Below are 273,202 nucleotides of genomic sequence, written 5' to 3' on the forward strand. Positions count from 1 at the left end.
ATTTGATCTATGAATGGCTAATGCCAGGACGTTAAACCGTAAGACTTTCTTTTAAAAAAGGGAAGGAAAAGGGATAGGAAAAGAAAAACAGGAAAAGGAAAAAGAAAAACAGGAAAAGGAAATCAAAAAAGAAACCATTTTGAGAAACCTGACTCATGACAGGAAGTTCATCCTCTTCAGGCTGAAGTATAGCGATCTGAACACAGCAAAATAAAATAAATGCTATTGTACAAGACAGTAGAAAGAAGGCAAAAGCACTATACACAGTAAGATGACTGAAGAGTACTAGTCATTTTTAAGTCCAGATAGGTCTTATAGATGCAAAAAGCTTTTACACCTAAAGAAATAATAAAAAAAATTACTAATGAACTTTTAATCACCGTGATAATAGTTATAATAGCTGTTTATTTGATCTGTGCATGGCTAATGCGAGGACATTCAAAACCATATGACCAAAAAAAAGGCAAAAAAGAAAATATATAGGACTGGAATGTCATGCGGGTGAGTTAATGAAGACAAACATATATTAACTGCATGTCTTGACCCACCTCCTGTTTTTGGGCACAGTTGTGTGACTTCAGTCGGCTACTGGCTTCTTCAAATGACAACTTAACTGGAAAACAGCTGATGTTATAACACTTGCCCATCTCTGTGAAAATTTCCTCAAGTGTGATTTGATCTGGGAGTGAGAGCTCATTCTCAAAGATAAGGACAACATATTTCTTCTTTTCATCTGAGGAGAGAATAGAAACCGTTTTACATCATTTAAATCTCAAAGCAGGAATATCAGTCACATTTCATCATGGACAGAACGCTGTATGTTCATATTTGCGACTCACTCCTGCCCTGGCAGTCACACCACACACTTGAATCATCTTCAAACATGTCAAGCTGGACCTGCAGGTGAAGGCATATCTCAGGTGTTGTGTGTAGAAACAGGGCCGGCAGCTTCTGCACGGTGCACCATTCACAAGCGATCACATCTGATGCTTCTATTCGTCCTGTTTATGAAAGAGAAGACAAAATGTAATATTATTAACACCTTGAATCATTGCATACATTGAATGATTGCAGTTACTCAAATGGATTTTCATCACTTTAGTATATGTTGAAAAGTTAAAACCAATTCCAAGTGTTAATTTTTGAGGAATCAATCGTGAGCGTCTAAACGAAGCCTTCTGTTTGGGAATGTGCACATGCTTTACCTTCATTTGCGATCTCAATGTAATCCACTGTAAACTGTAAATGAAACACACACAGTGTATGTGATTATATCAAATGTTGAAGTCTGATCTATGAATTATGAATTCAGTAAACCTCTAATCAATATTACGGTGCATTTGGAGATCAGAGCATCAGATCTTCTGAATGTCTTGGTCAGCGTTCCAACTTTAAAACATCTAATGTTGAGCGTAAGACTGTTCATTCTCTGTGCAACACGTTTCTTTGTAACGCTGACACGATGGACGATGTTTCCAAACTGTTAGAGAAAAAATGGGTGCAATCAGTTTTAAACTGAAACCAATGTTAATTATTAAATCAAAATATTATGAGCACATTTTTATGTGTCATTCATTTTATACCTCATCTCTCATTCGATATTTTCGTTGGAGTTGTGTTTCTGGAGACGAGTCATCAATGAATTCCTTAAAAGTGCTTTTCTTGTGATCCACAAAAGCATCTGTTGGCAGATGATACAAAAAAAGTGTTAAACCTTGTTAAGCCTGACATTTGAAATAGAAAATTAAAAAAAAAATTTGTTTTGACAATTTAACAAAAAAATGTTTGCATATGTGTTTTTCATTGAGTATCATTTGATACATCAGGCTTTGTATCAAATGATCAAATGAAATGATGTATCATACCACATAGTATAATATAGGATTATATGGAGCTCATACTCTAGGAGCAAAAAAACAACTAAATTTGAAAATATGCAATTTGGCGCAGTTGCGGATATTTACGGCTAAGAAGCAAGGTGAAATTCTGATCGCTTGTAATGTAAATCAATGACATCTTTATAAAAGTATAGCACTATTTACATAAAAGCATTTAATTATCACGTCACTCTATACTACTAATAATATGTCTTAGTAAGATGATATTTAAATGCTTAGTTTTATGATCAAAGCTCTGTAGTTTTTATTGTGGGTACAAAAACATTCCTCAAAAACCTGATGCATTTTTTTTTTTTTGTATTTCTAATTTCTAAATGTATTTCTAATTAAGTAAACCTAAAGTTGCTTCAGTCTAGTAAGTGTTCATTTTGAAATATTACTACCAATATAAAAGTTATACTTTATAAAAATCAGTAAAGATTTCACAGCAAAGTCTTGTGTACCATGACTGGAAGGGGAGACGTTTTTAGAATTTTTAGCCTTTTACTTAATTAAGTATGAACTATCAATCAAACAACAGAGTGCAAGTAGTATGTTGGGAACAACAAGTTTTTCACCAAAGTTTTTATCATGGTGATCATTTAGAGGCCTTAGAAATTTGCATATTAAATAAGATACAGTAGATAACTGATATCAAACAGCACAGGGCTGGGCTGTTTTTATTGATTCTGTGATGATGCTTACATTTTTTATAAGCTACCTGTGTCAACAGATGAAAAAAGATCTTCATATTCTGTATCCATCAAGCTGTCTGCCAGTGTATCTACGGTCTCCTCCTCTGCATTACTGGATAACGCATCTGTACAGATCCCAGTTATGATGCAGTTTGAACAACAGCGATAAGGAGGAAGTATTATAACCAATGACAGGCTTATTAGAATGCAAAAACCGTTCTTACCTACAGAATGACTGTTGGTAATCGGTTTCCTATTGGGACAGAGTCAATAGTCACATTCATTTTCTTTAACAGATCAATACAGTTCACTCCCTTGACCATTTTTGTGATGCCACACCTTGTGTCGCTCCTCCAACTGGACGGCAGCATGAAGCTGAAGCGTTTGAATGGTTGTTCAAAACATCGTGTGTAAGGTTGAGCTTTGCTTTTAGTGTTGACCGTTGAGTGAAGCTGGTCACTAAAATACACATAACGTTATATAAATTTATTTGATAATGTATGTTTGTCGATTTAAGTCGTTCTTAAAATACTCACGTCAGTATTGTTCGCTTTGCGGGCAGATTGAAGCCGATGGCGTTTCCCTTCAGCGGTTTGATTTTGTTTTTACGATCTTGGCCAAGTGGACGTACCTTGTCCGAACACGGAAACATGGAGATAACATAATGTACAGTAGTTAGAGTGAATTTGAAGCTTACCTTAATAAAATAAAGTACGTTAACAAGAAAAAGATAAAACATTTCGTTTTTGGCTTCCCTGTATCCTTCAATGATTCGCCAGACAACGCTACGTTAACTGGCGTAACTTTAACTTACAGTAATTAACGAGTTTTTTAGTTTTACCACTCACCATTTTAGAGTATTTGTTCTTTTGGTTGGCCCTCCGACCAACAAATAAAATTTAAAAAACTCTCAAACTTTACGTAACGTAAACGCATCAGTTACTCTGATGGTTGACAGCTGTTTGTTAGCGGTTGGGATTTTGATTCAACCATGTGAATCGAAGCTTTTGAATCTGTTCAGTGGCTTTTACATCGCTACGGTGGCGAAGTGTTGACTGAGTCATTGAATCATTTACTTGACTCTTTAAAAAGAACCGAATCTTTTACGACCACGGGGAACTACATAAATAGTGTTTTAACCATCAATTGTTTTCCCGCAACTGACAGCAAAGTAGATCTATGAATTTCCTTCATTTTGTCAACTGACTTTTATCAAGCTAAAAGACAACAAAATAGTACAAATAAATAAATTTCGCTAGTTCACTCAGCGGATTCTAGTTCTGTGCCGAACCGAGTCTCGTTCAGATTCAAAACAGCGACTGACTCGTTCAGTTAAGGGGACGTTTTAAGTCCAACCAATGAAATGCTCATTCAGAGCTCACAATGGATTTAAATAAATAAATAATAAATCGAGGGGGTATATTAGGAAAAACAACAACACAAATAATCAGTAAAATCAAAAGATAAATAAACACAAGAAACTTGAAATTAAATAATAAAAAAAATAATAAAAAAATAAAAAACTAAGCTTTTTTTAATATAAACAGAAAAAAACTATCAAAATAAATAAGCAATAAAGATTAATTGAATAAAAACATTCAAATGTTTACAAATATTAACATTTTACAGCTTTCCTATTTTTTAAGTCGTCATGAAATCAAAATTGACCCTATTTACTGTGCCCAGATCATATTTCACTCCAAAACAAAACAGCAACAACTATATTTTGCATATCGTTTGCATTGACATTATTCAAAAGAAATTAAGCACATTTTTGTATGCCATAACATTTTACTTACCCTTGTATGTTCAGTTTTATGAAATGCATGGACAAAACTGTTCTCATGAAAGTTTATTTACTCAAAACAATTTAAGCAAACACAATTATGGCTATACAGAGACAATACAAGATGAGTCCGGTTCTCTACACAGAGAGAAGCAGATTCAAACCAATGACTGTGGAATCTAGCATCACTGTTTAATTTAATCAGGGCCTTTCACAAATCCGCTATGTTTTACAGTTAAGAATGCACAGCCCTATGCTATTCAACAGCTGAGCAAAATAAATACAAAACAAAACACATAAATGCAGCAACACTAGCAGCAAACGTCAGTTCAATTCGACATGACATCATCTGATCAGTAGTATCACGTGTTTGATTACCACTAAAATAAAATGTACACACACAGTAACAATAATTACTGTCCCTCATGCTCAATGGTGTCATGAACACTAGTTGAATATGACGGTAATACCACTTTCCATACTCTTGGAATATGATTTTTAAACAATCACTCAGTTGTCAATGTATAACATTCACATGCTCCCTGGTTACAAGCAAAACAACCTGTGCCACAAGTTGTTGTCTCACACATTTTAAAGCCTTGTTGACACATTTTAATGTCTTTTTTCCCTTTTATTTACCCTGTCACTGGCCCATCCATATTTAAAAGCATAAAGTCCTCTCTACAGCTCAGCATTTATTCACGTCACTGACAAACTTGACGTCAGTATCTTGGCAGATATACTGTAAAAGATTCATGAGTCTGATATTACTGGGATCCTTCCTGATGGTGGTGTCTGCTTTTTGTTTTAGTTATTGAAGGAATAGTTAACTTAAAAATGAAATTCTGTCATTTTTACTCACTTTCATGTCGTTTGCAGATGCAAATGCACCATAAAAAAAATGTTGCGCTCCATTACAAGTCTTCTGAAGCATTCTTATTCAGAGAAAATATTGACAACTACTCTAGCTGTCCTTGTTGGGGAATTTTGATTCTTGAATTAATCATTCTTTTTAATGAATCAGTTAGATCTGTTTGAAAAAAGTCTGAATGAATCTGACTGATCATTGACTCAATTATCCAGTCACAGGTGTGTTTGACGCTTGGAAGAAGCTTTAGGAAGACTGGGAATATAGTGTATGAATCGTATGGACCACTTGTATGGTACATTCGTGTTCTTTTTTAAACTTGGAATCTTCAGTCTACATTGAATTGAACTTTTTATTCCATGGAAGAAACTCATAAAGGTTTGAAACGACATGAGAGTGAGTAAATGATAACAGAATTGTCGTTTCTGAGTGAAGCGTCTCTTTAAAAGTGTACAGTCAGTGAGAGAGGCAGACTGAAGCTGGAGACACAGATGGATGGCGTGATGCTGATCATTTCATACTAAAAGGAGCCAAAACAGAAAATCTCACAATGAATAACTGCATTCCAGGTGACAATTTTCTTTTTTTCTTTAAAAACATTTTTCCTGACACAATATTTACACTTTGTCTTCAGTCCGTTGTGCTACTGACAATCTATGATGCCTTTTATTTTCTTCATTCTCTATGTCGATATGTAAAACATGCTGAGACGGCTAGGACGTGTCGTTATTGGCGCTACAGTCTGGATGGGGGTGAGGACGAAGAGTGTTTGTTGATACGTACTGTATGTAGTGCATAAACCAGCGTCAGAGGACAAACAGATAAGAGTATATATACATTTGTAGGAAACCGAGGGGGATATTAACAGCGTGCGAGAGGGGGGAGTCATTCAAAGTGGTGGGAAGAGGAAATGGTAAAGGATCACGACGATGTGGGAAAAAAAAGGAGGATGCTCAGTATTCGTCCTGGTCCAAGTGGGCCTGCTCGTCTATTTCATCATCTTCTGGCGGTGCAAAGCCATCCTGTATGAAAAATTAGCAATTTTTTTTAGAATGATCACTATAGTTGTGTCCCAAATAATGCACTATACACTACAGTATGCACTTATACACTATGTACTTAACCGTGCAGTGTATGAACTTTATAAGGTGATTTTAAGGAGACACGAAGTGTCCCACACTGCACACTTCGTTTTTTCAGATAATTAAGTATTGTGGAATACACCACTCACATTATACTACAAAACGTCATAGAATAGTGCATAAGTACGCAAATTCGGACGCAGCTTATATTAAACACTGAATTGTTCCATGCTTTCAAAAGCATACGATTGACTAGTGGTCAACTGATGTTTTTGGCAAAGTTTTGCCGATATCTAGTGAGAAGTAGGCCTGAGAGATACAGAATATACTGAATATCAATGGCAGTACTTTAAATGTTTTTAATGCACTTTTATTTTGCCCATTTAAGTTTCTAAAGACTGTCTGTCATTAGACTAGTTTTGTTAATTTTAGGTCACAATTTAATAGTGGCTCTAATTAAAACATTTCATGTCCATTTCAATAAATTGAATCTGATTCTGAAGCCTCAGCTTGGCATTTTTCATATATTCATATACTGTTGTCAGTAGATTTTGGAACTGACATCTTTTGCCTAATTTCAGATAGTTTGGAACTTGCATGTCACTTAAATTCTGATTTCCAAGATGGCAACGACTAACCAGCACAATGCAAAATTGTATGTAATATACAAAGATATCAGATTTTTGGGTTAAAAAAAAAAAAAATATATATATATATATATATATATTGTAGTATTTTAAAAATACTATACAGTATTTTGTGTTCATGACTTTTGTTTTGACCATAATTAGCATTAGAGCATGAAATCAACTTTTGTTGAGTCATGGCGCCATCTTAATGTGTACATGTGACTGTTTTGCGTGATTAACAGGAACACACTGAGGTCAGAAATGGGAAATTTCAACTTGAGTATTTTCACGTCTGACTCTGGAACACAAAGGTGCGGTTAGCGGAATTGTGTTAGATTAGCAAAATTTCACAGGCTAACAAGATCAATTGTTTATTGTCAATAGTGTAGCGATGTATGAGGCACAACTCGCACAGAACGCAGATTTCGCAACAGTAAGTCACACAGATTTCTGTTGGTCAGTGCGGTGAATCTGCGTGACTTACTGTACTGTTGCGAAATCTGCGTGGAGAAATATTTTGCCCTCACGCGAAGTTCCCAATTGGATTAATTGCTATTGAAACGACTGGATAGCGTGTGTAAAAATTAGCAGAACTGTCAACTGAACATCCGATACAAATTGACCAGATATCGCAAATATGAATCAACCTCATGGATATATCAGTCAAATTATTATCAAAGAAATGTCATTGCAGTACCTCTGTGGCATACAGAATGTCAATTATCCTGCTCAAAATGGGGTTGTTTTCAGGCTCGTGTTCTTGACAGATCAGTTCAATGTCTCGAAGTTTGCTGAAGTAGAAATCTCTCTCCTTTTCCAGACCGTCCACAGTTAACTTCAGCTCCATCAACTTCAAAAAACAAAGTAAAAGACAAAATGTAAGCCACTACTCGTCAGAAGATGACCATTCCTTGTTGGGAAAAAGTTAGTATGTTTATTATGACGAGACAATCTATATCCATGTTTATTTCAGAATATTAAATCAAATGCGATTATCTTAACAGGTGGGATAGGAGATCAGGAATGGTCTGAAGAAAATGGGAGAAAAGAAAGATAAAAATGACATATGCAAAATCTACCTACACTTTTCTTTCTATACAATTTTATATCTTCAATCCAAAGTATTCCAAGGTAGAGTAAGACTTCCTTACCCTCCCGGGGACTCTACCTGTTGATTAAGCTCCATGATTTCAGCATCGCTTGTCCCGTTTCGGGCATGTGTGGGGTTCTTCCTTATGGTGGTGGTCACCCTCTGTGGTGTGGGCATGTTTTTAGGTACTGTTGGCGATGTTCTCTGAGGCCCTGAAATTGGAAATGTTTTGCATTTAGCTACAATAGAAAGCTGTTCAGGAAATGTACAAACTGATCAATGCAATTTTAGATTTTTTGTTCATTTCTATCAGCTTCTTTAAACAAATTTACTGTAGCTCTGTTCCAAACCATAGTGGGCAAAAATGGACCCTCATAAGTGACTGATCTGAAATGTTCGGTCAATAACGGTCAATTTTAAAAACTGCCTGCCATCTTGGCTTTGGGTTATCACATTGAATTATACTGTATAAAACCTTGTTTGGGCAAGCATTGAATAAGAGCATTTTGAAGCCTAATTGTTTGCCCATCTTCAGGAATGAACCTATGATGCATTTAAATGCCATCTAGGGTGGCAGCTCACTAGATTTTTGAACAGAGCTAATGATTCACTAAAATGAGTTCACATAAAAAGAGGTTCAGTAAGATCAGCCTTTAATAAGCTACAGCATGGGCAGTTTGTTACCCCATTACTTTGGTTAAGCCTGTGCATGTGTGTGTGTGTGTGTGTGTGTGTGTGTGTGTGTGTGTGTGTGTGTGTGTGTGTGTGTGTGTGTGTGTGTGATCAAACACTGTTTCAAAAGCCAGTTATCCACAATTATATCAGGCAGGTTTAACCAAAGTCAGTGAAGTGTGAAGAGATGTGACAACAAATTAAATGGAGGTCACATTCCCAATCCACCCCAACGATCAAAAAAGCTGTCGATTGTCAGCAAATTATGACGCCACTTTTATACCTCTGTGGCGACTGTTCGCTTCTAGCCCTTGGCTATTAACCCTCTATTGTGCAACCAACCCTTTTTCATCAATTTGCAAAAATAAAAGATCATTAAAGTGTTGTTAATGAAGGGATGATTTTGCTCTGTTCTGGTTTCCTATCAAAAATATGATTCACATTTATTAGTGAATAAAATTCATTTTAAAATAGTTAAACAAGTTAGCTAAATAAACAAACAGTTGAAAAATTAGTCATAAATTATACTAATATACTAATATAAGTCATATAAATGACTAATTTTTACTAATTCATCATTAAGTCATTACTAATTACAATAAAAATTGGTGTTTTTGAAAAAAAAAAGTCTCTACTCATCAGCCACATTTATTTGATCAAAAATACAGTAAAAAACTGTAATATTGTGAAATATTATTACAATTTAAAATAACTGTTATATCAGTGGGTCTTTTTTTAATGTAATGTATTCCTGTGATGAATTTTTAGCAGCCATTGTGGAAACAGTGTTACTTTTTTAGGATTCTTTGAAGAAAGTAAAAAAAAGAAAGAATTTAGGCTATTTGAAATAGAAATGTAAAAGTCTTTGCTGTAATTTTTCATCATTTTAATGCATGAATAAAAGTAATTTCTTTAAAAAAAAGTCTTACTGACCCCAAACTTTTGAATGGTAGTGTACATAATGGGAAATTGCTTAAATGCTTTTTTAAGGGGAGTGTGTGTAAAGTATATATAGAAACTACTGCAGTGGTGTTGTTTTGTTGTTATTGTATTATTAACTATTAAATACTTTTTTTAAATATTATTTTTTTAATTTACATAACATTAAAGTAAAATTTAAATACAGTGCTACAGTAACTACTGCTAACTAAGGAAAAAGTATTTTAGTTTCTGTCAAATAATTTTGTCTTTTTTATAGGTTTTTTTATTTTATTTTTAATGAATTTCTTTCTTTCGAAATATAGAGTGGTGCAAGTATGGCGTCAGAACCTGGAAGTGTAATTTGCCGCTGGTTCCTTGACATTTTCCTATGGAGTTTTTCAATTTATGAGAATAAAGCCTGTGATAAACGTACCTTGAAGATATTTTGACGATTTAATGTAAACGGCACACTCGCATCCCAAACTGTCTGATCTAGGTACTTTTTAAAAACGTACGTTTTCAAAAATGAGCATAACCGCTTCAAAATGCACGTTTTCGGTATGGGTGTGTGCAATTTACGTTGTAGAACTAAACGTCAAAATATCATCAATTAATGTTTACCACAGGCTTTATGTTATTAAATTTGTCTCATAAATTGAAAACCAGGGGACGGGGCTTTGACGTCATACCTGCACCACTCTATTGCATAGTGTTGCTGCAAAAATATTAAATGTTTTTTAAAAATGGGTAATTATTCTTAGATATTAGTAATAAGATCAATTTTATGAGAAACATTTTAATTAATAATGTTTACATTGCTTTCATAATGCATGCAATAGAGGGTTAAAATAAATTGCATGGTTTGTGTAACTCATTCCGGGTGACTATATAACTTTACAATGAACAATAAAAAATATCTGAGGGATGAATAGGACTGACCAAAGTCACACTAAGCAAGCAATGACCCTTTCAGGACAGCACATGACTATTTGTTAGTACTGATATTAAGAAGGCAGTTCTTTATGCAGTAACACAGAGCTTTTTTAATCCTGAATTCCTTGTTTTGTCATTAATGAAAGCGTGGGCATGGAGTAAATCATTCTGAGGCCCGTGCACAACCAGCTGCTTTGCAGAGCACACTGTCAATCACTAGAAGCTCAGCAATCAATGCAGCAAAAGGGGCGACAGAATCTGGACATTACCTGAGGGACCAGTTCTCTTGGGTTTGTAGGAAAAGTGTTCACCTGGATTTGGTGGAGGTGCCACATCTTGGCCCTGTCTAGCTTGAAGGGGATCATACTCTTTTCCGTCATAGTTGGCATCAAAGAATTTTTTAAACCACTGGACAAATTCAAAGTTGTCCTGGAATTTTCCTTTCACTAATCTTTCCACAGGAATTATCTGGATAACAAAAGAAAAAAAAAAATCATTAGATCAATATTATACTGAGCTGTAATCTAGAGGTGTCATTTTCTCCCATCCTAGGAATTTCTGATATATTTGATACATGAAATGAAATATTAGAAACCTTCGCTTGTTTCAGTAATATTTTCAGATAACCTGACAAGCGGCACCAAACACCAGCAGACCTGACTGATCACCTTATGAACATCTGATAAACAAAAATATACATTTAGCACTATTGTTTCCATTAGTTAACAAACATTATACAATGCATATCACATATTATTAGCCAAACTTGTCAAACTAATTTTAATTTTTATAACTATTTTAACTAAGTGGCTTAATGTTCATGGTATTGATGAAAGTTACTTCTCATTTTTTATTAGAGATGTCTGTATTTTAAAAATACTAAGGTGAAGGGCTTGCTCATAAATATTACTATGGTAAAGGAATGGCTTTTTGGGCTTCAAAATCTCAATTACTATTCACTCCCATTATAAAGCTTGGAAGAGCCAGGATATTTTTTTAATATAACTCAGATGGTGTTGACTGAAAGAAGAAAGTCATATTCACCTAGGATGGCTTGAAAGTGAGTAAATTATGACAAAATGTTCATTTTTTGGTGAACTAACCCTATAAGTCTTGTCTGTGAAAACGGGCACTAATTGGCCCATTTAATAATCACACAATAAACTTTAATTTTCATACCTACAGGACGCTTTTTTGTTCAAAAACATTTTTTATAATTTTTAAATTACAAGCAAATATGCTGAATGTCATTTTTTTTCTTCTTTATTTCTGTATTGGCTTCCTTTTTGTTTAAATACATTTGAAATCAATTTCAAGTGTTTTACCTCTCATGTACCTTATATGATATTATGCCAAACATTTTGAGTGTCTATTTTGTATAAAATGTGTAATATATAAATAAACATGTCTTGCCTTTGTTCAATCAACTGTCATTGTAGCTGATATTATTTTAATAAATGAGCTCAAATTAGCTTTCATTTATATTTTATATTTGGCAAAGATAACTTGGTTTTAGAATATGAGATGTATATCTAACTTTATATATATATATATATATATATATATATATATATATATATATATATATATATATATATATATATATATGAAGAGTTCAGATGCAAAAGCCTCTAAGTGCCATCTGAAATTTTCTTCTAGAATGATCATTGTTATCAAGCTTGTATATTTAAAGGTATAGCGGAGGATTTTCTTTTTCTGGGTGGATCATCAAGACTATTGGTCCTCCTAATTGTCAATCATTCTGGTGATATGTTTACGTAAGGCCGTCGTACGTGCTCGTCCTTTCTGCGCATGCGCACTTTCAGGTGTATTATGTGTGGTGACGAGCTGTCTATGACTGAGCTACGGTTTCAGCCATTCATTGCAGCTCACCGTTCTCACCGGGTTTTTTCAAAATGTCTGAGGGTCGCAAGAGAAAAAGTATCTACTATTTGTATGACAAGAAGAGAAAGGCCTCTGAAGAAAGAAACAAGACCAGAGTGTTTTTGGGAGAATATTTCACATGCTGGTGTGCGCTAAAAGCACAGGTTGGGCTTCCCACTGATGCCTCAGTTGCAAAGTTTCTACTCGACAGGTAAAGTTTGGCATGCTATTTGGAGAAATCCATTTAAAATCACTGCTAGTAAAAGTTAATGTAAGCTATGATTAGCGATCTTGCAACTTGTAAACAGAGCGTGCACGAGGAGAACTAGGCTCGTGCATGCTCTCTCGTGTCGTGCACACATTTAATAGGCGTTCCCTCTCGGGAGCAGGTAGAGTGTTGCGCATGTGTATTTTTTCAAAAAGTGGAGAGGGCGGTTCTTTTCTAAAATTCGGGAAAATCCTCCGCTATACCTTTAAGTTCAGAAATTTCACTTAAATGGCAATGAAAATTACCTATTAATTGTCATTTAAGTTAAATTACTGAACTTAAATATACAAGCTTTATAAAAATGATCATTCTAGAAGAAAATTTCAGATGGCACTTAGAGGCTTTTGCATCTGAACTCTTCATATATATATATATATATATATATATATATATATATATAATGTATATATGAGATGTATATAAAAGCAAATGTGCAAAAGCCAAGGATCCACTAACTTTATCGACGTTCATCCTCTTGAAAGCTGCCTGGAGTACTTTGAAGTTGTGTATAAACTCATGTTCCAGTTTTGCTTGAAATTTCACTTTCTTCAAAAGAATGCACCCTGGGAACAACATGTCCATGAACTGACAATAAGCCGCCCCTGAGGACAAAGAGCAAAAGAGAACACAGTTCAATAGAGCTCATTCAATGCATGATGAAAAAATGTATGCGATTTGTTAACCTTATTTGTGTCGAGTGATAAAGAGTGCAAAGTCAATGCTTTTATTTGACTGATTACGCAGGCAGAGATAAAAACACTGAGCATATGTAATCTCTTAATATGATCAAAAGCAAAGTAAAAGCACGAATAAGAGTACACTAGGGCAGCTGAGTGCCATTCATGACATAAAAGATAAAAACACTTAGTGAAATAAGGCAGTATGTATGACCCACCTGAACTTAATTGTTCGATTTTGGTGTAGGTGAGCTGCATCGAATCGTTCACCCATGCCAACATGTCATGTCGGCTCAGGTTCTCGATGGTTACTGACGTGGAGTATACATTCACTGCCATCTCCTGCAAAGAAAAACAATAGGAACAAAGTCACTTTGGACCTACATGCATGTAATTTTAATACTCTGACCCCTTAAAGCATCTGTAACAGTGTATATTTTAAAATATTTAAATTTTCATCATTTCAAGTTTATATTTTATATCCTGAAATTATATTTTACATAATTTTACACAAAACATTAGCCCTGCCCATAGCATAGCATATGTGTCACTGTGTCTGCAATGTGTTTCCATATGGGTAATAAGTAATATTCACTTCTTCAGTAGTCAAACTGCAATCACACTGCGTTTTTCAATCATCCAGAAATAATCCATCCAGATTAAAGTGTTTCTGAGATGTTTAACCATGCACATCTGCTGCGCCCTGCAGACTGCATGATGGAAATGACATCTGTAAACCTTCAGCATGCAGAAAACACACACACATCTTCTACAGAGAAACAATATGTGTGTATTTCACAGCGTGACGTTTCTAAAGCTCTGATTTTTAAGAACTGGGACAACATAACCTACAAAACAATGGTTTCAGCTCCATGTTTTGAAATGTCAGAAGTTCAGAACAATATAAAATATAGTGTTGTTGACTATCGTATCGTATTAAATGCAATACAACTTTTGTGTTTACATGTTTTTATTTGGTATTTCAGCAGAAGATCATTTGTAACTATACTTTTTTTTAAAAATGCAAATAAATATGCATATATATAAAAAAAAGGCAATGAGGCATGATAAACATAGTAATCACAAGCTTGCAGAAAATAAATAAAAGAGGACCAAACTTTGCCAAATAACAAAATCTTGTACTTTAGGGTATACCTAATTCTTTCTAAATGTAGTGTACCAGTCAACTCTGTCAGTCATATTGTAAGAGTTGGAACTTTGTTTTTTTCTTCCAAAACAAAAGAATATATTTTTTTTTTGGCAGAGCTCAACCCGTATGAAACAAACTGTTGTTGTTCCAGTGTAAGTCTCAAAAATTCTTCAGAAACTCCAATTGTATCATAAACTTTTAAATGTATATGTTTTAGAAATCAATTTGACAATCTTTACAATTTGTGAGTTGGCATTATGACTATGACACGTAAAATATGAATATGATATTACCTGATTATAATTGTTTTCATATACTGTATATCTGACTGTGTTGACAAAAATTAAACGTAAAACTTTGGAAATTCATAAAGGAAGCATTTTTATTAACCTCTTTTTTTCTGTCAGGACATAATAGTAGGCTAATGTTGCTTTAAAAGATACATTTGTATTACATACTATAACTTATGTAGTATTATTTATAATATTCTATATAAAGTTATAGTCCGAGAATAGCTGGTTTTAGGGATATTTATCATTTTATAATATAATAATGTAAATGAACAATAAATAAGTTGAACCAGTCCTTTTGTTTTGTAACATTCTAGAACATTCTAAGATCATCTCTGATTTATGTAGCTATTTTTTAAGTTATAGGGATTATTTATTTATTTATTTATTGCTTTTTCTCACGCCCACAAATACGTGAAAGGCAAAAAAAAGTTTAAATATTATTATTGAAACTACTAATAATGGCCATTTTCAAAACGTGTAAATTACAGGCCTATGTATTGCATTAGGTTGGTCAGGAGTCTGACCATAAATATGAAGAAATGAAGCCGTGATTGACAGGTGACAGGCTTGTTTTATATTCAGCTACATACATTTTAAACTCGTGCGCGTTTTACTGTCATATAACTGTCATGTGACTTGTATATTATAATATTCGTATTTGTTACAAACAAATCATTTAGTTTCATGCTTATTTCTCTTTTGCAGAAAACGATATTTTAAACTATATTACTGTCTCTGTGTGACTCCCATATTACGATGGGAGTCACTCAGGCCCTATAATAACGCGTTCTGTTTATTACTGATATGGCTCTTTTTGTTTTTGTGTACATAAAATGTAAACATAATTTGTGCGTTTTGCTCTATTAAAAACAGCACACTAGCGTACAGTGATATGTAATGAACAAACGGTCCATTATTGTGACAGTTTCTCTGCAGGCCCCGCCGTGCACGAGCAACACTAGACTAGACACGCTCGAGACATAAACGCATAACACACAGACAAAAGACGCCCATTTAATGTCATACATTAGGAAGAATTCCGATTAAGTATAACATTTTAACAATATTCTACTCACTGTATTTTGCCTGCGTCCTTTCCAATGTTGATATTACACTGGCAGAAGGCAATCCGCTGCTGCTGTGGGTTGCCAGATATTATGCGCCGCTGCTGCCTAGTTACGGACACTGACAGCGCACGATAGCGCCACGCTCTCCTGCAACACACTGGCCTTCTTTGCGCATGCGCCCCGCCCCTTCATCATAGACGCAAGGCTTTCATAATCCCGAGTAACAGCAAAGAGTATATACTCTTTGGTAACAGCACGTTAGTTCGAAAGGAACACAGTTTGCTCTAATTGTGGGGTGGGATCCTATAAGCCTATTTTACACTTACAGTGTCATTGCTACATAATGATACACATAGTCAGCATTACGCATAATTACATGCAACTAACCTTAAACCAAACCAAACCTTAATCCTAACTATAGTAGAGTAAGTGTATGTAGTTATTTAATATTACTCAATACTTAAAGGTATAATTACAGTGTAACAAAGACACCTTAAAGTAAAGTGTATCCGCCTTATAGACTGTTTGTTAATTACTTATGAATTAAAGTTATTTAATAATGCAAGTATAAAGTGTATTTATTAAACATTATACGTATGTACAGTTACAGTACCATTTAAAAGTTTGGAAACATTATTATTTTTAGTGTTTTTGAAAGAAGTCTCTTATGCTCATCAAGCCTGCATCTATTTAATCAGAAATATTTGGGAAATATTACAATTTAAAACAATGATTTTCTATTTGAATATACTTTAAAATGTAATTTATTTATTTGATGCAAAGCTGAATTTTCAGCATTACTGCAGTGTTCAGTGTCACATGATCCTTCAGAAATCATTCTAATATGCTGATTTATTATCAATGTTGGAAACAGTTGTGCTGCTTAATATTTCATCACAGAAATAAATTATATTTTAAAGTATATTCAAATAGAAAACCATTATTTAACATTGTAATAATATTTCACATTACTGTTTTTCTGCATTTTTGATCAAATAAATGCAGCCTTGACGAGCATAAGAGACTTCTTTCAAAAACATTAAAAATAGTAATTTTTCCAAACTTTTGACCGTAATTGCATATGCATATTCAATGTTTAAGTCTATTCAATAATACATGTGGACATGAGGTTGAATGGGGTTTATTTGCACATTTTCATGAGATACATATTACATTAATACGTAATAAATCTGTAGTGCATACACAGCTCATATTAAAAAAATTGAAAAGCATACTGAAAATCCAGAATAAAAAATACATGAATATTTAGCACCAACAGAAATGTTCTTGCCATTCTACTGCTTGTGTCACTAGAACACTGAGTTGTACAGCTAAAGTTACTGTGTTTCAAACGGTCTCTACGGAAGTGCTTAGTTAGACATACATGTACAAAAAGAACACATGCATCAGTAAGCTGTCTGCTTTTAACTAGGGTTGGTTAGTGGTTGTGGAACTTATTGATCAGAAGTGAAGCTGATTTTTTCTGGCTAACTGTGGACCATGCAGATCAATAGTCACTAATACACAGTGTTAACGTTCAGTGAACAACCGATGAATTACACTGTCATTACGTTCAGCTAACAGTTAATTCTAGAATAAACATAAAGATATACTGCAAAATTATGCCATTTGTTATGAAGAATAACTCATAATAGTAAAAGGGAATGTAGACTTAATTGACTGAGAAAAAAAATCAGGTCAGTTAAAAATGAAAAATCAATAAAATTATAGATTGGTTACACAACTAAATTTGACGTAACAAAGTAAACAATGTTATTCTTAATTCACATTTTAGGAGGTCAGGTACGTGTGCTTATAAACGACATTAAGAAAATTAAAAATGTTCCATATAAATTACTTTTTTAAATGCTTAAGCAATACAAGTGGCCTGTGTCATGACAGAAACAATCAAATATCTTGTATTGCCTTTGAATGATCAGTATTTTAAAAAAGTAAGAACAAATATTAACACCTCAAAACAAAGCAAAAATGTTTTGTAACTGTACCTGCTGTCAGAAAGTGTCACTGTAAGAGTTGTACTGTAAGTGTAGAGAGGCAGAATGCTAATGTACACAAGTGTAACTCAAGAGATAAACACTGAGGTAAATGTATAGTCATCCGCCAACACATTAAAATAGGTAAAATATTAAATAACTTCACAATGCTTTGTATTTTCAAGCCATGACCAACTACACAAAGTAATAATGTTCCCATTCTTAAACAAATTTCCAGTTTCTATCTTTAAAATGGTTCAAACGTCAACATATGTAAAACGTACTGTATATGCAGTAACACAAACTGTTAGTAAAAGGGTCTGTCATTTATTTAGCACTACAACAGTGTTGTATTTGAACACAAACTTCACTAATTCATTTGACTGAATATTAAGAACAAAACACCCTGTAACACTTTGTATAACCAACTCTCTCACAAGCATTTCCAACATCTACCTTGTTTTCCCAATTTCCACACAAATATATCAGGGGTTTTTTTCCCTCGTACACACATATTTATAAAAACACTGGAGTTTAGGTGCAAGTGATTAAAATTAAATAATGTTCATCAGATATGAGGTTGTCAAAAAACGTAGGTGTTTAGTTTCAGACTTCTGTAAGTGTTGATCCAAAATGTTACCAGATTCCACTAGAACGACCACCAGGTGGAGCCAGAATCCGCGCAGAAGCTCTCTTTGGAACATTATCATCAATTTGGGCACCTATAAAAAATATAGAATGACATTTTTCATATTAAAGTATTAAGACATTTGGGGAAAATGTCAATGAAATTGTCAATTGAAAATATTTTTACTAAAACTGTATTGGCCTTAACCCTCTGGTGCTTACGTTGCAGATTTGTTTTTCTTTTTCAATTAAGTGAACATACAATATTTGAGTTTTTATTTAATATTTTGTATCTTTAGGGGATTTCATGATACTAAATTATATTTAGTAGTTATAATCCATTTATTACGGGTTAACCACTTTTTGAGCATGCAAATGAAATTTCCAACTTAAAAAAAAAAAAAAGTGAACTTAAAAATCAATTTTTATATGAAAAAAAACGAAAAAACTGAGACAGAATAAATCCAGAAGAACTGTGGCAACATCTCTAAGACACTTTAAGAAACCTTCCTGCAAAGCTACCTGAAAAACTATGTGCAAGTGTACCTGGACAAAAAAACACAAAGGGTGGTCACACCAAACATTGATTTGATTTAGTTAATAGAAGTTAACTGATACATAAAATCAATTTATGACATTATTTTTGAAAGCATCCTCACTTTACAGCATTTTTACACAAATACCTAAAACATTTCACAGTACTGTAGCTTTTCTGATAGGTGTGTAGGAGACGTTGCCACAGTTCTTCTGGATTTAGTCTCTGTCTTAATTTTTTCTGTTTTCTTCATGTGTTGATGGTGAGATCAGATCACACTGGCTGTTGTCAGACTCCTTGTGATAACAAAAATCTCACCGGATTATTACATTTAATGACAAAAGGAATGTTTGGAAATGTAAACTGATATTTTCTACTGACACACTGCAGCAACATATATAAATAACTGGCTTAAAACCTTTTTCCTTTTGTTGAAAATACTAATGTGTTAAATACTAAATACTAATACTACGATTTTTTGACCGGAATTGCATATCAGGGTTCGTACACATTTTTACCATTAAATTTCCATGACTTTTCTATGACTTTTCCATGACTTAAAGGTAAATATTCATGACATAATGTTCAATAAAACGTCTGTGTATACATGTAAAATAAGAATAAAAATCCATGTTCAAATTTACCACCCCATATCTTGAATAAAATAAATGAACAAGCAATGTTTTAATACAAAATAAATTCCTAAAATTCACGTGCGGAGATGCGGGTGGATAATGAACTCCTTGCGGGCGGGTAACGTTAGTAGCGGATGGAAAATGTGCTTGAAGAGCTCTTTTCCAAAACACGATAAACGCCATTAAAAAAAAAAAAAAAAAAAAAAAAACGAGATTGTCCCTATTCACTGCTCCATCAATGTTTCATGCCAAATAGCTATATTTCCTTGTTTAAAATGTAGGCCACTGCAAGATGCAATTTCTTTCCAAACCGCGAAGCGCCGACCCTATTTTTAGCCTAAACGGATAAATCCTCTCGACTAATCAGAATTTAGGTGAACGTTCTATCTTAACAGATCATTATAAGTCCTCAAAATGAGTCAAACTAATCTTATATTCTCTCTCTCAATTTTAATTGTTTATTAATAAACAAGTGTGTTCTGTGTCGACTACAAAGACGAAGTTGACTGACTCGCGATCTTCTTAGTAGTGAACACGCCGGAGAGAAATGCACATTTCATACGGATTAGGCTCAGGGTCCGAAATTAACTTTTTGGCTCACCTGCCACGGGGACTGGTAGATGAAAAAATCCACAAGCATATTTTTTACCGGCCAAAATAATAAACAGCCTTTTTTTTGGTCACATATATACATTCATTTCAGTACTTTTAATTGAGATAATAAGGTAGGCATATTATGTTGAATACAAACATAAAAAAAATTGTCCAGAGCAAAATTTGAAATGTATAATAATAAAAAAAACTAATAATATATATATATATATATATACATATTGATCAAAATGAGAGAAATATATGAAATATTACTATCATTGGGGTGAAATATATATATATATTTTTTTTTTGTCAGTTTTGTTTCCTGACTCATGTGGAAGGGAAGGCAGAACGTACTCGGTTAAGTTACTTACGTAACTTCGGTTCCCTGAGAGATAAGGGAACGAGTATTGCGTTGCAAACGCTATGAGAAAACTAATTTTATCGAGAAAAGAACGGCCATGGTGTGTAAAGCAGAAGCAGCCTGGCCAGCGGCAGAGTATGCACGATCCGCGAGTGCTGAAGACGCTCTGCACGGCTTTGATGAGCAGGACACAAATGGGCGGCGACCGCTTCTTCCAGTGGCGGGAGCTTCACATATCCTTTTTTTCTCAGCGCCGTCAACAGATAGAACGTTAACTGTACGTACACACCGCCGCCGACTTGAGCTGCAAAGAAGCTCTGGCCGCCCTGTCAAGAACGCTTGTCAAAAAGTACAGGGAAGCTTGACGCTTGTCCGCTCTGAATAGTGAGTGCGCGCGCGCGGACGGGGCTCGCTCGCTCACTCGCTCTCTCTCTGCTCGTTCTTAAGAGGCAGAAGAGCGCGTGCGCGCTGACAATTTTATTATTTTGGTATAAACATTCACCAGCCACTGTGGCGGATAGCCTTTTGAGATATACTCGCCAAACGGAAAATCCACCCGCATTTGGCGCTTGGCGGGTGTTAATTTCGGACCCTGATTAGGCTACATCGTTTTATTTTGTTTTGAATGGTTCTGTTTAAAAGTAGAGATTTCTGTAGATAATAGATATAGGCCTATTTCAGTTTTGTTTAGGTCTGTGAGGCGAGTAGGCTACCTTTTACGCTGAGTTCACTCCTGCGCCTCTGTGTCGTGATTATCTATTTTCTGCTATTTACTTTTTATTTATTTATTAAGCAATTGGTTAATGAAACATATTTTAAAATCAAGATACAATTAATACAAAACGAAATTCGTTTAGAAAGGCTTTGTGCTTTCTGTTTGAGGTCTCTGTGTAAGTTTTAAAGTCTTTTAGTGCCGCTTTCAGAGCACTCATTACCATAATGGAATGTCATGTAACTTTGTTTTTTCCTCATAAATGCGAACACGGAAAATAAAATGGGTTAATGGAAACGCCGTCATTTTGCAATAGTTATTTAGCGATATTTAGGAGGAAAAAAAAAGTTTTGCTCAAATCTGTAATGGAAAGGCGCATACAGACGGTAGCTATATAGCATATATGAAAACGCAAAGCAGCTTATTTTCATTTGAAGCACTGAGCTGAGGACAGCGACACAAGAGCCACACAGGTATGGCTACTTAGTCGCTGTCCTCAGTGCCGCAGAAAAGCGCTGAAACGGACATGAAAGGGGAACCCATTTCTTTTGGCCCATCTAGTTTTCTGGAGGCCCACCTACAATCAAAATCCGCCGCAAGTGAGTCACGTGATTCGACTGATCACCCTAACGAAAAAAGTATTGCAATTTGTTTCACCAATATTATTAATTAAACAAATTCAAGTACACGGATATTTTGAAAAACAAATTTCCATGACTTTTCCAAAACTTTCTGAGTTTATTCATTTTCCAAAACTTTTCCAGGCCTGGAAATTGCCATTTTAAAATTCCATGACTTTTCCAGGTTTTTCATGACTGTACGAACCCTGGCATATGCATATTCAATGTTTAAGTCTATTCAATAATACATGTGGACATGAGGTTTTATTTTACTCTAAAACTGCGAGAAAATCAAAGCCATAAATCTAAACAAGTTCTGTTCCAAATTTGAGGTTGATATCTCCAAAAATGAGCTTTCAGTAAGATTGTTTGAGCGCAGTACCAAACGTTTCCACTAGATGAAATTTGTTTCCCGTCTGTTTCCAATGCTGTCATTTTTGACTGTGAGGAGTACAAGTGACTATTTTTTTCAGGACCATTTAATCTTTTCGAATCATGTCCATGATTTTTTTTTGTGTGTGTGTGTGTGTGTGTGTGTGTGATCACATAGCAAGTGCCAAAAGCAAAAAACAAAACAAAAAAAAAGTTCAAATTTTCTGCCAAAAATGTCATACAAATTAAAAATAGGCTTTATGCAATTTACTAACTTTGGTGTCAAGTATGATATTTCTTTGAGAGATTTACATCTACAGTCTTCAGTATGGTTTATGCAGACTACTGTACCAGAAAAACTAAAGCTGGACTCATGTAGGTCTCTCATTCCCCCGTGGCGCGTGCAGGGTCGTGGATTCATGTCCCCGTCTGCAGGGCCCAGTTCCTTCTTCCCGGAATTTTGCACTGCCGCCACATCTCCAGTGTACGGGGTGCGCTCCACCCCCTTGAGTGCTTGACACTGAGGGTAGAGGGTCACAAACAAACTCAGTCGAGGCACTGCGATACACTGTCATAAAAACATGACTGTGTTTTGAGTACCTTCTCCCGCTGCACCATTTTCTTGTACAGGTAGTCAGGAAAGGTTCGGAGAGGGTAGAACTTTCCTGAGCCCTCAGCACAAGTGAAGATGCCATTTTCATAGACCACGCGACCACGGCTGATGGTCACCAGGGGGACGCCGTGACAGCGTAGGTTCTCGTACAGATTTACATCACCGCCCTGACACTGAGTGGTCACAGAGATGGTCCTACAGACAGACAAAACCATGTAAGAAATAAGTGGACTTTCATTTTACAATGAATGCGATATGATATAGAATGGTGAATTAAATGTTATTGGATTCTCAGCTGATTTGAATTCAATCCATAATTCTGCATACCTTGTTGATTCAGGGTCCCAGACTACCACATCCGCATCAGCTCCAGGGATGATCCTGCCCTTCCTAGGGTAAAGGTTGTAGATCTTTGCAGCATTGGAGCTTGTGACAGCAACAAAACGGTTCTCATCCATCTTGCCTCCAACCTATTAAGAAAGAAGACAGAATGGGCTTAAAAAAAAGGTTTATTTTAAACTTTGATGCATCCGTCATTTTCTGTCTCCTCCATGATTTTTTTGTCTTTTTTGTGGTTTGTACAGCAACATAACTGTCTATAATATTAATTATTTTATTTTTATATCTATATATATATAATATTGTTATATAATTTATAGATTATTTGTATACACTATCGTTCAAACGTCTTTTTTTACATCAAAAAAGTTTTTTTTAAAGAAATCAATACAGTAAGGATGCATTAAATTGATTAAATTAAATTTATATTACAAAAGATTCATATTTTAAATAAATGCTGTTCTTACTTGAGCATATTAGAATGATTTCTGAAGGATCATGTGAAACTGAAGACTGGAGTAATGATGCTGAAAATTCAGCTTTGCCATCACAGAAAGTCACATAATGTGCAGTAACTAATATTCATGAGCTACACTTCCAGCATACTAAGTGTGAATATTACTGAATATCATGAATATTAATTGTTACATAACTTTCACCCACTTTATCTGCCTCATTTAAGACCGATTTCAAGAATCCTAGGTTGTCTCTTAATGTGCATACGATCCGTACTATCCCATTAGTTCAAGTGTTATAGAAATGGCACATCGTGGTGTACTATTTCCAAAGTATTCATTCATGCATACATTTTTGACTAATATTGCCCACAACCATTAAGGAAGGGGTTTATGATAATTCTCAGTCAACTTTAACGAACAGTCACTTCGTAAGATAAATAATAGTTCACTTAATTATAAATTTTTCATAAATTAATTTTTAATCAAAATGTATTAAACATTTAACCATTCAATTATTAATTACTCTTTGATATGAATAACGTTTAGTTATAAAAAATGTAATGTTACTGCCCTTGATTTTTTACTTTACTTTGATCATTAAAATTCACCATTGTTCTTCCATATATCATGCATTAGTAGACCATGGTAACCACAAGTAAAACCATGCATGGCTCATCAATTTGACTATAAAAAGTTATAAAGTTTAGTTATAAAACTAGAGTATTTGTTATGAAAATCAGTAGCCTAAACACATATTACTGTAATATTCCATTATTCCTGTAATACATTGTAATATATTATACATGACTATATTATTATAATAACATCCAATACGAATATACCACATTTCGCCACAATACCATGGTTACAGTTAGTGTTACTATAGTAAATCCATGGTAAATGTTGGTGATTTATGGATTGCAAAGCCTTCTAGCTGGATCGTTGTGGCACAATGTTTCTCCTGTTTTCCACATTAGTATTGTTAAGAATGTCAGAGACGTGGGTTTTGTAACAGAGAATTCTGTGCCAAATTCAAGCGCTTCTCCCTGGATGCCACAGCACTGTTTAATAATTACCGCGTGATCGAGACCTGTCTCGATAAATACACCTGTGTGGATGACTAACTTGTAATACTAGTCTTATACTAGTCCGATTATGCAACCAGGCATTGGTTGATGTTAATTTGTTTATATTTATGCAAACAAATGGAGGTCATTAATGGAAATTCTATTTTAGTTGCAGCATCAAAACTAGAATTAAAATAATCAAATTTCACAAGCACTGGCCACAGAAATGTTGGTATTGTAACAACGCTAGTCAGCAGCGTAGCTTCCGTCTTGAAATGAAACCTACCACTCCCCGCTCCCACATAACGCTCATGCGGTCCTGCACCCCGGGAACGCCGTGAGGGATTTTAGTGAAGTCGTCTTTGCCCATCGCCTTCTGTTTAGTGGTGAAGGGTCGGTGGTCCGATGTCAAGACGTTCAGAGTGTCACTACATCACAGCGAAAAGACTTTTTATGTGACTGCATGGGTATATGACTAAATGAAGCTACTCAATTAGTGAATCCGCTTACTTTCCCAGAAGGCTGAGCAAGTAATTGGGTGTGTTGGGGTCAAGTCTGAGCGGTGGCACAGTGACGAAAGCAGCAGCATGGGCCCAGTCCTGGTGGTAGTACTGCATCCCATTTAAGACAGCGTGAGCAGTGGTGGTCTCTCCGTGCACCACTTTCCCTGCCGGCCATTCACATATCAGTTTTCAGAGTCACCATATGTCATTCACTTATGAAGATTCAGGTGTTGTATAGAAGTTCAAATAAAGGTTTGTGAGTAAGATGCACTAAGCATCATTGCCCGGCTCTTACCCTGCATTTTAGCCGATGCTAAAACATCCCCTGCTGACATGCTGGACACATTCACAAGATATATGGGACAATGGGCCTATGAGACAAAAAACAGAAACATTGATTATGAACACATTTATAGATCTTAAAACAATTCATCTGTAACTCAACTGTATGTTTTGTCGCTGAGTAATGCTGGGTCAATCGCGCTGCCATCCAGACATTCTGTTTAACACTGCATGTACAATTTACTGTATGTACATACATGTATGCTTTAGCTGTGAAATAACAAATTTAGGGTCAGTAAGATTGATGAATGTTTTTGAAAGGAGTCATCAAAGCTGATCAAAAATACAGAAAAAAACTGTAATATTGTGAAATATTATTACAATTTAAAATGACTGTTTTTTTTTTACTTGAATATATTTTAAAATGTAATTTATTCCTATAATGGCAAAGCTGAATTTTCAGCATCATTACTCCAGTCTTCAGTGTCACATGATCCTTCAGAAATCAAATGGTTTGGTGATTTGGTGCTCAAGTATCATAACTGTTGAAAACTGTCGTGCTGCTTAATTTTTTTGTTGAAACCATGAAACATTTTTTCAGGATTCTTTGATGAATAGAAAGTTCAAAAGAACAGCAGAAAATAGAACATTATAAATTACTTTACTGTCTAATCCCAAACTTTTGAATGGTGAAATTAATTAAAAAAGCTTAATGTTAATAATTTCAACATCATTTTGAATAGATCAACACTCAAGTACATCATACTCACTCTGTTAGCGATGGTGATGGCTCGGTGGACGGCCTCTGCTTCCAGCTGTACATGGAGAAAACACAAATGTCACCAGTGAAACCTAATGATAAACAGACGCTTGAAAGTATTAATAATCCATGGAAATGCAATATGGAGACGGGAAAGACAAGGAGCTGGAGAGAAAGAGGCAGCGTGACTAATTTCTTAAAGGAAACCATTTCACGGTTACAGGATTTGAATGTTTATTTTACCTCCTCAGGTCTGCTTATCTCAATGCCCTCCGGTCCACTAATGCCTAGATCCAACGCTTCTCTGGCACCCTAATGTGAATAAATACAATAAAAACATGAGTTAACATGATATATCACGACTATGCAGGGAGAAGACCATGATCTTACCTAGACAGCATTTTAAGTCACTTTAACAGCATTGTGCAATGATTATTATGAGTGATATTTCTGGCATCATGTGATGTTGCTGCCTATGTACAACTCACTGGGTTATGGAGCAGAACTTATTTCTATGGTACATACCTCAGCAACCAGCTCTCCATTCTCCGCATGGACACGGGCCACAGCACCGATGTCTTTACAGTTCTGCAGGGCCTGGAACAGCTCGCTGTCCCTCAGCATGTACACGTCCTTATACGCCATGAACATCTGAAAGGAGTTCACCCCCTTGTCCCGCACCAGCGTCTCCATTTGAGCCCTAACCTGTGATGCAAAAGGGACATCAGTCTCAAAATGAAGACGAAAGTTATATTAGGACTAAATTCAATTGAAATCTTAGCACATTTTTCCTGTTCCTGTCGTTATACAAAGTTTCAAACTCAGCAAAAACAGACTCTGTACCTTTGGTCCCCACCAGGTCACTCCAACATGAAGAGCGTAGTCACAGCAGGCCTTGGCATCAGCGTGAGAGCGACACTGTTCATAAGCATCAACCAATGATTCATTCTTCTCTGGCAGCACGTGACCAATCACCATAGTGGTGCCTCCAGCCAGAGCAGCCTGGAAATAAACAAACAACAGACTGGCAGCTTCAATACCAATCACTTGGTTTAATGGGCCGGTGACAACATAACATAATACTGTACATGTTCACAAAAGCTTTGCATGAAATGAATTGTTACATAAAACATTAATCAAGGTTAAATTACACTTGTATTTGAGAACTGTATTCTGAATGGTCTCTTGTCTGTTCTGGGTGGTTGTTAGGCATTTCTAGGATGTTCTGTTTATTATTATGGCATTGCTAGGGTTTTCTAGGTGGTTGCTAGAGTGTTGCTAGGTCATTGCTAGGGTGTTTTGGTGGTTACTAGGATGTTCTGATTGTTTCTAGGTCATTTCTATGGTGATCCAGTTGTTGCTAAGGAATTGCTAATCTGTTAAGGCGAGACACTACAGGTGAATAGGGTAAAAAATTTAACTAGCAGATATCACCATGAAACTTTCCCAGTTGATTACCTACATTAAGATGAGAAAAAAATGTATTACAAATTTTCTGTAATTTAATGTTTAAATATGCAAATTAGGCCATATCTAATTAAATACGCACTAATTTGCATATATTTTAAAAAACGAAATCTGAGTATTGGATAAAGCCAGGTTAAAAATTATTTTTTCATTGTGTTCACATATTAGATGGGGAAAAAAATACAGAGGGATTTATGGATATCTACTTTTGTTATCCTGTAAATCAGAAAATACTGTCAATAGCCTTAAAAAAATGATTTTTGGCATGTTTTTTGGAATAAAATGTTATATAAATCAGGCTAGGAATAATATATTTACAAATCCCTCTGTAAATGTCTTCATAATATAACTAGGTACAAGACTGGAAAGTTTGGTGTATATAGGTGCTACTGAAGTGGAGATTTCGGACTTGGAGTTTGAGAGAAAAGTCATTTTGAGAAAACGGGCTTTAAAGATTTATCACCAGCCAATGAGATTGCGCATTCAGCCCTTTTACTTTCAAGATTGGTTGCTGATAAAAAGGAAATTACCATATTTGGATCTGACAGGATTGTACGAGAGAGAGAGTGCTTCCTAACGGTGCATGTGATAACAGGGTGCCGGCAGAGATCACGGAGCAGCCTGTTGATTAAGAACGCCAACTTTTGTTGAATTTATGAGAAATCTACAGACCTAAATGTGTATCTCGGACTTTTTTTCACCACAAGTCTGAAAGAAGATTTGAAAATTGACCAGTAAAAAAAAAACGATGTTTTTGCCTGCCGTATCTCGCCTTAATTGCTAATTTGGCTGATTTAAGGTGTTCTGCTGGTTGCTACGGGAGATTGCTAAGCATTTAAAGAATGTTCTGGTCATTACTAAAGCATTGGTAGGGTGTTGTGGGTGGTTGCTAGAGTGTTGCTAGGATGTTTTAGTGATTGATAGGTCATTGTTTTGGTGGTTTCTAGGATGTTCTGATTGTTTTTAGGTCATTGCTAGGGTGATCCAGTAGTTGCTATGGAACTGCTAATCTGTTTAATGTTGGTGGTTGCTATGATGCTCTGATTATTGCAGGTGAATTCTTATACTGATTTAGGCCCCGTTCACACCTAACGCGTTTTTCAGGTTCGAAAACGCGAGGCGCACAGCACTGCCCGATCACAAAGAACGAGCACTGCACTGCGCTGCGTTTTTTATGTTGCTAGGCAACCACCAAAACAGCTGATCTGTCAGTCAAGTAAATGTCAAATCAGACTTTTATTAACTTTATATATTTTCCGTTAACATTGTGGTAGTTACGGTTCGTGAAGTCGTTAAGCTCCTGGTAACCTGCGAGAGCACCAACAGTTTATCCTCCATCATCGCACTCTCCGGGCGTTCAAAGCAACAGAAGCTTTCATCACTACAACGGAAGGCCCGCCTCTCCATTCATTCGATTGGAAAAAAACGCGATGATGTCGGGCGCTTTTTTCGCTCGGAGTTGCTTTTTTTTCAACTGCAAAAACGGCAATTGCTAGGCTATTCTAGTAGTTGCTAGGATGTTGTGATTGTTGTTAGTGTGCTCTGGTTGTTTCTAGGACATTATAGACATTACTAGTGTGTTCTGGGTTGCTCTGATTGTTGCAGTTAAATTGCTAGGCTGTTGTTAAGGTATTGCTAGGGTGATGTGGTGATAGATGGGCAATTGCTAGGCTATTCTTCTAGTTGTTAGGATGTACTGGTTGTTTCTAGGTCTTTGCTAGAGGTTGCTAGGGAATTGTTAGGCTGCTTTTACTGTGTTCTGGTGGTTGCTGGGATGCTACTGTTGCTACAGTAGGGTGTTCTAGTCATAGATATCATATATAAAGGCTAGATGTCTCGTGCGCGCTGCTGGCCAATGGAGGTCGACGTCCGCACGTGGCGGCCATCTCGCGGCAGTGTGCTCGCTCACTCGTTTAATGGTGCAAATACTTTTAAATAACCATAACTTGCCCAATTTTCTACCGATTTTCAAACGGTTTGGTTTGTTATAAACGTCAGAGATGTAGTTATGACACTACATACATACACTGCATACATATGAAAAATTATAACATACATGTTCAAGCATTCGGAATTATAGCCACGTTAATAACGTTTGTAAGAAACCAAACCGTTTGTAAATCCGTCAATATTTCAGCGAGATATGAGGATTTGTGTGCATGCTGATCACTCACCTTAATGCACAGAGCACTGACATAAGATGGCCGAACGGTGATGCCGGAAGTGACTGCGCCATAAGACATCTAGCGTTTATATATGATATCTATGGTTCTAGTGGTTTCTAGGGCATTATGAACTTTATTAGGGTGTTCTGGTGGCTGCTGGGATGCTCTGATTGTTGCTAGGGTGTTGCTAGGGTCTTCTGGTGGTTGCCAGGGCATTGCAAGGCTGTTTGTTAGGCTGTTATGGTGGTTGCTAGGAAGATCTGATTGCTGCTAGGGTGTTTGGATGGTTTCTAGGGCATTAAGGGCATTACTATCGTGTTCTGGTGGTTGCTGTGATGGCTCTGATTGTTGGTAGGGAATTACAGTGTGGGTTCTAAAATAATAACATTAATTGCTCATAATGCAATTATGCATTATGCTTAATTATAATAATTGTTATAATTATTGGTTAATACAATTATTGTTAAAAGACCTTGTTATGTCTGTAACAAAGACAGTGTGGGTTCTAAAATAATCATATTAATTGCTCATAATGCCTTAGCAAATGCCACCAATTAATATCCCACTTTATATGTCTGACCCTAATATTTTACAGGGAAATCCACAATTAGTAGAAAGCTGTTTCTCAGTACAAGAAAACAATGATAAATAGTAATTCAACCACAAAAATGGTCCTCTTTACAAGCATCTCTAAGCTGACACATGCCGGGCAGCCAGATCCACTGAAGGGGCGTGTATTTGTGCACCATTGTTTTCTAGCACAATGGCACGAGTGAAAGGCTTTTGCAGCAGTCTTTGCAGCAGTGCTCCAGTCTCTATGGAAACAGAATCTGATCTCCATTTGTCTCTGCGCCTGGCGAGTCTTATAGCGGTAAGCGGGGGGGAGGGGGAAGAGAATGCCACTTGTGTTGCCAAGGCTAACAATAACAGTGCCGATAACAACTCTTTATTTGTCATCTCAGAGCCTGCAGCACTCTCTGAATAAGAGCGTGTATGTATTTGTGATGGTGAATCGTGCCTTGCGGTTGATGGAGGCAGACTGTGAGTGTTCAATGCTCACTCTTGCATCTCAGTGTCTGCTAAGTGACCCATGGGATTTATTTAGGCAGGGCAGCTGAAGCGAGCACATCTCTGCTTTTGAAGTATTTATAAAATATGAACAAATGAATGTGACCTTAAATGGATGTTACGTCACACATTGTATGAAATCACTTATCTAAAATAAAAATAAAACTCATACTGCTAAAATACATCATACAATGAAAGGAAAATCAAAACAATATTTAAAACATTTTACAATTTTTAAAAAAAAGACAGTTCTTCCATACAAGTCACTTTTGAGAAGAACTTATTGAGTTGTTGTGAGATAAAAGGCCCCTGGCAGATGGTGGGGGCCACTCAACGTGTGGGGGGTCCAAAGTCCAAAAATCTATATTTTGCTTCTTTTGCTTTTTCTCTATATGTCCCAATTGGAACCACATGTTATTTAATCTTAGAAGTGACAAAACAACAAAGCCTGAAGCCATTTCAATAACCTGCGTTTCTTTATATTAGATTGAACTAATGTATGAAAAAAATAAAACCCAATGTACGGTGTCCCGCACATGACATGCAGGGGGAAAAAACAACGTAAACTGGCCATGAATTAAGAATTTGTTCCAAAAATGTATTAATTTTCTCCCTTACTTTATGTAAATCGTAGCCATGATGCAACTGAATTAAAATTAGGTAACAAATTAATAAAATGTGGCCATAAATTATCGATTACAAATTCTTAATTTATGGCCACAAATTCCCACAATATCTAGCAAACAATACAAAGCAAATTTTGACCGTTTTTAGTGATGATAAAATGATTTTGGTGCAAGCCCGATTCAAACCTACGTTACCCACATGAGCACCATGGCACTTAGAGCATGTACTAACTGCTAGGCCACAGATATAGCACAGAAATAGGGAGCTGGTGTCTAGATAAATTACTTTAAAACTGTATAAAACTGAATGCTTATTTAAAATAATGAAATAATGCTGAGATATTATTTTATTTTAGTGGGGAATCACAATATTCTTAACCACAGCATAAGCAATATAAATCAGTATTTTGCTTCTATAATGTCACATATTTCCAAGTGAAACAGGATATTTAAGAGAAACCAAAGTAGGGTGGGACTTGGAATTGAATGGATTGTGAAAACACTGAGGTCTTGATGATGTTGTTTAGAGGTGGAGCAAGATTATTATTATTTTTTTCTTTGGTATGACATGCACTTATAAATAATTCCCAATAAAACCAACAACATGTATTATGAACATATGTCAAATTTGAGTTCATCCTGACTTTAATAGTCAGTTGGTAATACCTTGGTGCCGCTGTAGAAGTCATCCACTGTACAGGCGTTCATGAAGCTCTCGTTCAGGTGAACACTGGTGTCAATGCCACCCGGAAGCACCAGCTTTCCTGTGGCATCTATAATCTTGGCTCCACCGGGGATCATCAGCTCCTTTCCCACCTGCTGGATAATCCCATTCTCGATGTACACATCTGCTTCTTGTGTGAAGTCATCGTTCACCACTTTACCTCCCTTTATGAGGATGCGCACCGTTGCTGAGCTGGAAGACATGGTTCAACCTAAAATAATCAAAGAACAGAGTGTTGATGTGTATTATATAACTCTACTTTATATAGAGTCTCCACAGCTTTTGACCATTAAGCAGCACAACCGTTTTCAACATTGATCATGTTTCTTGAGCACCAAATCAGCATATTAGAATGATTTCTGAAGGATCACATGATACTGAAGACTGGAATCACACAAATAAATTACATTTCAAAACACATTAAAACAGAAAACAATTATTTTGAATTGTAATAGTATTACTGTTTTTACTATATTTTTGATCAAAGAGACTTCTTTCAAAAACATTAAAAAATCTTACCGACCCCAAACTTTTGGATATACACACTACACTACTTTACTTTCATATGATGGGAAGTGGGAACCCTGTTTAATATAGGCCCTATACTTTTGGAATAACATCGCATGACTCAACGAAGACCTTGCACTAATCTATTTTTCCACGTTTGAGCTATGGAAACCAACTGTATCCTTACTTGACGTCCAAACAGGATCAATCATGCATTGCATAGCCCAAATGTTCCACAACATTAGGTTAAAGAGGTTACAAACCATTACGCCATTCTAGAATCTCACTTAAGCGAGTGAACTGACACCAACATGTGTGATTATAGTCAGCTTGGCATGAGTAGTCACATTATCGACTCCAGCTCTTAACATGTTAATTACATGTGAACATATTAATTATTCATGACATATTAAAGCAATTTCAGCGCTGCAGCAACTTTCCAGAAATGTTGAATCAACAAAACCTCAATATCCCAAAACACTATATAAGTGTGTAGTAAATCATATTAAATTCTCAGAAATGATCAGAGCAATTGTGACCCAGATTTTCCAGCGTTGCATGCCCAGGGATGTGGGATTGTTAGCAGGAAATGTATGTAGGCTAGCAGCTGTTGAAGCACATTCCCTGCAGCACGGCACTTTCTTATGATCTAATCCCAAGTGAAAGCATGCATGCGAGTCTATGCTGCAAAGCGAGTCGGGGGCAGGTGGGTGCGGCATATTCACAGCATGGCGCTGCCCAGGGTTCCCCTCCACCCTCTGTTCTGAGCCCCTGATGGTGAATGGCGTGTGTATGTGTGTGTGCGAGGAGGGGCTACTATGGAGCTGGAGAATAAGGGTGTGTCCTCAGACATCCTACTATAAAAAGAAACAGTGCGGTGCATGAGCTACATCTGTCCTGTCCTCACAGCACAGCCCGAAGAAAAATTATTGGAGCATTTGTTCTTTCGCCATGACTCATGGAGGCCTTCCTCAGGAATGACCCACTTTTGAACCGTGCCATATTGCATGAGATCCAGATGGCACTCTTCTGGGTAATATGAAGTAGATGAAAACTTCTGATCTGTCTTGTGGAAGTAACTTTCAATCAATAAAATGGATCGGGCTGGACATTTAGTGTGATTTGAACCATTAGAGCATAAATAATCAGTGGCATTATTTAAATATTTTTTATATATTATATTTTTCATTGTGGTATTGGGAAAAAGAAGAAATGAATGGAATGGAATACATGTAAAAATTAATGTGAAAAATTAATGGAATGGAATACAAATAAAACAACAAGCAAACAGAATGAAAAATACCACATAAAAGGAAAAAATACAGTGAAAATGTCTGTTAGATCCAGTGGGAAAATACTTTGTATTTCAGAGAAGCATGCAAAGTCACGTGAAGTGTAAACATGAGGACAAGATGTATTTTATGAACATGTGCACATGCATATTCGTGCAATGCAGTGCATCGATAATGTCTTCTGATAAGTAGATTGGATGCACGAGGCTTCATTTAGAAGCTGATGATGATGGTGATGATGTAGACTCATCCCATTTGGACCTTGTCGAGGGTGTCACACAAAGGGGCGACCAAGCCCTTACTCCACACAACATACTCAATATGTCTCAACTCAAGGTACCATGGAATGGCAATATGAAGGATATTAAAACGGCTTCATAACGGAAATATCAGATATCGGGTGTGAGCTCGCGCTTATGAGTGTTTATTGCTGGTGGGCTCGCGCTGTTTATGGACACACGACATTCACGTTGATCGACTAGATTTGTATGCATCGTTCAATCGATAATTAAACCATTAACAACTCACATTAGGAATGATATAAGACATTACACGAGACACAAGACTGGGGAATTCTTTCCATACCACAAAATTACACGATTCCGAGTCGAGCAATATATCACTGTGCTAGTCAGTGAGGAATTTCTTAAAATAGCTTACAAATAAATGGAAAATAGCTTAGTGCACTTACTTCCTTTATATCCTTAAAAAGAGATTTTCCTTCACTTTCAGCGCCGGGGAACAATAAAGCCTGTTAGACGGGCAGGCAGACACATAGGCAGATGCTTCGGTTGGTCCAGCCCGGTAAGGTAAACCGTACGCTTGCAGCAGCATCCAGACAGTGAGAGCCGGGCGTTGACCAATCACAGGCGAGATACACGGCTATGGCCTCAGCAGCGGCCAATGGCGTTGCAATATAGGCGTGTCCTGTCGCGAGTGGTACGTACCATTTATACAGATTTATAGGGGATGGAACTGGATCATTATGCCAATGTGGCAACCATGCAAACCAGACTATTAAGTATTGTATTGGCTGTTTTATGTTAATACATATACATAAATATATACATAAATATATAAAAAAAACAAATATAAAGTATTATATATAAATATAGATTTATGTAAAACTAAAATAACAGAAAAATATTAACACGTATTAAAATATTTTATGTGTCTTTATAAAAAAATATTAAAATATACATAAATATAAAAAATGCAAATTACTATATAAATATATACAAAGTGTTACAAAAAATGCAGAAATACCATACTGTATTATATGAATATCAACATTAACAAAATATAGGCCTACTATTACTAATCTAATATGTACATGGACGAATATAAATTGTTCACATACATTTTATAATATATACTATATTATACCATTTCTTTCCAGAATATTATATTGAAACCATAGATATAAATTTTATAAATTAAACCAATAATGTAATCATATGATTATTATATGGTAAATACTTGTAAGAAAAACAAACAACTTTTTCACAAAAAAACAATACATTTATTCAAGTGTTCTCCAGCACAAGTACATAAGGAGCCTTTTTTTCTTCGTTCTGGGCACATAACGAAAGAAAGGGGGAGAGGTGGTGAATGATTGCTACATTTGCTGTATGAGCTGATTGCAAAAGAAGAGAAGGCCTGAAAAAAGTTTATATGATACAACAGAGGTCACAAATATCAACAGTGTCACTGAGATATACAGAAAACCTGTTAGGAGAGCAAACAAGAGGCTGTTACAGCCAAATATATATATATATATATATATATATATATATATATATATATATATATATATATATATATATATATATATATATACCCAAATAAAGCAAATTAAATTGAACAAAACAGAGAAGAAAAAAAAAACGAAAAAAAAAAAACTTTGAAACAAAAGAGGATGGAGGGCTGGATATATGGCATGGAATGTAGGACTTAGAAGCAATTCTGCCTGGATATTAAGCAAGTACATGTTAACAGCAAAATTTATTACATTTTTTTTATTTCCCATTATGAGTACATGATTTCCCACAGATAAGCACCAACTACAGCAATGTCTATTCTAAAACAATATAAGAATCTTTCATCATTTATCATTTTTTCAAGTACAAAGTTAAAATGCCTTTGTTAATATCTTTATATGAGAGAGTAAAATAATAGTGCTTCTCCAATACTACAAGAAACAAACGAAAAAAAACAAAAAAACAATCATTATCAAGACAAGTTTAATTCTTTTCCAAATAATATATTTTTCTCAATTAGATAAAATGTTTAGCACCTTAGGACACACCTACAATCCCTCTCTTAGTACTTAAAAAAAAAAAATATTAAAAAGCTAATTGAGACACACTTTTGTATGTAGGGCTGTGCAGTAAAGATGGGACAGTTAAAATCACTTAGCGAACTCATTCTTTAGTTTTATCCCCCGTTCGACACATATAAATATGAATTACAAAAGACACCCTGCTGCTTTATAGCTTATGTCAATTAGCCTGTTGCCATTTTGTCAATTACCCCCCTCTTGCGACTTTAGTGCTGTTTTGATTCTATGATATATATTAGCAAAGAATTATATTTGTACATCTCATAGGTCATTTAAAAAAAAAAAAGGAAAAAAAAGCAACAGACAATTTCTATGTACAAAATGTACAAAAAGAAAAAAATCTGGGCATTGATAAAATTTGGAAAATAAAAGAAGAAACTTTGCTGAACATGACAAATGTTAAGGTATGTAAGCAGTGCAATGCCTTAAATAAAAAAAAGAGCCTGACAAGGTCGTCATTAGAGCCCGTTTCTAACCAAATTCACAAATTTAGCCTATATAGCTTGCGTGATAACTAAATTATTGACATGGTCAACATTCACCATTTGCAAACATAATAATGTTTTCAGATCTACGCTAGGGACCAGACGTAGTTAACGACCGTGCGATGTCATACACAGACACCCCATCCGACTACTTTTCCTACAGGGATATTTAACAAACACACTCACTTTGGGATTATATAGCAGTAAGAACTGTGAGCAGACACTTTCTCGACGCGAGTTATGATAAAGCGACTCCGTAGCACATGGAAACATGAGAGGGGTGCTATTTGAATTCGGCCCCTTCACCACCGGCACGACAGATGGATTTATTCTATCCTAGCTCATTCATTCACATCTATTGGCACAGCCCTACTGTACACAACAAAGTATTACCTTATATAACGGCAAGAATTTCACATCATTTAACAGAACCAAAAAAAAAAAAAAAAGAACATTTCACAAGAATCAAGGAGAAAGATTAAAAAAAAGAAAAAAAGAAGTATACATATACAAAAGTGCTCCATATTGTTGGTAACACAGCACAAAAAATTGCTATAAAAAGGTAGAAGAACATTGTGAAGCCGCACCTTTAAAGATTTGCACCTGACTGAGAATAGCATGCGAGCACCGCAGTTGAAGGTTGAAGGTTCACCTGGCCGACAAAGGGCCGACACCATCCTCCCTGTGGCCGCCGCGCACGCCAAGAGTTGTACAGTAATGATTCTGGTCTGGGTGACACTAGAAAAAAAGTAGCTCACCACAGCCTTTGATTTCAAGGTATAGATGACAAAAACATCACCGCCCATGTGGCTGGTTCCATGCGTTCAGATTGCAGGCATACTAAAGGAAGCAGACCTCAAAGATTGAAAGGCTGAGGTGTTTTTTTTTTTTTGTTTGTTTGTTTTGAAAAGAGCACCAGAGAATATTGTACAAAATGGCTGTAAAAGATATAAAATGAGATGTGGTAGACCTGGCTTGATCTGTTTTTTTTTTTAAGTTTCAGTCATTCGTTTAACCTGGCGGCACCACAAAACATGACCCCATGATCTTGTTTGAGTAGTAGCACCACATGAGTTGCAATGTTTTTCACCACCTTGAAGCACCATATTGTCACCTATTACAGTAGTACCTTTATTACCTTCAGTTGTGTATATAGAAACTGTAAACAAAGAGGTATTTGTGATCTGGTGTTTTGGATTGGTTAAGACAAAGCTCCCCTGACACTGAAAGGAAGTCTTTTTCCTTCTCTTACCAAGGCTCAGACTCTGGAGGAGAGGAAAGACGCGCACCGTGAGAATTAGAACGATCCGCGACCCGATAGTCGAAGAACTCAAGAGTCGAAATGATTGAGCGAACTTAAATGCTATTTCCGTCTCGTCGAATTCCTCATTTCTGCCTCGAATTGTAACCATCTCTCAGTGCCTTAAAAGGAGGCTGTGCCTCAAGTATAGCTTGCACACATAAATCAATTCAAATACTGGATAACACTGCTAAAAAGTAAAATGGATAATAAAAAAATTAAATAGAATTTAAAAAAAAAGAGTCAATTAATTCCAAACCAGAAGAAAAAACCCAAAACAAAACATGAAATACCTTCTTTCTTTCTTTTTGATGTCGAACTTGCAAATAACATACGAGAGCTTGGTTTTGAAGCTCTTGGTATTACATCGGTTTAGATTTTTCTCATCTGTACTGGGTTTGAGTTCAGACGCAGGCAAAGTACTCTTTGAGTGGTGCAAACAAGTGACGGATGACCGGGACGCTCCAAGACCTTCCCAGCAGCCTCTGCCTGGCCAGACGACTCATGTTTGACACGTCTGTGTAATGGACAGGGAAGCCGAACACCCTAACGGCCAGGAAAAAGAGAGACGGGCAGCAATTTAGTTTAAATGTATTCACAGATGTGACACTCTTGTGATATGGATAGATTGTGAATAATCTAGAACAGTGCATAATATTTGTATTACAGAGATGGCCTATAATTCAGGACGCATTAAAGGACATTAAATTGATAAAAAGTGACAGCAAAAACTTTTATTGTTGCAAAAAAACTTTTCGTTTCAAGTAAATGCTGTTCTTTTATTCATCAAAGAAGCTTAAAAACAAGTATCACAGTTTCCACAAAAATACATTGATGATAATCATAAGAAATGTTTCTTGAGCAGCAAATCAGCATATTATAATGAATTATGAAGGATCATGTGACACTGGAGTAAAGAAAAAATTCAGGTTTGTCTAACACCACATGTTTTAATAGTATAACTGGAAGCAACAGTGTGTCTATTTACTTTTCGGTCTCGATAGTCCACTTGTGATTGTATCCCCAAAAAGGTTTTTAATATCAGGTGTAAATCGAGCCAGAATCAAATGTACCGAATCAGGAAATAACATTTTGTTTGTCAAACCATTTCAATGTGTTTTTATATAGTCGTTTACATAAGTGTTATGGATAACATGAGACATTGTATTGATTGTATTGATATGTGTTTATTTTCTGTTCTGCTGAGTAGAATATGGTTTCAGACAGCAAGTTGATGACTGATGATTCAATCAATTTGAGATAAAATCACTGTTCACTGGGGTTGATCAAATGCCAGTGGCTATGTTTTCATCCAAAATTGGAATATTGCATAAAACACATCCAACCCATATGTTCAAGAGGACAAAATTGTCACTTCCTGGGAAATTGGTGCAAAATATCTGTATTAAAAATCGGGGAAGCCACTGTGGCTCTTTTTTGTACATCATAAATGGCCTGCACCTCAAAGCGCGCAGACAAAACGCAATAAATGTTGTGATGTTGTCTTGCGTTTGGGAACACAATCGTGTAAGACAGTTCTGGGAGGTACTGTAATTGTACCCAACCGTTTTGATGACAGACTTTGGCTCAGGCATTTCAGAAAAACATTTGAGATGCTGTGTGATGAAATTTGTCCACTGGTTACTCCATTTATCCAATCACATCCTCTGTTTAAGGACAAACATTTTTGTTGCGCATCGAGGGAATTATTTGGTAAATGTGCTTCCATCGGGGTTTATGCGCATGTCTCTTCTTATCGAAATAAAAAATGATCAGCCTCAATTGAGCACACTTTTTTTTTATGCACTTTTTTTTTTTAAATGTATGCACATATTAGCTTTTCCATCTAGTGTTTTTTATGTGATATCCCAAAATGTGCATAAAAATAGGTGGCTGGAAACACATTTACATTTAGTCTCACAGCACATATATTTCAGAACTTTATAAAAACATTTGGTCATACCTCTCCATCTCAGTGCACCATAAGATGTCCTCTTTGTCATTCATGAATACAGGGAAGTGCTGGTCTTTGCCCTGCTTTATGGAATTAGACCGTGTGGTGATGGTCCGCACTTTATCAAACTGTAAAAGATGTGAAAAGAAACTGCTGTTTGTTTTGCTGCATAAAGCTTTATCCAGAAATCAATCGAGGGTTTGTCTAAGGGGTACCTTAGCTGTCCTGCCATGCTCCAGACAGCCTTGAAGGTCCAGTTTATCAGTGCACATGGCGGACAACGGTCTGAGAGAAGAAGGATATAGAGAGGTGAAATGACAAAGTGAGAGTGACAAAAATAAAGTGAATGTAGAGTCCACGTCTAACTAACCTGTTCATGCCAGGCAGGTTGCCCCAAAAGTAGCGAGCTCTGTGGGCAGCAGACACCTCCTTAGCATCAATCATCACTGGGTTGCACTATGATAAAAAGACAATATAATATTATATTGAGTTAAATTGATAATAATTCATTCAAATACATTCTGAGCTTTTGTAATATTGAGCTAGCAAGCATATGAGGGGTTAATTTGTTCCTGCACAGCAGGTCACTGTACCACTAGGTGGAAGCAAAAACCTACTGGTTTATATTAAATCCCCACTGACAGTACAAGTCTTAAAGGGGTGGTACAATGCCCTTTTCACAAGATGTAAAATAAGTCTTTGATATCCCCAGAGTGTGTATGTGAAGTTTTAGCTCAAAATACCCCACAGATATTTTTATATAGCATGTTAAAATTGTCAATTTTTGAGGGTGAGCAAAAACGCACCGTTTTGTTTTTGTTCCTTTAAATGCAAATGAGCTGCTGCTCCTGGCACAGAGGGCGGAGCTTCAAGAGCTTGCACTCACACAGACATGCACTGAAAATTTCAAAAACTTTTAGCCTTTTATGTTCAAACCAGAGTCAGACAATGATGGAGAGACTCAAGAAGAAGTGACAACATGTAGAATGCAACAGGACGTTTCTGAATGGTTAGTTGATGAATTTATGTAGCTTATAGTTATCTTCTAGTCATTGATTAGCATATTCTGTCTTGATAATCTATAAATCGTGTTCCGGGGGCGGGGTTTATGTAAATTCTTGGGTTGGTGATGTCACTAACCCGGGAGGAATGTCATGTAGTCCCTACCAGCCGTTTGTCGTAGTCCTTAAAAAGCTATTTCTTTAAAAGCAAATATCTCCCTTTGCTTTGAACTTTGAGCATTGTAACTCTGCAGATGTTGTTTATGATCAAACAGCAACATTACACACTAACTTAAGTTAAAAAAGTGAAATCATAATCAACCACCCCTTTAATCGTCATGTTAAATTGTGGCCAGTTGCATAAACTGCTAGTCTTACAAGTTAGTAATCTAATTTTGTTCTTCAAGAGCAGTCATAACTTTAAGGCAGTTATATAAAAAGGAAGATTGGTCTAATTTGAATCCGAATAATAAGACTGATTAGCCCTAACTAACTGCTAGTTGGCCACCAGACTATTTCTAAACTTTGCGGCTATGTTTATGAAACATGGTCAATTGTGCACCTCTAAAAAGCGTGAGATGTCCCTCTTGTCGCTGACGCCCATGGCCACCACATTCTCAAAGAGCCAGAAGAACGGCCTGTTATCTCCCTCTTTCGGTCGGGCCTCATGTAACAGCCGGTAAAACTCGAAGAAGAGCCGACCCGTGCCCTCTGAAAGAGTGTGATGGATTACAAAAACAAGATTGTAAGACAGAAATTCAATATGACAATTATCATTAAAATGTACACAGATATGAACTGTGTTATAAAATAAGTGAAACATCCAAACGTTTGGGGATGGTAATTTTAAATGCTTTGAAAGATCAAAAAATACAGTAATATTGTGAAATATTGTTACAATATAAATGTACTTTTTTATAAATGTAATATATTTCTGTGATGACAAAGCTGAATGTTCAGCATCACTGCTCCAGTCTCACATCACATGATCCTTCAGAAATAATTATAATATGTGGACTGGCTGCTCATGAAACATTTCTTACTATTATCAATGTTAATAAAAAAAGTTGTGCAGCTTAACCTTTTTGTTAAAACTGTTAAACTTTTCTTTGTTCCCATTTTTTTTAAAAAGCAACAGAAATCTTTTTTAACATTATAAATGTCTTTACTGTCACTTTTGATAGATTTTAATGCAATACTTTAACCAAAAAAATCTTACTGACCCCAAACTTGTGAATGCTATAGTGTAAGTGTGAAACACTGAAACTAGTCACATCCAATTAAACTGACTAAGACTAGAACACACAGCTAAATATACTCCTACCAAAGAGACCTTTTCTAGCTGGATTCACTATGGAGAGGTCATTGCATGGGCTTCCACCTATGACAAGATCAAACGGACCCCATTCATGGATCTGTGAAATATTGAAATAAACATGAAACATTGAATATAGTGATGAACATAAGTGTATTAAAGGTGCAGTATGTAATATTGACGGCTAGTGGTTAAAATAGGTACTGCAGTCCAAATTCAAAATATTAGAGAGTCGTTTCCCCCGCCATCTCCTCCTCAGACTCGAGGCTCATGCGGGTTGCCCGGAACGAGCGCAATTGGCAATGGAAGGCAACAAGCCTTGCACTGTAAGTTGATGAGTTAATTTATCTGCGTTATCTGACCCAGTTCGTTTGCGTCCATGGCATTAAAAAAAATTTACATACAGCACCTTTAAGTATTTTGTTAAGTATGAACATAGACAGTACATAGAGGAGAAAGAGATAAAGTCATTTTATGGTACCATTTCAAATTCGAATTCAAGCAGACAAGAGCTGTACTTTTAAAAAGAAAGCTGCCAATAAGTTACCAAGATGGTAAACCCTGCCTTGAAATAAACTTTGTATAAACAGTAAACTGAGGTGAAGGATCATACTCACGTGTTTATGGGTGACGTTTCTGACGTCTCCCACGTACATGATGCGTCCCAGGTGCCGAACGAGGCCCACGGTGATGGAGTCCTCGCACACTTCTGACGCCACGTAACGCTCCACCTGGATACCCAGCTCCTTCAGAACCAGTAGCCCTAAAATAATCACAAACCCAACAACAATCAAAAACTAAAATAGTTTTTTGTGCTTATTGTTGGTCACTGTAATTGTAGTATGTCAGAGTATTAGTCACATGGTATTTACGGCTCAAGTGATTGGCTCAAAACAACCTGGGTGCAGAACTGAGCGCCCATGAACAAAGATGGGGGGAGGGGGGTGTCCTGCGCCAGCTAAGATTGAGAATGCTAATGGATCATTTTCTCCAGGTATAATAAATGTCTTTGCTTCATACACACCTATGATGACCAAATCTCCTTTAAAAGTTGACAGCTTGCTAGGTTTAAACGTGCAGTCACACCTTTTGCTGGCTAAAACTGTCCAGCTTTCTGTTGGTAAAACGTGGCGAATCCACGTGAACAACTTGAACCTGATGCGAAATCTGCATGGGGAAATATTTCGCACTCACAGTAAATTTCAGAATCAGTACATTCCTATCCAAATTGATAGGATTTTTCTGAAATACTGAAAATTCACAGAACAATGGTATGTGAACACATCTTAACCAGTTTCTTGATGGATTTAAAATTATATGATAGTGGAAGTTTCATTGAGTATGTAGTGACCAGAAAAATCTTTCTTTTGCCTGCCAAATAAGCATACGCCACATAATAATCAGGCTTTAAGTACGAACATGGACCATCTAGGGCAGGGATTGGCAAGGTTGGTCCTGGAGTTCCTCTGTCCTGCAGAGTTTAGCTCCAAACCTATTCAAAATACCCGAACAAGCTAATCAATGTTTTCAGGATTATTAAGGCTAAAGGCAGGTGAGTTTTTATCAGGGTTGGAGCTAAACTATGCAAGACAGCGGCACCTATCCCTGATCTAGGGTCAAAAAAACTCTGCCGTTAATCCTCATAGTAAAAATCACACATTCGAACATATGCAGTACAGCAGTATCGATGTGCGGCCAGTATAACAGTTAAGCTAAGTGCACTTTAAAAGCCAGGATGAGTGTAACGTGATCAGCACTATTTTCTGCTGAGAGGATGAAAGGAAGGGCGGACATTCTTCACTAACCTGTTGCGATCCCATCAAAAAGTGACAGGACACGAATCGGTTTTCTGTTCTCTGCCAAAACCGAAGGGTAGAGCTTTGGTGGTTCCTGAAAGACAAGAAAGAAGATGAAATGAAGGAGGGGGGACAGACAAGAAGGACAGAGAGAGAGAGAGACCTTTAAATCACACTGCTCTGGTAATGAAAGAGCGCCTGTCTGTACATACTGTCTGTATCCAACAAAGAGGCCTTTACGTTAAACCAGTCCAGTAACAAGGGGTTATTGTTGAGCACCTGTACACTAACTGCAGTATCACCGGCCAGTTTCATTAAGCATTTTCTTGTGATTAAGTGTGGCTGCTTATCTTTGGTCTTTGTTAAACATTGTAGTATTCAATAACGCTAACAATAGCAACCGCTCGCTAACCTGTGCTGCAACCCATTTAAAGAGTGGGGTGTGTAAGTTAAAACTCTATGATGTTAAGATGTGTACTCAATGCACAATGCACTGTGACTGTAACACTCTCTGGCTGCTCTTCAAGCACACTGGCCGTTATCCAAGCTGCTCTTTCACATGGTCTGGAAAGCAAATGGTTTAGGAGTTGTATAATTACATCATAAAACTCTCAAACCATTCACGTTTATACTGTAAATCACACCGGTTTTGATTAAAAATGGTCACAGCTGCTCAAACAACGCTAAAATTGAAGAAGTCTAATATTTATGTAAATAAGAAAAAACATATTTATTAGGGTTGGGAATCTTTAGTCATATAGCATGCTTTCACAATGTGATTCCAAAAAGGTTTCCATGACTTTTCCAGTAATTCATTATTACTGGATATGCCTTTTCAAAAATTATTTTATAGAGACTGCACTGAAAAAGAGTAATTTCTAGAAATGATCATTTCTAGAGCTGAACATACTCTAACTAGAATGATCTATATTCACTACAGAAATTTCTATGACTTTTCCAGGCCTGGGAATCATATTCAAAATGTAAAAAAAAGGGAAAACACATAAAATATGAATTAGTGAGTATAGAGGAATACTGGGCATACATGTTTACAAGAATGCATTAAATTGATCAAAAGTGACAATGAATATGTGTAAAATGTTACAAAAAAATATTTCAAAAAAATGCTGTCCTTTTGAACTTTATATTCAAACTCTGTTCTCTTTCTCTTCAAATTCACTGTTTTCAACACTGATAATAATAAATGTTTCTTGAGCAGCAAATCAGCATATGAGAAAGATTTCTAAAGGATCATGTGACACTGAAAACTGGAGAAATTATGCTTAAAATTTAGCTTTGACAACACAGGAATAAATTACATTTTAAAAACATATTAAAACAAATATAATTTTTTTAAATTGTAATAATCTTTCAGAATATTACTGTTTTTACTGTATATTTGATCAAATAAATGCAGCCTTGGTGAGCATAAAAGATTCTAAAAGACATTTTAAAAAAATCGGTAGTATATATTATTCATACCTGGAATGAATTGTGACATTTGAAAAGGATTTTTTTTTTTTTTAACAAATCATTCAATTGCACCAGTGCCAGACAGTCAGTCAGATTCAAGGCAAATGCTTAACACAGTGAACCGAAGAGCTTCTCTGATAATAGAACAGTATAGTACTATAGAGTGCAACAGTCGGGTTCCGGAAGTAAAAAAAACTCCATTCATTTTCTTTATAGGGAAATTTATTTTGAACGATAACTTATAAACCTTTAAACCGACCTAATGAGCTACGAGGTTGTTAATCCATGGTATTTTCTTCTGCTGTGAAAAACTACATTACCCATGATGCTGTACAGGAAATTACACCAGTCAGAGAGTCGAAAAAAGCAACATGCACCAAAAGATCTTGTTAGCTCCGCCAACTCCCATGAAGCACTGCGAATGGCATAATCGAGTTGATCTCTCTATGCTCTCAAAACACTTAAATGTTTGTATATATGCATATTTTGCAATAAACCCAAAATAGATATTTTTTTATATATATACAATCAACATTTGTAAATGAGCAGTTTTATGTTTCTCTATAGTTTTTAATTCGATTATGCGGTTCGCAATGCTTCATGGGATTGCAGTTCTTTCCCTTACTAAAGCCGTAAAGTTCACAGTCTTGTACCTTTTTATTTTTGTCCGATTTTCAAATACTTTTTTGCTTCAAATCAAAGCTTGTTCACCTTGTAGCTCATTGTCTTGGTTCATGGCTTACAACTATTTAACTAAGACTTTATTTAAAATCCCTATGGATAAAATGAATGGAAAAAATACTTCTGGAACCAGCGCCGCTGAAAAAGTGGGTGACGCTATTTGCTAAGGTCGGATTGGTCAATGACGATTTTAAGGTGGAGCTTAGCAACAGGGAGAGTTTACTCTCGCAGTCTTCAGCCGACATATGTCACTTACAAAGTCCTGGTCATGATTGTTGGCAAAGAAGTGCTGCAGTCTGCAAGTCCAATCTGCCCGGCGCTGCAACAGCCCATACTGAGTCTTCGGCCCACACATATAGCAATTCCACGGGTCTTCTTTAATAGCTGTCTGCGCCGCGCCGGGCCCCACCAACAGATCCACACATTCCACACAGAAACACCTGCAAGAGACCGAAAAAACAATGGAGACACCAATGGGATTGATGCAGGATTGACGTACAAAATGTAAATATTACCTCATCTCACCTGCAACAGTTATTGTTTCCGCACATGAGCACTTCCCTCCCTCCACAGCAGATAGTACAATACGACTGGTAGCCATCGTCATCGTATTGATACGCACATTCTAGGAAGCAGTTCTATGAAAGCACAAACACATCAAATATTAATTAGTTTGTATAGAAGAATACATGGTTGACTAAAAAACGTGGAATTACAGAACTCTTCAAGAACAGAGGAGAACGTTTTATGGCAGTTTATTGATTATTTTTGATTGTGTTTCATTTGTTTAAAACAGAAATCTATACGATATACTTGCGAGATCAACTCATTAAAATATTTAATCTCATATTTTACCATTACAATTCTGGCTAGTATTAAAATGATGTCTAAGGGCCCTATATTAACGATCTAAGAGCATGGTCTAAAGCGCACGGCGCAAGTTCACTTAGGGTGTGTCCGAATCCACTTTTGCTAGTTTAATGATGGGAAAAATGGTCGGCGCACCAGGCGCATGGTCTAAAAGGGTTGTCCCTATTCTCTTAATGAGTAATGGGTGTGTTTTGGGATTAACGTGCATTAAACCAATCAGAGTCTCATCTCCCATTCCCTTTAAATGCCAATTGAGCTCGCGCCATGGAATTTGATAGTGGAAAGACCAAACACGTCTCCAGAGCGCAAACAGGTCTGCTCGTGCGTGAGGTAAAAGTGCGCAAGCAGACCATCTACGGGACAAGCCGGATTCCACCATATCTTTATGTACACAATAATAATATTTTACATTGTAATCCTTTTATTTTAAATATTTGGCATGTTTGTGTGCTGCTGCGTGTCCCTGTGTGTTTAATAAGCAGACTGTACACGCGTTGTGGACCCGCCTATAGGCGCACATTACTAACGCGCTCATTAAATAACACCATTATTAATGCACCATTGACTTTAAACCAGGTTTCAGTTGGACAATGGCGCAGTCTATTTCTGTTTCCTCAAAATAGCAACGTGCCAGCAATGCTCCTGAACACACCTCGTTTTCAGACCATGGGCGCACAAATGGGCGCAAATGCATTTGCTATTTAAAAACATTATGCAGGACGTGAAAATGATAACTGCGTCGGGCTGAAACTAGCAAAAAACACTTGCGTCGCGCTTGGCACTGCATTGCGCCGGGTGTAAGATAGGGCCATAAGTGTTAAATGGTTGATATTCAAAATCTACACTATTCTCTAAATAAATAAGAACACTAAGGGATCACAACATTATAATGTACAGTATAAAATATGAAACTATTCATTTAGATTTCTGTTAAAGAAAAAAGTGTAAGATAATACTACTTAATGACTAAATTTAATTTAAAAAAGTACTATTTAAATAAAAAAATAGGTGTAAACAAGTGTCCACAATTAAGCATACAATATATGATAAATTATAAAATATTAAAAGTACTAATAAAAAATAAAAATAGTAATTAAAAAGTCACTAATATTGCCTGAATTTGAATACTAAACACAATCAGTTCCAATAAAAATATTTATTTTAATAAAATTGCACATATTAACTTTACAATTATCGTACTAACTTTAGTATAACTCTGTACAGCTAACATCTTTTACTCCACTAACTAACAACTGCACTGACAACTAAATAACTGACTGTATTTACAGTATGTGTGATACCTAGTTTGTTGACTGGCTTTGTCTTAGTATTTGATTTTTATCTACCCTACTGGCACAATGTTTTGCCTTTATATCCCTGCAAATTATCACATACAGCAACCAGTATGTAACATTTGTTAGAAGTCACTAAAAAAAAAAGCATCTGCCAATAATGTAAATGGACATGACAAAATTACAAGTGGCGAAACAAAGCAGCGCTTTAGGAAGTAGGAAGCAGGAATTTCCTGGCTTTTACCTTACAGCTTTGGCACATTCCGCCAATGAAGAGCGGGTGCTCCAGGGAAACATTAAGGCTGCCACAGGACATGCAGATGTCTGGAAGTGTTCAAAGAGAGAGAGAGAGAGAGAGATTTTACCAGAGACTAACACTGACAGTCAGCAATGAAACACATCTCAATGTGTATGTGTAATACATGCCTTCAATGTTTCTACATTTTTGACGAACTTCGAATACAAGCCTCTCTGAAAAACAACACACAATAAAAAAGACATTTTAATATTGGAAAACTTCCCAGTGTTTCAGACATTTGGCTCATTTCAACTTGACTTCTTGTTTAATGGAAATTCTAGTGGTTTACATTTACATCACTTTGGCAATTATGTAATATTCAAAACAATGTTTTACTAGCATGCCATGAATTTTATGAACTGAAATAATGTTGCTAATTGTAGTGGTACTACATATTAAATATGTTAGAATTAATTGATGACAGACAGCTGAATTATTGAAAATCTTGAGCGTTAAACTGAATAAAAAATGAATGCAAGGTTTGGAGTCATTTATTTCAGTTGCACACTAATGTTAATCTCAAAACATACTAGTTCATCATACTAGTTTTGACACTAGTTCAAAAGTGTTGCCCATGCAAGGTAGAATCAAGCATTCAATGAATGAATGAATGAATGAATGAATGAATGAATGAATGAATGAATGAATGAATGAAGCATTTGTTGTCTACTGTTCAAAATGTTTGGGTCAATAATAATAATAATTATTATTATTATTTTAAAGTTATACTTTTATTTTTTAATACTTTTTACACTTTTGGACAGTACTGTATATTATATTATATTTTATATTACTTATATATTTTTGTTATTACATTTAATGCACCACTTTTTAGTTTTTTATTAAATATGAAGTGTAATATTTGGCAATACTTCATTTTAAGGGGACGTAGTTACACGTTACTACATGTACTACTTACTATAGTAATAACAGTAAATTATGCATAATTACAAGTAACTAACCCTAAACCAAACCCTAAACATAACCATAACTCTATAGTAAGTACATGTAGTTAATAGTATAACTGTCACATTGTCAGTCTGTTTTGATTTCTGTCTTTGTCTGTGTTCTGTCAATTAGTTCAGTTCTGTCTTCTCCGCCCCCTGCCTGTTTGTTTCTATAGTTTGATTTTGTTTTTTGATTAATAAAGCTGCTGCACGTAGATCCTGCTTCCTCCATCTCTGCAACTGGCTGTAACAGAGATGGAGGAAGCAGGATCTACGTGCAGCAGCTTTATTAGACAAAAAACAAACTCAAACTTTAACAAACGGATACTCAGGGACAAGATCAGGAACAGAACAACCAAAACAAGTAACGTTTATAACTGACAAAGAACCAGACAGAACACAGGGTTTACATAGGCTGTGTTTACACTTGGCATTAACATGCGATCGCCGTGATCCGATCAAGCAGATCGGATCATAAGCCAATCAGGACACGGTGCGTTTACACCTGTACACATCAAGTGGCTTCTGTATCTGGATAACAGATCGGATCTCGTATTCCCGCGAAAAAAACAAAACGGATGGCTCCGGTGCAAAGTCGACCTGAAGCGGTGGGTTTTCTTTTAAAAACAGTTTTCAGTCAGGGTACATTTTACAAATCTCGCAAAATGAGGAGGATGAATAGGCTGCAAGTACTAATAATATGGATAGGATGCCGTAATGGAAACGGTACAGAGAAACGTATGGGTCCGAGAACGTTGCCAGCTGTGATGGGAAAAATGTGCGTTCTTTACAGAAAATGAATGGTTCTGCAACTTTCGGGTGAGAACTGGGGGAATAATGACAGTGGGCGGGGTTTTGTGTGATGTCAACCTGTGAATGCAGACACGATGGCTGGATTGCGTTTACATTACACTGAGATCGCAACCTGAGGTCCTCGACAACCTCCGAACCTTGACACGCTGATCGGAGAACATTCCCGATCGAAGCGCTTTACACTTGTCTTTTCAATGTGTATGTGGACAACATCCGGATAAAGGTCGCATTTTAATGCCAAGTGTAAACGCAGCCACAGACAGAACTGAAGAGCAAATTAACAAGACACACCTGAACTGAACTAACAATCAATCAAACACCACAGAAACAAACAGGCAGGGGGCGGAGAAAGACAGAACTGAACTAATTGACAGAACACAGAGTCAGACAAAGACCTAAATCAAAACAGACTGACAATGTGACAGTAACCATGTCACCATAAAAGAACTAAAGAGAAATAAAAAAAAAATTGTATGAACTACTGAATTGTTGTAAATGAAGTGAAACTCTTGACTTTATGCAACCCACAAAGGAGATGGTGCAAGTCTGCTCCAGTTTACCTCTATTTGTTTGGTTAATAAAGCTCCATGCTGATTTAATAGCTCCTCTCTTTATTACTACTGCTAGGTTTTCCTGCCTTAAAACATGAGCATACATTTTCTTATTATAACAATAACAAAACGATAATATGCAGGTAAAAGTTTTATCTGCAAAAGCTATGTTTGAACATGTGCCATAATTCAATACAAAACGTGTCTCTTTAAACTTGCAGGATTAGCCGAGACCCCTGTCATAGTTCCAGACACACCCTTCTGTGTTTACTCTGCCAGCTGAGCAGATGAGAGTGCTAATCCTGATTTAGCATGTGTGGGTGTGTGTTTATGAGTGAGGAACTCTTTGAACTCGCTGACCTCCTTCAGTGAGGAAGCTCACCTCGAGTCCGCTCGTCGATGATGTCTTTGACCTTGGGTTTCTCTGTGGCTGTGCTCTTGCGGGGCTTTTTTGCTGGTGGGGGCGTATAGGCCGCCGCCTCCGGCTCCACCCACATCTCTGGATAAACTTCCTTGTAGGGGTTACGCTCCTCTGAAAAAGGCACAATGGTACATAGTATACGGTATAGCTATTCGTTAATGGATTATGTGGTGTGTCTATGTAAATGTCCAGAGGTCAGGATTGTATAGATTTCACCAGTATTTTCTTACAAGCTTAATTCCTGGAGGACTGGCATGTGTACAGGCTTAAGGGATAAACAAGTGCACTTAAAAGACAAAATTCTCAAAAATCACTGAACCGAGGAACTGTGACCATCTGAAATCTCACCAGATTGCACATTTGTGACCCTGGACTAGAGGTCTGCTACCCGACCCGAGCCCGACGGGTCCCGAAAAATGTGCGGGTTTCGGGTCGGGTTCGGGTTAATGTTTATTGAACAGCCTCGGGTTCGGGTTCGGGTTTGTAACTAAGAAAAACTAAATAGGCTATATATAGTTTGCGTGCCGTGTGCTTTGCCTGCTTGCTGTGTTGTGGTGACCGACACGCGAGAGAGAGAAAGTTGCGTGCGCAGATGTGCAATGTGTGCATAGTAGGCTACGCAGACAACAGACACACAGGCTCTCTCTCTGAGAGAGAGCCTGTGTGTCTGTGGTCTGCGTAGCCTATGCACACATTGCACATTGCACATCGAGAAGAAAGCAAAAACATTGCAAAGCGAGAAGAAACCGCTCTGGATGAAATGTGAATTTTAAAACAAATTAAATGAACAACAGCAATAACTTAAATAAAAGTGCTTTAAAAAAAACATTTTGTTTGTATATATATATATACAAACGAAATGTTTTTTTTAAGCACTTTTATTTCAAATATTATTTTAAATATTAGCGAGAAGAAACCGCTCTGGATGAAATGTGAATTTTAAAACAAATTAAATGAACAACAGCAATAACTTAAATAACTTAAATAAAAGTGCTTTAAAAATGTTACAAACATTTCGTTTGTATATATATATATATTCAAATATATTTCAAATATATTTCTTTTGTGTATGGGAGGGCCGCTCCGCCTACATGTATTTGTTTACCATTTCAAGCAATCATTAAATACAACATATTGCAAAAATGGTATTTATTTGCTGTGAGAAATAGAGTGGACCTCGGGTTCGGGTCGGGTTCGGGCTTAACATGTAAATGTAATTGTCGGGTCAGGTCGGGTCGGGTTAAATGATCGCGGGTACGGGCAGGGTTCGGGCTTCAGTTTAAAGCCCGTGCAGACCTCTACCCTGGACCACAAAACCAGTCACATGGGTCAATTTTCTGAAACTGAGATTTATATATCACCTGAAAGCAGAATATATAAGTTTTCCATTGATGTATGGTTTGTTAGGATAGGACAATATTTGGCCGAGATACAACTATTTGAAAATCTGGAATCTGAGGGTGCAAAAAAATCGAAACATTGAGAAAATCGCCTTTAAAGCTCTACATTTATGTTCGTGATTTTGCTGCATTCACTCACAAAAATAAATGTTTTATATCTTTATGGTAGGAAATTTACAAAATATCTTCATGGAACATGATCTTTACTCAATATCCTAATGATTTTTGGCATAAAAGAAAAATCGATAATTTTGGCCCATACAATGTATGTTTGGCTATTGCCACAAATATACCCGTGCAACATGTGACTGGTTTTGTGATCCAGGGTCACATTTCTGGTTAAAAAAAAAAGTTAAATAAAACAAACAAAAAACGTTGAAGAAAAGATGAACTCACTGAAACTATTACAGCATGGAGAAACTTTTAAATTTCAAACTGAAAAATAAATAGTGATTAACAAAACGTGATATTTTAAAGAATCAGCATGCATGTCCTTTCCATTCAATGACAATTCATAGTGACCACGACTGTCAGCAACACTAAAATACAACACCAAAAAAGGTTCAAAAACCTTTTCGTTCACTATATTCCAAGCCTTCTGAAGCCATATTGAGCTTTGTAGGAGGAACATGCAGAAATTGAATTCATGAATCACTGATAACCTTCCCCTCAAGTGAGCTCTCGACCCAATCATTGAGTCATGGAGTTGGGAACAAATCAGTTCAGTTTGCGAACCCCATCAACTGGTTTAATGAGAAGAACAGGCTCAAATGAACGATTCAATCACTGATCCAGTTCTTATGTTCTATCAGTGATTCATTCACAGTGGTTCTTGAGTTAACAGTTCACTGGAGGGGAAGTTATAACGGCTTACATTTTATTCTGATTCTCACAAAAAAGGTGTATGTGGAAATCAGAAGAAGGGAACACTTTCATGGTGCTTTTTGTGTTTTTTTGTTGTGTTTTTTTTGGAGCTTAACAAATTTTGTCACTAAGAATTGTCATTGTAATAGAGATGCATGAAAATTCTACAAGTTTGTGTACCACTGAAAAAAAAAAAAAAAGTGTTATGATTCTGCCCTTGTGTCTTTAATACTTTTCTTGTCTTAGGGTAGGATCATAACAGACTCTTGTTAAGTGTGCAAGCGCGTGGCTTTTCGGGCCATGTGTTGTCTCGTTCCTCGCCCCGCCCCCTTGTTATCCTCGTTTAGTCTTCATTGCTTTACCCTTGTCACCTGTTTCCCTCATTAGGTTCTCCCTATTTAATCCCCTTGTGTTTGCTGTCCTGTGCCGGTTCATTGTCATTCATTTTGTGAAACCAACCGTGAGTAACCTGTTGAAAGTCTTGTGAAGAGTTTGATCCTGTCTTAGCTGTTAGTTTATTGTTCAGTTTTCTGTCTGAGTCTTAGTCTAGTCTTGTTAGTCTAATATAGTCGATCCTGTCTTGTTTTGCCCCCTCGTGGGTTTTGTTTTCCCTGTTTTTCTGTAATAAACGTAGTTCACTTGCATACTGTCTGCATTTGGGTTCATCTCCTTGCACCATCATAACAAAAAGTCTGTTTGTGTCCCACTGAACAAATAGCAGCACATGAGAGTGAGTAAATGACAGAATTCTCATTTCTGGGCAAACCATCCCTTTAAACAAGCTTGATATTTTCCTTTGCAAATCAAGCAGATATATGTATATCAAAAAGAAACCGCAGCCGTCTTACCTTCAGGCGGCTCTAAACCTTTAGGTCCTGTGGGTTGAAATCCCGTCATGGCCCATTCTATCATCTGTTTGTTTTGCATGTCTACTGACTTAGAAGTGTCAGTATCGTCACTCTCCAGGCATGTGAGGAAGGTTTTGCCTGCTCTAGTGCTGGCTGCCTGCAAGGAAGGGCATTCAAACGTTTTCTTTAGATAGATTTATGCTAATCTGAGATATTAATATGAAATACAATATACTCGGGAACAATAAACTAGAGACAAAGAGCTTTGTTTAATACTTAAACATGTACCACAAATGAATTCCTACCTGTAGCACCTCAAAGATGGCTTTCTTATACATTGGTTGTTTATTGTAGGTTGGCTGGTGAAAGGCGTTGGTGAAGGAACTCAAAGGCAACAGTTTCTCAACACAGACCTACCAGAAAATATTAAAACAAAACAATACAACCTCTCTCAACAGCAATGGTAGCATAATGTTGAGTACCAGAGAAAAAAAATTGTATTTGCGTGAACTTGAACTTGCATTGTTTCCTGAAATTTAAACTCATCCCCTTAAAGGGATACTCCATTTTTTTTGGAAATAGGCTAATTTTACAACTCCCCCAGAGTTAAACAGTTGAGTCTTACCGTTTTCGAATCCATTCAGCCGAACTCCGGGTCTGGCGGTACCACTTTTAGCATAGCTTAGCATAGATCATTGAATCGGACATGACCATTAGCATCTCTCTCAAAAAAATGAGGCGCTGCGTCATATCATTACGCCTGCTGCACCCATGGTACGGCAGCAAAGTTTCTTGATTATTACGCAGGAATGAGAGTATAGTTCCTAGCCATATCAGCCTAGAAAATCGCAACTTTACATTTTCCGTCGGTCTTAGTACACGATGTAACTACAGAAGAGTCAAGTTTTAAATAGGAAAAATATCGAAACTCTTTGGTCATTTTTTTGAGAGATGTTAAATTGGTCCTGTCCGATTCAATGATCTATGCTAAGCTATGCTAAAAGTGGTACCGCCAGACCCGGAGTTCGGCTGAATGGATTCGAAAACGGTAAAACTCAACTGTTTAACTCTGGGGGAGTTGTAAAATTAGCCTATTTCCAAAAAAAGTGGAGTATCCCTTTAAGTATTGTAAGAAAAAATGATGTGGACGTCGAAGATCTCAAAAATGAAGTTTATTACAGCAATAGCAGTGGCAAGGTACACGAAGCACCTTGGGTTCACCGGCGTCAGAAATGAACCCAGAACATCCAAATCTTAAACCTTTTATCCTGTTCTTAACGTAAATGAAGTTGCTCTTGTTGCAACAGCTGTGGTCTGTATGTTAATGAAGTTGTGACACCCCATTGTCTGAGAAGGTTCTCTGTGTCCCACACCCAGTTCCATTCTACAATTGACTACCATTTGTTCAGGATGTGATCAACCCAAATGGTGAAGAAACAATAACTTGACTTTCTTTCATCTCTATGATAATTAAGCCATTTTGGGGTTGAGCTCATTCTAAAATATATTTTGGAGTGGAATCTGGGTCGAGGCAGACAACGATTTCTTACAGTATGAACTTGTTTTATACCTTCTGCCACAAAAGTGAATACAAACTTACCACAGAAAACTTGCCGTCGCCAAACCACATGACCCATCTGGTGCCTTCGGCCGCCCGGCTACGTCCAGTCATCAACCAGGATACAATCCGTCCAGGCCACCAGGAGAATCCTCGTAACTTTCCCCACACAAGCTCACCAATGCCGAAACCTCGGCCATCCTGCAACATACAACCACAAAAGGGATCCACTTGTTATTTCGATCACTTCACATAAATACAATAAAATGTACTGTTCATAACCTAACCTTTGTCTTTTGCATTGTCTTTTAATTTCTCTTTAATTAATGTATTTTTATTTCTTTTGTACTGTCTTGACTTTCAGTCTGTATAATAAATCTTTGGTGATTGCTATAAATGGGCAACCCTGAATCCTGCCACTTTAACCGCAGTTGTTGTGCTGAGATGCTGGTGTATCCATCCTCACAAGTTGCTTTTGAACTTTTAACTCTAAAGGTCACATTACCGTTGTTCTGCAAATGTTTGTGAGGATGAAAGATATCCACATGCAGATTTTGCAAAGGGTTCACATTGTGCTTCATCTGTAGATATTTTTGCCCACAAAATTTTGCAGAAACTTCTCTAATGTGACCACACCTTAAGGGCAAGAAGATGTACTACTATAGTTTTAGTATAGTTTCAAATTACTCCAACAAACCCTTCAGCAAAAGACAGACCCGATTGTTTAAACCTGGCTTTCAAATCTGGTTAGCCAGAAAAGTTCCAGGATAACTTGGCCAAATCCTGGGGTTTCTCAGAGAATAAATTGCCTATCAGCAAGCAGGTGTCACTGTCAAAAGTTACATTTCTGCTTTGATAATGAAACTAAACACACTTTCTTTGAACAACAGAAAATATGACGTTTATCCTGAAACTTATCCGGCTAACCAAATAAGCCACAATTGCAGAACGAACTACACAAAGCATAGAAGATCTACAGCATACTATTTCAAAATGATCAACACTAAGCCACAATGATGATGATGAGGAAGCTCGTACCTCGTACTCTGACTCTGTGTCAGCGGACTTGGATAAGGTCTTGTCTCCATCCCCTATAGAAACGGGCTCTGGGGTGGTGGCAACAGTTGGAGATGCCGGATCTGTAGGCTGCTGCTGCTGCTGTTGGAATGGTGGAGGTTGCTTCTGAGGAGAAGGCTGGGGTTTGATGTTGGTCTGAGGTTGAGCTTGAGGCTGTAGCGGTTGCTGCTGCATTGGCGGCGTTGGTGGAGGAAAAAGCAGTGGGACGGTGATTATGGAGCTGTCTTTTTGGGGCTCCGACTCTACCTCGCCATGGTCCTCCATTGAGTTTATCACAGACACCAGTTTCGCCTTCTTCTCTGCCTGCAACGTAGGGAACAGCGGGACAGGAAGAGGAGGAGGTAAAGCACACAGAACAGCAGTGGCTTTCCTGAGAATAGTACAGTTCAGCACTTGAGTAATGATGACTGCTCAGTTTGTTTACAGGTTCTTTAATCCCACGTGCCAACACAAATATCCCCATCCTCTTGATAAAGCACAAGTGCCGCCCCTTTGAATGTGATAAGTGGTAGAATCCTGTGAAAACAGTCCCCTTTTCATTGCAGTGAATGCTGTTTGCGATCACTTCGTAACAATGAGTGCTCCCCCCGTGGCTGTGATTGATGCGCGCTGGAGAGTTCAGCGAGTTTGTCCAACCTGACTATAAGCTATTAGGTCAAAAACAGAGGACACGAGCCAAGCCATGACTTAAGCAGCTCACAGCAAATCCCCAACAGCTGCACCTCTCTCGTCCTCTCGTTCTCTCTCACTCGCACGTGAATCTCTTTCACAGCTGTACTTTCTCTGCTGCTGGGGTCCGACTCCATCTCCAATTACACTCACACACACGTGAACCTGGCAGAGTCGCCCATGTGTGTGTCTGTGTGCAGAGAAAACGGTTGGATCCGTCCCCAGAAAGCTCTCCCTATGTCTCTCTTTAGCTAACTCCCTCCATTATGGTGGCTATACATTCATATAAGCCCGCAAAAGGGGGAGAGAGGCTCTGGAGCCAAGAGCTCATGAGTGTGCATGAATAGACAGTATGATGGTGTGGAGTAGAAACATGTGGCCACAAATCAAGAAGCCCCACTGTAGTATATAAATATCTGTACGGCTTCACTGGCTGCTTCGATGAGCTGGGCCATATGTGCCAGGCTGTTTATCTTTGACAGCGGTTGATGGTGGAAAGAGTATTTAAATGTATGCAAGCCATTTTGTGCAAATGAGCATGTATTTATCTCTGCAGGACTGGGCGGTACAATGGCACTGTATATACCAGTGGTTCTCAACCGAGCCTAAGTAAACTTCCAAGGGAGCTGCAAGATGTCTTAAAATAGTCATTTTTAAAATGTGTATAGCGCTTTTCATAATACAAACAAGACAAAGTTTCAAAGCAAACAAGTAAAGCATGTTTCGCAACTTAGCAAATGTTTCTAAAGTTGAAGAATACTGTTCTATAAACTCTGAAAATGTGAACAAAAAGGACAAATCACAACATCCATTTAGACGCAATATTTATAGTTTCTGGTCCAATGAATACAAGCGGCATTGTCAGTATTTAAAAAAAGAAAATTGCTGTCCACTGCACCCAGTCTTCAATGTCCTTAAAACAACAACTGAGAATGTGGAATAGAGGAAATATAAAGCTGTGACATCAGCATAACAATTAGAAAGCTAATTCCATGTTTCCTGATGTCCTCTAGTCTAGAGGAAGCCTGTACAAGGAAAACTACAGAGGACGTAACACAGAGCCTTGGGGGACCCCATGCTGTATTGAACTAGATAGATTTGTTAGATTTGACAGTTTCTCATTTACACAAACAAAGTGGTAGCAGTCAGAGTGGTAGCAATATGGAAAATGGATTATATAAAATGTATAACTTTTTTTTACAAAGATGTAAAGAATGTCTGTTGTAACAAATGCATCCAAAAAACTTTTACACTTGTAAACAATTTTTTTGTTTTGTTTAAAGGAGCAATGTTTTGGAGTTTAAATCGTTAATCACTATTAATTAGTTGGTAAGTACTTTTTAAAATAAAAATATTTGAAAATAAGCACCTTTTCATTTCAACAGATTTACAAGTACATATATCACAGGCTGTGCAGAGGCGCCTACAAATATTGACTTTGACAATGGGGGACCTCAGAGGCACAAAAGTTGACACCCACTGTTACATACCACGCAATGATAAAAGTGTTTAAATGCTGCTACACCGTTTATACCATATTAGATATATTTATGGGGCTATCAGAGGGCAAGACTGTTACACTATTTTCATTCACTTGTTTTTTTAATGAATGCAGTACTTTTAATTTCAAAAGTATTTAAATAACTAGATTATTCAATACTAGACACTATTGTAATGGTTATTCAATATATATAATCATTGTTGCATTGAATTTCCATCAAACACTACTATATCGTGATGTCTACTGTTACTGTTAAATACAATTACCTATAATATGTATATAAGATTTTCTGTCATATACCAGTGGCCTGATTTAACATTGATGTAATCTTAGTCCAATCATTTGAAGCCAAGCATATAAATGGGATTAAATCATAATAAAATTGAAATCTGAACTCTTATCTAAGTAAAAGAAATTCTTGAACTACCCATGACTGATTTCATCTCACATGCTTCACTCTCTGTTCACTCTAAATGTACACAATTTACATTCCACACAACGAGCTGAACTCACCCTATGTGAATGGAGAATGATAAAAACACCTGCTTTTTATATAAAACAGACACATAACTTCTTACTATCTACGCCTTACGTTGTCAAAGCTATCATAGATACCCCAAGACTTTCGAAACTGCTCACAAAAAATGACAGAGGCGGCCAATACTGCAGGCAACTATTGTGTATCAAATTGTACCGTGAGTGGGAGAGAAGAATGTCAACACTGGGGGATGGAAAGGGTTATTTATATATTTTTAAAAAATGAAAATATCAATAGAAAACTGACTCCCCAAAAACTGGGGGAGGAGAGGAAAGCACTGTGGCTATAAGTGGAGATTTGCTTCTGGACGTGCTTTTTTTTCCCCCAGCTGTAAATGCCCCTCTTCAGGGGCCTCACTGTAGCGAGTCTGGCTCTTGAAATTGAGGAAAGGGGAGATGAGAAGCAAGGAAAGGGGGAGGGTTCCAGGAGTACAGTACTTTACAGTCTTTGTCGGCCACAAACACACAGCCCAGCTCAGGAATAACAACATATATAAGCAGTATGTCATTCACAAGTGAGAGCAAGGTTGTTGTGCACAAGTATAGAATAAAGTATTATATGATACTGCGAAGAAAAAACACAACAAACAGCAACTATTGAAAGAAGTTGTACTATTGTACAATATATACTATTATATTATTTTAATACATTTATTAAAAATTAAGATTATTAACAATTCTAAAAACAGAAAGTTTCCTATTTGATGTCCTAGTTGGCTGTATGGCGATCCACTAGATAGAGGAACAAATAGGAAACAGTAGATTAAAAGCTTAGAGATGCATGTAGAGAAATAGTTTTTGAAACTAGTACTAGTCTTACATTTTGTTAACCATCTCTCACATACCCACTGAAGTAATGAAGTAAATCTCTGACTTTTAATTTTCTACATCAGCACCAAGAAAACTTACTGTTAAGCCACTATAGGACTAAAAATGTGAATGTACTGTAACGCTATCTTTAAAACTTTAACTTGAGCAAAAGAACACAACAGAGAATAGTATAGAAACTTACAGTACTAAGTGATAAGCAAACCTTTTCAGTTTCAACTCTTATATACATTGAGAAATACTGAATGTTAAGAAGGGTAACGTTGTGATAAAGTGTTTTTAAGCTCTATGTTGAAACTGGTGTGCTGTATTATAGTATAGCACGGTATTTAGGAGCACTAACTATATCTGAAAGGAAACACCCATGGCCTTAAGCTTCTCTCCACATTACAATGATCAACCAAGCCTCTTTACTAACCAAGCTCCTCTGGCAAATTCCGTTTTTCCAACCTTATTGTAATTATTTATATACCATGACATTTCAAGTTCAAGCCAATTCCACGAACAACTAATGCAGATGGATGCCTGTATTTAAGACCTTTGTGCACGTCTGAATGTGTTGCTGTTCATATGACATGAAAAGACAGCATTACTTAAATAATATTATTTTATGACACAGAGGGCTCACTATAAGGACTGCCTGAGGCCAGTGTGAGAGACTTTCGGGTCAGCTGCATTGTCACTATGGCCCTGGTTACCCCTGGTATTAAGATGCGTTTTGGTCGATCGGATCTAGGGGTGACCCCAAATAGTCGAAGATTCGATGCTTCGATTGGAGGAGCCTGATTCGACTACCGATCTCATGGTCGAATCTTTGCAGAGGTGTTATGAAACGAGGATCATGCCACTTTGGCTATATGAGGGCGCTCAATGTCTGACTTAAAGTAGAACTACCGGTTTTCTGTCAATATGTTCATATTCAGCCTATTATGATAATGCTGTATATAAAAATGTGCAAAGAAATAAGCTTTTAATAAATATTTTTAACGTGCGTAAATAAATCCAAACACCCCGCGTCCGCGTGACAGATTTAAGTTTCACTTTCAATCCGTAACCGACAGAGGAGCGTTTTGGCGGCAAGGATTTAAATCTTTAAAATAACAATGTCTGGGATAAGAAAATATAAAGTGTGGATGTACACCGTCAGAAAGGATATTCTCCAAGACTGGATTTAGCATCAGGAAAACCATGATCGCACTTCTGCCGGCGCCCTCCAACGTTAACAAGTTTCGCGTTAGAATGTATTTTATCCGCGCGCACAATTTGAAAAGACTCCAACGGACACAGAGTCACAGACAGAGTGAAAGATTGGATTTGTTCTCTCGATCAGGTACTGTAGGGTACAAGTGATTTCAAAACTTTTTAGCCGGTTCTAATTTGATTTTTGGATGCTGTGAGTGTGAACATTTTTAGCTAAAAAGACTGCCACTCCAGTTTAGCATTTATTGTTGTTTCTGCAGTTAAAAAGACAAAGTTGAAAATTGGCTACTATCGTTATTTTAATCATTTCTTTATTTTTATTTTATTTATTGATCTGTCAGGGTTATCTAATCTAACTATTTGTGGCTTGTGTTTTGAATATATGTTCCCCTGCACTTTAGGCATTTTGCACACATTTGCTCATCTTGTGACTTGATTCTGATTTATTTCGTTTTGTATTTTTATTTATTAGAAAGGTATATTCTGTTCTAATTTAATTTAGTAAATTAATTGTTTATTTTTTCGGTTTATCGATGTTGTGGTGTATAGAGCCGATTTAATTTGATTTGTATGTGAAATGCAAATCCTGTCTGTGGCCTTTCTGGAGTTATTTATGTTATTTCTTAGTTTTATTGATCCAAAATGTTTTTATACATTTTCTTCTATATCTTTGTGTGATTTTTCTGTACATCGCGGCTTTGAAATGTTAAAGCCCCGCCCCCAGCCCCAGCCCCACCCCCATACACATGATTCGACTATTAGTCGACTATAAGCCCATACACATGATTCGACTATTAGTCGACTATAAGCAAGACATGACGATTCTGATTCGACTATGAAAATCCATAGTCGGGGACACCCCTAATCGGATCACATGTGGACGATGCTAAATACAGGTGTAAACGTGGTCTAAAATGTTTTGAGCTTGTACACTTTTGACTCCTTACAGAGGTAGTCGAAAACCCATTTGACTTGATTGCTTTCGTAGTGTAAACGCTCACGTGGTCGAATGTGTTCGAACAGAAGCAAAAGACCACCTACTCTCCACCTACTGTCCTAAAGTGTAAAAAATTATGGGAAGCGCGCTAGCCAGACAGGATTTAAACTTTGTTGGTTGAAGCCCCAAGTTTGGTTTGAAGATGAAAAACGTACCAAGCACAATGTTCTCTCACCATTCCTGATTTCTAACATGCACTCACAGAGTTCAGCGTGGTCTTGCAGCTATCAGAATGTAAATGAAAGCTGCTGCTCTCCATCGTCTTCGGATGCGTTCATATCTAAATTGCGCAAGCTTATTTTGTCCATTAGATTTAAAGATCTGAAAAAAACATATATTTACTCGCCCATAGACCCTCCCCTCGAAGAAATCAGGAAAGAACTGGTTGAAAGTAGACAAAAGTGACGGATTAAAACACAAGGTGTAAATGGGTATGTGTCTCCCTCGTCTACCTGTGATCCGATTGACCAAGACGCATCTTAATACCAGGTACCAGGTAAACAAGAGCCTGTCACACGTTTGTTGACATGTACGTTTACAAATTTAAAAGTTTGGTTTTCTGTGGCAAAATTAATATTGTCGTTGCAAATTGTGCTGATATAAATATGTCAACAGGCTAATCTTATCAAGCTGGCTAACAAAGATGAGTTGTTGTTTTTTAGCAAGAATGAATGTGGTAAATCCAACATTGCAAGAATGATAGTCTTGGAAGCATTAGTTTGGGTTGAAAATTATAAACAAGTCTGTATTGTCACACCGCATGCAGTGTAAAAAGTTATAAAATATTATAATAATTCTATTATATATAATACAATTATAAAAAATATATTTATATTTTTTATAAAATAGTATTAAGTGTAAAAAGCCAAGCTTTTCGAACACAACTGATGGGGAATCAATCTGAGGAACATAACATTTTTGGAAACTGTTTTCGAACTAATAAATGATGTTTCTCTTAAACTTTGAACAATATGAGGAATTAATTCACTTCAAATGCTGGCGGCACAGCAGTGCACACTGAAATTCCAACAGGCAGGGGATGAATGGCTATCGCCACTGTGTGACAATCGCATTTATTTTGATGTGACTTTGTGAGCTATTGAACAAAGGCTGGTCACTTTTTAGCCTCCCAAGTCCGGAGAATAGAGGATGCATTTTAGTTTGCGATTGTGCTGGGTCCATTAAATAATCTGGTAATTAGCAATGCAGCAGAGGTCAGGCATGCTAAAAGAGTTTTAATGCAAGTGCCTTATTGTTAAAATCTTCTCTTTATTTGTTCACTTTCAAGTTGCTCAAAATTATTTTAGTCTGAAATCTGTCATTTCCTTAAGATTGCAAAGTAATCGTCAAAAGCTGAAGTGTAAAAGTCTGCCTGTTTCAGTCTGTGCAGCCTTGACTCAGAGTACGAGCTAGAGCTGGCAGCGCACTAATCACACGCGGTTCGTGGGTTCACTCGGTTCATTCATATTTGCATACCCTTAAAAAGACACACACAGCATTTCCGTTTCAACACAAGCCATAACTACCGCCAGTTTTACGTGTTTACGGTGCCGACCCAAATCTGACAGATGGAAAAAAGCATTTGTTCTTTGTTTTCAAGCTCAAAAGCAAAACTTCCCTTTTATATAACTCTTAAAGCATTAGTTTGAGCTAAAACATGCTACGTCTCTCTGCAGCCCGACTATAAATAACCACAAAAAACCACTGTCAGATCACACAGTACTATTAAAAACCAAGTATACGTGCACAAAGCCAAAGATATGCCCTATGCACAACATCCTGCAAGAGGTAGTAAAACAGGAAATACATTCAGCTATTTGCAATCCCACTGTGATAACATACAGGCTAGAAAAACAACCTTTTTAAGCAAACTATTTTGTCTTGTACTTGCAATGTTTTTAGCCCGGTCCGGCACTCTGGGTTTAAAGATATGGGTTTCCTTTAAGCTACCCGGGGCAGATGGTCCGTAACAAGTCTCCTGGAAATACCTGAAGTCAGCATATTCCTCCTCCAGCAAGTCTACTCAGACATGCACACTGTCCCCTGCGCTATCAACAACAAACAAGCCAGCCGACCTACCCATACACGCCTGCACTCGGCACTTTAAATCCAACGTGTGAGTCGCTTTTTTTCTTGCCCCACTCTTGGCCCAGTGGAGACCGCTTCAAAAAAAACAAAAAAAAAGAGGAAAAAAATCCCAGAAAGCATGAACATTTCTTTGTCTGGGAATTCAGGGTCAGGTGGTTCCCAACAGGAATTCTGGTTGGCTAGAGAGGACTTGCAGAATTTTGGCTGCTGTCCAGGAGGCTGTCTTGCAAGCAGCGCTGGAAATTCGCTGTAAACCTCATCTTCACCCGTATATCCATAGTACGGAGTTCATTTCCACTGCAGAGAGAGGAGTGAGGGGAGAGGGGGAGGAGTGAAGGGAACTGGATGGGGGTGGGAAAGAGGAATCTACTGTAGCGTTGGGTACTTATTAAAAAAAAGAAAGAGAGACATGATCCCCCTGGCTCAAAGAAAGTGAAAGCTTGGTTTTATACCCCCCCTTCTACGCTAACAAAGCTCTGCTGACTGTATGCGGCTCAGGCCTCGTAGGCAGAGGAAGGAAACATGTCAAGGCCCCTTTCAAAAGGGTTTCCTGCTGCATTGTTGAGTCCGATGAAAAGCGCTTCGAGACAACATGACTGTATAGACCTTTACAGAGCAAACATAGCTATGACATGTTACGATCTGCGCTCATCCACAATGTGCCTATTCAGAGAAAAAGAAAATTCCCAGGCTCCTGACAGAGGATTCCAGCTCTCTCCGTGAAGAATGCGAAACGCCCATCTCTCTGGAATTTTACAACGTCCACTCACGAGACAACTGTGTGTCCGGCTAATTTGGTCGTATTTCTGGGATCTCTGACACTTTTATGGCTTATCCTCAAACACAGTGTGGAGAGGGGCAGAGAAAAGAAGAAGGCGGGGGGAGCTCGATGTCGATTGGTTGGCCTCCTTTAGTTACCGAGGAAAAAGAGCATTATGTAACAGAGCAGTTCTCACAATATAGCACAGTGCCATTAGGAAAACTGTCAACAACCTGCACCTGCAATGGTACTTGAGCGTCGCGATAGCGGTGGGTAATAACTGAAGGCTAACTTACTGATCTTCATCACTGTTTCCCAACCTTTTTTGTACCCCCACACGCCTCAGTAAAGGCATGTTCATATTAAGAACGCTAACTATAACAATAACTATAACCATAAAAAAAAAGTCCACAGGAAAGACACAGGGGAACAATATAGTTGGGTGTTTCAAGACATTTTTTCCAGTTGATGAACCCTAAAAACCTTTGACAGCCAATCAGAATCCACCTGGCTTTAAAAAGCTTGAGCATTTAAAGCGGGAGATGTTTATAATAAACAGAAAGCTATCATCTGTTGGTGTAGATGCTAATATAGTTATCTTTCCAGTTATCGTTATCATGGTGTGAATGGACCTTAAGGCTCCAAAACCAAAGGCTTCAGAAAACCTGTTTTGGTCCCACTAGTGGAGCAAACAAATCAATCACTTCACCTTTAAGTCAAGACACATCACAACAATTTCAGCCCTGCACGTGGTTGTAACGTATACAGATTCACCATGGCACAAGACAACTTACTGAAAAGGCGCTTTACATATGGAAGGGGGGAATCTCCTCAACCACCACCAATGTGCACCACCATACTGCGTCAGAACACGCACAGAACAGAGGAGACGGAGTAATGAAGCCAATCAGTATATATTGGGGTTTGTTTTGAAGGCCATGATGATGGACACAGGCCAATGGGCAAATTTGGCCAGGATGCCGGGGTTACAAAACTACTCTTTTTTTCAACAGGACATCCTGAGATTTTTAATGACCACAGAGAGTCAGGACCTCGGTTTAACGTCTCATCCGAAGGACGGTGCTCTTTGACAGTATAGTGTCCCCGTCATTATACTGGGCTGTTAGGACCCACACAGACAACAGTGTAAGCACCCCCTGCTGGCCTCACTAACACCTCTTCCAGGAGCAACCTAGTTTTCCCAGGAGGTCTCTCATCCAGGTACTGTCCAGGCTTAATCCTTCTTAGCTTCAGTGGGGAACCAGTCTTGAGCTACAGGGTGATATGGCTGCCGACACTACAGTCAGTAAAGTAGATCAATAAGTGTTACAACACAACAGTACAGTGTCCTAACCGGGGTTGTTCTTAGGGGCTGTGCAACCGTTGCAACCGCACCAGGCCCAGCCCTTTAAGGGGGCCCCACATCCTCTACTCACACTAGGCCCCGCACCATACTAGGTATGGCCCCGGTCCTAATCTAGAGCAACAAGTCTCCAGTGTTTTTTTTTTTTATTTGTCTACACAAAAAAAATGCTCAGTCAATCAGAACTAGATATACACCAATATAGATATGTTGATAAATATTTTCATCTTATGGTCGATATTACAATACTATTTTCTATAAATAAATTCGAAATATAAAATAAAAAATACAAAAACGTTAGGTTACGTCAATGGGAAGCTAAACTGAAAATACAGGAAATATGCATGCACAATTAAATATTGGATATTTAATACAGATCCATTTTTAAAAATCTCTTATATCAGCCAATAATCAAACTGAAAGAAAACAAAAAACACTCATCTGTAAATCAAACATTAGGGCTGCCATTACTTATAGGACAACGGACAAGTCTGTGGTTGCTCACAAAGAGGAAACCAGTGGATTTTCACTGTGATAAGCAGCCAGATGTCTCATGAAATAAATGGTACCTTCATGTGATATCAAATGACTCATCAAATACACTTGGCTTTCGCAGAGTTTATTCGGCACGCTGTCGCCCTGGCAAACGTTCCTGCTATAATAGAAATGCTGAAAGGCTCCCTATCGCTCTTCCTCTGGGACAGTGGTGAGCAATGGTACTCACCTCCAACTTCCACTTTGCCAGCAACTCCTCCCTGGTCCTCTTGCTAATGTAATAAGGGTCACCGGCCTGGAAGGTTACTCTGGGCATGGGTCTTTGACGGAGGCTGACTTCCCAGCCCACACCCCCACGGAGCCTCCCGCGAGCTCCCTGTTTAAAGGGACAAAAGCAAAAAAAAAAGGAAAAGAAAAAATTAACGACTTTGTCTCTCTCTCTTTTAGTGTGCTTATCTATCTGTGCGATCCTTAATAAAGGTAGGAAGAAGGCGGTTAGTCTGCGAGTGATTTTGGAGCGTTTTGCGAATGGGCTGGTGGGGGACTGGCAAACTTGGGAACTCATCGTTGCAGAGAGGGTTCGAGCGGCCCGACAGATAGATTCCCCCTCTAACCTCCAATCTGGACACGACCAGTGGAGAACAGGGACCCTCGTTTCAAGCAGAGGACCAAGTGTATTTGATAGTTCACCATTAGTGTACCATTTCTTTCATAATCAAATGGCTGAAAAAAAAAAAAAAAAACAGGATCCATGGTAATGTCACCTTCCTAAGATTTTTCTTCTGAGAGCTTCAGCGATTAACGGAAAAGGTCGAATTTTCAGACAGAAACACGCAAACGTACATACATATATCACACACAGGCACACAACAGGAAGACAGTGTTACCTCATTCTTTGCAGAGTCCCCACCCTCGTCTTCCTTGTGCTCCACGTCTAGAGGGAAACAGCCACAAGAACAAGCCATTACCTGAAATGTTTCTGACAGTCCGGATTTGTCGCAATGGAAATCTGTCTTCATCAATCTACAGTATGAGACCTCAATGATATTTTTGCATCAACAGAAAGTTTCACAAGGATTTTATGTAGAAGAGCAAGCATGAAATTGCCAAAATAAACTATTCTCATTTGTGTGCAAAGTTATTAACTTGATAAAGGGTTTAAATAAATAGCTGAAAAGCAAAAAGAAGCAGAAAGAAGGACCATTTTAGCTTGAGGGCTTTGTGTTACTGAATAAAAGTCCTATGAGAACTTTAGAAACTGAGTATTAATGTTAGTCAATCACTATCAAAAAGACCTATTGGGTTACTAAATGTGTACTGTGAAAAATGCCACAGGGCGATATGCAATTACAGATAGTATGATGGTTTCTTTTTGTGAGGCACCAAAATATTACCATTTGAAAAATACCACTGAGATCTATAATGCATATGTGACTGCATATGTAATGGATATGTGAGCTGTACAATCTCTCTTATGATTGGCTGGACTGTAAGCATAAAATCTGATTGACTGATTAAAGAGGAAATGGTTTAAAATGCATTAGTGATTTAAAATCTGTCAGAAACATCTATGGTAACAAAAGTGTGAAGAATCAATATGTATATACAAAAACAATGTTGTGAACACAGTATTTGTGTATTATGAATTGTGCTTTGCATGTCAGGTTTTTGAATGAGACATTAGGTTATAACTCTGTGAATCATATTATTTGAATGATTGTGAAGCTATTCTGGTTCCAATCTCAACACAACAGCTTTACTTTTCTCTAGCTATAATTTTAAAATCTCCTCCTCCCCATAAGTCATTTCAAAATGTTCCCCTTAAAATGTTAAAGAAAATAAAAATCCACCAAGTGTCAGTTCAGAGTAAATATTGTATAAAATAAGTGCTCATTCATATGTTATTATATCGGCCACACTGCTCTAGACATTAGTATCGAAATGAGCCATTGAAAATACCATATCACTCGACCACTGCTCTTTATATCAATAAACTCTTTCATTATTTTCAGTATTTCCAAAAGGTTTAAATAGCTTCATTTTTGTAATAGTCAGCACTTTCATAGACTCCTAACAACTAAAGAAATTGTAATTATACTCTTACACGCAAACTAAATTATTGCAAACTGTCAAAGTCAATCAAAACATGCAGGATGTGACGTGACGTCAACATTGAAACTAGCCAACAATGACTTTGACTCATTATCATAGCGGTTTTGACATCTCTGAAATTCACTCTGTTTTTGCTGCGGGAGAGCCCCCATCCAACCAACACAATAAACTATGTTTATAATTTTAGACTTTGTATTCAAAATAGGCTATATAGAAGTTTTCAGTTTTTATATTATTAGTGATGGTGTTTTAATTAGCATGTCATGCTTTAGCTGTCTGTCTGACATATTGCATTGTATACACAAATTATATAGCCCTACACATTTAGATACACAACTTTCGACACTGTGTTGTGTATTCCTATAGTTCAAACAGTAGAAAAACAGTGCCAAGGACATGGGTTTGATTCTGAAACAATGCATGAATTGGTGAAATGATCAAATGTGTCTCATTGTGTCTTTGATGGCAGAGGCAGAAATATTGTGTTTTTCAGATGGCGTATCAAGTTAAAAATATCCCAATTCATTTCATTGTGCTCCATTTAGCTGCTTTTGAACACCGCCAAGAAACATCAAAAATCTGCAGATTCAATCAGGGCCTAATAATGATTAATAGTATAACAAACTAGTCTATCTGAACAGTAAAGCATTACCTTTGCAGTCAATAAAAAATAATTAGTAACAGCCTACTATTTTTGGAATAACTTCCCCAACACTATCATACTTTCTTCTTATGCTGTTCATCTTCTGCAAATTCCACAGCGCCACAATGAATCCTCCCAAAATTCTCCTTTTTTGCCCTAGCATTGATTTATACTCTTGATGTCTCCACATACAAAAGGATGTAGTTCATGCCTAAACAGCTTTGTCTTGGCTGGGTTCAGCAGGTTAGGCCGAGGTTAGCCAGAGGCTACGATTACCAGTGACCTGAAACACTAGCAGGGCTATCATGATGATTCATGATTCAGGAGTACTGAAACTCCCTTCTAACTAGGGTTTGAGAAAGACAACATTACTGAGAGCTCAACAAAGCTTTCTAAAAGCACACCCACAATTCCAATACAGCATCAATAAAACATGGCCCCTAAAAAGCCTTTGGAAGATTCATTCCCATTCAAGTCAAAAACCAGCTACAAAACAAATTCACTGATTTACTGTAGTGTTGTATAGAGAATCTGACAGAAAAGTATATTTCAGCAAACCTTTCCTTTTTGCTTGAAGCTCAACATTAGCATGATATTCAGGTCAAAAGTAACGTTTACCATTAAAGACTTTCCCATATCAAAGGGCTAGTGAGCTGTTCTCCTTCTGAGAGGAGAAAAAGATGAGCTGTCAACTCTGCAAGTTACATAATAAATATGAGCAACTAAGGACAGATGTTTATTTGCTAAATGTCAATTCATAAACTTTGTCACTGTAAACTGCAAGAATACGTCGCAAGCAGCGCCAAGATCATGGGTTTGATTCTGGGAATGCATGAATTAGTGAAAGTGGCTTTAAATCTAAATCACTACTAAATTAAATTGCATGTGCATTTCAGCAACAAAAAAAGTAAATAAAATAAAATAATCTCTCTGAAATGTTGCACGTATATAGCTATGCACATATAGATAGACATCTTTAACCGCTGAGTTGTGTTTTACACGGTTTATTTTTAAGGTGGCAGAAGTATTATGTTTTCCACATACTCACACTTATTACTTTTTTGCAATACAGGCTTGTTCACACCAAGCTGAATGTTCAGTGCAAACAATTTGGTGCAATAAACATTTGAATTTGAATCTACATCTGTTAATTCCATACTTGACTTAATAAACTGCATTATGAAAGCACTTTTCTGATATATGCCAAAAGCACCAAGGCATTAAAGAGCCTTAAATGATGAGTGCATGAAAGAGTCCTAAATACCTCATTTTGATAATCATTAAAGGAATAGTTTACTTAAAAATTCTGTCATCATTTACTCACCCTCAAGTTGTTTCAAACCTGCTGAACACAAAAGAAGATATTTTGAAGAATGTCGGTAACCAAACTGTTGATGGACCCCATTGACTTCCATAGTAGGGAAAGAAATACTATGGAAGTCAATGGAGTCCATCAACTGTCTGGTTACCGACATTCTTCAAAATATCTTCTTTTGTCTTCACCAGGTTTGAAACAACTTGAGGGTGAGTAAATGATGACAGAATTTTCATTTTCTAAGTGAACTATTCCTTCAAGTATGGCCAAATGAACAGGGCAACTTCGTATAAATAGATATGTGGGATTTAGACAGGGCTTACAGGCAATCTGTAACGGCATATTCATAATGTCTCTATACTGACATGATGCCAAAAGAAGTAGACAGAACCCATTTTAATAACCCACTAGCCTAAAGAGGATCTGTTTGAAGTCTATCAAAGCTCCATCACCCAGCCACATCACAACACTTGAGCGTCGAGAGGCCATGGGCAAAACCCGAGAGCTTGTTTTCTTCACAAGAGCCATCAAAAGCCTGCCAGTGAAGTACCACACACACCCAGTCGAAACAAAAGGCCTCGACCCTCGAGTCCTCTTCACATTTACATCATGTGCAAATACTCTATCGCTGCATCTTTCTTTCTCTTCCTCTTTTCTCTGTCGCTCGACAGGAATAAGCAACCCGTCGGTGCGGTGAGGAAGGGGTTCATTCCGCCGAGACTGCCAAGGTCAATGGGTTTGTGAGCGTGGTTGGCACGCTGTGCCCATTGAGCCTCCAGCATGCCAGTTTGTGCACATGCCAGCCTACGTGTTAAGAGCATTCAGTTCCATGTCGCTGGACTGAAGTCCATCCTGCGTCCTCTAGGTAAAAGGTGTAAAAAGCGACACAGGTACTGGCAGATTTGCCAATTCTCTGTCAAAGCAAGATGGTTCTTTTTGACTCTAAGGAGTTCATGAATCAATAAAATCTTTGGTGGGATTGAATTAATGAATGACAAAGGTGTGTAGGTGTGATTATCTTTTAGCGATTGTATTGTATAATATTGATTAGCATCAGTGTTGAGTTAATGAAGTCTGGCAAATCGAAATCGTGATTTTAAGACAGCTTTGTTGTTAGTATCCTGTACTGAGCTCGGCAAAACAGATCGGCATTATGCAGAAACTGTCTTCAACACATTGATCAGAAACCCAAGAGATGCCCTCTTTACTAGAGATGCACTGGACGATCAATCCATCAATCGGCTCTAAACACATGATCGGCAACCAGATGTTTTCTATTCTGGACTTGAACACAAACTGCATTGCAATAATTTCCCAAAATTTAAGTAGTGTGGAAATATTAGGATGATAACACAGGCCAGAGACTGTGAGAAAATACTGAACCAGGCACAGCAAGCTCAGTGTTCGCGAATCGCGATGCTCGAAATATTGGAAGCAAAATATAAATATTAAATTGAGGATGCAGGTATCTCTGAAGGTAACTAACTGTCTTCAGGAAAGTTTCGATGGCATTTTCTTTTTCTCTTATATCTCTGTATAATGCCTATTAAAGTGTTTTATAAGCACAGCACTGCTTTGTGTACAGCGGTAACCAACGCTATTTCGCTGCTGTTCCATAAGCGCCACCTACTGTCAGAGAGTGAATTCGCTTTTTCATTTAGTCCGTCTGCTGTTTTTGTTTTGTGCAGGTATGATTTATGTAGCATAATTTCACTAAGCTAAAGTCAGACCATTCTATTTTTGCTTTAAATTGAAATTATACAATCTAATTCAAATCAAAAACAACTGCTCATGATAAATGTGTGTAGCATTTTTGTTTGGATCACGATTAAAATGCAGTGGTTGCCACTAAATTCAAATGGCTACAGATATTTTTGTTGAAGCCTGTTATAGAGCAAATAAACAACAAATAAATTTGCTTAAAGAAAAACAAAATCGCATTTGCTTGTAAAAGAAATCAGCAATCGGAATCTGCCGTGAAAAATCATGATAGGTGCATCACTATTCTTTATGCCTGTAAAACTGAACAAGAGCGTCCCAACAATCAATATTGTAGGACAGGAACGCTAGATGGTTCCTTACAAGTTAAGTACTCTTTAAATTGTTAAAGGCATAATTCATTTACTCTACCAATTATCACCAATCTTATATTTACTGCAAATAAATCTCATTTGTGGTCATTGCTATAGCCAGTTATCCTGCATTCCAATAACATTAAGGCATTCAAAAGGGCTGGGTATCAATACACATTTCTCAATTTGTTTCAATTCTGATTCACTGGCTCCTGACTGATTCACTTCAGGTCCATTTGGGTATATTACAGTTGAAATGTCTATTTTAGTTACTCGTCAAAGAAACTCTAATTTTCGCACTCTTATTACTGACTCTATCTCTTAATCTGAAGATTCAAAAGTTTCCCAAACAGTACAGTCAAAACACGAAATACTTTCTTTATCCCATATGGTAGCAGTCTTTCCCAAAAGTTTCTCTCTTTCTAAAAATCTTGGTATTTTGGCGAAGATTGATCACACTATGGTTCGACGATCTTAGAGGGGCAGAGAAAGCACCTTCAACATAGCCAGAACTCTTCTCCAATACTCTTGAACTGCCACATGAACAGTTGGAAAATAGTGTGAAATGACAATTGGGACACCTACAGGACTGGCCACGAGTCCGCAAGTCCATATCAAGTGTGTCATGTGTGGCCGAAAAACCCTTAACATACTGATTCAGTCAGTGTAAATGCACCTTTATAGCACTGTTTGCAGTGCTAACAAACAACATGCTTTGATTATTTGATATGTGACGCTTTACTGGATTCCCAAAGTATTATAAATGGAGTCTCTAGACTTTATAGCATTTTACATAGGCCTACAAGTTGGCGTCTCTCATCATAAAGTGGGTTAAGGGAGACTGATGTAGGATCAGTGTGTAAGTGCCCTGGGCATTGTGCCATTCACCTGGCATGGCCCCCACTGAGAGAGTGGCCACAACACAGACCTGCTGTCTCTCTGTGCACTGCACACAATCAAGGCAGGCTGCCAGGATGGAGACGGCACTGTCTACCCAGCCTTCACTTACTGCTCTCATCAAGGTCAATGCCTGACCCCAAAGTATGGAAAGAGAGAGAGAGAGAGAGAGAGAGAGAGAGGTCTGATAATTGGCATCGCCATCACACTGGAGCACAAAGATATTCAGGAGTATCGCTGCACCACCACTGATGAACCTGCAGTGTCACGTCAGAAAATACACATTTTAGCCAAGCTGTGAGCTTGTGAATTGTAATATGTGTTAAAAATGGGGAAAAAAAATGCTGTGCAATAATATATAGACAACTAGTAGTCAACATAATTTGTGTTGTCTTAAAGGCAGGGACACACCAAACCGACGCCAAAGAAAGCTGACTGTGTTGTCGCCTCGCGTCGCAAAAAAACTGTGTTTGAACACACCGAAATGACTACCGCCCACTATCAACTAGCACACACGTTCTGCGCCTGCATGCAAGGAGATATCTGTCTATTTATGCAGATAAATTTATCTATATTCGTCATTCAAATAGGGAAACCGACGCTGCAGGCTGCACACACCGTTATCAAAGCAGCGTGTGCTTACCGTTTTTAATATCAATCATGCTGATCACTTTCTTTATTCAACTTGACTCATGTTAATATTAAAATATTCGCCCAGGAACAATTGGGTAAGATGACGTAAAATTAGAACAGCCTTTCTGTCTGTGCCGTCTTGACTTATTTGTGCGCTGTTTTGCTACTATTCTCGTGCACTGACTTGTTCGCTAAACTGAACAACAAATCAGGGTTCTCTTTCTCGCCGACCGCCCAACGCCATTTCTACATGTTGAATTGGCCCAAAAAAACTAACGCCGTCCGACTAAAGCCAACGGTGCGGAACACGCGGCCTGACGGACTTGGCTTGGTGTGTCCCAATAAAAAATACAGCACTACAATTAAATTCACAAACAAATCACTTGATTTGTGCCATTTAACATGAACGTGTATTCATTACACATGAAATGAATGCTTAAGTTCAGGATAATGCAGAAAGAGCCATTCTGTACTGTAATGTCAATGTGTCATACAAAGAAAAAGGGATTAATTCAAATGATAGTTTTACATAGCCAGATCTATGTAGTATATACAGTCTCAAATATACTTTATAATCAAACTACCATAACAAACAGTGTATTTTGAATTACTTCATCTGTCGACATGATGCCAGTGAATTGCAGAGCTTGTGCAAACACATCCACATCGCTATGATCAGATGCTTTCTTGCTGCTGTTTTCTCACTACTGTCGTTTTTGTTGCGTGTTTATTTTGTTACTGAGAGGAAAGCGTGCCGCACATTTTTCCCTATTCATCTATCAGTCGCTCTTTTAGAAGCGTGGATGGCGTCTGGATGTTGTTAACTAACAGTATATCTCTACAAATGTATTTCAAAGTTCTTTTTACTTCTAAGAATGAAAATCAATTTTGCCGTAAGTATATCAAGACCTTGCATGAGCAATAAGTTGCTTGCTGCAGTTCACTTAATGGCCACTAGTGTCGCTAATAACAAGGGTTTCTGAATTTTACGAATAGAATAACACTTGCATGTATTTATTAATTTATTATATAAAAAATGTTCAAAGTTACATGGGTGAGTGAAGTTCTAGATGTTCTGACTGTTCTGTGATATTAAAACAACAGTTCAATAAATAAAATAAAACCATGCGAATATAGTAAAACTCAAATTGGTGTGATTACTGACTGGTTGCTCATATGACTAAAAGTGTAAAGTGTAAAGATAAACATTCAGAACAGATTTGTGGTGATAAATGGTATTAAAAAAACAAATTCAAACAAAATAAACAGAGAAATTCACAGAGGGTCCTCGCACTAAATATGCCCTAAATATGCTGGGAAAAAATGGATATTTGACAGGGGTAGTTGGTGCCCCCATTGAAAAAACAAAATCCTATAAGAAACGCTGCTGGAGAGAGACTCTAGCCAAATTGCTTCTGTACACACAGTGTGGGAGGCTGCTGTCTTTTGTTTGCAAATTACATTTTTGGGAGCGTAATTACACTGATTTTCATATTAATGCGCTCATTTAACAATAATTATTTGTCCTTCAAGTCAATGGTAGCTGCAAAGCCTCCAAAACCATTTTAAAATACTACTTGTTTTGTGACTAAATATTGCATTTTTTTATTTTTTTTAATTTTTTTTATTATGATGACAAGTTCTTGGCTTTGGGCCCACAAATGGCTCAGTAAGCAGACAGCAGTGAAACTAAGGAAGGTTGAGCATAACTCACATTTAGTGGGCCGCTCCAGTTTCCGTCTCCCTCGTTTCTTGCGAGGCAGAGTTGGCAGTGTCTCCTCTTCGTACTTCTCCGAGTCCTGGCTGGCGACAAATCCGTTCTCCAGGGATGGGCTCAGGCTTGAATCAGAGGAGGACTCAGCCCGACAGCCCGACTGGCGTGGGAGCCCGTTTTCCGCAGCATGCTTGTCCAGCGTGGGGTGGCGACCATCACACGATTTGTTCTCATGCCTCACTACATCTCCATTCTGAGACTGCAAAGATGACTGGTGCTCCACCCCTTTGTGCTGCTTAGCCACGCCCACCCGCTGATTCACTGGCCCGTGTGAACACTCCACCTGCAGCACAAAATTACATAAGACTGTCATGCATTGCTAGCTTATTATTAATCAGAAGCTCCAATAAGCAGCTCCTTACGGCACAACAGATTCAATATTTTAATTATATTTGCCCTCTAGCACACAACAAACCAAATTTACCAAAAACAATCCTCTTTTCATGATATATAAAAACTATATTATTAATATATTATTATATTATATATGTACCAGAAGGGAAAAATAAATAAATATAAACTCAAGTCAAATAGTCAGATGCTCTTCAGCAACCACCAAGCAAATAGTAATGAATTTGACTCGTTCTAAATGTGTAACTTGATCAACGAAACGAAGTGTTTTTAGCTGATTCATGTTATTGTCGTGTAGCAGTGGGTTGTGCACATGACATTATCATATAAGAGGTGTGAATCTGACCTGGGTCATGTCTCTGTCCCATTCCCATCTCACTTACTTCCTTGTCAATCCTGTGCTATCGTGTAAATAAAGGCAAAAAGGCCCAAAATAAAATAAAATACTTTAAAATGGTTATGAATCACATTATTCTAATTAAAGAGTAAGACCCAATTTGCAGTAAAAAATCAAATCTTTCATTTGCAGTCTAGGCTCCATCTTTCATCTGCTCTATATGAGGCCATTTCCGATGTCCTTGGCTTGACATCTAAACTATCTATCTGAACCATCTAATCTAATCTGAAACAAAGACACGGAAGCTCTCTTCCTACACATTAAGTGTAATGGGAGTACAATGTTTCTATGCATCTGTCTACAAAGAAACACAAAATAGCACAATAACAAACTACTTCTACCATTACTGCAGCATGGGAGAGCAGAGATTTAAAGCTTCATAAACAACACAATTATCATAAAAGTTGCTCATATGTGACCCTGGATCACAAAACCAGTCACAAGGGTCAATTTTCTGAAATTGAGATTTATACATCATTTGAGAGTTGAATAAATAAGCTTTCCATTGATGTATGGTTTGTTAGGATAGAATAATGTTTGGCCGAGATACAACAATTTGAAAATCTGGAATCTGAGGGTGTAAAAAAATCAAAACATTGAGAAAAATATTTTTATATATATTTACGGTAGGAAATTTACAAAATATCTTCATAGAACTTGATCTTTACTTAATATTCAAATGAGTTTGGCAAAAAAGAAAAATTGAAAATTTTGACCCATACAATGTATTTTTTGCTATTGCAAAATTGTATTTTTTGCTATGGTTTTGTGGTCCAGGGTCACATATGATGACAAATTTCAAGTCCACATATATATTTTCTTTGTGTCTTCATGAAAAGTAATTATGTCTGATTCATGAATAAATCATTCTTTTGAGTCAGATCTTTACAATTAATCAGATTATCAATTTCATAAAACCAATCTGTTATATTTTCATGTTATTTATGTTATACCTTTTAATTTTAGTCATTCTGATGTGTGCTTTTGTCATTTTTTTATATTTCTACTTCAACTTATTTTTTAGTTGCCAAGACAACATTTCTAATTTTTAAGTTACGATTTTTAATAGTTTTATTTTAAATGAACAATAACACTGATGATTCACTCACAATCAGACTCATTTGATTCTCACTGACTGATCTGGTTAAACCTCACTGGAAGGACAGATTTAAAGTGAGTAATGACTTAAATTTGGTGTGTTCCTCACATAAAGCTATCGTATAACTTCAAAAGACTTGGAATAAAGCACACAATTCATTTGAACCATTTTCATGATGCCATTTTGAAACTTTGAAGCTTCAATCCTCATTTACTGTAATTGCATTGAAAAGTACAACCAGCACATTCGTAAAAATTTCTGCTTTGTATTTGAAAAAAAGCTTTTGTTTTTTTGAAGAAACTCCATTATTCACATATGTTTCTGTTTACTTAAAGTTTTGTGTTAGTGATATTACCGTGTCATTTTGTGCATATCCCAGACACATTTCTCATATACACCACTGTTCAAAAGTTGTTTTTGAAAGAATTTTTTTATGATCACCAAGGCTCCACTTATTTGATCAAAAATACAGTAAAAACTGTAATATTGTGAAATTAAAATATATATTTTTTTTCATTTTAATATATTTTTGAAATGGCTTAGCCATTACTCCAGTCTTCAGTGTCACATGATCCTTCGCAAATCATTCTAATTGGTGCTCAAGAAACATTTCTTATTATTATCAATGTTGAAAACTGTTGTGCTGCTTAATATGTTTGTGGAAACCGTAATACGTTTTTTTAGGTTTCTTCGAAACTTCAAAAGAACAGCATTTATTTTATAATAGAAATCTTTTGTAACATTATAAATGTTTTTGCTGTCTCTTTTGATCCATTTAATGCGTCCTTGCTAAATAGATTTTTTCTTTTTTTTTTAAACCTTACTGACCCCAAGCTTTAGAACGATAGTGTATGGATGGATAAAAATGCTGTCAAGTAACCTTAAATACACAAAGGCCCTGTGCTGTATGTCTATATATACTGTACAGCAAGCTATTAATCTACAACATCGACATACATCATTTATTGGATTCAACCACCTGCTTAGCATGTCCGCGAAAAGCCAGACTGACACGAGAGGCTGGCGATACTAGAGACAAACAGACTGGGAGCCCATGGAGAGCTGAACCGCCAATCTGACAGTGGCATTTCTCTTTAGTGGAACAGCTGCCGCTTCGCCTCACTGCCTCGGCTGTCAAAGCCATTCTCATGAAAGAGAGATCGAGCTGTGATCTGACACAACACAACCGTTACTCTACTCCAGTGAAAGGAAAGACACAATCTCCCGAAGCAGCTGCTGGATTGTTGGATCTTGTGTTCGTTCTCAATCAGGAGTGATTGTGTCACTGTCTTGTGTCATGTGAATGATGACAGAAGGTTTAAAAACAGTCAAGTTGTTCAACATCATACCTTTGATGTTCTAACCTGTCACAGCAAGACTTTGGGTGGCTTTGGAAAACTTGCCGCCCACAAATGCTGTATTCGGAGTTTCTACCTTCTTACAGTATATTCTTTCAGTTTGCTTCATTTTTCATTTGACATTACAGAAGGGAGGTGGTATGGGAAGAATGTTATCCGTTCGTCTGAGGGGAGTCGGTTGGCGCTGTGAGAATAATGTTTTTAAGACCCCCGAAGTCTCTTTACAAAAAAGAGTCCATTAGCGTCACTATGACTATTGCAGTTAGATTTAATTGAGAATTAAATACAACAGACATGAATAATCCCTCAAATCTTGTGGCTTGTTGTGGAGTGGTATATTATTATTTTTAAGTGATTTATGGACTAATTTGTGGACTTATGATTCTTGCCTGATGGAAATGGGGGGGGGGAAATTCCATAGGCATTAAGGGAGGGACCCGAAACATTCTAGAGACCAAAATATCATTAAGAGGCTCTTGGGAGAGAAAGCAGGGCTACAGACCAAAAAAAAAAAAAAAAGTCAGTGAGAAACAATTCTGTCTGATTTGTGAAGATAAACTGGCTCATCGAAAAGATCTGTCTCAAAAGAATGATTTTTCATGATGTTTATATTTCAGGAACCAGATCTAAATTCTTATCATGAATGGTTATTTATTGTAAATGTGCACCAATTTGATGATTGCACTCTAGAAATTGTAACTGAATGGGAAAACATATCAATATATATATAAATATATAATAAAATTATGGTTTCAAAATGTCAAAACATATGATTTCATTTCAACAATATATTTTTTGTGATATATTTTTAGAATACTATTATTACCCAAACACAGCAAAAATATGTTGTGAATATGTATCTTTAATTACACATTGTAATATGAACAACCAGTCAGTACAGACTGATGGGTGAGTCTAAAAAAACTAAAGTATACATCACAGTTTGGATTCAGGTTCATTTCATTCAAATCTGTCATAAATTACAAATGGCTGTTTTGTGAGTCTTTTTTACTGACTCATTAAAAAGAACTGATTCATAAGGGGCATTTTTTGTGAATTGGGCATTGTGAATTTTTTTTCTACCGAGATGATGTCTAATGAACCGCATATGGACACACATATCTTCTTTTATGTTCCACAGAAGAAAGTCAGATGTGCGAGTTTGGAACAACTTGAGGGTGAATAAATGATGACAGAACTTTCATTTTTGGGTGAACTGTCCCTTTAAGAAGGCCATAGCAACACCCTAGCAACCACTCAGAAAACCCTAGAACCCACATAGCAAAGTCTTGGCAACCACCCACCTCACCAAGCATTGCAGTGGCACGTTTTGCATGGGAAAGTTACTGTACATAACAAAATTTAGACCTTAAGTCCTATTGAATCCAAAAATGCCCGGAAAATTGTGAAACAATGGTGCTGGCTGCAGTCCAGTGATCAAAACAATGTGGTATGCTTTGATATAAGCACCTTCCTTATGTGACCTAGAAACAAATCCCCATCATGTGTATCTGCCGCACAGGATTTTGGAAACACGGATGGGGTAGAATGGGGGGTTGCTTTGCAAGTCAGACGTCCGAGTCTAAAATTAGCACTGTGGAAAACTATGCTATTATTGTTCAAGATTAAAAAAGTTTCGGTCATCACTTTCCTGATATGTCACTTAGAGCCTCGTCTTCCTCAGGCGGCTTCACAACTCTAAGGGATTTCAGCAAGGTAGTCAAACGTAGAGTGCTAACACAGTTCCACACATCAGCACTGAGCACCTCTATGAGAGATGACTCAAACATCATTCTATCTGTCTTCACATGGCTTACATTTCACAGAGTAAGACATCGCTCTCCTTGCAGGACCGCAATTATCTGTTGAAGGAACGGGATAGGAGGATAATACAATCAGAAAGTCCTCAGGGGAAGGCAGGAGAGGATGTAGGGCAACCAAACATCCACATGCCCTGACATGCCCTCACTAGATTAATTATGGAAGAGCGGGATTATTTTCAAAAACAGGAATAATGGGGGGATGTTGGACGTTTACCTAGGGACTGGACATAAAAAAAGAACGGACTTACTCCCAGTATCCAATCCCCAAATTTCACAATGTCCGGGACAAAGGTTTTATGACTCCTCCCTAAGACCCAATGAATAGGCTAAACTGTAGATGACCTTGGTGAGGTACCAGGAACCGGGACAACATTTCCCAATTGGTTCCTTCCCTAACAACAGCCCTGAGTGGTTTGTGATGAAGGTGCAAAACAAGCAAGAGCACAAACATTTAGGTACGCAATACACTGTATGCATTTTTTTTTTTTTGCGACGTGCACAGCGTTTCACGTCAGCCTGATAAATTGTAGCCGAGACATCTAGTCACAATTCAGCGCTGACAAAGCCAGTCACACACTGTATAAAAATCAGCAGGACGGGGGCGTCTTTCTGTACTCGCATTCTCAAGATCAAGGAGACAAAGATCAAGATCAAACTCAACCAATGATGTTCATTCTCGTATTACGCAGCACGTTTGAGCTTCTATAAGAACCAATGAGGTTTGTTCTCGCGATTCAAGAAGGTTCGGTAGAGCTTGTTTACAGTATGTTCACTGATCACTGACATGTTTATATGTGAATAAAAGCCCAAATTCAATCTGTTCATCATATAAAGCGATCACGTCTCATGTCTCACAAAAAGGCTCAATTCATATGGATTAGTTTTATGATCTCTTTATGAACTTTCTGAGGCGTCAAAAGTTGTGTAGCTGTCAATGTAGGGACAGAAAGCTCTCAGATTTGATTAAAAAAGATCTTCACTCGTGTTCTGAAGATGAACAAAAGTCTTACAGGTTTGGAATGACATGATGACAGATTTTACATTTTTTGGTGAACTAACTACTTAAAAACAGTGCAAACTGAAAGAAAAAGTGCAATCTATATTCTAATATTTATCTATATGAGGCCTAGACTTTATTCACGACACGAAGAGACAAACGTGTTACTGAAAAATGCACAATAAGCAATCTTCCAGCCTAGGGTGAAGTTAGTACAATGATTTTGGTAAAATATGATGTAATTTAGTGGAAAATTTGGTGCTCTGTGTCGTCGCAGGATTTTGAACAGCTGTACACTCATAGAAGTTCAAACCCTCTGACAAAATATATCATTTATGATCACAGATATTTGTCTCAAATGGAAAAATCATGACTAAAATGGTTTTTAGTGCATTGCTATGTGGTTGTAATGCCCAAGTGAAGAGCGATATTTTGATCCCCGGGTCTCTTCTTCAATCTAAGTCTATAGGAAATCGCACGTTTTATCAATATCAGACAATTTGTCTGGTGCCCCCGTGTCAATACCAGCAACCACGTTTGGCTGTTTACCCGTTCCCAACCACTGCCAAGACTAGCGCCTGGTGGATAAACGAAAATAAACCCAATCCCAGGGGAAGTTGAGTGTTTTGTGGTTTGGTTGAGTGTTGAGAGCTCAGTCTCGAGGATACTCACGGAGAGGTGCTTGCGCTTACGGCCAGGCCGTCCAACCTTGCGGACAGGAGCGCAGAGTAAAGGCATCTCGTCAATAATCATGGTGTCCATTCTAGAGCTCTCATTCTAAACAGACAGAAACACACAGCATTAACCATTACTGCTCAACCAGACCCTTTACTGGATCAAAATCAAGCTCTCTGCATTTAATAATGTGGATTTGAGACTCGTCATTGTCAGATATATTGTTCAGAATGATTAAGTGGCTGATGTTTGTCCATTTTAAGTTATTGGAAAAAGATCAATAGATAATAAACAAACCAAAAATATTTGAATTTAATAAAAAAAAGTCTCATTCAAAGTTTCATTCCAGAACTTTTTATAATAACTACAAGCTATTCAAATTCCACTGTTTTTTTATACAATATACATTTACCTTTTCTGTCAATATTGACTTTTTTTTTATTATCAGTAACAATAATTATTGGATATTTACACATTCTTTCTCATTTCTCAATTTTCACATTTAGATTACCTTCGCATTCATCTAACACTCACTTAAATTTAATCTTTAAAACACAAATAATTCAATAACACTGTAATATATCTCAAAATATCCATGAATATCCATTTTTTATACTGTAAATGATGTTGTAATGCTGATATTAGCAATATTTAGTGATTTATTTTTAATGAATTTAGACAGTTGAGTTTAATATTGGCTATTTATCGGTTATCATCCATAACATGAAAATAGTTCCACATCGACCACAATTATAATATCAGTTCATTCTTAAATTTTACAGTTTGTAATCTTAACCTTTACACACCAAAATATGCCAGCACACATTAAGACTTGAATGAAGACCATACTACATTTTGCGTTCACAACAAGGTTATTTAGATAATGAGAAAAGCCAGCTTTTGAACGGCATCTTCTTTTTAGCTGAGATAAAGTGAGGGGTGATACAGCTGTGAAGAGATTGCGAACTCTCTGAGCTCTCTCTTGACACAGTTACAAAGACATTCAGTGGTTCATTCTCTCCCCTCATTCACTTTCTCTTTGTTTAACACAACCGTGTCTTCCCTCCACAACAATAGCTACTCTTCATCCAGCCAAGCACCCTAGGGTGAATGGGAGAGAAAAGATGATCCTAATGTAGCTGCAGCTTCAGGGCTGGACTGAATGAAACCACCGGCTCTGAATCAGAATGCTAATGAGGATGCTGTCCCAGTCTGCCATGACTACTGAGAAGTCCAGCATGGCCGAAAGATGGCGGGACTTATCATTAGTGCATAATGAAGCCGATATGAAGCTAAACAAGCAGAGTACGAATAGCATCTCGAGTTTCAAGATAAGCACTGATCAAAGATGCCTATATATGTACAATTCAAATATAAAATAACAGTTTCTACATGAAATATATATATATTAGTGCCGTCAAATTGATTAATCACGATTAATCACATCTAACAAAATGTTTGTGTATATAATATGTTTCTGTTTATATATATATATATATATGAAGAGTAATTCAATAATTTCACTTAAATGGCAATGCAAATTACCTATTAATTGTCATTTAAGTGAATTTGCTTAACTTAAATATACAAGCTTTATAAAAATGATCATTCTAGAAGAAAATTTCAGATGGCACTTAGAGGCTTTTGCATCTGAACTCTTCATATATATACAGTACACATATATATCCTAACTTTTATGATAGATGCGATTAAACGTGATTAATCGATTTGACAGCACTTTAAGAAACTGATATTTTATATTTGAATTTAATTGTACACATATATAGTATATACACACATTTATACATTAGGTTTTTTTGTAAAAAAAAACAAAAACAAAAATGTATGTCTATTCATTTAAAATCATAGTTCTGGAGATTAATGCTCTTTTAGCATTCTGGCTTTCCTGTGAATGTCTTCCCACATTTATGACTACCAAATCCTGCTAGCCTCACACAACCTTCTCATTACAATATGCAAAATTACAAATAAACGAACAAAAGGTTTAAACAAACAAAAACAAAGGGTGTGCACAGAAATCGACATTGCCTTGTGTGAACTCAGTAACACTGTCTCCATCTTTGCTCTATTTCTGTCGGCAGCCGGTTATTTAAGGCAAGAACTGTTGCCAGGCAACAGGACCATGAGCGAAGCGCGGGTCCATGGGTGCAGGGGCGGGGAAGAACGAAATCCCCTGTAAGTCAGGCATACGCCAGCCTCTCCTACACAAACCAACACCCACGTCACTAAACACAGAGCAGACACTATCTCTCAGAACAATTCACTCATGTTTACTAATTATGTTCACCGAAGCCTCTACACTGTCACCTGATGGCCCTGCGGTGGAAATTAATCATGTCAAATTATAATGACATATTGAATGAAATATTGTGTATGCTATTGATGGATTTGAGGAGAGAGTTAAAGGGATAGTTCACCAAAAAAAAAAAATTCTGTGGATCATAAAAGAAGATATTTTGAGAAATGTCTCAGTGGTTCTTTTGTTCATACAATGGAAGTCAACTGGCCCCAAAACTCTTTGTTTGCCAGCATTCTTCAAAATAGAATGTTCCATAGATGAAACAAACTTATACAAGTTTTCATTTTTAAGTGAACTATCCCTTTAATTTTGACGTGAAACATCAGAAATGGAAAATTAAAACGAATTAAAAAAATCAAATGTTTTTACAAGTAATCCATCTTGTAGTGGCACATTACACATTTAATAATTTCTCCATGGGGGTTTTACCTGTGACTTTATTAACAGAGGGGTAGAAACCATTATAAATGAGGACGTCACCTCAACTTTCAAAAATGTGCAACTTTGCCTTGTTCCATTGTGACTAATGGCCAAATGTTATACTGCGCACACGCTATTAAATAAGTACCATAATTACTAAATGACTGGACTGAGCTGTTCACATCCACGAAATTATGAGTTTATATAACACGGAAGTAAGGTTTTTTTCTGTGAATGTCCAAGACTTCCGATTTATTAGCCGCTATTGGGAAATAACGAGAATATTGAACTGCAGTAAACTGTAAAACTGTTTGCGCTACAAACCTTGTAAGTCGCTTTGGATAAAAGCGTCTGCTAAATGAATAAATGTAAATGTAAATGTAAACCAGCGTGTTTATAATTAAGACAATACATTAAAATAATAAAAGCTACAAAATAACTGGAAACGAATGACACCGGAATCCAGACACATTAAAATTACAAATGGCTGCGCCCTCTCTTACCTGAACAATAAGGTGGATAGCAACACTAGATAAAACAGTAAGTAAAAGTCGTTATGCAAATGCTTTATTAATAATCTTTTTATTTATTTGTGACATTAGATAGTTATTTAACTCTGTGCTAGCTGAATTTAACCGTAATACATCTCTTTTGTTTATTTTAGATTATTCTTGCTATTAAGACTAACAATAATCCATTATATGAATTAAACAGAAATATTATAAAATGACTGCTATATATATACATATAATATATATTTACAAACTTTTATGTTAGAAGTTTACATCTTGTAATTACTAAGTCAGAATCTTGTAATTACGGTAATTCCAACATGCACTGAATGTAATTTTATGCCACCTAATTAATATAAAAAAGTATCATGAATATTAATTAGGCGACATAAGGATTGCATGCTGCATGAAGAGTAACATTACATCATGTGACCACCACTTTTCAAATCATTCTAGCGACCCTGGTCATCTGTATGATGTGTAAATATACTAAGTTTCTAATTTAGAAGGTTTTGGTTTCATTGTCGTTTTCTCTTCAAAGCTAAAGACCATTTTTCCATATGCAAAATTAGCATAAGGGTTTTAAAAAGCCTTGACACTTCAGGTGACAGATGTGGTAACTAGCCTTATTTGAGTGAGTCCACAGCTGGCCGATCATAAAAATGTCCAAGGACTCATTAACCTCTTACCATTTGATTTCCGTTCGTGTCACAGTTGAAGTCGGAGCTCTTGAATACAGGGCCGGTGGTGACTGTGTTGGACGGCATCTCCAAATGAGTGACTGTTGAATACAATGCAAAAGTCAAAAAAGGTCAAAAATAAAATGTAAAAATTATGACCCTCCTTCTTTAGGATACCCTGTGAAAAGGAACACCACAATCAGAAGACACAGCACTCAAACATAACATTCAGAATATCAGAATTATACAATCGTTATGAGATCCCTCGTTTCACAATAAAATGTTGCTCTCAAATAAGTGAGATGAGATTATTTTAAATGTATATGTAACAGACTTCTTAATGTCTGATAAGTGGTTAAAACATTGACATATATGCAAATCATTGGGAATAAGAAATTAATAAGAGAAATCAACCTTAATTAAACATAATTTTTCTGTCTAATACACCAGATAATAACGTACTGTTGAGTTGTCTCGTATTCAAAATGTATGCATTCTCTCCTACTGCGACATGAAAACCCTTCTCAGGGGTGAAATATGAACTCTTCGCTTTATGGTATTTCCTATTTTTCTCCTCAGAGCAGTTTTAAAGGCATATGTACATTGTATTCTTCACTGCCATGTATGTGTGCTTCGATGTGCTCTCTGTACAAGTAGGACACCAAAGTCCCATGAAATTAGATTTAGAGGTCAATAAATTAGGCGAATCTATCGTTAAAGGAATAGTTCACCAAAAATGTAAAACTCTGTCCTCTGAATACTTTACTTATTGTAATGTCGTTCCAAACTTGTATACCATATTTTCTTCCAGAGGAAAACAAAAGAAGAGGTTTATCAGTATGTCCACGTTGCTCTTTTCCAGACAGTGAAAGTAAATGGTGACCAGGGGCTGAGAAGCTCCAAAAATAACAAAAAAAACATCATAAAAGTCACTCAAATGACTAGTGTGCTATATTCCAAGTGTTCATTTGATAACTTTCATTGTAAAACAGACCACAAAAAAAAAGTTGTTGACTCTCAACTCTCATTTGATGCCAAACTACATTGGATTTCATATGTTTTGTAATCAATCAAGATGCCGAAATTTGTATAACATTTGTATAACAAATGAGATTTGAAAGTTCAAATCTATATGGCTTCAAAAGATTTGAATTATAGACCAAAAGTGCCACTGGTGACTATTCACTGAATTACGGTATTTACATTTTTTGGGAGAACTATTCCTTTAACTCTTACAAAACAATCACCCTGGTAACCATACAGTAGTTTCTACAGTACAAACAATAACTGTAACTGGTATTTGACGTAATCTCTGGTCTAAATAGTAAAATTATACAAGGGCAATGGCGGAAGTCATTAATATTCAATACCTGGGTAAGATGTGTCACACAGGTACCCAATCACAAGGTGTTAATTGATCACATGTCTATCACAGTCTTATAAATGCATCAAAAGCTTTATAATCATCCGCCTACTCGGATTATTCGGCGCTATTAAATGACAGTAATTTCCAAACGGCCACGGCGGCTTAAAAATGAGACGCTCTCAAAACCTAGGTGAGCTGCCTACCTAGACAGCACTTTTGGGCATCTCAAGCGTGTCTTTTGCTATTTTTGGGCATCATAAGCGCGTGCGAAACGGAATAGTGTCCGCAAATGCTGTCTAAGTAGGAAGCTCGTTAGGTTTGAAACACATAGCCATTGTTTCAAATCGAGCGGATTGACGAGGCGCCACAAATGAACGCTCATCAAGTTCAAGCGCATATCGCAGTGCATTAATCGCACATCTGTAGGACCAGGAAAAACCACTGGCCACATCTAGCCGCCCCCCTCCGTATCGTCCCCAAAAAAACTGGGAACCCCACGGCGGAGACTTATTTCGATGGCGGCTTTAGGTTTTACACAAGCGGATCGCAATGTTAATTACCCGCTTCGCCAAGTTCCAGGCCTGACCCCTTTATGGTTTCGCTGACTCCCGGATCCTCCTTCTGCTTCGCTCTCCCCGTCCTCCACCACCTCCCCAGCCGGCCAGCTCTCCTCCAGATGCTCCGCTCACACTCGCACTGCAGAGGCCAGCGCTCCGGCAGCAGCTCCGCGCGGGTCCTAGAGACAGTTGTATTACGGGCGTAGAGAGTCATAACTGAACCTTCACCCCTATTTTCTAAATCCTATAGATCTTATTGTGAACGTTTCATACAATATATGTATGTTTTTAATCAAAACGTCATACCTGGATCTTCCAGTGAAAACAACACACTTCTCTTTGGTGACGTATGCAGGACATCTCCAATCAATTAGTCAGCTTAAACCCCATCTTTTTCGATAATCTGTTGCACTCAGATGTACAGGATGTCACAATGTAGAAAAAAATATCTGTCCTTACTTCCGTTTCATTGTGACTTTAAGACATTTTGGAGGCTGATGTTATAGCCTACATTCACACACACACAGAGGCAGAACACAGTCTTGTTTAAGAGTGCTGCATTATGTTCACACACAGTTCGATTATTGATGAGCGTGGCAATATCATAATGTATTCAAGGAATACACATATTTACTGAAAACGAGGCTGTGACATACAGCCATAGCGTCCAATCAAAGGGTACTTTTGTGTGCTAGGGTAGCCTACCGAACATTTAGCTAATGCAATATTGAAAAACATGTCTGGAATAAAATTCTGGAAAACATTTGTTGTGAAAATTAGACATGCTGTTTTACCTTAAAGTTGGAATGAAATGGAAATCCACCCTATTTCCGTTGTAGTCTGTACACGAAAAAACGGAAAGGGAAACTTTTCTTTTGTTGAGTAAACATAGCCTCAGTATTTTGTTAAATCAATGTGTTACTTGCTGTTTCTTTGTATTAATTATTTGTGAAATTTATTTGCAATTTCCGAGTGAAAGTGAATTCTACACCAATTTTTTTTTTTTCCCAGTGTTTAAAAATTAATAAGAGAAACTGTAATGCTTAGGCTTAACATTAAAAGAGCCTGTCACATTTTTGATAGACGTTTGGAAGGCATTATCTTGTTTACAGCTGGAACAGGCCTAAATAATAGGCCTGGAAAAATTTGGTTTAACATAATCTGAGCTAAAGATACAATTTCAGCTGTACTAGCATAACTGGAAATTGGAAATAGCTGCCTGAGGGTGTTACAAAGATGGCCGCCAATGCATAGACTTGCCTTATGAGTGATTTATGTATAAAGTCTATAAGTCCCTGAGACTTTTTCAGGACAAGCCCATTTTATGTAAACATGTTCAGTAAAAAAAAAATGGGAGGGAGGGGGTTGGTTACGAAATCTCACAGAAAACTGCTTACGCCTACAAATCAAATCAAATCAAATCAAGTATATTTGTATAGCGCTTTTCACAATACAGATTGTATCAAAGCAGCTGTACAATACAAGTTATTCTGCCTAACTTTTACTTTTGTGCTGCACTAAAAAAAAAAGAAAAGTCACATGAATTACATGGAAGTAAGGAGTTGGGAAAGGTACAATTTTCATGGTTGTCTGTGGCCTAAATGTGTTGTAATTCAATCAAGACTGCTGTATGTGTGACCCCTTAATCACAGGGTCCCTTTGACAACAGGTCTGAACTCAATCCTATAGGAGCTGATATACTGTATAACTCAGAATATTATTCAGTAGACACACACACACATTCATCGCCCTTTGAAGGTTTTCTTTACCCTTTAATAGTTTACAAAAAGACATAGGGGTGACGTAAACATAAATACGGACGTAAACCATTGCAATAAATGATTGTATACAGCAGCAAAAACCCTCAAATGAAATAATTAAACAGTGTTTGTGGCTTCAAATGACAGTTGGTTTTTAAAAACAATGAATGCACAAGTTGCTGAAGAAACTAAAACCTGATGGTCCAGATTTAGTTTTTGAAATAGTGTTTCGTCAAACTTTGATAACATAGGAGGTCCTCTGTTGGGGGCCCATCTGTAACATATAAATCCGCAATGATGCTTGAAATTGATTTCAAGCAGGGTTCCTTCCTCTTAAACTGTATTGTATTTCAACCATTTAAGGCACCCCATAATTAGTTACCCTCTCTATGGACTGCTTCAGTAAATTCATAATCAATAAATTGTGGTTTAACACACACAAATACACAGAACAAAGACCTAAAAGACACACTACAGGTTGGCAAACAGTTTGGCACAACTTTTAAAGGCAGAACAATATTTTTTTTTCTCCAAAAATCACAGGTAAATAATGACTGCATTCCGACTAAGTCACATACTAAAACTCCTATCTAAGGGCTGACTTGCACATGTGCAGAATTTTTATTTTATACAGCACTTTATACAGTACATCTAGGCACACACCTACATCAGAAGATTGCATTCATATTTGTAGCAAATGTTGGAACATAATCGAACTTTCAAACTTGCCATCTGAGAGTATTTTGTACGGTCATTCAAGCTGTATTAGTTCTTGCAAATTTAAACAATGCCATTAAATTCCCAACTGTGTTTTATATCCCTTTCACTGAATCACAGAACAAGCATTATGATCATGTAAAAATCGATTTGAAAAGCAAATATATAAGTTTTCACCCACTATAACAGAAGCGACACTTTGTTTTCCAGTGTAAAACATTGAATGAGACCTCACTGTTCATATTGTAGCCATTCAAAAGACCTCCTTATGCAGAATTACAAGCATTTTAAAAAGTATTAAACAGTGAATGAATCATTACACCAACTGAGACCCTCATAAATGTCAAAGAATCTTAATATTCTACACCATTGTTGCTCAATGGATTTATCTAATTTAACATTCAAATGTTAGCAGTCATAAACAAAAGGTGTTTTTTAAATAATGGTAATTACCTAACAAAGAACAAATCACGAGTATAATAAAGCCACATATGTATAATAATTAGAGAAATGTAATTATTGAACCTGAATTCCTTCTGATTCAAGTACAGTAAGTCAAATTCATTCAAGTCTTCCTCATGACAATAAAGCTTTAGACTCTTCTTAACACTGCAACACTATAGAAATTCTACTTTGGTAAATCATAATTATGAGATAAAAAGTCAAAATCATGACTTAAAAATTATAACAATTTTGGTATACGATTTGTGATTTTTCTTTGTCAGTTATGACAATAAAACATCATGATTTTGACTTTTTATCTCATAATTATAACAATTTCGATTCTGTCAATTTATTTTAATGTCAATTTTGACTTGACACTTTCTCATAATTGTGACTTTAATTATTAATTTTCACAATTTTGACTATTTATGTAATATTTTTACTTTATAATTATAACTTTTGTCATCATTTCAGCTTTTATGTCAAACTTTTGACTTTCATATCATTTTGTTTTATGTTATAATTTTCATTGCATAATTGTGACATCTCATAATTTAGACTTTTATCGCGTAATTATGATTTACCAAAGCATTTTTCTTATGCGGCAGAAATGGGCTTCCACACAATACCGTTTCTGTTTCCCAGCCTCAGCCATTCCATAAAGATTTTATGACCTGTGCTAATCTTTGACTTTTGACCTTTGGGAGGGTCAAAGTAAATTCCACCAATTTGTTCACAAGTATTGCTACCGTGTTCCTCTCTCAACAGTCCCTGAGCACTTGTTTCATTTATTTCACACAAATATACACAATAACTGAACTCAATAAAGCTTTTGAAGTAACTTTTACACAGAGACGTGTGCACTCAAAGATGGCTGGCAAAGCTGGTTTATGGATATACGGAATCTATCCGCATTCCATCAAAGTCCCTTTATGCTCTCCAGAAATACAGAGAGATACAAATGCGGTACTCTAAACTAAGAGGCAATACTGAAGCGCTAAAACAACGGCCACAACGACGGGCTAAACTTAACACAGAAGCAGAAATCCCAGACAAACGGCGAGCTCTACGAGACGTCCCTGATATATGGTGGTTCTGATGCGCGTGATGCAGAAGCAGCGGTTTGATGATCAGAGGACTATAAGGAGCGACGGAGCAGGCATAAATGTCGCATGCAGAGCAAATACAAGCCCTCTCCATCTATCCAGCAGAGCCACTCCATGCATTAAAACACAAAAATCATCACTAATTATACAAAAAAGCTTCCTGCGTGGGGAACATCTGGAAAAATAGCTACAGCTTATATCGATCTGAGTGAGTGACGTCATGAAGATGCACAGTGCGTTCGTTTCAGAGAGTAGTAATCACAAATTCATAAAGGTTTTTTAAGAAAGCACAAACAAGCCATTCTCATGGGTAACATGATAACAATGGGTTTATACAGATAGACATAGAGCTATATTTATATTTATTTATATATATATATATATATATACTGTATATATTTATATACTTCCTAATAAATACAACTTGCTCTGTGCAAGATGTGATGAAGAGTTTTTTTCACATAGTGAAACCCAGTTGGGGAAGAGCATGCATTTGTGCGAATGCCAGGGAGGTTTTGATGTCGCTGGTTCTTTCCTGGGGCTTAGAATGAAGGGGCGGATTGCCTTTTCCCAGAATGCTTCAGCGATGACACTGGACAAAACACAAATTTAAGGTTAGGGAGTCATGACGACGCCATTGCACATTACATATTAAACTTTGGCATTAAGGGCAGGACTAGTCAATGCTCTCAATTGTACTTACATGAAATATTCTATATTCTTTTACTCTGACTCAGCTAGAAGAAAGAAAAGAGGCCTTAATCAAACCGAGAAACTACTGACAACTAATGACTAGATTCTGTAGGCTAAAAATTGTGTATGTTTAATCCCTTTAAATAACTAAGGATGCACCGATATTAAAATGCAACTCTTTACTGTATATCCGATAATTCAGATTTACGACTTTGTGTTTATAAATTAAAACTAAAATGCTAAAAACTTATTCTTTTTAACTGTTGCAAGTAAATACATTTGATTCTCTTTAGAAAATCTCTTATGCTCATCAAGGCGGCATTTATTTGATCAAAATACAGTAAAAACAGCAATTTTGTGAAATTTTTAATGAACCGTTTTCTATTTTAATATATTTTCAAATGTAATTTATTCCTGTGATGGCAAGGCTGAATTTTCAGCATCATTACTCCAGTCTTATGTGTCACATGATCTTTCAGAAATCATCCTAAAATTCTGATGTGGTGCTCAAGAAAATATTATCAATATTATCACAGTTGTGTAAACTATGATACGTGTATTTTAAAGGGTTCTTTGATGAATAGAAAAAACAGCAATGAACAGCATTTATTTGAAATAGAAATCCTTTGTAACATAAGAAGTGTCTTTACTGTCACTTTTGATCAATTTAATGTGCCCTTGCTGAATAAAAGTAGTAATTTCTTTAAAAAAGGTAGAAAACTCTTACTGACCCCAAACTTTTGAATGGTAGGCTATGCAAAATTGAAAAAAATAAAAATATATATATTAAATCTCCACACTGTAAAAAAAAAATAAAAAAAAATGTTGCTGCAATTAGTTAACAACTTAAAATTTGTTGAGATAACTTAAATATCCAATTTAACTAAAGTTAACTAAACGTAATATTTTAAGTCAAGCACAAATACATAGTTTAAGTCGAAACAACACATTATTTCTCATTATCGACTGTGACTATGAAATATCGACTGATATGTTGCTGATATATTGTGCATCCCTCTAAATAATAGCTTGGTAGCTTATGGAAGACAAATTTTATCAGCTGTTATCCTAAGAGAACATAAGTAAAGGAATAAGGGTAAAGTGGCAAACAAGGCCTTTGGGACTCACCCTTCTCCCTTCCATTTCGCAAATTCTCCTCTTCATCCTCCAGACCGTCATCCACTGTGAGATTTACAAACGTTAGTTACCACAGAAATCATGAAGTAGGTACTTAGAGGACAGAAGCAAGTTTACAAGAGTACCTGAGTGAAGTTCTTTCACTAGTGACGACATAGTGTTTGTGATTGAGTCTGCAGCCACCAAAAGATCATTACGGAGATTTCTTGGTACACCTGGAAGAAAGAAGATCATTTTCAGATCACAATAACCAAAGCTAAAAAGAAAGACATCAACAAAAAAATTAATTTAGTGATTTAAAATTTCAGTCTATTCCTCACTCAGAGCTATCACGTGGCATTAGAAGACTCGAAATATAGTCAATAATAGTTGTATAGAATACCTTTATGGTACATCTTGTCCTTCTTAAAGATTGAAAGTATCCAGTAAAGATTGTCCCAGTATCCATCTACTTTTAATTGTATAGGAAAGATCAGCTTTGACATTCTTCTAAATATCTCCTATACATCTCCTTTTGTGTGGATGATCATGTATGTCAATGGAAAGCATCAGACTTCTCACCCTGAGAGAAGGCATCCAGCACGTCATCTCCGACCCCTGCCAGGCAGTCCTGCGGTGTGTGTGTGGGGGTTGAGCCGGCCGAGGTGGAGCGGATGGGCATAGGCATGGTGCAACTGGCACTGTGGCTGGGCGATGAGTGGGGCGAACTCCCCGTCTGAGACTGTAGGAGGGGGGTGAGGGAAGAGAACGCAAAAATTTCACTAGATGTCACTAAATTTCACAACCTGAACCTCCATTGGTCCCTCGCTCCCCAAGAAACACTGGTAAAAAGCTTCTACTGCAGACACGGCTATAGATATCACATCTATTTCTTAAGGTTGTCTCCATGTAGTGCATTCTCTGTGCGTCTTTGGCCTGAGAGCTCACTGAGCAGCATGCAAGTGCCATCAGAGGAGCAAAAGGCTGGTGGAAAAGGGCCGCACTGTCTCACAGATTGATGCTGAGCCCAAGGCCTGTGGCCCAGTGCCAGGCAGCAGATGGCTGGCCAGACTGCAGTCACATTAGACGTGAGGTGCTTAGCCTTGATGAAAGGAGAGCAGGTCTCTGATATTTGGCAAGAAGACATGCGGCTCGTGGTCCCTCCCTGGGTCACAGGAACAAAGCAGCAGGACTTGACTGGAAATGGGAGCTTCATGTCCCCGTTATGAGGAGCAGACATGATAGAGATCGCCCAGAGAGACAGTCTGCGATAAGCTCATGAGATATCCATGCTTTATTCTCATTAGGCAACTTTCACTTATCAATCATTTTGTAGTAGTAAAGTATTGAACAGTCTCTGTTAAAGACATAACAATTCTGTGATCATTTACTCATCCTTATGTCATTCCAAACCTATATGACTTACTTTGTTTTGTGGAACACAATGGACTGACACGCCAACAAAAAAAAGATAAAAAGTGTACTGCTATAAAAATTCTGGCCGATAATTATTTTCATGTTATAGCTAAATACCGCTGATATTAAAATTCTATACTGTTTTGTCTAAATAAATGTAAAATAAAACTCTAAACAACTAAAATCAATCATTTTAAATGCTGAAAGTGTATTTAGGCATCACAGCATTAAAATGTACAGTCTTAAATACGCATATTTATTTTTAGATTTTATTTAAATTATATGATTACAAGATTACATACAATTTTTTTGTAGTAAATTCTGAGTAAATAATTTGTAAGCATTAATTTCAGCAATTTTATATATTTATAAACTGTATTTATATATTTTTATAAGTCAATATAATATAACATAACATAACATAATATAATATAATATAATATAATATAATATAATATAATATAATATAATTTTAAACACTGTAAGTGAATTCAGGCTTTATATCATTATAATGTACAGTGTTACAAATGCATATTTATTTTGAGATTTGCTAAAGGTTTCACTACAAGATCACAGTTGATTGTAATACAGTCAAAAGTCACAAAGATAGTATACACAAAGATAAGACAATATAATATAATATAATATAATATATAATAATGTATGCATTATAACGTACAGTATTAAAATGCATATTCATTTTGAGATTTGATAAAGATAGCATTTAACAGTGTTACTAATTTTTTTTAAAGATTAACTTAAAGTGAATGTTAGATGATGGCAAAGTCATATGAGTCATACGGACTAATTTCATTCATAGTATTTGTGTTGTATGGAAAAGAGCACCCTGAACATTCTAATATCTCATTTTGTGCTCCATGGAAGAAAGAAAATCAGGGTGAGTAAATGATAGAACATTTTCTTTTTGTCAGTGATCCTCTCCGTTTTCAGCACTGTGCAACCCATTAATCTTTTACCTGTTAACTTTATGAAAATGTCTGTGTTTTGCCATACACAATACATAAGTTAGCTCAAACCTTTGCAGCTGTGACCCAGTGTTTACTCCAGAAAGTTTGAGCTGTAGTAAAGGAACACTTACTGCCTGTTTCTGCTCTTCATCCTGTCAGCCAGAAGATGAGAGATGATAGTGAGTGAAAGCAGACACGCCAAAGACAGAGGTGGTGGAGAGAAAAAAAGTGAGTATAGAATGAGAAAATAAATGATGTTGTCATACATGCCATGGGAAATGAAGAGCCAAATTTTTGTCCAACAAGTATCGTACCTTCAGCAGCCTCATGAGACCTTCCAGCTGGACCATCAGTTCTCTCCTGCTCTCCTGCAGGGCCGACATGCGCCTCTCCAACTCATCTTTTCTGTGTCTGAACAAAATGACAAACAAAATGAATAAATGAGTCACCATGTGAATCATAAAAATCAATGACTGCCAAATATATAACTTAAAGGTCACATATGATGGAAAACAGGATTTTCTTTGCTTTTTTGAAATGAAAAGCTCCTTGTACTGTTCAAAACGCAAATCTCTCTCCACAACCTACTCATTCACTTTATGAAAACTAAGTGGGAAAAATGGCTCATGGTAAAACGGTATTGAATCCAAAACCATGAGTATAGAGGTTATTTGCATACACTATTCTTAAAGCTGCAGAAGAAAGAATCAGCCTTATATGGCTCAAAAAGACAGTGGAAAATGGTCATGAAAAATTAACAATGGGACAAAAGTGTAGAATATGACCCCTTTTTAGTCTTTTAAAACTGCTCAGAAATACACATAATGTGGTTAAATCTCCATTAAACTAATACAAAGAGGGAAAAATCTGCACATAATGGAAATGAAAATGTGCCCATTCACTTGTCTCATAAACTAACATATTATTAAGGAAACTACCGTCATTTGGCTCCTACATGCCCTCTGGTGCCCATAAAAGGTACTCCGTTTAAATAACTAAAGGGAGCAAAATCCCATCCAGTCAATTTAAAATTGGTTAAGTTCCCAACAATCTCAAATGTTCTGAAATGCTCTGGTTAACTCTGATTAACACTATATCCGTTGTGTTATTTTTCGTGCATGCGTGTATAAAGCCTATGTGTAATTGTGTTCGTGTACCGTAGCAGTCGTAGCTCTGCCAGTAGAGTGGGGTTCTGCTGGGCTTTTTCAGGGGTGGGTTGAGAAGCCTGTTCATGTTCTAGACGTAGGCGCTGGATTTCTTGCAGGATCTCCCTACGTACACATCGCACACAAAAAACGGCACTTACTGAATGCACTCAATTCGTGATCATTATTCTTTTATGGGACGGTAAATATGAATACATAATGAGTTACTTTAATTTAGCTGTGGGATTTGAAGAGCATTTAATAATGGTAACAAACAAGCATAGAGTAAAAGCTCTGACTCCATATGGGAATTTAGAGATCTGTAAAACATCCAACCGTTTAAAAACCCACCTGTTTTTATTCTCTAATTCTGCGATGAGCTGCCTCTGTTGCTTATTAGCATCAAAGTTGAAACTCAGATCAGTTGGAGGGCATTGCTGAAAGACAAAATAATTAGACAAGTGTATTACGAATTATGCACAAAACTAATTAGAAAGATGCTGTTAAATGAAGACATTAAGTTATGGGTGCATAACAGCCAGATGTACAGTAAAAAGAATATCACTAAACATGCAGTTGATTTCCAATATATTCCACTCAATGAAACAAATGTGTACTCTTGTGTAAACTTCATTAACAAGACGTTCTCGCCCGCCCCTGTAACGTATGGAGAGGTGTAATTTGAGTGTGTTTGTGAACTGAATCTCACAGTGGAGTTGCTGGCCTCCGCCGCCAGACGAGCAGCGTATCGAGCGATGAGACGGTGTTCTTCATCCAGTCTGCTGGGACTCTCAAGAGTGCTACTGTCCACACACAGAGAGAGAGAATAAGAAGAAATACATACAGCAGGAAGAAGAGAGTGGTGAAGCATGAGACAGATGTGCATTCCAGACATCAACGTGAGTAATGAAACTTCTGAGATGATAGATGACCATCAGGAAAAGATTTTGGAGAAGCTACTCTGAAATATAATCAGAGAAAAATATATTTTCTCATAATATAATATAATATAATATAATATAATATAATATAATATAATATTCGTTTTTCACATTTTCGTGGTAAAAATATGCATTTATATACATTTATTATACACAGTCAAGATCAATTATAAGTGTTTCAGCAATTTTATATACAGTAGTCAACATTTGAAGTGGATCAAAAAAGTTCAGCAAAGTTGTCCTAAGACAAGAACGGGTATTGTTCAAAATTGTGTGTACAACTCCGATGAAAGGTTTTGATCCACTTCAAATGTTGTCTACTGTACATTTATTATACATAAAAGTCAAGATATAATATTTATACAATATATATAATACAATATTTTTAGTACATTTCAAGCACATTTTGTCAGTTTGTCTGAATGGATGTAGAACACAGACATGTGCAGTGGATGCATAGGGGCTCTGGAGGTGTGTCTGGGTCTCATGTTATAGGGTCTGGCATATGGCTGGAGCAGATGATGGAGCATATGTTTTCCTTCCTCATTAAGTGCTCTACAATTAGGAGTGAATCACGTGCGTATGTGTGAATATGCGTGTGTTCTGGCAGATAGATACCACACACACAAACACACACTCATGAAAATGCACACGCCACATTCATCAATCAAAAGTAACACAAATATTATATTAGTCTGATAATACAGCGGGATAATAAATGAGTTGCATGGAGCTTTACTGCTGTGTCAGTCCCTGTGACCTGCCTGAACTCTCACCGTCTCAGGGGAGTGATTCATTAGGAGGGTTGTTTCGATGCCAGACGTTTCGCAGACAGACATGGTGTTTATAATAATCAGTGTCACGCTGAGAATTATCCACTGGAATCCACTTATTGATATGGCACCCTGGCAACGACTGTTAGGCCCTTATATTGACACTTGAAGGTGCACTAGGTAATTTTTCCTCATTAAAAAGCTATACACAAAGAAATAAAGAGCACTTTAGGCAAATATGTTTAAAATGATGTGCACTCATTCGAGATAAATACCAGTGTACTGTATATGAATGGACTAGAAAAAAAACCTCACTGGGCAGAAAAGGCTGTCTGTGAATAACTGTGTCCTTGGAGCAAAATCTTCCTCAAATCCTTTACATGCAAATATCCCCAAATAAGATCCCAGTTCACCTGATAATTGTGGACTCATGGATATTTTATAGTCTTTACACTTTTATTTTTAACCTCTGTCCCAACTTTTTTTGGAGTGTGTTGCAGCCACCAAAATCAAAATCTGTTTACATTTTCAAAATCAAATTAATTGTTTCTTTGTACTTTTGTCAGTTAAATAAAGGCTAAAGACAATTAACAAATCACAGATTTTTGATTTAATTACATTTTACAAAATGTCCCAACTTTTCTAGATTTGGGGTTGTAATGATGAACAGAATGAAAATTTTATAGACAACATAGCAATAGTCCCACGTGTGTGATCCACCAGCCACACAATGAGAACAAGTGAAAGAAATCAAATGGAGCATTAAAGATTGGTGGCATGTGGCTTGCATGCTTATTCAATACAATCCAAAAAAAGAGAAAATACTGTCAAAAACAATTCAAATCACCACAACTTTACTGCCTTTACAAATTTATGTAGTGACAGTGTGAACGTCAGGCATTCATATTAAATATTAACCAATAATCTACTTCATATAGTTATTCAAAAGAATAGTGTACATTGAAGTCTTAAAGGCGCATTCAATTCTAAGGGTCAAAGAGAGGGTAGATGACGGCAAAAAGAACCAAACCATAATATTTTGCATTCTAAATGACCTGACGGAAAAAAATAATAATAAAAAAAGTATACCCTGACTCCATCAAATGCAAAAGTCAATAAAGGACATGGAGAGCATATCAGCACTCTCTGTAGAGCTAGACTGAGAAGCGAGTCTATGATTTCATATCCAGTGGCAGGTGGTCAATACTCACTTAACTTCAAATTAAAAACTCATTCGGAGCAAATGGAAAATGATATTTCTGTTCTGGCAGCAAGACTGGCCATGACCCAGCGGACGATAAATTCTACGCAAGGCCACTTGTCCTTGAAAGCCCAACCCGGTAAATGAACGTGTGCTGGAGAGGGTGCACCGTCAGCAAGGAGACTCGAGATTATTGTCCCGCCTACAGCTTTGATGTCCCATCAAGGCCAGGCAATTACATCCAAACTGAGCTAGAGAGAGGGGGAAAAACTTCTTATGGAAGTTCAAGGCCCAAAAAGTTTAACACAAAATCTTGTTGTTGATGTTTTGAGAAGTAAGGGAGATCAAGCTTATGTCATATTTTTTTATATTTTCAACTTTCTTTAGTGTGTAATGTTGCTCTTTGAGCATGCAAAAGGCCTGCAAAGTTACACAACACAAAGTCACTCCAAAGGGAGTTATTCTCCATTTCAGTGAGCAGCACTGACTATGAACTCCTTCAAACGCCTCGATTGCAGTCTTGAGTTTTCTTCTAGGAATGTACACATCACAATATTCCTCATTTAAATAATTCCCACAATATGTGAAAAAAAAAAAAAAAAAAAAAAGTTGTCACCATCCGAATCTATGGTGACATTACATTTCCGAAACAAGCTCGAAGCGGCTGACCAATCACAATACACTGGTGCAGCTGGCCAATCAGAGCACACTAAGCTTTTCGGAAGGAGGGGCTTCATAGAGCCTGGAACTAAACAGAGCGTTACTGACAGACTGGGAAGAGAGTGCTGAAAAAATGTAAATAAAATATGTGAACATTCAAGCATGAAAACCTCTTCTAGTAGCCCCCAAAAACAAAACTTTGTAAAAGGGCATAACATGTCCCCTTTAAAACTATTTGCCACCCTTTGATATAGAAATATATGCCAATAGTAAAAGTACAATCATTTTTTTTTATTATTCTACTGAATTTAAAACGAGAAATCATGGCGTTACAATCTCCTGTTACGGTTGTGGGAAATTGAAAAAAAATCATATCATTAACCAGCTTACTTGCAAAGAAAAAATATGATATTAATTGATATTAATAATAAAGAATCATTGTCAGTCTTATACAAGAGTAATTATTTAGCTGGATTTTATAACATGCATTGTTTATAATATGTATTTTTAAATTAACAGTCTAAGTCTACGTTGTAATTTTTTTTGGGAAATCCTAAAATCTTTAAATGCTTAAATTTTCTAATGAGTCTAAAATAGTTAAGAACAGAACATTTATTTTTATTTTAAATTTTTTTGTAGAAAGAAAAACTTCTGCAGTTATTTTTCTCATGCAGAGAGAAAACGTTTCTGAGCACGTTACAGTTGCCCTTGGTCTTCAAAAAACTACAATAAATTATATATATTAAATGAATGCTGTTCTTTTGAACTTTCTGGGGTTAAAAAATGTGTTTCCACAAAAATATAAAGCAAAACAAGAGCATATTAGAATGATTTATAAAGGATCATGTAACACTGAAAATGTGAGTAATGAGGCTGAAAATTTAGCTTTGCATAAATTGTATTTTATAATAAATTATGGAAAACAACAATTAATTTAAAATTGTAATATTCTACAAAATGTAAATTTACAACATTACTGATCAAATGTCCTTGGGTGAGCATAAAAGACTTCTTTCAAAAACGATTAAAAAAATCTTACTGGCCCCAAACTTTTTTTTCTTTAGCAATTAATAAGCAACACTTACTTACTGTGGAACAAAATAGGGGTAACATTTTAGTTTAGGGTCCAATTCTCACTATTAACTAGTTGTTATTAGCAAGCATATTACTAGGATATTGGCTGTTTCTTAAAACTTATAAAGCACATATTAATGCCTTATTCTGCACAACCATATTCTATATCCCTTAATCCACCCAATACCTAAACTTAACAACTACCTTACTAACTATTAATAAGCAGTAATTGGGAGTTTACCGAGGCAAAAGTCTTAGTTAATAGTTAATAGGGAGAACTGAACCCTAATCCAAAGTGTGACCATATGTAACTAGAATCGTGAAATTTTAATCTTGGTATAAAATTCTATACTAACTATACTATTATTCACTAACCACCCACAATCCAACTTAACCTGTTGATCAATGGACTGACCGTCTGTCTGATAGTCTGCCGTATCCTCCATATAACAAACCAATTAAAACGGACCTGAAAGATCGGGAATTGCATTCATTACAGATTTTGTTGATGCATTTGCAGCATTACCTGATTTACATAATTCCTTTAGTAAATGAGGTGCTAAAACAATGCGGATAGCACCCGCAAATAAACTACCTCAGGATAACCTTGGGCTGTAACCCAGACTGAGATGCACCAAGGGTTCACAGGCAGCAGCCAATTTCTCGATTGAATGCTTTTAGTCTTCTGTGTAATTTCACTGGCATTGGTATCGACTACTAAAAATCATCACGACGCTAACAAATGTAATCAACTGTGGCGGGTTGAACGCAACATAATTACATAAGAATGCTAAGGAGCACTCCTTGTGTCCCTAACATCTCCATTTTGGCAGACTCCAGTAAACAAGACTCGAGACGAGAATTAAGTGAATTATAATTCTGCATACATTTTTGGCGCCCCAGGCATTGCCAGCACTTGACATCCTACTCGAATAGACAGCGTGTTGTAACGTAAGATTGAGATATTGGGTGAAAGGTTCAAGCAGAGAGACTGACAGTCTGTGTCTTTGATTTCATAAGCGGTGGCACGTTATTGATGGAAGCGCAGATGAAACTAACATGTACAGTCTCCCTCGACCACAGGCCTCATTTAAATGCGTAACATCTCCGATTGCCCGAGGTTAAAGAGTCGAGTAGAGTCAGCTCCTTTTAAACTGAATATGATCATTACGGTGAGGGACTTCATTTAGGGTGAAGTGTTCACCAGTGCACTAGTCCTGCCTTGATGCTGGGCTATATTTAGAGCAGAATAAACAATAAGCCAACCTCTCTCTGTGCAAAACATGTCACATCTGGTCCATTAAAGTTATTTGCCGTCACGACACTCGTTGCTCCGAGACTCGATAAGTATTTTAGTATTCACCTGATATTCAGTACTGTCAGTGGCCTAACACAATGACAACAAATGCAACGGCTTACCTTATAATATGTGTTCAAACGAAGGCGGACGGCACGAGAAATCCTGTGAGAAACAGGCTGCTTTGGCAGCGGCTGTAAATAAATGGGGAATGGTGGATCATAAAGACTGAGATTGAATTTTCAGCTGATGTAAATGTTTGCGCCGGAGCTCACCAGTGTAATAAAATACAAAATGTTGCGCAATAAACCATGGGTTTCTGAAAAGTATGTTTTTCAAACAAATTTATCAAACCAGGGTGCGATACTTTGGGATTTATATATCATAACTTATCATTCCTGTAGCTCAAAAAGTAGAGCATGACACTAGAAATGCCAAGGTCATGGGTTCAATTGCCAGGGAATGCATGAATAAAATATGATAAAAACTGATAAAGTATATATCTTGAATGCAATACAAGTCGCTTCAGATAAAAACATTTGCCTAAATGTAAACTATAAAAGCACCTTAGTTTTTTTTAAACATCTTTAAGATAGTTGACGATTGTCAACTATCATATCTTCTCATGTCGTTGCAAACCCGTGTGACTTTCTTTAATCAACAAAATGCTAAATATTGTGAAGAAATTTGGTAACCAATCAGTTTTGGTTGCCTTTGACTTCCATTGTATGGACATTTTATGTTCTACAGAAGAAAGTCTCTCATGCAGTTGTGGAACGACATGAGGGCACTGGAGTAAATGATGACAAGATGTTCATTTTTGTGTGAACAATGGCTGGGAAAATTTCAATGTTAAAACTCTGAAACTTCCGAAACTTAAATTTCACACTATTCCTCAAGACGATGGGTCAAATTGACTACTTTTTTACCACATTTTTGGAACTTTACAGCATCTTTCCTAATTCCCTTTCATCCTATGGAATTGAGAAGCATGAACACTCTACATAAACTCTCTTTTTGTGTTCTTTTGAAAAATTAAAGTCCAACAGATCTGGAAAGATATGAGCGTGAATATTTAACAACAGAAAACTTCACAATGCCGGAAAGACAAGTGTTAACTGACTACAAGCAGAGGCATTTGTCTTGGGACCCTGGCCATGTGTCAACGGCACAAAACAGAAAAAGCCATTCTGACCAACTCTCTATTTACAAGATAAGGCTCTCGGCTCCATGAGAGTTTATCTTCCGGATCACCTTTGGGCTGCAGCCCAGCTCAGGAAGCGCAGAGGCTTCGGAGACAGCAGGCCAATTTCTCGATTCAATGCTTTTAGTCATCTGGCTTTGAAAGGCAAACATTCAACCTAATTCTGCAGCGATGCAATAAACATTGAAACAGTCCACCCAGAGAAAGATGCTACAATCTTCTACTCATCCGCACGCAGCATAATATCAAAACAAGCTATTTTACATAACAGGCTTAAGTGGGGGAGCTTGAACAACACACACACACACACTCAGCATGCAGACTGAAGCCTGTATGGAACGCTTACCTTTTTGAAGGCGCGGGCGTCCCGGGGGAAATGAGAACGGTATCATTCATGTTGTTGGCCACTGGCCTCAGCTGACTGCAAAATTATAGAGTTTGAGTCAAGCATAGCCACAAACTTATGCCGCTCTAAGCTCTTCAAACGCGCAAGGAGACATCAGACCGCTCTAAGAAGTCATGTTATTTTTGAAGTACACCGTTTGAGAGCACGTTAAACTTCCTCGTCATAATCGCCTTCAAGATGCACACGTTTTAATTTAATGCTATTTGCCCAAACTTAATTAAGTTAACAAGAGGACAAAAGGGGTTTAGAGGAATTCTAATTAAAGCTGAAGATATCCGAGAAGGTTGAGAAACAGGAGGGGGTGACATTGCAGAAGGTAATTTGTGTGAGTAAACAGTGCCACGGGATCCATCTGGACTCGATACCCGCCAGTCACACATGATAGATCAGATCACTTCCTTTCATTTCATAAGATTTCAAGAAGTTTCAAAATATTGACATTAAAAACCATTTTGTCGACACACTCTCAAAACTATTTTATGTTTTGGCGAATTTGTGGTTAATTTGCGTAAATTTGCACACTTTCGTAAGATCTGCTTACATTCCACTGATGGTTAGGTTTAGGGGTGGACCTTCATGCTTACATTTCTTTTTCTAAAAATCATACATTTCCATCACATTGTACGAATTCATACGAAATCACCACTTCATAAAATGGTTACGTTTTCTCATGAGATTCGGTAGGCTTTTGTACATACAAAAACACACCTACTGAAACGTCCCTTCCTTATATCAGTCACTAGTCTCTTATGTTTATTTTTATTTTTCCCTAAATATGCCCACAAGGTCATTTGTGACTAATATATAGGGATTTAAGAAAAAAAGGTGTTAAAATACACACAACCAATTCCTGATTAAGCACAACAAAACATCTATATTCACTATAGAAATTTCCAGAAGTTTTCCATGACTTTTTTTTGTGGATTTTTTACTTTTTCCGAGCCTGTAATTCCTTGATATTTCCAGGTTTTCCATGACTGTGGGAACCCTGCTCATATTGAAGACGTTTGTTTACTGCAATCCAAAATACAATCTCTTCAAATGAAACGAAACATCCAAAGGATTCTTAGTTCAGTCGTTCAGAGGGTCGGTGCATTTGTATTACTGAGACGTCCTAATGTTAATGTTCCCTGAGGCTGCCAGCGTCATGTCACACGACTCGTGGAACACTGTATTTCAACTGGAACATCCTTCTGAGACCTTGAATGAAATAGTTACCAGCATCGAGCAAAAGTGATCCAACACATGGCAAGAAAATCATGCTAGACATGTACTATAACTGCAAGTTAAAAATACAAAAGTCTCCTTTTTTATTATTAAAGCTCTTCTGTTCAATGCAATTCCTCACTCACCCTCCCGCAAGGCAAAGGGTGTCCGTCTATGAAGTGGCGAGACGCAAGCGCTGACCGCTCTGTCCAGCTGCCTGTCCTGTTCTGTGCTCAACTGAAGGAGCATCTCAATGCACAACACTGCTGCTGTCTCCAAGGAAACCTGACAGTCACGTGACACGGTGACGATCCAGACACACTCTTACTCGCTCCTCTTCTCTCTCTCTCCCCCCGGCTCCACCGTTTAGACGCACACACTTTCTGCCACTCACAAATAGATGCCATATTCTTCCCTAAGAACATTTAAATTTCTCCAATCTTTATTTCCAGCCACCCACATTAGTCATAATACAAAACAATCCCTCTTTTCCAGCAGAGCGCTTCATTTACAACACAATTCCTATACAGAGCGTTGCCTACACAGCAACAATAGTCTCATACTTAAAGTGCAAAACTACATATTTTCAAAATTGACTGGTTGGCAATTTGTCTGACTAATATAATGAGGCTGGTTTAGACACATATGTTTCATGCATTTGATAATATTTTCAAGCCTTTTCCAGACAATCACAAAGTGAAAACTGATGTGATACTCCAATGCCATTTAGTTGTGTGTCAATAACTGTTATTATCTAACAAAGAAATGTTAACAAATTGGACAGACGCTAAATGGCACAACTGTTTAAAGGTCATTTCCGGCATATGACAGAATTTTGATGCTGATGTGTGAATGGAAGCAATATGGGTAAAAGACGGAAAAGCCATTGTGTGTGTGAATGGCGCATGTGGTACATTCACTGGAAAAATGAATCTAGCATATTTACTGATATAATGGGTTTCGTGTGTAAACATGGCTGGTAGAAATTTTGTTTTGGAAGAAATTTGTTCCAAAACCAGTGGTTTGTAGGAATTCATTTTGATAGTTGTCATCGTCCGTTACTGAGGTAAAAATATATATATACATTTCTTTATTAATTTTAAATATTAATTGAATTATACATCTACTGAACTATAAATAATTTATACATCTAAAATTAATAGCAAAAAAACATCAAGGGGAACACTGAAGAGAATTTACAATAATATTTGTATATTTTAATATAATAAAAAGCAACATTTTGCTTTGACTTGATGAAATGAAATTTCAAATTATATTAAAATCAAATCAAAAAATGAAATTATTTAATTTAATTGAAAACTAATTTTATACTGTATAGGTGTGACATATGACAGTTTAAATATAATTATATGAAACTTTTTTTGTATAATATGACTTTTTTACTCACACAGTGTACATAAATATATAAAACTTTATATTTTAGGGAGGGAAGAGTTGCAAGGGGATCTTTCACCACGATTTCAACTGAGACCTAAAACCTGCACCGGCCCCAGATACCCTAGAATTATTAAAAGGTAACAAACAGATGCCACCCCATCACTCCATCACTAGTCACTGTATCTGGATTCTTCAGCTCTCATTTGAACCACATAAGCCACATTTGAGCTAATCTCCAACCACTCAAATTCCTCAAGCAGATCAAACCAGAATGAAACCGTCTTCTAAACTATGATTAGCAAACTTTGCTGGATTCAAAGCCAGAGACTGGCAAGTCTTAGATGTCAGACGTGCTACGAATGTAGATTTATTCACTCATCTGATGTCCTGCCCACAGCAGAGGGGGAGGCAAAAATCACACTCACGTCTTTTTTATGAGGTCAAATGAATTACATCAAGGGCCGTTCACAGCCACTCTTCTCCTCTGGTTAATTACAATGAAGTGAGTACTTTCACAGAGCCTGAGCTGGAGAAATATGGAGCATCTAATACCCCGTCTCTGCTGAAAGTTATCAATGCATGACCTGCCAGTTCCAGCCAGTTTATGCCTCTGGTTCTGGGACCATGGCGCACATCTGCAGTGAAACATCAGTGTTTTATGACCTTGGCTGTTTATTACAGTCACTGTCTATTTCAGCTGCATTAATTCATACTGATTAAGCAAATAAAAGAAAGAGGAATGGTGTATGCACATTGACCTTAATGACTTTCTTCATCCTTGGCCTTGTTTTGCTTGTGCATCAGTGCAAACTTGCAATATTGTGCTCTAGTATGCAATTAGTTGTGAATGATCATTTTTGGTCTCAAACTAATTCATAGTTCAGAAGTGATCAATTGTATTGGGGTCAATGGCATCTAAATTATCATTAAAAAAAAGTTTTTTTCTTCTTTCAAATATCAATTCCTAAACATCAATACATTTTTGGTGAGGCCCAACACATGACATTGACTTGGCAGACTGAAGTTTTACCACATAAATACTGTAATATTAATTGGATTTTCACATTAATAATATTATTTCACATATAGCAAAAATAATTAATAATTAATTATTGATTGATTACGCCACACTGTTTAAGATTTTAGAAGAATTTCATTTATTTAATAAGTAATTTTTCTTCATTATGATATCAGGACAGTTGTATCACTTATCGACTTGTCAAAAATATCAAAATGACTTTTAATTCATAAACTAAGAAAATTTTCTTCATAGAAGAGGTGTAATCGAGACGTTTTATGTATGGATTGCATTTTTTAATTGATTAATAGATCTGAACAAAAAAAAAGAGTGCCATCGACCCATTTAACATTACATACAACCCACGGATATTCTGTTGACGGTTCAAGAAAACGATATGCTTTGCGCCATTTTGTTTCATTTATATTCACTGCAAATTATTCACAGACATCTGTCCCTGCCTGAGGTTCAGCATGTCCTAAAGAACTCTGAAAGGCTTGCCTTCATATGCCATCAGCTGTCAGAAAAACAACATTCCAGTAGGTCATCAGAGAAATTTATCTCACTTTATCTCACAACAACAACAAGGCTGTCACAGAGTTCCTGAGTCCGTTTGATCAAGCAGACATGATTCTCTCTGTTCTGACCAATCAGAAGCAGGCAGCCTGCAGCTTGTGACAGTGGGATGTGGAGGATCATGTTGATGGATGTCATATTGAGGTCAAAGCCAACATGAACACTATGCTGACCAATTGTGAGGGGCAGTAATGGGGCAGTAACACTGATCTGCCAACTGCATACAGTACAAGAGATGGTCATAACGGGGCGGAGCTTTCATGATAATAGAGGATCATGATAATAGTGTAATAATTAGGTTAAAGAAATTTGAATAAATTACAATTTAAAAAATCCAAAATAAAAAATCAGCCAGAAGGAGTTACATCCCAGAGTAACTTACAGCGGCCACCAAAGAAACCTAAAATGACAAATGGGACACCCTGCGGACTTGTGGACATAACAGACACACCCACATGCCATTGCATGCATAGGCCATTGTAAGTCCACAAGACTGCAAGTGCACATGAAGTGTGTCATTTGGGACAGGGCCATAGAGTGGCGTAGGGGTGACGTATTTTTATTGGCCAACCTGGAAGTTTGCATCACACTGATTCCCTCGACAAAAACCCAATAGGATTTTCTAATGGCTTTTGGATTATTGCAGAAAATAAGGTCTGTGACTAAGAAAAGCTTACAATTCTTCACAAATGAACACATCTTTTATGAATTTTGAAGAGTAAATACAATAGGCAGAAGTCAAAAGCTAAATGTAGGGTTTAATCAAACTACTCCAGTCACATGACTTCAGCGTCACCATCACTAAGTTTCCGACAACAATTTCAGTCTTTGTTTTAAAAAATAATCACTGAAAGTTTGAGAAATAATAGTTATACAAATAATTTCCTAATTTAAAAACATTTAACCAAAAACACATTAAAAAACATTGACTTTGGGACGATGGAACCGGAAGTGCTACAATGCTTACTCATTTCCAGGTTTTAGCCAACAAAAATACGTCATCCCTGCACTATTACGTAGGTTTGTTGTACATATCGCAGCAGTTCGGAAATTAAATGTCCTGTGAGTGGCGCTATAATGCGCTATTGCATGTGAAAATAATATGCCACCACTAAACCCAACCTATAATGTTAACAAAAGCAAACGAGAGATAAACACATTTACTGAAACAAGTATGCCATTTTAGCTTGCTTACAATTCTTTGACCGACTCGAGTTTCATGGGACAAGTGCACTGCTGTACCAGGTGAGCTATCGAGCAAGTTTACTATAACAGAAATCTACCCCAGTAATCATAATATGTGTGAAAAGGAATAAAATTTGTTGCCATTTTACTGCCTCTAGTGTTCATTTCAGTGAATTATATGTATAGATACGTTTTTGGAGCAAAAATGTATATGGGCATGTGTTTCCAATGAGTCTAGGTTAGTAATACAGTATGTGCATTGCCAAGTATAACTAATAATATAACATGACAACACTGATAAGAGTAATCACAACAGAACCATTTCCTTCAATACCCAATATAAGAATGCATTCATCTCTGAGCTGAGGGAGATGGTCAATGGAACAGACCATAATATCTGTCCGAGTCCATAAAAGTGGGATTGTAACATTCCACAGTCATAGTAAACAGCAAACGCCGGAGGCTTGAGATTGATTTAGCACTAAAGGGATGGAGTGGCCCGCGGGCACCTCAAACTACATTTAGATAAGTTAGGAGGACAATATGTGACAGAAGGAGAAGCCACACAGAGTGCATGTTTAATGCATACAGGAAATCATAACCTCTTTCTTACTTTTGTAATATGTTAATGGTAACATTAACATTAATGGTAACATTAGCATTAATGTTCATTAGCATTACTAGGACATTGGGTGTTTATTATACTTATTAATTGTTAAGGGATGTAGAATATGGTCATGCGTGCTTTATAAGCAGTAATTAGGAGTTTATTGAGGCTAAAGTTCTAGTTAATAGTTAGTTAATAGTGAGAATTAAACCCTAATCTAAAGCGTGACCATGTTAATTGTCTTATTTTAAAGAATTTATCTGTATACATTAAAGGAGAAAAATGTATGTCTCTAGTCTTTTATCAAAACTTGCTTCGGCTCTGAAATTTTGCTTGTCACTTACATCATTTTCTAATCTAATTCCTGATTCATTCCAAAATATGTCACATTACAGAAGTTAAATGGGTTTTGAATGCTATTTCATGTCTTTAAATTGTGTAAAAAATGTGCTCTGCATTGTAATCAAGCTCTGATATTCATCTATTCTAATTCAACTCGTTCACATCTCTAATTGTCGCACGACCAATTGAAGAAAGCATTACGAAAGTCTCTTGCTCTCTTTATCCATAAATAGGAAGGGTTATTTGAAAATAAATTGCTACAAGTCATTCACACAAGGACTATTTGAAGCTGATGCTATTTGAGTGGTACAAAGGGATATTTCAAGAGCAGTTTTAATTGCTTAGCAATCTGGATGTGAACTATAAATAGACGACGCTGGCAGCAGAACTCGAGCTGGCAAATGTGCCCTTTGGTCACAGTGAGTTCAAAGGCAATCTCATCATTAAGCCTGAATCTACTCTAGTTGTTAATGAGATGGTAAAATTTAAACATGATAAGATGTATTATTTTGTCATTGATTTACATACAAAATTGTGTTTAGAATATCATTTAGAACAGATCTAAGGAAACATATATAGCCTGGAAATCCAGACCCAAATCTGAAAAATTAAGGGTCTGGCATTAAGTAATGAAAATCGCCCAACTCGAGGGGCGGCACCAAGCATGCATTTGAAAATCTCACTGCACGCAATTGGATAACACTACAACCAATCACAACAATACACGGGGTGACGTATCCAGAGCCCCATACGCATAGCTACCAGTGGAGCTAACTTGCAGATTAGACTCTTGCCGTATCTGGTCAGCGAAACAGCAAAAACGTCCTATGCAAAGGAATGATTCGAGCGGCGTCTTCTGTTCCTCTTTTAGATAAAAAGCCATGTCTAACTCGTTCATTGTAGCGGCCAAAGCAGTTTCAGACAACTGGTGTTCATCCATAGCCATCTTGCAGTGTTTACTAATGACTTTGATGTCGCAGCGCTGTCGTCATCTGTTTAGCTCGCCTTTGGCCCGCCTATATCAGATAACCCGATGTGATTGGTGCAGCTTGGCTACAAGGGCATATTTAAGGAGCATCATTACTCAATGCCAGAGTGACTCGCTGAGCAAATTCAACTTGTGCTCTCGCGAGAACTCTGGATTACCAGGGTAGGAAACATATACACTTCCTGAAAGAAAAAAAAAAAGAGGCCAAGCCATAAAAGGCAAAATATTAGGGGTCTTTTAATGCTCAACCATTTTAATCACAAATCACTGGTCAGGAAATTAGCAAGAATTGTACAAATACTGTATATAAAGTAACTTAGCATCCAATAGCCTTTCCTTTTGTTTTCTTTAAATGTTTTAAGCCGTGTGGGTAAACTTGCAAACAGCTTTTTACAGGAAGAAGAGTCAGTGTTGTTCCACTCAATGTTAAACAGTTCATGAGTAGTTGAAGAATGTCTCCCAGTTAGTTTAATGCGAGACCAAATTTTCGCTGTAAAGTTCAAATCTGGACTCTGACCAGTGTTCTCAAGCAACTTCTTGGTAGTCTTTGCAATTTGAGTAGGAGCATTGTATTGTTGTAAAAAGACAAAACAATCTGATCATTCCCCTCTTTAGTTTTCTTTAGACAACTTTTCAATTGCGGGAAGCAAGCCATTCTGCAATATTCGCCTGTACTTTAAAGCATTAAATGACTTTTCACAGTGAAGTAGCTCACCAATACCGGCAGCTAAAAAGGCTCCTTGCACAATGACAGCTCTTCCTCCCTGCTTCACTGTGCTAGAGATGCATTTATAATTATATTTCCCAGCAGATTTTCGAAGACGCCGCTCTGGAGCATAGCCATGCAACTCGTGTTTCATTATGATTCATTATTATGACTCCACACAGAACTTCCCATATTCTGCCAAATACTTAATTCTGTCTTTGATGTTTTTCTGAGACAGCAATGACTTTTTAAGTAATGCATTTGCTTAAATTCTGCTAATTTCCTGAGCAATAATTTGTGTTAAGACAATTAAAAGCTTAGTGTTTTTTTTGACCAGGAGTGTACAAAAATACATATTTGATCTTAAAGATATCTTAAAGAAATCTTATATTCTGAATAAAAACCAACAGAATGCACATGCTTTTAAAAGTTAGATGTTAAATAAAAAGCTCTAGACATCCATATGCATGTATACACTGTGGAAGAAATTTAATATGTTCTGTATGTGTGCATTTTCTTAAATTCATAGTAATTAGATTAAGGTAGTAAAATGCACGGGGATTGCATGTGGAGTCCCATGATTCTCTGCAACATTGATGGAACAAAGAACTGTTAATAACCCTTTGAAATGTATGTATGTATATGCATGACCTTGTATACGTGACTTGACAAAAAGTAATGTGTGACTGAATTTATGACCGAGACAGAGGGGCTCCACTCAATGGTAGCAGGATAAGATGGCTAAGAAGTATCTTCATTTGTCCTAATGAAGTGTTAGTTATGGCTAAGAAGTATCTTCATTTGTCCTAGAGAAATAACCTTGGGGGGAGGGAGTAGGGACTATAAAGAAGGAAGGATGCCCGTCTCTTATGGTCACACTCTGCAGGCACTTTGTATGGCTGTATGATTGCTGACCTTTCCTTGCAAGGGAACAAATAATCTTTAAAAGACAATTGTTACATGTTTGTCTCTTATTCAGTAATAGAAAATTGTTTGCCATAACAATTTGGCGTTGTCGGCAGGATGTGCCTCTTGGACCCGAGAGCGGACGGTGACTGATCATCCTGGACTGCAGTTCCAGCCCTACCTCGTAAACTAGAGAGAGAGGGGTCGACCGCAAGGGCCCAAGAGGGACACCACTGGAATCATCAAAAGAACTGAAGTAGCGTAAGCTGAGACTGGTAAGAGACAAAGTCTAAATTGTTAGATTTAAAAGTGCAGATTAAACACGTGCAGCCTTTGAACTGGGTAACTTAAAGATATTCAGAAAATATATAGGCTAAATACAGTATAGCTTTATTGTACAAAACCATCAAAGTCAACACACAAAATTGAAACCTAGAGATTATGCAGATAATGGGTACAATAAAATCAGACAATTTGAAGTCAAATGAAAAATTATTGTTGAAGCCAGTAAATGTTCTGCTATATACGCTTTAAGATTGACTGTACTGGCAGGCCTTTAAAGGAGATGAATTAGAGTTTTTCTGTACTAAACAAAACATTTCTCTGAGAAGTCATTCCCTTCAGAGTATTGTCACTAAAAACATTAAAGCTAAATATATATATTTTTTTAAAAAGAACATCTAAACTAGTTGACTAGTAAGCAACTAGAACTCAGATCACAAACTTTTGTTCTGACGTGATTTTACATCCACTCCACTAGGTGTCAGTATAAAGTATGTAAATATGTCTGATGATTCATAAGCCGAAATTAATTAGTACACTTTAAATGTTTATAGTTGACTCTAAAGACAACATGATGTGCTATTCGCAATCTATTTTAAGGTTAAAAAAAATGAGTAAAACAGGAAAAAATGACACACTGTACTTTATTTAATCCAACAGAAATTAATTGGATTATGAAAATGGCCATTACAGTACAGTATACACCACAATGGTGACTGGTGGATGGAGGAGAAAGGTTGCTAAGTAAAAAGAGAATTCATGATTCGTCAGTTAAATGTACAATATGTGACCACCCTCTAGTGGTCAAAAAATAAAACTGCATGCATTTTGAGGAAGACATTTTTTTTTGGTTGTGCTTCGGCTCTGCGTGACTGTACGGATGAATGTGGTAATCCTGCTAATAAAGAGGCTGAGAGATAGAACCAGTTTCAATAGAAAAGATCTCAATCTGACAAACTAACGTTACTGTAGCTTTACCTATTAATAGACACGATATTTCTTTGAAAATAAATTCCAGCACAGAGCTACAATAACCCATAATCGAATGACCCTTCACAATAGATAATGCTTTACAATGAACTCTGTCAGAGAGCTACATATGGTAATTTTTTCTATTCAATAGAATACCTTACTCGCCTGTTGAGTAATAAAAACACCATCTCCACGTCGCTTTTACAACATTTCGAGTCCCTCAGTTCTTGTCATTCCTGAAAAGCTAAGTCAATGTTGATTCATGTTTTATTACGAGCTCTGTCGCAGTCCTGTTTTGCCAGCAGACTCTTCTCTGTTCGACACCTTTTTTTAAACGGGTGATTCTCCGAAGGTTTCTCGCTCGTTGACAACTAACCTATGCTACTCAAAGTAGCCGGAGCAACTTTTCTCTATTTATGGATATGACGAAGCAATGACGCAATTTCCTGCGAAAACCATCCTGACAGGTCTAAAATAAAAACACTTATAATAGTCTTACCATAGTTAAACACGTTTTGGAAGAGTGATTGATGACGTATTAACTAATTATTTAAGTTTTGTTCATTTCATGTTTTACAGTGTACCTTAAAAAAGTAAAGTCATTTTAGAGGTGGAGAAAAGTATTAGATATAAAGGATTACAAACTTTAAAAAAATGTGACCAGGAATGACCAGGAATGTTGGAACGTGCATTAAGAAAGTAATCAATTTTGCTATTGATTTAGGTGACACAAAAATAGATAAAAAAAAAAAAAAAAGTTGTAAGCTGTCTTGTTGGCAGTCATCCAGCATTCCTTTGCTGCAGAAAGAAAGGGTCAAAGGGAATGTCTGAGAGAAACATTTGGTTTAAAAAGCTTATATATCTCTATAAAGATGCAGAGCGGGATCCTCGAGGGGATATGCCTCAGGTACATATTAAATTTAAAACTCCATCAGTTTTAGTGCAGCTATTCTCTGCCAACTCAGAAATGCCACTGGAGCATGACTGTGCACTTCAGCTATTATTTTCGTCCCCACAGGAGACCGTCTGCCCGGTTGCCATCTAAGGACTGGTAAATCTTGTTTTTACATCATATTTCTGCACTTTATAAACAGCACTATGCACTTTGTTTTGACTGCTGTGATGTTGGTGACACGTCTAACCTCAAGGTCAGATTTTAACGCTGACCACCAGTTATGCAATTTATTAAATGATGATTTTTAGCATATGTTAAAAATAAATACTGTGAAATATTACAATTTAAATAACTTTTCTATTTCAAAATTCCTTCAGAAATCAATATAATATGCTGATTTGGTAACATTTCTTATTATCATCAATGCTGAAAACAGCTGTGCTTTGAAACATTTTTTTCAGGATTTTTGGAGAAAGTTCAAAACAACAGCATTTAATAGAAACATAAATCTTTCGTAAAATTATAAATGTCTTTACTGTCCCTTTTGATCAATTTAATGTTAAGATTTTTTTTTTTTTTTGGTTAAAGTTTGATTATTTTGGATATTTTCATTAAAATGATATGCCATTACAAAACTGACAAAAATGTATGAATATGATGATTGCAATGATTTTCATAAAAAGACAAGGATTATGACTGAAATAAATGATCACAGGCTACAGTCTTCCATTCATATTGAAACATTTTGGTTTACTGCTGTTCATTTTCCTCACCCACAGTTCAAACACTGTGTGCATGATGATATAAAATCATGTGATTTTTATCAGAGCTGATAATACTGGTATTTTACATGGTTCATAATAAAACAACGCTGGTACTTCATCAGAAACATAAATGAACACCGTAAATCTGCTACACTTTCCCTCCAGTGGAGGGCACATATGTTCTGTAGTTTTATGGTCTTCATCAATCCCAAAGTTCGTGTCATTTAATGAAAGTACTTCTAGACCAGAGCCTGTTCCTGAGAGCGAAGGTCTGGCAAGATTGATTTAGCTCCCCGATATTTATAATTCAGTAAACGAGAAAACTGTACCCATATACTGTATTTTTACACACAATATCTTTCTTCTTGGCATTTTCTAATTACATTTCTTTCCCATGACAGATCTGCAGATCAATATTCTCTCTCGCTATAGAAATAAGAAACAAATACTGTGAAATTTCAGGCAAGAGGACGTGATTACAATTATTATGACCTGACTGCAATATACACATTTAAAAAAGTGCATGCGAAATCTGAACCGAACCGAAAGACCTGTCTGGATCAACTTGGCATTCGGATACCGTAGCCGATGCGAGTTGTTTGGTCAAAGTCACGCAGAAATGCAGTGAATGAATGATATGAGATGTGCATGTAGTATAGAGCTGAGAAAGCAGAGGGGAATGTGATTGGATAAGCACTCCAGAGGACTTACGTAGTGTGTGCGAGGTCCTGAGGTCTTTCCGCTGCCTCTGGGAACACGGGGTGAGGAGGCTCTCCCATCGGCATGCAGCCCAGAGATTTACTGATGGCATGGCTGAGCTTCTTTGCTGGAGACTTCTGTAAAACGAGCAGGAGCAAAAAAAAAATACTAAAGACAACCCAAAAATGCTTACATAGAATACAATAAAATAATAATTTCTGACTCGGTCTGTGATAAGAAGCCACATCAGTTCACAGACGGAAGTTATTTCAATCACTCGACTGATGCTAGAACGTGATTTTGGAGTAAAATATGCCGTTATTCTCATAAACTGAAATTTGCCGCTGTGCTAAGATAAAATGGTTAGCATTTTAGTTTCATCTAAATGAAATCACATAGCATGAAAATCTTAAAAATATTTACTCACCCTCATGTTGTTCCAAACCTGTGTGAATTTCTTTCTTCTGTTGAGCATAAAAGATTATATTTTGAAGAATGTCAGTAACCAAACAGTTGTGGGGCCCATTGACTTCCATAGTATTGTTTTTTCCTACTATGAAGTCAATGGGGACCAGAAACTGTTTAGTTATGCATAATCTTCAAAATATAATCTTGTATGTTCAACAGAAGAAAGAAATCCATACAGGTTTGGAACAACATGAGGGTGAGTAAATGATGAACTTGGGTGAACTATCCCTTTAATTAATTCTGACGATATAACAACAAGCTGCCAAATGTTTTCTTTCAAATGAGTCTACAGTGTATGAAGTCCAAAGGCTTCATGAACTATGTATTTTAATTTGGGTATGCCATTTCTTGGATGCAAGTTAACAGGTTAAGGTATTAGTTGTGTTGTTAAAGCTTATTTAAATACTGTTGAACTTGACAGAATTTTCTCTCTCCTGTTTTTTTTTAGGCTGCAGTGTCAAAGCCAACCAGAGAAAGCCAGAGAAAGCCCCAATTGTTGTATGCAATGGTGTGATTCATTGGCTAAAAAAAGAAAGCAAAATCAAAATAAACAAAGTAAAGATGAATTTGACAGATTTTTCAAGGTTTCTATAGATATCGCGATATATCGTTACCGTGAATTCTTTTGGCCACGATAAATGTAGTGTGAAAAATCTGATATCATGACAGCCCTGTTACATACAGTACTGTATGTTTCTGAAAAAAAAAAAATCTAATGGAATCCAATTATATGCAGTTTGGTGGCATAAAAGGGGAATTAATACATATTTGATCTGTACATAAAAAGTCGCAGACTTACTTCCCAAGTGAAGCTGGAACATTTGATATAATTTAATGTAGAAATATATTTTTTATTTATTTCATATAAGTTAATGAAAAATTCTCTTTGATTCAGCAAAATCCTTGTTCTGTGGTTAGAAAAAAAAATCTTTATCGGAGTGGAAAGAACGAGGGAGGGGGAAACTCTTATAATTGGATTTGGGAGGCAGTGCAATTCGTTTCCCAAGCTGTAATTTCCAGCAGTGTGACTGAGCTTTGGAACAACGCTTGAGTATTAAAAATGTAATCTATATAACTCATTGGCTTAAAAACATGAACCCCCTTGAAATCCTGAATTAGAGAAGAATGACGTTTAACAGAAAACAAAATACTTGCTGCTCATCCATCCCTGATTCAAGGCCAAACAATTTTGCAATAAACAAACTAACTAACGTTTGGGGTCAGTAAGATTTTTCACAAAAAAAAAAAAAATCATACTTTTACTTTACTTTTAACTGATTCAGCTAGGACATTTATAATGTTAGAAAATATTTCTATTTAAAAAAATGCTGTTCTTTTGAACCTTCTATTAATCAAAGGATCCTGAAAATAAATGTATCACGGTATCCACAAAATTATTAAGCAGCACAACTGTTTTCTACATTGATAATAATAAGAAATGTTGCTAGAGCAGTAAATCAGCATATTAGAATGACTTCTGAAGGATCATGTGACACTGAAGACTGGAGTAATGACGCTGAAAATTCAGCTTTGATCACAGGAATACATTACATTTTAAAATATATTCAAATAGAAAAGTTATTTTAAATTGTACTGTTTTTACTGTATGTTTGATCAGATGTCGCCTTAGTAAGACTTATTTCAAAAACATAAAAAAAAGTACTAACCCCAAACTTATGAACGGTAGTATAAATCATTGCCTTTTGTGCAGTTATAAGCTATTCAAAAATACCTGTGCTTTAGAGAACATCAGTGAGTGTAAAGCTTGGTATCTTACAGGAATAGAAAAATTGTCATAATTTATTCACCCTGATATTATTCCAAACCTGTATTATTTTCTTTCTTCAATAAAGTCAAACCTTCCATCTTTCCTTTAGAAATGGAAAACACAAATTTGACCTTTTCTGTGTATTCTTAAAGACTATGGGCCTGATTTATTAAACAGGGCAAAATAGCATGAAAGCCTATTCCAAAAAAACACTGATAGGAGTGGAAAGTTCTGCGCGTGATCTACTGACGACGCACACATTAAACGCACATACGCAGACACAACCGGATCATTCCCATAATGACCAACGCAATCTACCATGAGGAGTGCAAATTAGCATCTGCTTTTTTTGGCCGTTAAATAATGCCGCAAATACCAGTAAATTGACGGGCGCAAACCTAAGTAAATCGCGTTGCGTGATTCATTAAAATACTCTCCGCCCATAAATTTTGTGTTTTAAAGGGAAACTCCTACAAAAGCATATGCAATAAGATAAGCCGCAAAAATAACTGTATCCACGCCTTTTCAGCGCTAATTTTTCACTGCGTGTCTTTAGTAAATCTTGACAGTAGTTTTTTTTAAAGCTACACTGTGTAATAAGAAAAGTTTATTCTTAATGTCAATGTCAGTGTCATTTTTATTTGTATAGCACCATTCAAACAACACATGTTGACCAATGTGCTTTACACCATCTCAATAAAACAATACAACAATATTAGAACAAACTGATTAAAAAAAAAAAATATATAAATAGTAATAATCATTATCATCAAATAGATGAATAGGCCATTTCAAACAAGTGTGTCTTAAGTTGTACTTTAAAAACATGTACAGAATCAGCGTCCCTAACATGTGATGGTAAGCTATTCCAAAGTTTTGGAGCAACTACCCCAAAGGCACGATCCCCTTTCTGGCTTAGCTTGGTCCTCGGAACTTCTTAGCAAAAAACACTTTGTTCTTTCAAAATGATATGTGCTCATTACTGTGTAATTACTTCTACCAACTAATCAAGTATTCCCGTAAGCGTAGAATCTGCCATTTAGAATACATACGAGCGAGTCGCTCGAATGGCGGCAGCCATTTTGCGCCTCCATCTTGAAAATACATTAGCCAAAGAGGGACATACCTGGAAATTCAAGCTTCGCCTTTCGCGTTTTGACACTCAGTGGCACCGTGACGAATGCAAGGGGGAGATTACTCGCGACTGCCGGCAGATTTGAAATCATACGGCCACCGTAGGAGTTAAAACGCCCTCGGAATGGGAGGGGCTAGAAAGTAACATTTAGTTGGTAGTCATAAACAATTTCACCGGTAGATGGGAGAAAATCCTACACAGTGTAGCTTTAATGCCAAAAGAGGGTTTGTGCTGGCTCAAGCTGTTAGTAAATCTGCCATTATATAGGTTAAAAATGTGCTAACATTAGCAAAAAATCAGTTTGACTTATTCAGTGTTTTAAGCAAAATAGACAAATATAAAGTCTAATTATGTGTCCAGAAATTACAGTTTCAGCCAATAATTTTCCTTGGAGCACTATGCTGAACCTAAGACGGCTTCTGTGATTAATGACTTCAATTTTGTTCTATTCCTCTAACAAAACCATTTTCCACTATGAATATAGAGTATTATAATTATGTACCGTTATGGCCCATTTATTGTAACTTTAGAGCAATATAAATCACCATTCACTTTCATTATAAGCTAAAAAACAGCTTGGTTATTATGCATAACATCTCTTTTTTGTGTGTATTTCATGGAAGAAAGAAAATAATGACATGAGGGTGAGTAACGACGGCTGAATTTTTATTTTTGGGTGAACTATCCCTTGAAAGTGACGGTACGTACCCATGAGGAATGCTCCTTCATCTGGTGCTGGTTGCTATGAGGGCCGCTGGCATGACCACGCCAGAAACAGCTCTGACAAAGCTGGTAGCCATGGCACTGCTGGCAGCGGTACCGGAAACCCATCATGCTCTCACTCCGGCAATACGAACATTCCACTGGATGGAAGACTGTGGGACACCAGCACAAAGGGTTTCAGGCATTCGCAAGCCTTGTTTTAGTCATATTTTGTGAGTGAGGTGTCCAGACGTAGTGGGCGATGGGAAATAAGTCATTAAAAACCCACATGCAATCTCACAACCCTTCAATCGCAGCACGTACCATTCTCTACATTAGCGAGTCGGTGCATGAGAGGTAGCCATACAAGGTACTGCGGGGGTGGATCTGCCATCAACACATCCAAAAACGTATTCAGCAAGATCTTCTTCTGGCAAAGCACAGATAAGACACTCTCAGCGAAAGCCTCTAAGTCTTCCAGACAGGTTGAATGAGATCCCGATCGTTTTAAAGGGACTCTAGCTGTTATTTGAAGCAGATTAGTGTACTCACCTGCTGAGGGAAGCATGTTCTCACAGAGTGCTCGGTGTAGCCAAACGAAGGCCCCTCGAACACTGCCGTAGGGAGCTTCAGCACTTCCCTCAGGAACTGGTCAAATTTGGCATAGACCATCACCCCATTGGAGTCTGATATTTGGGAAAATATATCTGAAAGAGAAAGAAGTGATTTTAAGTTATGCTATGTTGTGGATAAATATTTATAACCATTAATAAAAATTAAAAAAATTAAAAAAGTCTATGAAAGTGAAAAATGCATTATTATTTCACACAAAAAATGTCCAAGGTAATATAATATGATGAAACAGCACTTTTGTACTGGTGTGATTTCATCAAACAATGCACAGCATTTTGAACAGAACTGCATATACAGCTAAAATAACTGGTGGGATGAAAATAAATCTTTTTTTATTTTAAATTAGTGATAAGATGCCTTTTAATACCTTTAATGAGTATTCAGCAAACATTTAAGAGGATAGTTCACCCAAAAATCACAATTTAAGTTGTTCCAAAACCTGTATGAGTTTCTTTCTTCTGCTTAAAACAAAAGAAAATATTTTGGAGAATGTCAGTAATCAAACAGTTGATGGGCCCATTTGACTTCCATAGTATATTTTTTTTCTTCCCATACTATGAAAATCAATGGGGCCAATCAACTGTTTGGTTAACCATATTCTTCAAAATATCTTCTTTTGTGTTCAGCAGAAGGAAGAAATTCATACATGTTTTGAAACAACTTGAGGGTGAGTAAATGATGACAGAATTTTCATTTTAGGGTGAACTATCCCTAGATTCTTTTGGGAATTAAATTTTAGGTTCAGTACACATCATGTACAAAAGAGGGAGCCAAACTCTCAGTGAAACGTCTTGCATAAAAGCCCTTGTGTATAATTTTAAATTAAAAGTTTGTGTATATGCCCCCAAAATAGACTTATTTTATATCAAATCACATTTCATGAGCTTAGTCTATAAAATAAAGTAATACTGACAGTTTAGTAGAAAGAAATGTAGCAATTTAGCAATTTAACTACCTGAATACATTCAATGCTAATCAATAAACATGATGTACAGCATATGAACTCCAGAAAATATCCATAGTGTCTTTGTAAAATTATTACTTTTGAATAGCTGTATAAAAGGCTTGATACTCACAGCGTAATTTGTCCAGTATTTTACCGCCACACATTGTAGCTAGCATTGCCTTCATAGCAAACACTGTGAGTTTCCCATGGCCTTCACTGAAACAAAAACAACACATTATCAGAAGACATTCTGTTATAACAATTCAAAGCCATGGGGTCCTTTAAATTCCAGTCAATGTTTGGATTACACCAATCTTCATACTCTTTATATACAATCTTTTGGAAAAAGACTTTGACTACATGTTAATAGTGTTAGAACAGGCCCACAACCCCACGGCCAAACACCTTATTGGTACTTTTCAGTCCAGTGTTGGGAAGTAAGTAGCCTAACAGAAAGTAGCAATGCTACAAACTAAACTACATTATAGCTTAACAGCAGCTCTTTTTGTTTATTGTGTAGCTTTTTCAGTTGCTAGCTACTTTTTTCAACAGCATGACAAAAAGCTCCATCGCCCTTTTTGTCACATCACGTGCACACAGCTTTATAACCAAGCAAGCTAAAATGTCCTCTAGCTGATTTGTAGTGTTGAAATGTCTGATTCAGTGAATTGGTTCGTTTGAATGATTCATGTAAATGAACCAGTTCAAAAACGACTCACTAATTCATTTGAGTCCATGCAGCAGCACTTTTTTTGTCATTTAAAAAAAAAAACATTACTGTTTGTCAGTTTTTAACTTTAGTTGTGCTTAGTGTAAATTTTAAAATTTATTTAAAATGTAATACTGTCAACCCTGATTGAGATAATTTAATGACACTGTTAAATGTAATCTTGCAAATGTGAAAATGATTATCCAAATATCCACTTTTCATACTGTACATTATAATGTTGTGATGCCTAAATTTTAGCCATCAACTTGCACCATTTTACAATGATTGATTGATTGATTTTATTTTTATTTATAGTAGAAAGCCCCTCACATGACATGAAGAGGAAATAAAAACAAGATATTGTGCTGAACAAAAGTAAATGTGACCAGATCTTTTAAATTTTACCATAATGAGGTGCAATATCTTAGTAAGTAACATAATTAAGTTATCTACCTTTTGGATCAGCCTTCACGTCGGAAGCGTGTTAACGGTGCCTTAAAATGCTGCCTCCGTAGGCGGCTCACTATGTTTTGGAAAAGAGCATATGCCTTCCAAACATTCACTCTTGTCACGATGCATATGACTCACAGTCCATCAGGTTTGGAGGGACATACTGCCACAAGGGACCCCCTGAGAGAAAAACAAATCTCCCTCACTGACAACACACCTGTCATAAGTGGCCACGATGAAGTTTAGCAGCAGGCCGATGGACTGCTCCACGTTTATCTGGTGGGTGGTGGGCAGCCGCTTGTTGAGCTGGTAGAAGATGGAGGACAAAATGGTCTCCAGGCGTGACACATTAATCTCTGCGTTGTGGTCTAATGTGCTCAACCCATTGTCACGGAAAGCTTCGATCATGTTCCACACGTCCACCAAGTGAACTACGACAGGAAAAGTATACAAATGAGATGATCAAAAACAAGATTTTTTTTTTTCCATAGTAGAACAAATGTACTTGATATACAACCAAAGTGACTTCATACATCACAAAATACAAAAATATGGCATTTTAAAGTAAAGAGAACTTGTAAAAAGGACTTACGGTTGCATCGTTTCTGAACAAATCGTAGCTTACATGCCGTCCTATATGTTGAGAGGCGAATTACATCAAAGTTTTGTGCCCCTGGGGAAAATTCCATGCATCAGTATTGTCACTTTCAGAAGTCCCTTGTTCAAATTATAAATCTGACATTATTTACTCATCCTCTTGTTGTTCCAAACTGTATGACTTTCTTTCTTCCATGGAACATAACAATAAAGTAAACAAGGATCCAGGCTGTCAAGCTCCAAAATGACAAAAATCCACCACCTGTCACATTAGCCAATTCTTGGCAAAATTTTGTCAGCAAACAAAGAGCCAATAGCTTCATGGGCAGTGCTCTGACATATATAGCACAGCTGTGACTCTGGCGACCCACATTCAATTCCCGACTCGAGGTCCTTTGCCGATCCCGTACCCTTCTCTCTACCCCGTACTTTCCTGTCTGATCTCTACACTGTCCTATCCAATAAAGGCATAAAAAAGGCCAAAGGGATAGTTCACCCAAAAGTGAAAATTCATTAATTACTCACCCTTATGTCATTTCAAACCCGTAAGACTTTCGTTCATCTTCAGAACACAAATGAAGATCTTTTAGATGAAATCTGAGAGCTTTCTGTCCCTCCATTGACAGCTACGAAACTACCACTTTGACACTTCAAAAAGTTTATAAAGAAATCGTAAAACTAATCCATATGAATTGAACGGTTTGGGCAACATTTTCTGAAGACACGATCGCTTTATATGATGAACAGATTGAAAATAGGCTTTTATTCACATATAAAAATTCATCAACTCACATATCAGTTGTGGTAAACGGAAGCTTAAGCATGTTTGCTTGACGTGCGAGAACCAATGAGGTTAATTCTCATTACGCAACACGTTTGAACTTCCGCAAGAACCAATGAGGTTAATTCTGGTGTAACGCAACACATTTGAGCTTCAGCAAGAACCAATGCGGTTCATTCTCGTGTTACGCAGCGCATTTGAGCTTCAGCAAGAACCAATGATGTTCATTCTCATGTTACGCAGCACGTTTGAGCTTCCGCAAGAACCAATGAGGTTCATTCTCATGTTACGCAGCACGTTTGAGCTTCAGCAAGAACCAATGATGTTCATTCTCATGTTACGCAGCACGTTTGAGCTTCCGCAAGAACCAATGAGGTTCATTCTCATGTTACGCAGCACGTTTGAGCTTCAGCAAGAACCAATGATGTTCATTCTCATGTTACGCAGCACGTTTGAGCTTCCGCAAGAACCAATGAGGTTCATTCTTGTGTTACGCAGCGCGTTTGAGCTTCAGCAAGAACCAATGATGTTCATTCTTGTGTTACGCAGCGCGTTTGAGCTTCAGCAAGAACCAATGATGTTCATTCTCGTGTTACGCAGTGCGTTTGAGCTTCAGCAAGAACCAATGATGTTCATTCTCATGTTACGCAGCACGTTTGAGCTTCAGCAAGAACCAATGATGTTCATTCTTGTGTTACGCAGCACGTTTGAGCTTCAGCAAGAACCAATGATGTTCATTCTTGTGTTACGCAGCACGTTTGAGCTTCAGCAAGAACCAATGATGTTCATTCTCGTGTTACGCAGTGCGTTTGAGCTTCAGCAAGAACCAATGATGTTCATTCTCGTGTTACGCAGTGCATTTGAGCTTCAGCAAGAACCAATGATGTTCATTCTCGTGTTACGCAGTGCAGTTGAGCTTCAGCGAGAACCAATGATGTTCATTCTCATGTTACGCAGCACGTTTGAGCTTCAGCAAGAACCAATGATGTTCATTCTCGTGTTACGCAGCGCGTTTGAGCTTCCGCAAGAACCAGTGATGTTCATTCTTGAGTTACGCAGTGCAGTTGAGCTTCAGCGAGAACCAATGATGTTCATTCTCATGTTACGCAGCACGTTTGAGCTTCAGCAAGAACCAATGATGTTCATTCTCGTGTTACGCAGTGCAGTTGAGCTTCAGCGAGAACCAATGATGTTCATTCTCATGTTACGCAGCACGTTTGAGCTTCAGCAAGAACCAATGATGTTCATTCTTGTGTTACGCAGCACGTTTGAGCTTCAGCAAGAACCAATGATGTTCATTCTCGTGTTACGCAGTGCGTTTGAGCTTCAGCAAGAACCAATGATGTTCATTCTCATGTTACGCAGCACGTTTGAGCTTCAGCAAGAACCAATGATGTTCATTCTCGTGTTACGCAGTGCATTTGAGCTTCAGCAAGAACCAAAGATGTTCATTCTCGTGTTACGCAGCACGTTTGAGCTTCAGCAAGAACCAATGATGTTCATTCTCGTGTTACGCAGCACGTTTGAGCTTCAGCAAGAACCAATGATGTTCATTCTCGTGTTACGCAGCACGTTTGAGCTTCCGCAAGAACCAATGAGGTTCATTCTCATGTTACGCAGTGCATTTGAGCTTCAGCAAGAACCAATGATGTTCATTCTCGTGTTACGCAGTGCATTTGAGCTTCAGCAAGAACCAAAGATGTTAATTCTCGTGTTACGCAGTGCGTTTGAGCTTCAGCAAGAACCAATGATGTTCATTCTCGTGTTACGCAGCACGTTTGAGCTTCCGCAAGAACCAGTGATGTTCATTCTTGAGTTACGCAGCGTGTTTGAGCTTCAGCAAGAACCAATGATGTTCATTCTCGTGTTACGCAGCACGTTTGAGCTTCCGCAAGAACCAGTGATGTTCATTCTTGAGTTACGCAGCACGTTTGAGCTTCCGCAAGAACCAATGAGGTTCATTCTCTTGTAACGCAACACGTTTGAGCTTCAGTAAGAACCAATGCGGTTCATTCTCGTGTTACGCAGCGCATTTGAGCTTCAGCAAGAACCAATGCGGTTCATTCTCGTGTTACGCAGCGCATTTGAGCTTCAGCAAGAACCAATGAGGTTCATTCTTGTGTTACGCAGCACGTTTGAGCTTCAGCAAGAACCAATGAGGTTCATTCTCTTGTAACGCAGCACGTTTGAGCTTCAGCAAGAACCAATGATGTTCATTCTTGTGTTACGCAGCATGTTTGAGCTTCAGCAAGAACCAATGAGGTTCATTCTCTTGTAACGCAGCACGTTTGAGCTTCAGCAAGAACCAATGATGTTCATTCTCGTGTTACACAGTGCGTTTGAGCTTCAGCAAGAACCAATGATGTTCATTCTCGTGTTACGCAGTGCGTTTGAGCTTCAGCAAGAACCAATGATGTTCATTCTCGTGTTACGCAACACGTTTGAGCTTCAGCAAGAACCAATGATGTTCATTCTCGTGTTACGCAGCACGTTTGAGCTTCAGCAAGAACCAATGATGTTCATTCTCGTGTTACGCAGCACGTTTGAGCTTCAGCAAGAACCAATGAGGTTCATTCTCATGTTACGCAGCACGTTTGAGCTTCCACAAGAACCAATGATGTTCATTCTCATGTTACGCAGCACGTTTGAGCTTCAGCAAGAACCAATGATGTTCATTCTCGTGTTACGCAGCACGTTTGAGCTTCCGCAAGAACCAATGAGGTTCATTCTCATGTTACGCAGCACGTTTGAGCTTCAGCAAGAACCAATGATGTTCATTCTCGTGTTACGCAGTGCATTTGAGCTTCAGCAAGAACCAATGATGTTCATTCTCGTGTTACGCAGTGCAGTTGAGCTTCAGCAAGAACCAATGATGTTCATTCTCGTGTTACACAGTGCGTTTGAGCTTCAGCAAGAACCAATGATGTTCATTCTCGTGTTACGCAGCACGTTTGAGCTTCCGCAAGAACCAATGAGGTTCATTCTCATGTTACGCAGCACGTTTGAGCTTCAGCAAGAACCAATGATGTTCATTCTCGTGTTACGCAGTGCATTTGAGCTTCAGCAAGAACCAATGATGTTCATTCTCGTGTTACGCAGCACGTTTGAGCTTCCGCAAGAACCAGTGATGTTCATTCTTGAGTTACGCAGCGTGTTTGAGCTTCAGCAAGAACCAATGATGTTCATTCTCGTGTTACGAAGCGTGTTTGAGCTTCAGCAAGAACCAATGATGTTCATTCTCGTGTTACGCAGCACGTTTGAGCTTCCGCAAGAACCAGTGATGTTCATTCTTGAGTTACGCAGTGCGTTTGAGCTTCAGCAAGAACCAATGAGGTTCATTCTCTTGTAACGCAACACGTTTGAGCTTCAGTAAGAACCAATGAGGTTCATTCTTGTGTTACGCAGCGCATTTGAGCTTCAGCAAGAACCAATGAGGTTCATTCTTGTGTTACGCAGCGCATTTGAGCTTCAGCAAGAACCAATGATGTTCATTCTCGTGTAACGCAACACATTTGAGCTTCAGCAAGAACCAATGAGGTTCATTCTCGTGTAACCCAACACATTTGAGCTTCAGCAAGAACCAATGAGGTTCATTCTTGTGTTACGCAGCGCATTTGAGCTTCAGCAAGAACCAATGATGTTCATTCTCGTGTAACGCAACACATTTGAGCTTCAGCAAAAACCAATGAGGTTCATTCTCGTGTAACCCAACACATTTGAGCTTCAGCAAGAACCAATGAGGTTCATTCTTGAGTTACGCAGCACGTTTGAGCTTCAGCAAGAACCAATGATGTTCATTCTCGTGTTACGCAGCGTGTTTGAGCTTCAGCAAGAACCAATGATGTTCATTCTCGTGTTACGCAGTGCAGTTGAGCTTCAGCAAGAACCAATGATGTTCATTCTCTTGTTACGCAGTGCGTTTGAGCTTCAGCAAGAACCAATGATGTTCATTCTCGTGTTACGCAGTGCGTTTGAGCTTCAGCAAGAACCAATGATGTTCATTCTCGTGTTACGCAACACGTTTGAGCTTCAGCAAGAACCAATGATGTTCATTCTCGTGTTACGCAGCACGTTTGAGCTTCAGCAAGAACCAATGATGTTCATTCTCGTGTTACGCAGCACGTTTGAGCTTCAGCAAGAACCAATGAGGTTCATTCTCATGTTACGCAGCACGTTTGAGCTTCCGCAAGAACCAATGATGTTCATTCTCATGTTACGCAGCACGTTTGAGCTTCAGCAAGAACCAATGATGTTCATTCTCGTGTTACGCAGCACGTTTGAGCTTCCGCAAGAACCAATGAGGTTCATTCTCATGTTACGCAGCACGTTTGAGCTTCAGCAAGAACCAATGATGTTCATTCTCGTGTTACGCAGTGCATTTGAGCTTCAGCAAGAACCAATGATGTTCATTCTCGTGTTACGCAGTGCAGTTGAGCTTCAGCAAGAACCAATGATGTTCATTCTCGTGTTACACAGTGCGTTTGAGCTTCAGCAAGAACCAATGATGTTCATTCTCGTGTTACGCAGCACGTTTGAGCTTCCGCAAGAACCAATGAGGTTCATTCTCATGTTACGCAGCACGTTTGAGCTTCAGCAAGAACCAATGATGTTCATTCTCGTGTTACGCAGTGCATTTGAGCTTCAGCAAGAACCAATGATGTTCATTCTCGTGTTACGCAGCACGTTTGAGCTTCCGCAAGAACCAGTGATGTTCATTCTTGAGTTACGCAGCGTGTTTGAGCTTCAGCAAGAACCAATGATGTTCATTCTCGTGTTACGCAGCGTGTTTGAGCTTCCGCAAGAACCAGTGATGTTCATTCTTGAGTTACGCAGTGCGTTTGAGCTTCAGCAAGAACCAATGAGGTTCATTCTCTTGTAACGCAACACGTTTGAGCTTCAGTAAGAACCAATGAGGTTCATTCTTGTGTTACGCAGCGCATTTGAGCTTCAGCAAGAACCAATGAGGTTCATTCTTGTGTTACGCAGCGCATTTGAGCTTCAGCAAGAACCAATGATGTTCATTCTCGTGTAACGCAACACATTTGAGCTTCAGCAAGAACCAATGAGGTTCATTCTCGTGTAACCCAACACATTTGAGCTTCAGCAAGAACCAATGAGGTTCATTCTTGTGTTACGCAGTGCAGTTGAGCTTCAGCAAGAACCAATGATGTTCATTCTCGTGTTACGCAGTGCAGTTGAGCTTCAGCAAGAACCAATGATGTTCATTCTCGTGTTACGCAGTGCGTTTGAGCTTCAGCAAGAACCAATGATGTTCATTCTCGTGTTACGCAGCACGTTTGAGCTTCCGCAAGAACCAATGAGGTTCATTCTCGTGTTACGCAGTGCATTTGAGCTTCAGCAAGAACCAATGATGTTCATTCTCGTGTTACGCAACACGTTTGAGCTTCAGCAAGAACCAATGATGTTCATTCTCGTGTTACGCAGTGCATTTGAGCTTCAGCAAGAACCAATGATGTTCATTCTCGTGTTACGCAGCACGTTTGAGCTTCCGCAAGAACCAGTGATGTTCATTCTTGAGTTACGCAGCGTTTGAGCTTCAGCAAGAACCAATGATGTTCATTCTCGTGTTACGCAGCACGTTTGAGCTTCAGCAAGAACCAATGATGTTCATTCTCGTGTTACGCAGTGCATTTGAGCTTCAGCAAGAACCAATGATGTTCATTCTCGTGTTACGCAGCACGTTTGAGCTTCCGCAAGAACCAGTGATGTTCATTCTTGAGTTACGCAGCGTTTGAGCTTCAGCAAGAACCAATGATGTTCATTCTCGTGTTACGCAGCGTGTTTGAGCTTCAGCAAGAACCAATGATGTTCATTCTCATGTTACGCAGCACGTTTGAGCTTCAGCAAGAACCAATGATGTTCATTCTCGTGTTACGCAGTGCGTTTGAGCTTCAGCAAGAACCAATGATGTTCATTATCGTGTTACGCAGCGTGTTTGAGCTTCCGCAAGAACCAGTGATGTTCATTCTTGAGTTACGCAGTGCGTTTGAGCTTTCGCAAGAAAGAATGAGGTTCATTCTCGTGTTACGCAGCATATTTGAGCTTCAGCAAGAGGTTTGTTCTCGCACATCAAGCATGTTCGGTTGAGCTTCTGTTTATGTTCACCGATCAATGTTTAAATGTGAATAAAAGCCTTAATTAAATCTGTTCATAATATAAAGTGATCGAGTCTCTTCAGAAAATATAGGCTAAGCCCCTTTTTAAAGTGTCAAAGTCTTAGTTGCCTATGTCTGGAGAGATAAAAGGAGGGACAGAAAGCTCTCAGATTTCAAAAATATCAAAAATATCTTCATTTGTGTTTCGAAGATGTTACTGGTTACTTGCTCTGTTAGTGCGGTTCATTTGAATAAGCGTGAACACTGCCATCCAAACCCTGGTGAGCACCAAACAAGCGGACCGAGCCCCCTGAAAACATGGGTCTCAGTCACCTTGAAAACGAACTCTGGTGTGGTTCGACTAAATGATAGAATTTTATTTTTGGGAGATCTATCTTTTCAGAAATGTGTATTCTATGATATGCACAAAAATGCTCTCGTACTTTGTGAATATATACAGTAAAGCAGCTATGTAATATTTGTACTGCATAGTTTTAATTTGTCCATCAACCTGGTTCTGGTGTTTTCTCAAAATCAGTTTTGCCTTCCAACCAGAGATGAAGATTATGCCAGTCTATTGCCCTGTGGCAGTGAAGGGTGAATAGGATTCGACAAGGCCTCTGTGTATGCGTGTGTGGTGAATTGTGCAGGAAATGTTGTTAACTCTGAAAGCAACTCACTCATCTCCATGAAGAGCTGTCTCTTCTCCACCATGGACTTGCTGCTTTTACTTCCCTCTTCAATCATTCTACACAACACAAACAGTCCATTTAATACCACAGCTTAACCACGGCCTCATTACGAACACGCAACTCACACTAACAACAAAAATCACAAGATAGCATTTGAATATGTACCTGCAAATATTTTAAATGTATTTCATAAATAATTTACAAAGAAATGTCAATGTAGCAATTAGCAATGTACAGCTAAAAAGAAACAACAGCACTACAGCTATTAAATTAATAGTTTTAATCAAGGCTTTAAGCAAGACTCAATCTATATTCCACATTCATATTCCTGGATCAACATTCCAATCAACCAATCAGCTCAAATTCTATGGCTTTTTACAAGCATGACAGTTTGCATATGAATTAAGTGTTGTTGAGCTAATTATTCATTTAACCAACGTTTAAGTCGTGAAATACATGCTGTTAATTAAAACACTGTAGAATCATTTAGTTACTGTAAGAATAAAAACAATATTATAGCTATAACACAAAATAATTTTTGAAGTGAAGCCTACATGACGAATTAAGTTGTGTGCACATGCCTTACAAAGCATAAATCTGTATCCAGATTTCCGAAGAATTATTTTGACATTTGTAATACAAAATGTTGAGGTGTCTCGTCCGTCAGCTGATATTCGCTACTGTAATGAAGATGAACATAACTTTTAATAAGCAGGGGAAAGTCCCGGCTTTAAACAAATAACCATTTAAATGTTTAGGAAGTTTGAGTTGTAAGAATATACAGGAAGATCTCAGATATAAAAACGCTGACTCTTTAGGTAAGGTTTTCTCATTCAAATCAGATGATTTCCTATTAATTCAATAGAATGTGAGGGAACACAGTGGCTTCACTTTTTTATGACGCAATGAGCAAACCAGCTCTCTATATAGATCAGTGGTTAGCACTAAATTTTCTGATAGGAATGTTGTTCGGACAGGAACATGTTTTAACTTGGCAAAATCACGGTGAATGACTGGCTTTAGCAAACTCATGCATTTCTTCAGTCTATGGAAACTCCTGAACACTCTATTACTCACCTGTCAGGTTGGCTGGGACTCAGAGAAGGTGATGCAAAGGAACCAGGAAGCTCCTACATAAGGAAAAACATTTTGATGTTGACATCAGGGGAAATACCCCTCCCCCCAATCCAACCCACACACAGATACAAAAATAAACTCTGGAATAAATCCCCAGTTCACAAAAGGGCATTTGAGTTCTCTTGCTCTATGCAAGTGCTGATTATGTATGACAATAGGGTCTGTACAGGCTGCATCCTGAGAGCTAATGAAACAAGAGCCGCTAAGGAGCCACTTTAGAGACAGGCAGAGAACACATCAGCAATGAAGGAAGAATTCTTACTATAATGACTGTGAAAAGGATTACTATAATATATAATAGATTAGCATTTGCGGTGAATAAAAGTAATGTGCAGAGACAAGAACAACTTAATGACTGTGTGTATATACAGTATTTAATGCATATAATATTTAAGTAATATGCAGTTATTATTGCTCTCAAGTAACTAGCACTTACATCATCAACAAAGCATTACATCAGTTGTCAAGTCACATTTACTTTTTCCATAAGTGGAAGGGATTTTTTTTTTAAATTCAACTGACTCAACTTGTGAATCGTTTCAACAAAAACATTTGTTCTCATTCATTTACTAATTCAATGACCATTTTTGCAGGTTACAAGTTGTGTGAGTGATACATTAATCATTCACTCACCCATTCACAACCTTTTTAAACAAGACTTTTTATAATTAAAAAATGTGTATAATCTACAAAGAGAGTGTTTAAATATAAGCGTTTCTAAAAGTTACAAAAATGAAGATTTATTTTCCCCAAACTGCAGAGCAAACCTGAAATCATGCGATACATTCAGTTCATCCACGATCAAGTTGATTCATAACAAAATGTTTTGTCCTGTTCAGCTGTGAGTCTTCAAAACAGCGACTGAATTAAGAATAGCATATTTCTATTTTTTATTTTAGGTCTACTATTCCTGCCAAATCTTTATCTATCATATATTTATATACAGAGCTTTTTCAAAGTAATTAGCCACTCAGCATTTTCACATCGATACCATAGGGAAAAACTGGCATATAGATATTTTAGGTATATTAGGCTGCTGTCACTTTAAGACCCGATGAACAGATCCATTATACTGTTACACATGCGTTTTCTTTTTCAACTATTTATGCTCACGTAAAACATAATTGACCGTGTTTACGTGAATACTTGCCAAGACATTATTTTGTGTGTATTTGACTGTTTAAGTGCAATAAGCAGCGAAAAAGAACTCTTTGGGTGTGAGCACAAAATCTGCAGGAATGACTAAAATTATGCGCAATACACACAATCCTACGACGAAATTCAAGCCCTGCAACACCAACAATATTCATGCGGAGCAAATGAAACGAGTGAGTGAGGGGAGGCGGGTTTGTGTGTCAACTCGCTGTCGGAGAGGTGAGAGCGCGATAAAGCGCAGATGGTATCGTGTCTATTCTGCATAAAATGAGTTAGTTTCATATATTTTAGTATCGATATGTATCGAAAAATCTATATTTTTTGCCAACACTACATTTGCTATTGCTGTGATCTCATGTGAGTGACAGCCTGGGTGTCCCGCCCTCACACCAGTAAACACATCATAAGAGAAGAGAAGAGACGAAAGAAAGTTATTTTTGATTAAAGATAATGAGGGCATATGAATAAGAATATGCACAGATAAATCATTTATAATATTGCAATATTCCATTAAAAAAAAAACTGTGTCCATTTTGATTTCATGTTGACTTCAGTGACAGGAAGGCAGTGGGAGAAACTTCAGTGAACCAATAAATAAATGAGTCGGTGCATGGAAGTGAACAAGATTCGTTCACATAAAAGATTCGCTCAAAGGCACCGATTCGTTCAAAAACACCACTAGAAAGCATTATGTCATTCCTGACCGTAAAAGACACTGCTGACGTTATGACTTCTGGCTTCAAATCATCCCGTCCGTTTTGCTAGTCTAATCGCATCTTGCAGTGCTACTATTGAGTGAGTGAATGTAAGGCCCACTGTAGAAGATAGAAGTAATACACCGCACCTCTACAATGACTCGCGCTTTGACGTGACTCAATGTGAGGATTTTGATTAACCATCGGAAATACACTGTACAAACACTCGTATCCTTTTTAAAATAGCAATACACCCACAATGGCAACGTCTAAGCATAATGCATACTGCCTTATTAAAAAATTTAACTATATATGTATTGAATGTTAAATAAATAAGATGCTATCAGGTGCATAAATACAGATCCACAAGATGATATTCTGAGGACGCATTTGGTCGTGTGCCCTGTTTGTATTTGCATCTGAATGTGAAAGAATCATAAGCGGATGATCTTACCAGCGAGAGGAAATCACGCAGGTCGCGCGACCATCATCAGCATCTGATGAGAGCGATCAACGGTCTCGCACTCGATTCCTGGCGTATCATCATCATCTTCATCATAGCTTTCTTTCGTTTCACTTTTTTTTTTTTTTAATATAGACTTACAATCACCGACCTAATAATACGCAATTTGGTAGCGCTGCGCTTCCCCATCGTCACATTTGTGCCGTGGTTACCGTTCGTTCCGTTTGATTCGGTCTTGTAGGAACTGCAGCACAGGCTGCGCGAGCGCTTCTCTGAGCATCAGCCAACAGCAGAGGACAGCAGAGCACTCCTGCCTTTCCCATTACTGGTGCATCACTATTGCTCTTCATATGCACGATTATTACAAAGCCATTAGCCGACCGTTAGTTTTATGCAATGCTGTGCAATGTGCTTGCTCAAATATTGAGCTGCTGTATTCTGCATTTATGCTTATTATGTCTACGTCAGACACATAAAGAAGATGTTTATATATCTAAAGGGCCTTAATATAGTGCTAAACAAAACAGAATAAAAGTCCTCTAACCTAGGCATAAAAATGATGCTATTTTGGTGGAAAATATGGTACATTGTTCAAATCATAACAGTGTAAAAACTGATCAGTTGACTTAACTTAAATAAATTGAGGAAACCCGTTGCCTTACAATTATTAAGTAAATAAACTTCATGTGTATTGAAAAAATTAAGTTAAGTGAACTTGACAATTCCACATAACCTTTTTTTTTTCAATTACGCATTGTTTATTTTTTAAGTTAAGTCAACTTATCATTTTTACAGTCAATTTAGCCTATTATTAATGGCATATTCTTTAAACTGCATGTGAAGCTTTTATGTAATGTCATGTTTTGATGACATTTTGGATGTTATATGGCTGGGTTTATAAAACATATAGTTCCAGTCCAGAGGCCAGTTGCATAGATTTAGCCACTATGTTAAGATTGTTTCTCAAATAACTATTGGCCAACTAGCAGTTAACCAAGAGATAATCTGTCTAACTGATCTGTCCAATTCAGATTAGATTGATCTACCTTTTTATGTAACAGTCTTTAAAAAGTTTTAATCAGTCTTGAAGACAAATTTTAGATGACTAACTTTTAAGATATAAGCAGTACTGGCCACAGGCTAAAAATACAGAGAAACACCTGGCACTTAATTAATTTGCTAATTAAAATAATATTTTAGTGAAAATTTGCGTTCTTAATATTTTTAATAATTACGTAGAAAAGCAATAAAATACCATATTGAAAATCAGCTGAATTACATCAAAAATACCCCATCACTGCATTTGTTTTACAGCATTTTATTCATATTGTTTCTTGATAAAATACACTTTGCTTACAAGTGCTGATTACAAGTACTATCTTACATTCACCTTTATTTTACATAAAATATTTGACTTTTAAAACATAAAATAACACACATTGTGTTCTGGAATACCAACACCTCCTGCACTAAGAATCACAATCGTATCATTTCACGGTTCCGCAGGGGAAAACATTGACTCATTAATTAAAAATCAGAGTGTTTTGTAAAATGTCACAGGCATATAAGGTTGGGGACAGAGGCAGTGGTAAGTCATGCATTGCAACTCTATCAAATGAAATGAAAGCAGTAAATAAACAACAGTCAACCACTGGTGTTTTCAGGTCTGACAAATTAAAATATTTCCAAAGACCCAAATATCAGTTTTTAAAGATTCAGATCGGTTCTAAGGCCTAATATAAATGGAAGTATCACAGTTATGTTCAATGAGTCTCTTGAATGTTTATATGCTGCATATGTATATATATGTAAATGAAAGCGATAATTTACCCATTGAAAACCAGTTACCAGAAAAACAATCTCACACCCAAAGACATTCAGCACAACCCCACCACCACGCTAGTAAATGTTATTCATACAACACAAACACTATAACCTGATGGATTTTTTTCTTTCTGTAATAAGCTAGACTTCGAGTAATCAATAAAGTGAGCTGTAAGTGTCACACAGATATTATTAGTCAATTAAAAATCCACTGTGAGGGAACATCAATTCATTGCAGGCAAAACTAGCCACACAAAAAGACTATCACAAGGGCCCTGGTACAAAAAAATGTGTATAAAGTTTGTACACTTAGTTCAGACAAAGGTATACCAAAATGGGACAGCCAATATAAAGATATAGTAAATACCCTGTTTCTTAAATGTTTCGTAAAATGATTTGTATATAGACTTCTTTTTATTAAAATATATTACTTAAAATATATTACTTTGCTTGACTAGACAGACATTAAAAACAAAAAATTGATTATCTAGTTACCATAAATTGACTTTGGTATATTACCAAGCAAATCTTATCTAAAATTCGTTTACTTTTCTATTGCCTGGAAGGCAGACGATTAAAAAAAGACTAACTCAAAGATGCAACAAGACTTTTTTTTTTTTTTAAGATACAGTACATAGAACTATTGGTATCAAAATGCATCTGTTTAGCAGAATTGTTTCAGGACAGAAATTTAACATTATTTCATGTTGCAATATGATTGAAATTATGATTTGTGTTGGACAGTATTTCTCAAACAAAAACCCAATCAGACAAACGGATATGTGTAGGCAAGATACAAGAATGCTTAGTAGAAAATGTTTGTACATCTCAAAGAAAGTCAGTATTTACAATATAAAAAAAACTTCATATAACCTCCCTTCTGAGTGTTTAACTTCATTGCTCATATCGTTTATCCCTAAAAACTAAGGTTACTGGGAATACCTACTATTCCAATTAGAGGCAATGTCATTCATGTGACGTAAACAACTCAAATGATTAGACACAGGCTATTGAAATGATTAAGACCTGTTTTTTGTTTTGTTTTTTTCTCCTGAGAGGGTACAATAGATTATTTGATTAAGAAGTGCTTTAATTCTCTTTATCCTTACAAGTCATTTTTTGAAGGTATAGCAAAGGTAAAGTCATTTTCTGAACATAAAAAAGTGCAACCCTAATAAATCCTATTTTTTCTGAAGAAAATGATGTAAGGGGCTAATGATCTTAATTTTATAAATGTTGTAAATATACAAATTATTGCCATTATCAGCATAAACCTGTTCTTACATTCTTCTCTAAAGTGAAACCCACCAATGTAAGAGAAGTGCAAGCCTGTTAACGTATTTGACAAAACTCCCTTCTCTCCCATAATTAACTTTTAACAGTACCATATAAACCTAGTAACAAGGCAGGTTAATATATTAGGTTTACATATTCACAGTAATTCTGGAAAGTAATTGGTATTTCAGTTGTGTGGTTCTTTGCTTGAGTCACAAAAGCTAAAACCAACCGAAAAAAATTGTTTTGCAGGAGAAGCAAACATTAAATATTGATGTTACATGTTTCTAATCCAGCAAAATAGTGTGAATTGTGTCTAAAAGATTCATAATCTGAGGGGTAGGGGCGGTGGGGGCATAATTTTTAACATCTACAAAAATAGTAGTATATTGATTTCCATTTCTGAAATTGTTACAAAAATATTAAAGAAAAGAAACAAGCCTTAAATATTGCCACTATTCAGTATTGAGTCTTGAGTCTAAAGAAAGGTGCTCAATGAATGAGAGGAAGAATTATTCGGCATTGCACGTTACATGCCTCATATTGTACTATTCTAATTGTGTTTGTGCTGTAAAGAAATGGGGCACAATGGGGCAAATTCACTAAACAGTTGCGCCACTTTTGAGTGCAGCATTTCAGCACAAAAACCTGCATCTTTTTCACTAGCCATTCGCAATCCAGTTTAACCAGGCGCTTAAAGCACTGAAACGGGTGTCTGGATTTTAGTAGTGCAACCATACTGAACAGTCCAAGTAAAGCTTGCCATATCACAGAAGTCTGCTGCATTCTCCACAACTAAGTACTCAGAACTAGAGGTCTTCACGGGTCCACTTGGATCCAAAAACCTGAGGTCCGAGCCGGTTCAGGTCCAAAACTTTGACGAAAACTTTGGTCCAAAACTTTGACGGACACGGATCGGGTTCGGTATTAGTGGCCTCGGGTCTTGGGTAATTTAAAATAAATATGCTTTTTCAGAATGGACCCGAGAAGACCTGAATTCTTTTAAGCTATGTCGGGTATTTAACAAAAATGTATTATTTAAAACAATTCTATGACAAGACTCACTTTTTCTAAGATCTCTCTGAATCCACGCTTCTATGTGCAATGGACTCTATGCACAGTTGCTCCAAATTTTTGCCTACCGTTTCAATGAGCACCGTCAGCATGGATTTTAGACTCACTGCTTGCAAGATCTTCCATGGATTACGATGAACAATGTCAACTGAAGTGCCATCTCCCACACCCTCTAGTAACAAGAAGAAAGGCTTTAAATCGGATGTTTCGAGTTATGTCGACAAGTTTGAGGGCAAGTATTCTCAAGCTAACAAGCTAGCTAGCTTTGTAACAGTTTATATTATTATACGTTTAGTTTTCTGTTTAACCAATAATATAAAGTATTAATAAATAAGTAAATAAATAAATTAAAGTAATGGAGCAGTGGCCAAATCAGTCCGCAGGACACATTTGTCCTGACTGACTGCGGGGCTGCAGGCTGTGAACACATCAATGCCGATTACATTCGGGTCCAGTCAGGTTTGAAAATAAATGCCGTAGGGTTGGACTCGGGTCTAATTTTATCTGGTCTGACTCGGGTCGGGTTTTTCTTTTAAACAAATTAATTCATGCACGTCGGGTTCGGGTAAGAAGTGATTCGGGTCGGGTGCAGATTTTAGGACCCGAGAAGACCTCTACTCAGAACTGACTTACAAGAACAGCACTTGTAGCTGGCCATGTTTACAAGCAACATTACCTGATATGCGTAATTCCTTTCTTGAATCGGCCACTAAAATAAAGCAGAATGTACGTGCAAATAAGCAGCACTATTAGCAGGTGCAATTCATTCTTAGTGAATTCCCCCCAAAGAATAACAGCACAACAGTCTTTCTCAAATGACAATGGACACATGAATAGGTTACCACAGCAAGAGCACCACTGCTGTACTGTTGTAACATTTCTGCTACCCTCACTGCAGTGATTGTTTTTTTGAATTAATGAACATGTTGCAGTTTATCCTCATGACCATTATCGTACCACCAAACATGAGACACATAGTTTGGATGGACCAATGCAATCATCATGACAGAATGCACCACATCCCTTGCACATGATCATGGCCTTCAGCCGACAGTAGCACTTTGATTGGACGTCCTCCATCCCAGAGGTTTCTATGTAGGCTTGCTCAGGTGAGGTCTCACCCTGACTGCTCTGATCCAGTAGGTGACCTGCAGGTATGGCAGTGACAGTGACTGAAAAAGACATCATACCTCCGCTAGCCGTTTCACCATCACCACTGCAAGACACAGTAGGAGAAGTTGGAGTGTCAGCCATGCTGTGGTTCAGTGCATTAGGGACAGACATGCTGATAGTGCCACCATACTGAGGTCCATTATGGGCTTTCTGAGACAAAAACGTGCGTTGGTGACAGTCACTTAACTGATATCGCTCTGTTTTATCCTGTATACTACTGCACATATCAAGCTGTGTTCTTGAGCATATTTCTTTGGTTCTAGTAGAAGTGCTGCCTCCTTCTTTGCTGGATAAACAGCTCACTGATGGAGATTCAGACTTTATATCAGAACAGGGTTGGGATGCCAAACCATCATCTGGTTTATTGATGAAACAACCCTGCTGTTCCACTTTGACCCTTGGGAAATTCAGGTGCCCTTGAGAGGTGGTGTGAAACCCTGCAAGTGATTCTGTCTTCCCTTTCACACTCTCCTCTGCTTCAGTTTTCTCTTTCTTCAGGTTAGCAAGGGCAGAGCTGGTATTACAAGCTAGGTGCGGCCGTTTGCTGCTCTCGGATACTCTACCGTATGTGGAGACATTGAGGAGGTAGTGTCCTGTCATAGCTGGCTTAGATAACCTCTTCCGTCCAAAGATTCCTAGATGGACACTCTGGTCTAGGCTGCTCTCAAGGTGACCTAACTGACAGGATTGAAATTGAGAGGGTTGACAGTCTGAATTGGTGTGCTTCTGCTCACATTTGAGCCTTAGTGGATGGAGAATCTGGTCCTGAGTGCCAACTTTGACCAACTTGTCCATACTTCCGACTTGCATCACAGATGAACAAAAAGGAATTTGGTTCCCCAATTTACTGACATCTTCTTGGTTTGTTGGGCTATCATTTTTAAACCCAGCAGTGGTGGTACCAAGGTTCTCTTTATCTTTGGCAGATACGGCCATAGACTGAACCTCCACCTTGGCTAGTGGCTTTGGGAGGATCTTTTCTAATGGAACCTCTTTACCTTGAAGAAGCTGGGTGACCAGAGGATTGTTTGCTGGGATTGAAGAGCTAGGTTTGGCCACTAACGCTGCTGAAAAAGGTGTCTGCTGTGGTCTCTGGTTTTGTGCAATTGTGTTTGACATAGTTAAGTTTCCTGCCTGACTTGAAGGTGCTGGTGTCCCTCCAGGACTGAGGAGGTTGTGTTGATCCTTGCCCATTGGGTTCAATGCGCACTGAGTGGTTTGCGACCCCATCAAAGAGCGATTTTCTTTTAAAAAACCCTGTGCAGTGAAGTCTAGTACAAAACTGGGGTCTGTGTGTCCAGTAAAACCTGAGGAAGGAGAGGTTTGTGAGAGAGTCACTGTGCCTTCAGGGGCCGGAGATTCAGAGCTTAGCTTTATAGGCGACACAGATTGACTTCTGCTGCTTGCTGGTGAAAAATCTTCAGACAGGGACCGAGCTGGAGAGGGTGTTGAGGTACCTCCAACTGAGCCGGTTCCTCTCGAGGAAGATAACCCGGCTGCTGCAGCAGCACGCTGTGCACGTGCTAACTGGGCTTTTGCCTTGATGTCAGCTAGAGTGCGCGCACCGGTGCGACCAGGCCGAATGCTGGGTGGTGTCAAGGGAACAGGAGTCCTTGGAGATACCTGCTCAATACCGGCAGGGGCAGAGAGAATTCTTGACACTGGGATCTGCAAAGAGAGAGTTTAAGTGTTACTATCAGAGCCAAAATTCCACTAAAGTTAACATTTAATGTCAAAAAAGTTCTTTCTGTGGAAAAACTCCATACCACGATAATAGGGTGTTGTGGGTGGTTGCCAGGACATTGCTATTGTGGTTACAAAAGGGTTCTGAGCCGGTTTTAGCATGCTGTTATGATTGCTAGAGTGTTCTCGATAGATGCTAGTGCATTCCAAGGTGGCTGCAAGAGTGTTGCTTTGAAAATCTCTCCTCAACAAGTCACACAATATGAGTTGCAAATAAAGTAGCACAAATGACACTTATGAATACACTGGGTGTGACCCTTGTCAACTGCTTAAAACTGGCAGTAACTCATCAAATTGCACCTTATAGTGTAGACAGTATCAATGACTATAATGGGCTCTACTGGCTTTTGATGCATTGCATCATCACTCTCATCTGGTGTAATCAGGGTGTAACACTGCAGTTTAATACTTAGGGTGAATTTAGGGTTTTTTTTGTTTCAAAAGAAATAAACCTAAAACTTACTTTGAGAGGTGGTACTCTCTGTTCTACTTTTTCTTTATCTGTCACAGTGGATGACGTTTCTGATGAAGAGACACGGGGCTTCTTCTCTGTTCTTAGCTCTGTATCCAGTTCAGTAGAGAATTTTCTCTTCAGAGGCTCAGATGTGACAGCGGTTATTGGAGATCCAGCCTTATTGCTCTCCGTTATCTGTTCAGCATTACCCACAGGACTTTCCTCTTTAGTGGTCTGTGTCTCCTTTCCTTTCGAACAGGTGACTACCGCTTCCAAAGGAGATGCTGGGGGCTTACATGTGATCTCATTCTCCAGCGTTTTCTCACTGCAAGGTTTGGGATCCACTGCTTTTTGAACAGAGGACTCTGAAATCAATTCTTCCTGTATATCCTTCCTCATGTCTAAAGATAAATGTGATTGCTCTGAAGCAGGAGGTTTGACTGGCTCTTCAGGGAAGGCATGTGTTACTGTTGATTTCACATCTCTGGATCTCAACTCCATGTGGATGACCTCTGTCTGGTTTATCTTCTGAGACTCTTTGACAATCTCTGGCTTTCCTGGTAGGACTGAGCTTTTAGCTGGTTCAGGAATGTCCATGGATTCTGTCAGCTCTTTGGATTCCTCTATACTCAGTCCAGAACTGAAAAGCAAGAAAAGACTGAAGATTAGCAAAAAGAATATCAAAAACAAAACATCACCTACGATACAGTAAACTAATGACCCACTACTCAATTTTCCGGCCTCACATTGACTGGATACCAAAATAAGGCATAGAACTTCATGACAGGAATCACACTGTAAAGAATGATCGTGATTTTAACGGTAAAACACTGTAAAAATTGGTCTTCCTTTTAATATACAGTGAATAACTGTAAAATATCTAACCTGTAAAATACTGTTAAATTTACAGTTTTTGGAAGTGAATAAGAACAAGTCATTGTATAATTTACAGTGAAAAAACGTAAATTGACATTTCCAGGATTCCCTGCGTGACACTTCACATATGATGTATTTTGTTGAAATAACTAATTTATGAAATTATGTCTTAGGTTTTTCTAATCAGTTATGTATATTAGGGTTTTAAGTTATATCTAACGTTGTTGAATTAATGTTTATTGCATTACTTTAGTGTCCTGTGTTACTATGATGGTGTTTTGTGCTTATGTGAACGACACTGCACCTTTTATATATTAGTATTTACCTTCTCAGCTTGTGGAAAAGCTGCTTGTGATGAGCTTTGATTCATCATGTGACATTCTCATCACCACCTGTTTCTGGTGGTTGTCAGTGTATTACAAAGGTACAAAACAGATATTAGTACTTCAATAGGTTGGTATATTAACATTATATCAGTTAATTTAAAAAAAAAAAATGTAACTGTAAATTTAAGTTAAATCTGTAAAACCTAAAATGTTGCTAGCGGATTTTTTTTACACTAAATTTCTGGCAACCACAGCTGCCGTTTTTTTACCGTATTGTGTTTTTTGTTTTTTTGTTTTTTAAAGTGCACGATATATGTCAGAGGCACTTAATTCAGTGAGTGTGACAGACCCACAAGTAACAAGTGGCAATATTTCAGTAACAGAATTGTACACCCCCTGACCTTCACAATTTTCAGATTTTCTTTTTTCAGTATTTCCATAAGGTGTGGTGGCTGACTCACTGTTCACCATAGTAGCTCTCAAAGAAATGCTCTTTCCAAAGTTCCACCTTCTTTTCCTTCTCAATTTCTTGCCGCATTCTCAGTCTCAGCTCTGGGGTAAACTCACCTGAGAACACATAATGCATAAGCCACATACAAATATTGCAGATAAATCTGCTTATTATATTAGTTACAAGTATTACAAGTAACTTTTTTTTGTAACTAGCACCAAGTAACTTTTTCTTCTGTAAAAAGGTTTACTCCTAAATAAATAAAAATGTTATATGTCTTTTGAAAAATGCTTAAGAATAAGTACATTCACGTTAAATGAAGTCTCCTTTGATATTGCCACCATATGGGGGCTGCCATGTTGAGATCACATGACCTGTTAAATACTACTTATTTTATCTCGATAACCACTCATTTGCTGGACACTTTCGGTTGTGGTGTTGAATAAATTAAATGGGAGTGCAAAGAATACCTCCAAATTTTAATATAGGGTATTTCTATAATTGTGACCAAAAACATTTGCTTCTGTGTGATGCTGTATCCACACTGAGAGTAAAAAAATGTCAAGACCAATGATGTATCAGGCAGTGAAATTGTAACAAAAATTTACTTAGTACACATTTAAGACACAAGGACAATAACTGACCCTCTGACAACCTCTCCTTCCAAGATTGTGCTGCTGATGTGAAGAATTCATTGTTCAAGGCAGAGCTGGTCACCTTCAATGCTCCATCTATACTAGCCTGCAACAAAGAGAGACCACTCAGCACCACAATTGGTTCATCAATAACAATCACTGATTCATGATCCACAAAAACATACTGTATGTTGAACACAGCAGGGTTCTTCTGCATTTCACTACCTGCTGGTCAACATCTGGGAGCATCTTAAGAAGCTTCTGTTGACACTCTGTAGGCAACTGTGAGAATGTGTGCTTGTTGATAAGTGCTCGCAAGTTGGTGTTGACAAGGATGGAATCTGGTGTCTCAACATCTATCTCACACTTGGTACGCCTCAGTTGTCCTGAAAAGCCAAAGCAGTGAGATCAGTTACACAATCTCATGTGCTGACACAAATGGCATCAATCTGTGATGATACTCACTGGCACTGAGCCGACTTGAGCGCTGAGACACCTTTCGGGCACTAGTCGCGTGGCACACATCTGCTTTGACAGAGGAGGACGAGCTGGAGGTAGAGTTCTGTGGACTGGCAGGGCGGCACTCTGTCTGTTTCAGCTCCCAGGCTACAGCAAACAGACATATGGTTTTATATTTACATAAATATACAGCACCATCAAAAGTTTGGACACACCTGAAGAACAAGATTTCTTACATCACAGTCAGAAAGGTAAAATTCAAAATGAAAAATAGTGCCTAGGTGCCTAGTGAAACTGTAAAAATGCTGTAGTAACAAAAACAGTATGTACAGGATTTGGAGGAGTCACGAGCCATGTCTTTGACGGTCTTGAGGAGCAGCCGTGGGCTTGAGGCGTTGGGGATTCCACATTGCCGGCGTTGATTCCTCTGCTGCTGCTGTTTCAGTGCCTATAAATGAAGAAATGGAGAATGTCCATAAACCCACAGATTACCTAACATAAGTTATTTCTGTGTTGCCAACAAAGAGCATAGAGGCTCTCTCAACAGCATAAGGTTTAAACCAGTCAGCAGTACTGGTGGAACGGTACATGTATTCGTATTGAACCGAAACGGTACGGGCGTCACGGTTCGGTGCTTAAATTTACATGGAGAATACACGGTATAAAAATAAATAAAACTCGCATGCAAATTAATTAATGTAATGCGGAACTACTGTTAGATACGCGGGTTCTTTAGGGACACCTAATCTGTAGCCCCGCAGGCTGCGATGTAAAGATTGCAATGCTGGAATATATATATATATATATATATATATATATATATATATATATATATATATATATATATATATAGAGAGAGAGAGAGAGAGAGAGAGAGAGAGAGAGAGAGAGAGAGAGAGAGAGAGAGAGAGAGAGAGAGAGAGAGAGAGAGAGGGGCGCAGGCGCGATCAAAAAGTCGCAAAGTGTTTACTTATATTTGTGTGCATGTGTGTGAGGCGCGGGCGCGATCGAACAGTGGAAACATAAAAACATACTCCGTCATTTTGTTTATACAGGACATCATTCAAACTGCAAAGTGTTTAAGTTACTGTTAATTAAAATTAAGGAAAACAAATATATTAATCTGAAATGTAGCAAATAAATTTTCAGTTCATTCAGGTACAATTACCAAACATATCTCAAGGTCTTTTTGTCTTTTTATTAATTTAATTAATAAACTAATTATATAAAACTATTGTCAGTGCACTACAAATAAACTGGTTCTATGCCTTTACTTTATTAATAAAACTTATTTAAAAAATACAAGGCTTAAGTAATTTTTTTTCCTTTGGTGGTACAGCCTGAGACATGCACAAATTGTACCGAACCGTGATGTCTGAACCGAGGTGTGAACCGAACCGTGACTTTTGTGTACCGTTCCACCCCTAGTCAGCAGTGGTTAATATCATAGTGGGTTTATATAGTTTACCTTTTAATGAATTTTCTTAGGTTTTCCAACAATTAAGTTGTAATTAAAAATATACATATAATTTAATTAATTATCCAAATAGGCATTACCACATGGTTATTCAATATATAAAGCATTTTTATGTTGAATTTCAAGCAAAAACGAACATAATGTGATATGCTGTTATCGTAACAAAAAATACCATGAAAATAAGACCCCCTATGTTAATTGCAGCAATTGTTATTTATAACTTGAGAGATAACCATTAATAAGAGGTGTAAATGGCAGCACCTGTTTGAGGGCCTTCTTGCTGTGTTTCTGTGATGGGGACATGAGTTTGCTGCTGGAGACTGACGGAGACAAACAGCGAGACTGTGGGGAGGACGGCTGAGACTGCAGTTTTGTTGGCACTGTGAATGATTGGAAAGCAATACATTGGGTATATTTGGACATCTGTACCACAAACACAAATAAACAGGCATATGCAAAAACTTAATTTCATTCTGTGACAAGTCATTCAAGGTCAATTTAATACAAATACACAAGTTTGCAAATACATTGAAATGTACACTATAAGTAAATTATTACTTTTAAAAATGTCTGAATTTTTTAAATATACATTTTCATTATAAGTTGAGTTGTTATCTTGCAGTAAACACTGCTTTTGCATGACCGCTATAAATTCATAAATACACTTTGCTGGAAAACAAATACATACTGTGTGATGATTTGTTTATAAATGCCAACTGCAATCCTTTCTTCCTAATTTTTCCAAGACTATTACAAGTCATCTATCCAGCCAGCTAGATAACTTGACCTTGTGACACATTTAAATCAGCAGAATTCTCAAAAGTCAGAACAGAACCACCAAAAAATTAAACAAATTATTTCACTAATATTGTGAATGGTGCAATATAAATAAACTTTCACTTTGACTAATAGATCCATTCAGTCAAACTAAAGCACATTTATAAAAAGGAGTGTTTTCAAAAAATGCTTGATCAAACTAACTCTCATGAATTATATGCTGCTGCTGCAGTAATTATTTCCTGGTCTTTGCTGAGTTAGTTTCTCTTTCTGACACAACAATCCTCATCTTCTCAATTCACTTCTTCAAAGTTTCATCAGCATATTAAGACGAAAGTGTTACTTACAGTACTTGGTTCTGCAGGAATTCGCTCTATTAGAGTGCATTATTCTCAAATACTTAGTTAAAAAGTTTCTACAAGACAGCTTGAGGTAAAGCCTGTGTTTGATAACTTCGCACTGCTCTCAAATATATGAGGAAGTGGTATCAATCTTGCAACAACAAAAAAGAGAGAGAAAAAAAAAGTAGAATTTCCTGTTTAAAGGGTGTTCTGCATTCAAAGAATATTTTGACTTGAAAAGATGCAAGGTCATTTATACACATATCAGAATCAGCGTTATACATTCATGGTCCAGAATGACATCTACATATTCATCTACATCCCATAACACATGAGTCTTGATATCTAACAGTGATCATGGGACCATAGGTTACTGATACATTTACATGCAGTAAACCCTTTATACATGCACAGATTTACTGTACAAATTTAACTACAATTTTATATTTCTTCAAATCTTTACAGACCGATATATTTTAGCAACCTGTATTCAACCAATAAATCAGTTTCAAAATCTACTGACAGGTTTTTTGTTGAGTGTAAATGCTGTTTAAAATTATTGTTATTTTATAATTGTTGTTTAAAAAGACATTATGTGATCAACTTATTTTCTCAAGTTAAATTGCATTACAGTCTACATTACAGTATATGTTGTTTCACAATCATGCCATGTTATATAGATCATCTGCAATCTAAAAAAATAAGAGACTTCTTTCAAAAACATTTTAAAAAATCTTAGCAAACCCAAACTTTTGAACTGTAGTGTATGTTGCATTTAAAGTATGTAAATTTATGTTAAAGGGGTGGTATAATGCCCTTTTCACAAGATGTAAAATATATCTCTGATCATGTCCCCAGAGTGTGTGTGTGTGAAGTTTTAGCTCAAAATACCGCACAGATATTTTTATATAGCATGTTAAAGTTGTCACTTTTTGAGGGTTAGCAAAAAAGCACCGTTTTGTGTCTGGCCCTTTAAATGCAAATATGCTGCTGCTCTCGACACAGAGGGCGGGGTTTCAAGAGCTCATGTGTTAGCAGCTCCAATTATTACCTCACGCAGACACACTAAAATGACAGAAACTGCTCTGCCTTTTATGTTTAAACAGAGTCAGACAAAGATGGAGAGACTCAAGAAGAAGTGACAACATGTAGAATGCAACAGGACGTTTCTGACTGGTTAGTTGATGAATTTGTGTTGCTGATGTGGAGTTAACTATCTTCAATTTGCATATTGTGTCATGATAATCTATAAATCGCTCATATAGGAACTGTTGTGAGATGCACACAGAGTGACTTTCTATTGCATGTGAAAAGACAGATGCTACAGTTTGAGCTGACTCACAAATGTGCTTGACTACAGCAACTCTTCCTCTTCTCAACACGGACTGCGGTTCCCAGGGGGCGGGGTTTATGTAAATTTTAGGGTTGGTGATGTCACTAACCCTGGAGGAATGTCGTGTAGTCCCTACCAGCCGTTTGTTGTAGTCCTTAAAAAACGATTTCTTTAAATCAAATATCTCACTTTGCTTTGAACTTTGAGCGTTGTAACTTTGCAGATGTTGTTTATGCTCAAAAAGCAACATTACACACTAACTAAAGTTAGAAAAGTGAAATCATACTCAACCAACCCTTTAAATGTTAAAATACTTTGTCCTATTCCAGTTTAATATACAAGAACAAGCCTTTTGTATGGTATTTCTTAAAAGTGGAAGTGCTAAAAATGGAAATATATCAAAACATTCCTCTGTTTCAGTGATCCAAGACAGGCCTAACCAGTGGCATGATTTTGGAGTGAAACTATCTGACCAATGACAGACAGGGGGAACGTTCAGGTGCAGAAATGACACACTTTGCTCTAAGTTTGGCTATTCAGAGCTCGTAAAAAAAAATGTGGTACCTCTCCTCTTCCACCTTTCTCTGCGTCCATCTTTGCTGTAGGTAGTGGTGCTGGTATTTTCTGAGCATCGGGTATCAGACATGTTATCACTGCTATCCTCTGAATCCTCTTCTGACAGTTCCTTCATCACATCTCCAATGTCCTTCTGCTCACATACAAATACAAACCATACTCAACAGATGCCAAACACTAATGTTCATAAAACAGCTCACTTGAATCTGATCAAACAGTTAATGTTAATTTATACATTTAATAAATCATTAGGAATGTGTAGAGCATAAATATATAGAAATTTGCTAAAAAAATTAAAAAAAAATTATTAAAAAAAACCCCACATCATTGACATGTGTGGCTTGTTATACTAACGTTAACGGAGCATTAATTAATTATAACAGCAAATTGTACAGTAAATATTCATGCCATCCAACAGAGCCGTAGTAACTTCAGAAAACAGACAAGAAATAGGAAACCGGCATTTATATTTACTTTTATTCATCATTTGGCAGGCACTTTTATCAAATGCAACTTACTCAAGGTATACATGTTATTACTATATACCTATATTGTATGTAAACCGTATGTAGTACATATGAAAGCGCTATATAAGTGCCTCATTCATTCATTCATTCATATTACCTTCAGTGTATAGACTCCCATTCGACCGGGGACCTTGTAGAAGATCCCTTCATCTCCACGTGAGTTTGTATGGAGCATGGCATTGAGACAGGCAAGAGGGGAAGTCCCACTAAAAATAAATAAAAATAAATTCAGCAAATTAAATAGTCACAGTCACCATCTTTACACAACTGAAAAGCTGCAACAAAGATCACAGTTCAGTGGTTGGTTTCCAGATATTTGTACATGAATGTGAATATAAATTTAAATTAAAGGGCCATATTATGCCCTTTTACAAAGTCTTGATTTATTTTTTTGTGGGTAGGGTGGGGTGGGGGGGATAGGTCTACTAGGATAGGTTTTAATGCTTGAATATTCAAACACATTATTTTTCACATTTTACATTGTTGCAGCACCTCTTTTCCTAGCCTGTCAGTAACGCTCTATTTAGTACCCGTCTCTATGAAGCCCCTCCTTCTGAAAAGTGCAATGTGCTCTGATTGGTCGGCTGGACCAGTGTGTTGTGATTAGTCAAATACTTTGTGTGTTTTGGAAATGGCACACACCTTACCATAACCATGAGTTTCAACACTACTAACACAACTCAACTCCCCCCTTTGGCGGGAATAATTTAAATGAGGAATATTGTAATGTGTATGTACAGAAAAAAAACTCAAGACTGCAATCGAGGCGTTTCAGGGAGTTCAGAGTCAGTGCTGCTCACTGAAATGGCATTGAAAGGGGGTGATTTCTGTAGTATTTACAGTTTCTGTAGTATTTATAGTTTATTAATATTTTGAATTAGCTTTTATTTGAATATTTTCCATTTTCCTTTTAATATTAGTTATTATATTACTTTTTAGGTTTCATTTATTTTATTTCAGTTTTGGTTTTAGTTGAGTTTTTGTTTATTTCTAGTTAGTATTTTAGTGCTTAAATAATGTAACCAAAGCAACATTTCTAATTTTATTATTTTAATATTTTAATTTTATTTATTTATTTTTAATAAATAATCGTAAGGATAAGCTTAAGGAGGCTAAACAAGCATTCAGTACATAATGAAACATCTTCAAACAGAGCAAAACTGCCAGAAGCACAACAAGCCACTAGCCATTTCAGAGGACAAGCACTATGGTCAAAGCCATGGCCATTAGGTCCTCGCTCTTGGGGTTTACAGAGACCCTTTGCATGCTGTCAACTGGGGACATGTTAATAACATGCATAGGGATTGGCTAATGGATTTAAGTTAGTTGGGGGGGGTGCACTACTGTATAATCTTACCTTCTGGAAGACAACAGAGAAATGAAAAAAAAAGAAAAAAGAAATGTGATAATTAGATACTTTGCCACATTAAATTTTGCTTTGGAAAAATAAAACAAAAGACAATAAATAAAACATAAAAGGTATATGACCTGGTACAGGTCAGGGGAAACCTGCACAATCTGAACTAGAATGTTTGTTTGATAAAGAAATTGCTATTTTAATAAAGAAATACACAAGAAGCATCTGGAGAATGACCTCACCTTATCTCCTTGAGCCTTTCTCTCTGAATTACTTGCAGGATCTCTTTATGACTCATCGGTGTGTTGGGGTACTTCTCGAGCACCTGCGAACAGTATTACGGGAACAAGTGAACAATTCAGCAATGACTCACTATAGCAGTAACCGCAGAGAAAGGATGAAGTAGACGGAACTGATGGTCAGTCTAAAAGGAGGTTTGTTAGACAGTAATGCCTTTGAATTCTATCATTAATTGACCTCAGTGAAGCAGCCAGTCCCGTTCTGTGAAACTAACCTAGTTCTTATTATTGGGACAGAGAAACATGTTAGTTTGGGTGAGATACTTTGAACTACATTCAAAAGTGGTTGTATTTTGAGAGTATGGGACACGCAAACAGACCATCTAATGCGGGACTCCATACTGAACTTGTGTCATATCGATCACAAGTTCAGTATGGAGAACCGCAAGGCTCAGTATTAGGACCGTTGCTTTTATTCCTGTACATGATACCCTTGTGAGATATCATTAGGGAGCATGGCGTAAGTTTTCACCGTTACGCTGATGATACTCAGCTCTATATTTCTTTGCGCCCTGACGAAACATACCAATTCACTAAATTAACGGAATGCATCACTGATATAAAAAAAATTGGATGACTAGTAATTTCCTACTACTTAATTCTGAAGAAAGGAGATTATTGGACCAAAAACCTCTGCACGCAATAACCTAGAATACTGTCTAACACATGATGGCTGCTCTGTCAAGTCTTCGTCGTCAATTAGGAACCTGGGTGTGCTCGTTGATACCAATATTTCATTTAAAAGCCACATTTCTAGCATCTGTAAAACCGCATTTTTCCATCTTAAAAATATCTAAATGATGACATACTCTCTCAATGACAATGCAGAAAAGTTAGTTCATGCATTCATGACCTCAAGGCTAGATTATTGTAATGCTCTACTGGGTGGTTACCCTGCACGCTTAATAAACTCCAGCTGGTTCAAAACGCAGCAACTGAAGTTCTTACAAGAACCAGGAAGTATGACCATATTAGCCCGGTTCTGTCAACACTGCATTGGCTCCCTATTAAACATCCCATACATTTTAAAATCTTGCTAATTACTTGCAAAGCACTAAATGGTTTAGTCCCTCAGTACTTGAGCTCTTAGCGCATTATAGTCCTTCATTCATCTAAAAGTTTTGGCCAGTTGAAAATTCTTTTATATTCTTTATTTTATTTTAAAGGGGACAATGCACATTAATTAACACGAGCAATCAAGTCCATCATGTGAATGTGCCAGATTTAGCCATACAGGCTAATTTACATCTGTAGTCCCTGGCAGGTTGATGGTAAAAAAAAGAGAATACCTAGAATATCAAAATCAACTTCAGGCGGTTGATCCTTTTCCTACTAAGCACCCAAACTCTAGAATAGTCTTCCTAGCTTTGTTCAGAAAACAGACACACTCAGTCAGTTTAAATCTAGACTAAAAACACATCTCTTTAACCTGGCATACACTTAACACATTATCAAATTATATTATTCAAATCAGTTAAATGATTGTTAGGCTGCATACATTAGGTCAACCGGGAACACTTCCTATAACACCCGATGTACTTGTTACATCGTAAGAAGAATGGCATCTGCGCTAATATTAGTCTGTCTGCCTTATCCTTATCCTGAGGTTACCGTAGTCAGACGGATCCGGTCCATATCCAGATCAGATGGTGGACCTGCACCTAGACACGACCAAAACGCAGCCCTGAATGTCAGCACAGACCTTATCTACTAGACAATCCCCTGTGAAGGCCTCGACGACATGACAGCCATCGGCACAGATCCTCAGCAAAGACCACGAGAACCAGACAGGTCCTCCGCACAGACCCTATGGCCAGCTTCGGCTCCATACCGGCGTGATGAATCTGATCTTCAAGCAAAAGGAACTAGATGAATATTTGAATGCTACCGATCCCAATCTGAATTCTGACTTGTGATGCAGCCTGAATCATAATCACACCGTGTTCGTTTGTTAGCCAGAAAATATGTCACAATAATGATGAATAATAAGATTTATAACATGCATTTAGAAAATAGAAAGGGTGAATTTTCATTTCATGTTTTTACGTTTTTTTAATGGGTTTTATTGTAATTGCATGTGTCCCAGTTCATTGTACTTTAAACCAGGGGGTATGCCAGACAGCAAGGTTATCTTACCGTCAAACATTTTTCAATCTTTTCGTTTAATAGGCTAATCTAACTAACTCTGAATAAGAAAAATATTGTTTGTTCAATGCCAATTACTTACTTTAAAAATGTATTCCGTTACAGTTACAAATTACTTCATAAAAAAGTATTCAGTAACGTAATCCAAGCACCACAATATTAAAGTAATGTAATCTAATTTCTTTTGGATCCACACATCACTACGGTCAGTAAATATAGCGTTATTATGTCAAAATACTAATTTATTTAGTTTTACATGAAACAAACCATTGAAATCCCGATAGTATTCCCACTTTTTACAAAATGTAACTATAATCTGATTACTTTGTTTTTTGACGTAACTGTAACGAATTAGTCACCAGGTTTTTGTATCCTCCTGATTATAATGTTGTTTCATGTACAGTATTCCATTACTCCCCAACCCTTTATCATATATAAATATATTAGAATAAAATAAACATCACCTTGTTTTAATAGTGCTTTACATATTGATTTAACTATATAATATTGTGTGCAATCTGTCACACCCACGGTGCCTCATCAATAAGGCCTGGAAAAGAACTTGCTCCGGAGCAGGTTATGTTAAGATAGTAAGTAGCTATGGCTAGTTGGCTACTTTTTTACAAATCCTTAAAGTTACCTCCGTTTTGGACCTGAAAGTTGAGGTTATCCACTAACTTAACCTTAAACATACCCGGGTATGTCACTGTAACCTGTTTTCTGGAATACCCCCGCCCCAGTCAAGTCATAAGCATTTACACTGCTTTTATTTTTATTATTTCTGCTGTAACTTGCATTTCACTTATTACGAATTGGACGGTTTTTATTGTAATAGCATGTGTCCGAGTTCATTGTACTGTAAACCTGTTATACAGTCATGACATAAGCATTTTCAGTTTTATTTGCATTTCTGCTGTAACTCTTTCGATCATTACGATTTGGACAAAGAGACAGTTATTGGTCAAATGTGTGGTTGGTTGACCCGGACACTGCGAGTTGGAGATGTAACTTACAAATCCACTCGTTCGAGAACCGCTGACTGATTCAGACTAACAAATAGTTCATTCAGATTCGTTAACCGATTCATCAAAAATATCCGACTGAAGACAAACAGGTGCATGATCAAAAGCTGTGAATATATGTGAAACTTCAGTGTGAAGTCCTGAAGGGACACTTGTATCTCAGAAGACAAGTTCAGTTTCAGTGTCTCGCATATTACAATCTGGGTCTAAAGTTAAATGCAACAGCAATGCGGAAAGTTCGTCTGAAATCAAAATACCATTTCAAAACAACAATTTTAACGACGACAAAAAGTAAACAAGCTCTGTTTGACAAACTCGCGGTCTCTAAAGACACAACATGTTTAAGCGGGCGGTGATTCTAACCGTTCACAGCAGAAAACACTGAAGATTTCATAAGCAAAAAGTAATATTACAGTGTCCTTGATAGGTTAATGAAAATACTGGGTTATTTTTGTGGGTTAGGTGAGCTGAGCTAAGCTAACTGGCTAACCAGCGAAGTGTCACTAGTCTACATGAGCGCGCTAAGCTGCCGCGCGCTTGCTAGCAACTGACAAGAACGTCATGCTACAGACGTTTCATCAAATCACTTCCCGGATCAAAAAAGTTCCCAAATGTTACGTAAATAAGGACAAAACCAGTTCATGCATGCGTTATGTCATGCTTTATAGTGTATGGATCTAAATGCACTTTGGCAACACCAACCGAAACCAGGCCCCGAAATGCATACGCAATACTTCGCCTACACCAGCGGGTCATGAACTCATAAACACAGTTGTACAAGTGGGAGCACAAGGCGTAAACAAGCTCTCAAGAAGTCCTCTGTTTTACCGTTTTGGCGGCCTCTGCCCACGTCCTCCCCTTTTTCTTCTTCTGTCTCTCCCTCATGTCGGCGGACGGTCGCGAAAAATCGACCAGGGTGCTGTAGAAAGTGTTGATGTTGCTTTAGTTACCGTGCAAGACCTGCCATCTCTGCCATATTGGGTTTTTACTGTAAGAGACAAATCATGTGACCCTCTGGGAAACGTCATCTTACTGTACGATGACAGTTCAGGGGAAACCACCTACCTTAGGCTAGTACTCTCTCTCTCTCCATTGTTTTCATTTGTATAAACGTTTCAAACTCCAAACAAACACACACGCTTGCACATAGTATCACTCTTAAGCGTTTATACCGATTAAATTACATTCAAGGCATTTAGCAGATGCTATATCATCATGCGTTTACAACATAAGCTTTATTTTCACGTGTTAGATTACTGTGGTCAACAGAAGGAACATATATTTAAAAGTTAGCCTATGTATTTATAAAACGTATCTTAGACTTCACTTTATAATGCATGTAGGCTGTAATTTCACTAAATAACAAAATACATACAAGTGACAAAATTATTATTAATTATTATTATGTAACAAGCATACGTTTTAAGCAAACCTTTCACAAAAAATAGTTTGTGAGGGTATAAATTATAAAACAACAAATGCACTGCAATAGATAGCCTAAGGAAAAAACTATTTGGACACTTTCTTGTAGTGATGTTTAAAATTAAAGCCAATGTGCACTTTTTGCGAGCAAATAGGTTTTACACATTAAATAGCATTTTTGAATAAGTATGAGTAAAATTATATTAGCAAACATCGAGAGATATGAATACTCAACTCATATTAGTCTTTTAAAAAATTCTACAAATAAAAAAATAAAAAAATACATTGGTGCAGGTCGCCCCCTGATGGGTGGTGCCATGTTGACACCACATGACCTGCCATGTTACGCGTTTTCATAAAGCAGAAACTTGCTGCAGTTCTGATATTGTGTTTTCTGGCCTGGCTCTTTGATGTCAGCTGAAGTGCATTCGACTTATAGCTGATAACATGTTAATAATTTAAGTTATTAGATAAATTATGTTTATCAGATTTGAAAAACATTATAGACTTACAAAATTTACCTAAATGTAAATCTACCCAAATGCTTCAAAATTAATGGACAAATTAACATATATTGCAGGCAAATTGCAGGAAATTCTAAATTTGAGATTAATTGAGACCATTTATTGTAATATATTGACAGTGAATTAAGCATTGTACAGTTGTTTTCACACAAACACTAACCTGAGAACTAAAATTAACTCTTAATCTGAAATCATCTTTACTGATGATTGTATTTAGGCTTACACCTACCACATTAATAGACCTTTTAAAAGCCTTAAACAAATTGAACAGCAGAAAACACCACTGTGCAAGCTGGAGAACATAAATTAACTTATATTGAATACATACACTTCCATTACTGTCTTTTGAGTATATGATCCTCAAATCATGAAACATAAACACAAACATATAATGAACACCTTTAATGTAATAAACTGCACCTGTGGTTATTACGTAGTGACATCATGTGAACTTGAGGGTAACTGACTAAAAAAATCCCAGGACCAGTTGGTAATCATACATTTGCAAATATAAATATATAAATAGAAAAGTGAAATTAGTTTTGAGGTTTAGCATTTGTTTAGAGTTGTCATTTGGTTCGATATTTTGTTCTAATGCAATTCAATTCTTAAACGTTTAAGTGTACAATTGCCAGACTAACCTTTTGTTTTTTCTGTTTCATCACTATAAGAACATGAACATGTATTAATAAAGTAAACAAGGTCAGTTTTGATTTCATGTTCACCTTAAGTGTACAAATAATACATAAGCATGTGTGAAAAAGGTTAACACTGGCTCTTTTGCCTATAGTCTAAACTTGTGTTTAACCTCCCAGAGCTGTAATATAGTCATATGAGCTATGGTATAATGGTCTTATTAAACCTTTTTTTTTTTTTTTTATGTGGAAATATGATGTTTTTCAAACATCATATGGAGTCATGGTTTGATATTCAGGTTTGTACAGTTCAGGATTTTAGTTATACTTATTTCAGCATGTCTTCGTGCTATAAGACCTCAGCTTCTTCTAAGCGATACTTGTTATGTGATAAATATTGAGAGATCCGTTGTTTATGATACATTTATTGTTTGCATTTCTGTTCAAGAATGACATCACAAGCTTAAAAAGGATACACTAGCTTTTTTTCAAGTATACAGGAGACAATTGTGCTTAAAATAACTAAGCTTTGATGCTAACAAATTAAAGGGTGTAGTGTACCCTAAAATGAAAATTCCGTCATCATTTACTCGCCCTCATGTCGTTTCAAACCCGATAGACTTTCGTTCATCTTCGGAACACAAATGAAGATCTTTTAGATGAAATCTGAGAGCTTTCTGTCCCTCCATTGACAGCTACGCAACTACCACTTTGACTCTTCAAAAAGTTCATAAAGAGATCGTAAAACGAATTTTATGAAGAGACATGAATGCTTTGTGCAAAAAACATTTTACCATTATTATACAAATATTAATCAACGTCTGCTCTCGCGTCAACACAACACGCATGCATCGTAGTGCTCTCGTGAATGCGTGTTGGAGATTAATATTTTTTAGATATTATATTATAAATTATGTTTTTTGTGCAAACAAAGCACTCGCATCGCTTCATGAAATTGAGGTTAAACCACTTGGGTCACATGAATTACTTTTATGATCTCATGCATGCGTGTTGGGGATTAATATTTTGTAAATAAAGTGGTAAATTATGTTTTTTTGTGGAAACAAAGCACTCGCATCGCTTCATAAAATTGAGGTTAAACCACTTGGGTCACATGAATTACTTTTATGATGCCTTTACTACCTGTCTGGGGCTTGAAAGTGGTAGTTGCGTAGACTGTCAATGGAGGGACAGAAAGCTCTCGGATTTCATTAAAAAGATCTTCATTTGTGTTCCGAAGATGAAAGAAAGTCTTATGGGTTTGGAACGGCATGAGGGTGAATAAATGATGACAGAATTTTCATTTTTGGGTGAACTAACCCTGTAAGATGATGAAACAGACAAATATCATTGCTTAAAGCTCATTAAAACAGTGCAAAGAATAATTAAGTGTGCTTTCTATGCTTGCAGGCGTAATACACTGTACAGGCTCATGGTTGGTAGGTTGCTGCACAAGCTCCCATTGCTGAGGCTGGGCATTGGGGCCCTGAGGCCCCAGAGCTGGCTGATGAAGAAGCAGACCGACTTGGCCCTTGGTACCTTGAGGAGGAAGAAAAGAGCAAGGTTTAAATGTGGACAAACTTTCTGTGTAGCAGCTGAACTATGTACGATATGCAGGGTACTCACCACGATCTAGCTTTCATGACCCGTGATGCAGTCGACTTCTTCCTATAATGGACAAAGTCACGAATCAAGTCTTGGGTTCTTATATCTGACCTCTGAAGATCCAAGGGCACCATGGTGGGTGGAGAAATGTCCAGCTCCAGAAGCATGATGTTCTCAGCCTGTGCCAACAGAAGATTTTTTTTAGTCAAAATAATATACACTACAGTTCAAAAGTTTGGGGTCAGTAAATGTTATTTTTACAGTAAAGACATTTATCATGTTACAAAAGAGTTCAATTTAAAAAAAAAAATGCTGTTGAACTTTCTATTCATCAAAGAATCCTGACTTTTTTTTTTTGCATGGTTTCCATTATATTAAGAAATGTTTTGAGCACCAAATCAGCATATTAGAATGATTTCTGAAGGATTATGTGACATCACAGGAATAATAAATAAATTGTTTAAATTGTATTAATACCTCACAATATTACTGTTTATTTTGATCAAGTTTAAGTAGCCTTGATGAGCATGAGAAAAACATTAAAAACTCTTACTGACTCCAAACTTTTGATTGGTAATGTCTTTTTAATTCACAAAAATATTATTATTATCATAAAATGCTAACATTTTATTTCGTAATGATTGAACATTTAAAAAATGATTAATCTCTGTACAACACCAACCCTGTATCTAGAAGGAGACCCGGTTGCCACGGCAACTTGAGCATACTGACTAATTGGTCTCTTGTATCCCACTACAGAAGTTGGCCTTCGTCGAACAAGAGGGGAGTTACTGGAATATAAGAGAAAACAAAACAATATAAGAATATCATCCTCGTGGTCCTGTAATGTTTGGAACAATGTTGTTCTTCCACATACTTTTCTGAAGGGAGAAGAGGTAAGACTTTCCACTGGTCTTCCTCGCTATCAAAGTTGAGACGATTTATGATCTTATTCTTTTCCTCTGGAGGAATGAAGTTCTCAATTATCAGATTTCTGGGAAAAATGTGACAAAATCGAAACCATTCAGAGAGGAGCTTTGTCTTTTTGTAGTTTATTTCAGGACAAAACTGTGAGGACGTACTTGAATTTCATCTCTCTTGTCAGCTCATTCATTGTCTGCTCCAGTTCCTGCCTCATTGTGACATGTTCATTAATGATATCGCCAATCTCAGACCTCACCAACTGTAGCTTACTGTAAAACTGAGAGGAGCAAGAGGAGTTCTTATTTCACATACAGACATACAGTAGCTGCTGTGATATATTAAACATGGTTAATACAATGTACAGAACTGCAAATATAACCATATTACAAACATAATTTAAAAAAGTGCATTCAAAATGTGACAAAAACTGACTGATAAAACACAAGCTAAACAAGCAATCTAAAGGAAGGATGTCATGTCTGATATAGAACCATACCATGTTGGGTTCCGGAATTAAACAACTCCAATCATTTTCTCCATAAGGAAATCGATTTTGAATGATAACTTATAAACCTTTAGAGACAGACCTACTGTGAGCTATGAGGTTGTTAATCCATGGTATTTGCTTCTCCTAAAGCCATCAACCCGCATTATTTCAGCTCATTTTAAATTATCAGTGGAATTCCTGGTGAAAAACTACATAACCCATGATTCTCTACAGAAAATTATACCAATCAGAGAGTCGAAAAAGCAACATGTGCCAAAATAGCTCTTTAGCTCCGCCCACTGAAGCCCACTGAATGATGTAATAGTGTTGTTCTCTCTACACTCTCAAAATACTGAAATGTTTCTATATATATATATATTTTGCAGTTAACTTAAAATATAGATTTTATTCATATAGTCAACATTTGTAAATGAGTAGTGCATGTAAATGAGTAATACCCCACTTGTGAAAGAAAGTTGATTAGGATGTTTCCTTTCAAAGGCGGTTGCTAGCAAGTGGATAAATGGGAATACAGAAGTTATCAGGGACTTTAAACGTCTTCATGGCGAACAGGAAAACTCATTGACTTTTACAGTCTACTGAAAATAACTATTCTTTTCAACTTCCAGATTTTAAATAAAGACTGAAAGAGCTGTAGTAAAATTAGCGATGGTGACATTGAAGTCATGCATGGTGTAGTTCATATGATTGTATTTAGGCTTCAAAGTTCATAAAAGTTGTGTTAATTTGTGAAGATTATCTTGATGAACAAAGCGTCTAAGAATCATAAACTTTTGTTGGTCACGGACCTTATTTTCTGCAATAATCCAAAAGCCAATAGAAACATCCTATTGGCATTTTGTTGAGGGAACCAGGGTTATGCAATTATTGTACATTATCCAACTTGTTACATGACAAATTACCAAATAAATGAATAACTGGGTATAAAATGATTTGAGCCAAAATTATTGAATTATGTGAGAAAACAGAGACTATGAAGTGATAAGAAAGACATTAGCACAGTCTAAGAGATGTTTATCTGGTTACAGTTTAGCAGTCATTTTAGAAAGATATATGACTGCAGATTGCCATGACTGCCTAATCAGGATTGAGTATTCATTACAAGTCAGAATTGCGAGATATAAACTCGCAATTCTGACTGTTTTTTTTTACTTTAGAATTCCCAATTGCAAGTTTATATCACGAATTGTGAGAAAAAAAGTCCCATTTTTTTTTATTCTGTGCCGGAAACGAGCTTCCATGGTGTGGAGATGAATTGTGATCTTACGCACCTTTCTAAGTTTCTTCGTCTTAAATTCCACCTCTTGCTGTAGAGTGGAAAACGTCTCTTTCAGTTCAATCGTCTCTTCATCTTGATCAAACATCAGCTGCTGCATCTCTCTTTCCTGTCTATCCTAGAAGGATTTATCACACACATATGAGATTCTAATCCTTAAAGGATATTTATGTTATGTATTATAATCTAGACGTGCATATGTTTAATTTTGCACTACAGTTACCTGTTCAGCAATCTCCTGCCTCGTCAGTTCCAGCATTTTCTGCTGTTCATTGGTGTGGTCAATGATGTTTTTCCCTCCAACCAGAAGCTTACTTTCCATAGCCTACAAAAAACCATGGCACACAGTAATGATATGATTTATGAATGATATGGTGTATAATTTTCATGAAAAGTCATGTGGAAATAACTAACCTTGTATTTTTCAATAATAATTTCCATAGCTTGTTGCTCCTTCAGCAACTCTTCCACAGTCTTTGCTTTCGTATCTACCGTTCCAAGTTTCCTGCTAATATCTGGCTTGTAATTGGCATTGGTCTTGGCCATCTGCTGCTTCCACCAATATTCCTCCACACTCTCCTCCCGAACCGTCTCAACGACCCCAACCTCTCCATCTCTCTGAGTTTCCACCTCTCCGCTACTCATACTTCTCGTAATCCTCATACTGTTTCTCCTCTTTCTCCTCCTTTCTTTTGCCAGCATTCCTCGTTCCTCGAGCTGTGCCTTTAGGCGGGCTATTTCCTCTTGGAACTCGCGGAGCAGGGCGTCTTTGGGGTCCTCGTTGATCTTTGGCTTGTTCCTGATGTTCTTTGCTCTGTTGGCATACCTCAGTGTGGTGAGAGTCTCATCGTAGTGGCATGAAGCTGGTCCAATGGTGGCCACCATAACAGTTTTAGCGTTGCCTCCGAGGGAGTCCTGTAACAGCCGGGTGAGCTTGGAATCCCGATAAGGAACATGGGTACTCTTCTCATCCACCAAAGCCGAAATAACATTTCCAAGAGCGGAGAGAGACAAGTTTATCTTCGTAGCCTCTTTAAGCCTTTGTCCCTGCACACCTGTTTTGCTTTGCCGCTCACTGCCGGCAAGGTCCACCATGTTTAACTTTCCGACACGAATGTGGTCCTTACCATCAATCCCCATTTCGCTGCATTCAACGGTTATGACAAAAATCGCATGAGATCTGGAGCTACGCTCGTTCATTTTGGTGAATCCGACAGATCTTGATTGGTTCCCCAAGTTCATGACATGTTCAATCTCCTTTATGTTCTTAGTCACCACACACGAGAGATCTTTGACATAGACGCCCAAGTCTGGATTTTCCTTGATCTCCATTTTTTTATTGTTGTCCTTGCAGAGGAGGTCTCGTATCTCTTCTTGGTATATTTCGAAGTAAGACACTCTCACAAGATACTGTTGGTTCTGAGATCTAGATATGTGAGTGAAAATATGCTGAAATGAATTTGGGATGACTCCCCTCGTCTCAGGGTTCGTGGGCACACCTTCCATTGTATATGTTTTGCCAGTGCCAGTTTGCCCATAAGCAAATATAGTTCCGTTGAACCCATGCAAAACAGAGTCAATAAGAGGTTTACATGCATAGTCATACAAGTCGTATTGTTTTGAACCCACGTCATAGACGGCATCAAACGTGAATGTTTTTACGAGGCTTCCGGATGATTTGGGATTACGCACGCTCACCTGTCCCAGTCTGACATCTACTTCAACAATTCTTTCTCGATTCATCGCCTCTTCCTTCTTGTTTAAAGGGCGGCACCGCACCACCACCTTAACCGCCTCTGATTTTTTGCCAATCGACATGGAGCGTGGTCGCAATAGGCTATTTCTCTTCATCATTTTTATGACAAAGCCTTTACGTCTTTAATATTCTGCAGTGTTATGGACGCAAGGAACGATTAAATAAAATACGCACATTCATATGCAGGCTACAAATGCGCGTTTGAATGCAGCAAAATGTACGTCCGTCACATGAAAAAGTGAGCGCAGATCATCTTGGTCCAACGCCATCATTACAGTCCGCTCATGCATCGTGTCTCGCGCATCTCCTCTCAGTCTCCAGCTCTGGCTGCACAGTGCACACGCCCTGCTCCTCACAGACAATAGGCAGAGCGCGCTCACAGGCGGCGTGATGCTGATAGGTAGATCGCTTGTTTTCTCTCTGCGTGAGGTGTGACTCATTCGGTATGGGTTATAATTATTTAATGATAAGATTACTGGTGATTACGTTATTAGAAGTCAAGTCAGTAGGCTATAATAGAGCACAATCATTGTATATGGCTTAAACAGTTTAGGCCTATCAATAATTAGGTTATTTGACTAATAACCTTCATGATTGTTTGGTTTGAGACGTCAAGCCCTTTAATAGCTTAAAACATAATTTAGGATAAGACTGATATACTTAAATTTACAATGGAAAAATGGCAACTATGAATTTTACCATAAAAACTCAATGATGATGATACATTCAAGCCTTAGCTTTTTTTTTTTGTGAGTGCATATATACAGTGGCCATCTGTATAATGCATAATGTAACTGTAGGCAATAGTCTAATGTTAATATGTTAATATGGGCCTTCAGTGGCTACCACCATGTGACCTATTAAATCAGGACATCTTGTGTTTGTGTGTGTGTGTGTGGGTAGGTGGCCTGGTAAACCCTACATTATGGGGACAAAATGTCCCCCTAAAGATGGCAATATCCAAAATCCTTGTCCTTGTGGGGATATATTTTGATCCCCATGAGGAAAACATCTTATAAATCAGACTAAGTGATGTTTTTTTTTTTTTTTTAATACATGTAATGTAAAAATACAGAAAGTTTTCTGTGATGGGTAGGTTTAGGGTTAGGGGATAGAATACACAGTTTTTACAGTATAAGATCATTATGTCTGTGGAAAGTCCCCATAAAACATGAAAACACATTCATGTTTTACACACTGTTTAATCCTTTACCTATTAAATTCTGTCAGATGTCCTGATTTATATACATCTGACAGAAATGTATATATAACGTGTGTGTGTGTGTGTGTGTAGGAGGAGGAACATGTTAAAAGAAACAAATGAAAAATTATTAAAAATTGCAATTATAATAAATGTTTTACTATTGTATATTTTTTATTATTTTCTTACAGCACCAGTGTCCGTGTCCCCCAAAATAAAAAATAAAATAAAATAAAATAAAATATAGTCAATCCGAACAGATAGGCTATTAAATGTTATTGCAAAGTAACTGTCATGATTCCTGTCCTGTGTTTCCCTTGTCTTGTGTGGACTTTTGTTATTTCCTGTCCTGTGCCATGTTTTGTAGTCCTTTGTAGTTTTTCTTGTTTATTAGTCTCCCCAGGTGTTTCTGATTAACCACACCCCCTTGTTATCTTGTTTAGCTTGTTTGCCTGTGTATATAAACCTCTGTGCTTCAGTTGTTGTTTGTTGTAGCTGTTTCCATGTTCCTGTCCTGAGTTCTGTGTTCCTTTGTTTGCCCTGGAGTTCCTGTTTGTTTCATTAAATTAGTTTTGTGTATGGATTCTCTCTCTGCTTCGTCCTTGCCTCATCATAACAGAATGACCGACCAAACGATAAATCCAGCAGCTTTAAATTGTAATCTCCAGTCAAGTAGGCGTCTACGCCTGATTCTTATCCCCAGGATGCCTGCAAAGCCTGAGTCTCTTCGCATCATGCCTGCAAAGCCTGAGTCTCTTCGCGTCATGCCTGCAAAGTTTGAGGCTCTTCGTGTCATGCCTGCAAAGCCTGAGTCTCTTTCAGTAACGTGCGGTGAAATCTTGTCATGGGTAGGCTGTGACCCTTCAATGTGGCATATGTTCATATTCATTCAGTTAATGAAGCAACCCAAGTTCATATCAGGCATCATCACATCGCTGCCTGCATACAGCAAAGTCATATGTGAGGCTAATGCACAATCAAATCTAATAATCAAATTAATGGACACATCTATAGATATATATTATACAACAAACAAATGTTTTGTGCGGGACACAGTAAGAGGGAGGCGGCGCGGTGTCAGCGAACCTACAAGCAGCCTAGTCACTATTGTGTAGTTTGTATTAATGCCATGGTTCAAAAAATAATGTAAAGGTTAAATAATAATTCACTTAGACTTTATAAGAAGCAATTGCGACTTTATTTCAAACAATTCTGACTTTATATCTTGCAATTCTGACTTTATAACACGCAATTGCGACTTTATTTCACGCAATTCTGAGAAATAATGACAGAATTGCGAGATGTAAACTCGCAATTGTGAGATAACAAGTCGCAATTATCTTTTAAAATGTTTTATTCTGTGGCGGAAACAAGCTTCCATACCTCCTGGCCTCTTCCTCCCATCCATCCTCCCTGACGCATAGCTACCGGGCCGGCCCAGCTATCGGTAGGCGCCGGCGGTGCCGCGGTAGTTACCCGAGAAAACGTTTTGGAAAAGACGGGCTATGGACCCAACCAACTCTATAGGAGGGGAGGGGATAACTCCCTCACATGGTACAACCTATGCAGAGGCTGCGCGCTGCGGTGTCAGAATGCGGAACGTGTGTAGCCTAATGTAACTAACGTGACAAATGTGAAAAAACAAAAATCCTCGACCGGCCCAAAAGTGAAGCGGCCCACCGGGAATTCTCCCGATTACCCACCCCGGGCCTGTTGACAGCCAACGCTAGGCGCCGCTAGATCGGGAAGTGAGAGCGAGTGGATCACGTGACATGAAGCAAGCTCGGTCTCTGCCTCAATGTTGATAATTCAAGACAGCATGAGAACTGACTGCGCATGCGCAAACCTACGTAAACTACGTTCTATGGACCAAAGAGGCACTGCTAACCTCTGCCTCAATGGCCATGGCCTTGAATTTCCTGCATGAAACAATGGTTTTAGGAGCAAACAATGGCAAAATGAGTATATTATATGTGTATTCCTGAAAAATTTTGTTACAAAAATTAATATTTGGAATAAAATAAATGCAATTAATAATGTGGTGAATTAATAAAGTTCTTGGAATTAATACATGTAATGTCAACATTTCCTTTGGTGAGGCACTGCCTACCCTGCCTACCCTGACCGCACGTCCCTGGTCTCTTTGCGTCATGCCTGCAAAGCCTGAGTCTCTTCGCGTCATGCCTGCAAAGCCTGAGTCTCTTCGCGTCATGCCTGCAAAGCCTGAGTCTCTTCGCGTCACGTCTGCAGAGATTGTTCCCGTCATGCCTGCCGATCCAGAGACGGTTCACGTCACTTCTGCCGATCCAGAGACTGTTTACGTCACGTCTGCCGAACCAGAGATTGTTCACGTCACTTCTGCCGATCCAGAGACTGTTCACGTCACGTCTGCCGATCCAGAGACTGTTCACGTCACGTCTGCCGATCCAGAGACTGTTCACGTCACGTCTGCCGATCCAGAGACTGTTCACGTCACGTCTGCCGATCCAGAGACTGTTCACGTCACGTCTGCCGATCCAGAGACTGTTCACGTCACGTCTGCCGATCCAGAGACTGTTCACGTCACGTCTGCCGATCCAGAGACTGTTCACGTCACGCCCGCCGAGCCAGTGTCTTTGGACAAGATGGCCTCTTTGCCGCTGGTCCTGCCCAGCTCAAAGCCCTCTTCGCCGCTGGTCCTGCCCAGCTCAAAGCCCTCTTCACCGCTGGTCCCGTCCAGCCCAGAGTCTCCTTCGCCGCTGGTCCCGTCCAGCCCAGAGCTTCCTTCGCCGCTGTTCCTGTCCAGCCCAGAGCTTCCTTCGCCGCTGGTCCCGTCCAGCACAGAGACTTTTCCGCCGCTGGTTCTGCCCAGTCCTGAGCCTGTCTCCATCCCAGAACCTCAGCCCTCACCAGAGATGGCCGCCGGCATACCAGAACCTCAGCCCTCACCAGAGATGGCCACCGACGTGCTTGTTCTTGAGCCGGTGTCTGTTCCTGAGCCGGCGCCTGCTCCAGCCTATGTCTCCGTAGCTGTCCCCAAGAAAATTTTTTGGGGGGGCAGTAGGTCCCGCGATTGGACCATGGAGGCAGCGCCGCCATGGTCGCCTCTTCAGCCAGCTCCGCCCTGGCCGCCTGAAGGGTCGTCTCCGCCCTGGCCGCCTGAAGGGTCGTCTCCGCCCTGGCCGCCTGAAGGGTCGTCTCCGCCCTGGCCGTCTGAAGGGTCGTCTTCGCCCGAAGGGTCGCCTGCACTGCCTGCTCCGCCCTGGTCCTGCTCCGCCCTGGCCGCCTGCACTGCCTGCTCCGCCCTGGCCGCCTGCACTGCCTGCTCCGCCCTGGCCTCCCGTACCACAGTAGTCTCCAGGCCCTCTTCCGCTCCACGGGCCTGGCCCTCCATCCCGCCCCCGGGTCCGCCTCCGCTCCACCACCCTCCTGAACTATTTCCTGAGGAGCGTCTGGAATCCACTCCATAAGTGGGGGGCTATGTCATGATTCCTGTCCTGTGTTTCCCTTGTCTTGTGTGGACTTTTGTTATTTCCTGTCCTGTGCCATGTTTTGTAGTCCTTTGTAGTTTTTCTTGTTTATTAGTCTCCCCAGGTGTTTCTGATTAACCACACCCCCTTGTTATCTTGTTTAGCTTGTTTGCCTGTATATATAAACCTCTGTGCTTCAGTTGTTGTTTGTTGGTCGTTGTAGCTGTTTCCATGTTCCTGTCCTGAGTTCTGTGTTCCTTTGTTTGCCCTGGAGTTCCTGTTTGTTTCATTAAATTAGTTTTGCGTATGGATTCTCTCTCTGCTTCGTCCTTGCCTCATCATAACAGTAACATTAACATTTGTTCTTCCTTCCTACTTATTCAGAATTAGCCTACAATAATTAAGTTTATATGTAATGATAATCTTTCCTTATTAGCCTACTTTATTTCTTTTGTAACTAATGTATGCACACCTTGGAGTAATTTTCATTCATTTGCACTGATTGCTATGATTTGCATTGTTTAACCGACAGCAGAATGTGTTCTCACTGACCATGTGACTCCGACTCCAGCACACAGTTATAGCCGGCCAATGGGGACGCATGGGACTGCGCGTCCCCGCTCAGACCGTGTGGAGAAGTTTACCGGTCCGGGTGCAAAGTCTCAAGTTTCGTTTAACTTCTCCTGGAGATTCGAGCGTCTTTTATTCCATCCCCAGTCTATGGCGGCCGGTGTCTCTCTCTAATAAGTATGAATGAATGTTTCGCTGAGCTGAATTCTTTAGTGCGTGCGTCGCGCAACGGGTAATACGCAAGTTGCCATTAGCAACAGCATTTACGCGTTTATTTTCAACATTAATCTCTTGTTTATGACAAACGTTCATGCCATAGACATCTAAACCTGTTTTTGTATGTTATTTTAAAAGACTATTCGCTAAACTAAATATCATTTTATTTGCCGTTAAAGACAAAAATGGGTTTGGGACAGAACCGTGTGCGTTTGCTGTGTATGCTGTCTTTAACGCTTGTGTTTTTCATTGTTGAAGTTGTGGTAAGCAGGATAACAGCATCTCTCGCAATGCTGTCAGATTCTTTTCATATGCTGTCGGATGTAATAGCCTTGATAGTGGCTTTGATTGCCGTAACTTTTGCGGAGACAACTCAAACCACAAGTAAAAACACGTTTGGATGGATCCGCGCAGAAGTGATGGGAGCTTTAGTGAACGCCGTGTTCTTGACGGCCCTCTGCTTCACTATTCTGTTGGAAGCCGTCGAGCGCTGCACGCTCCCTCATGAGATTGAGAATCCACGCGTGGTCATTTGGGTTGGTGTTGCTGGTCTACTGGTCAACGTACTTGGTCTTTTTCTGTTCCACGGGCACGCGGGGTTTGGAGGGCACGGGCACTCTCATGGTGGTCACTCTCATCGGGGACACGGACACTCTCATGGTGGTCACTCTCATCGGGGACACGGACACTCTCATGGTCACAACACAAAAAGCAGACATTATGAAAAACCAATAAAGGCGCATAAAGAGGAACACAATCTTATGATAAACAGCAGCAGTTCTCAAGGAGATCAAACTTCTGATCTGAAATCAGGTAGGTGTTAAAATGAACTTTTGTAAAAAATTATATTAAATATAGCCTATGCTTTTTCATTATAATTGTATTTAGGCTACACTGCCCAGCCAAAAAAAGAAAGAAAAAAGTCACTGTTTGGATTTAAATAGGCAAATGCTTAAGAGTCTATGATTGGGTCATTATTGCAGTGATTATTATATGTTTGGCAACAGTTCTTCTATCCCTAATTGATGGAGTGTGTAGCTGTTCATTTCTTAAACAACCATGTAGGAAGACACATCATGTCAAATCACCTCTTGATGGAAATAACATCGCAAGTTTAATAACATCACATTTTTGGTCAAGATCTTGTATTGACAATGCAAGAGTTTAGTTTTAGTTAGAGTTTAATTCTTTCACAATTTTAGCCTGATGAATCTTGGCTTTGTCATCTTGGAATATGGCCATGATGTGTCTTCCTACATGGTTGTTTAATAAATAAAAAGCTACACACTTCATCAATTAATGTTAAAAAACTGTTGCCAATCATATAAAATGCTAACATAATAATCACTGCAATAATTATCTAATCATAACCTCTTAAGAATTTGCCTATTTAAATCCAAACAGCGACTTTTTTTTTTTTGGCCGCACAGTGTTAACATAACACATCCATGTAAAATTAAGGGTTCTCACAGTCTTGGAAAACCTGGAAATATTGGGGAATTTTAAAATTTTTATTGTCATAAAACAAACAAACATGGGAATTAATAAAACCTAAACAGGATTTCCACAGTCCTGGAAAATCTTTAAATATCAAAAATATGATTTCAAGGCCTGGAAGAGTCATCAAAATGTACAATATCTTAAAAGCTTATTGAAATGTTTATAGTAAACATACATTTGTGTAGCTATTTTGTTGTTAAGTCTGTATCCAGACATCACACACGACTGGAAAAGTAATGGAAAAAACATGGAAATTAAGAAAGTGTGAGAACGCTGATATAAAAGTCATGACATTTTCAGTGCTATTGAATATTTTTGTTGTTGTTTTTGTAGTTGTTGCCTCTTTTGAGTGCAATTTCTATACATTTTCTATCTTCCTCTTTATTTTTATGATCACTTTGCGGTCTTCCTTTTTTAGACAGCCTGAACATCAGAATCACGACCAACGGCTCATTGGAGGACCTGGATCGCAGTTCTGAGTCGCAGCTGAACATGCGTGGAGTGTTTCTGCACGTGCTCGGCGATGCATTAGGTTCCGTCATTGTGGTAGTCAACGCCTTGATTTTCACTTTTGTGTGGACGCCATGCCAACCTGACGAAATCTGTTTCAACCCCTGCCGTAGCACCCACTTGACTGACCATCAACATGTTAATACCACAGTCCTGCTGAGCATATCCAAACCGCACGACAGGACCCCAAGAACCGTATCTGTAGCCGGACCATGTTGGGTGCTTTATCTGGACCCAATGCTGTGTCTAATAATGGTGTGTATTTTGCTCTACACAACTTTCCCTCTCCTAAAGGAGTCGGCTCTGATCCTCCTACAAACGGTCCCCAAACAGATCGATATGCACAAGCTGAATGGGAAACTACGGAGCCTGGATGGTGTTATAGCCGTTCATGAACTGCACATCTGGCAGCTGGCTGGGTCTCGCATTATTGCAACCGCTCACATCAAATGCGCAGATCCAGCTACTTACATGGACGTAGCCAAACGCATTAAAGACATTTTCCATGATGAAGACATTCATGCTACTACTGTTCAGCCAGAGTTTTCTTCCATTTCTGAAGGACCTGGTGATTCCCGGTGTGAGCTTTCCTGTCAAAGTCAATGCAAACCCAAACTATGTTGTAATCCGACTAAAAGGGCTAAGCCAGAGTCGGAGCTGACCAAGATTAAAGAAAAGACCTGCAGGCATGCTGTCGGATGGGCTGATCAGAAGGAAGTGGATGAAACTGTACATAGTACAGAGATGGAATCAACAGTTTAGGTCAAGAAGGACATTATATTGCATGAGTTGCACATGACCACTTGCTCACAGTCGCAGGGAATGTGGGAGATTAGGGCAATTGTCTGGATTATTTCAAATCTTCTTATTGCACAAGTATGTCTCAGAGTGTTGGTTTTGTTGAACCCAAAAACATTAGATTCCATGCTGTGTTCTGCATATAAACATGATATATAAAAAACAGAATACAATTTTTTCATATTATGTTTGTTGGTTCTTATTGCTAGCTATAGATAGATATTAAAGGGTACGTAATGTATTTGCAAATAAAGACATATTGATGCATATTAATAGCAGATATTTTTCATATGTATTACACTATAATCTATTAATTATAATGATCATGCACTTTTGCCAACCAATAGAGGCGTATAGTAGTGGCCAAAAGTGATGTCCGGATGGGATTGGTTTGGGGATTTATTTTTAATGACTATAAGTTTGATTAAACCATCAAAATATGATGAAAATATTTTATATTTTAACTATAAGGGTAGAACAAAATATTAAACTTGATTAACATTAAGACTAAATTATTTGACAAAAAAGTTGTAAACTACAACTAGCGTTTTTTTTTTTTATGCATAGAAAAGCAAAAAGCTCACAGGAAAAAGCATCCATTAACTACAACATAATCAGTTATTAATATTTCGTTGGTTCTCTCTTGTTTTTGCATGTGTTCATAATCATAATTGCTTTATATGACAGCCTGGACAAAAATAATGCACAGATAACACAAATGACTTCAAGCACAACTACGCAATATGCTTACAAAATCTTAAGCAAATTTTTTATAAATTATAAGCAAAAAGTGAAGGTCAATTTTTCTAGGCCGGACATCACATTTGGCCACTACTGTACATGCTAAAATGACAATAAAAAATACAAGTTAGATTTTAATCTGTCTATTGTGGCATTGTAAACATTTTGAAACATATTTGTGGATTATTTTTCAAATAAATATATAATGCTGTATTATATTTTTTAACTTATTTTATTTTCTGCTTTTATCTTCTCAAGAAAATGATTAAACTCCTCAAGATTATTATTAAAATATACATGAATATTATAGGATACGTGTTTTGTTTTTGTTTTTTGTTTTTTTTTGTCATGCTGCAAAAGGAACCTAATATTCTATTATTTGGTTGATGAGTCATGCATGTTAATGTGTCTGATGTAAAGTCGTCATTAAACAGAAGTTGCGTAATTTCTTCCCTATGTGACTGCATATACATATATATCCAAATGAAATGGCTTCTCAAACAAGAAAAAATGTTGAAAAAAAGACCAACTGATTGGATGGTTGGATCGTTGTGGTTTCCTATTGGTCGATCTCATGTGAGTGACAGGTTGCCACGCCCTCACACCAGTAAACACATCATCAGACAAGAGATTTTGCTGCAAGAGGGAGGGGAGGTTATTTTGATAAAAAAAAATACGAGGGCACATGAATTAAAAAACATTATTACGTTCATAGATAAATCATTTATTATAAATGCAATATTGCATTAAAAAAAAAGTAAATTTTGATTTCATGGTCACTTTAAACAGATGCAGCAGTCAGTGTTGTCCTCTCACACAAAATGGCAGCTTGTTCCTTGCACAGCTGTACAAACAGATCATGTCTTGAATGGACCTTGGAGCTACACTCACACATGAGCACACAATCAGTATTTAGTGACTATGTTGAATTCTTTAAATAGATTTCTACTCTTGTATGGCCATATGATGGATCAGGGGATGTTTGTTGTGAAACAACAGTATTGGGATAAGGGTGGGGAGCACTTAATGAGGACAGTGTGATGCAATCAGTAAAGCAGTGTATGGGGCCCTGTTTCAAAACAATGGAGAATGGTTCTTATTCAGTCATTGCACAGTCTTCAAATCAATTCTCTATAGGATAAGAGACCTGATGCGTGTCTATACTATTGTAACAATTAATAATTGATTGACCGTTATTGACAGTTATTCAGCAATCACAAATTTAGCAGTCTTGTGCTGTTTGTGTTGCTGTAAATCCGCAAGGAGTTTTTTGCTTTTTAAGTAGGTTAAAAGTGGGAAAGTTCAGTTAAACTGCTGGACTGAGAGTATGATGAAGGGACTGGGGATGACAGAGCTTATCATGTGAGAATGGTCCCGAGTTCAGATGGAACGTACAAGGAAAGTACAAGTCTTACAATGAGACCACTGTAACACACAAAAACAAAATATTAAGATAAAAATCTGCCAGAACATAGTTCAGTAATGTATCATTATTTATATTTCTTCAGTTAACACACAACATACAAACTGGTCATATTTTGGTTATATGAACTTATTGTCAACATACTGGGGTTGGAAAATGAAACTGAAACACTTGGTTTTAGACCACAATAATTTATTAGTATGGTGTAGGTACAGAATTCGTCTTGGGAATGACAGATACAAGTCCCTCACAGTGTCCAGAGGGACTTTGAGCCATAACTCTTCCAGAACAATAATGGCCAGGTCACAAAGTAATGCTGGTGGAGGAAAACGTTTCCTGACTTTTCTCCTCCAAAATGCCATAAAGCGGCTCAAAAAATATTTAGATCTGTTGAATGTGCAGGCCATGGGAGATGTTCAACTTCACTTTCATGTTCATTAAACTATTCTGTCACTAGTTTTGTTGTGTGTATTGCTACATTCAGGGTGCAATGTTTGAACCATTGGTGCACATGGTGCTCCAGAATGGTTCGGTAGTCCCTACGGTAGGGAATGCCATGATATAGCAGCCCAAATCATTATTGATCCACGTTGTGCTTCACCAGCTGTTAAGCCTCTTTGGGGCTTCACCACACCGTAACTCCCATATGGATGTGGGAAAGATAGTGAAGGTGGACTCATCACTGTCATCAGTGAACAATGCATGTTTCACATGTTTTCACAGCCCGAGATTTGCACAGTTGGCCAGCGCCAATGAAACTGACATTTGGCAATGGCATGATAGCAATGATTTGGCTATAGCAACCATGAATATTGACTTGTGGAAACAGGAGAGTCGAGGTGCGCTAATTCTGCAGTGAGTTTTTGTGTGTGTGTGGATACTGTCTGTGGATTGAGTGGTAAAAGCCTTAATTAAATCTCTTTATCATAAGCGATGAGTCTGTTTAGAAAATTTGGACTAAACCGCTCATAAATTATATTAACCGCTCAATAAGGATTAGTTTTACAATCTCTTTATGAACTTTTTGAAGCGTCAAAGTGGTAGTTGCGTAGTAGTTGTCAATGGAGGGACAGAAAGCTCTCAGATTTTATCAAAAAGATCTTCATTTGTGTTCCGAAGATGATCAAAAGTCTATTGGAACGACATGAGGGTGAGTAATTTATGACAGAATCTTCATTCATTTTTGGTTGAACTATCCCTTTAATGCAAACGATTTTGTTGCGTGTTTGCCATCTTGTGGATGCATGTCACATTGCAGGTTTGCAAACAACTGTGGTGATGTTTATAGAATTGCAACTGATTGCATATCATGGTTAATTTATTTGACTTCAAATAAAATAAAAGTTTGGCTAACTGAAATAAAATAAGATATAAAAAACTTAAACTTATTTTAGTTATTTTATTTCTTATTTTCATATTTTAACTTGAAAAATAAACTAAAATGAAAACGAAAAAAATAATAATGAATTAACATATAAGCATTTAAAAAACAATAACTAATACAAAATGCAGTGCAACCAACTGGTTGGCTGTAATGTACTGTATGTAAACATGTAAAGGGGTCCAAAATGCTTGTGTTGTCTAATTTGATGCAACATTATATTTTTAGCATAACAAATTCAGTAAAAAAGTTCAATAAAAAATGTACACACTTCTTAATATGTCTCTATTTTGCCGTTATCCAGCATGATTTGACAAGCTTGATATATATAGGCAATTTTAGAGAAATATATAAATTTTAGAAATATATCCACCCATTCCCAAACCACTCATCCTTCTATAAATAGCCTATATAATTTATGTAATTAATACAAGTACATTTAATTGTTTTTATTCGTCTGCTTATTTCTAGGTTTAACTGAAAAACAATACAACAGAGGTCTATGGTTTATCAATGATTTTTTAAATTTGATTTAAGCCCACTGTGGATTGGATGTGTTCATGTCTCTGGCAATATAGAAGTGAAACACTGAGACACTCCTCCTCCAGTCTTCCGCCTGCTGTCTGTCATTACACACATTGACCTCCAAACATGGCCGGCGTACGAGCCCTCGGTTCCCTCTCCAGACTCACAACCAGAAGATATACCCTGTTTCCAGGTACTTCACACCGCTACAATCTTTCCTTAAATGACTATACATCCCTATTGCATTTCGCTTTAACACTTGCGTAAATAAACTACTGTGGAGAGTCATCAGTATCACTTCACTGAAGTAGCTTAGCTCACCTGCTAATTAACTCAAGGTCCAGTGATCAATGTTTTGTGACTGTTTTAAGTTTCACGCTCGTGCTGTTTACTTTACTGCGCGTGCAACGAATCGCGCACGTCTATCAATGCTGTTTTAATTTAATTTAATTTAATTTATTAGCATTAGAGTTAACGCAGTGACATGTTGTTCCCATTCAAAAAACACTGCTAATGCTGGTCATTATCTTATAATGTATGAAGAACATTTTTTTAAAATAAATATTTGGTTTATAGACGCATTTAACGTTTTTAATAATCGCTAACGCCAGAGTTGTTGCCTCTGCCGTTGAAAACTGGTTTAATCGAGGTTGGTTTAATGATATCTGCTAACACATCTCTGCATCTATAAGTATTATAGTTAAATTATTTCTAATATCCGATAATCCGATTTGTTTACATAGAGCCTTTGCATTCATTTCATTATGTTTTCATCATCACTGAGAGGTGTAACGTTATGACATTATCAATATGGTTGTAGTGTAGGTTAAGAGGAAACTAGGTTAAAGTTCATCTGTGGCTGTACTACTGGAGTCATGTCCTCTACAGGCCTGTCTACATTCTGCTGCGTGTAATATATCTTCACTGTCTTCAACCTTAGCCTGATATGACCCTCACTGATTAGAGATCGTTTTATATTAGGTATTAGCCTATGACTTCTGAGTCCATTTCGGTGACTGTACCTTCACATCACTATTAACATTTTTTTCACCCAATAAAGGTTTCAGCAGGCGGACCTTTAAAGTTGCTGCTTTTATGATGGGTAAAATATTTTTATATTATATGAACTGAAAGTATATATATATATATATATATATATATATATATATATATATATATATATAGTGTGTGTTATGTTATTTTATGATATCAATTATTTAATGTATTGCATGCTTTTTCATTTTCACTTCTTTTTGATATTTCCTCAGCTCGTACACACGTAAACTATGAGGTCAAGGGAGATGTAGCTGTGATCCGTGTGAATGATCCCAATGCAAAGGTAATAGTTGTCTTTGCAGCCACGTTAATGCATTCAAATGATATCGTAATATGTCATAATGTGTTTTTTTGCAATGTCTAGGTCAACACACTGTCTATTCAAATGCAAAGGGAGATGACAGAAGTTATGGATGAGATTTTGGGAAACAATGCTGTCCAGGGTGTTGTTCTCATCTCATCCAAACCCGGCAGCTTCATTGCAGGGGCAGACATTAAGTCAGTATCAGAATTCGGGAACACTTAATTTTAGGGTCCAATTCTCACTATTAACTAGTTGCTTATTAGCATGCCATGCATATTATTAGAATACTGGTAGTTTATTATTACTTATAAAGCACATAATAATGCCTTATTCTGAAATACCATATTCTATATCCCTTAATCCACCCAATACCTAAACTTAACAACTACCTTACTAACTATTAATAAGCAGTAATTAGGAGTTTGAGGCAAAAGTCATAGTTAATATTTAGTTAAAAGTGAGAATTTGACCCTAAACTAAAGTGTGACCCAGAATTCGTAATGTGTTTATTATTGGTGGTTATGGTGATCATTATCAAATACAGTGCTGATATCTTACCTGTTATTTTTCTGTACCATGTATTTAGCATGATTCAGGCCTGTAAGACTGCAGAGGAGGTCACCGGCCTTTCTCAGGAGGGCCAGAGGATGTTTGAGAAGATTGAGAACTCTCCTAAGCCCATTGTCGCTGCCATTAATGGGTCGTGTCTTGGTGGAGGCTTAGAGGTACTGCATTCATTTTTCACCATTTTTATCCACCCACAGAGCGAGCATAGGATTACTGTAACATTTCTGATGTGATTTTGAAGTGCCCCTATTATGCTATTTTAAAGGCTCCTAATTTAGTTTTGAAGGTCTCCTGCAATAGGTTTACATATATCCAAGATCAAAAATCACTTTAATTTTCTCATAATATTCATTTGCAGCATTACTTTTTTTCTCACAGTGTCTGAAATGACATGATTAAAGATTAGTCTTTTTTTTAAACCCCTCCTTTCCGCGAGTCTACTCTGCTCTGATTGGTCAGACGGCCCAGTCTGTTGTGATTGGTCGACTGCTTACAGCGTGTGTCGGAAACAAACGCCCATTACCATTTCTAATTTTCTGCTCTGGAAGCTTCCTCAGTTCTTGATAAACAATACGAACAGTAACGATGGCGTCGGTTTTACCATACCAATTCAAGCCCGAGTCCTCATCCTTTGGCAGTGTATGCAAAGTGGATTTGCTTTCGCAGCACACAAAACAGCTGAAATGTCGACAATACCAACCAAACTCTTCCAGGCCTCAGCAACAACTACAGTGTTTGAGGGCATGTCAAAGTAAACGTTGTTCTCGAGCAGCCAATGAAGACCATAGGCTGCCATTATAAAAATTCGTTATAAACCTACATAGGTTCATACAGGAAGAAAGACTGGAATAACTGGCGACTCTTTTCAGGCAGTTCAGATCCATTTTGATCTTTGAAACTTTGCAGACTTTACATTCACAAACAGCTATATAACACACCACACTTTAAGAAAGTGTTTGCATTCGTTTTATAACTTTATATAGACAAATATCTGATTATTCTAAACTGATACAAACAATAACCTATGCAATAAATTGTGCATTTAGTTTTACAGACAATACAAAATTGATATTGTGTTTAATGTGTTTGTAGTTTGCCATTGCCTGTCAGTACAGAATAGCCACCAAGAGTAAGAAGACGGTCCTGGGCGTCCCTGAGGTCATGCTCGGTCTTCTGCCTGGAGCTGGAGGAACACAGAGACTGCCTAAAATGGTCTGTAATATGCCACATACACGTTTCATAATTATTTTTTAATTGAATCTTCACAACTCAAGCGTGGTTGTTTTTACTTTGCTTTTATGTAGCTTGGTCTTCCCAGTGCTTTTGATATGATGCTAACAGGAAGGAACATCCGTCCAGATAAAGCCAAGAAAATGGGCCTGGTTGACCAGCTGGTGGATACTCTTGGTAAAACATTTTCTTTGTTTTGCATTTGTGTGTGTATATATGTAAAAGAGAGAGAATTTTTTTCAGGATTCTTTGATTAATAGAACAGAATTTATTTGAAATGTATATTTTTTTTGTAACAACATAAAAGTCTTAAACAATTTATTGCATCCTTGCTAAATAAAAGTATTAATTTCTTTAAAAATAAAAACAGGACCTGGACTGAAGAGTCCAGAGGAGAGGACTATTGAATACTTGGAGGAAGTAGCTGTGGAGGCAGCCAGAGGCCTTGCTAACAAGAAAATCTCACTTACCAAACAAAAGGGCTTGATGCAGAGTGAGTATTTGCAATGGTCGACTACTAGACGGTTGTAGATTCAAAATTATTTAGACATAAGTTTATTTAGGCTTTTGCAAGATTAATATTTATCATCTTAATCAGTGTTGCATATATATAGCGCATACTTTTGCTTTATTGCTTTAATTAGTATATACAATTATTTCCTTGCAGAAGTTCAAGACTACATCATGAGTTATCCGTTTGTGAGACAACAGATCTACAATACAGTTGAGAAAAAGGTCATGAAACAGACCAAGGGACTGTACCCTGCACCACTGAAAATAATTGAGGTTTGATTCTGTGCTCAATGGAGTTATCATAAATCATAGTAGAAATAGCTTATATTGAGTTGATACCTGTTTGTTTTCTCTTTCAGAGTGTGAAGGCTGGTGTTGAACAGGGTCTGACTGCAGGTTACCTGGCTGAGTCACAGGTGCTTTGAAAATGTGTAAACTGTATTATTGTACAATAAGACCGAAGATTTTTGCAGTTGACTCGTAGTCGATCATTTGACCCATTAGTCAACTAGTTGCACGTTTATGATATTAATTTAATCACTTAAATATACACTTTTTTTCTCTGAGGAAACATTCCTCAGAGATTTTGCTCCATATTGACATTATAACATTACGCAGATTTGTCGGATTCTGTACGTTTTCCGTTATGTAAACGGCCCCCAAGGCTCTTCTCATCGACTCTTCTCTTCTCATCGTTTGATCGACTTTTAGGGGGCAGCCTTTGAACACTCAATATAATTCTGAATTATTCCACTTGACTACACTTGGAAATCCTCTTCAAATCCTCACTTGCATGTCTGATCTGGTGAATTTTTGCAGGGGAATTAGAACTTAAACTTTTTGAAAACAAAGCATTTTGAATTCTCTGCTAATATTCATTTAATAATATTATTTGGTAACTGCGAAAGATAATGTTATGTGTGTAGCATAATAATCTAATTATGCACTTTTTATTTCCATTACAGAATTTTGGCAAGTTAGCTATGAGCTCTGAGAGTAAAGCACTTATTGGCCTTTACTACGGTCAGGTCACATGCAAAAAGAATCGATTCGGAACCCCTGGGAAGGAAGTAAAGTATGTATTTTCTTTGTCTATTACTATATGTAAGTTTGAGGGAAATTTACAGTTACTGCAATTTATAAGCAGCAACTTAAGTGTTACATCTATTTCCTGTAGAATAGTAAATCATTTATCTTGCATATTGATTTTCTATTTTTAGAACACTTGCTGTCTTGGGAGCAGGTTTGATGGGTGCTGGCATTGTTCAAGTGTCTGTAGATAAAGGCGCTCACATTATTCTTAAGGACACCACACTGGAGGGACTCAGTCGTGGAGAGCAGCAGGTCTATAAAGGGTGAGTATTAAATATACTGGAACTAGAGCTGTGTGACGATTCGGTAGCAATCAAAATAGAGTAAATCACCTTTTAAAGGTGCAGTGTGTGATTTTTAGCGGCATCTAGTGGTGAGATTTGCGAATTGCAAACAGTCAGTTACTCACTGCGTATCCCTCAAATTGAAAACTCGAATGAGAAGCTACCGCAGCCGACGTAGGATCGGAAGATGTCGTCTGAGTCTAAGTCAGCAGAGAGTAGCAAGTCAAGCAATGAGGTTTCTTTATATTATATTTTATATTAAATTATATTTACTTAATTATTTAGTAAAACCACATGTTATTGCGATTGTTATTTTTACTTGTTCATCATTGTGTTAGTCTTTTATTCACTGGCTTTACCATAGCCTGTTTCCATGCTAGTTAGTATAAGATAAGAGCTATGGATAAGAGCATCAAAGCAGCTAGGTAAGGGGAAATAGCTAACGTTACGATGTCCGAGGCGTCGTTCAGACAGCATGTTTTTCTCCACGTTTGCAGAGTCAGGGACAACCTGAGTATTCTGCTGCGTCTTTTTCTGCTGCTTCTCATTCAAGTTAGTGACGAAACGCGCTCTGTAGCGCTGTTTGTTCGCTGTCGGCTACGGTAGAAACATGACGTCACGATATGTCGACCTTCATAGAAGGGGGTGGCCGCGGTTATGTAGATATAAATGACTCATTCTAAGGTAATAAAAACATAACGGTTCATTAAGTAAGGTCTTTATACACCACTGAAAACATAGTTATGGATCTTATATTGCATTTCTGTCAATAGATCCTCAGAAATATCACACATTGCACCTTTAAAAGTAAATTGAGTCTTCAAATAAAGATTGTATCAATTACACCAGTAGGTGGCGACAAGTGACTGTTAAAAAATATTTGTAATTGAATCATTCATTCAAGAGATTTGTTCAAAAATACTGATTCATCTAGTAATAATACAAGTGTATTCTTTGTGAGTCATTGAATCATTCAGTCAAACAGTTTTATTATTTATTTATTTATTTATTCACTCAAATTATTAAACATTTTTAAATAGACTGCAGCAATTAACATTTTGTCAGAGCCTCTAGTAAAATAAATTACATGTTATTTTGTTTAGTTGTCTATTCAGAATTGTGGGAGAATCGTGATCTCTGTTTTAAACAGAAACATTGTGATTCTCAATTTATCCAGAATCATGCAGCTCTATCTGAGGGACCGTTTACACGACACTGTTTTCAACTAAAATTGGGAAACTTTTTATGCGTTTTGGCCGTTCATTTATACAACAATGGCGTTTTGAGGGCCTGAAAACGCAAACTTCAGAAAGCAAAGTGCAAGTTTTCAAAAATGAGACTGTTATTGTCTTTGTGTAAACTATAAATAGATTAAATAGATTAAAAATGACAAATAGATCAAACCCGTAACCAAAGTTAAAGCTGCTTTGATGTTTTTCCCCATATTATTTATTTTTATGTATTGTATTTGAATTTTTTTTTGTGGTATTTTATATATTTTTTTACTTTTTTTATTTTAATTCCAAAAAATTTTTCAGGCTAAATGACAAAACTAAGAAGAAGAGCATAACATCATTCGAAAGGGACAGTTTTCTTTCCAACCTAACGGGACAGCTAGACTACAATGGCTTTAATAAAGCCGACATGGTCATTGAAGCCGTTTTTGAGGATCTGAGCATCAAACACAAAGTCCTAAAAGAAGTTGAAGCAGTAAGTTAATATTAAACAAGATCAAGACTTCAAACTCTCTTAAAAAATAAAAAACCTTTTATGAAAACATATTTTGTCATTGCAGGTGATTCCTCCACATTGTATATTTGCTACCAACACATCTGCTTTACCAATCAAAGATATTGCAGCTGTGAGCAAGCGACCTGACAAGGTAAGAAACTTTGAATGACTTCTTGACCAGCATGTGAGAGAGTTTGAGATTATCTCAGATTTGTGATTTGTGTTTTGTTTCAGGTAATTGGAATGCACTACTTTTCTCCAGTTGACAAGATGCAGCTTCTGGAAATCATTACCACTGATAAAACCTCCAAGGACACAACAGCCTCAGCGGTGGCGGTCGGCCTGAAGCAAGGCAAAGTTATTATTGTCGTTGGGGTGAGACACTGCATATTCTTCCATCAATCCAGAATACACGTTTTACAGATCTACAATCCATTAAAAGAAATGGGATGGAATGGCTAATTGCAATGTTTGTCTTCAGGACGGACCAGGCTTCTACACAACCAGATGTTTAGCTCCCATGTTAGCTGAGGCAGTGCGTGTATTGCAGGTTTGTGTGTTTCCATTTGAATTATTAATTTATTCCCATCTGTTGTAAAAGTGTTATCTGCAAAAATCAGGCTATGGTGACGTTCTTCATAGAAACACACCTGTTCTCTACATACAGGAAGGTGTTGACCCCAAGAAGCTGGACTCTCTGACCACAGGTTTTGGCTTCCCTGTGGGTGCTGCTACCCTGGCTGATGAAGTGGGCATTGATGTGGCAGCTCATGTGGCCGAAGACCTCGGCAAGGCCTTTGGCTCCAGATTTGGAGGGGGAAATATTGAGGTCTTGAAAACCATGGTGGAAAAAGGATTCAAAGGTACATTCTTTAGCTTAAGCAAAAGCACACTTCAGTTTCGACACGTATGTGTACAGCCGAATGTATAGCCTTTCAAAGTAAGACCCTGTTTGATAGCATGCATGAAAAGTTTCATTCTTGACCTGTAAGTGTGCTTTCACACTGGCAGTTTAGTTAGAACCAGGGCATGGGTTGCATTAAACCCATTGGCAATGTGAAAGCTGGGGAACCGAACCCGAGGTGGTCTGAGTTCAGCTTCACTGGAACTGTGGTGTAATTCGTGTGAATGAGAAAGCGACTTAGACTTAAAAAACAACAACTGAAAATAAAAATATTTAATGACTGTCCTATATTGTACAGATGACTGTACTATAGACCAAATATAATGCTGAAATGAATGTTGTATGAACCATTTATGTTAAATATGGTCAGAAAAATCTATTTTGAAATGGAAAATGTGCAGGAACCCTGCAGGAATGAAAACAAACATGTTCAATTGATTTGAACTGTTGTTTAACAAAACACCAAATGTTCAGCTGACAAAACATCTTTCAGTAGACAAAAAAATTACATGATCTCTGACAATTCAGTATGGCGTCTACCCTGATTAATTCTGTTCTTTGGGTTTATTGACATTAACATGTTCAGTATAATTGGCATAAAATATTTCTTCCCAATTCACAATTTAGGCCGGAAGTCGGGCAAGGGCTGCTACATCTACCAGCCAGGACTTAAAACCAGAGATGTGAACCCAGAAGTTCTGGAGATTTTGGAAACATTCAAGCTGGCGCAAAATGCTGCAGTGTAAGTTGCTCAGACTGTTGTTAAGGTTAGATGTATTTTAATTCGTAAAATGACTTCTCATCAGGACAAATGCAGTGTTATTGTTTTGTAGTAGGATAATGCATAGTTTATCATCCAGCAAACAGTATTTCTGCTCAATCATCACTGCTTCTTTCTGTCGCTCCACCCAGATCTTCAGACTCAGATATACAGTACAGGCTGGTGTCTCGATTTGTGAATGAGGCTGTTCTGTGTCTACAAGAGGGCATCCTTGCCAGTCCAGTGGAGGGTGACATTGGGGCAGTGTTCGGTCTCGGCTTTCCACCCTGCCTTGGAGGTGAGATTCTAATATCTTGATTTACTCTTTGGATTTTTTCTTTAACTTTTCCTTTAAAAACTGTCCTTTTCAGATTAAAGGTGCTATTGTATTTGTTTTGACTGTACTAAAGCATAAACTGCATGATAAAAGCATAATATGTTTGCAGATATTTAGGAAACATTCTAAGTTCAGATACTTGTTTCTATGAAAAACAATGCTACATCCAGTTATTCTGTGTCGGAATGTGTTTTGGTTTTGGACCGTGATCCCGCCCACCGCCAGTTTACCCAATAGAGTGCAACAATGCCCGCCCCCTTTTTCAGAGGCGCTGGTTCCAAAAGTTTTTTTTTAAATTTGTTTTTCCCATAGGGATTTTAAAATAGTCTTCGTTAGAGAGTTATAAGACATGAGCCAAGTCAATCAGCTACGAGGTGAATCCCAACATTACAAACTTTGATTTGAAGCAAAAAAGTTTTTGAAAATCTGACAAAAAAACAAAGGTACAAGAATGTGAACTTAACGGCTTTAGTAAGGGAAATAACTACAATCCCATTAAGCATTGCGAACAGAATAATTGAATTAAAAATGACAAAGAAATAAATAAAAAAATCTTCTCATTTACGAACATTGATTAAATGTATGAAAACATATAATAAAAAACTTAAAAAAGTATATTTTAAGTTTATTGCAAAATATGCATATTTATATATAAGTATTTCAGTATTTTGAGCATATGGAGATCGACGCGATTACTTCATTCGCAGTGTGCTATATGGGAGTGGGTGGAGCTAAAGAGTGTGTTGCTTTTTTCGACTCTCTGATTGGAGTAATTTTCTGTAGAGCATCACGGGTTCGGATGCCACTGTTAAACATGATTATTTAAAGGGGTCATATAATGCCATTTTTGTACAAGCTAATATGATTCTTTAGGGTCTAAATGAAAAGTTTGTAATATACTTTAATTAAAAATTCTCATTAGTATTGTAAGAAAACACTCATTATACCTGGTCAAAAACAGCTCTGTTTTCAGCACGCCGTTTAAGTGCATGTGTCTTTAAATGATAATGCGCTTTGCTCACCCCGCCCTTCTGTTCTGTGCGTACACCGTTTGTAATAATAACACAATAACCATAACGCGTTGTTCATTATAAATGTGGGATTATGAATTATATTGAGAACTTCGTACATAGAAAACATGCCATAATGTACCCTGAGTGTAAAAAGATTTGCAAAGATTAATATGAATATTAATATAAAGGTTAATAAAACATTACACTCACTTCAGTTCTTCTGGAGGTGCAGCAGGAACACGAATAGTTGGTACCGATCCTTTTTTCAGGAGCAGCTTCTTAGCAAAACCAGCTTTATAACGTTACTGACCCTCGTTTGTAAAGCAGTCTGGTGAAATGATTCACGCAAACATGAAAGCATTGACGTTGATCGTGGGGAATATTCCCTTCGAAAACAAACTCAGCCACTGCGTCTTCAGTTGTACGGATTTAGGAACATCAAAATGACTGCTGTGTTCCTTATAACACCCAAGAACAGAACACCACAATCGCTTAGACGCCATTCTGCTCATAGACAGTGCTCCAGCGTATCAACAATGACCGCGCCGGTCCGCGCGGACTATGATTGACAGTTCGCTCACGAGCGAGGGCGGGTCTGTGTTGAAATGCTGCTGTCAATCAACAATCGTGGGAGGGGTGTCGATTTTGTGACGTCACAAAATCGAACGGCTTGATTTGAGACAAGCGTATAAGAAGATAAAAAAACCCCCAAATTTTTATCATTTTATGATGGTTGTGTACAGGCACTGCCAACACACATTTCAGTACAATCAACTTGTAAAAGTGCATGTACCACTATATGACCCCTTTAAAAAAATAAGCTGAAATAATGTGGGCTGACGGCTTCAGCAGAAGCAAATACCATGGATTAACAACCGCACAGTAGGCCTGTCTCTAAATGTTTATAAGTTATCGTTCAAAATCGATTTCATTATAGAGAAAATGAATAAAGTTTTAACTTCCGGAACCCAACTGTTGCACTCTATAGTACTTTGACACCCCGGGTTGCCAGTTGGTGGAAAACACAGCGTATTGCAGCCATGGAAGCCAGCAAACGAACTTGGTCAGATATCGTTGATTCTGCCCAACCTAAAAAGCCTCGGCATCCATCTAAAAAGCTCTATGACCAGAGGTTTATTAAAACTCGTATAAATCAACTCATTAACTCGTTGCCTTCCATTGCCAATTACGCTCGTTCCTGTTGCGTTTCCTCAATCCGGCAACCAGCGTGAGAGTCGAGTCTGAGGCGGGGAAAATGACTCTCTCCAATATTTTGGACTGCAGTACCCATTTTAACCACTAGCTGTCAATATTACATACTGCACCTTTAAGGTATATCAGCATTCAGTCCTTTCATTATGTGAATTGTCATTGCAGGGCCCTTCAGGTTTGTGGACTGCTTTGGTGCAGACAAACTTGTGGAGAAGATGAGAAGGTTTGAGGAGGTCTATGGGAACCAGTTTACTCCTTGTCAGCTGCTGCTTGATCACGCCAAGGATCCAAGCAAGAAATTTCACAAGTGACTTCAGCCATCATGTGCCATTATGACTTCATAGAAGTTTCAGAGATTTATGTGAAAAACAAGCAGTCGATTGTGCACTTAAAGCAAGAGTTCAGAATGTGAAAGGGCCTTTTTTGTTCCTTGTCAAGGAAATAACAATTTCCCCCCCATAAGATGCCATGTACATTGACTAATATTCAGGTAGATTTTGGCCAAGTGATAGCCTTCAACTAAATGAAACTATTTAGTTTTTGGGTTGTGTTTGTATATTAATGAACTCTTTAGGTGAAATTGTTTTCTAATGGTTGTGTACAAATAAAATGTACAGGCAGAGACATCAGGCACGTTCCATTACAGCCCGGGTGTCAAAAGAAAAACCCTAATGTATAGTCCAAAAGCACTTGTCTGTAAAATAATTTTTCATTTCAGCGAGCTTCGGTACTTTTACTCAATCTCTCTCTCTGGACATAGAAAGTGGCCTCAGAAAAAAAAAATGTCAATGAATTAAATGAAATGTTAAAGTCTTCTGTGATTTATGGTGTTTTTATTGACTGGGTCTGGAGACGGGTACATCAACGTCTCCCCTAAATGTTATTGTTCGTTTGTAGTTTACCCCTATAGTCATTTTATAATGACAAAGCTACAAGCTTGATGCAATTATATTAAAATAGGATGTATATTAAAATATACATTTTGATATTAAGTTAAATTTAGCTCTACAGCTTCTTTATAATGACTTGAATATTAGCTATCATTAGCTTTTTCTTATGGAGAGAAAACTGAATCTCCTACTGGGGGTGCTCGGTGGATCAATCAAATAAATTCTAAATAATACATAAATGAAATATACACCCAATCTGGAAATATTTGCTAATTAATCAACTTGAAGTTGTTTATTTTGTGATAATTACCAGCTGACTGTACAATATTCCACTTATTACACTGCTACTTACCAAATAAATACATTTATTGGCCAGTGTTATTTTAGTTATCTATATACGATTATAGTTTTTATTAATATTTTTATATTGGTTTTTATTTTTAAATTTTAGTTTTAGTAATTCTAGAAGTTCAAATTATTTTATTTCGATTATTTGCCAAGGCAACACTTATAATTTACAGATTTTAAAACTCGAATATTCATCTTTATTTCAATTAACAGTAACAACACTGTCATGGACATAAAATATCGATTTTATTAGAAATGTTACATTTTTTTAAACATTATTTAGCTTTGCTAAGTATATAGCACTTTACAACAACATTAAAGTAGTATTAATGTACAACAGGCTATTACTACTACATTCATACCTTCATAGGAGTCAAAACAGGTCAATGTAGGTAATATAAATATGATTCATATTTATATTACCTACATTGACCTGTTTTGACTCCTATGAAGTGTTCATATAAAAAGAGAGAAACAGGATTGATTTATGAAAGAAATGAAAATAGCACCTGTAATTTGGTTCTTGTCAGGTTAGACTATAATCAAAATATTTTACATTTTCTATATTAATTTAAATTTATTTATTTAGTTTAATCAAGCGTTTGATGTAGTAAAACTGTGAACGGGTTAGAAGCAACTTCCGGGCCGAGAAGTATCTTAGCTCCGCCCCCTCTCGGCCGTGATCTCTCTTCCATCAGTTTAATTTCTACGGACAGAATCCTGCCACCCGGAAGTTTCCCATTGATGATGTTGGCGATTACAACGCGCTGATTTGCTCGTCATTGCGCCTCTGTCTAGCGTTCAGTGAACCGAGTGACAGAGGATGTGAGGCTGTCTGAATTCCCCATTCGGCTCCTTCAACATGCAGAAGAGAAGCGCGTGACTGTGAAGTGAAGTGAGGGGAGTGTGATTTCATCAGGATGCTCAGGCTGTTCGCGGCGCTGATGATTGTTGGGCTTCTGCTCGCCTGCTTCACTACCTGGCTGTTTGACAGTTATGACACCGCCTGGCACCCGAAGCGCAGTTTACACCAGTCCAAGAAGATCAGCCCACCGTTTCCCGGCGGGCAGCGGGACAATATATTTTGGTTTGTGCAGGTAAGCACTAAGCAGTGAATGAGAGAGGCCATGATAACGTGTCCCACTGTCATTAGGCTGTCAGTGAGCTGATCATGTGATCGATGGCTTTTATTTTGTGCTCTAACATAATAATTTATCCTTCGTTCAGGATTTTTGTGCGTAAAATTTACATTTATAGGTGATACAGTTTACAGTTAGGTGTTACAAAAATGAAATGAACAATTATTTGTAAAGGACACATAGCGCACAATTCCAGTGTAATCAATTATTTGATGTAGTATACTGATTTAATATTAATATTAACGTTTCTATTGTCATAAGAAATATTGGGTGGGCCTACAACTCTAGTCTTAAGATTTTCCTCTAATGAAAATTTAGAGGATTTTAAAAATAAAAATAAAATAAAAAAGTCTTTGGGATGTGCTGGAGTAGTCTTTACAGCTCGACTCTTGCATTGTCAATGCAAGATCTTGACCAAAAATGAATGCACCTCTTGATGGAAATAAACGTTGTGATCCCAACCGAGCCTGATGAATCTTGGCATTGACATCCTGGAATCATTCAGTGGAATGATGTGTCTTCCTACATTGTTGTTTAAGAAATGAAAAGCTACACACTCTATCAATTAGGGATAGAAGAACTGTTGCCAAACATATAACATGCTAGAAACATAATAATCACTGCAATAATGATCCAGTCATAGACACTTCAAGTCCCCCTGTAGTCAATAATAGTTTCGCTTAAAAATCATCTTTGATCACCAAAATGACATATTTAAAGGATTTTTCCTTGAATATTTTTTGGCCAAGCAGTGTATATTACATTATACATTCAGTATTTTTATTGTAATTGAATTACACAATTTCAGTAAAAACAATATGTTAATGCTGGGACACAACTTCAGCAAAAGGCATTTTATAATATTTAATTTATTTTAGAGTAAATTTGTTATATATTTCTTTAGAATAACTGTATTATTAATCTGTTAACAAACGGTTAGAGCTACAATTTTAGTTTATGTCTTTCACATATAAATCACTTGGGGGTTCTTTTGGCCCGTTGTACCTTGTCATAGAAAATAGTTCATAATTGGTTCTTCAAAGATGAGTAAGATATGACTCTTGGAATAGTTATTTTTAAAAGAACAATTTAATAGAATGAAACAGAAGGCTTAATTACTGTTGGTGTGTATTTTGATGAAACTAAATTTTAAAACATTTCTTTGTGTGTAGACTTTCATGATTTGTTAATGGTCACATCAATTTGTGTAATTTTTTTGTGTTATAAAATAGTATATTTATTTATATGAGAGAAAGAGAGAGACCATTTAGCATTTTTTTAGACATCCTGGAAACAAAAAGCATGTCACACTGATGTGTATGTACAGTGTGGATAAAGCCCTTATGTTATAGTTTGTATGGTAAAACATGAAACCTTCAGCTGTGTAATAACTCACACAGAAGAGATGCCTCCTCTAATATGCCAGTGACACTTGTTCTATAAATAGGCAAGTAAGTTTTATGTGTGAGATTTCCAACACCCACTGTTAACTACACACAGACCTGCATGAAACTCATTATGAACTGTTTTCCAACCGTGCTGATTTCTCTGTGTAGGTGTCCGACATCCATATCAGTCGTTTCCACGATCCGAGGCGCATTCCAGACTTCGAGAGGTTCTGTAGTGACACTATTGATGTGATAAAACCTGATCTTGTGCTGGCCACAGGTGAGCTAAAATATGTTATTTATACATAGAATTAGATTTTATATGCAACATAAAACATAAACACGCACGTGTCTTTTACTTTTTAACAGGTGACTTAACAGATGCGAAGACTGAGAATAAAATGGGCTCTCTTCAATATGAAGTGGAGTGGCAGGCCTACCACAACGTCCTTAAAAGATCACGAGTGCTGGAACGCACAAAATGGATTGACATTCGAGGAAACCATGGTGATTATTTTTTATGATTTATGATTAAGGATGAAGTTGTGAAAATATCAAGGTTTACCCTAACACTCCAACCTGATCTATTGGACCTGAACCTGAACAACGTAACTATTTTACAAGGCGGCGATTTTGTATGAATTCGTACGGTTAATTTCACATCATACGGTTTTTAGAAGAAAAGTAAGCATGAAAATCCACCCCTAAACACAACCCTCACTGGGGTGTAAGCCGATCTTACAAAAACAATTAATTTGAATTAGCTACCAATTCGACAAAATGTTAAAGGGATACTCCACTTTTTTTGGAAATAGGCTCATTTTACAACTCCCCCAGAGTTAAACAGTTGAGTTTTACCGTTTTCGAATCCATTCAGCCGAACTCCGGGTCTGGCGGTACCACTTTTAGCATAGCTTAGCATAGATCATTGAATCGGACAGGACCATTAGCATCTCTCTCAAAAAAATGACCAAAGAGTTTTGATATATTTCCTATTTAAAACTTGACTCTTCTGTAGTTACATCGTGTACTAAGACCGACGGAAAATGTAAAGTTGCGATTTTCTAGGCTGATATGGCTAGGAACTATACTCTCATTCCTGCGTAATAATCAAGAAACTTTGCTGCCGTACCATGGGTGCAGCAGGCGTAATGATATGAAGCTGCGCATGAAAATTGGATCTAATAGGTTAGGCAAACTTAGTCCCGGTCACGTTGGAAGTTACCGAGCTGGGGACTATTTTCAGGCGCTGCGTCATATCATTACGTCTTTGGTCATTTTTTTGAGAGAGATGCTAATGGTCTTGTCCAATTCAATGATCTATGCTAAGCTATGCTAAAAGTGGTACCGCCAGACCCGGAGTTCGGCTGAATGGATTCGAAAACGGTAAAACTCAACTGTTTAACTCTGGGGGAGTTGTAAAATGAGCCTATTTCCAAAAAAAGTGGAGTATCCCTTTAAATAGTTACGAATTGCCATGCGATTGTGTTGAATACTCTGCCTGTCTCCTATAGGTTAGTAAAACTGATAGTTTTGCCCCAAAATCACAGCTGGAGCCACAGCAAGAAAGGCCTTGTCCACACTAATACATTCTCGATTGAAAACGCATCTTTTTCTCTCCGTTTTGGCCTTCTGTCCACACACAGGGTCTGTTTACACAACACTGATTTCAACTAAAATGGAAAACTTATGTGACAACGCCATTTTGGCGGCCTGAAAACGAAAGCTTTTGAAAACGGGTTATCGATACCGTTATCGTCGCCATGTAAACTATGAAAACGCAAATTTGTGAGTACGGTGACATCATGCGCATGCAAATTACGTGTTCAGTCTTTAGGCGCATAGTGTTTCTTAACAAACTGACATCGCCAACTACTGGTCTGGCAGCAGAATACAGCGTTTTTAGTCATTTTCGTGGATCCGTGTGAACTGGTTCGTTTTAAAATCGTTTTATCATTGTTGTCGTCTGTTTTAGACTGTACATGTAATGGCCATTTTGAGTGCGACCTGGACTCAACAGAGAGTGGTGGTGGGACATTTTACTAATAAAATGATCGTGCCAGTAGAATAGCATGAGAACTTTATTATGTCTGCTCTCTCAGTATCACCTAGTGAGCTTTTATACATGCACAGTAATGTGATTTAATTGTTTTCAGATGTTTCAGTGTGGATGTGAAACTTTTGGAAAACGCTAGTGTGGATGGAGAGCATTTTGAATTTTCAAACGTATCCAGATTAAAGGGATAGTTCACCCAAAAAATTTTGTCATCATTTACTCACCCTCATGTTGTTCCAATACTGTATTTTCCATCAACTGTCTGGTTACCAACATTCTTTAAAATATCTTGTTTTGTGTTCAGCAGGACAAAGAAATTCATACACGTTTGGAGCAACTTGAGGGTTAGAAATGATTTTATTTTTTATTTTTTGGGTGAACTATCCCTTTAATATAGACGTAGCCGAATGGAGCTTACATACAGTTGCTATTTCAGTGGGATAGGAAAAATATTTTAACATTGCAAAAATGACCCAATTTTGCTTTGTTTTCTATTGTCAGTTGTGTCCAGATTTCATCTTAGACATGTCTGAAGGTTTGGGTGGGAGATCTAAATAAAGATCAGAATTAAGTTTCCTCTTCGCACGTCACTGTTTATCAGGGACAATAATTGTACATCTTTGTCCCAGTGTCTGTTGGCAATAAAACAATTAAAGCAAAGGCAGCTGGACACTATTATGTCACACTAATGACTTGAAATGAAGCCCAGCTCTATTAAACAGGATATTGCCTGCTTGTTGTGACACAAGAACAAACTTCTTCACCAGCCATCATGAGGCTGCTTATGGTCTTATTACTCTAGTTATCTTGATTTAAAGGGATAGTTTAGCCAAAAATGAAAATTCTGTCATCATTCAGACAGCCTTGTTTTAGTATATATTAATATTTTGGGTTCACTTTTGTTTTTATATTTTTCATTTTATGTTTTAATCATTTTTAATGGGTTTTTTTTAAATCTCATATTTTATTTTAGCGTTATTTCAATTATCGAAAATGATTTTTTGGGGGGTTTATAGGTTTACTTTTAATTAACAATAACAACACTGTTACTCAGCTATACTCTTCAAACCCATATGATATTTTATTTGTGTCTGTCATACACAAAAGGAGGCAGTATTTAGATGAATCTTCATTCTGCACTTTTCCATAAAACTGATTGTGATAATATACAATAAAATACTCATACACTGCTGAAACCGACTGAAATTTAAGTCTAAATTATACTGTAAGAATTATATTTCGCCATAGTTCTAATGACATATATCCCTTTAAGCTTCTTTTTACAACCAACCAGATGTGACACTTTTAAGTTTGCAAAGACAAGTCAATACTAAAACAGAAAATGCTATGCAGCACAGCAGAATCACAGCCAATCAAAATGCATGTTTAATATACAGTTAATGTTTCATCTGGTATAAGTATATAAATATTAAGATACAAAAATGGCATCAGCATCTCTAATGAACTCTCATAGCTCACATATCATTTTTCCCCTATTCCCATTATCCCATTTTCCCACAGGTCGTGTAACTGGTATTACATTACGAAAGCTGCCAGACATGTAATAAGAGCTCCATTATCAGTTATTTTGTCCCCACTCTTCTTACATTTCCAGGAAATCTTGACTAATATTCTATTCTTGTCTCCTCAGATGCCTTTAATATTATTTCTCTGGAGAGCGTGAACAATTATTACAGGTCTGTACAAATATGACAGATGCAGAACATAATGGCTATAAAGCTACACAAAGGTTCAGATATTAAAGTCGACATAAAAAAAAATCTGTTTACTTTTTTAATGCACGTTTAGTAGTAATGTGAAATTACTTTTCCAGTCAGACCAGTTATACAATATTTACACTGACTTGTCAACCGTTTTATTATATCCTTTCCTGAATACTTAGGAAGTACTCTGCCAATCAGAAAGTTGGATCCTTCCACTACATACACACAACCCCCTTTGGGAACTACTCGTTCATTTGTGCCGATGCCACTCTGACCCCTGGACCCAAACGGCCCTATAACTTCTTTGGGATTATCAATCAAGTAGGAGATATGTTCATTTTAGCTTTGCTTATGTAAATGTAGAGCTGCACGATTAATCGTTAAAAGTTTGCGATCCCGATTCAAACACCCATGCAATCTTATTCCTAAATGACAGCGATTCGGCTATGTCTATTAAACATTTGACAAGTACGATCACAGCAAACATCTGCCTTTGAGCCAGTGAGAGCAGTTGTCATGTATTGGTATGAAACCGCTTCACAAACAGTCTTTTAACCACACAGTATCATTATTTCTGTTACAAATATTCATATTATCACAGAATTACTGGAATAAAAGTTTATAGTTCTGATATAAACACTGATGTCCATGGAAGTGATCAAAATAGAGCATCACTTTTTGAAAGTAACATGGCGCTTCAACGACTGTATCAATTACATTGTTACGCCAGTAGGTGGCGACAAGTGACTGTTAAAAATATATTAGTCATTGAATCATTCATTCAAGAGGTTTGTTCAAAAATGCGGATTTATCCTGTAATGAAATGAGTAAGTAATGAATGTTTGAGTGAGTCATTGAATCATTCACACCGTTTTCTTTTTTATAGTTCATACAGATTAATACATTTTTTAAAATAAACTGCAGTAATTAACATTTTGTCGGAAACTCTAGTGCATTACATTATTTTGTTCAGTTGTCTGCTCGGAATCGGCAAAAAAATCGTGATTATCAAGTTATCCAGAATCGTGCAGCTCTATGTAAACGTGATGACGACTTTCTCTTTGGCCTGAAATATGAATGTTCCCCATAGACTCAGATGGACATATTGGCGACCTTTAGAGAGGAGAGCTTGAGCAGTAACAAGTCCATCTGGTTTGGACATTATACCACATCTACTGTCATCTCACCCTTCCCAGGAATCCGAGAGCTCATGAGGTTTGGAGAAATCTCACAGTAACTCTGTCATCCAGTTCGATTTTTTTTTTTTACTGATATCTGACACAAATCATATATACTTATGTTGCAGTATGCTTATAAATGGCAAAAATGTTTGAGATATATATTTTTTTAATATGATTTGGCTATTTTTCTTGACTAAGACTAAACAGCATAAGGTTGTCAAATATGATTACTGTTTACAGTTAAATGTTTTAATATATATTAAAGCTGCAGTCCGTAACTCCCCCATAGACATAAACAGAGAGAAGTAGCTCCGGCTACACTGTTCTTCTGCAAGACACATGCAGTTATGTTTATTAACTGCTAGAGCGCCAAAAGTTACGGACTGCAGCTTTAAATGAAATTTATTCCTGTGATGGTAAAGCTGAATTTTCAGCAGCCACAGTCTTGGCAGGACATTATTGTGTACACAGTACATAGTGTCTTTAGTAAATGCAAGCAAATGGGTAATTGCAGCCTATAAGTCCATTCTTTTCAGTGCAAACACATCGTATTCTGTTAAACCTTGGAATTTCATCCGTTGTGTTTTTTACAGTACAGCCGTAGCGTATTTGTGTGGGCATCTACACACACTAGGAGGCTTCATGCCAGTACTGCACAGTCGACATCAAGGAGGCACGATGGAGTTAGAGCTGGGAGACTGGATGGAGAACCGCAGGTAAGTTCACAAAGAACGAGGCCCGCACTCAAGGGAATGCCACACGATGTAAATATAGCTGTTGTGTGAACAAGTACAAGAACAACAGCTGATATATGAGAAAGATATTTTGTTGTGCCCTAACTCTTATTTAAAAAAAATAAAAAATAGTCACATGCAGTTCTCCCTTGGTTCAGGTACAGGATATTGGCTTTCGACCATGACCTGCTTAGTTTCTCTGATTTGACGTTTGAGGACTGGCCAGCTGTGCTGATCACCAATCCCAAAGACGCACAGTACCTTCACCCAGGAGTGGAGCCTCTGGGTCGTATCCGCAGTTCCACGCACATCAGGTGTCTCTGTGTGTGTCCTCTTGAACCTTCAAGAACCTTCACCAAATGTTGATTAGAGCTGCACGATAAAATGAGAATCACAATTTTTTTGTTTCAAATAGAGATCACGATTCTCCCATGTTTAATGTTAAATGTTAAAGGGTTAGTTCACCCAAAAATTTAAATTTTGTCATTAATTACTCTCATGTTGTTTCAAACCCGTAAGACTTTCGTTCATCTTCAGAACACAAATGAAGATATTCTTGATGAAATCTGAGAGCTTTCTGTCCCTCCATTGACAGCTACGCAACAACCACTTTGACTCTTCAAAAAGGTCATAAAGAGATAAAGTAAAAGTAATCCATATGAATCGAGCGGTTTAGTCCAATCATCGCTTTATATGATGAACAGATTGAATTTAGGCTTTTATTCACATATAAACATTCAACAACCAATGAGGTTCTTTCACGTGTTACGCAGAACGTTTGAGCTTCTGTTTATGTTTGATGATTTTTTTTTATGAACGAAAGACTTACAGTACGGGTTTGGAGCGACATGTGGGTGAGTAAATGATGACGATTTTTAATTTTTGGGTGAACTTTGAATGAATGATTCAATAACAAATATGTTTTTTAACGTCACTTGTCGCCACCTACTGGCGTAACGGTGTAATTGATACAATTGCTATTTGAATCGCCAAGTTACTTTCAGGTTACTTACTTTTGAATGTTGCAGTGTGATTTGGTCCTTGGTTTCTTAGAGCGAATTCAGGCGAATTGTTGTCATTATGAGATTGCGTATGTGTTTTGAATCAAGATTACGATCTTTTAACGATTAATCATGCAGCTCTAAACTTATGAAGCATTATTGTCTCTCATCTAAACCTCACATTGTCTTGTCCCGTCATACTAAAAATGCCACATTTTGAAGATGCACTTCTTGTTGCTGAATGTGCCATGTGTCGGGTTCTGTAGGGTCCTGGCTTTTTCTGAATCTCCGATCACAGCCGTGTATGTGAGTGTGGATGAAGTTTCACTGGGAAAAGCGGTCAGCGCTGGGGATCCTTTATATGTGCTGCTCTGGGATCCAACTCTCTACGCTACTGGACTGCACACTATCAGAGTAAAAGTGGAGGTAGGTAATGATTAGGTAATCAACCCTAAGTATGAAACTTTAGGGTGTAACCATTCCCTCAAACCACGCGACTTGAGGAAAGTTTTTATTTTTCTTAACAACTGGACAATCAAATTCTGTCTGGTTGATGATAAATTGAACAAAAATTCCCATAGACTTTTTAAAGGGAGGAATATCTGGAGACAGAATATTATACAGATAGACTTAAGCAACCACTTAGAAAACACACAATAGCAACATGCTTAAAACCACACAGAAAACCTTAGCAACTGCATAGTAACACCCTGGCAACCACCCAGAACATCATAGGAACCTCAAAACAACATGCTTAAACCACTCAGAAACTTCAATCACATAGTAACGCTCTGGTAACCACCCAAAATATCCCAAGCAACTGCAAAGCAACATGCTTAAACCACTTAAAACCTTAGCAACCGCATAGCAACGCCGTGGCAACCACCCAAAATATCCCAGCAACTGCAAAGCAATATGCTTAAACCACTTAAAACCTTAGCAACCGCATAGAAATACCCTGGCAATCAACAAGAACACCCTAGCAACCTAAAGCAATATGCTTAAACCACTCAGAACCTAAGCAACCATATAGCAGTGCCCTGGCAACAACCCAGTACACTTTAGCAACATGCTTAAACCATTCAGAACCTTAGCAACCATATAGCAGTGCCCTGGCAACAACCCAGTACACTTTAGCAACATGCTTAAACCATTCAGAACCTTAGCAACGCCCTGGCAACCAACAAGAACACCCTAGCATCCGCAAATAAAGGTTTATAATTATAATAATAAACTGATACATTCTAAAATAATGGCTGCCTTAAAAAACTCACGCTGGGGGGTCAGCTAGAATGTTTAAATGTTTAAGGTTAAATGTGGAACTGCTGGTATTTTAAGAGAATGGCCCAGTGGGAGCTTTTCTCACCTCTTCTCTGTCACCTTGTTCCAGGACTCGGCAGGTCGCTCAAAAGTGCAAGAGCAGCACTTCACCCTGGAGGAGGACCTCACCCCCAGCTTTGGCTTCATGCAGTCCTTCATCCTCCTCACAGACCACTACATACTGGTAGGAAAATGCAACAAAGTCATGGTGTGGTACTGAAAAATTAATCACATCATACACAAATGAGTGTTTATTTCACTCATTCTTTAAATGATCAAAGCTTTAAAAGTGTCATAATTCACATTTTTGGAGATGGATTTTCATAGATTAAGTTTGAAAGTCTGGATCTGGGACAAGAGTACAACAATAAAGGTACTGTTAATGAATATTAAATGCATCTCTGTGTTCCCACAGGCACGGATTGCCTTTATGGCAATAGTATTACTAAACCTTGGTGGACTTGTACTCTTCAGATTTATGCCTGTATCTTCAACAAGAGGTATTTCAGTTGCTTTAACATATAACAAATCTTCTGTCCTGTCTTCATAGTGCCAAAGCATAACTGACATTTCACGCTATAAACTCTTCTAATTTATCAGGGCTGTCTTCTCAAGCGTGGATCTCCCTGCATCTTGTCAGTAAGAGCAACGTGTTCTTCTACTCTCTGCTGCTGTTCAACCTGTGTACAGCATTAGGTAAGTCATTGCCTGGCACCACTTTTACAGTTTTGCACATTGATGGAACATAATGACTTAAACTACCACTGTAGAAGGTTTGTGATCGTTATTATACAGAAAGAGAGAAGTATTTTTTTTCATTCAACCATTCAGAAGAGAGAATGAATTATAGATAATGGCATAATTGTTATATTATAGATAACGGCCTCTTAGATTTATAAATGCCTATAACTAACCCTTGACCTGCAAATTGTGAAAGTGCCAATTACACTTACACTTGTTTTTTTAAGTGGTTGAGCATTGTAAGCAACAACAGATATATTTTCTTCAACATTATCTTTATTGATTTAAGAAATAAATCAACACTAAAGAAAAAGAAAAAGAAAAATATATAAATGCATGTCAAAACATTGGTACAATAATATCATGACATGTGAGTGATGTTAAACCAGGTTACACAGAAAATAGACTATTTTGATCAGGTTCCATACTTTGAAAAAATTGACAATTCCTGTGACCCATTGTTTAAAATTAGGGCTTATAAAATCAATAGAACTGTAAACTTCAAATTAAATTGAAATGTATACTGGTCATTTTTGACCCAAAACATAACAGGTGTAATTTTTTTTTAAACAGTTCACAAATAAAAAATAAATATTTTGTCATAATTTACTCATCCTTGTGTTATTCTAAATTTGTGTGAGTATTTCATCTGTGGAACACAACATTAGATATTGTTTTTATAAAAACAAAAGTGTTTTTGCCTATACAATGAAAGTCAATGGGGTCCAAAAAACCTTCAAGCCCCATTGACTTTCATTGTATGGACAAAAAAAACAAAAAACACAGATGTGATTTTCTTCAAAATATCTTGTGTTCCACAGAAGACAGTAAGTCATGAAGGTTTGGAAGGATGTGAGGGTGAGTAAATGAAGACAGAATTTTAATTTTGGGGCAGACTATTCTTTTAAGCAGTCAGATCCACAGATGTGTTTTTCAGGTGTCACTTTTATTGTGAATTCGGAAGAAACAATGAATAATCATGCTAAATATAATTATGTAGCCCTACTTGGTTTGCTAAAGAGTTCAGTGAAGACATGTCAGGATGAACTCAGTTGCAACGTGTCCTTGCAATTACTGTAAAGAAGGAACATTGTGCTTTGTCTGCTGGTTTTTCAGGTCCGTGGTTCATTGGGGAAATCATAGATGGACACAATGGAGCCTGCTTTGCCTTTGGCGTGTTTGTGGATGGGCATTTCCTTGAAGGCAGTCTGAGTTATGGCGTGGGAGTCATGCAGGTAATTCAGGATTTAGAGTTGGGAACCTAGAATCTGTTCTTTTCTGAAATAACCGGAACCGTAAAAGATTTGAAATAGAATTGACTGTATAATGCTGAATGTCACAGAATAGGACTGTATAATTAATATATGAAATCACTATACGAGGACATGAAAACATAAACTTATGTTTACATAAACATAAACTTAACTAGCTTTTCACCATTTTGTTTGGTAAAATGAATGAGAGGCCTTGCTGTATTGTGAATACAATCACAGCTGAAGGGCATTGTTAGGCACAACACAAAGTACCTTATTGCTTTAAAAAAGGGTAACCACAAATTACAAATATGGAAGCCGATAATATATGTATTAATATGTTGCTCTTTTTGAAGCAAAATCATTCAATTCCATCCTTCAACCCGAAAAATAGTCCCTGACAATGACAGTAAACGGCAAGAGAATCTCTTTATAAACTTTTTGAAGCGTCAAAGTGGTAGTTGCTTAACTGTAAATGGAAGGACAGAAAGCTCTTCATTTGTGTTTTGAAGATGAACGAAAGTCTTAGAACGAAAGAGTTGAACCCTTAAACTCTTAGCATGAGGAAACGTTTATTTTCCCAACTCCAACCAGAAACTTTCTTACAATTCCCAACCCTAACTATAACGGGTGAGTCATAACATGCCGTCTGTCATCCACAGGTGCTTTTCTTCAATATGCCTCTCACTTATTACCTCAGCTGGAGTCTTCACCACAGGTGTCGTGGCACCAACTTCCGCTCACAAATCTGCCGGCCGGGCTGCCGCTGGAGGACTCTGGCCGTGCACTTCGGCATGCTGGTCCTCATGATCTGGCAAGCCTATTCTTGCTACTTCCTGCTGGAGACCTACGGGCCACTGGCCTTCTTCCTGTCTCCCGTACGTACCTGGGCCTTTCTCATGGGCCTGCTGTTGGTGTACAAAGCATGGTGGGGAACTCCTCCTCCTTTCAAGACCAACCGGCCATTGTGACGCTGACAGTTGAAGAGGGGCCTTCACCTGTATCATTGTGGCAGACATTGTTTTGTGCCAAGCTCTTCCCTCCTTTCACCTCTGTCTTCACGGTCATCAAATTGCCAATTGTTCCCTTTCCATGTTAGTATATAGAAAATAGCCTTTAGTTAATATACAAATCCGTTGTGTGGAGCGATGATGGAGCCGTTTAAAACCTTTGACACGTTGGTAGTTTTCATTGCCAGTTCCCACCATTGTGAACCCAAGCAGTGTTGAAGTCTTAACAGACGTGTGTGGTTAAGCATAGCTATTACTTTGATAATCTGCACATTATGTTCTCGTCAAATTATGTTTGTTTTTATGTGTGAGGAGCAATCAAGAAAGGAATAAGCCTGCCTGATATTCTTAATGATTCTGCATGAAACTGCCACTACACAGAGAGGTCATTTAATATGGATCTTCTCAAATGTTTTTAAAGCATATATCACACTGTAAAGAGGGGAAGATATCTCTTTCTCAATTTTCTTACACCTGTACACAATAATATGTAACGGTCAATTTATGTGACGAAGCTGGCTATTATCGCAAATTGTTTCAGACAGAATTGTCATACACCACTCCACCAATGAAAATAATTTAGCCAAAGCATCAAGCTTAGCATGTCACCAAGCAACAAACAGATTGGAACTGTGTATGTGAGCATAATGGGACGCTGTTCAGCCAATCAGAACTATAATGACCAGCATTATCCCCACTTATTACATGGCTACTTACCAAAATACCCACATTTTATTATGCTAGGAAAAACTGTACCGTCACGAGGGGCATGAAATTGCCTGGAATAATGTTAAATTGTGTAGTTTAGTGGTCATTATACAAAAATATTTGACATTGAATGCCAACATTGACCAGAAAACGTCAGAATTATAGGGTTAGTTCAGCCAAAAATGAATATTCTATCAATTACTCCCCCTTATATTGTTCCAAACCTGTAAGACCTTTGTTTATCTTCGAAACACTAATGAAGATGTTTTTACAGAAGCTCAACAATACTTAACGTACATTGGTTCTCAGTTTGAGCTTCCATTGTACATATTTGATGTACTTTGATCGATGTTTATATGTGAATACAAGTGTAAATTACATCTGTTCATATAAAGCGATGGTGATTCATATGGATTTCTTTTACAATGTCCTTTTGAACCTTTTAAAGCATGAAGGTTTTTGTGGAATGGCCTTTGAACGGAGGGACAGAAATCTTTCAGGAATCATTACAAATATCGTCATTTGTGTTTCAATGATAAACAAAAGTCTTGTGGGTTTTGGGTTTGACAGAATTTAAATTTCTGAGTACATTTTTTCTAAATAAGTTTTGGTATGTAACTCAAAGTAAGCCTCTTCACTGCCAAAATATAATCCACCATCTGCAGTGGAAGATCTTGATTTTTATATACAATTTACTCAAACCTATTAAACATTTAAATGCATATTCCAAAAAAAGACTGTTCTCTCAAAAGGAAGAAACCACTATATTTATATAGATGAGCATGAATGTAGAACGTGTTCGTACAATGCACAATGGTTCGTAGTCACAGTTAATAATTAATACACTAATGGCCACTTAATAATACACATCTAAACACATGCCAGACATTTTGGCCTGCTAAAGGGCACGTGGCCATGTAGAATAAAACACTGAACACATGGAAACAATCAAATGTGCACAATTCTGTTACATGTTTATTAGAGAAATGTTAAGCAGCTCTTTTATAGTTGGTTTTGCACAGTTGCAAACCACACAAACAACCTAAGGACAATGGCCATTTTGCCCCCATAATGCACTTGACAAGTGACAGAAAGAGCTGTGACAAGAGTTTCTGGTGGATTCAGTGTTTTGTCAGGTCACTCAAGGTCTCTGTTCTCTCTCAGGAAAGTAAAGACTTGAACAATAGGCTGCTCTAGTTTGTCTTTCAATGACCTGAATGTTATTTTGAAAGAGTTTTGTTGCAGTTTTAAGGCACATTATAGTGAGAATGAACATTTTTAGAAGATTCAACATTTACTCAGTACATGTAAATCTAGATTTGTGGTGAACCAATAGGACTTTGAATGTCTGATGAAGAAATATCTGCTTATATGTGATTTGGTTTTAATTACTGTATTGAATTTTGAACTTATTTTAATGTATGCATCCACATTGATATTGTAATGTATATTCCTTCCAGTTGTTATGCACTGTTTTTATGGGCATTCTCTGTTTCTGTGATCATGTGATTTTTGTAGTTTCACTGATGTTGGAAAGTGCTGTTCACAAAAATATATATTTTCAGTGAAAGATTAATACATATTTACTTCTACACATTTTCTTTATTCAGATTTGCAGCTGATATGGTTGTTTTTCGACATGAAAATGACCTCAATTTATTTGTCACATTTCTGCAATCATCTTGCATTGGAATTGATTTATCTGGCTGTATTCATGTACTGTACAACAAAGTAAAGGGGTTTCATATTGTGATTTTCATATTTTGTGGCGTCTTTTTCGTGTAAATGTATCAGAGTTTGTAATCTTGTTGTCTTAAAAAATATATATATATATAAAAAAATATATATATATATATATATATATAATACAATTAATGTACTTGTAAGTGATAAAGCTAACCATTTTCAAACAAGCCACCATCTTGATATCTGGCACATACTCTGTTAAAAGGTTTGTGGTCAGTAAGAATTAAAAAAAGAAAGAAACTAATACTTTTACTCAGCAAGGATGCATTCAATTGATCGAAAGTAACAGTAAACAGTCATCCAAAAAAATACTGAAACAATTGTATCACAGTTTCCACATTAATATTAAGCAGCACGACTGTTTTCCACATTAAAAATAATAAATGTTTCTTGAGCACCAAATCATATTAGAATTATTTCTGCAGACTGGAGTAATGATGCTGATTCATCACAGCTTTGTCATCACAGAAATAAATTACATTTTAAAATGTATAAAAGCAGAAAATGGTAATAATATTTTACAATATTGCTGTTTTTACTGTATTTTTGATCAAATAAATGCAGCCTTGGTGAGACTGAGACATTGTTACATATATTTTATGAACAAATTATAAAAATTTCAGTGGCAAACAAGCAGTCTTTTAATCAAACTTTTGTTAAAACAAAAATCAACTTTTAATCAAACAAAATGTTAAACTTTTGATATGTTACTGAAAACTGACATTAAAATTAGTTTTAAATGGAAATTTAGAACAAGGCCAATTTTAATTTGAATTAATTTCATTTTAAACTTGTCATTTATCTGATGCCTTTATCTATAGTGACTTCCAGCACACTGAAAGGGACAGCCCCACTGAAGCAACATCAAATGTCTTTTCAATAGAGTGCTTCTTAGTAACCGTTGGGTTACCAGTCCAGATTCATAACAACTACACCGCAAAACTCCCACAAGGCCTCCAGATGCAGATGTTTGTGTCAGTCTGAAATTTTGACAACTTGTTTACCTACGTTGCCCCCGGTCATCATGGAGCAGAACGCCTCTGAAATATGCAAGTATAGTATTAATATAATAAAAAAGGACGGTTCATACAATATGTATGCAGAGTACACTTCAACACATGAGAAATGAATGACAATAACACACTCTCACCTCCCATGTTTTCTATACCAGTTACAACAGTTTCCAACACCTGTAAAATGAAAAGGAGGAATATGGTGAACAAAAGGCTTGTTATGTTTTGGAAACATGACTGTGGTAGATTTACCTTTATCTGGCCCATCTTTACCCAGTGACTGAGCTTCATCAGACCTTCTTCATGTTTCTCCAAGTAGTTCAATACAACAAATCTCTCCCTGTGAACATATAGTGCGTACAAGTTGGGAATATAAAAATTATATGGCTGTCAAAAATAAAACAGCCATTTCTGTGATTAATATTTCCTGTATAATGCGTTAAAAATAACTCAACCGTGGCTCTCTGTGAAACACCTGAAAAACACTTTTTGTTTTGGTCTTATTGTAGCCTGGGAAAACCCAGACAACTTCCGGCAAATTCAGATTTGCTCGAGAAGTAGTCTGGCAAAGAGCTCATTCAAGCCCATTTCCATGCCGTCGAAATCGCGGCACCAATCAGAAACGTTGTGGCGGGCTTTACACAATGACGATCGCTCTGATTGGTTTTAGGTCTATCCAATTGCGCCCAGAGGCATTTGAGCGACGTCCGTTCAACTTTTAAATGCATTATTATATTCAAATTGCAAACACATGAGGACAGTCTCCATAAAAGACCCACTGGCAGATGAACGTGCTACTACATTTCTCTCCGAAACGGTAGGGAATTAAATTAGATTTAATAGAGGATTTGAACTGTGACAGGATGATTGACAGGGCAGTTTAAGTGACAGGATGCACACGACAGATCCGTCCGATAAAGATGACGAAGTAGTATGTCCTAAAGCTTGCCTACTTTTTTGCTACACATTCAAAAGTAAATACCTTTTCTTCACAAAAAGAGTACATACTTTTATGGCGTAGTGTAAATTAGGCAAATTGGGACGCAGCATATGGCTTTACACGATGACGATCGCTCTGATTGGTTTTAGGTCTATCCAACTGCGCCCAGAGGCATTTGAGCGACGTCCGTTGGTGACGCCCCTTTGGAAATGATTTGTCTATGGAGCTTTGCCAGACCATGACTCAGTTACTACTGAGAATGGTCTGGTTTTAACCAGGCTAGTCTTATTGTGCTTCAACGGACAAACACATAAAATTGTGAAAATGCCTGTTTTTGTCAAGTATCTTTGTAAGCACAGTCTTAAATGAGTTCAAAAGTTTTAAAGGGATGTAAAGAGTTGGAGAAAATCAGATTTGTGTCAGATCGGTGTCGTGTGCGCAGGTCTTAAAGTGACAGTAGCCTAATATTCCTGCTGCTGTCTGTCATTAATGTTAATCAAAGGACAAAAGAACAAGAGAAAATCCCTCACTGCTCTTGATTGGATAACTTTTGTAGAAATAGTCTATATTTAAATACAGTGAAGACTGTGCAGTGTTATTTTACATTAGATTTCTTTATTAATTTTCTGTACTATTTCTTACCTGAATATTACTGTTAGACCTACCAGAAAATCTTAAAGCAGTGTTTATTTCATTTGTATCTTTATTCTATTGTATTCATTTGTGCCATCACTTGTAATTTGTTTATTTGTTCTTATTTTATTACAGACTGTTTACTTGTCTGATGTTTGAACTTTATACTGAGAATTGTGAAATTTCACTGGTATGTAAAGTGTTGGTCTCATTGTTATTATTCATAAAAATACAATGTTATCTGGGTCAAAAAGGTAAAAAAAAAATATATATATACTGTTAAATTATACTGTAATGATGAATGCCTATAATTTCATTCCCAGAAATTGAGAAAAAAATGGATAAATCACAATTAATTACAGAAAAATGCTTGATTAATATAAAGAAAACCACAAACATACAAATGTATTAGCCAACAAACTAGGTCCTACTAGTTTCTCTCTAATACCTTGTAATGTTGTTGCGACGCAAAGCATCTTGGGTATGCTCACTTAGAGGAGGAGGGTAAGGTACATCCTTATTGTACTGTGAGATTTGACCGCACAGGATCACATGACCACCGGGATTCATCTACACAGCATGAGAATTGCACTTTAACACAAAGACGACCCTCTGAAATTGACCAAAAAAACCAGTTGTAAGAAGGCAGCACATACTGTGAGGACTGTACCTGTGATATAACAGCATCGCTGATGGGACCGCCTACATTGTCAAAGTATACATCAATGCCTCTGGGGCACTGCTCTCTCAGCGCTGAGCTGATATCTTCAGTTCTGTAGTTTATCCCTGCTGTAAAACCCAGCTCCGTTACCAAGGTCTGGCATTTCTGGTCGGAACCGCAAATGCCCACGACTCTCTCACAACCATCCAATCTGCCAATCTTGAACAACAGAGGGAAGAATTCAAATAACATGGCAAGGACAGAGCAAAAATGATTTAAGTTAAGAATGTATTATGCATGAAGCACATAGTGTGACTTATAGCACTCTATATAATACCAAATTAGGTCCGTTTACATGACACCGTTTTCAACTATATACGGAAATCTTTTTATGCGTCAACGGTGTTTTGGGGGCATGAAAATGCAAACTTGAAAATGGCTTTCAAAGTGCACGTTTTAACGATGCGTTATCGTCAACAAAACGCGAATTTGTGAAAACGGTGACGTAATGCGCATTACGTGTTCAGTCTATAGGTGTGTAGTGTTACTTTACAAAGTGACATCGCCAACTACTGGCCTGGCAGCAGAATACAGAGTTTTTATTCGTTTCATGGATCCTCATAATGGGGATCGTTTTGATAAAGTCTGTATGCAAAACGACATGCAAAGAAAAAAAAATAAAAATCCTATTTCATAATAACTAAATCTCTATGTTTTAGTAGAGAACAGGCCAGTTTCGTACATACAGTCACACATTACCTGTCCAGCAACTGACCCACAAGCTCCAGCTGCTCCACTGATGACCATTGTCTGGTGAGTTCCTGCAGTCACATGACCCTTCTCTCTCACACCTAACAGAGCAGTGAGGCCAGGCATGCCAACCGCTCCAAGAACATATGACAGGTGTCCATCTACCAACTCTGGGTCAACCTGCAAGAACGAGTACACCTCACATCATAAAGCCTCATATCCATATACATCAGAGGTCTATTTGATCAAACTTGATAAACTATTTGATAAACTTTACACCTTTTGTAAAAGGCTGCCATCCATCACATCGTAGGTTTGCCAATGCCAGTTGAAGGAGGTGACGATATTGCCCACAGATAATGCCTTGTTCTTGCTGGCCTCGACTACACCAACTCCACCTCCATCCACACACTCATCTAATCTCCATGGCAACAGGTAGTCTGCTCCAGTATCATCGTTCATGCGACAGCGCTGAATTGAGTTTGGTGTTGTATTGTTTCATAAATAAGTGAATAAGTTAATGCTTGATGATAATACATTCATTCAGGCTGATATTTGTTGTGAATAATATGCATGTATATATATATATATATATATATATATATATATATATATATAGTACTGTGCAAAAGTCTTAGGCATGTTAATATCCCCCCCCTTAAAAAATGGTTTTAAGTCAGTTATTTATATCTTTTGCTATAGTGTGTCAGTAGGAAATATCAGTTTACATTTCCAAACATTCTTTTTGCCATTAATTGTAATAATCCAGTGAGATTTCTGTATGCACAAGGAACCTGACAACAGCCAGGATGATCTGATCTCACCATCATCGAGTCCGTCTGTGATTACATGAAGAAACAGAAAAAACTGAGACAAACTAAATCCAGAAGAACTGCGGGAACGTCTCCAAGATGCTTGAAGAAACCTTCCTGCAAAGCTACAGTACTGTGAAAAGTACTGGCACTTGTGTTAAAATGCTGTAAAGTGATAATGCTTTCAAAAATAAAATCACAAATTGAATTTATTTATGATTTAACTTCTATTAACTAATTCAAATCAATATATGGTGTAACGACCCTTTGCGTTTAAAACGGCTTTTGTCCAGGTACACTTGCGCATAGTTTTTCAGGTAGCTTTGCAGGAAGGTTTCTTCAAGCATCTTGGAGACGTTCCTGCAGTTCTTCTGGATTTAGTCTGTCTCAGTTTTTTCTGTTTCTTCATGTAATCACAGACGGACTCGATGATGGTGAGATCAGATCATACCGGCTGTTGTCAGACTCCTTGTGCATGCAGAAATCTCACTGGATTATTACAAAAAGAATGTTTGGAAATGTAAACTGATATTTCCTACTGAAACACTACAGCAAAATATATAAATAACTGACTTAAAACCATTTTTTTGGTGGGGGGTATTAACATACTGTACAATACAATACTGTATATATACCTGTATGATATATACTCAAACAAAATAGACAAGTATGTACAGGTGTGGCATACCTGTCAAGTTTTGTATTTGTGGCAGTTATCGCGAGGCTACTGACAGACTCAGATTAGGAATGGGGTTTTTTTTGTTGTTTTTTTACTCCGCCCGGGCCCGGGGTAGCCTATTATTATTTTTTAATAACGCAGGTTAAAAACCGGGAGATTTACGGGAATACGGGAGGACGGCGGGAAAGAAGAGTAAAATACGGGACTTTCCCGGCCAAAACGGGATACTTGACAGGTATGAGGTGTGCACTCACACAGAATAGAATAGAATTAACAGGGAATGGAATGAAGAGGTAGGGTATTGTATTTACTTCATGAAAAATCACATATAAAAGATAATAAGAAGAAAGAATGAATCAAGGAAGGTCATCTCACCATGTACGGGTCAACTGAAAGAAAGAGTGTCCGAACTAACACTTGCCCTTCTTTCAACTCGGGGGATTTCCTAATCTCTTCTACACGAAAATTCTCTGGAACCGGATGACCATTTTTTCCTGATCATACAGAGAAAACCAATGAACTGCAGACCCTTGCAGCACAGTCACGTCCTGATTAGTGGACTATGTTATTGTTAATTATGTGTAAACTAAGCAAAATCATCAACATGATTTACCTGGTCGGGAGCGCAACACAACTCTTTTAACATTTAACATTTTCCTTATTTTTATTTTATTACTCAAGGTTTTTAAGACTTATAATGCTCTCAAAATCGTGCTCGCAGCGACTGCATTTCTTCCTGATATAATCACATGACACCCAGGCGCTCGTCTGATTGGCTGCAAGATAGTTAAAGGACTGGTCGCATGTGCTGTGATGATGGGAAATCAGACTCACGAATCGGTTCTTTCGAACAGTTCGTTTCAAAGAACCGGTTCTTTTTATGACTATATGGCCTAGTTTCAAAGACAGGGTTTACACTAAGCCAGGATTAGGCCTTAGTGCAATTAGGACATTTAAGTAGCTTTTTTAAACGTGCCTTAAAAACATTAGAGGTGTGCATCTTGAGACAAAACAATGGCACTGAGATATTTTAAGATATTTCAGTTCAAGTTGCTTTCAGTTAAAACAGCTCAAACATGCATTTTAGTCTGGGACTAGTTTAAGCCTTGTCTATGAAACCGGGGATATACATACTATACAACAAAAATCATACAAATAATAAGCAGATTCACAGTATTTTCATGAGTTCATGTAAGTTTGTTGCAGCTTTGAAAAAACATAAATTCATTTACAACCCAACTTGAATTTACATTAAACAATACTATATACAGCCCTGTTTTGACTCAAACGTTTTATGTGCATCAATAAAATGCTATTATTAGCAGCTTACTCATCTCTCAGTTCAACGAGTCGGAGTTGAGAATCACTCGAACCGATTCAGTCCGATTCGTAAACGAATCGTTCAGACGGTTCTGAAGGTTCAACAGAATAAAAAACGATCCGACTCTAAAGATTCGTTTACAATTCGGAGATCGCGTGTTTACTCTGAGCACTAGTGCAAATCTTTAAAATTCGATTCCTTATGGGACCGTTTAAGGCCTATTTTGTTACAGTACTTGTTTCAAAGGAGACATGACATTAGATGTGGAGTTTACATTGATTGAACTCGAGTAGCCGATGGTAATATTAATATGTGATCGTAAATATGCCACAATTTTACTAAAGGTGTCTCCTGTATTGAAGGTGCAAGAGACAAATGACATCACTGTGCAATTTGCAGCGGGTGGCGCTCTTCTTACCAACGAGGAAGTGACGCTACAGTCAAAGGCTTAAAGTTTTTTTCCCCCTTTTTTTCTTGAAAGCAACACGAAAAAGATTTGGATCGCTGGAGAAACGGCGCAGATGTTTTTACAGGTAATGTAATGCGCAATAAGTCATTCTAACTAGATCCAGTTCGTATGTATTTCCCCTCGTAAAGCGTTTATTTGATGAGTTTCTGCAGGACGTCGAAAGAAGACCTTGCTCAGGAGCATGAATTCGATTGGGTGGTTCCATACTTTTGACAGAGACAATTAGATGCGCTTTTACAGTCATTGTTACGAGTGGCGAACCTTCTTCATACGTGCATAATTGCGCGAGCATTGCAACCACACATGTGAGCGGCAACAGAAAGTGCTTATCGTTAGAACAGTTGTGTTGCAACAAATGTCTAACGATCTGTTTGTCTAAATGCATGCGTTTCCTTTAAATCAGTGATGGTGTCAGCAGCGCGTATGTCGGATCTGTACCTGCATTATGATGGATCATGTTACTGTTGTGCAACATTTGGTGGTGTTGCAACAACTGTGTCATGTAAACTTGTGTCAGCCTCCCCCCCTAAGAGGCGCTTACTGACTGAGTGCAGTCGTTTTCACCTAGGACAAAATGTAATTGTTTATGTACTTGCAGTTTGAGGTCTGGGAATCAATCATGCATGCACTGTAGCTATTAAATAGGATGCAGTCACGCGCCCATCTGTATTTTACGATTAAGCATGCAGTCTGCATGCATAAGGAACTTGCATCTAATTCCAGTATTGTATGAGAATAATGTTTTACGCACCCGAATAGCATTCAAGGTATCAGATTTTTTTTATTGAGGCTGGTACACTCAGCACATGCCATACCCGGTGAATGGGTGGCATGTCTGATGGCTTTGCACTTTATTTTAAGGCACAGCAGAGAGAGAGTGTGAGTGTGTGTGAGAGAGAGAGAGAGAGAGAGAGAGTCAGTCAGTCAGTCAGTCAGTCAGTCAGTCCACAAACTGACACGATGAGGCCTATGGGTGTCTCCTTACTCTCTGCAGCACATGCTTGATCATGTCCGGGCTGCTGAACCTCTGCACGAATGCAGAAAAGGCATGATTGGAGTTACAGAGTCCAGATTCAGAACTTTCACAACCATTGTAAAAGGCAGTCTGTCTTGCCTTGACACTCTGCTTGCTCCTACATAATCATGTTCACAACGTTCCCTTTTTATATTGATAACAATCAAATCAGTGAGAATGGATTAGGGCTATTGTCTGTGCGAAAGCTGTTGGTGTAACATAAATGGAACTGTAACTCAGTGCTTTTTTTCCTCTAAGTTTCTTAGATTGTGATATAATATATAATCTGCTACATGTTAGTTAATAGATCCATAATTTATCCTTAAACTGTGTAAATTGGTGTCTAGTTCAAAAAGTGCTGTTACAACATATCCCAGTGAGTTGCGGTAGTTGTAACCAGGGTGGAGGTGCACATAATATATGTACACACACACACACACACACACAGACACACACATATATATATATATATATATATATATATATATATATATATATATATATATATATATATAGACACACACACACACACACACACACACACACACACACACACACACGTACACACGTAGTGTTTTCATGTTTTATGGGGACTTTCCATAGACATAATGATTTTTATACTGTACAAACTGTATATTCTATTCCCTTACACTAACCCTATCCCTAAACCTACCCATCACAGAAAACTTTCTGCAATTTCACATTTTCAAAATAACATCACTTTTTTGATTTATAAGCCGTTTTCCTCATGGGGACCAAAAAATGAACAAGGATTTCGGATATTGCCATCCTTGTGGGGACATTTTGTCCCCATAATGTAGGGTTTACCAGGCCACACACACACACACACACACACACACACACACACACACACAGTACCGGTCAAAAGTTTTAAAAATGACTATTTCTAATCTTTTTGAAAGAAGTCTCTTATGCTCATCAAGCCTGCATTTATTTGATAAAAAAATACAGAATCCATGATTTCTGAAGGATCGTGTGACAGTGACATGGAAGACTGGAGTAATGGCTGATTAAAATTCAGCTTTGCATCACAGAAATAAATTATATTTTAAAGTTTATTAAAATAGAAAACCATTATTTTAAATTGTAATAATATTTCACAATATTACAGTATTTTCTGTATTTTTTAATCAAATAAATGCAGGCTTGATGAGCGTAACATTCAAAATAGTAATGTTTTTGTACTGTGTATATTACTATGAACGCAACTTTCACGCGCAATAAACTGCATGCTCCTATGTTGTTGTTAAGTTGAGGATATTTTCAACAAAGTTTTCTACATTCAGCATTAAAGAGAGTTTATTTAATTCAACAGCTCAGGTAAAGTTAATGGTATGACCCATTTTAGGGGTGTAGGAATTTATAGCATAGCCTAATCAACAGCTCAGGTAAAGTTAATGGTATGACCCATTTTAGGGGTGGCAAAAATTATTATTTAAAATCAGTCAGAGCTAGAAAATGTTATGTATAAATTTGTTGCAGCTAATCTAATAAAAAATAATAATATTCACACCCCATAATCACTCCAATTTCATTTTAAACATTTTAATTGAAAATGGTAATTATAAATAAGTACAATTTTAATTCAAATGGCAGAGCTAAAACGGCTCTAAAAAATGAAAGGTAATGTTTGCTTTTGTCACTCTCACAGAAATGTTGGTCTACAAAATGGGACAATCAATGTATTCAGTAAATAGCTTGTGCATATATTTAACCTGCTGTCTGATCTTTTAACATGATCACAAATTAAAATAGGCATAAAATAGGCTAATACAATTATAGTCGTCTTTTTTGTCCTATATCCGGTATAGTTTTACACTATATTCACCTCAGGAGGGTGGTGGTCATGGGTGATTTCCCATGCATCTAATTTCTTACTAGTTAAATGGTTGTCTTGAGTTGCAACACACTCCCTAGTCCCCCCAATCCAAACAACCATGCAGTTTGTTTGTTATGAAAAACATATTAAATTTCTCTCATTTGTTGGTTTTCCACTAGTTTCAACCACGTGTGTCTTGTCTTTTGCTCTCTGACCACATCTGAAATCACTGACTCGATTCAGGTATGAATGGGGATGTTTAGTACATGCCATGTTCTGAAGAACGTTTCCCAGTGACGGAATTTCCCGCATGGCTTGTGCATTTGCTGTAACTCACAGCGCCCCGCATGGAAGGGGAAAGACCTTATATGGCAGCGGAAGTGGGTGTGGCCAACAGGACAGTAAGGGATCACAAGACTTCAGCTGAAAGAGAATGTGTTGTTCCATACTCCGTGGACGAGTGAACTAGATTGTTTTTGAGCGATTTGATTCGCATGTGCGTGCAATAGTAACGAAATCGAGTGCAATTGTTTTGGAAAAAGCCTCGCCATTTTGTCAAAGAAGCCCTCCATTTCTCGGTGGTTTCATTTGCACAAGGATCTACCTCTTGACTTGAATATTACTGGAGTGAGGTCAGCATTGCATGACTCAATCGTGGATAAGCATGCAGTCATTTCTGTACTGTTGCATTGGACCTTGGCTTGCAGTTGTTCTTTCTTAGGGCGACGTGAAGCGCAGAAAATAACTACGGTAAGGATTATGTTTTTAAATGTATTATTTAATGCTTAAGACATGTTTAGCTAATCGAAACCATGCAATTGACAATCCTTCGCAAGTTGTTGCAGAATATTATTCGCATCCGAGCGTGCGCTGCGTGAGGCTCGATCTTACTCCCGTTGTAATACTGAAAGCAAAAACTAACTCCCAAATTTACATTCACCAGAGTTGACAACTAGGAACAGACAGGACGGGGGCTTGTCATTTACCACTTTTATTATTTTGCTGCTCAAGCATGCTTCATAGTGTGTATTGTTGTCTGACTTTGTTGCAGTGTGACACGGAATTAGTGACTGGATAATCCCTTTTCTGCAACAAAGGACTTCTGGTAAATAGCGCTGAGCTGGCTTCACTGGTAAGGGGGGTCCAGGAAGGGCACCCATGTAGTAGCCTATGCAAACGCACGGTCTGTGTATCAAAACCTTGAGCTGTTTACCCAGACAGCTTTTTAAAGGGGCGATTTGAACGCGTTGCGACGCGCCATGAACGTTGCGTTATACTTGTGTGTTAAATGTAAAATGTTCTGTCATTATTTACTCACACTCGTGTTGTTCCGAACCGGCGTGACTTGCTTTGTGGAACACAAAACAAGATGTTATGCAGAATGACACGCGTCTTTTACACAAAATGAAAGTGAATGGTACTCTCATTATGCATGTTATAACATCTCCTTTTCCACAGAAGAATGACAGTCACTCAGTTTGGAACAACACGAGGCGGAGTAAATTATGACAGAGTATTGATTTATTCAAGTATAAACTTGTAAAAGGCGGCTCGAGACCCCGTCCTGTGTCTACGCCCCCTAGAATGCTGTCTAGTTAGGCAGCTCTCTAGGTTTTGATCCACAACCACTCTCTCTGATGGGAATTCGCTCGTGCCTCAGCTCTTGAGTCTGTTCTGCATTCGGTCGCGGTTTAAATTAAGAAGTAGGTTCGATTAGGTAACCGTAGGCTACTTTAAAGGCAGGGTAGGTAGGATTTATTAAAAATTAAAGATCCAAATTTGTTAAAACTTTCTATATATATCAATACATAATTAAAATGTAAGAACTCTGAAAAAAAGAGTATAAAAATCAAGTGACTCTAGACCGTTTAATCTGTATTAAACACAGCTCATTATTTCGATTCGGGACGAATCAAAGGATTGGCTTAGGCGACTGTCACTCTCTCGCAACCATGGCAACCACCCTTTTGCCACACAGCACCTGCCCACTTGCGCGCGACCGTTTGATTTGAGGAGTGCGAGAGGCACGGAACCTGATCACACCTCCGTCCAGTAGATGGCGGTAATGCACTATGTTTGCAAGCTGCCAATAAAATCTATCGAAGAAGAAGAAGAAGGCACTGAACCTAGGAATACCAAAACAATGGCAGAGAAAGAGCAATCTAAATTTACAGTACCGGCATATGCAGTTAGTGAAGGCAAACCAGGCAAAAAAATGCCCCTTCCCCTCCGCTTGTCTCAGGTAAATAATGCGTCCTCTAGCTCAGCGGTCGGAGTCGCGCGTTCATGTGTTTTGGGGGCGTGGCTTTGGAAGAAGCACAGAAATGAGGGGTTGGAGTGAATGGAAATAATGAGATGTCTTTAAAACAGTCGTGAGAGGTCTACAGACACTCGATTTTGATACTTTCTTTTTCAGAGTACTTACATTTTAATTATGTATTGATATGTACATAAAGTTTAAACAAATTTGAAAAATAAAATTTTTAGACCATTTCTACCTACCCTGCCTTTAAGTTACAAGCTTATTAAACGCGTTCTCTTGTCAACTGTTAAAACCTTGGCTTGTGTAACCGTGCGTCGCTTGCTTATGTTGTTTTGCTAATGTAATGACATTCGTGTGCTTTCAGTGAAAGAACTGAACGCCATGCGCTGGATTTATCCAATAGGCATTGTAATTCACTGAAACGTGTTAGGTGAAATTGACCTACAATATGGTCTTATCACTTTAACTGGACGTTGGTTTGGTTTATGCAATTGCTGTTTACATCCTCGCGCTGTTAGGGGTGTTTTTCATTGCGTTGCGACACCCCTGAAAATACTGCATGAGTGCTTTGAGTATGCAGTATTGATACACTTTACTATGTTGACCTTAACGATACTTTTTTCCTACTAGATGATTTGGCCAAAATGTAATGTAAACAAACACGACTGAATGTTACTTTTGTAACATTACTTTGCAGAATTCTCAGTGCTGTCACCATTAAATCAATTGACAATTCTTGTTTTTATGGAATATTGCAGTATTTATTATAAATGAATATATAAAATTCATATGCCCTCGTAATCTTTAATCAAAATAATGTCCCCTCCCACTTGCAGTGATCTCTTCTCTTCATTGATTACGTGTTTACTGGCGTGAGGGTGGGGCCACCTGTCACTCATGAGATCACAGCAATAGCAAACAATGATACAAATATCCAGTCAATTCACATTTTTTTGTAGGACTATACATTGTTTAGATAATTGGTAAAAAAATAAATCTGTTGAATCCGATTATCTTTCATAGAACTGAATAACGAATAATATATTGATATTAAATATTAATATATTTTCTGTCCAATTTTAGTGTGTTACTTTCAATAAAAATGTGGTTGTTTTATTTTATTGGCTTGTATATTTTTTTAATTCAGTATCATCAATTTATTTTGAATTTCATTAAAGTATAATATTAATACAATTATACAAAAAAACGTAATTTTAAAATAAGAAATGGATAATTTGTAATAAGCATTTTCGGTTTTCGGCCAAGTACATTCAGAAGTTTCGGTTTCAGCCAAGAATGTTTAATTCAGTGTATCCCCAATAGTAAGTGTAGATAAGGCTGTGACCGGGCCAGCCGGTGGTGTTGGGGTTTTGTGGGTTAAATAAAATTATTGTTCAAACACTTATTGCACAGGTAATTGTCAGTTTGATCATTATTCTATAGGCCTATCTATATTGCGCTGCCTTCACTGAAGCACACACAAGATCGCCCACACCCACACACAAACATACAGGAGCATATAGAAGCTTCTTATCTACGTGACATTTATATTTCATGTTGCATTGCATGGGAAAGTGAAACTGAATTACCGGCTTGTGTAAAATGCGCTATACAAATAAACTTGAGTTCCATAACTTCCCTAGTGAATACAAACTGTGAGATGAAGTCTGAAAAACAATTAGATGTTTCTGAAGCTAATAAATGCTTATATAGCCAGATCGCAAGACAGAATACAAAGCCGACATATGGCTTAATCCAAATTTATGGGCTTGTGTACCTCTCATTCGCCAAAAATTCAAGTGTTGCGATATTCGCAAAATAACATGGTTTCTAAACTGTTATTTCTTTAGTAAACATAGCTTTGTACTTAACTTGTTTCCCAATATCTACATAAAACGGCAACCATCATATATGCAAATCTTTTTTTTTATACCACCACCGGTGGTATCCTGCCACCATGGTGGTGCAGCAGTTGTCACGCTCACCGGCACAGCCCTAAGTGTAGAGATCATTTGTATTGGTCATTGTAATAAAACAAAAAATAAAATAAAATGTTGATAAAAGCAGAGACGCTAATGTTCAACAAATAAAATTATAAGAATGAACACAATAGAGGATTCCTACTGAATATAGATCACAAAAGAATAATGTTAAATCATCAGGTAGAGAGCTTATAATTAGTGTAGTTTATAATTTGTTTGCATACAGATATGTTTCTCATTTAATTTTTTTTTATATGCAGACATTTGAGATTATTAATTTCATTATTCATTTGGTTGATGCATATATGCATACACGTATAACAACACAAGCCCTCCATGATTTGTGAGAGGAGGGTATTTCAGGTTAATTGTACACTTTTATTGATTTTTAAGTTGATATTTGCATGCTAATGTGAACTATGGGGGGAATCACCTTAAACATTTTCATTGTGAAACTAGGCTAGTACATTTTCACACTCTCTGTGGGATTATGTGTGCAACTGTACCTCTCTCATCATCTTACTCACTTTCACTGCACACGATCTAGAAACAATTATTTGCAGTAACATGCACGTTTCCCCCCTACTTAGTTAGCATTCTTACATATGTGTCCTTTTAGTTTGTTGGTTGCTAAGAAAAATTTGTTAACTTTCTGTGCATACTGAACTTATTTACTTGCTTGAATGCAGTTTGTTCAACATAGTTTTATCATGTGCACTAATCTGCTAATGGCACAGCTCCCCCAACCCTTAACAATTCCACCTTTCCCTTTTAAATCCTTTCTCTAGGGCCCTATTCATGAAGTTGCTGAAACGGCTATTTCAATGAACCCCCACTAAGCCCAAAGTACTGACTCTGAAGGCTAACCATAATATTTGTGACCACTTTCTTCTCAGGTTGTCTCCCATGAATAAACAACAAGTTAACCTAAAGACTTCTCAACCCAGCTTGGCATCCCAGGACCTGAAAAGTTGGCAGTGAAGAATAAAAACAAATAGACATGTTTGAGCTACACCATACTGAAACTACTATTTCTGCACAGGAGATGCTGCAGTTTTGTATTTTAAAGCTTATTTGCATTTCTACTATGTTGAGTAGGTTTGGATGACCATTGACTGCCAAAATACTGGATAAAACTAGGGTTCTTTGTCTAGGGCGATACTCTGAGACTTTTCATTAAACCAGAGAAAGCTTAGTGTGGTTTGGGAATTTGAACTCTTGTCTCCATAACCACCCACTCCACAACTCCCCAGAACCTATATTCATGAAAGTCATGAGTTTGCAACCTCAACCGAAACCAAACGCAAAGAGAACGGGCAAACGTATCACTTTCTTCAACGATCAGGGTGTGGCAATGAAAGAGGCCTCTCAGCATACAGAGGCCTACTATGGCATTGGGGTCCCTCCCTCAGGGCCAGGCCATAATGACAGTGGAGGTGTGGAAGGCTCGAATGCAGAAGCACCACATATGTACCTCAATTCTGTCATTTTCAGCCCAGAGAAGGGTGATCAAAGTCGTGGGCACTACCAACAGACGGTGCCCATGAAGTGGTCGCATCAAGACCCGTCTTTGCAGCCCCAACAGCGACCAAACAATTGGTCACAGGGTTTAACAGCATGGTCTCAGAACTATGCCCCTTACCTGGGGGCTCAGACTGTATTTGCAAAGCAGATGCATGAGGGCATGTCAGTACAACAGCAGCAGCAGCAGCCCGAGCCATCGACTATTAGGGCAACTGAAAAACAAGGGGCTAACATAAGTGGACAGACCTTCAAGGACACGACCAAACCTGGCCGGGGCATGGACTGGGAACAGCAGCAAGCTTTTCAGCAGACACAAAAGCCTGGAATGTTAAATCCACCTCAGCACGGACAGTCCACCACTGGAAATTCTGTGCTGCAACCCTTTCAGTTAGCTTTTGGACAGCCCAAGCAGAACTTGGTAGCAGGTTACTATCAGGTAGTTCAGGGCAATCGGACCTTGCCAAATTTGAATTACAGTACACAGACGAATTCTCAGCATCATCTTCAGCAACTACAAGAACAGGAGCAAAAGCTGCAGATGCAGCGACAGATGATGCAGCAACAACGGCAGCAACAGCTGGAACAGCATATACGACAGCAGGCGCAGCAGCAGCAACAGGTACTTCAGCAACAAAAACAGTCACGACAAATATCGCAATCACAGTTACAGCAACAAGCACAGCAACTAAATAAGACTCAGCAACAGCAACCACAACAGCATATGCAACAGATTCAAATGCAACTTGACTTGGCGCAACTGCAAAAAATATCTGAGCAACCTCATCAAAACCAACATGTATTGGAAAATTACTCTGATGGACCGCAGCCACATGCCCCTTCACTTGATCAGCATCCCCCGTCATTACCAGGACAGTCCCAAGAGACCACTAATCCCCCATCAACACAGACTAAGGATTCTGTTCCTCAGCCTCCTGCAACTGGACCCCAGCAATCCACTGAGACCCAACAGCCTGGGCCCCGGAGATCACGTCGGCTTTCAAAAGAGGGTGGAGGCCCCGCCTCAGATAACCCATTTGTCATGCCGACTGATCTTCATGCCCAAGGCTCTCAGAACGGGGCTTCTGAGACCATTGCGGTGCAAGACATCCGGGCCACTCCGACGGGTGTAATCCAGAGCACACGCCGTAAGAGGAGAGTGTCGCAAGAGGTCAACCTGGAAACCTTGGCTCAGAAGGCTTCGGAAAGGGAATCTCTTCCCTCGCGGAATGTCAAGGTAAGACAACTGACTGTTTTTCAGCCAAGTTTAAAGGAGAAATTAAAATTGTGTTTTTGATAATTCATTGTTAAATAGTCAAGATGAAAGGTTGGTCTGTGACTTGTTCTCACTTGTTTGGTTCGCTTGGTTCGTTTGGTCCGGGCCAAAAAAAACCCATTTAGTCCTGGTCCAATTAGCATTCAGATCACCGAACCAAAAAATAGCGAACCTAAAGGAATAGGGATATGTTCACAACCTGATTGGTTGGCTTTTATGACATATTGCCTGTTTTGAGACAGAACTTATCGAACATCCAAAACAATTCTGTGTGCTAGGATAAATGCACTCTTTGTATGTGCGTAGCCTGCATATGATGGAATTTTGACCAGCTGAGAACTAGTGAAGAGCTTATAAAATGTGTAAAGGAGTCAAAACAGTGGCAGGAATCCCTCCGTTAAACACACAAATGATCTGCTGCAAGAAGACAAGGTTCTGATGCCTGTACTGAACTGTGGTGGGCAATCTCGCTACTATGACGAGAAAAAAATCTTCCTGTTTTTGGTTTGTTTGCATGTATGGTGGTCCGTGTTGCGTTCATATTTCATACGAGCCGCACCAGAGTTTGTTGGAAGCGGATCGAGAACCATCTTTTCTGCGGTCTCGGCCCGCTTGTTTGGTGCGCACCAGGGTTCGGATGGCAGCGTTCACACGTTCAAATGAACTGCACTAACAGAGCAATCGCACCAGAGTTCGGTTTAATCGAACCAAACATGCCAAGTGTGAACACTCCCTTAATCACAAATTACCCTTAGCCGAGGGAAGTTGACATCATTATCTGCTTAACATTGTACAGTGAGGATGCACAACCTGTTTCAAAAGCGTACAAGTTCTACAGGTTTCTCAGTTGATACAGGAGTGTAAAATTAGTAAAGGACTGACACTGACTGTCGTCATCAGGTCACATGATCCAATGAACCAAACAAAAGCTTTTCCACACATCTGCAACCACTATCTCCTGACTGACTTCTCATATAAATACCAGCAAGTGCACCCCACCCTCAGCCCACTGGCCTTCCTGTACATTGATGTACATATAGAGCTGTATTTCCTTTTGTCAAAATCCAAAAGCACAGCTCTGTCCATAACTAATTTTAAATTTGTATTGTCACTGAGTTAATACTTGCTTTGGAATGGAAGATTATACAGAGATTTCATCCTATTGAATCTATGGACTAGTCTTAATTGCTCGGTTTGTTCATTTTATTGTGCACAGAGAATTAGCGCAATTAGCAATCAAGTTTAACGAGGAGATCTAAGTGTTTCTGGGCCACACTATTTAGTTCAGTCTGCTTTTACTCGTTACGTATACTTCCTTTGAAAAGGACAGCAGCACTCCCTAAAGACATCCAGCCGAGGATAACAAAGAAAGGGTGTGTGTACATATACTGTTGATCTGTGGGGCAGATAATGCACAGAACACAAAGTGCAGTCCAGTAAAGAGGCTACAAATCTCATGTCAGCTGATTCCAGCTCCTCGAAAGGAGTAGGTGCATCAGTCAGTGAGGTTTTTTTGGTCTCCTGGTGACGACGGGTGTCAGTTAAACCTTCCCTACTCCAAACACAGGCTGAAAAAAAGCTCTTGCTCAAGGGTGAGTGAGCTGCAAGGGCTTCATGTACTAAGCTGAATACCTCAGTGGTGCCAGCAAGGCCAGAGTTTAGATAAGACAGGCCACATCCTCAGGGATTTCTAGATTTCCACGCAACTTCCAGTTAGTTACACTGTACTAGTGACGCATATTTCATAGTATTTTTACACAACATGCCAATGCAGTTTAAGCAGTTTTCTTTTTCTTTAATGCCTAACTTAAAGTTAGCAATGAGAAAAAAACAGGAATTGCTCCTCCCAGAATACTTTTTTTGACATGAACATCGTGTTTTGGGGGTTTTGAAATTGACAGGCATTGTGAAATTGCTAAGAGTGCCATTTTTGTATGGTTCTTTTTTAAGTTCCTGTTTTGTGTAAAAGTATGGATGCAGTTCAATAAACCTAACATAGAAGGAACCCCTTCTGTAATCGTTAACTTACCTACTGGAGAGTGTCTGGTTATATTGAACCTGAGGTTTTCTCCTGTGGTGGCATGCTAATATGTTATTCACTTGTGACACCGATCTATACATCCACGTGCAATCTGTTGCTGGTCTGCAGGGCAAGATGTTTTATCCTGGCGCAGAAATTAGGTCACAGTTGATTCATTAAGTTGTTTTTGAAAATAGACTTCAGTTAACCTCATTTCCTGTGCTAATATATCTTATCAGCTTTTAAGCACTCTCTCATTTCTCATTTCACATGCATATCATTTGTACCTCCAGAGCAGAGGAAGGATGCACTCTGCTGAGATTTAGGTATTTTGTTTAACCATTAATTTGACTGTGTTAATCATGTGTTGACAGCAAGAGCCACACAGGCCCTGGAGCCCCCCTGTTGCCCCGACAGGTCCAGGTCGAGGGGCAGCTGAGGTGGAGCAGATGAGCGCCAAGCGGCCTAGAGATGACAGCCTCATGCCATTGGTCATTCCAGTATCTGTGCCAGTGAGGCAGACTGATTCCTCATCCCCGGATCACGAGCAGGCTTCCCTTTCAGCTAGTTGGCCATCACGGCCTTTGGGCACCCATGACATGAGCTGCTCTGATTACAAAACCTCTGTGATTGTTACACGACGACGTTCACTCCGGAACTCTCTGTCTGAGAGCTCAGGCCAGGTGAGTTCACACACTGATCTAATTTATCAAAACATCAATGGCACCTTTCTATGCCCATGACAATCTTTCTTTTTGCCCTCTGATCTATTCCATTCCCCTCTGTTAAACCCTGGATTAAAACGCCCCATTAATCCACAAATTCCTGTCCATTCTCTTCACCCTAATCCAACCTTCCCCCACCCCATTTCACTACCAGATTTAGGATTTCTGACAAGACTCACCAAGATCACCCAGATTGCATATGGTGTATGTATTTTTTCCACACTATCCAGCTTACCAACATCTAATTTCTTCTACAGAATGGTGGAACTGAGAGTGGAAGTGAAGCTGACGCCAAATCGGCCAAAGCCAAACGACGGCCTCGCCCAGAGCCGCTCTTTATTCCCCCACCCAAACTTGGCACTTTCATCGCTCCACCGATCTACTCCAGCATCACACCTTACCAGAGTCACTTACGTTCACCTGTCCGATTGCCTGACAACCCCCTCAACATGCCGCCTTACACTCCCCCGCCCATCCTCAGCCCGGTTCGAGAGGGTTCGGGTCTTTACTTTTCCACCTTCCTGTCGGCCGCTGCTGCTGCTGCAGCAGCAAATAATCAAGGGCTACCTCCACCTGCCACTCCCAAATCTGCAACCCGCAGCCTCCTGCGCTCCAGTGAGTTCCCTTTACTGTCTCTACAAAGTACACAGATAAAATTTGTTAAGTACTACTTTAAATGAGTTCAGGTAGTCTGTTTAGGATTGAATGATTTGAAGTTACCAAATGCAACCTAAAATTAAGTTCTGTTCCAAAACCTAGTCTTCTGCCTAGATGCTAACCTTCTAATGCAGTGTTCTAACCATATTACAATCTTATAAGGGACTGAACAGATTTCTAATGTGCATCCAGTCACTCATGTGCATCACACAAATAGCACTGCCCAGGCGAGGCGCTTGACTGACTAACCCTAACTTGATGAACAGTTGCTTCCAGTTGCATTAGCATATTTTGCTAAGATAACAACTTGATATTCTAATAACTCCCCAAAATAGTATTTTTTTTTATTTAGCTGGAAAAATGCTTAAATATTTTTGGAGATTTTACAGTCGATAAAATTATCTGGATCCACCGTCTGATTAGGCAACCCCAGAATGCATTAGACCTGCTATGCTGCCTTTTAATTAGATACTCAAAATATTGAGCAAAATGAGGTATCTTAAAATGAGCTGCTTACTGTTTGTAAAAACTTGAAATGCTGTCTAAGTTGGCACCTCATTAGGTTCTGGAACAGACTTAGTATATGTTACAACATGTGCAGTTAGACATAATTGTTATGCATATCATGATAAGGAGATGCATATCGTGGACATATAATAAGAAACAGTGTTTACTTTCAGTCTAAGCACATTCTTTTTGTTTGTATATGTTCAGACAGCAGTGATATCACCCCTCCAGTTCTCTCTGCTATGAGTGAGGCTACACCTGTCAGCATTGAGCCGTAAGTACACACGCTATTCAAATAACACCCCCACACACTGCGCTTCATTAGTTTCCTTAATTAGCTTACGCTTCTAGCCATATAATAACTTTCTTCACTTTATTAACCTTGCCTTTTTTTATTTTAATTTTGCTACTTTTATGCTAGATTCCATTCAGCTGACTGAAAGTCAGTGGTCTGATTAGCTGGCTGTTTCCTCTTACTGTTTGGATGGCAGTTATTACTCAAAATAGTAGCCCAGAAATTACTTTCATATATTTTCTACAGAGCTGCAGCTTTACACAGCATAAAAGCACAACTCAAGCCTGCTGTTGCATTTATGCTGCTGCTTTGCTTACACACTGCTAACACATGTGGTGTAAACTGGCCTTACAGTGCAGATATGTTCGCATTACTTTATTGTAATGGTAATCTGTAGTCTGCAGATGCAAAATTCACGGTTACGGTGGAGCTGGTTGGGGAGCTGTTATGTCATACGCAAGTCTCTCTGTTAGTATGTTAAAGGGAAATGACATCTGAATGGGTTTCTTGGATCATACATGGGAAATTTCAGAGCTCTCTTTTCAAGAACAGAGTAGGAGGGGGATGGTAGCTGAGCAGATAGAATTATGGGATATCATCTCTGACTGGTACCAGCTGGTTTATCTAATGGTCAGAACAGCGTTCGGTTGAAATTCTTTCTCTCTTACACGCATACACAGACACAAACTCTCTGTGAATGGCTGCAGATCCTTTCATTTTGGAGTTGGCCAATGCACCACGAAAGCACATCCTGGAACAAAATAATAAAGCACAATCTGTCTTGCCTTATCCCCAGACCTTGGCAGTCAAATACTAGAACATTTGGCTTTGGAAAACATGGGGTGTTAATTTTATGCAAAGACCCATGGTCAGAGTCTACTCTCATGAATGCTTGATTTCTCAAAAAAAAAAAAAAAAAAAAAAAAAAGAGCTGACAGTGAGGAGCAATAAATTAATTCAAACAGCAGTCTGAAAATCTTTGATAGTCTGATTCTGATTCAATTTGTCACTAGTGGCCCAGATTCGTTCAGAAACAACACAAACTACCTGTGGAATGAACTGGAGTGTGGAATGTGATTTGTTTTCAGGAATTTCTCATTTTATAGAAGTCGTGCCTCATGTTTAGCTTCCAATAGCTTCCAATCCCTGGCAACAAAAGCTTTTGGAGATCCATTATTTTTCTTTATAGTTTCTTACATTCTTAAATCATGCTCACCAGGCTTTTCTCAAACTTCATATTTATTGTTTTATTCCTCATGCGTTTGGACTCCATTATTTTTAACAAATCATATTCATTTTGTTTGGATTGATACAGCAGCCTGTTTATATTCATTCTCACTTTTTCAGTCGGATAAACATTGGATTGCGGTATCAGGCGGAGGTCCCAGAGCTGAGAGAGCGCTCGGCAGCGCAGCACGACCTACACAAGGCTGAACTGGTGTGGGCGCCACTGCCTGACCTGGAGGCCAATACTCAGGAACAGCAAAGAGGTTTACAACTTACACAATACCATATTCATTTCTCTTATTTATTGATCTCTTAATATTATTTAATCAATTAAATTAATGAAAGGAAGTTGCAGGATTTTTTTTTTTTGCTAACACAGCTTGCCATATTAATTTATAACTAGATCTGCATGACTGAATGTTTAAGTCTGTCTTTTCCTGGACATTCTGTGTGTCCCAGCAGTGGATGACCTCATGCACCTGGCGTGCTCGAGTGCGTTGTACGGTGGAGGGACCAATCAGGAACTGGCTTTGCACTGCTTGTATGAATGCAAGGGTGAAATCATGGTGAGTATCATATAATGCAGTAGCACATTGGGATAGCTTAATTGCACTTTCTTCTGTATTGTGTACCAATCAAACCGGTTTACACTTAGCTGCTTCTTAAACTGCTGATTATTCAGAGCAATGGATGAAGGGTTTGTCACATGAGTGGAAGATTAAATTATGTGGAATTAATTATGTATTACAAAGCCTGAAAAGACAAAGTGTTTATGTGACTAATGCGTGCAAACACATTACATGCACATGGAAAGTGAATGTAAATGACATGGTCTGCATTGTTTCCTTGAACAGCGTTTTACTTGTGGCCATTCACACACACACATGCATTTGACAAAGCTATACATTTAAAGTCCAGGCTCTAAATTCCCTTTCCAGCTAAGATCTGAACAATCCTAAATTAATGTTCAATCAGTGGGGATTTCTTTAAGACTGCAAGGGAAGCTCGGCTTCCCCTATAATGTCAAAAAAATTAATGGTCAAATATGTACTATCGTGTTAACATTTTATTGACTAAAAATGCGTTAGAAAAGGTTAGTTCGTTCAGAATCAGCTACATACAGCAGGTCGGCTGACTCGATTTCCTTCTCATACATTCCCGTAGCGTCACAGTGCATTTCCCTGTTGAAGCCCAGCGTCCATTGACTTCAATGGGGCTGCTCTGAACAGTTTTTTTCAGCGCTTCGAAACTAGACGGTCATTGGATAAATGCTGCGATTATGTCCCGCCCACGGACGCTCAGCGTCTCTGGAGTGAATGAGGAGTGGGCTGGCCCGGACTCCGAGCTTCCGCGTGATGATTGGAGGGGCTGCATCTCCTTTTGATTGACAGCGATTTCATACAATAAAAAGTCGCTGCCGCTGAAGCTATTGGAGCTCAGTCCCATCACGGATTTTTCAAGTGATAGTCAAAAGACAAACTGCTGCTACCTCTTTCTTGGTATTTGCTTGTCGAAATTGCTAGCAATTTTTCATAATACATTTCACACAATTATACATTTATACCTTTATTATATTATTACAAAATATATGGTGATATTTTGGGGATATTTAATTTAATTGTATCAATCAATAAATTCCACTAGAAACAAACCTTGTTGTATTATTTTAATTTAATACTGTGAAGCTGCTTTGATACAATCTGTATTGTGAAAAGCGCTATACAAATATACTTGACTTGACTTATCCTATTATATTTTTTATAATATTAGTAGTAATAATTAAAACAATAATTATTAAAATAATTAAAAATAGCCTATATATTATTAGTAGTATTATCATTATACTTTATTATATTATTATTTATACCTTTATTATATTATTACATTTATACAATTATACCTAACTCTGCTGGCCATTGAGAGGACACTGGTCAAGTCACTGGAAAAGACGCCTAGTTGGAACGATATAGGGTCACAGAGCATTTTCTTGAAAAGGAACGTTGGGCAGAATTTACGTATAAATAAATGGACAATTTTTATGATGTAGGCCGAAAATGAGCTTCCCCTCTTTGAAAGACCAGCAGCCGCCACTGTGTTCAATATACATTTCAGTAAAAATTCATTGTACATTTTAGTAACTCTTCACAATAAAGTTCCATTTGTTAACCCCATTAGGTCTCATAAAAAAATAATAATAATGAATAACAAAAATATATATAAATATACAATTGTTCACTCACTGTTAATCAGTGTTACAAAGTCTGCGGCTTTTTTTTTTTTTTTTTTGTAGCAACCCCCAACCCTAAAAGCGCATCTACTACACTCTTAAGGCCTGTTCACACCGAGGACAATAACTATAATGATAAAGATATAGTTCTTAAAATCATATAAAAGAATAGCAGAGTCTACACCACAACTATAATGATAACGGCACAGAGGAACAATAACGTTGGAGTCACTTTCAGAACAATTTTTTCCAGTTGATGAATGATAAAAACATTGACAGCCAATCAGAATCCATCCTGCTTTAAAGAGCACGAGCATTTAAAGCTGCAGACGACAAAACTGCAGCACGTTCTTAGAACGTTATTTTCAGCTGGTGTAGATGCTAATGTAGTATTCATTATAGTTAGTTATCTTTTAGCTGCATTTGAGAATCAACAAGCGACAAATAAACTGTACTTTTTTATAATTCCTGTGCAAGTACATTGTGAAATGCATCTTTTCATGCGATGTGATAATTGAATTACATTTAATATTGATATATACAATTAATTGTGAATAATTTGATCGCTTAAATAGCATATTGTGTAAACAAATCTATTTGTTTAATAGCCCTAGCTTATTCATTTATGACAGCTGATTGGCAGTCGAGGCGAAACCAATGCAGCTGCATTCTGCTAATTGATGACCCTTGTTATATGAAAACACAAACAGCGCGTGTGCTTTGATAATTCTTTTCAACGTTGCTCAGTTGAGCCAGCAGCTGCAACAACACAACAGCCAGCCGCTTACTGCTGAGCTGTCACACTGCCGCCATAGCAACCACCTGTCAATCACAGGCTTGTGTCCAGAACCACACGCTGAAGATGACTGAATTATGTGCGTTGCATTTCTAAACCAAATTTTAGTCATGCATTTGTTACACTGCAAAATAACATGCTGTTTGTTGCTTTGTGGTTTATGTCACATGTGAACAACTACTGCAGAAAATGAAAGTCAGCTCGAGACTCTTGAGTGGTGTCTGTAAGGTCTTTGGTGTTTACTGAGTTTCAGTGATAACCGAGATGTACTGAAAATGGTTTGATGCCATTGCTTTAAATAGGGTTATCTTGTTGCATCTTAGGTTTTGTAATGCCAAGTTGCTTTGTGCTTTGTGTTTCGTGCAAATGAGTAATTTGTATTGTGCCACTTGCAAACATGATTTCGACGTAGATATTTTGAAAGATTAGTAGGTACATAAGACAGATGGGCTTCAGCAAAAAATGTTTAATTCCAAACGGGTTGTCCTGCAAGGCAATGATCTGTCACTGTTAAAGTTTATTATGGGTTGTTAATGCCAACTCAGAAGTTAACATCACCCTGGTTCCCACCAATATGATTTTTCAGTTGGCTTTTGGAATTATTGCATCTCTATTAGAAATCTACAAGTAAATTTTAAGTTGGAATGGTTTTAAAAGCATGAGTTTAAACAACAAATCTCTGAAAGCCGACTAGATGCATTTCCCTGCTTGGTGTGATGACATTTAGGCCTGGTTTCACAGATGGGGCTTAGATTAAGCCAGGATTAGGCCTTAGTTCAATTAGTACATTTAAGTAGCTTTTATAAACATGTATTAGAAAAAATAAATAACTGGTGTGCATCTTGAGACAAAACAATAGCAACTGGCATATTTTAATATATTAAAAACAGTTAAAACAGCTCAATAATGCATTTTAGTCTGGGACTAGCCTTAAGCCTTGTCTGTTAAACTGGGGTTTAATGTCTCTGACAACCTCAGGACAACCAAAAGCCATATAGTTACATTTTACCATGGTAGTGAGATGCTATGTGCGTGCGTGGTTTTACCGGTGGTCTAAATGTAGGATACTATGGATGACCAATGCTTAATTTTAATAAAAGTAGAGTGCTAACTGACAGAATATTTCAATTTGTTTAAATATTTACAGATGTTACTGTTTTTGTTAATGAACATAAATTTACATCTGCATCCCAACTCAAGCTTCATTCTGTCAAATGTGCATTTCTAAGAGAAAAACATAATATTATTAATATTGCAGCCTGCACTGCAAACTGTGCCGAAGGTACGTGTCATCAAAGTCAGGCAACACAAACTATCTCCCGTTAGAACTTGCAGAAACTAAGAAATTATTTTTTTATATTAAGATATTTCTTTTGCTAAGGAAAAAAGACTGGAAAAGGATTTAACTTAAGTTAACTCGTGCATATTTTGATGTAGATTTTTTTTATTATAAATGTTTTGAATATTCTACCTCAGATCTGAGAAATGTTCAAGAAGTGATTGTCATGTTCTGACGATACAGAGTAGTTTAAAACCACAATTAACTGTGTCTGGTTATTACATCTTTCACTCAGGAGCAAAGATCTGTAGTGCTTGTCAATTGCCTGGTTCTCCGTACAACTCTCTGTACACATCAATAAAAGTGGCAAAAAGGCCGTACATAATAAAAAAGCACACGTTAGAGCTCGTTGACCCAGAAAAAGATAGTGTCCTCGATTTATCGCGCCCTGAGAAACTGCATGGAGGAACGATGCAGAGAGAACAAAAGGGATCATCCAGCGACTTGCACAGCTGGGATAAACGCCTGCAGCAAAAAGCCTTTTACACATGTTGTTAAGGATATAGCGATGGTCTAGCAGAATTGCATCTCTCCTGCACTCATTAATCTGTTCATATCATAGCATGTCCTGTGATTCTCCCACTTGTGACCCTGTCTCTATATCACACCGCAGCCAGTTGTGTTTCCTCAACCATGCTAATTTTACTTTCTTTTTCATAGGGAGCCCTCGCCTGTCTGTTGTTAAAAAAACCCATCTTTCCCAAAGCGCACCCCTTGGCTGACTACCACTACTCTGGTAAGTCCCTCTCACCGTCAAACACACTTTCCTTTTATTTCACCTCTTTTTTTTTTGCCGGGGTGACGTGAGTTAATCCGTATGGCATGCGGTCCCGGTACCCCGTCACCCCCTGCGCTGGCATTCCAAGCCATGCTCCCTGTCTCTGTTATAAACAAAAGCAGCTGAGGAGTGGAGTTCAGCGGAGGGGAGGGGTTCGACTGAGAGATGGGTTGACAGAGTGGGTTGCTGGGTAGAGTATGGGAGTGGGTGAGAGGAAAGGAGGGGGAGTGTGTCTGTGGCATGTTGTTAAATCCTGGGTGAAGACAGCGGCATCATTGTTTGTCTGGACATGTGTGTGCTGGCTGTTTGCCCTCTCTCTGTCCTTTGTGCGTGAATGTATTTGTGTTAGCGGGTGGGGGTGGTCTAGAAGCAGCTACATGGTTATCTGATTGTGTGGACCGTTTGTCTGTCCCACACAGGCTCTGATAGCTGGACGCCAGAGGAACGACGGATCTTCAACAAAGGCATCGCTGCCTACAAGAAGGACTTCTTCATGGTTCAGAAAATGGTATGTACAGGTTTGAACAAAACCCTAACAATAAGCATCAATCACCCACACAGATCATATAATGCAGCTTGAGGATGTGTGCTATTACTTTTCCAAAAAGTCTCTGTGTTGAAGGTGAGACATATATAGGGACATATTTATTATAGAGACTTGACTATAGCTAGTAAGTAACCATCTAGCAACTAGGGCTGCACGATATTGAAAGTTTTGAAAGTTGAAAAATGCAATATGCGATAACTCATTAAATACTGCGATATATATATATAAAAACTACATACGTGTTTGACATTATTTTTGTGACAAGAAAACATCCCTACTTCTGAAAGTGAACAGCAGTGTTTCGATATACGATGTATATATATAGAAACACTGCTGTTTTCTTGTCACAAAAATAGTGTGAAACATATATATACATATAACCTCTATATATATATATATTAGGGCTGTCAGTTAAACGCGTTATTAACGGCGTTAACGCAAACCCATTTTAACGGCGTCAATTTTTTTATCGCGCGATTAACGCCTAGCAAACTTTGTAGTTTTTTTTTTTTTTTTTTTTGACATGCTTTTGCAACAACTAGTAACGTTAGTACAACACCACCGGATCTAGCTAGACCGGAAACAAAACAACAGGCACGCCGCACACACTTGTTTGGGCTTGCGAGCCGGCCAAAGAGTGGACGAGAAGCCGCGTCTATGGACAACTTGTATCGCACATCGGACGCGTACTTTCTCAGTTTATGGCCAGCAATAAAAGGTGTGTGTACACTCATAGAGAATAATGTGTTCGAATTTTAAATACGAGGCGCTGCGCTTCGCTTCTCGTCCAGTGTGCGACCCCCTTTAACATTATGTTTTGAGTGGATGAATGATGAGCGCGAGACGCCGAAATGGATGCCAATAAGATTCTGAATGGAAAGTTTAATTTTAAAAAAGTGGCCAAAATGTTTCAGTTGACAAGACCAAAGTGATCTGTGTGTTTTGTCATTGTGAACTGAGCTATCATTGCAGCACGTCCAGTCTGAAATGGCCTAACGTTACTACTTGATGGCCAAGCACACTGATTCGCTGATGCGAATTCTCCACCCCCTCGTCAATATTAGGACCTCGTCAGTATTTCTTTCACCCTTTTATTTATGGACAGTGTTACATTGTGTGAGAGATTATTTGCTCCAAGTGAGAATGTTAGTGTGAAATTGAACACTACAGTATGCCAATGTTGATTTCAAAAAGAAACATTTGCTCAAAGCAAGCCGATCCACTTTTCCATGTTGATAAGAGCATTAAAATGAGAAAAAATAATGGGACAAAAAGAAATCAAGAGACATTTAGAATAGATAAAAATGTGCGATTAATTGCGATTAATCGCGAGTTAACTATGACATTAATGCGATTAATCGCGATTAAATATTTTAATCGTTTGACAGCACTAATATATATATCCTACATACATGTTTCACATTATTTTTGTCAAGAAAACATCCCTACAACTTCTGAAAGTGAACAGCAGTGTTTTACTGTAGCATAAGAGCATAAGCCTACATTAGGTTTATTTAACAACAGAAACTGAATAATCAAATGTAAAAATAAAACACTGCTTAGTTTTCACTGTATGAATTAAATATATACTGATTCTTATTAAAGCCACAAAAGTTATTCAGCCAAGAGCAGTGAGTGATTTTCTCTTTGTCTTTTGTTCATGACAACAGTTATTGCAAGCCGTTGCGATATTCATATGCATTTGCAATATTTCAATATATTGTGCAGCCCTGCTAGCAACCACCCAGATCATCTTAGCAACACACTAACATCCACCTCAAACATCCTAGTAACTCTAGCAACTATCTAGAACATTCAATCAACCACATATTAACAGATTAAAAGCACTTAAAACATTGTAGCGCCATCCTAATAGTATTGCATTATATACTGGTACTAGAAAGGTATCGTGATACCCTGCTATTAAAAACAGTACGGTTCCACATTTTATCAGTACCAGTACTTTAAGAATGACAGCATTCTAATAAGAGCCGTATTTCATAATTTGTCACTTGTGTGACAGTGGCACGTGTGCAGAGCTCTGCTTCCACTCTCTGCAGGGACTAAAATATTTCCACACAGCACATGAGAAAATAAAGCATCAACGTTTAATGGTTAAAAGAGTTAATGAGATCAAGAAGCTTAGAAAAAAAGCTCATAGGCGCTACTTGCGCTGCCCGGAGTGCGTGCAGAAAGCCGCCTTTCAGATAGCATGCAATCGCGAATGGTCAAAAATATGTCAAAATACACGTCCTGGCAAGTATCAATGCAAACACAGTCGGGTGTGTGTTAAGTGAATGTAAACAGTTAAGAAAGAAATCGTGTGTGTGTTCTAGTGTATTGGATCCATGTGTCAGGTCTTTAAGTGACAGCAGTGTAATAAACCTGCTGCTATCTGTGTAATTAATGTTAATCAAAGAGAAAATCACCCACTGCTTCACTGAATAACTTTAATCTATTTATTAAGAATCAGTGTTAAGGTAAATCATAGAGTGACGTTTATTTAAAACATTTATTTAATTTCTTAATGCTACTGTTAATTAGACCTACTGTACTCTACCTGAAAATTTTAAAGCACTGTTTATTTCATTTGTATCTTTCTTATATTGTATTTGTCTTTGTAATTTGCATCTTTGCTTATTTTAAAGATAAAAGATTAAATAATTTTAAATATATTTTAAGATAAAATAAAATAAGTATATTGTGATATAAAATTACATTAAAAAAAAAATGTATATATTAAATTACTAATATTTTGGTCATATCACCGTCCCGACTGGCCGCTATCCCAACCTGTTCAGAATTATGAAAGGTTAGCGAATGTGATTGATAGTGTTTTTTAAAATACATTTATAAAACATTACATTTTAAGTTCTGTCATATTATTAAATTACTTTTACTGGTGTTTTAGTTTTTTGCCATGGTATAGATTTAGTATTGGTATCACGATATTTCAGTTGGGTATCACATCGAAGTCATAAGTTTGGTATCGTGACAACACTACATCCTAACATCAACCCAGAACATCCTAGTAAAACATTAGCAACAAACTACAACACTCAAACAACCACATAGTTATAAACTAAAACCTCTTAGTACATTCTAGCAGTCCAACTTTTTCCTGAACCCGGAAGTCTCGCAAATAGCAGGGTTATTCTTTACAGTCTCCGGTGTTTCTAGTCAAATTAGTGTTTTTTCAGAGCCGATAATGTAAATCACCACTGACACCATAGCATTATAGCAGCAAGTTCTAGCTAATGCTGAGTTGTTTTCGTGTTTGACTTGAAGGTGAGCTCCAAGACGGTGGCTCAGTGTGTGGAGTTTTACTACACGTATAAAAAGCAGGTGAAGATCGGCAGGAACGGAACACTCATATATGGAGAAGCAGAACCACCAGAAACTAAACCCACAACAGAGGAGGAAGTGGACAATAAAGTGAGTTCCTGTGTCTTTGTGCGTACGTGCATCTGGTTGATTTGATTCTGTACTAACTAGTGCAGCACCGTAATGATGCTTCTCCATCAGAGTTCACAGAAGTTTGAATCACGTAAAGATGACGAGGAGAGCAGGAAGTGGGATGTGTCATGTGACAGGAAACAAGAAAACAGCCCGGGCAGGGTGACACAATCTCTACAGGCCACTGAAAATGTGAGTTTGGGGAGATTCGTAGAAAGTTACATGAGGTTGCAAAAAATGCATGGTGCCTACAGAAAATGTAATTGTTTTAGTTCTCCATTGTTCATCCCCAGTTCATCCCCAGTTCATCCCCAGTTCTGGGCTATTTGAAATAACAATTAAAAAAACTGGTCTGCCAGAGAGGTTTGTGTAGTTTAGCACTGTAGGATCTTTATAGCACCATCTAGTGGTTTACTTTATTACAAGTTGATCCAATGTAATTTATAGTACATTTATCCTGTTGGAGGAACCCAGACTTAACTTGCTGAAGGGCACAATGGTGAACACATAGATGGGTTTGAACTTACAACCACAGAGGAAGTTCCCTGTGTCTGATATCTGTATGCGTTCAGCTGTGCTTGTTTATACTAACCATTTGTTTCCTGTTAGGCTCCTGCCGTCTTAGTCTTAAGAAGTCAGGAGGACAGCACTAAGGATCCGTCCACGTTGGGGGTCAGTCATCCTCCTCCACCACCACCACCATCTAAACCTCGCTCTGAAACCACAGGCCGGAAAAGTGTGGCTGGCAACACAGGAAAAGGACAAACTAACCAAGAGGGTGAATTTCCCTGCAAGAAGTGTGGCAGGTCAGTTTATTGGGATACACTCCCAGTTTTATGCATTTACTCAGTAGTGTAACATTTATTTAAATGTACCTAATTTTATTTATTTACTGAATTTAAAAAAATTAGATAAGGTACATTTAAATAAATTATTTAAATGTTCCTTTTTATTTATTTATTAATTCGTTTAAATGCATTTTATTTGAATAAATGAAATACGGTAAATTTAATTAAGCAAATATGTAATTAAGTATATTTATAAATAAATCAGGTACATTAAAATAAATATTTAAATTAAATAAATAAATAAATGAATTTATTTAATTTTATCTGTGTTGTACTGTGCCATTAAATGTTTCTGTTTATCACAATGTGTGAACTACAGTGTTTGCGACACTTCTAACTAAACCACATTTGTCAGTTGTGTGACAGTAGTTCAGGTGTTTTAACAATAGTGTAGAAGTAAAACGCTAGCTTCTCCATCAAGTAGCATGTAGAGTGACAAATTTTAGTTTAGTTTTTTTTACATTGTATTGTGTATGCAGCTTTACAGTCAAGCAAACTGAGGTAATAATCAAACACACTTACAAAGGTGTCTTGAATCTATTTTTATCATTGGAAATGTGATTCATAGCAGATGGTTCCTGTAGATGTTTCTGTTAAAAACTGAAACATAATTTTTTTTCACCTTTGTTGCCATTGGCTTTTGGCTTGCTTAGTTGGGGACATTAAATGTAACATTTAATTTAATATTCAACAATAATATTGATCTGCCTGTATTGACACCATTATATGAGAACTGAGCTGGATGATGACATCACGGTTTTCTCCAGAGCGGCTATGTATATAAATGAACTAAATTAATTAATTAACTTTTTTACAACAGAAATGCACTCAACTTACTTAAGCTGGACTGTGACGCTATTTTCTTCTGGAAACAAACTTTTGCATTATTGTCCTGTTATCTCTGTGAAGCTGCTTTGAAACAATCTGTATTGTAAAAAGTGCTATATACTGTAAATAAATGTGACTTGACTTGACTTAAAAAAAAGAACAAATATTCACAGATTCATTTGCTGGACAGAAGTCCCTGTGCAACATTTTATGTCTTTTTAGCAATGTCTTGATTTAAAAATCTTGTTAAATTCTGCTGTTTATTATTGTTTTTAATGAATCTGATTCAATCATGATTGGTTCATGAATCTGACTGATCTGGTTCAGCTCGTTGTTCTACAGTACATGTCTGATTTATGAGCAAATTATCTTTTTTTAGTCCTTTGATCCAGATCATAAAACCCTGTCTGTATGATGCTGTGTTCACAAATCTGGCTGATCCACTTCTCTGGTTCAGATCACCGACTCATAGATCTGCATGTCAGATTCTTCAGTGAATCATTCTTTGAGTCAAACATTTGCGTTGTATCGGTTGATCCAAGTAACAAAACCAGTCTGAATGATCGTTCACAAATCTGACTTATCCAGTTCTCGGGTTCAGTTCATTCACTCATTAAGCTTCAGGCCTGATTTGTGACGAATTTATTCTTTAAAGTCAGATGTTTTCAATGAATCTGTAAAGCCAGTATAAAAACGAAAAGAAAAGGTCTGAATGATTATTTCATGAATCCAACCGATCCAGTTCTTGGATTCAACTTATTATGAACGAATCATTCTTTTGAGTTGGATGTTTATAATGAGTCAATTTGCAAAACCAGTCTGAATGATTGGCTCACGAATCCGGTTCTCGAGTCCAATGACCTAAAGATCTGAACTCTGTTTTCTCCAGGATCTTCTTCAAGGTGAAGAGCCGCAGTGCCCACATGAAGAGTCACGCTGAGGCGGAGAAAAAAGCAGCTGCGCTCCGGCAGAGGGAGGCCGAGCAGCGCGCGGCAGCCGCCATGTTAGCCGCCCAGCAGAACGGAGCGATGGGGGATCAGGGCCGAACCAGGAGAGCCAGCAGCGACGACTCCTCGGAGGAAGAGGAGGATGCAGATGATGAAGACTGGCACTAGCTAACAGTCTCCTTTGTATGGCAGAGAAAAGACTTATTTATTTCGATTTTACCAGCCAACAAAATCCCATCCCGAAAGAACAGTTTCAGGGACTAACTCACTCCCGTAGAATGTTTGTGTGAGTGCGTATGCGTGTTACGTGTGTATATGAGACGGACCGAGACCGATGCTGTAGAAGCATTCAGGGGCTTCATGTTCAGATATAGGGCTATTGGGAGTGTAAGCCATGCCATCTCAGTGTGAATGTGTGCGTGTGTGTCTAAAAAATGCACTTTCGGACTCATCCAACACACACTGATCTGACCGCAGCACATCTATCCAGTGTCTGTGCACAGAACTCTCTCCGGTGAAATGAACTATTATGGACGTAGACGGACACAAAAGCAAGTGCGCATGCGTGTTTAGTCTTTTCCTCCTTTTTCGCAATGAAAACGACAGCATCTTTCTCTTCCACGTGACTGCCAAACGCTTGCACAACTGTGCTTGTATGCCGGGTCTTGATCTCCAGTGCTGTAATTTTGGGCTTTCTGTTTTCAGCATTTAAAGGTATAGTTCATCCGAAATGAAAAATCCTGTCGTTTTTCTCACCCTCATGCCGTTACAAACTTGAATGACTTTCTTTCATCCGTTGAACACAGAAGTTTAGTGGAATGTTCATGCTTCGCTTTGCCATATAATATTGCTTAAGGGCTTTCAATTTCCAAAAAGATTTTTTTTTTTTTTTTTTTTTTTTCAAAAACCTAAAAGTACTGCAGATAACTATTGTGCCATATTCCAAGTCTTCTGAAGCCAAACAATAGGTTTGTGTGAGAAAATCTCGACTCATCTTGACAGTGTTGTAAATGTTAACAAAACTATTAAAAATCATAATTTCAATTGATATAAAGCTGAAATAAAATATAAGTATTAGATGAAAATGACTGAAATAATATAAGATTAAGTTAAAGTACTACTGATACTTAAATTACAACACTAGAAAACTAAAAATAGCTCATTCAAAACATTAATAATTACAATAAGTAGGCCTATATATTATGGTAATATAAATAATACTAGAATAACACATGGGATTTAAGAGCCATGGCAGAGTATCTTTATGGAATAATGACTTAAATTGTTTTATATATATATATACATATATGAACATTCAGCTTAACACCAACTTTAATGTTTGCCGTCAGATACGGCTTTGGAAAGACTCGAGGGTGATTAAACGATGTTAGGATTTTCCTTTTGGAAAAACTATTCCTTTAATATGAAATGGTGACCTCGCTAATGCCTTCAATGTTTTTGACACTTTCTATCTTTACATGACAATCACTTTTTTCAAAGGTCTTTTTTTATACTCAGCAGATTATAACGGTTGTCCTTGATATAATCATTTATTGTTGTTATCATTACTGTTATTATTAGCTTTGTACGGTTTTATTACAAGTATGTTGGGTTTTTGTTTGGGAGGGTGGGGGTGGAATTCTTTTTCTCATTTGACTTTTAGTTTTAGACGTTTGCTACCTGTGTTTAAGTGAAGATTGCATATACTTGCTGAGAGCGTGATTTATAAAACCACACTGTAAGTGCAATAGCAATAGTGGGACTTTTGAGTTCACTCCCACTCCAATTTTTTTTTGTTTTAATTTATTCTCAGCGTCTTTGAACAAAAGTATTAGATAATCAACTTATGTTTTAGTGTAAGAACAAATGTGAGATCTGATGGTTGGTGAGTTTAAGGGCAGTTGCAAGCAGCTTGGGTTTCTATCTCTCTACTAGCCAAACACTTAAGCACTTGGCTTTGTCTCCATGGCAACAAAGAGTCTTCTTTTAAAGGATAGGCACACAGGGGATTTCACAGCCAACAGTAACAGCTCCAATTATTGCTAATAACACAGAAGTCTTCTATGCAGTGTGTGTGTGTGTGTGTGTGTGTGTGTGTGTGTGTGTGTGCACGTGCGAATGCATGTGTGGCTGTGTTTATTTGCATGCATGGTTGTGAGTAGTTGATGCACCAAAACAGTTTCAAACTCAAAGCCAAGTGAGAAAAAGAAGCTTCCTAGAATATTTAATGTCTTTTTTGTTATTTTTAAATATATATATATTATATATACTTGTTCATATATGTGAAAAGACTGGTTTGCTCTAATATGAAGATATGGGCATTTGTTGAATGATTTAGCCAAGCTTTTTGTTATTGTTGTTGTTATCGAGAGATGAATATTCAGAAAGGACAGTGAAATTAATTCGGGGAATGTTGTAAGGGTGCACCTCCTGTTTCTGTCTTTCATTCAGCCAAGGGAAATTCTTCTGTAGAGGAATATAAAGTATGAAAAAGGCTTCTATAACTGTATGCACACTTTCTATGCTATTTTCATATGGGCTTGTACACTAATGATGGCTGTGGAAAGAACTCTGAAGTGCTTTTTACTACAGTATAACTTATTGTGTTTCAGCTGTGTTTTTATCATGTGTTTTAGAATAATAAATAAGAAAAAAAACACAATAAACATGACGATATTTGTAACAGTATTTGGAGAGGAAGAGTGTATTATAATTGGCAAAATGATGTCTAGAGGACATGAATAAAAAAGATCAAGATAATCATTTAGGTGTTTTTATTATATTTTTTTCTGCAGCACACTGAATGTCCACATGGTGGCATTGTTGCCTAGCTTATTTTTCACAATATATGAAAATATGCAAGTGAAAAACAAAAATCGTATTGAAATTAATGAAGTATAAACCGTTGGTTCATAAGAGAAAGTCTACATAAATGTGAAAATAGAATAGAATAGCAAGTGAGGCTAATGGAAATATATAACTGCAGGTTACATAACTATTACTGAAAGAACATCATAGCAAGTTTTAAATGCAGGGTAGGCAATTTGTTCCAGAAACATTTTTTGTCATGCTGGTTGAAAGTCTAGCATCCTGATAGCAATCACTAAGTTAAGTGTGGTTTAAATGTATATCTATATATCATCTGTGGAAGGCGTAGGACATAATACGTTCGTCCAATTCGGACCGAATGCAATGATACGATGTCCTCTCCTTCCTGCCTGTCAAGGTATGTATTTTCATAGTTCTGCGCACATTGCTCGCGCAGAGATCACACTGCATCAGCACATTTCATGTTTGCATAGTTTGACAGACATCAGTCACCGAGCACCGCAACCGAAACAGCAGCCATCTTTTACTGTTCCTCCTGAACCAAAACAACAATGCTACTTTCGCCACTATAATTTGGAAGAGATGGAAACCCGTGACCCAGTCGTGACTCGAATTTATGGTTTTCAATGGCACTATCAATGCCGAATTGAATCTGCAGCAGTCAGGTGGTACAGGTCAGTGCTCTTTGAGTTGTTTATGTTCATTATTATTGTAATGTAATGTGCTTGAGACACGCCGTCTCTCGTGACGCTTTTGTTTGCACCCTGTTGTGTGTTCATTTGTTTTGAAGGAGGCTCTGAAGGGAGGGTGAGATCTTATTTCAAAGCTAGCTTGCTATTGCCTCTCCGAAAATGGCCTACATTGAAGTAGTGCGTATGTCAAATAATGAAATGTTAAATGTGAGACTCACCAAATTGATTCCCGTTCCTTTTTGGAACAGAAAAGTATTACATAAGCAATGAATGAAAGGAGTTAATTTTACAAATCGAATTATAACTAGACTTTGGGGTGCTAAACTGCGTCTAACTAAATTAACATATTCTTAAAAACTATGAATACAACCAAATGGCATAAATTTCAGTTTATAACAAAACAAGACTGACATGGAAGGCGTAACACGTCAGAACCTTATCACATAACCAGATCAAATCCAATACAATAAAATAAAATAAAGAAATAAAACATTGCGGGTGGAGGGCGTTGCATTTCATACTGCATTTCTGAATAAAACAAAACGGTGTGTGTATGTGTACATGAATCACCGGTAACTTTGCTCGGGATTTCAAACGTTTTTTCTCTACCACTGGGTGGCGCCACGATCTGCCAAATAAACCTCCATCATATCTTGCAATCCAGTTGTTTCTGTTTTAAGCATCCATGCAGATGGAAACCAATTATGTAATTTTGTCCAGAACATTCCGATAGATGAACAAGATTCATCTTAGCTAAATGTAAACAAACAGAGTATTACAAACAAATATGTCATTTTATACCTTCAAATGAAAGGGTAGGCCTACGTTTCACAGAGCTGTATTTAGCCATGCGTGCATATGAAAAGTCAGAGCAAACTTTTACTGCAAAACCAAAACCATTTGTCTTAACAAAGAAATGTTGAGAACACATAAACACCACCTGCACACTGACCAGAGCCACCAATCATACATCCACCACATACTGAGGTTTGTTGCGATGATGAGAGACTCCTCGAAGGTGTGTTGACTGTTGCTGCGGTTCTGTGCAGATTCTGGGCTGTATAGGTAAAGAACTGACTGATGTATTTCAAAGTGTGCACCAGGGGATTTTGGGAGAGACAAACGAGAACAGTGTGAGGTGGTTTCATGCACATTCTCTCTCCCTTTTCCACCCACTTGGAAGAGATGCAGAGAGAATATGGCCAACATAATCTCTATAGAGAGAAGATTGCAGTTTTTCTTAGACAACATATGGAAGCAGTCAGAGATCAGAAGGGATCAGTTTTGTCTTATAGAAGGATACACAAAGGAATCAGCAATGCCTGCAATGCAAACTTCAGGTAAAGTGTGTTTGGAGGAAATTCCACCATGGCCATTTGTAACAGATTTGATAGGTTTGTTCATTAATCAGTGGTAAGCCCACAAATCATAATCTCCATCGCTTCGGCCTGATGTCCCTCAGGGCATGTTAAAAAAAGACATCAATACAAGAGAGATGTTTACTGGCATCAGATTGAGTGGTCCTGTAATTTTGTGGAAAGTTGTGGAATCACGCTTGAAGTGTATGGAGGAAGAGCTGCTTTAAATATATAAAACTTGAAACAGATCCACTTAACAGATGTTTGATGAATCTCCTGACTGACTGAATCTCACAAAAAAAAAAAAAAAAAATGTTTAGGTTCAACACACTCTCATGGCAATTCATAACTGTTTTGCAATTTGAATTGAATTGGTGGCAAATTTGTATTTGTAAGATCTTTTTGTAGATTTTTGCAGGATCTCAAACTTTTTTTTTGTACGATTTGCTTATGAGTGTGTATTTAGGGGTGGACTTTCATACTTGTTTCTAAAAATCATGTTTCGGTACAAATCAAATTGTACAAATTCATATAAAATCACATAAAACAGTCATATTTTGTAATGAAATCAGGTTGCCAGGTCACATTTTGCTGAAGATCAAAAGAAAAAAAAGAAATCACTGAGAAATGATATAAAGAAAATTACTGTATTTTGATTACTATTCATATTTATTTATTTATTTTCAGTGGTGATTCTCAATACCATAATACAGTAACTTGTATTAATGTTTTAATGGAAATCAACATAAAATTAGTAGCCTACAACAAATACTTTTTTTTTTTTTTTTTTTTTTTTTTTTTACACATTATTGTAATAAGAATAAGAGTTTTCTTGCAAATGTCACCATACAAAAAAATATATACATATATATATATAAAAAAGTCATATTTACTGTCTTACTTTTGACAGATTTTTTATGATTCACCTGCACCAGAAAATATCATGTACACTATTCTAATGTAACATATCCACTGAGTCATAAACAGTTGCTGTGTGTGTGTGTGTGTGTGTTTGTGTGTGTGTGTGTGTGTGTGTGTACTGTTTAATGAGTATAACCTCTCTTAGTAATTAATTTAATAGACACATTGCATCTTGGGGGAAAAATACTCAGAGGGTAGTGGACCAGAGGGAAAGTCTTGCAGTTAAATCCCCATTATATGTACAACTAAACCTACAATTATAGTGTAATTTGCACTGGATACCATCTTGTTTTATCACTTTCTTAACAGAAGGACCATGTAAAAGACAATGGGAGGCTGCCTGCAGGGAGGAGTTCGGACTTGAATTTTATCTTTCATTTTCAGTCTAATGGACCCTTTTCACAGAATGCGTTTCCACAGTTATTCTAGTATTTTTGTTTATATTTTCATGTATATTTATAACAGTATTCTGTTATCATATATTATATACATTTTATAAACAGTATAGTTTTATTACTATGGAATAAAATTACAGAGAACTGGTTAATGCTGCTGCGTGCATGTTTAATTCATTTGCTATTAGAGCAAATGGAAACGCAAAAAAAAAAAAAAAAATGTTTGTTGTAGATTCTGTTAACCACTATAAAAGTGCAAACATAGTGCAAGGATATTATTACATCCGGCCTCTGGGATTTTGCAGGAAGCCCACCCTGTTTGCTAATTAACACAATAAGAAAGACAGATGTGCACCCCTCACACCTCGCAGGTGCCCGTAGATCCTCTCTCACTCCACTCATATTAACACACACTGACTGACTCATTAAACAGGATGAGAAATGTGCAGCTCATCACAGCAGATTGCTTCCAGCCTTGCTTCACCGTTTGTGAGGAGAGAGCAGTGAGTGAGTAAGGGTGGATACAATAAGATCAGACTGAAGGGACAGAACACTTAATTCAACAAATATTATGCTGTGCCAAAAGAGACGAGGACCAGATTCTACATCAAACCACAGCTTCTCCCTCATGTCACATTCTGGCAGGGCTGTCTGCAATCAATACAACTCTGTTGTACTTTCTCGGACAAATTTATGCGCTTGAAAGATTTATTTGGAAAACTTTTTGGAAAATTCATTCCATGTTGAATGGTCTATCGTTGCTTTAGTTACAGCTGCTCTGAGCTCTGCACAATAAAATTAATCACAGTAATAATTTATGCTTATTGTTGATTATTAAGATTTAACTGCATAACTTCTTGTAATCCCCACAAAAAATGTTCACTCTAATCCCATTATATTACTCAAACAAGTATTAAACTTTGACATGTATGATACTTCAAATCATTCATGTTGTTCAGAAGAGATGTGCTATTATTTTTCTAATTAATCAGACTTATGCTTTTGGCTTCATGGAACAGGCAAAAAACTATATATTTAGGCTACATGAGCCATATGGACGTAAGCCCGAATTTCAGATAGACTTTGAAGTGGATCCTTCGACTTGGGGCCACCTAACAACTGCTTACAAACATGCTAACAAACACTCCCAACACCTTAGCAACCCCATCACAACATGTTATACAACAACTCAGGAGTGCAGTTCCCAAGAGCATCCTTAAAGTTATAATACTTTACTTAAAAATTTAAATTCATTTATTCACCCTCATGTTGTTTCAAACCTGTATGAATTTCTTTCTGCTGCTGAACACAAAGAAAGATATTTTGAAAATGTTGGTAGTATTTTTCTTCCTTTGTGTAAAAAATATGTAACCAGTTGCAGATTATTACAGTACAGGGAAAGCACTAAGTAGTGACATGCTTTGTAAAAAGGCCCATTTGAGAAACCGAAAAGAAAATAAGTAGTGTGCTGTGGTAAAAATGTCATTTTTAAAACAGAGGATAAGCTGAAATGTGCTGGAAACGGTACGTACTATTACTTGTTCCATGTAGTTGTCTACAAACTTTTATATGAATTCCATAACTCGTGACTCTGAGCATCTTGATAACACATAAAACTGCAGTGTTATTCTTGGGCAAATGTAATAATCCCCTTTGGTCCGTTGCATTGTGCTGCTTGCCCATTTAAAGTCACTTTCACCAAAGGAAACTTGAAAAATATCCTTTCATAAAACCGTTGAAGGAAACTGTGCTGCCGTTGCAACCACGATGAGTGAAGAAAGCGAGAGCTTGATATACTAGGGCTAGGCCATGCAAATTTAGATTAATTGGCAGTTTCTCTATTTGAGTATGTATACCGGTAAATGCAAGGTTATCACAGATAATAGCTCCACAGCAGTTTCAGTTCTGTTATTGCATATACAAATCTGAAATTTCCTTCCTGTGGGTTGCAAGCGTGAGGGTGTGTACTGTAGGTTAACCTGCACAGCTGCGTGATCTCAATTAAATTCCTATAAAAATAGCTGCATTTCAGTATGTGTGCGCTCAATACTTCTTTCTCTGAAAAATATTTGAAATAGCAATGCGGGGAGCAACCCCTTTTCTGTCTGTCTCTTTCATTCCAGATCTCACCATGATAAAGGATCGTTGTTCAGGGGCAAATGCTAAAGAGAGACATGCTGAGCCTTGGCCAAGTCACTGTTGGTTTTTGTTTGTGTCTGTTACCATAGCGACCGCTGTCCTCTGACCCGCCATCAGTCGATCTGTGTTGGATGGTGGGAAGGAGTTGAAGGGGTGTAGGCACACAAGTCAAACAGTCACAGACTGGAAGTGACACTCCCTTTTGAAGCCAGTCACCTCGAAATGTATGTGGGATTCAGCATGTGTTCATTCTGGTATGTTACCATATAAGGGTATTCTAAATAATTCAATAGTTACCGATTTACCCTTCAGGCAGGTTGTTTCCTGGTCTGCCATGATTTTGGAAGTGATTCAGATGCTCTGAGGCATTACTCTGAAATTAACACTGCTTGCATGAATCTGTTTCATGTTTCTGGAACCGTGTCAGTGATGATTAGTTTTTCAATGTAAAGCTAAACATATGTTGGCTTCACCTCCTCTCAAAGTGGAAACTGCTCTGTTAAAGAGCCATCTTGTATGGTGGGGCAAAGGGGGCAATATTAACACTCGCCAAGTGCCAAATAAAATAATAATAAATCGCCAGTTTTTGGCCTAAAGCTTTTCTTCTTCTCCACGTGAAATATTTATCACATTAAGCTTCTAAAATGAAAACAGAAGTAACAAAATCATGATGTATCATCATATATATGATGTTATAGGCTAAGTGACACATTTTGTCACAAACATTTTCTAATCAGTTCGATAGGAAATGTAAACCGAAACTGGAATGTTCTGCATATGTGCAATAACATAAAAATGGCATAATGAGTTGGCTTCGTCCAAAATCGCATACATCCCTACTATACAGTAGGCGAAAAACAAGGGAGGGGGGTTTGTGAGGGGGGGAACCACAAGAAACATAACTTAGCAGTTTTGGAAATGTTGTTTTGAATTTATTGCACCAGTATGAAAGACTATGTTGTAGTGTGTGTGTGTTTGTGAGGGCTTGTGTATGATGTCTGAGGGCAAAGTTTGGTTTTTCAGCAAGAGTGAATGGTTTGAGTGTAGAGCTTCATTTTGACCTGAAAATAGGATGTTTGGGGAATTGGGTGAGACGTTATGGATTTGTATTTACTGTGTTTTGAGAATTCGAGGCATAGTTTCAAGAAATGTGTTTTAGCAATCGAGAAAAACTGTAATATACTGTAAGCAGCATTGCATAAGCTTTGTGTGCTTGACGTCTCCTGATTAGGACCCAAAATAGATCGATATTAAGTCTGCTTTTTAAAACAAAGAAAACAAGCAGTGGTAGGAGAATGGTAAGTATGTGCCAACAGTGAGAAACTCTGTATATTTGTGCAGTGTCTGTGTGTCACAAGATCAATTCTGATTTAAAGCTTGTGATATAAATGCACACAGCAACCCAACTTTATTTAGTGTTCATGTAAACACTATGTTCAGATTCATCAATCGGGAAATGATTTCAAACAAAGTGTCCATGTCAAAAGGATAATAAATAAAAAACAATGCAAAGATTTGTTTCATGGATGGACAAAGATATTTATAATATATTTTATCATTTCATTTGAGGAAAAAAATGTGAGGGACAAGAAGAGGTTTCAAACATACATTTAATGTATAATGTTCAGTTTAATTATAAAGAGGTCTTTGACTAGTACCCCAATGAAACATCATTGTGTGCTGCTATAGCAGACAACATAAAAAAAAAAAAAAACAGATTATACAAATTAGTAATTTCTAAAACATGGCATGGCTTGGTCATTTTGTCTTTGGTTTAACAATATGTGGATAAAAATAGTGGCAAAAACAAAAAAACAAAAATCAAGCTCTTCTAAAAACAAGCTTATGGAGTCAGAAAAGCCTGTGAATGGAAAAGAAGAGTACAGTTAGTGTATGCCACGTCATCTACTTTAAGTATAGGTTAAATTGATCATTTTTATTCTGTAAACTCACCTGTGCAATTGCCTATTTGAATGTGTGGCTCTCAGTGCCACCACGTCCAAAACCTGAGGGCAAAAAGAGAATTAAAATTAAACATTCATTTTAGGACACTGAGAATTAAAAACACAAAAAACTCTCTGGATAAGTGTAAGGGAGACATTTGCATTAAGTACCACTGGATAATGCAAGAAATTTGAATAAATTCACGGAATGAGAGATTGTACAGTGGTCAAGTACTGTCCCACAGCTCTCCCCAGTCCATGTGATTATGAGGTGAAGCAGTGGTCTATGTCATGTGATACTCTTAACAGTAACCCTATACAGCACAGTAAAATGATGCATTGTAGGAACGTACCTTTAGGTCCAAAGAGTGCAGCGTAGCATGGGTTGTTACAATAGGGCTTCCCCTCATGCTGTGAGGTGAAACACATTAGTCAGTACATTAACGGACTTGAACGGGGGCCATTATGCAAGACCTTCCTCAAGACATAATACTCTGACAGCCCAACCCCCTGAAGTGTTTATGCAAGGTAAAAGTATGCCAAAAGTTAACTGGTCTGCCTGGAACATTAATCTGTCCCCGTGAGAGGTTGGCAGTACGTGTGTAATTCTGCTACTGACTTACCTCTGCATGTGAGCCAGCCGACAGGGTCTTGTTGCATTTCTCACACTTCAGACACGGTCTATGCCAGTCTTTGCCAAGTGATGACACTCTCTCCGCTGAAACATTAATGATAAACATAATTGATTCATAAAACCACATAAAAATAGGCCAACATGGATTGATTTCTGCAGAATTGCAGTGCACATTATTTACTAAATTTCCCAGCCCCTAATTGTTTATTTATTTAATTTTTATGCATTTTATAGACGCAAAGTGACTTAAATTGCATTTTGAGTTAGGCTATATTTTTATCAATTCCCAGGGAATTAAATATTTGGCTTTAAAGGTACTGTACCAACCCCTTCCCCCTCCAGTGATGCCAGTTCTTAGCCAAAATATGTAAATTGTTTAATAAATATTTAAAGGGATAGTTCACCCAAAAATGAAAACTCAACTTTCATTTACTCACACTTTTGTTGTTTAAAACCTCTGTGACTTTCTTCCATTGAACACAAACGATATTTTTAACAACGTCTCAGTGACTTTTTCGGACTTATAATGAGTGAAAGTCAATGTAGTGCTGTTTTGGACCCCATTGACTTCCATTGAATAGACAAAAACAGTTCAAAGTTCTTCAAAAGATCTTCTTCTATGTTCTGAAGAAGAAAGAAAGTCAAACAGGTTTGGAACAACATGAGGGTGAATGAAAAATGACTGAATAAATTTTTTTGGATGATCTATCTCTTTAAATATTTAATAAATAATTTAATATTTTTGGTTAAGAATTGGAATCATCGGTAGGAATAGGAGATTTATTTAACACAGTTTAACGTTTAAATCCATTTATCTGAAGTGCAAAGATTTCCTCTAAAAAGTCAATGCAGAATGTTTGTTTCCATCTGGGCCAGTTTATGACCTCATCGACAACTTGGAAGAATCTAAATGATCACTCATTAGCCGTAAAGTTGTTTTAACAAAAGAGTCAGGGGAATACATAGTCAATCAGACACGGGGAAATTAGTTGATTTGGAGCCATTATGTAGTTCAATTAAAGTCATGATGAGCTTTTAATGTCAACAAAGCTCAATCTGAAGTCTCAAATCTAGCAGATTTTCTCTGCAGTCCAGCACGCTACAAATCTTGTCAGATTATTGTGTTCTCATGACGGCGAGAACATGGGTGGGTGTGGACGCTGTATGCAGGACACTCCCAGAGGAATTCTTTCCTCCCTTTCCCTTTAAAAGGTCCATAAAGAAGTCTTTATCTGCAGCCCTCAGCAGAAAGATTTCTCCAAACAACCCTCATGATGAACATCATAAAAGAAGTGGGAAGGGAAGACAAAGTCATGCATGCTCAGGCGTCTCCAGTTAGGGGAGGTGCTCCATCGTGTCTTTTACGAGGGAGGTTTTGGGCAAGCATCTATACCTCATAGACACCAAAGACTGTCTGAAAGCATGACCACTCTGAAAGATGTCAGATTTATGGCTTCAAGAGAAGAGCTTTGTTTGAGCTTTTTGGCATGCAGAAACCAAAGGATGGACAAAGAGCAGATTAACAGTTCCCATCTGTGACATACATGTGAAAAATGTGATGAGGTGATGGCAAAGACCCCAGACACCAAGTAATGCTTCATACTTTATGTAGTAGGCAGAGTGTTGAAGGATAACACATAACACTACATAATTCCCATTGTTATGGACTACCGTGAGCGGCTATAATTGCATATAGCAACAGCTGTAATAAGAGTCATACTCATCCCAGCTCAGCTAGTCAGGATGACACAGGAAAGTCTTTTGTTTAGTACTGGACTGTGAACTCATGATCCAGACATACTGGGAGAGAATCAATGGTCCATGTGAGAAAGAACATTTTTACAGGACAAACAAGGCCGAAAGGAATTCACCAGAATGGGTTTGGGCCCTTGCAGTGCTGCCAAGAAATAGTTTGGTCATCTGAGCCACACCTAAGACAGTAATTACTTAACTTCCCTCAGTCAAATACACAGAGGACACACTAGTCTCTCTCTCTGTTAATGCTCTTTATCAATGCAAAGTGTCCTAGACTGGGTGTAAAGTCTACAACACAGAGATTTGTAATCTGCAGCTGAATTACTGCCGTCTTTATTCTGTGTTTTTTTTTTACATAACATATAATGGAGAAACTGTTTCTCATACAAAGAAGAAGGAATTGGGGGGAAAAAACATTAAATAACAGTAGTAATAATAATAAAAATAACAACTACCATTATTAATATGATTTAATATCTTATTTATTTTAAATGTTTTTTTCAATTACTTGCGGATAATTTTTTATTTCTCAGAATAAACATTTCAGAGTAGCTAAAATGTGAATTTTTTTCAATGTTAACATATTTAAACTATCAAAACTTTGATCTGTTTGTTTAAGCTTCCCGACCAGCCAGACAGAGCAACAGTGACCTCATACCAATTGTGTGATTTTGGGGCGGGACTATCTGTTTGACTGACCAATAGGAGAAGTTTGAGGGGAGGGTTTGGGAAACCTGTTTCAAAACTGTCATTATTTTTACAGATCTCTTTGATGTTGATAAAAAAAAAAATGACACACTTTACCTATAAACTTGGAAGTATTGTAATTAAAACAAATCTGTGAAAGCGAACCACAAAAATTAGACTGTCTGAATTGTCAGTGCCTTTGAGTTATGCCATACTTTATATATATATATATATATATATATATATATATATATATATATATATATATATATATATATATATATATATATATATAAATTGAAATTACACTTCAGAACACCCACTTTTTATTTGCAGTTTTGGAAAAGCTGGAAAATTATGTTATTTTGATTATACCAGTATCTAATCTCTATCTTGTATCTTCACGGTGGATTTTCTCTTTCCATCTCTGAGAGGCTGCAGTTGTTAATGCTTCCATACGAACATTAAATAAGTCAGAGTGAAGAAAGACCAGCACCAGCCACATGAGGCAGTTTTGTATGATGGGAAAGGCACAGGTTTAGAGAACACTAGCGAGAACAGGATGGATGATGGTGTGAGATGTGGTATGAGGACTTTATCTTACTTCAGAGAAAATGTACATGTAAATTATATAAATAGGCCTACCAGATTATACTTTTAATTAAATGCTGGCTTTGACATTTTTTTTAGAGAAAGATTTTGTGTTTCAAAGTGAATAAAAACATCGGTAACTACAGTTCTGGATGATGGAAACCTACCACAAACAGCCTGGCATGTTTATATTGGCTACAAATGTTCATTAAATAGCAAAGAAGAAAAAATAAGTAGAATGGTCTGGACAAAACATCCCAGACTTGCAGTATGAGAGAGTCTCGGTGGAGAAGCTTGGCATGCTCAGAAACTTTAAATGTTCACAAATTAATTTTCATTCTCCTTACATAGCCTACATTTACCATATTATTTCCCTGTAATTCTTTGTTACATGTACATATCTGATTCAAATAATAGCCTAAAGTTCTTTAAACCATTGTCTTGTTGCCTTCATAGTACATAAGTTATTCAAATAGTTTGTTTGAATATACAATGCAAAAAGGTTACTTTACAATGTAAAGCTGAATTTGACGTTGTCATTTGCATTGTTAGCCTCGGCTGTGCTGACCCCTCTGTGGTATTTATGTTATTATTTCTTTATTATTATAAATAAAAATAATGTAAATTACACATTCAAAGTATGATATATTTTCTGTTTTTCAAAACTAATTTAAGATTTAGTCTAACCACCCTACAACAACATACAGTAGCCTACAACCCACAACACTGAGCAACTCTCTATTACATTTAAAATGGTTTATTCAAAGTTTTTTTCTATACTGTATTCTTCATAACGGTTTTATTGCTGCAAACATGTCTGCACAAGCTATTTTGTAAAGGCTGTTTTGCAAAAGTTTCAAGCAGGAAATAGTGTCCACATGCATCAGTTGACATCTCTCTTCCTGATTAATCCCTCGTGCAGTCGCATTCAAACTAGTTTACACATTCATTTAAACATCGAAATATGTATAATAAATTATACAACAGCACACTAGTGCACTTTGACCTTCTTTTCATCCTTTTCCTTAAAGTAAAAAAGTAGACTGTATGTATGTAAATATGAATATTTCACAGGAGTCTTACCGAAGTACACTTCTTTCTCGCACTTGGGGCATTTAGGCATGTTTGCGGTGATTTAGATCCTCGGAGGAGAAAAGTCCAGCTTGAATAGAGTTGAGATGGAGTCCACCTGCACACTGCCACGCCTTTGGTGTGAGACTATCTACTCTGCAGCCTTATTTATAGTACTGTGGAAATAGTTTGCACACGGTCACCGAGAGCGCGAGAGAGATAGAGAGCGGGGAGCGCGCGCGTGTGCGTACATGAGAACGCGCCTTGATTCATCTAGATACTCTTCGTGGTTTTTACTCTGTTCATTCTGTAGGTTATTTATTTGGCTTTTGATTAACAACGGAGATTCATTGCGTGTGTGAATAACCTCAGGTTTCCGCTTAAAGCAGATTACTTCTGTGCTTGTTTGAAATGAAGATGGAAATGTGACACACAGAGTAATATGATCCTGTAGGCTACTAGGTACAAACCTTCATTCCATTCAGAACGATTCTTTTTCAGAGGAGACCATGCTGAACGACGCATTCATAATCAAACAGCCATGTAGAACGTTGGGTTAGTTGATTTGATGTTAGTCAACATTGATGTCATCATAAAGTGCCAGACATGCTGGTCATCACTATTTTGTGTTTTTAAAATAATTTGTAGAATGTTTGTTTTTACACAGAATAGCCAGATTTACTAGGCTACTTTCTCATTCATTCACTATTATGAATATGGCGCATTAGAACTGTATGTGTACAGTGTGTCTTTGAGTAGCTATTTCATGGATGCAGTATTTGATATTTCATGAGAGGATATAGGTGTGTCTCTGCCCAACCCCTGGATTGATAAAATGCACCATGGCAACTGCTCAACATGTTTTGAAGGGCAGCGAAATACATCATTGATGTACAAAATTGAGTGTCATTGATGTATCATGACATTGATCCATCAATGACACACACACACACACAGAGAGAGAGAGAGAGAGAGAGAGAGAGAGAGAGAGAGAGAGAGAGAGAGAGAGAGAGATGTCATTTTATGCCTGGTTAACCAGATGAAGTGACATGACACACACAAAAAAAAAAGGAAGCAGTTTTTTATATTAATAATATTTGAAATAAATCTGTTTAGGTTGTGCAACCAACATGAAGAAAGCCATAAAACTGATATGATATACTGTAATTTTGTGTCAAGGTCAATAAGCTTCTTAGAATATCAGAACATTATGGTTTTTATGAATTAAAAAGTCAAGTTTTTTTATTATTATTATTATTATTTACTTTTTATCTTTTCAAATATGTGTGCACTCACATTTTAAAAATCCCCAACTTTAATTCAAACTTAATGTCGACATGAAACGAAAGTTGAGGTATCTTTTCATTCCTATTGTGACGTATATCTAAGTGAAAAGAATAAATAGTTTGTGCACGGATAAATCAATTATAATAAGCACTGCAATATTTGATTAAAAAAAACAAAAAAAAAGAATGGTCTATTTTGCTTCCATGGTGACTTTAACAGACTGTTGGACACCACTGTAATATATTGTATGTTTGATGGAACTGGATAAGTATTCTGAATGTTCTGATCAAATCTGACTTCTGACCTGTAATGCTGCCTGAATCATAATCATACACTGTTCATTCATTGGCCAGAGGAGAACTAGCCCCCGACTGAGCCTGGGTTCTCCCAAGGTTTTTTTCTCCATTCTGTCACCTGATGGAGTTTTGGTTCCTTGCCACTGTTGCCTTTGGCTTTTGGCTTGCTTAGTTGGGGACATTTAATATTCAACAATATTACTGATCTGCCTTAAGGTGGACGATGACACAATTTTCTTCTAGAAACAAACTTTGTTGTATTATTTTCATGTTATCACTGTGAAGCTGCTTTGATACAATCTGTATTGTAAAATGCTCTATATACTTGACTTGTTTGTGCACTGAATAGGAATATAAACTGAATATGTATGCTGAATATGAGTGATTCTTGTGCCACACAGTAATGTGTATATAGCTGCAGCCCTCTCTCTGTCTCTTCTTTCCTGTGTTTGATTTATCTTGACAGCTCTACCCTCAGCTAATACATAAGCAAGCTCCCAACTATCGTGCCACCCATGTTTACCCACTGTTTCGTCTCAGCAGGCTCCAACTGCCAGCAAACAACCCACCCGCCGTTTCATCTCTAAAGCAGGCCTGTGTAACTGCAGTCCTGTTCACTGGGCTTTCCCAGTGTTACACTGTGAGGTTCACCATCAAGGGTTTTCCACTGATCTTCATTTCCTCCCTCTGTTGACAGTAGATACAGCAATCCATGCTGAGAGAGAAATTTTCCTGCCAGTCTCTTCCAGCTCTATTATCATTGTCTGCTTACCATCACCAAAAGTGTTATCTGATCTGGACACCATTGCTCGCTTCCCTCAACTGTTTATTTTTAAACGATGAGGAAGGATTAAGCTTTAAAGTTTGTAGATTGAATCATCATGGACTTGCCTTGTGATTTTACTTGACTGTCACATAAAAACAGAGACATGCGTTAGAACAGCGCTACTCATGAAAAAAGTAGCTAAAGGCCCCGTTCTTTATTATTATTGTTCACACCATAGACCTTATTCAGAGCAGCGCCATGACAGGTATGAAAGCAAGGTATGTTTTCAATGGCAAGGTATGTTTTCAATGGCATTCGCTGTAAAAAGCTAAATAAAACTCCCTGATTACTTATAATTTTCCACCGCTCATGTGTCTGGAGTTTTTTGTCTACTGAAACTTCTTGGAAAGATATTTTTGCAATGTTTCGTCAGCAGAACAATCCAGAAACATTAAATAACAGTACATCCCTCTGAAAAGATGTGTCTATGCCTCACAGCTTCGCTTTCATTCCTGTTAAAAATCAAAGATGGTGCTGCTGTGAATAAGGTCTATAGCCTTTTAAAAAAAGATGGACAGTGTGTCTCCGCTTCCTTCCACTGTAATATCCCAAAATATCACAGTCATTCAGAGTCATTCCGAGTCTGCGCTCAGTCGCAAGCACAGCTGTGAATCATGGCGTTACACTCCATTTTATAGCATCAATTAATTCAATAAACCAAACCTATTAGAAAAATTAACATATAGAATTATGATCTATACTGCAGCCAGCCACCAGGGGGGCGATTGAAATGCTTTGGCTTCACTTTTCAGGACTTGCGCGGCACACTTGGTTCACACCAAGAACGATAACGATAACTATGTTAGCATACACACCAACGCACAATAACGTTCTGTTTATTCTAAGCGCACGCTACAGTTACGTCACCTGCCGCTTTAAATGCTTTCTCATGCTCATCAATTAAAGCAGGATGGATTCTCATTGGCTGTCTCTGTTTTTATTGTTCATCAGCTAGATTTTTATTTTTTTTTGCAATCAACTAAGTCTGTCCAACATGTGATGATGGATTGTTATCCATATGAAAAGGAAAGAAAGGAATTAAAAGAAGTACTTGGCAAATTGAAACTAAACTTTAAAAAATAAACACCCTTGGAGCAGCATTGAGGAAAATATATACACTGTTAATTACATTTTTGAAAGAAACAGGCCTGATGGAGTGAGTCTAAAAAAAATGTATATATATAATATCATTATTCCCCTTCCCCCTCATCCTGCCAAATCTTCGGATCCACACTCCGGTCCAGTAGGTGGCAGTAAAGCACTTTTGGAAGTGATTACAACTTTATCATTCATCGGTGTTGTTATAGTTGTGGTGTGTAGACTGCTATTTTGTTAAATTTAGATTTTTTTTTGCACTTTAACTATATCTTTATCGTTATCATTATAGTATTGTACTTGAACAGGCCTTAACTCTGGAACTGGAAAAGCTATATTATATTGAAAAGTGCTGAGCCCTAGCCGCGCTACTGAAAATACAGTAAGTTAACAGAGTTGCTTATTCCAGCCAGTTACTCCGCAACACTGCATCGGTCAATGGTCAAAACATTCATACGTCTCTGAGGGAGCACTATTGTAATCGGTCTGGCAGACAACTTTTGGCATTAGCAAACTGCCGTGGTTCACAGATCATTACTCTAAAATGCTTCTCTTTATTTCCTGGTGTTATTCACTACAACACGTCAGCATATCATATTTTTGGCATAATCGCAGATCGTTTTGTAGCGTAGTGGGCTATTTGTGGGAGCCCAATGCCAGTTCGATAGATCAGGGAGTAGAAAAGTGAGAGAGAGAGGGAGTGAAGTGAAAACAAACACAGACGTCTGTGATTAGGCAATCAGGATCTGTGGAATAACACTTTTCTGGACTGGACTCATCACTGCTGAACACAAAGGGAGGGCTGGGATTCAAGCAATGTGTTCTCTTTGTGAGCTGAGAACAGAAAAAATGTTATAGCTTGTCAATGACACACACACACACACACACACACACACAGAGATAGTCTACAGACCTTGAGGTGATTCTTTTATTGCCCATTACTGTTGCATCACATGTACACACAGCAATGATGATGTCAATATGGGTGGGTGGATATGTTGCCATAGTAACTCTGTTATGGGTGAGTTTGTACCCTTGATTGACAGCTGAAAGATTTTTTATGTTTCTCTCAACACACGTGATGTTGAAAAAATAAAATCACGGACATGTTATTTAACCACTTAACATTACCAACGTCATCATTCTATTCATCTCAGGCTTATTACTGTACTAGCTACAACACCCTCTCATGTACGATAATTGCAACAGTTAACTGTCAATACAGTTAAAAATGTTTATCTTGGAAAAGTTTCAAGATGGTTCCCACAGTCACAGGATTGTTTAACTCATACTTGTCAACCCATGTTTAAGTAAAATGGCATATTCCTCTTTGTAATGTAAGCTGTTTGTGTTTCAGCCCTAAAGCATGTGTTTATTTAAGAAATAGCAGGAATAAAACATGATTAAATTGGAATAAAACAAATATTCAAAATATGCAGACATAATCGGTTCACTTGGGACTGGTTTAAATGTGATAATCTCAAACGATCATCATTAAGCTTTTGGTGTGCCACAATATGGAAAGAATACAACAACTGTTTTCTCAAAAAGGAGAAAAAAAATAGTTTCCTTAGCAACCGGCTGTTATTTGTCATAGTTTACTTCCTGTGCCATGGTAACAAGAAATAAAACAGGATATGATGAGCTTGCATGTGTTTTAAAGAATTTAACAGTGTTGCAACCCGTTGCACTGCATGGCAAGGCAATTGTATCATCTCATGTCTGTTTTTATCGCTAGACAAATATTTAAACATGTAATCAAGTTAGACAGCATAATGTATTTGATTAGCCTACTGTCGTTTGTTAACTAAATGGCAAGCATGTTGCATTAAATGTATGCTAGAACAGAAGAGAAAACTGACACCCTTAGAAGAAGAAAAAAAGAGAGAAAGGAAAGAACTGTTTGTTTCCTTGCACTTCCTGTGTAATTATTGTGAGATTTGACTTATCACAGTCAGTGCATACTGCTGCTGTGTATACTTAGTGCAGGAGTTTCACATTTCCCCTTATTTACTACCACTAAAACTTTATGGCACTGAGCTGTTCATGATTTGGCACCAGTTTGGCATTAAACGCCCGTGTTTCATGCTGGGGTGTAATTGACATTTCTTTTCCAAGGTGGATGATGATTTTTCCAGTATAATGGGCAAATGTTGAGAGAGCATGTCACATGAAGCTGAGAAGTGTGATATAATCACTGGCAAACAGACACCAGCTGGGCGAGAAGCGAGTCCCTGCTGGCCTTCAGCAAGCTTTAGTGCTCAACACAATGCTTGGGTAAACGTAACTGGGTTTCCCTCATTAACGTGAAAAAATTAACAATGAATATCTGATGCAATTTTTGCTGTCTCTGTGCTAACATTATTATAAATAATCAAAAATATATATATATTTTTAATTAAATGTTTTTGTCTTTCATCATGAGGATGTGGCCCCAGACAAATGTTTCAAGTAGTTTCCCCAAATTCATCTGAAAATTATTCAACCCGCTGAATTGAATCCCTCACAACAGCACAAATGTGCAAAACAGGTGTTGTCTCAAGGACACCTGATGCAACTCAACAAGGGCTTCGTTAGTTGCAGATTTCAACACATGAAATACCTGAACTGGCTAGGTGTCACGTTTGACTGCATTTTAGAAAAATGGCTAAGTCAAAAGAATGGTCTAAAAAGTTAAGAGAATATATCATTGCCCTTTACAAACAAGGAACAGGATACAAAAAGATAGCGAAGTCACTAAATGTTCCTAGAGACACCATTGGAAACATAGTTCGCAAGTTCAAAGTTAAAGGAACAGTGGTTGCACTACCTGGACGGGACAGAAAAAGGAAGCTATCAAAGGCTGCAACCAGATTTCTGAGAAGGCAGGTTCAGAAAAACCCCTTGAGTAACTGTGAAAGACCTGCAGCAAGACTTGGTGGCAACAGGCACTGAGGTTTCAGCTTTCACAGTAAGGCGTGTACTAAACGCATGCGAACAAGCACAAGAAAAGTCAGCTACAATTTGCTCAAAATCATATAAATAAGTCACAGACGTTTTTGGATTCTGTTCTGTGGAGCGAAGAAAAAACTTTAACTTTTCGGCCCTATGGATCAGCGGCATGTCTGGAGGAAGAAGAATAAAGCATGTGCTGAAACAAACACTCTTCCTACAGTTAAGCCTGGTGGTGCTATTTGATGCTCTGGAGCTGCTTTGCATCCTCTGGCACTGGAAACCTGTGTGGAAGACAAGATGGATTCATTGAAGTATCAGGAAGTTCTAGGAGAAAACATCATGCCGTCTGTAAGGAAGCTGAAGCTTGGGCGTCATTGGACTTTACAATAGGACAATGATCCCAAGCATGCCTCAAATTCCACCAAGGCTTGGTTGCAGAAGAAGTCCTGGAAGATTCTACAGTGGTCATCACTGTCACCTGACTTGAACCCCTCAGAAAATCTCTGGTGGGATTTGAAGAAGGCGGTTGCAGCATGCAAACCCAAGAATAATACTGAACCGGAGTCCATTGCTCATGAAGATTCCTCAGAAACGCTGCCAGAAACTAGTGTCTGGTTATACATCGCGTTTGCAACAGGTCATAACAGCAAAAGGGTGCTCTACTAAGTACTAAAGATGCTTGAAATGAAGGGGCTGAATAATTTTGAGACTGCAGAAGTCATTAAAAGTTATATTTTCAGTTGAATTTGAGGAAACCACTTGAAACATTTGTTGTGTTGAGGTATTTTAATTACTTTTGTTTGATTTGTTCATTGAAAACAGCTGAAAGTCTATACATTTTGCAATGGGGGTTGAATAATGTATATTGTATATAAATGTATAATTTAATGTCATAATGACATTATCATTCTTTTAAGAAGTGAACCTTTTAAGGACAAGTTAAAATCTCCTATTGTTTCGATTTTCCCCCAACGACAAAACGTAAACCCTGTTACTGTGATTTTGTATAAACAATTGATAATTTAAAAGTGTTTTTAAAGTCTAAAACAGAAGTGTACTTTATAATATTCCCCAAAAGGCAAATTACAATTATTGAATGACTTTAAAATGTTATCTGTCAAGCACACCTGAGTACTAGACTCATTTTTAAATATTAACCACAATCTCAGTGAAGTGTGATATCTGAACTCTGAATAAACTTGATAATATATATATATATATATATATATATATATATATATATATATATATATATATATATATTAACTATATATTGTTAACTATATATTGGCTATTGCACACAAGCAGAAAGCAGAAAATATCATCAGACAAACCATCAGCTTCGCCAAGTTTCCATGCAGTTTCTGTTTTCACTCACTTGATAGGTAGTCTAGCAATAGGTAAATCAAAAGTAATCTGACTGACTTTATTTTGGCTTTACTTTACATTAGAGAAAATTACTCTCATATGCAACAGTACAACTGGTTGAAAAGCCCTGTCTACCGAAAGAAAATGTTGAAGACAGAAATGTTACATTTTGCAGGATTTCAGAGGCAGATCAATAAGCCGCAAAGTGCATTTATTGCTGGATTACCGCCACAAGAGTACCACAATCATCCACTTTACTGTGACACCGCCTTACCCTTTCTTGGCAATATATACTACCATAAATCCATTGATACAAAATCAGACATAATATTTGGGCAGACCACATATCCACACGGTTTCAATTATGAGGCCACCAAGCCACAGATGGCATAGATCAGTAACACAAATGACCAGGAATACAAGTTTATTGGTGTCTTGGTAAAGCTTTGAACTTGGGGATTTTCTTCACCATGTTCTTGCAATAGATCTCCAAGGCTCCTACATTTCAGGCAGGCAGGCAGTTTCCATTTGTGTACTCTGGAGTCTTCATTAAATCAGTTTATCAGCACGGAAATGACTGTGGTTGCAATGGAGAGAGTTTGGCGTGGGACACGCTGGTTATGTCATAATGGAGTAATAGGCTGAAGGAAAGCAGAACATACAGGAAAACGACTGTTCGGTAACCATGGTAACCTGCCACTGTTATACAGTATCAGTTCCCTAATCCATAACTTTTAGGCATTTAACACCTACCTGTAAAATAAACCAGTGAGTAATAGAGTGAGAAAACTGTCAGCGCACTGAAGAAAAAGATTTAAGGATAGTAAAACTTTTATTTTAAGCCAATACTCTGGCATGCCTCAGAATAAACTAGAATTAATGAAAGTGGTTTTATATGGAAACTGTGCAATTTAAGAATCGCAGACTGTAGGACAGCAGGAAAGTGTCCTGTGGATCAGTATCCTGGAGAAGCGATCACACTCTTCTACTGTATTTGGCACTGCTCCATCATTGTGCTGCAACCAAAGGGAAATGTTTAAGCCATTATGTTGGAGATGGGTTGATGTTTGTTCTTCTCCAAAAGCCTCTTTGTGTTAAAATCATTTCCAGCATAAAATGGAATGGTTTTTATTTGAAGGGTGTAGTGGAAAACTTTATGCTGATAAGGCTCTTAAAGATTTTGGCTAATGTATCACAGATCCTAATATTATAGTGGTTAAGTAATCATTAAATATTAGGCTGGGGATTCTGTGGTCGCATGTTTGTGAATACTGTTGTCGTTATAAAACTGGCCCATTTAATATGGCATTACTGTGGAAACAGCTTGTAAATCCATGTCGTGAAATAAAGGACTCTAAGGGGAAAAGGAATGAGAAACACATTATATTTTGAACTCTAAATCACTAAAAATCTGTCTATTCTCTGTCATTATGCCTTATGGAATCCTGTGGAGGTCCTCTAAAGTGTCTCTGATTATTAAAACAACACCATTTGCATAACAATTAATTGTTCCTTGCTAATTGGGTCTGAAAATCCACGTTATACAACAGTCCTCGAGTTCTTCCTCGTTTAACTGTTTGTATTTCTCTGCTTATTGTCTGAGACCAGGATAGCTGCAGGTTCAGAGTAATGGGCATGCCAAAAGAGTTGTTGCGAAAGATAGGGGCGCGTGGAAAGGTACATAATGCTACAACAGAAACTAACCCTTACCCTAACCCTACCCCACATCCTAACAGGCAGCATTGCCGACCAATTGACCTTTCAGAACGTCCCCTACTTTTCCACACGTCTATTACTTCAACCTGCAGATACCCACACTTGTGTTTGTGTGTTTCAGGCAGACTGCCTGTGCAGAAATAGTGTGCATTTTTCAGTGACATTGTTATGTCAGTAGGTGGAGACAAGTGACGGTTATGAACTGATTAAAAAACACAAGAGTCCATTCAGGAAAGATATACGCTATTTATGAATGACCTATTGAATTATTCACGCAACCGACTCCTTCAAAAACACAGATTCTTTAAAGGGATACTTCACCGATTAGCATTAAGCTTTGTATCAGTAGAAACCCGGTAGTATTTTCGAATGACCGTGCTTCCCTCCCTCATGTCCCTCTGAGACGAGAGATTTCTGTATTGTGTGTCTGGAAAAAAAACTCAGATGACGCAAAAATTGTCATTTAGCGTCATCGGAGGCTTTTTTGGCCAGAGGATAGAGACTACAGCCAGTAGTAGGAGCTATTTCCGTATGTTTTCAACCCGCCCATAGGGGGATCTCACGATAAAATTACGTATTTTCAGTTTTGAGTCAACTAGTAGCCTAGTTGTATCATTTCTTCCGATACTGCCCTCTGTAACTGGTAGGCGTGGCTTGGGAGTGGCCTCGTAGGTCAGTGAAGCAAGTGCATTCTGGGAGTTGTTGTCTTTCATCCACATTAGCCAAAAATACATTTTCTGGCTTTTCTCAGTCTAGAAGGCACCAACTTGTAAAATAATTTCACATTTCTAATACATAAATGACCCAATTTACACATTCATCTTTCCAGCGGTGAAATATCCCTTTAAGGAAAGAAAAACAACTGCATCCAAAATCGCATTCTTCCTTTACAACACTTTACGATCCTATGAGGCCATGGGAGAGGATTTGTAAATGGCGGTGAAGCAAAGCAACTGATGCTGGTAGTTCACATGATAATGACAACATGGTGAATGTAGTACGTCTGGATTTCATCCATACTATATAGCACATACGCTTTTTAGCGCCCACTAAGTAATTACTTGTTCAAAATAACTATCTACTCAGTATGTGATTTCGGAGGAAGTCAGTGTCTTTATGAGTGAGTCATTGAATCATTTACACAACCGATTCACTTAAATACAATGATTCACTCAGGAGCAACACCAGTACTCCGTGTGTTGCTCTGAGACAGAAAGACTAATTCTGCTGTGGCTTTGTTTGAAACTATTTTCACTGGAAGAGCAACTGTGTCTAAAATGTAAGTTACTAAAACTGTTGCATAAAAGAAATGATCACACTTGTAATTGTTCTGTTCCACTTGATATCAGCACGCATTTGTTTACGCACTGATTTTCAGAACAACAGCAAAATTGCGAGAGCGATATTGTTTAAATATTTGAATATTGTAAAAATGTCCAGTCAAAACTACACAGGGCCTGACCTGAAAAAAATACAATAAATTATTGATAATAGCTATTCTTTTTGATATTTAGCCTGTTACAAAATGTTTATTCAGTTGCACTTTTCACAGATAGATGTATTGCTTTGCTTGTTGTTGTCTTTATTTGTCCGATTAATGCAGTGGCCAGTTTCAAGCTGTGATATGAATGCACTATGATCACCTATACTTTCCAAAATTTTGTCATAAAATGGTTTGTGCATTTTTAATATCTTTGCAAATGTGATGGATCCCCTTTTTTAAAAAGCTGACATTTTGAAAAACACTTTTACCACAGGGTGGTTTCGTTTCCACAACCAGCGATTCTGACTCCTTGGACCGACTGAGCACTGATTGGGCACAGTTCTCTCTCTAACTTGAATTAAACTTGTGTGGTTTAATATGTTCCACAGGTTTGGGCGTCTTCTGATCTGGTTCTTTGTTGGCTGCTGTTTTAGTTGCTAATCAAGCGCTAATCACATGTTAGTGTACTAACAGATCAAGAGAGCTTTTCTGAGGTCATTTTGAGGGCTCATTTGTCTTTTAAAATTAGAATCAATGTTAAACAGAGACCTCACTTTTCTTAGTGGCCCCTAGTTAATATTAGCCTAATCTTTCTCCAGGAGGAAAAAAGAGGGAGGGTTTGTTTAACATGCCTGTTGCATCAAAGTAAAAGAAAAACAGAAGAAATATTCTGGAATGCTGAATGTCTGAGAACCTTCTGTCTCCATGGAAACCGTTGCTCAACACAAACAAATGCTGATTCGCTCTCCAGACGTGAAAAGAAAAGAAACGTTTTCCCAAAGGAAAGAGTTGGACCAAAGGGTTCCTCTGGTGGGTTTATGTGGGAACTCTTTCAGACCACTGATGAATTCAGCCAAGTCAAAGAATAGCAGAGCAGCTGCTTTATCTATCGCAGGACGTTGGCCATATTTCAGTCTGTCCGTCAACCCTTTTTTAATAGCATTTATCAAAGTATACTGCTTCTACAAAACTGGACAGACTAATTAAACTAATTAAAGACTAATAGAGTCTCTTTGCCATTTTTGACCAATTATTGCAAGGTTAGTTTAGGTTGTAAAAAAAATTATACTTGTATTAATAATTCATGATATTTGATATTTTCAAAAATAAAATTTAATTTGTCAAACTTCAATTTTTTAACAAATATTTTTGAAAATAATGGACACATTTAATCACATATGTAAGGAAAATGTCTTAATATTTTTATTAGAAATTTTTTCAAAACCATATGAAACAAACATGCATACAAAAAGTACAATTCCAAGAACTTGGATGGTGTTTTAAGCTGGATTTTTAAAAGATTTTTTATTTTTATTATAGGCAGTCTTATTTGTTATTGTGGGGGGTGGGTCATGTCTATAGAGTGCATGTCAATGGCATGTCTATAGAGTGCTGGGTTTTGATGGCATCCATGCACATCTCTATACTGTTTTCTGTTGCTATTCAGCTGCTAAGGTTTTCAGTTGAAGTCTATGGGACTGTAGGGTAAGCAATGTATGATGTTATATTAACTGGGTGTTGCCTCTTTGGCTGCTGTACAATTATTGGTTTTGGCCTTGAAGAAGAGTGCTTAGTTTGGCATAGATTATGTCTTCCCATGATTTTGAGGTAATCCTACAAAAAAAAATCTAGAAGTCTTGAACAAGAAATGTGCATGAACTCCCGTTTGTCACTTTATTATAGTGTCTAAATCAGTGTATCAACCATTTTAGTTTGTAACTGAGGAACAGATGAGGAACATCAAAATAAAAGACTACAGGGATGGAAAAGAGTCTGGGTTGGATTAATGGTGGGAATGCAGCCCAGTTTAGATGCTGGGATGAGGAGGCAAACACATAACAGCAAGTTTAGTGGTAAAAGAAAGGAAAGATTGAGGGAGACCTGAGGAAGGGCCAGAACTGTCACATAATCAGTTTAACAGCTTTTCCCCATTTCTTCAATGAAAGAAGGAAGTTTCGCTATATGCTGGTTGTCTTCAACTGGATTGTTTTAATGTAGAATGGTATAGTTGTCCGTCTTTGCAATGATTAAGTTGCCTCCATAGTCTTTGACTGTTTTCAACACCGATTTTTTTTTATTGTCTTTAGCCTGTCCAACCTACTACAAGTTTTGCCGTCATGCAAATGCTGTCAGAAAGTTGTTGTTGTAGGCTTTGTTGAGTAAGTATGCTTCAATGGACCATGAAGGTCAGCCACTGTCAGCAACCTTGTGTGCCTTAAATATGGTTTTGTGTTTCATAATGCAGGGCATATATTTGATTCTACACAGCACATTCCAGGTATGGTACACTTTGATGTCCCCCCTGACATGAAGTAACACATTTGACCCTTTCTATTGCACCCTTATTTATTTTTAGTTTTTTAGAATATTGCAAAATTTAATGTAAATTATTTTTCTGTGCACATTTAATTTTAAATCCACGTGCTCTCGTAATCTTTAATCAAAATAACTTCCCCTCCCTCTTCTCTTCTCTGGTGGGACAGCTTGTCACCACTCTTGCTTGCACAATCAAGGGAAGAAAAGACATCACAACTTTCGTTTCATGCCAACTTTAATTTGCACCTTATTTGTGGAAAATGCCACTCAAAGCAAGACTCTGAAGTCTCACCATTGTAAATGTTTTCTTTTTTAATTATTATTTTTTGTGTGTGTTCTCATATTTCCATTTTTCCACTCAGTATCCGCAGGGAATGTTTTTCCATTGTTTTTTTTTTAAAGTCTGACTTCCTAAGTTTGACAATAGTCAAACAGTTCCAGCTTGAGGAATGAAAAGACAAAGAGATCAGCATATGGAGGAGTTTTATGTTTGGCTTAACGGCACAGAACGGCTCAGCTTTACGGTCAGATCTCTGAGTGTGGTCATCTACACAGTATGTGATTTGCCATCAAACAGATCCATTAGATCAGCGATTCTCCAACTAGGGATATTTGTACTTCAGGGAATACTTGGAAATATTAGGCTTTTGCTTTGTTAAACCTAAACCAAAATAGTACTTTTAAAGATACAATATGTAAGATTTTTGCATTAAAATATCCAAAAACCACTAGAAAATATTTTATATATTTTGTTGACTTGTGTACTTTAAATATATTTTTTTTTGTACATTTTTACAATGTTTAAATCCAGAGAAATACGCAATTTTAACCAGTGAAACAACTCGTGTCTTTGTGCCGCCTGTCAATAGCGTCATATCTCCCTACCCTCAGCTGTCAGTAGAAACTATGGGAACACTTCCTGAAAAAATGCAGAAGTATCTAGTGGTGAAACTAACATAATGTGCCTTTAAATGATTAAAAGTAATAATTTTGATAAGTGTATTGGGTAAGTTACATCTTCAACAATGTAATTAGATTACTGTACTAATTACACTCTCTAAAAAGTATTAGATTACTTATTACTAATTACATTATAAATCCCATATCAACTTCGAGTTGAACAATATAAGGATAGATTAAACTGCTCTTTTAATTCTTTCATATAAACAATATACAATTGCATATTTTTTTCTTAAACTGACCAAAGTGTGTAAAGGGAGGAGAAGGTTACATTAAAAACATAAATTATGATGTTAAATCCACTATTGTTTTATATAGAATTGGCCAACACTTTAGAATACTGTTCCGTCATTAATGAATAACTACACAGAAACAAATGAGTAATTAACACTCTAATAACTACTAACTAACAAGAAACTCTGATTAACGAATTAGTAATAGTGCTCAGTTGAATGTGGTAGTTCACTATTAGCTAATCAGTAACTACTATTTTTTTCATACTTCTAAAAAAAAGGAAACTAAGAACTACTATATATAGATTCATAATTAATATGAATAATGTATAATAATAATAATAATTCATTTTATTTATGGGCGCCTTTCAAGACACTCAAGGACACCTACAAACAGTAAAATACATTAACAATGAATATAAACATGAACAAAAATTCTGTCAATCAGAAAAAGCTATTCTAAAAAAAAATAGTTTTAAGACATGATTTAAAAATTTAAAGACTAGAACTATTTCGTATGTCTTGAGGTAAGGTATTCCAAAGACTCGAAACGGCACAACTAAAAGCTCTACATCCCATGGTGGTCAGACGTACATTGGTACACACGTACACACAACAGAGTCGTAGTAGAAGAAGACCTAATAGATCGAGTAGGTGAATACACATGAAGTAGTTCACGCAAATATGAAGGTGCTAGATTATGGAGAGTCTTATAAGTGAAAAGTAAAATTTTTAATTGAATGTGATATCTAACTGGAAGCCAGTGGAGTTGCCTTAAAAGTAGAATAAGGCGCTCAATGAACAATATAATTCATTCTAAAGTGAAGGGCATGGTAACCCACTAGTAAGGACTCAAGTATTACCAAATCCTTCAGAAGGAATTACTAATTAATTGGATCATTCTAAGCTTTTGAGGTTTTTGTATAGTAATGACTCAAGTGTTTCTACATCCTTTTAAAGGAACTACTAATTATTGGGATCAGTATTCTAAAGTGAAAAGCATGATAACTCCTTAGTAATGGCTGACAAGTCATTGTAAACTTTTGAGGTTTTTGTAAGGTTTTGAGATATGGTTTTAGATAGTAATTCCTTCTGATGGATTTGGTAATACTTGAGTCATTACTAGTGAGTTACCATGATCCGACTTTAGAAATACATTATTTATACTCCTCTGGGATGTATGAAAAAAGTAGTAGTTATTGATTAGCGAATAGTGAAATACCACATTCAACTGAGCACTATTACTTACTAATTCATTAATCAGAGTTTCTAGTTAGTTAATAGTAGTAACTAGAATGTTAATAGTGTGTTACTCAATTGTTCGTGTGTTCAATTCATTAATGACGGAACAGTATTCTAAAGTGTTACAGAGAATTGTTATATAGTCTATACAGTATTTAATGCAATTACATCAGAAGTAACTGTACATTACAGAAAAAGGTTACTCTTTATTTTAAGGTGTCATTGTTACAGTGTAATTATATATTTAAGTACTGTGTAATATTAAGTAACTACATGTACTTACTATAGGGTTATAGGATTAGGATTTAGTTGAGGGTTAGTTATGCATAATTTACTGTTATTACTATGGTAAGTACATGTAACATGTAACAAGGACACTGTAAAATAAAGTGTTACCCAGAAAAATTAAGAGTAATCCCTTACTTTTTCAAGGGAAAAGTAATTTAATTACAGTCATTAGATTACTTAGTAATTAATTACAACCAACACTGATTTTATGGAAACAAAAAACAAGTCGACTGGCCATTGTCGCAAAGTAGACCCTGACAGGATGATCAGGATCCTGATGTGGCACAAAGTGGTAATGAGAAAAGGTGGTTGTGCTCAAACAGCCCTGAACAAACTCACATACGTGCAAACCTTCTGGCCTTCAGTCCTTATTGTGGCAGGGTGCCATCTTCTCAGATCTCTCTTTTATATTCGCCACTTTGAATATCTGCCAGCCCACCTGTGCAGCTCACTCACAATTGTGGGACGATGACGGCAGAAACGTGAGATAGGGGTTCAGGGTTTAAGGTAATGCTGTCTGGGCTCTTAAGGTATCAGGGCTATTTGACTTGCATTCTGCTGTCTTTCAT

At 37.4% G+C, this 273,202-nt stretch overlaps 12 protein-coding genes across 31 annotated transcripts; 4 read left to right on the forward strand and 8 right to left on the reverse strand.

Annotated features, from left to right (window-relative positions):
* Positions 1-4,411: 4,411 nt before the first annotated feature.
* mapre3a (microtubule-associated protein, RP/EB family, member 3a) lies at positions 4,412-16,039 on the reverse strand. Of its 2 annotated transcripts, none has more exons than XM_084096496.1 (7): positions 15,902-16,039; positions 13,601-13,724; positions 13,162-13,307; positions 10,865-11,021; positions 8,106-8,239; positions 7,635-7,787; positions 4,412-6,248 (listed from the first exon to the last, which is right to left on the reverse strand). In XM_084096496.1, the coding sequence occupies exons 2-7, from the start codon at positions 13,719-13,721 to the stop codon at positions 6,180-6,182; spliced, it is 780 nt and encodes a 259-aa protein (XP_083952622.1). In that variant the 5' UTR covers positions 13,722-13,724; positions 15,902-16,039; the 3' UTR covers positions 4,412-6,179. The 2 variants fall into 2 exon arrangements, with proteins under 2 accessions (XP_083952622.1, XP_083952621.1); XM_084096495.1 differs by having other exon boundaries at positions 10,823-11,021.
* Positions 16,040-17,017: 978 nt separating this feature from the next.
* On the reverse strand, positions 17,018-35,059 carry dpysl5a (dihydropyrimidinase like 5a). Its single transcript, XM_084096565.1, has 13 exons — positions 34,908-35,059; positions 32,360-32,628; positions 27,211-27,369; positions 26,893-27,072; positions 26,611-26,679; positions 26,378-26,422; positions 25,621-25,696; positions 25,333-25,489; positions 25,109-25,250; positions 23,286-23,428; positions 22,946-23,153; positions 22,697-22,865; positions 17,018-18,608 (listed from the first exon to the last, which is right to left on the reverse strand). Exons 2-13 carry the CDS (start codon positions 32,618-32,620, stop codon positions 18,523-18,525), a joined length of 1,695 nt encoding a protein of 564 aa, XP_083952691.1. The 5' UTR covers positions 32,621-32,628; positions 34,908-35,059; the 3' UTR covers positions 17,018-18,522.
* Positions 35,060-37,943: 2,884 nt separating this feature from the next.
* On the reverse strand, positions 37,944-90,104 carry dnmt3ab (DNA (cytosine-5-)-methyltransferase 3 alpha b). 8 transcript variants are annotated; one of them, XM_084096680.1, is made up of 23 exons: positions 89,944-90,104; positions 88,027-88,118; positions 84,083-84,187; positions 77,326-77,668; positions 68,827-68,873; positions 68,169-68,315; positions 57,463-57,804; positions 56,467-56,625; positions 55,172-55,279; positions 54,867-55,023; positions 51,716-51,865; positions 49,151-49,195; positions 48,969-49,048; positions 47,088-47,200; positions 46,819-47,002; positions 44,418-44,502; positions 43,230-43,375; positions 42,631-42,712; positions 41,860-42,008; positions 40,667-40,752; positions 40,512-40,581; positions 40,306-40,424; positions 37,944-38,888 (listed from the first exon to the last, which is right to left on the reverse strand). In XM_084096680.1, the coding sequence occupies exons 2-23, from the start codon at positions 88,102-88,104 to the stop codon at positions 38,747-38,749; spliced, it is 2,937 nt and encodes a 978-aa protein (XP_083952806.1). In that variant the 5' UTR covers positions 88,105-88,118; positions 89,944-90,104; the 3' UTR covers positions 37,944-38,746. The 8 variants fall into 8 exon arrangements, with proteins under 8 accessions (XP_083952806.1, XP_083952805.1, XP_083952808.1 ...); XM_084096679.1 differs by having other exon boundaries at positions 42,622-42,712; XM_084096682.1 differs by lacking the exon at positions 68,169-68,315.
* Positions 90,105-91,687: 1,583 nt separating this feature from the next.
* On the reverse strand, positions 91,688-137,987 carry dtnbb (dystrobrevin, beta b). 8 transcript variants are annotated; one of them, XM_084097037.1, is made up of 22 exons: positions 137,844-137,987; positions 135,480-135,532; positions 134,391-134,458; positions 126,809-126,889; positions 126,434-126,647; positions 125,188-125,273; positions 124,031-124,185; positions 123,803-123,908; positions 123,485-123,651; positions 119,418-119,542; positions 106,802-106,876; positions 100,015-100,105; positions 99,657-99,742; positions 99,318-99,431; positions 98,475-98,571; positions 98,292-98,312; positions 96,359-96,518; positions 95,923-96,012; positions 95,789-95,842; positions 95,392-95,412; positions 94,671-94,704; positions 91,688-94,559 (listed from the first exon to the last, which is right to left on the reverse strand). In XM_084097037.1, the coding sequence occupies exons 3-21, from the start codon at positions 134,455-134,457 to the stop codon at positions 94,691-94,693; spliced, it is 1,824 nt and encodes a 607-aa protein (XP_083953163.1). In that variant the 5' UTR covers position 134,458; positions 135,480-135,532; positions 137,844-137,987; the 3' UTR covers positions 91,688-94,559; positions 94,671-94,690. The 8 variants fall into 8 exon arrangements, with proteins under 8 accessions (XP_083953163.1, XP_083953165.1, XP_083953162.1 ...); XM_084097039.1 differs by lacking the exon at positions 95,392-95,412; XM_084097036.1 differs by lacking the exons at positions 94,671-94,704; positions 95,392-95,412 and having other exon boundaries at positions 123,803-123,905.
* A 1,167-nt stretch (positions 137,988-139,154) lies between these two features.
* On the reverse strand, positions 139,155-158,995 carry asxl2 (ASXL transcriptional regulator 2). 2 transcript variants are annotated; one of them, XM_084097033.1, is made up of 12 exons: positions 158,825-158,995; positions 154,773-154,855; positions 153,271-153,379; positions 152,635-152,779; positions 149,881-149,999; positions 148,473-148,590; positions 148,149-148,289; positions 147,909-148,069; positions 147,693-147,789; positions 147,059-147,164; positions 145,405-146,035; positions 139,155-144,866 (listed from the first exon to the last, which is right to left on the reverse strand). In XM_084097033.1, exons 1-12 carry the CDS (start codon positions 158,879-158,881, stop codon positions 142,974-142,976), a joined length of 3,660 nt encoding a protein of 1,219 aa, XP_083953159.1. In that variant the 5' UTR covers positions 158,882-158,995; the 3' UTR covers positions 139,155-142,973. The 2 variants fall into 2 exon arrangements, with proteins under 2 accessions (XP_083953159.1, XP_083953160.1); XM_084097034.1 differs by lacking the exons at positions 152,635-152,779; positions 153,271-153,379; positions 154,773-154,855; positions 158,825-158,995 and adding an exon at positions 150,744-150,895.
* A 1,997-nt stretch (positions 158,996-160,992) lies between these two features.
* Positions 160,993-166,965, reverse strand: kif3cb (kinesin family member 3Cb). The gene is made up of 8 exons (XM_084097778.1): positions 165,305-166,965; positions 165,114-165,215; positions 164,886-165,008; positions 163,265-163,383; positions 163,060-163,176; positions 162,865-162,973; positions 162,204-162,361; positions 160,993-162,116 (listed from the first exon to the last, which is right to left on the reverse strand). Exons 1-8 carry the CDS (start codon positions 166,742-166,744, stop codon positions 162,008-162,010), a joined length of 2,277 nt encoding a protein of 758 aa, XP_083953904.1. The 5' UTR covers positions 166,745-166,965; the 3' UTR covers positions 160,993-162,007.
* A 4,987-nt stretch (positions 166,966-171,952) lies between these two features.
* Positions 171,953-176,074, forward strand: slc30a1b (solute carrier family 30 member 1b). The gene is made up of 2 exons (XM_084097303.1): positions 171,953-172,895; positions 174,001-176,074. The coding sequence occupies exons 1-2, from the start codon at positions 172,268-172,270 to the stop codon at positions 174,852-174,854; spliced, it is 1,482 nt and encodes a 493-aa protein (XP_083953429.1). The 5' UTR covers positions 171,953-172,267; the 3' UTR covers positions 174,855-176,074.
* A 2,958-nt stretch (positions 176,075-179,032) lies between these two features.
* On the forward strand, positions 179,033-190,777 carry hadhab (hydroxyacyl-CoA dehydrogenase trifunctional multienzyme complex subunit alpha b). The gene is made up of 20 exons (XM_084096280.1): positions 179,033-179,153; positions 180,021-180,062; positions 180,229-180,299; positions 180,381-180,514; positions 180,907-181,045; positions 181,980-182,099; positions 182,192-182,294; positions 182,488-182,610; positions 182,785-182,903; positions 182,990-183,046; positions 183,596-183,705; positions 183,851-183,985; positions 185,545-185,716; positions 185,802-185,888; positions 185,972-186,112; positions 186,219-186,287; positions 186,405-186,600; positions 187,269-187,383; positions 187,554-187,699; positions 190,129-190,777. The coding sequence occupies exons 1-20, from the start codon at positions 179,087-179,089 to the stop codon at positions 190,272-190,274; spliced, it is 2,292 nt and encodes a 763-aa protein (XP_083952406.1). The 5' UTR covers positions 179,033-179,086; the 3' UTR covers positions 190,275-190,777.
* Positions 190,778-191,944: 1,167 nt separating this feature from the next.
* Positions 191,945-207,215, forward strand: tmem62 (transmembrane protein 62). The gene is made up of 14 exons (XM_084096497.1): positions 191,945-192,298; positions 193,897-194,008; positions 194,098-194,235; positions 197,436-197,481; positions 197,688-197,829; positions 198,599-198,723; positions 199,283-199,405; positions 199,582-199,737; positions 200,691-200,850; positions 201,815-201,928; positions 202,160-202,244; positions 202,345-202,440; positions 203,602-203,720; positions 204,401-207,215. The coding sequence occupies exons 1-14, from the start codon at positions 192,122-192,124 to the stop codon at positions 204,707-204,709; spliced, it is 1,902 nt and encodes a 633-aa protein (XP_083952623.1). The 5' UTR covers positions 191,945-192,121; the 3' UTR covers positions 204,710-207,215.
* Positions 207,216-207,453: 238 nt separating this feature from the next.
* On the reverse strand, positions 207,454-213,460 carry ptgr2 (prostaglandin reductase 2). The gene is made up of 9 exons (XM_084096498.1): positions 213,304-213,460; positions 213,066-213,184; positions 211,479-211,670; positions 211,209-211,379; positions 210,459-210,668; positions 210,237-210,358; positions 208,468-208,555; positions 208,353-208,392; positions 207,454-208,242 (listed from the first exon to the last, which is right to left on the reverse strand). Exons 1-9 carry the CDS (start codon positions 213,341-213,343, stop codon positions 208,178-208,180), a joined length of 1,047 nt encoding a protein of 348 aa, XP_083952624.1. The 5' UTR covers positions 213,344-213,460; the 3' UTR covers positions 207,454-208,177.
* A 946-nt stretch (positions 213,461-214,406) lies between these two features.
* mideasb (mitotic deacetylase associated SANT domain protein b) lies at positions 214,407-242,479 on the forward strand. Of its 4 annotated transcripts, none has more exons than XM_084096500.1 (13): positions 214,407-214,544; positions 222,477-224,338; positions 226,772-227,080; positions 227,380-227,737; positions 228,494-228,560; positions 229,929-230,071; positions 230,268-230,374; positions 234,831-234,906; positions 235,368-235,456; positions 238,784-238,930; positions 239,021-239,143; positions 239,561-239,757; positions 241,517-242,479. In XM_084096500.1, the coding sequence occupies exons 2-13, from the start codon at positions 222,845-222,847 to the stop codon at positions 241,740-241,742; spliced, it is 3,336 nt and encodes a 1,111-aa protein (XP_083952626.1). In that variant the 5' UTR covers positions 214,407-214,544; positions 222,477-222,844; the 3' UTR covers positions 241,743-242,479. The 4 variants fall into 4 exon arrangements, with proteins under 4 accessions (XP_083952626.1, XP_083952625.1, XP_083952628.1 ...); XM_084096499.1 differs by lacking the exon at positions 214,407-214,544 and adding an exon at positions 217,747-218,085; XM_084096502.1 differs by lacking the exon at positions 214,407-214,544 and adding an exon at positions 217,747-218,085 and having other exon boundaries at positions 230,271-230,374.
* Positions 242,480-251,500: 9,021 nt separating this feature from the next.
* On the reverse strand, positions 251,501-256,976 carry crip1 (cysteine-rich protein 1). The gene is made up of 5 exons (XM_084096815.1): positions 256,602-256,976; positions 252,475-252,569; positions 252,205-252,262; positions 251,862-251,914; positions 251,501-251,769 (listed from the first exon to the last, which is right to left on the reverse strand). The coding sequence occupies exons 1-4, from the start codon at positions 256,639-256,641 to the stop codon at positions 251,874-251,876; spliced, it is 234 nt and encodes a 77-aa protein (XP_083952941.1). The 5' UTR covers positions 256,642-256,976; the 3' UTR covers positions 251,501-251,769; positions 251,862-251,873.
* Between the last annotated feature and the right edge of the window lie 16,226 nt (positions 256,977-273,202).

Source organism: Abramis brama (genome assembly GCF_963993115.1).
Source record: "Abramis brama genome assembly, chromosome: 21".
Lineage (NCBI taxonomy): Eukaryota > Metazoa > Chordata > Actinopteri > Cypriniformes > Leuciscidae > Abramis > Abramis brama.

Coding starts and splice junctions, on each gene's coding strand:
- mapre3a (XM_084096495.1), bottom strand. CDS start 13,721: ATGGCAGTGAATGTATACTCCACGTCAGTAACCATCGAGAACCTGAGC. Junction 13,308..13,600: donor AATCGAACAATTAAGTTCAG/GTGGGTCATACA, acceptor CTTTGTCCTCAG/GGGCGGCTTATTGTCAGTTC. Junction 7,788..8,105: donor TCATGGAGCTTAATCAACAG/GTAGAGTCCCCG, acceptor TGTTTTTTGAAG/TTGATGGAGCTGAAGTTAAC.
- dpysl5a (XM_084096565.1), bottom strand. CDS start 32,620: ATGTCTTCCAGCTCAGCAACGGTGCGCATCCTCATAAAGGGAGGTAAA. Junction 27,370..32,359: donor ACTTCTACAGCGGCACCAAG/GTATTACCAACT, acceptor GTTTATTTCCAG/GCTGCTCTGGCTGGAGGCAC. Junction 22,866..22,945: donor AAATGGTGCAGCGGGAGAAG/GTACTCAAAACA, acceptor CTCTACCCTCAG/TGTCAAGCACTCAAGGGGGT.
- dnmt3ab (XM_084096679.1), bottom strand. CDS start 88,104: ATGCCGTCCAACACAGTCACCACCGGCCCTGTATTCAAGAGCTCCGAC. Junction 57,805..68,168: donor TGGCAAAGTGGAAGTTGGAG/GTGAGTACCATT, acceptor CCTACGTTGCAG/GCAGAGAAGAAGGCGAAACT. Junction 47,201..48,968: donor GAATGTGCCAAAGCTGTAAG/GTAAAAGCCAGG, acceptor GTGCTTTCATAG/AACTGCTTCCTAGAATGTGC.
- dtnbb (XM_084097035.1), bottom strand. CDS start 134,457: ATGATTGAAGAGGGAAGTAAAAGCAGCAAGTCCATGGTGGAGAAGAGA. Junction 123,909..124,030: donor GAACATGCTTCCCTCAGCAG/GTGAGTACACTA, acceptor GTGCTTTGCCAG/AAGAAGATCTTGCTGAATAC. Junction 95,843..95,922: donor AGTGAAAGAACTTCACTCAG/GTACTCTTGTAA, acceptor TAAATCTCACAG/TGGATGACGGTCTGGAGGAT.
- asxl2 (XM_084097033.1), bottom strand. CDS start 158,881: ATGAGGGAGAGACAGAAGAAGAAAAAGGGGAGGACGTGGGCAGAGGCC. Junction 154,856..158,824: donor GGGCAGAGGCCGCCAAAACG/GTAAAACAGAGG, acceptor TACTGTTCGCAG/GTGCTCGAGAAGTACCCCAA. Junction 144,867..145,404: donor AGAGAGTACCACCTCTCAAA/GTAAGTTTTAGG, acceptor CTCTCTTTGCAG/ATCCCAGTGTCAAGAATTCT.
- kif3cb (XM_084097778.1), bottom strand. CDS start 166,744: ATGATGAAGAGAAATAGCCTATTGCGACCACGCTCCATGTCGATTGGC. Junction 163,384..164,885: donor AGACGAAGAAACTTAGAAAG/GTGCGTAAGATC, acceptor TGCTCCTCTCAG/TTTTACAGTAAGCTACAGTT. Junction 163,177..163,264: donor ACAAGAGAGATGAAATTCAA/GTACGTCCTCAC, acceptor CATTTTTCCCAG/AAATCTGATAATTGAGAACT.
- slc30a1b (XM_084097303.1), top strand. CDS start 172,268: ATGGGTTTGGGACAGAACCGTGTGCGTTTGCTGTGTATGCTGTCTTTA. Junction 172,896..174,000: donor AACTTCTGATCTGAAATCAG/GTAGGTGTTAAA, acceptor TTCCTTTTTTAG/ACAGCCTGAACATCAGAATC.
- hadhab (XM_084096280.1), top strand. CDS start 179,087: ATGGCCGGCGTACGAGCCCTCGGTTCCCTCTCCAGACTCACAACCAGA. Junction 179,154..180,020: donor AAGATATACCCTGTTTCCAG/GTACTTCACACC, acceptor CACCCAATAAAG/GTTTCAGCAGGCGGACCTTT. Junction 182,295..182,487: donor CCAGCTGGTGGATACTCTTG/GTAAAACATTTT, acceptor AAATAAAAACAG/GACCTGGACTGAAGAGTCCA.
- tmem62 (XM_084096497.1), top strand. CDS start 192,122: ATGCTCAGGCTGTTCGCGGCGCTGATGATTGTTGGGCTTCTGCTCGCC. Junction 197,482..197,687: donor AGCGTGAACAATTATTACAG/GTCTGTACAAAT, acceptor CTGAATACTTAG/GAAGTACTCTGCCAATCAGA. Junction 197,830..198,598: donor TCTTTGGGATTATCAATCAA/GTAGGAGATATG, acceptor TGTTCCCCATAG/ACTCAGATGGACATATTGGC.
- ptgr2 (XM_084096498.1), bottom strand. CDS start 213,343: ATGTTAAATGTTAAAAGAGTTGTGTTGCGCTCCCGACCAG. Junction 213,185..213,303: donor TGTGTTGCGCTCCCGACCAG/GTAAATCATGTT, acceptor CTGTATGATCAG/GAAAAAATGGTCATCCGGTT. Junction 210,359..210,458: donor GCGATGCTGTTATATCACAG/GTACAGTCCTCA, acceptor CATGCTGTGTAG/ATGAATCCCGGTGGTCATGT.
- mideasb (XM_084096500.1), top strand. CDS start 222,845: ATGAAAGTCATGAGTTTGCAACCTCAACCGAAACCAAACGCAAAGAGA. Junction 234,907..235,367: donor GGCTGACTACCACTACTCTG/GTAAGTCCCTCT, acceptor TGTCCCACACAG/GCTCTGATAGCTGGACGCCA. Junction 235,457..238,783: donor TCTTCATGGTTCAGAAAATG/GTATGTACAGGT, acceptor TTTGACTTGAAG/GTGAGCTCCAAGACGGTGGC.
- crip1 (XM_084096815.1), bottom strand. CDS start 256,641: ATGCCTAAATGCCCCAAGTGCGAGAAAGAAGTGTACTTCG. Junction 252,570..256,601: donor CGAGAAAGAAGTGTACTTCG/GTAAGACTCCTG, acceptor TTAATGTTTCAG/CGGAGAGAGTGTCATCACTT. Junction 252,263..252,474: donor CGGCTGGCTCACATGCAGAG/GTAAGTCAGTAG, acceptor TTCACCTCACAG/CATGAGGGGAAGCCCTATTG.